General features: G+C 41.8%; 12 protein-coding genes across 25 annotated transcripts in view; 5 read left to right on the plus strand and 7 right to left on the minus strand.

The window, feature by feature from the left end:
- Window positions 1-24,005: 24,005 nt before the first annotated feature.
- camkmt (calmodulin-lysine N-methyltransferase) lies at window positions 24,006-132,886 on the minus strand. 2 transcript variants are annotated; one of them, XM_071480162.1, is made up of 12 exons: window positions 132,443-132,886; window positions 131,202-131,409; window positions 129,412-129,590; window positions 129,004-129,068; window positions 56,711-56,771; window positions 55,295-55,346; window positions 50,989-51,052; window positions 47,568-47,634; window positions 44,712-44,786; window positions 35,886-35,949; window positions 32,940-33,071; window positions 24,006-25,853 (listed from the first exon to the last, which is right to left on the minus strand). In XM_071480162.1, the coding sequence occupies exons 2-12, from the start codon at window positions 131,361-131,363 to the stop codon at window positions 25,755-25,757; spliced, it is 1,020 nt and encodes a 339-aa protein (XP_071336263.1). In that variant the 5' UTR covers window positions 131,364-131,409; window positions 132,443-132,886; the 3' UTR covers window positions 24,006-25,754. The 2 variants fall into 2 exon arrangements, with proteins under 2 accessions (XP_071336263.1, XP_071336264.1); XM_071480163.1 differs by lacking the exons at window positions 24,006-25,853; window positions 32,940-33,071; window positions 35,886-35,949; window positions 132,443-132,886 and adding an exon at window positions 42,823-44,599 and having other exon boundaries at window positions 131,202-131,764.
- Window positions 132,041-141,359, plus strand: prepl (prolyl endopeptidase like). 3 transcript variants are annotated; one of them, XM_071480156.1, is made up of 15 exons: window positions 132,042-132,399; window positions 133,775-133,903; window positions 134,047-134,113; window positions 134,251-134,428; window positions 134,548-134,636; window positions 134,746-134,872; window positions 134,946-135,162; window positions 135,603-135,794; window positions 135,922-136,134; window positions 136,734-136,909; window positions 137,121-137,337; window positions 137,611-137,760; window positions 138,232-138,358; window positions 139,520-139,608; window positions 139,774-140,190. In XM_071480156.1, the coding sequence occupies exons 1-15, from the start codon at window positions 132,268-132,270 to the stop codon at window positions 139,798-139,800; spliced, it is 2,130 nt and encodes a 709-aa protein (XP_071336257.1). In that variant the 5' UTR covers window positions 132,042-132,267; the 3' UTR covers window positions 139,801-140,190. The 3 variants fall into 3 exon arrangements, with proteins under 3 accessions (XP_071336258.1, XP_071336257.1, XP_071336256.1); XM_071480155.1 differs by lacking the exon at window positions 139,774-140,190 and adding an exon at window positions 140,230-141,359 and having other exon boundaries at window positions 132,044-132,399; XM_071480157.1 differs by lacking the exons at window positions 138,232-138,358; window positions 139,520-139,608; window positions 139,774-140,190 and adding an exon at window positions 137,419-137,491 and having other exon boundaries at window positions 132,041-132,399; window positions 137,611-137,748.
- On the minus strand, window positions 140,407-148,161 carry slc3a1 (solute carrier family 3 member 1). Of its 2 annotated transcripts, none has more exons than XM_071480159.1 (10): window positions 147,738-148,161; window positions 146,443-146,622; window positions 146,173-146,318; window positions 145,883-146,008; window positions 145,282-145,401; window positions 142,637-142,761; window positions 142,295-142,496; window positions 141,538-141,685; window positions 141,040-141,197; window positions 140,407-140,946 (listed from the first exon to the last, which is right to left on the minus strand). In XM_071480159.1, exons 1-10 carry the CDS (start codon window positions 148,159-148,161, stop codon window positions 140,515-140,517), a joined length of 2,061 nt encoding a protein of 686 aa, XP_071336260.1. In that variant the 3' UTR covers window positions 140,407-140,514. The 2 variants fall into 2 exon arrangements, with proteins under 2 accessions (XP_071336260.1, XP_071336259.1); XM_071480158.1 differs by having other exon boundaries at window positions 141,040-141,165; window positions 141,503-141,685.
- Window positions 148,046-170,079, minus strand: ppm1ba (protein phosphatase, Mg2+/Mn2+ dependent, 1Ba). 2 transcript variants are annotated; one of them, XM_071480161.1, is made up of 6 exons: window positions 169,714-170,079; window positions 161,813-162,729; window positions 161,040-161,157; window positions 159,635-159,749; window positions 159,180-159,237; window positions 148,046-148,185 (listed from the first exon to the last, which is right to left on the minus strand). In XM_071480161.1, the coding sequence occupies exons 2-6, from the start codon at window positions 162,698-162,700 to the stop codon at window positions 148,174-148,176; spliced, it is 1,191 nt and encodes a 396-aa protein (XP_071336262.1). In that variant the 5' UTR covers window positions 162,701-162,729; window positions 169,714-170,079; the 3' UTR covers window positions 148,046-148,173. The 2 variants fall into 2 exon arrangements, with proteins under 2 accessions (XP_071336262.1, XP_071336261.1); XM_071480160.1 differs by lacking the exon at window positions 148,046-148,185 and adding an exon at window positions 151,292-155,070.
- An 18,448-nt stretch (window positions 170,080-188,527) lies between these two features.
- znhit2 (zinc finger, HIT-type containing 2) lies at window positions 188,528-191,341 on the plus strand. 2 transcript variants are annotated; one of them, XM_071480165.1, is made up of 2 exons: window positions 188,528-188,654; window positions 189,477-191,341. In XM_071480165.1, the coding sequence occupies exon 2, from the start codon at window positions 189,547-189,549 to the stop codon at window positions 191,278-191,280; it is 1,734 nt and encodes a 577-aa protein (XP_071336266.1). In that variant the 5' UTR covers window positions 188,528-188,654; window positions 189,477-189,546; the 3' UTR covers window positions 191,281-191,341. The 2 variants fall into 2 exon arrangements, with proteins under 2 accessions (XP_071336266.1, XP_071336265.1); XM_071480164.1 differs by having other exon boundaries at window positions 188,584-188,664.
- Window positions 191,342-192,277: 936 nt separating this feature from the next.
- Window positions 192,278-249,069, plus strand: lrpprc (leucine-rich pentatricopeptide repeat containing). Its single transcript, XM_071480166.1, has 38 exons — window positions 192,278-192,490; window positions 193,627-193,826; window positions 194,086-194,208; window positions 194,474-194,595; window positions 194,911-194,969; window positions 195,263-195,349; window positions 195,462-195,588; window positions 195,828-195,972; window positions 196,155-196,312; window positions 196,433-196,538; window positions 196,848-196,955; window positions 203,240-203,358; window positions 203,450-203,540; window positions 205,044-205,113; window positions 207,320-207,347; window positions 208,268-208,325; window positions 209,299-209,405; window positions 210,648-210,725; window positions 211,031-211,096; window positions 211,379-211,492; window positions 211,604-211,734; window positions 212,042-212,127; window positions 216,872-217,079; window positions 222,294-222,418; window positions 224,105-224,211; window positions 229,687-229,755; window positions 229,888-229,978; window positions 230,668-230,810; window positions 232,770-232,896; window positions 234,023-234,149; window positions 237,309-237,397; window positions 237,480-237,684; window positions 239,299-239,426; window positions 239,559-239,674; window positions 244,328-244,402; window positions 244,947-245,031; window positions 246,352-246,494; window positions 248,771-249,069. Exons 1-38 carry the CDS (start codon window positions 192,282-192,284, stop codon window positions 248,819-248,821), a joined length of 4,281 nt encoding a protein of 1,426 aa, XP_071336267.1. The 5' UTR covers window positions 192,278-192,281; the 3' UTR covers window positions 248,822-249,069.
- A 1,159-nt stretch (window positions 249,070-250,228) lies between these two features.
- abcg8 (ATP-binding cassette, sub-family G (WHITE), member 8) lies at window positions 250,229-260,058 on the minus strand. Its single transcript, XM_071480176.1, has 13 exons — window positions 259,923-260,058; window positions 258,133-258,234; window positions 257,877-258,024; window positions 257,065-257,303; window positions 256,726-256,858; window positions 256,158-256,427; window positions 255,860-256,016; window positions 254,636-254,737; window positions 254,321-254,520; window positions 252,390-252,466; window positions 251,893-252,160; window positions 251,619-251,746; window positions 250,229-251,289 (listed from the first exon to the last, which is right to left on the minus strand). Exons 1-13 carry the CDS (start codon window positions 259,965-259,967, stop codon window positions 251,152-251,154), a joined length of 2,007 nt encoding a protein of 668 aa, XP_071336277.1. The 5' UTR covers window positions 259,968-260,058; the 3' UTR covers window positions 250,229-251,151.
- A 522-nt stretch (window positions 260,059-260,580) lies between these two features.
- abcg5 (ATP-binding cassette, sub-family G (WHITE), member 5) lies at window positions 260,581-271,182 on the plus strand. Its single transcript, XM_071480178.1, has 14 exons — window positions 260,581-260,732; window positions 261,037-261,158; window positions 261,607-261,743; window positions 262,906-263,004; window positions 263,590-263,722; window positions 264,734-264,873; window positions 265,370-265,499; window positions 265,655-265,868; window positions 266,294-266,499; window positions 268,613-268,751; window positions 268,894-268,967; window positions 269,233-269,344; window positions 269,508-269,620; window positions 270,101-271,182. Exons 1-14 carry the CDS (start codon window positions 260,581-260,583, stop codon window positions 270,283-270,285), a joined length of 1,956 nt encoding a protein of 651 aa, XP_071336279.1. The 3' UTR covers window positions 270,286-271,182.
- Window positions 270,998-276,914, minus strand: dync2li1 (dynein, cytoplasmic 2, light intermediate chain 1). Its single transcript, XM_071480179.1, has 13 exons — window positions 276,758-276,914; window positions 276,503-276,626; window positions 276,356-276,390; window positions 275,867-275,936; window positions 275,445-275,533; window positions 275,108-275,306; window positions 274,582-274,650; window positions 274,244-274,321; window positions 273,997-274,076; window positions 273,577-273,647; window positions 273,337-273,434; window positions 273,026-273,118; window positions 270,998-271,285 (listed from the first exon to the last, which is right to left on the minus strand). The coding sequence occupies exons 1-13, from the start codon at window positions 276,769-276,771 to the stop codon at window positions 271,223-271,225; spliced, it is 1,083 nt and encodes a 360-aa protein (XP_071336280.1). The 5' UTR covers window positions 276,772-276,914; the 3' UTR covers window positions 270,998-271,222.
- A 395-nt stretch (window positions 276,915-277,309) lies between these two features.
- Window positions 277,310-279,283, minus strand: lyrm7 (LYR motif containing 7). Its single transcript, XM_071480180.1, has 5 exons — window positions 279,201-279,283; window positions 278,601-278,673; window positions 278,447-278,517; window positions 277,919-278,000; window positions 277,310-277,740 (listed from the first exon to the last, which is right to left on the minus strand). Exons 1-5 carry the CDS (start codon window positions 279,216-279,218, stop codon window positions 277,670-277,672), a joined length of 315 nt encoding a protein of 104 aa, XP_071336281.1. The 5' UTR covers window positions 279,219-279,283; the 3' UTR covers window positions 277,310-277,669.
- Window positions 279,284-279,311: 28 nt separating this feature from the next.
- On the plus strand, window positions 279,312-281,325 carry hint1 (histidine triad nucleotide binding protein 1). The gene is made up of 3 exons (XM_071480181.1): window positions 279,312-279,471; window positions 280,664-280,768; window positions 280,999-281,325. The coding sequence occupies exons 1-3, from the start codon at window positions 279,361-279,363 to the stop codon at window positions 281,161-281,163; spliced, it is 381 nt and encodes a 126-aa protein (XP_071336282.1). The 5' UTR covers window positions 279,312-279,360; the 3' UTR covers window positions 281,164-281,325.
- A 759-nt stretch (window positions 281,326-282,084) lies between these two features.
- The window catches only part of cep170aa (centrosomal protein 170Aa), a 41,767-nt gene continuing 35,493 nt past the window's right edge, over window positions 282,085-288,358 (minus strand). For 4 of the 8 annotated variants that reach the window (XM_071480174.1, XM_071480168.1, XM_071480169.1 and 1 more), the window contains 7 exons: window positions 287,874-288,147; window positions 287,421-287,652; window positions 286,864-287,031; window positions 286,648-286,736; window positions 286,428-286,521; window positions 286,268-286,319; window positions 282,085-285,500 (listed from right to left, as the gene is read on the minus strand). In XM_071480174.1, coding sequence (XP_071336275.1) covers window positions 285,172-285,500; window positions 286,268-286,319; window positions 286,428-286,521; window positions 286,648-286,736; window positions 286,864-287,031; window positions 287,421-287,652; window positions 287,874-288,147 — 1,238 coding nt within the window. In that variant the 3' untranslated portion in view covers window positions 282,085-285,171. The remainder of the gene's footprint in view (window positions 285,501-286,267; window positions 286,320-286,427; window positions 286,522-286,647; window positions 286,737-286,863; window positions 287,032-287,420; window positions 287,653-287,873; window positions 288,148-288,358) is intronic. The other 4 variants (XM_071480170.1, XM_071480173.1, XM_071480172.1 and 1 more) reach the window with 3 other exon arrangements.

Raw genomic sequence — 288,358 nt, forward strand, 5'->3', positions numbered from 1 at the left:
CCTCATCATTGCGCCGGCCCTGCAGCTTCTCTCCTCCAATAATTAAAACACTGTTAAAATATCAATGTCCCGCGAGAAATGAGCGCACTTCTTCTCAAAAATGGGCCACGGACATAAAAGATATATGAGGCTGTTCACGCTTTTATAATTCAGTGAAAGAAATGGAGTCTGCCCATGGTAATGTGATTTAAGGTATTGGCTCTTTCTAATTTCTGTGTCCCTGAATATATCCCCGGTATTCGACCTGCATTGACAATGACCTTCTCCGGCGAACTCTTGTACAGTGACTGCTTTTTTATTTTAATGTTGCCCAACAATGTCCATCTACTGCTACAAATAGAACAATGATATTTTACATATAGCCTTCTGGATGGTTTCATATCTTTGTGTCTTATTAAAGAAGACCCGTGGTAAGGTATCCCCAGCTCAGCAAACAGACCTTATTACACTCTATGGTTTCATTACCTTTGTTTATTTTGTCGACCTGTAAACAGTGAAGGCTGATCTGGTATCTGTAGCTTGCAGCCTTGCCGGGGCCAGACACAAACACATTCCTTTTAATGAGGCTACAGAATTGCCTGCACAGTCCTCCACTCCAGACCATTAATATTGTATTGTTCATATCATGAACTCCTAGGTTACACCGAGCATGCATTTTTCATTGCGATAATCCTTAATTATTTTTATGCACCCTTAATCTTTCATATAGTTTCAGTGTTTTGCTTAAATATTTAATGGCATGATGATGCGGCTTGTCTTTCAGGACTCGGCTTTCTCAGACGAGGAGAGAGATGGAGAAGAGGTGGTGCAGGGAAGAGAGAGAGAGAGAGAGTGATGAGAAAATGGTTTTTAACGCCTCTCCCAATATAAGCCTCCTCGGCACTGTCTGGTTGAGTGACTAGGCCTCCAGTGGAGACGCTGTTTTAATTCACAGCAACACTGACCTCATTCAAAATAATCCTCTCTTCCTTAATCGCTTTTATTCTGGAGCTGCAACTCATTTCTTCATATTTAACTGCTCACGAAAATAGATACACAAAAGGGAAATAACTTTAAATAACTTGACTATGTTAATTTTTGACTTGTAATAAATGGCACCAATTATTATTAATATTATTATTATTATCAGTAGTTTAAAATCTTTAGAGATGTGTCTCATTATATGTGCCAGTAAGTGCAGCCTTCTTATTTAATTAAAAATGTATTTATGAAATGAGGCAACAAATGATCTGAAAATAAAAAAAATATTCAGATGCCTCTCATCTGCAAAGCTGCAGCTCAGCACAAAATCAAGGCTAAAATCCTCATAAAACTTTACCACACTTTCTATAAAAATATATAATAATAATCATCATCATTTTAATAAACCTAAAGGGTTTGCTATGTTGTGAAACTCTTCTTAAATCTTAGGTTTCTTTAACTTAAAAGCTTAAACTTTTTGTGTCACATCAGCTGCATAAATGTATCTTTGATGCACAGACAATTTAAACCCATTCCATTTCCACCTGTAAATAAAAATGCTGATCTTTCACTTTCAGGTGAATCCGGTGTTGCCTGAAGAGTGAGAAAAACCAAACCCCCTGATTAAGCAATAAAGTCAGTCAGTCAACATTAGCCTGTCAGCTCCAGTCAGCAGCAGAGGCCTGGAGGTCGTGAAGTGGTGTTATGATTGGTTTGAATCCCTAAACTGCCTGGGAAAATGTCTTTCAATAAATTAAGTGGATAATAAACATTGATCCTTCCCCCCAGCAGCCACAGTGACTAAGTTGTGGTGAGTAAGGCAGTTCACCCACTAGTGGAGCTAAGACGGCACGACTGTGAATGCACAGCTTTTGAATTGATGTGTGTATCTGGGAATGTGAAGGAAAGCACTGCTGTAACATAAACTGCATGTTTGGCGCCTTGATGAGTAAATGCAAAGTAAGAGACACCCACCCAAAAATACACCCACGAAAAGGTGGCAGTAGTCTCAGCTCCTTCAGTCTAACATATACGACAGAGGTAAATTTATTCCAAAGGCAGCTGAAGTAAGACAATGTTGTCATCATTTGTTTTAGGTCAAAGGTCAACTTGAAAACAAGATTGTGGATTTCTGGTTTAAGGCTGCTGATGCTGTTATGATGGCGAGGTATCATTGTGCCCTTGGCTTAAAACTCCTGTAGCTGAGTGGCAGATGGGTAAAGTTGTTGCTGGTTCAAAAGTCCACACTTGGATGTGTTTATCTCCACATGGAGGGAGTGCGGTTTAATTCACATGTCACGCTCAGGGATCCATTAATCCCATCCAGTGATATGATAGGAACCAAGATGGGATAAGTCTCCACCAACACCAGTGCTGATAACGGTACTGTAATAATACCTATAGTTTTGAGGTAGTGTGTGTGTGTGTGTGTGTGTGTGTGTGTGTGTGTGTGTATATGTGTTGGTATATGTATATATATAGGGTAGTTCTAAGTAATCTGGTTAAAGATCCAGCTCATGATGATTGATAGGCTTGGAGAATGAGGCTGAAATGAGTCACAGATTATGGGAATGGGCAGAAACTGTTTCCTTATGATTACAGCTTGCCTGTGAAAGAAATTCAGTGAGACAATACAACATGAGACAAAACATTATTTACACCCAAGACTCTTCATGGTCTCATCACGATATGAAGTGATATTAGCAGCAGCTTCATACAGTAGGTAAATCCAGAATTCTTGTGTAAAGTTTGTTTAGTTTACTTTAATTTCAGATTATTTTGCATTTATAAATGTGCATCTGTGCTCACAAAGGGATTTAAACAATTACTTTAACTTAAAGGACTAGTCAGGTGATATTCTATATTTTTCTTAAGGGCAACAAATCCCATGAAAACACCAAAACAGAACAAGACATAACTTATTCCTGTATTATACCATATTATACCAATTATACCAATACCATTGTTGTCATAAAACTATTAAAACACATCAGTGAGTCACACTTTTGCACTGGGTGACATGGATTAACATGGGAACTGCAGTTTTACACTTACTGTTCTGCTGCAGTAAATACTCTGTAAATACAGCCTCAAATCTTTTATGATGATAACAATAATATAGTGTATTCCTTCAAGTCAGTATTAAGAAACATATCCGTTCTCTTGTAAGCAAACTGTATAATCAATTGCTGATCATTTTTAATCTGCAGGACAAACTGCAGAAAAAACAAAAACTCTAGGAAAAAGGGTTTAATTAACAATCAGTCAGTCAGTTTGCAGGGAAGCTATGCTTTCACCCACAGTGAAACATAAGTCCAGGTCTGTGGTCAGTGAATGCATCTGCCTGTCCCCCCACCCCACCACCTCTCCTCTTGTCCTCTGTCCCCTCCACCACCCCTGCAGTCTTTTCCACACCTGTCTTATTGTAGCTAGAAGATGCTCTTATCCCTTCTTCCTGATTCACTTATGCTCTGCTTTCACTGCACTTAACTCTCATGGTGATCTTTAAGACCTCCCAGGTTCTCACTGTACTGGCCTCCAGGTCATGTTTGGCTGAGGACTTCAACTACAAAATAAAATCAGCTTGACATGTATTGTTGCTTCTTGACATGTAAATGTAAAGCTTTCAATGGAAGACACTTGAACTGAAAAAAAAAAATATTAGAAAATTTTGCTATTCTGTAGATAATGGAGTATTTTAGGTTAGGTTCATTTATAGGTAGGCATATCATTTTGGAATGAACAATCATCTTTGACCCTAAAATGTGGAATAATGAAACATGTATAAACACTGTATCCCATTTTTTGCCATCCAAATTTCACCTTTTTTATTAATATTGAAAACCACTCTGCTATTTAATTTTCAAAAGAAATCGTGTCATTATGAGGATTGTACAGAAACTGCCCCCACCACCCCCCATAAGCCTTAACCAGAATGCCTCTTATTAACAAACTCAACATTGACCGTATGGACCTGTTTAACAAGACTGTGACAGCGTCAGGAAGGAAGGAGGACAGCCATTCACTCAGACACCCAGGACCCATGATCTCCAGGTAGCATCCCCAGCCATGAAGAGCCCTTCTTGGGTCCCAGTAGAAGACTGTGGAAGGGTTGCTTGTGTAGTGTACAGTATATCAAGGCAGTAGTATAAGAGGAAGCCGGGGGGCACCATCTCAAAGAGAGACTGGTAAATAAAATGCACTCATAGGACGCAAGAAGAGGAGGAGCAGAAAAGCACAAGGATAAGAGGAAGACAAGGAGGAGGAGAGTGTCTTCAGTGCTAATTAGCCACCTAGCACAGGCCCTTTCTTGAAGAATACCATGATGGTGAGGACTAAGACACTCACGTACACACACTAAAGCAATGGGTAGTGTTGTGTGGGGGGTATAGCATCCTCAGAGTGTTGGAGGTAATTGGAGCGTTGTACCTCTAGAGAAAACTGCTGATTTCATAGGAAGTGCTAACAGGACCTTTGTGTGCCATGTTTCCCTTTTCCAGGGAGCCAGCGGGGCCATACAGAGAGAGAGCTATGGGCCTATAGTGGGAACAGACCCAGCCATACCTGAGTAGGGCCAGCCACAGCGGTAATGAACCTCTTCACATGGCCGTTCACCCAAAAGGAAAAGAGGTGGATAAAGAAAGGAGGAATGAGAAAGAGGAGGGGGTGCAACCTAATTTCACAGCCGGAGAATAGCAGGTGGGACAAAAGGTCTAGCTTGAGGAGCAGAGGTGGGAGGAGGGTGGGGGGGGCTTTATTAGTGGTATTCTCCTGCCCCATTTACACCATCTCTCTCCTCGGCAATGGAGCACTTATCACAAGTGTACCCATCCAGCTCACCAATAGAAACAAGCAAACGCTATCCGTCAATGTTTACCATTAAGGATCTGTCATTTGCAGATCCACCATATGTGGCAGATTAATGGGACGCAGGCCTCTCTCCCTCTCTCCCTCTCTCCCTCTCTCTCTCTCTAGTGTACACCTAAAACACCGTGTGGCCAAACTCGATGTTATTCTGAGACACAGAGAATGAAAACAAGACCCAGAGAATGGAAACAAGTGATAGAGAGAGGAGCTGGAAGGTAACATGAGCAGATTTTCATCAGATTTTACATGAGAGAGTTAATTTTGTATTTTAATCATCAGACATTTTCACATAACTTCAGTATTTGCGCTTCCTGGCAAACAGGAAACTTAGAGTAAATGTAAGAATGTGAAATACATATTTTTTTACTCAAAACAACCATTATTTTAAAAAAAACATAATGTTGGTATTCTTCATAATTTCATTAGTATTACATCACAAGTGCAACTCTGCAAACAAAGTGTTTTGATGCAGACTTGATCAAGTTCTTGTTTATAACTTTGGCTGACAACCCCGTTCGCTAGAAATTATGTTTACATCCTACAAATTTGTTTTTCCAATTACATTTGGTAAGAAATGTAATTGCTGCCTGGATTATGTTCACAGACAATGTTTTTTCCACTGAAAAAGTGCTTCATTTTTCATACAAAACACATGACTTTGACACCAGACACTGGTATTTTTTTTTTTGTTTTAATCCAAGACCAGAACAACATGAAAAAGCTGAATCATTATTTAGTTTAGTTTAGAATATTGTAGTAAAAAAAATTAACTATACATCTTCAGTGAACATTTCACTGATCAACATTTTGCAGCTTGTTGGAAATGTTTATTATAATATGTTTATTATAATATATATATCCTATACATAGATCCTCATAACATTTCCTCAATATGTTGTTAAATAACATAACCTGGGCAATATTGAATTTCCGTGAAAAGTATACAGTCTTTAAAATAGAAATATAAGGGGTTGCACAAAAAAGGCAGCAGCTATTCTTCTAACCCCACAGTGGTCTAACAATAGAATATCTAAACAGACATAACGGTCTTACTATCACGCCTTTTCAATTTATGTCCCAACACCTTAACAACATAGGTCAGTGAAACAGCTTTACAACCACAGTCCACTTACAGATTATAATAAAAGTCTAAAAACAACAGACATAAACCACAACAGTTCTGAAAAGGGACTAGAAAAGCCTGAGTGGGAAAAGAATCCCAGCACACGATGAGCGAATTTCCCATTGTTCTTCACAAATTAGGAGAAAGTCCAGAAATTCAATGAAAGAAGCTGCACGAAAACAAAGACATTCATTAAACTGTGACTTTGTGTTATGCTTCAAACTAGAAAACTTAAAATAGGAAGTGTGGTAAAGTGAGTGAAGTACATTTTTTTTATTTTCAAAACACCAAACAACTTCATATGAATCTCGATGTGATTCTTACCATGTTAATATTGTCCAAGTTTCCGATTTCTCATATCCTTTGATTTGATAGTTTACGTTAACCAAACAAACATATTCAGACCTTGAAGCCGTCTGTGCTCTGTCTTACTGTCATCATATTTAATTTGGTGTGGTCTGCACCCTGACCCTCAGCAGCCCCTGCACAAACACACACACACACACACACACACACACACACACACACACACACACACACACACACACACACACAAACACCCACACACACTGTAGTTGGGGCAAGGCAGTCAAGCTGTCGTTGAGACACTGACTTCTTTTCTCCAAAACACACACTGGACATCTTTGTCAGTGGATCGGGCTGAATGGTGACCCTCTGCCAAAGAAGAGGAAGGGGAAGAGAGGGGAGACAGAGTGAGGGTGACACTCAGGTGGTCCTGACTCCCTCTTTCTTTCTCCCACTCTTCCTCCATCTCTGTTGGACAAACATCTCCACACTGCAGTCCGCCTGTCTGTGTGGCTCTCTTCACCCTCCAGGCCATTTCTGCCTATTCAACAGGATCCTATAAGTAAGCGAGTGAACAAGAGGGGTGGACGTGGGGACGGAAGGAGGGAAGGGCAGACAAATAACTTGGGTTCTCCCCTTTTTGTTGTGCTCTTCCTCCAAGCAACACAAGAGAACACAAAACAACACAAAAGAGAAAATTCTGTTCCTTTTCCTGACCCCCCCTCCTTCTCCCTTGTAACCCCCCAGAACACACACATGCAGGCCCACACTTACTAACACACATACAGAACAGGTCCTTTCTTATCTACGACTTCTCTAACCCATGTCACAAAGGCCCCCTGCTCCCTGCCCTGTGCCTGAGGAACCACAAGGTCTGACATTGCCACAAGGTCTCTGTGTGTGTGTGTGTGTGTGTGTGTGTGTGTGTGTAAGAGCCAATACCTCCCCACAAATTAGTCCACATTGAGAGAGAGGAGAATAGATGAAGACAGAGACCAAGAGACAAGGGATGGGGTGACAGAGAAAGGGAGAGAGAGAGAGAGAGAGAAGTGGACCAGGAGGGGTGCACAAGTGGGACAGGAGAGGCCAACCTGCCCCAGAAGTTATCACTCATTTCCAAACGAGAGAGAAAGAGAGAGAGACAGAGAGAAAGAGAGTGTGGGGGAGAGAGATACTGAGGGGGAGGGAGGAGGGCCAGAGGGAGGTAATGAGTAGGAGAGACCAGACTTCCCAGAAGTTATCCCTCATTTCCGTTGTGCTTTTGTGCACTGATGGCCGCCCTTGGAGGGGCTCTGATGGCTATTGTTGGTGTTAGACTGGCTAGGAGAGGAGGGGAGAGGAGAGGAGAGGAGAGGAGAGGAGAGGAGAGGAGAAGAGAGGAGAGGAGAGGAGAGGAGAGGAGAGGAGAGGAGAAGAGAGGAGAGGAGAGGAGAGGAGAGGAGAGGAGAGGAGAGGAGAGGAGAGGAAGCAAGAAATAAAAACCTTGAGAAAGTAGAAAAGACATTTAATTTGTCTTGGAACTAGATGACATATGCCCCAAACTTAAACCAACACAATGCAAATATGCAACCTGTTCAACCACTAACCTAATATGAATCGTGCTTCAGGATACTGTCAAGACAATACTGATGTGTATGGTTATTGACCAACTCTCAGTTATTTCTGATTCAATTTTTAATTCAGCACTGTGATTGGATATCTGTTTGAATGTACAATGCAACCAGCGTGTCTATAAATAATCTTTCCTGGTAGAAAGAACAAGATACATTATATTGTTGCATCAGTTTCACATCACTGGGAGAATCAAAAGATGAAAATAATGTCAAGCGTAAAAGCTACTGTATTCACAAATATGGGTTTGTTGAGCAATAATAGAAAAACACATACCTACTAGATATCTACTTACACATTCCTCTAACTTCTCAGCGCTCACCTTTTCTTTGTCTGACAAAAAGGAAAATTACATTTAGTTATATTTTAATACCAGCGGAAGTCATCAGTGATTTGGGGGTGGGTGAGGACCACCAGCCCCATTTAGGAGATGCTTTAACCTATCAGTGCGTCAGATGCGCACACCTATGGTTATAACATAACATATAGAGTTTTATGTGTCTATAGTGTTTTTCTTTTTCAGCTCCAAATCCAGCTCATTCCAGCTGCTGTGTTCTCGCAGCCTGGCAGGCTATCGACTTCACTAATTCAGCTCATCGTCTTTGTCACACACCACTATCTGTCTCTTTCATTTTCCACTGTAACCAGTCTCATGTGAGAATAATGGCTGTGAAATGATCCCAAAAGATGGCAATGTTTTAAATCAATCAGAGCATAAATAAACTCTGTATTTGGTCTTGCACGTGTTGGGCATAATTGCTCAAGGCATCGCTTTATATTTCATAATGTTTTAAACCATTTAATCACTTGCAGCAACTCCATTTAACCACACGGGAAAAGTGCATTGTTCTCAAGAACGGGAGGAGGGTATGGCTTCTTATTGTTATATATGTCATGTACAGGAGCCTGCAGTGGGGAAGGTGATATATACTGAAATGTCACAGCAATCAACTGGCCGTCAAGGGGGTAATTTGACAGCTGTTTTGGTTGCTAGATGGTCAGATGCAGAGTGTAAGGGATGGGAATGAGTGATGTGACAGGGAGATGCTTAGTAAATGTAGGCTCAGTGAGAAAAAGCTCCAAAGAAAACTGGGAGGCAGACATAGATCTACTGTAGCGCAATGACCAGCCGAATACAGGCAGACTTCATTATTTACAGTCAAGTAAATATTAAGACAGATCCACAAACAGAAAAGAAAGATACTGACTGTATAACATATAGAGTTTCTTATATGGTGAGAGCAAGACAGACAAAAGGCCATTCAGCCCTACAGTGCAGGCAGACAGGTTTGTGTCACAGAGAGCTGATGGACAGGTTTGACTGACAGGCAGACAGACAGGTCTGTGGCAGCCCAGTCAGTCCCATTATGGCGCAGGGGTGTTCCCTCTACAGTGGAAGCTGTCACTCCTCTATCGCTCAAATGACAAGCCACTCTAGCCGGGGACGCGCCGCAACGGGCTGAGAAAGCATGTCATCTTTTTCTTTTCTTCCCCCTCTCGGCGATGTCTCGCTCGATAAAGGAGCAGCCGCGAGAACAATAGGAACGACGGACTAGAAAAGGACAGAGAAAGACAGAGAGATTGGGGAGAGGGCGAGAGGGAGAGAGCGAGACGGGGCGTTTTGACATCTGAATTACATTTCTATCGCCTCAGACACGAGAGAAGAATGGGGGAGAGAAAGAAAGAGGGAAGGAGGGAGAGAGGGAGGCGGGACGGCAAACCATCACTTAGATGTTTATTTTAACTTCACTGTATTTGGCTGGCATCTAAAAAACTCAAACCTCTGTGCCTGTGACATGTGCTCTTTGAGTATGGCTGCAGGGAAGCAGCTCACAGAAAACTGATATTCTTGTAATTTGACAAGTGCAACAAATGTAGGAGAGTTTGGGTTGGAAGCGGTTCTTCAAGAATCACTAACTTCAAGAGTTTCACACGCTGCGGTCGACAAATACCACACACGAGGCCTGACAAAGGGACACTGCAGTCTGACAAAGATAACAGCAGACTCTGAAGACTGACGACTGAGAGGAGATAACTGACACTACCTGTCCACGTACAGCCGGATTCCTCCTTTCAGCTTTGCCTCGGGCCACTTTTTGTATCTCAAAAATGTTTCTCCTCCATATCAAGTGCTGCATTAATGCCAGTTGTAGTTCTTGAGAACAACAAAAGCCGAAGGAGCAAAGAATGAGCCTCCATCTATTCACTCATTTGGAAGACATTTTCATCCCCTGTTCCATCTCATTATCCCGTTCCGAGCTCTGCTCTAATACTTTTAACTTGTCACATATCTGCACTTGTGTGTGGAGCAGAGCGTACATGTGCATATGTAAATGTGTGTGTGAGCATGTGTTCGTGTGTGTGTGTGACACCCAGCCCTCTATAACCTCATTAGAATCTTTCAGGTCCCGCTGTGCGCCCATCCACACACACTCACTGTGCTTTGATTTCTCAAAGTCTAAAGATGTCAATCACCTGCCTCCCCGAGTCAGAGCAGGGGAATTCATACACACAGGCACACATGCACGCCTGCACACAGCCGCGTGCACGCACACACACATGCATAAACGATCCATCAACGTCCTCCTCCCACTCCCCTCCATCTCCGTCTTGCTCTCCCTCGTCACTCCCCCTCAGCCATTCCACTATTTGAGAGTAATTTCATGTGCCAGCGTGGTGCATAATACACTTTTAATGGACAACTAATTCTCTGCCATTACTTCGTCAACATGATTACGGGATCTGCCGCTCGCAATCCTGAGGAGTTGGGCCCAGGCTTTTTAAATATACACAAGACATTAATGTGTCTCTATTCAGCTTTACATCAGGGGATGTCAGCCATTTACATAATGCTGCCATTGAGGTCTGTGACAGCCTCTCTCTCTCCCTCTCTTTCTCTCGCTCTTCCTCACTCCCTCGCTCGCTTGCTCTCTCTCTTGCCCCGGGTCTATTTTTCGACATGATTTCTTTCCACAAAGGGCTTCAGAGCACTGCCTTTTCCCTTCTGCCTTTCTCTCGCTCCCTCTCTCTCTCTTCGATTCTATGAATGCTTGCACTTTCCACCAATGTCATGGAATAGAAGGTAGAGAGATGGAGACAGAAAGAGAGAGAGGGAGAAAGAGGGAGAGAGGGGAGTAGGGATTAGGCGAGGTTGGTTTTTCTAAAGGGGTGTGAATGGGGAAAGTTGCCTTTCCATCACCTGTAGAAAGACGGGATATCAGAGGATAAAAGGGATGAGTGTATAATTTGACCACTTAAACGGCTAGTTCATTAGGCCTGTCAGGATAGCACTTCTCTGCCTGTCGGGAGGCACGGCAGATATGCAAATCTGTTCCCTGTGGAAGACTGTTCTGCTCTTGCTTTCTGTTTTTTGGGGAGAAAACACGGCGTGGACTGCAAAACACAAGCTGTGCATTAGAACAAGTAAATGTTAAACATTTGGGACGCAGATGTGTTTTCTGTCATGGCTTTTTAAAAGGGGATTAATCAGATGGGACATGATAGGCCTGTCACAGACAAGGGAATATCCAAAAGGTTGAAAATCAGATTCTTGGGTCCTGTAAATGTGAGCGGATACGTGTGTGTTTGTGTTTGCTGGAGTCTTTGCAGTCATTTCATCTTTCTGTATTTAATAAGGCAGCGTAAATGAATTTACAGCGATATAAGCAAAGGTCTTTTGACGCATTATGGTTGAAAAGCTGCTCAACTAAATTAAATTCCCATAACTTCATAAGTAACTAGAAAATCCATATTGTAAAACGTTCACAAAACGCTTAGGAGAGGTACTAATAACACAACACACATGCACACAAACACAGTGGCCTGGTGACAGAGGAAACATATTCTCTGCTGACGGGAAGTTCGGGCAGCGTCTGAAGTCCGACACTGAACATAATAAAAGCCTCCGCCCGCTTTTGGAGGGGTACCTTTTGGCTTCGGTACACAGCCTTGCGTGTGGTGTTTGTACAGTGGGGTTGACGGCTACATCAAAGCCACCAAGGTTGTTATTGTCTCCGCAGGGACATTTCCTATTGAGCTCTGTTTGATGTGTGAGTGCAGGCCACTATTGGCCACTGGGGCAAAATACAGGAAGCTGTCTTTCATGTTGGCGGACGCCATTTTGTCAGGTCACGGCGGGTTTATGAGTCTCTCAGGAGCAATGGGAGTTTAACAGAGGTTTATTACTGTACGGCGTCTGCAGAGAGGTTGACTTAAACAGAGGGCAGCAAGTGCTGGAACTGAGGGCTTGGAAGGGTTTTTAAAGATATTAAAATGAGCAACACTTATGTTTTATTTTGTTTTTGTCCTCTTCTGTTGCTAATAAAAAGACCTGTTGCAGTCGAATTAGAGATGGTAAAACAATGACAAACAAAAACCAAATATTAAATGCATATACATGCATAATATAATGCTTCACATAAATAAAGAAGTAGAAATATTAAGCTACATGCCATTATTGACCAAAGTATCATATAAATTGTTTTCCAGCATGTACAATGCGTACTTGACATGAACAAGCCAACTCTTTGACCAAAAGTGATACAACCGTGTGAGAATGTTGGAGCTAGCGCTGTAGTCTGAGCAGTAATTGCCTCTAATGGAAAGACATATAATAGCAAGAGAGTAGGAAGGCCACATCCAAGCTTAAGAGTGAGGGTACTTTTCTTTAGAAAATGGAAGGAAAAGCCTCAGCAAAAGACTGGGTGGTGTGTGTGTGTATGTGTGTGTCTGAGTGTGTGTGCGCACAGTTGGGGGTGCCGCATTTGCTACCATAAGGTGGGTAACATCTGTGTGTCCAGGTGTCCAAAGAGCTCTGTGTGTGTGTGTGTGTGTGTGTGTGTGTGTGTGGTAGTAATGGTCTGGACTAGTATGTAATTTGCCACTACTGCCACCATTAAAAGCAGTGCTGTACTCACGATGATACAAATGCATGTACACTCACACACACACACACTCTTAGTTAGCTCTCTTTATAGGACAGAGAAGAAACATAAGCACCACAGAGAGGAAAGAAAAAAACAAAACAACAACGAGTCTACAGCCATGCTAACGGCTCTGTGAGGCTGTACTGTGCTTTAAGGTTCACCACGGTCCCCGTCGTGGTGTCGCTTGTTTAGACTGACGATGCCACTAAATGAAGTCAGGCAATCAGCAAATTTAATACAGTTCATTCTATGGAGAACATGAATGTTTGTGCCATCTATCCAATAGCTGCACTCAAAACCAAAAATGTCAACTTGCTGGTGGTGCTAGATAAAATGTCAGGTGACCAGGTGACAACCAGAAGTGATCATTTATTTCATTCTCCGCAGGACTGAGCTCCTGTGCTGCCAGGCTGTTTGATCCTAAATAGACTGACCTAGGTGTTGATGATAGTTTACATGGCAACAACAATCCTATGGCCCTGTGTTATCACAATCTGCAATTTAATTTTAGCAAATATCTTCTATAAATTCAGAAGTCATTCAGATCCATTTGAAAAAGTGTGAATTAAAGGCCTTTTGTCAGTGACTCATTGCCCCCCCTGCTGTAAAAGTACAGCTTTGTTCACAAAAAAGTGACAATTACAGCACTTTTCAGCTGCACCCATGTGAAATACTAATTGATGAAATTCCGATAGAAACATCCCCTCTCTCAAAATGATTTTTACAATGTGACTGCTCATATAATATTGTTTTGACTTCCAACGCTGAGCATCGGCATCTCAGGGTCTCAGACAGTGACAGGTAAAAACACATGCTATATATGATAACAGACATTTCAATGAATAGCTGAACAGTGCCATTAGAGAGGTGAGGGGTGTGGAGCTATGCAGATCACAGAGCAATAGAAAGATGATATTGCTATTACCAGGTGTTGACACATGAGATTGCATTTACATTTTCATCCAATGGAAACCTAAACACAGACTGTTGTTTGTGAGAGTTAGCCACCAGTCGTGAATACAAAAACAGTAATCAATATGTAGAATAACATTGGGAAATTGCATTGTAAAACATGAAAAACTGCAACATCTTTGCCCCCCTTTAAACCCCCCCCCCCCTTCCTGCTTTTTCACCCGACCAGCTCCCACTCTCTGGAGCTTGAATAGGTTGTCGGCAAGAGACTTCTCTGTGTTTGTGTTTCGTGTTGTCAATGGCAATGGCGTTATCAATTAGTGCAGCAGTGGGAGCCCAATTAACAGCATCAAACAGCTAATTAATAGAGCTGTGTGAGTTAGTAGCGCACAACAGCACACTGCATGACTCTGTGCTAGCACAGCCACGTTATAGCACGAGTACGCTACAGGGGAGAGGGGGCTATACTGTAGCACACAGTCATGTGCATACACATAAACATACATACTTACACACACACACACGGATACATGTAAACACATACTGGCAAATAGGCCAATTTACCTACAAACACACAGCAAACACAAAACTACAATAGAACACACCTATGCACACAAGTGCTCACAGATATGAAAAAATCACAATGAATAATGAGTTAGAGACATCAGTGTAACACTTTCCCTCATTTTATTATGATAAAATCGCAGCAGGTCATATTCCATCTCACTGCTACAGATAGTGAAGGTTTACAACAAATCAGGAGGCTCAGTCAAATCAGTTTCTTGGTGCTGTAGCATTATTTTGTCTAAAATTATCTCAACATATTAGATAACATAACTTATAACATAACAAAGTATCAGGACACAATGGTCTCTAATGGAAAACAGATCACTTTTCTCTCTTTTTTTCCCCCTGTCCCAGTTGACATAAAATGGATTTCTCTGCCTCTTCCCATGATTGCGTATTTGTCATCATGCTGCTGCATCCAGACGACAAGTTGGTGGTGAATGAGGTTCCATAGAAACTAAAACTAACACTGTATTTCACATATACATTTAGTTATATTTGTTATTATGGTGAGTGACAAGGTGAGGCATCTATAAAACACCAAGGTAAAAATGACTAGAATTCAAACAATCAATCAATTGACAGAAAACAAATCAACAGCTATCTCCACTCTAAATTATTGCACATTTAATATCTAATATCCAGAAAAACTTGAGAGGGCCAAATCTACGTGTTTCTCTGAAGCCATAAGTGGGAAAGAGCTGACACTCGTGTCCTATCAAGGCTAGGTGGCAAAGGCGAAGCTGCAGGGACTCAGTTTTAGTCCCCACAGCTGGGCACTTGTTTGAATTAGCTTGCACCAACAGGCACAGACACTACAGACAAATGGCTCAGTGCTCCTCCATGGCTGACATCACAGGTGATCACAGGTATGATGTCGTACATATGAGTGAATAGAGCAAAGACAATGAGAAGCTGAAAACAGACATAGAGTATGGATATACACACGCAGGGCAACAATAAGCTGGCTCTTCTGAATCATGCCAATATTTTGGGGGGTTCCAATATTTGCAGCGCATACTTAGCTCAATCCATTGCAGCCAATAACAAAAAGAGAACTCAAGGCTAGTAGTAGGCTCTTGACAGACGACAGTCTGCCAGGGCCACAGGCTAAACTAAAGCTGGAGCCCAGGATTCTCCTTCTGCAGGATGAACCCAGGCCATAACACTGAGGCTCAGCGTCGAAACCCATTGGCTGGAGAAGTGGCTGCACTTATGGTGAGTCAGACACACACATGCACGTACACACGCACACATGTGTGCACAAATACACGCACATTCAGACAGAATTACAGGCGAACACACATAGGAATTCATAAGAAAATTTTGAAGTAGACTACCTCTCCTATACGTACTACTTAAAGCCCTGATTCAGTGTATCAAAATTACACTGCCTCTCTGTGCCTCTCTCTCCCCCTCTCTCTCTCTCTCTCTCACACACACACACACACACACACGCACACACACATTCTCTAAATCACTCACAGAAGGTTGTGGTTATGGCTTAGGGAACACTCCAGCTCTATTCAATCAAACAGAGTACTCGGACCGAATCAGCTAAAGGTTAATTGCACCAATGTCCTTGTGCACATATGCACAGGAAATGTTTGTGTGTGTGCGAGTGTGTGTTTGTAAGGATGAGTGTATCTGCTGAAACTCTTACCCAACTGCTGTATTGAAGTAAAATGCCTTTTTGTCGCAGAAGGATTAGTGTGGACATAATCTATGTACATTTCCCCCTAAGGAGACAGACAAGTGGCTACTGGAGTATTTACCTCCCTCAAGCAGAATAGGCAGAAAATTGTTTGGAACAGGTGCATGCCACCCTGTAAGCTGACATAGAAGAAGACTGTGAGAAAAATGCTTTATCGGTTCAATACTTTTAAATCGAAATTTTGTGTTCTACTGACTTTTGTTTCGGGTTTGTTTGCATTTTAAACCCCTCACACATGCAGGGAAGAATATTTTATGAATACAGCAAAGACAAGAGACAGGTTGAAAATACAGTGTGTGTCCAAAGTCCAAAGTCTATTACAGTGGGTTGCAAGATAAATCTGAGGGGTCGCAATTTCATTAATGGGATAAGATTGAATCAAAAACATTTTTCTTGACACAGAATTATCTTCTTCTGAGATCTCTAATCATTCTTTTTTCTCTTAAAATATGGATATTTTTACCACTTTAAGCCTCTGAAAATTATGAATTATGAATGAAACAATATGAGAAGGGAAAATCACTTTTTTTGTACAACTCTCCACTAGACAGAAAACTTGTGACAAGGGGTCACAAGTGGACATCTCTTGGTTTTAAGGGGATAAAAAACAAAAAGCTTTGGAACCAATGGTGAGGTCACAGTAATATCGTTTAGCAACTACCCACTATTAGCAGAGCAATCTCTGCCAGAGTCCACTTTTTCCACCTGAAAAGTAAATGATCACACAAAACCTAAGCCTTTCAAAAGTATGCTCGTCAGACTACACTCAGTGATACAAAAAAATGGGACATTTTGAAATATCTAACTGATTTCATCACTGGATGGGGTAAAGTGTAGTTATAATTCATCGTTACATCCAGGATATGCACTCAAACCCAGGACTTGAAACAATGGTTATATCTGTATGCGCCTAAATTGGACCTTCTTTACAAAGCTGTATTTTGCCATGCTGGTCTGGGGGGCCTAAGAGTCACTGGCAGAGTGCCGGGCTGCGGCCTCATTGACCTTCAAAGCAGAGATGAGGGCCCTCTCCATCCCGCCGGCACCACTTGTGGCAGGAAGAGAGGCTCATTGACTGGCCCCTAATGGCCCCCTGGCCCACGGGAACATGGGTCGGCAGGTTAGAGCTGTTGCCCTGGCGACAACAGGCACATAGGCCAAAGAGAGGCGGGGGGGGGGGGGGGGGGGCGCAGAAGAGAGGAGGAAAAAAATAGATGGAGAGATGGAAACAACAAGGTGAGGAGGCAGGCAGACAGATGGCCACAGAGGAAGGTAATAAATCATAAATGAAGATTTACAGACAGTAGGACTATCAGACAGGCTGCTGCCATCCACACTGAAACCAAAATGGAAGCTAAATTTTTCACATCTGAATGTTTTTTGGGTTTTTTTTTTTGTGCTAGAATAAACCAATTATACAGTATAACCTTAAATCCTATTTAAATATTATTCCAGTTATATATTTACCTTTATAACTACTAAAGGCCCAATGTGCTGTTTTATTACTGCATAAACTTCAGGTATACTTTATACTATACGATAAATTCAAAATAAGCTTTTATTTTTTAACTGCTTCCAGTTTAAAAAAAATCTATTTTACTATTATACTACTAATTTACTACTTTTCCAGTGATTGCAAATATTACTAATGCATGCAAACTTCTAGAAAATGTCAATGTCATATTTTTAAATATTTAAAGTTTTAATAGGGCATTTCCCTTTTCTTTACATTCAAATCTAACATTGTAGCCTAAAGATTAAAGCGCCTGTACAGTCAAAAATGTGTTTTGCTTACTGTTACTTCACTTAGATGCCTGGCCTTTACTCTGCAGCCTCTGTATGTGCGGAGTTTGGCACCAGGAGGCTGTTTTCACATTCATCTTCTGAAGGGGGGAAAGTTCCTCTGTGCTCACCTGAATCTCAGTTTAACATGTGTGCATATACAACCAGGTCTTTGTGACATCACAACTTGTTTGGAGGCCAGTTGTAGTCAAATATGCAACTAACACAAGTGTGATGTGGAAACCTTCAGTGCACATACACTGAATGGACCGAACACAGAATTAGGAGATGTCTTGTGTCCAGCAGCTGAACCATTGAAATAACAAATATTTACATATTCATAGAGTCTTGTTCTTTCAATGAGGGCGAAGCCAAGGAAAGGAGGAGTAATGTAGATGTAAGGTGTATGCAAATTTAATTTTAAGATTTTTTTTTAGTACTTCAACTAATTTCTCATGGGGAAAAATAAACAATATCAGACATTCCAAGCAGAGTATTTTTATACTGTATGTCTTAATACATGTCTAGAGGGGGTCTTTAATGAATCAAGGGGAGAAATTATGCATGGAATTAGTTTTTATTTTAATTTGCAAATAACATATACATGTTAATTTTCTCATTGAAAATATTAGTCGGATATCAACAGGGAGCCTAGTTTAATTGTTGTATCAAATAATTATGCACAAAATAATCATGTGAACAGTACAACTGGCTGCTTGGTTGGTTGCTGAATTTACTAACTGGCTCTCCTCTTCATTAAACGTAAAGGTTCAGTGGCTCCCTGTCAAACTAACTGTTTCACAGACTGATTGATGGCCTCACTGATTAACTGACTGACAAAGTCACAGGCAGACAAAAGCGCAGAAAGCAGCTGCTTGGATGCAGAGAGGCAGGTGTTAATTCAGCGCGGCTCCTACAGTGGCTAATGTCAGCCCTCTACCATTAAAAGTAGGGTAAATACTGCCACAAGAGACTGTCAACATTTGCAGGAAAGACTCTCAACCAACACAAACCATTTGTGTCGTTCTATACGTCTCGCAGCCTGTTCCCTTCTGTCTCTCTCCGTGACTCTCACTTCCACAAGCCTGACCTAATCAGCGATCAGTTGAGGGCCTTCGTCAGCAGCGCAGCCCCCTTAATTAGCAGCCCATTGCTATAAGCTTGTGTGTAAGCATCACTGTACAGGGTGAATGTGCATGTGTATGTGTGTGTGTGTGTGTGTGTGTGTGTGTATTACCAGCCTCCAGACTGACCTCTGCTCACTCCAGTCACTCAGCTAATAAGTCAGTCAGTCAACTTAGCCTCCTGCAGAAGTGAATGGAGAGCTTTAATGGGTATTAGAGATGGAAGGGCTGAACAGGTGAATGAGGATAAATAGACGCAGCCTATAGAGCCAGGAAAGCCTCCGAGAGAGCAGATGGGAGTCAGCACAGAACTGATTTTAAGTGTTCATGTCTGTGAAACAGATCCATAAGTGACAAAAGCTGTTCCTTTAAAAGATACACAATAATAAACAGGACAAAATCCACACGTTTGCCACTCTCTACAGACAGTATCCTATTCCACCCAGCTCCAGGTGACTATATTAATACCACAGAATTCCACCTCCACATATTTCTCAATTCTATCTCCTGTAATGGAAAACATTATTGCTGTCAAGGCCAGCATCAGGTGTATGTACGAGGAGGAGCATAAGTGTGGTATGTGTTTGTGTGCATGTGTGTGTGTCTGTGGGGGGGCGGGGTGGGGGGTAGTAGCTCCCACTCTGCTACGTCAACTCATACTCAATGGCTTTCTAAATTAAAAAAAAAAAAAAATGCTCTCAGGGACTTTGCTGCATTCCACTTCATGAGCACAAACAAACGGACCAAAAAGCCATTCTGGAGGGAGGAGAGGGAAGTGGGTGGGAGGCCGGGGGGGGTGGAGGGGCAAGCAGAAAAAAGCCCCTTAAAAAACACAGAGAGGTAAAGAGGTGGGGTGGGGGCGGCGAGCAGGAAGGCAAGCAGACGGAGCTGAAAAACCAAAGTGACTCCACTACCGATAATGAGCGGATCATTTAAAAAGCCCTCCTCAAATTGCCTTGAGGAGGAGAAGAGAGAGGAAGAGGCTTGAAAGGTTTTGAGAGATTTTGGGCGATGGACAGAGTGGTGAAGGGGGGGGCGAGGTGGGGTGGGGGGTGGGGGTTACAGAACAGAGCAGGGGACGTGTAAACATGTTCCGCTGTGAGATGCACACACTATATAATCACACATGCACTATACGGACTGAAACCTAAATATTCATGTTTGTGTGTGAAAGTGTGCGGGTGAAACACTCGGAGGTGTAGTTGACCACCTGAACCCACCTGACACACACACACACACACCATCTGTGGCTCAACACTGAGCCTCGGTAGAGAGACAAGAGTGTGGGAAAACTGAGAGTTCATGTATTTTATGTTATATATATACACACACATGGCTTTGATCTACCTAACATGAAGAACATAAAAAAAGGAAGACAATTTGTGTTGTTAAATGAAAATAAATAAAAATAAAATACACAGGCTTAATGACCGTCGATCCATTTGGCTCAGATCAAATCAAATACTTGGTGTCTGACCTTGTTTTTCAAAAACTAAAATTAAGACGTGTTAAGACTTTGTAGAGAGCTGGAGGAGTTGTGGCACCGAAAAACATGCCAGTCAAAGTGAGGGCAGGAGCTGTATTAATATACAGTATGTGTGAATTTGCCGTCAGCAGTGCTGTGCCACGCAGCAGTGGCAAGCAACCCGAGGCCCTGGGGATGCCAGCTAGCTGGCGGCAGAGTATCAGCAAAGCACAACACGATACAACGTGTCTGGACTGCAGCTGAGCCCACGGTGTGTTTATGTGTAGTGAGGAAGATCTGATGTGTATTTGTCTGTGTATCTGTCAGAATATCAGGGCTGTTTGCATGCAACCTGTGACCTATACTAGTGTGAATCCACACACATATGGATCAAATGTCTGTGTGATGTGAAAGGGTTTGCAGAACCCATAATGAGTTATCATTTGACTCTGCAGTTGCCCTTAGCTCTAATGAGCTTTCAAGTGTCTTTCAGCTTGTAGTTTTGGATTTTCAGCTTTGGTTCATTAAGGCAGCTGTTCTCAGAACCAAAGCTCTGATAAACCCTTTGTAAACTACCTACCCAGCACTAAACAACAGCCAGACAAAGTTAGCAACTAGCTGATGAACATAGTGGAGCATTCAGCAGCTAAACCGTCTGTAGATGGTTTCCTCAGCAGTTGGTAGAGACCAAAACAGAGATAAAGGATGAAAGGGTGAAGAAACATGACATCATATCAACTGTATAAGCTCATATTATGTCATTGTGTGTTTACATCTTATTCCACTGCTCCAACGTGGGCATGAAACGAATTATTGTAGATTTAAGACAACAACACCTTCATTACTTTGACAACGTATATGTTTCATTTGAGCGTTGAGCTTATTCAACCACCATAGTAATCCATAGAAAACTCAAATGCATGAATGGTGCTACATCAAATGTTTGAATCTTTCCATGTAAACAATTTTTGTCGTCCTTCACCATCATCCGCCCCTCACTTCCTTCCAGTCCTTGCTCTCTTTCCCTTTCTCCCTCCTCCCCGTGCTCGCCTTTCTCCCCCTCTCCTCTTTTCCTTCCCTCTCCATCTTGACACAGTGCACTGAGCCTAATCGTGGATAATTGGGTGGGAGGGGCAGTGGGCCGGCCCTGCCTTTGTGTGCAAAGGGCAAGTGGTCAAGTTAATGGGGCCCTTGTGTCGAGCTGGGAGCACTCTGTCTCTCTCTTTTTCTCTGTTCGATCACTCACTCGGCCAGTCAATCTCAGTCTCTCAGTCAGCTTCTCTTTTCTTTCATGGGTGAAGCTTTTCCCCGCTGTTTCGATCTAGTTTCACCTCATTTCCAGCTGTCTCACTTCGCCTTTCCCTTCAGTCATTCAGGCTGTCTTTCCCATTTCTCTCCTCTCCTCATCCTCCTCTGCCTTCTTGTCTTTTTCAGCCTTTCCCTCTCTCTTTCTCTTTGCCTCTGTCTGCAGCTTTTTCTATCTGTTCTCTGTCTCTCTGGCAGAGTGTTGGGGAGGAGAGAACAGACCTCTTTAAAATATCAAAAGACAGATCAGGAGGCCTTGCTGGTCCCTCCCTTTCTACTAACTCTCCCTCCCTCCTTCTGACTGATAAACAGAAGAGTGAGCCTGCAGGATTAGCTGCTGTGCACTGCCTATCCCTCCCTCTATCCCTCTCTCTTTTCTTCCTGTGGAGAAGTAGACTGTCGACTGGTCTTGATATATGTGTGTGAGTGCTAAGTGTGTGTATCTGTGTGTGTTACCTTGTCTGGCACCAGCTTAGCCTACAGGAGTCCATTGTGCTTGAAACACAGGTCACAGCCGAACTGGGCCTGAAGGAAACTTTATTACATCTGTGAGCATTTCAACGCTGGGTGTTTAATAATGTAACAAACATGTTTTTCACAAGCAGCTTTGTCAACCAGCTACACATAAAACACATTTACTGAGGAAAAATATAGTACAGAAAATCTATGATATGCAAGGTGACAGAATTGTGTTTTTTGGTTTTTGTGATATGTTTTGTGACACAGAAATGTTAAATTAATGAAATAATTTATCATTTTTGAACGAGGTTTTATTTCTGAATTAATTTCTGAATGTATGCCGATGTTTAACATTGTCCTTTGCACATTTCCAAACAGACAAATAGTTCTGAGTCCAAGGTTTCTTGAAGAAAACATATTTATTTTTATTCAATCACCAAAAAAAGAGAATCATCCACTCTTACACTGCAAAGTACAACATTCAATCCACTGATTACACTAAAGCAGAGGGAATTTGATAGACTTAAAAGAGAAACTCACTATATTAGGCCATGTCCACACTAAAGTAGATCAACTGAAATATTTCACCGAAGTATCTACAGTTTTCGATTTCTTCTATCATGTCAGCAAAACCCCCAAAACAATATAAAAAGCTTAGCGCTATTCGATGCGCATGACATGCGCAGAGCACTTGAGCCAATGGCTTTAAACCAGATCGTGTGCTAATTGTGCATCAATATTTTTTCCACTGTCCTGAACAGCAAAATGCTACAGAAGCAGATTCAGCTTCATGTAAACTGGATGATTTTGTCGAAGTTAAGGTTTTGGTGGTTCAGTGCTGTAAGAAAGAGAGACTGAGAAAAGCAGATCCAATTTGAAACTGATCTGGATTAGTGTGAACATGGCCTGCAAAGGACCGACAGTTCAATGTTTGATAGTCAAAAAAAAAAAAAAAAGCCTGGCTGAGACATCCCACAGCACAGTGTCATGAATCTGTTGATGCAACATAGGTCTTCTCTATGCCAACTTTCTGATTGTTATTAATATTAGCAAATCCATACAAAGACCACATGACTGTCTCTGAATAACGTTCGACTATCAGTGGCTTCTCGTTTGTCTACTGTTGTCACAGTGAGAAGAGTCTTCGCGTACAGCACTAATATCACAACAAGCAGTGAAAGTCACCACGTTGAAACGGGACATTGCAACGGCTCGAGGGGGCGCCGGGTGAGGGGGGTTCGCCACTAACAGAGGCAGTGATGTCGCAAGAAGCAGCAATGCAGCGCAGATGTCACAGTAAACAGTGGCGCCAGAGTGACATCACTGTTAACAGTGGTGACGTCACACCGGACAGTGATGAAGTCACTGCTCACAGTCACAGTTGGGATGGTTTTTATGTGTTAGCCCACAGATATCAAAGGTATACAGCAAACTGCATTACAGATAAAAATGTAATTAAATACACTTCTAAACCTTTGCAATGCAATTTAAGTCCTCAAAGCATTGAGACCACTGATAAAACAGGCTTAATTTACTTTTCAGAGTAGTTACACAAAGGGAATACTTTTTTATTTCTGAAGGTGGATTTTTTTTTTTTTTTTTTTTAAGAGAAGGAATGTAAACAGCAGCCACTGGGAAATACTGCATAGCTTCTTGGCTGTTGTACACAGCAATGGATCACAGTGAAATATGGAAACATCTTACTAGTGATAGGCACAGCTTTCGGCTCGAGTGACCCACTGACACTTCGCGTTATTTTAATATTGCAACAAAGACAAAAGAGCTGAATTCAAGGGAAAAGACCTGAGTAAAACTGTGTTGATAGAAAAAATGCCAACAGAAAATCGAGGGGTAGTTTACCTGAAACATGTAAAACTCTTTGCTCTTCAGGTTATGAGGAGATTGTGGGACTTTTAAAAACAATGGTTGCACATAGTTTATCAATCTGAAGTCATACTGTAACTGGGGTCCACTGGCTGTGGCTACGTTGTGTTGTTGTTCAAGCTCTGTTCCTTAACACATTACAATTTTAAAGACATTTTTTTTTGTTTTACATTCATACTAAAAACACATTTGCAGCTCATTCATTGTCATTGTGGTAACAAAATACTCAGCCGCACAGTCACTGTATCCCATCGTTCTGATTGTGCTGAAGTGTGTAGCAGCAGAAAGAAAAGCTAAGGATCCTCCTCCTCTCGGAAAGGTGACATAAACAAGCAATCAGTTTTCAATATGTGCAGTCATTTATATAAAATTAAAAGTGAATGTTGCACACAAGCAGAAACCAAAAACAGACCTGGCATGTGTGAGCTTCAGTCACAGGGCCAGTGGACATTGGAGGTAAGAAACCATTGAGAAGTCTGCAGCAGAAAAAATGAAGAAACAAACAAAAAGGATGCAAAGAAATCTTGCTATGTATAGCATTTCATCTTAAACTATTCCACAGTATTGGGGTCACTTGTTAATAAATGTGTGCATGTATTCTCTCTCTCTCTGTCTCACAGTTGCACTTCCTGAAGTCGATTCAGACTTGGAGCTTTTAGCAGCGTGTTGCAAACTCTTTTCGACTACGCGTGAAGCAGGGGTTGGAGGTGACGTTGGTGGAGTTATAGAGTCAGAACAAGTGTCTCTTGAACAGTTCAAACAGCGATTATAACACCAACAGAGCTGTGTAAAATGAAACTAAAATGTGATGTAGTGTGGAGGACTTGTATCCATGGTGATGTTGCTGCCGCCTATATATGACTGTAGCTCCTGGCCAGCAACAACTGCTCAGTAGTCTCTATGTTAACTCACTGTTATAATTAATGCACCAAAGAAATTCTTAATACTGACCACTGACTGGGTGAATGAGTCGTTTTAAAAGAAGAAATAAAAGCAGGAGAAGAAAGGAACAAAGAGACATAAAGAAAACATAGAGGAAACTGTGAGCTGCTCCACAGTCTGTGACAGTTAATGAATTAGAGGCCAGAAACTCAAAGGCAGAAGTTCACACCGATGGGTTAAAGAGGGCCACTTTACTGAATAACTGACAACCTACAGTAACTGACTGAGGAAATGTCCATATCACTGACTGACTGAACAACTAGTTAACTGACTTGGTTCACTTTACTTTTTGATTGATTAACCAGATGGATGACTGACTGACTAGAGCAGTGATCAGGTGTCTGGTCAAATACCATTATGACTGGTCACCTGATTAAAGGGCTGACTCAAGTTCTTTAGCATATGGCACATGGTTCAAACATACTAGCTAAGAATATATCCACCAGGTTTTCCCTCTCCCCAGCTACAGTAAATATATCCCCACTGCTCCTCACCAGCACTTCAAACTACAAAACATGCACACTCAAATATTCTCTGCACCATCCGGTGATAAATCCTCTCAGTGGCCGATGTAAATATAAAAAAATGACCACAACTTGATTTTTCTTTCATTCTCAATTTGACTAAACACTGAGACAAACACAACCGTACTGTGCTCTAATACTGCTCTTTCAGTGCAGTTCTTCCTCCTCACTTAGATCACATGCGGATCACGTTGTTGACACGACTCTGTAGCATCATTCCATCTCAAACACCCAAAAGCATGTGGAGTGGTACTGTGTGGAGATGAGGGCTCGCTTGTTTTGGTTTACTGAGAGTGGCTGACCGGTGGAGGTCCTTTGGTGAGGGTGATGAGGAGAGGGTAGTGGATGTTCTCGTCGTACGCTTCTTTTCCCTCTCGCTGCATCTGAAAAGCACAAAACATGAAAAGCGTTAAAAACACCAACTAAAACGTTCTGCAGGGTTTGGTCGAATATATTCTCAATTTTATCAGTATTTCAATACTGCTGACTGCCTACAGATAAATACAGGCAAATTTTTTTTCTCTCAGCGGACCTTTGATTTGAAAATTAGATAAAGGTAATGTGTAATGATGCTCAAATGTTGAAGAGCAGCGGTTCATCAACCTCCTTATATAAAAAAGTAAAAACAAAAGAGGGGCAGTGTTGCATGAGGAAAGTTTGTGTTAAACTTAACTACTACAGTAGTTGTAATGCTTTTCTTCATTAGTTGGTCATGTTGTCATTCATTTCTGGCACAGAGAAAAACACACACACCTGAGTGATACATAAACACACCTATATAAATTCTTATTATTTTTATGGGCAGTACCATCATTAATTTGAGAGGTACCATTAAGATTTAACTAGTTTACACACACATCTCAGTGCAGTAATCTGTGCATTAAATTAGGGATTAAACTAACTAATTATTTTTATCATTGATTTATCTTCCAATTATTCTCATTATGGTTAATAGTTAATTTTTCATGACAATTTCCTCAAGTCCAACCAACAGCCCAAAGATATTCAGTTGTAATGTTGTAAAATAAGACGAGGAAAAGCAGCAAACTGTGATATTAGAAAATTTAGCATTTGTGCATAAGAAAATGTGTTAAAATTAATCAATTTTCCGTCAGTCAGTTAGTTGATTGACTAATTGTTCCAGTTCCATTGTGCATACCCCTGCACGCACAAACACTCTCACTCTCAAACGTGCACACACACTCACAGCTTTGTGGGGTGTCCATGTGGTGCCCACTCAGTGCCCTTTTAAGCAGACTTGGCAGTTTGGGCATGCACCAGCTAATCAGCTCGCTCAGCGTCTCGCCAAATGATCAGAGACTTATGAAAGTGAGTTTAGTGGGTCTGCTCATGTGAGAGTGTGTGATTGTCTGTGTGAGTGTGTGTATGTACGTGTGTGTGGTGAGAACAGGATAGTGCAGAGCTGTGTGAAAAGGTTTCTTCACAACAAACAGAAACTCAGACTGACCCGAAATTCACTTCCGTCAGCGGCATCTGAGGCTATGCAAGTCACCGCCCATCCAACCCAAACCCACTTACATTACAAGCTGAAATGCTGACTGTGGGCTCACTTCACAACAAATACGGTTGTTTTCTGGCACTCGTGAAAATCATGACGTTGTGGGCTGCACTTGTTCAGGTTTTATTAAGTTTTTCCAGCACTGAACTATCTAGATCAGCTTTTAAGTATTTTAATTGTGCGCAACACTGCAACTAAAAAACCTACAAGACATAACTGTTTGCTCATTTCAGCTTATCATCATAAAAATGTGTCATAAAGTGATGTTATTAATTTTCAAAAAGGAGAACATCCAGGATGCTCCGTAAGCAACTACAGATTTTTTTTAAACTTCTGCTTTAAGGTAAGCAGGTCTCTGAAATTACAGTCCCTGCAGGTGTCTCGCTTTATTTACCACCACTACAAAAAATTAACAGGACAGTTGTATGCACAGTTATAAATGCAGGATACTGCAGTATAGTAGGCCTACGTGTCTGTGCAGGAGCGTGTAGTCATGGTGGAGCACAAAAACACAAAACACACATAAATAGATAAATAATTGTAAAAAAAAATTTATCATCAAGCAAAAGAGTTTAACCCAGGTCAACTTATGCCACAACACAATGCTATCGCATCGGCAGCACACTGTTACACATCCAGAAGTAGCTACAAGTTGGTGCATGTATACATCAGAGGTACAAGAGGTGGTCTTCAACAGTACTTGAAGATATAGTTCACAATGTCACAAACACCCAGAAAGAAGAGGGTTTGTGTGATGTACCTGAGGTTCTGCCTCGATGCAGCTCTGTCACGAGTCTCATCCCTCCTACTCTCATATCTTCTCTTGAGAAAGTGAGATGTGTCCCCCTCTACACCATTGTGCCTTTTTTTTTTTTTTCTTAACCCCAATTTCCTTTTTGTTGAATATGAACAAACTGCCCATGTCTGCCTCTCCCCTCTCTCATTTGGTCCCTCCCTTTCTCCCCAAGTGCCCTTCATGTGTGTTATCTTCCTGTGGCCATCCCTCCAGGCGCCGGCCGGTGGTTGAACCTGTGACCCCCAGAGAGAGAGAGAGAGGGAGAGAGAGAGCAGACAGCCCAGGGGGTGGTTGGGCGTGGAGGGGCAGCTGCCTGCCCCCCATGCTAAGCCTGCTATGGGGACCATGGCCAGCATTCACATTCAAATTCTACCAGGCGGAAGGAGCAAGGAAGCGATAGATGGAGGGATGGAGGGATAGAGAGGCGAGGGGTGGGGGGGGCCTTAACGCGGTGAGGGCTGAGAGCTCGCAGAGGTGAAAAGTTTAACAAGCAAAGCTGTTCCTCCTGATCGCAGGCTGCCTAATCAGCTTCATGGGTGGCTGGCTAAATCGGCTCTCAACCCAGCCCCCTGCCCCACCACCCCCACAATCTTTTCTCTTTTTTTTCCCTTTCCAAGGTGCAAGTCATTTATTTTATTGCCACTTTCGCTCCAGCTTCTGTCTCCCTCTCTCGTGCTCTCATTTCGCCTCTTCATTTCTCTGCCTCCTGCTTTTTCTCGTTTATTCTTGCCCTGCTTGCGTAGACCAGAGAGAAAGTGAACAAGGTGGAAAAAGAGAGAGGAGGGGGTTCTGAGACAAGGGAGGAAGGGATGAACCGGATGTCTGGGGTCTCTCTCGGCAGGATTAGGAAACAGAGAATGAGGGATTGGGTGGATGGAGAGATGAGTAGAGGAAGGGATAGAAGGACAGGCTTGAATAAATAGAGAAGTGGGTCGTGATGTAGGAAATGGGAAGATAGAGGGGAACAGAGGGAGGGAGAGTAGAGAAGGGTGAAGGAAGATATGTCAGAGAAAAGGAGGGAGGGAGGAAATGTGGGAAGCCAGGAGAGAGAGAAAAAGAGTGAAGGAGGGAGGCAGAAAGAAGGAGGCAGGGAAGAGAGTGTGAGTGCATGGACACAGTGGGGATACTATTAATGCATGTGAGAGAGACGGGGGATCCACACACTCTCTTGCGTGTGTGTGTGTGTGCATGTGCGTTTGAGAGAAATTAAAATTCATGACTCTCTCTTCACAACCATTTGAGTAACAAGATTAAGATGGCGGGTTAGAAAATAGCGCTGGCATTATCAGGCTGCTTGCAGTCCCTCCAGCTGCTTGCCTCTCTATTCCACAACAGTGGGGATAAGAGGATAACGCACTAGCCCTGTCTGCCCGTCCCAGCACACGCCTTACACTCTCTCTCACACACACTCACACACACACACACACACACACACACACACACACACACACACACACATTTCTTAGACACACTACTGCTGCACATCGGGCCTGCCTGCTGTCGGCAGTCCCTCGAGTGTGTTTGTGTCAGAGGGCGAAAGTGTGTGTATGTGTGAAAAACTGCAGAGTAGCGAGACGGGGGTCTAGAGATGGTTTGTAAAGAATTGCTAAAAAAACACACACACACACACAGACACACACACGCACACACATGCACACACACACACACATACACACACACAACTCCCTGCTCTCTCTTTTTAACACAAACACATGCAAAGTAAACGTTAAGACTGGCAGTATAATCCAAACAAAATCAAATTTGACGTGCACGTGTCAAAGCTGGCGCGGCGAGGAATGCCAGCATACTCTCAGCTACCGGGGGTACGTTTGTTTAACAGCATCTGTGCCAGATGGAGGAGCTTGTGAGTCGCTAAGGGAGCATGAGAAGAAATAAACTCGGCCAAAAGGACATACGGCAAGGAAGCTCGACCAATTACATGATATTGTCGTTTCAGTGGAGCATGCTGCTAACTTGACAAAGATTTGGGAGATAATTCATTATTATCATTTCACAGCTTTCAGTGGTATCATATCATTACAGAGCTCTGTTGTCGATGCTAATGATCCCATCCAAGAGCAGGAGAGGGTTCTGTTTTACACATTTGAAGAGTTTGTTGTAATGCTTCATGGTAGAACATAGTCCAACATTAATTGGCTTATTTTACATGTGATTTTGCACATATTGGTCATATAATGATATATTATCATGTCCTGTTGACACTCACATGTCACACATATTTGAGCTACACTATGCAGTGGCCTAGTTTGGTTTTATTTCTTGAACTTACAGCGGTTTTAAAAAAAAAATCTTTTCTTATACAAAATATTACAAACTACTGATCTTTCTGATTTTCTTTCAAAAAAAGGAGGTGGCAGCTTTTTTTTTTTTAACAAACAAAATCTAATTAAAGGCTGAGTGACAGTAAAAGTTAATTTAGTATAATAGCTCATAACATTTGGGATTCTAAGTAAAAAAAAAAAAAAAAAAAAAAAAAAAAAAAAAAAATATATATATATATATATATATATATATATATATATATATATATAGGCTTTTCGGTTGCATTTCTCCTCAAAATGTATATATGTGCTTTTGGTGGAGACATCTTTGATTGTTTTAAGCCACAGTGACACAAAATCCATAGTGTGTTCCACTGTCGGGCCTGATATGCATTTTTCTTGTGTTCTGGTCCACCCACTGAAAGTAAATATAGCTGAAGAAAGCTAATCTGTAGTGTAAATGAGCAGCAGCTGCTCATTTGGATGTGTGTGTGTGTGTGTGTGTGTGTGTGTGTGTGTGTGTGTGTGTGTGTGTGTGTGCATGCGTGCATGGTGACAGTGTATGTTTCACTGTGATATCATCATGTGGTGTGTGTGTTTGTGTGTAATGTCTAGCCAATATGCTGTCTGAGTGATGTCTGGTCTGTGTGGGATTGTGATATAGCTTGTTTCTTAGGTGTGTGCACAGTGTGTGTGTGTGTGTGTGTGTGTGTGTGTCTGTGTGTGTGTTTGTGTGTGTGTGTGTGTGTTCCCTTGTATGTGCCTGACTGACCATTCTAGACACACACACACAGAAAAAAAACCCCACACAGGGGTTGTTCAGAGTGTTCATCAGAAGATAAGCAGAGGAGACTTAATCACCTTCAGTTGTGAGGGGGGCACTTCAACTTGTCCTCATATCCGCACACAGCACCTGACCCCACTGTGTTTGTGTGTCTGTGTATCAGTGTGTGTTACTGAGATGGAAGTGTGCATTTCAGCAGTGAGCTAAATGGTCTGACAGACCCCTGGCTACCAAAGAAAAGAAAAGCAAAAAAAAGCATAATTTCATGATGCTCTTTTTTTTTAACCACATCAATTTATTTCACTGTTCAAACTGTCGTCATATTATTCTGTGTATTCTGTGGCCTTGAGGCCTAATCAATTCTCTCAGCAGCTTTTTCAAAGTTTTATTTTTTTTGCAGTAATGCAATAATGGCAGCTTCTACTGTAACACTACAGAGACTACTTATTCTTCCTCTCTGTCCCAGAAGATTAAATGTTATTTTGTCCTTTATTCACTAGGTTTAGTTACTATATTTAAAAATAAAACTCCAGCTCCGCCTTTTATGTTTTGTAGGAAACCTAGTCCTGGAAATGTGAACACGGGTTACATGAGGAGTCAGATCAGGATCTGAGTCCTTGAGACCTGTTTTTTGGTTCGGGAAAGATGGTGGTTTTGATTTAATATTGAACAAATAAATGTGTCTTGTGTTTCAAGTCAGCATGAACTTTTTTTTTTATATTCAACCACCTGTCATGTCATCTTTCTCTAACCTTCACTAAATGCTTTCATCTGCCTTAACATTACCATAAAATGTTAATTGCGTTTAATTTTCCAGGGGGGGATACTGTGGGGCAAACAGTGACATATAGTATTACATACTGACAGTGAACAATGTCTTTGTTGTTATCTCATTAAAAACACATAATATGGGTAACATTAAGTTTCCTATAAAATGTGTTTACTAATACACATTAGTTGTACATCATTTTTAAGGGAAAATACTGATGACACACACTGACAACATTTCACTGGTCAGAGGGACACAATCAGAAATGCACACAGCTGCGTTTGATATGGACTCCACTTTCTCCAGATGTGGTTTCCTCACAGGAGAACAGTGGGCACTGATGCTCTCACTGCAGGTGGGGGGGGGTGGGGGTGGGGGGTTGGCAAATGTGGATTGTGACAATTTGACCAAGACCAGCCTTGCGTCAGTCCCCTCTGTAAATGTGTTATCACCCTAAATGCAGTTTGAGAGGGTCACTTGTAGAATGTGTGAGTATGCTAAATGTAGTGACAGCTAAATAGCACGGAGAGAAGGAGTGAGAGTTTCCTTGCTGAGGTTACTTTAACAGGCATTTTAATGGCCAGTCTGTCCAATTGTCCCACCAGTGTAGCTGAACATGTGTGCACCAATTTAGCCCACTCCTTGCTGTCCTGTTCTTCTGTAGCTGTGTGTGTAATGGAGATAACAGCTGGACACCACTTCTTCTAACACTGCCTACTCATGTGCTTTCTGTTGCTCCTTTTCTCTTTTCACTCTCCCTTTCTCTCCTTCCCTCTCTCTCTCTCTCTCTCTCACACACACACACACAGTGCCAAGTTAAGGCAGCTTGTTTTTGCTCTGGTGTGTCTCCCAAAGTGTCTCTTAAGTATCAAACGACAAGCTAATCCATGAGTCCTTATTAAAGCTGAGTGCACGTTTCACAGCCTGGATTGTTTTTGTTCTCTTTATTAAGAAGCAGCAGATTTTGCACATTTTTTAAAAAGCAATTGAACGGCGTTAAACAGGTTTTAATTTGATTTATTTTAATTTCCACCAAACATTTGATTACTACCGTTGAATTAAAACATGGAGTAAGCCATCATAGAAGGGTTGTTTAGCTGATGGTCAGTTCAATAATCCTCAAGATATTTATAAAAAAAACAGTTGATCAGTTGGTGAGAAAATGAAAAATAATTGATTTAATGAGCTCTTTGCCTGCTGTGAGCCACATCTCTTACCAAAACCTGACTGATTCAAGTGTCTACTTCTGCACAGGGTCCAGTGCTGTGGAGCCTCACTGACTGTCTGAGAGTCTTTCTATTCCTGGACATGCGTCTCACCTTTAAGTGAACATCCCAGACCTGAGCGTCATACCGCTGGTGTTGAGAGACACAGAGTCCCGCCTGCTGCGCCAGTTGACAAAACAGCGTCAGAGTCTCACCTCGCAGCGGAGCGAACACCAACGCCATGCCCTGGGTAGAAAACAAGAGGACGGTAAGTACTTTAGTTGTTGGATAATCCCCAGTAAATGTGCCGTGCATCAGGCCTGGGCGATAAAACAATAGCGATATGTATCAACGACAGATACTTCATCAAGATAATTTGATTGGTCATTTAACAGGTGTGTTGTTTGGCTGCACCAACAACAGAAGCATGGAGGGAAAAAGCTGGTGAAGTCGGTCAGATTGCCAGTCTGACTGATCATAACGACGCTGTGAGTAAACTGTGCAGGAAAACCGTCCCGGCCAAGAGCTGGAAGGCAACAAACTCATTTTATCACCTCAGCCACTTCCTCTCTTTGGATTACACAACATGTCGTCAGTCACGACCAACATCTGCAACATCTCAAGAAACATCCCATGATGCATAGGTACTCAGCTACAACACTGTATGACAAAACATCCAAATGCTACAAGGACATAACTTACATAGTAATGTGCAGCTTTTTTCCTGGTCTTCATTAGAAACAGGTCATTAAATGATTAATAATTATCTGTATCATCTGATATAAACATTTTCATGGTGATACCATTTTGGGCCATATCTCCCAGGCGTGCTGGAGAACTTCACACATATTTTCACACCTCACTGTTCATAACATTTAGTGTTTAGCCTTACACATGCAAACACACATATACACAGAGTTAGTTGCTTGTATGTCTCTCTTTCCTTTGATTTTTTTAAATGATAAACCAAAAAAAAAAACAAAAAAAAAACTAAGCTTTAATAATCCAATCAAGCCTGGAAATGTGAACACACACGTGAAGGTCTGAATATAGCTACTCATTATATGACTTGTTTGAGTGTTTGTGTGTGTGTATGAGAAAGACAGAGAGAAAGAAAGAGTGTTTGTGTGTGTGTGCACATGCATCACAGATGTCCTGCAAATACTAAGAGGATTACCAAGAGGTTCAAAGTTTCTTTGAAATCCTTCAGCTTTCAGTTTTATTTCATGTTGATCATGTTATTATTGTTTTAATTAAATGGAGCAAAGAGGGATGCTCACACAAACACACACAAAGAGACGCACACTGACACAACACAAGCTAAATGAACACAAAGGCAGTGGAAACAGCAGGATCACCCTGTTTGACAGATGATTTTTCATCTGTCTATCCAGTTGCATTTTTTCTCCAAACCCCACCTCTTTAAAAACACAGCAAAAGCAAACAAACAGACAAAATTCCTCGCAGCACTAATCAGCTGATTAAGGGGGATCCAGCCCACCGGATGGACCACCTTTGTCAGAAACAACAAATTAGTGCCATTAGATGGGAGAATTAATTGTTGCTTTGTTAATTGTTTAATCAGCTTAGCAAATTATTAAATATTTGGCAAAGCTTGTTGTGGCAGCAACAGTCTGATGGCCGACACTCAAATCATATTAGTCCCTGAATTATCTCCGCTGGATTAAAGAGAGAGAGACATGAAGAGAGACTTAACACACAGATGTACAACAATGGCCAGATGTCGTTCGACCACATCAGCCTCTGCGTTCAACTGCAGCCGAGAGACACACATCCAGGTGGTAGGCGTTACTGTGCATGTCACTGTCTGAAATGTCAGCTGAGGAAACATGCATCTTGGCTTGAACATAATATAAATAATATTGTAGTTAGCTCTGCATTTGAAACAAAGCTACTAAAGCTGTGTGGATATGGGTAGATATGTGGGTAGTTTTGGTTTTATTGGCCCAAATTCTGAGATATCCATCACTGAGATTTCCGCCTCCACCTCAAGAAAATGGAAGTGAATGGGACTTCCTTTGAGGTGCTGACAGCATTTAAAAATGACATTTAAAAAATACAGCTGCAACATCTCTGTCCAGAGACAGTGTCCCATTTGTGCTGGATTATCCACTGAGCGTGCAGTCAGCAGTTTTCATAGGGACTATTTCTTCTGTAGAAAGAAGTTCCAGTGAAAACACTTCACATCAGGGACTGAAACAAGGTCAGTTTATGAAACCTGAGGCTGCTATTGACTTTTGTCTGTGTTTGCTTGTTTTATGATTGAGTGAACTGACCCTTAAGGACTCTGTGTTGAACTGAAAACCTCTTTATAACCTTTCTAGAAAAGATTTCAAACAAGATCTATGTTGAGATTCTAAATGAGGAGAAATGTTTTTTTTCTCTCATTTTCTCTCATTCTTCTTCCACCTCCACCTCACTGTTCATCTTTTCCATACCTCCGTTCATCACTCCCAATGCTCTCCCTCCTGCTTTCCCTCTGATCCATGTCTTTCCTCCCTCATCCCTCCCTTCCTGCATCCTCTCCTCCTCCTTCTTCTCCTCCCTATCTCCTTCCCTTCAGTGCTGTTTTCAACTCTTTTTCATGCACAGATATTCCCCATACCACTCTGGCCTCTGTACTTAAAATGCACCCTTCTTCCCTCAGATGAATATAAATCTCAACCCTATCTCTTCCAGCCTTTTGCTTTTTTCCCCCCATTTGCTTTGGCTGTCACAGCATGGGGTCTTATCGCGAGGCCAAAAGGGAGAAGTTGCCTCGGATTTATGATTAAGGGAAAGCATGAAAGAGAGAGATGGAGATCAGAGCGATGCATTCAAGTTGCTCATAATAAGCATTAAAGCATTACATGATATTAATCCTGTCAGACTATTAATGTGTATAGGGTTTGGGGCGAGGCCTAATTATGATTGAGAAGAGTGGGTGGTGATTTAGAGGAAGGGGATAAGCAGAGATATATACAGTAGACACACAGAGGCAAACACACACACACACACACACACACACACACACACACACGTGCAAGCACACACACTTACGTTGGGTTGCAGTAATCTCCTTATAGCATCAACCAGGCTGGCTCTGTACTGGTCGACAAACAAACTGAAAGGGAGAGGGAGAGTCAGGTTAGAATGCATTCGTACGATAGCAGCTCCAGATAAAGCAGCAGGCTATTTATTTTCTTTTGTTTACAAATAAATCCTCCAACAGGAAGAAGGGAAAAACAATTTGCATGGGTAAGATGCTCTCCCTTTTTTGTTTACGTCTGAGTTTCCATGTGTTTCCACCTCAGCCTATTGATGAGGCACCGAGAGGAATTCAGAACATCAGAAAATCCAGCGTGCGCAGATATAATCGCCTACAGTAAATACACGCACACACATAGACTCACACACACACACACACACACACACACACACATACATGAATGTGCAGAAATACACACTTTCACAGAGACACTTCAAAGCACCACAAAGCACCTTGAATTTGTGGAGTTAATACCTGGAATGTGCGCTCTGCAGTTAATATTAAGATATAAGAACAAAAACAACAAAGGGTGGAAAGAAAATCAAAAAGTACATGTTAACAAAATCAAATGAACTGCTTCCATTGTGCATTAAACACCACTGTGCTGTAACTCCCGTGTTAAAGTGTGAGAGAGACGGTGAATACATTTTTGTACACATGAATTAGACCATTTGTACATGTATGCTTGTGCAGCTTCACACACAACATGATTAACACATTTAAATATTAAATGATCAAACTGCTAATGTACAATGACAAATGAGTTATGAGTAAAATCAGGTTACAAGAAGGTCACAAGTCTACAGGCATTTCTACCTGAACAAAGAAGGAAGGAAAACAGACTGAGACATTCAGGACTTTTTTGTTAAAGGTTCAGTCATCATCTTAACAAAACATGGCTCCTTAATGGTATTCAGGGCATATTTTAGTAACAAATAACAACGAAGCTACATGTTGCACATAAAAAATGTCATAAAATGAATTTACACCTGCATTGTTTTTATAAATGGTGCTGCAATCTTTTGCCTTCTTCGGTACTAATTGGGTTTAAACTTGACCAGCTGAGGGAGAGGAGGGTGAGGCACACTGTCTGAAGATGTAATTAAAATAACATGCTGACAAGCTTTATTCTGAAATGTGCTTGTAGGTGAGAGCTATAAATACCCTTAAAATTGCACGCCTGAACCCAGGCTCTATAATAATGTTCAGTTGTTTAACTCAGCACAGTAACAAGTTATTCATGGTGAGGCAAATATTTTTGCTAACTAGCTTCTCCACCAAAGATGGTTGGACCTGAATGGGAATGTATCTCTCTAATCAGCCGAAACGACAAATAACTTTGGTGTCTGATACAATTACTTTGCTCTAGTGCCAGGGACATCAGGAAGAAAAATTAGGTCAGTCAGTCTCAGTCTCTCCTCTGCTGCACATCAGTATCTTATGAATAAAAATAAATTAGTAGCAGCTTCACCCTCAAATATGTCATTGTTTGACAGAAATAAAGCAGAACTCCAACCCAAAAACACGGAAATTGGAAGAAGCTAAGAAGTGGGATTTTAGTGGTCACAAGGTTTTTTCTTCAAAATTTAATTACACTTAGTGAAAGAGGATAAAACGAAGATATTAAATTCATTGTAATACTTAAAGAACATTCCTGAGAGTTTCAGCGGAGGGAACCAGAAATGTGGGTTTAACACAAGGGAAAACAAGTTGGTTTCATGTAACGGTGATGGTTTTTGGATGAGATGGAGATTCATTCCACACACACACACACACACACACACATACACACACAAGCCCAAATCAACTCCAATCACTCTAAACAAAGTAACACCTGTCTCTATATCCACAAAGACAAATTTCAATCCATTATGCAAGTAAGTAGTGTGCTGTGTGTGCATGTGTGTGTGTTTGTGTGCACCTATTATCACAGATGAGAGTGGAGTAATTTGACTAAAATGCAACAATACAGTGCAGATTTGACATAATCCCACACATCCGTTCAACCGGCCAATGGGGTGGCAAGTTTCCAATCACAGCCTCTGACCTTTCCTCATTCTGCTGCCAGTGAGGAATCAGTGGTACAAGTCACAGCATCTCCTCACTGCATCTCTGCCCATAGCCTTCCTACAAAACTATATCTTTTAAAAGGATATGAGAAATTTTAAAAAAAAGCATTACAAGCTCTTACCGAAACCAGGATGTGTGTACGTATGTGTTAAGTTTATTGTTCTTTCTAAGGTTAGACCTGAGGCGCAAAGTTTATTTGACTTGAAAGGTGAGAGGTTTGTGTTTGGTTTATTTTGCCACAGATATCAATTGACGGGAAAAGTGAGTGGTAATGAAAATAAGGAAGTAGGCTAGTTGGGTGGAGGTAACAGCTGAAATACACACACACACACGCTCTGAGGGCAGGGGAAGGACAGTGTGTCATTTAGAGGGCAACAGTTAAAGTCAGAGATGAGAAGTAGACCATGTCTAAGTGCAGAAAGTAAATCTTAATCTTCATTTAGACCATATTGTCTTATTACTGATGAAGGAGTTTCCCTGAGGCTCCCACTAAAACTCTGTGACATGTCATATGTGGTAAAGTTAAACTGCTGTAATTTACCACTGAAATATTCCAGACAAGTAGGTTGTTGTTAGTTGGAGTTTCTGGCTTCTCTTTACTTTCACTGTTTAATAAAATGTAGACAAATGGGCAGTAAATGATATTCTTGTATGTTTCACAGTCTATTACACCACTTAGCTGGGCTTTGTTGTTTTATATTGTCAGACTAACATTTATGGACTCTAAAATTGAGTGGTCTTCCCCTTTAAGGTCACCTCTGATGCCCCCAGACTGTCAGAGGCCTATTGTCTCATGCCGACCCCTCCCACCCAGGACAGCCCTGTGAGCTCCAGTCAAAACTGACAAGAGGTCAAAGTGCACAACAAGGGCATGTGTGTGTGTGTGTGTGTGTGTGTGTGTGTGTGTGAGCGAGAGAGAGCGTTGATGCTATATTTGTCTGCTTACACACATATGTGAACATAAAGGATGTTGTCAAAGCTGTAAGGGTGAGATCATGGAAACACATGACATCATTTACTGAGATGTAGTTTCCCAAAGGGTGAAGGGTCAAGACGCAGGGGTGTATATGTTGATGTACTAGGATATTATAATTGATTCCCTAGCAACTTATTTCTGATTTTGTAGCACATAGTATACTTATGGTGTTACATATATCACCTCTTGGTTTTATATCCAAAATGAGCCAATGAAAATCATGTAAAGTGAACATATCATCAGAGTTTGTACCGAACTTTATCATCAGTGTCAAGATTTGAACCAACAACTTCTCCGCTGTTGGTCAGATTAACTGGACTGAGTAATTCTTTTCGTCCCCTTCATTATGATTTCTGTTTTCTTTTACTTTTGTTTAAGTATTTTATTAACAAGGATTTTCTTGTTCTGCTGCACTTTAATAAATTACTTTAAGAATATCAAATGAATTTGTTTCAATCCCAGACTATCCAGGAAATAAACTGTTACTACCTGTGCTGTTATATGGGAAAACAAGGCTAAACCACTTAAGAATGGGATAGTAACACAACCTTGTGATTGTGTACCAAAAAAGAAACAAAACAACACATGCAAAATCTAAATATAGAGCTAGTGCAGTGCGTTGACCTAGACACAAAAAGACACAAATCCGACAGCACCACACTGGTCTTTCATCCTATTAAGGAGTATACAAGTGTGTGGAGTGTGTGTGTAGTTGAATGTGTTACTTTAATCACATTCTTAGAAAGCGACTTACGCTTTTCTTGGCAAAGACAATAAGCGTGTGTCTAAGAATCATTTGTGGAGCGGTAAAAACGCTGAACGCCTCATGGGTTTTCTGAATCTCAAAAATCTTTAAAATCATTAACATACCTTTGAGATCTGCTATCAGCTACAGATGCAGAGTTACAACACATCAGTTGTCGACAGCAGTACTGCAAGTACAACCTGAGTGAGACCTGAGCAACAGAAGTTCTGACATGTTGATCAAATATTTCTCACTGGTACAGTTAACCCTGATGATGTAGAAAGGGTCACCATGTTTTTATAAACTGTCTTTCATTTATTGGATTCTCATTCATTTCAAAATGAAAAAAATCTCTTCATTATTTACTTAATTACTTTAGTGTGAAAATGATTTTTACAGACTTCAGACCAACATTTCTAATAATCTGAATGTGGAGTTGTACTGTATGTACAAGAACCAAAATGGTTGATACTGTTTCATTATGATTCATGATATGACTGAAGCTGAGAAAAGAAAGAGACAGAGTTGGCACCAGTTTTTCTATCTATTGAAAATGGACTGTTTTTGCTTAAAAGTAAATGCCCCTAAAAGTCTTTGTTGCATAACACAGAGAGAGAGAGAGAGACAAGAAACACAACAAATGATGACTTAACCAAATTAATCACTTGACGTGATTTTAATTTTTTTTTTTAAAGATATTTACAGCACAGCAATGTGTTTGACTCCCACATTCCCACATAATCTACAAGCACCGAGCAACACTCGCTTGTTTATTGTCTCAACTTCATCCAAAGTGCCATTACATATTTCTGACCTGGTACTATTGTGCAAATTATCACATAGAGTTTTCAACAAACATGTGTTTGTGTTTTGTGTGTCTTTGTGCATGTGTTTGTGTGTGTGTGTGTAAGTACCGGTGACGTATCCAGAGCTCCTAATCTAGTCTGAACCCATCTAACTGTCAGGTCTTAAATTAAACACAAAAGAAGTGTATGTGCATAAAAACTGCACATGTGAACGTACAAGATGCAAATGACATAGATATCGTACAAACCTGAAAAATCCACACACACGCACAAACTCACACACACACACACACACACACAAATGAGGCTTTATCTCAGTGCCCACACATGGACAGTTTCTGGAAAAAGCAGACATGCCAACATCCCAGCCAAGGATTCTCTGCCATCCACATGCCCACTGCAGGAATCTCTCTCTCTCTCTCTCTGTCACTCACACACACACACACACACACGCACACACACACACACAGTAGATGTGTGGAGGCACACGGCACTCCACTGTTCCTGCAGCACTGTCAGTCTTTCGGTCTGTGAGTCTTTTAGCTATCGACTGTCACTGATGATACTTTTGGAAACTGATAGGACGTCAAGATCTCAATGCACTAGTGAAACATTCTTTCACTGCTGGACACAAGACGCCTCTTTTTTCCGTAAAATGTCCATTCTCAGTGTATGTGAACTGGAGGCTTCACATTTCTACATCACACTTCATTAGTTTCGGTGTATGTTTCATACTCCATGATTGGCTCCAAACTAGCTGTGATGCCACAAAATCAGTGATGGTAAAAAATCAAGTAACATCAAGCAAAACACATGTCTGAGCAGAGCAGGACTTCAACATACATAATAACTCAAATAATCCTTCCCTCTGTTTGATTTCTCTTTTAGCCTCTCATTCTCTGCAGTATAGGTCATAAACCCCGCCCCCACCATGTTGTTGGATGGGGCATTAGATAAACTAAAGAATCATTTTTTTCCAAAGATGGTTTCTGCCTCACCCTATTTGATGCAATAAAATGGAGTATGACATCATGATTGACAGCTGTGACTGACTCACAACTGGGTTGGGTGGGTGTATGGACGTTGGTTGTTGGGATGTATGTTGATTGGTTTAACAAGGAAAATGAACAGTGGGCTCTCGTCTGAAAGTTCTGTTTCGTCGACACATCCATCCACCCTCAACCTCCTCCTTATACAAACTCTCTATATACTGCATCACCCAACCTCCATCTTTGCTCCTGTCACAATCACTATGGCCACAAAAGGTTGCCTGCTAATAAAAGATAACTATGGGTCATAATAAGCTGCTTGCACAGATGATCTATGGGCTTGGGAACAGGAAGAAGAAGAAATGTGTTTCAAGAGGTTTAATACCAACCACCCTGTGAAATAATGGCTAGCAGCAGTGGTGGGTTATTTTCCTATCTTTGTGACAAATAGCATGACTACTGTATATATACAGTTTATATACAGCATATATATATATATATATATATATATATATATATATATATATATGAGATATATAAGATAGTGCTACACTTATGTATATATAGCACATAAGTGTAGCACTATCTTTAATCAACAGGCACTAGCGAGATACTCTATTATATACTAACCTATGATTCAGGAAGATCCCTTTTATAATTATATTAATTATGACATCACACAGAGAGGCAGTTCATAATGTCTTATTCAAGTGATGCAGTTTCATTGTTTAAAAAGTTGGTGCAGCGGTCAGCAGTGCCAGATTTACTTCAATAGTACTTAAATAACATATCTAACAACTATTCTTCTTTTGGCAAAATTGGCAGGATATCCAAAGCAGTTAGCACATAACTGATAGACAATGTTTCACTAAAATCTTCTCCATTCCTTACTCCCCTCCTCCCTTTTGCTCTGCTCCCTTCTCAACGGTGGTTCCGTTGCAACTGGTAGGAGCTATAATTAATCGGAGTGGAAGCTGCGTTGTTGACCTTTTTGCAGGTGATCATCACAATGACGCGCCCGTTAATCGGTCAGCCATCACTCTTCAACCACCACCACTGCAATTATCACGCAATCACTTGCTCACATGCACACACAGAAAAGGCCGCACCGCACACAAAGACGTCTTGCAGCACACACGCACACACACACACATACACACACACAGGCCTATGGCTAAAGCGCAAATCGCTGCTGAGAGAAATGGGAACTCTAAAGAACCAGTGATATCAAAAATTCACATGCAATTTACTTTGCTCTCACACTCACTATCTGCTTCCATCTATCATACACACATGCATATACACTACTGTGCTAATATCCTCAAAATATCCTCTATTAGCTGCCTGCTCTCTTTCTCTCTCTGAGTGCTGTACCTGACTATTACCTGTAATGACCGTGACATTACAATAATGATAACAGCGTTTGCTAATGCTGCACTTAGCACACATGCACACACTTGTGCGGACAGATACACACATACTGTACACAAGTTGATTCTGTTCAGTGTTTGTGAATCTGCGAAATAGTCAAGAACTTTTGCTTAACCAACAGCTTGTCCATCTTCTCAGCATGTGGGTGTATGTGCATGTGTGAAAGTCAGTGTACACATGTGATGGAGGGTAAATGGACATAAATGGCATTTACTCACTCATCTAAAAAATTTGAAATAGCCTAAAGGAAGATGCTGGCCCACTGAAAAAGGGGGACCACCATGCCTGTCTTCTAGTCCTTAGGCACCACCCACTGATATAGAGGAGACATGAACCAAGACAGCCCCACACCGTCCACAGCCTGCATCATCTCAGGGTGAATCTCATCCACAGTGATTCTTCACTGCCTCAGTGACCTCCACCACAAAGCTGGGTAAGGCTTCCTCTGAGTTGAGTTCCTCAAAGTGTTCCTTGAGGTCAGCAGTTCTCCTCTCCTGCTAAAACAGCCCCTGCCTCTCCCTCCAGAGTCATCTAAAGGCCAAATGAGAGTACCTCTCCATGTCCTGCATGAACTCCTGATATCTGCCTGCTGAGTTTGAAGTCTTCTGGGACAACAGAGCCCCAAAGACCAACCTTCAGCTTCACCACTAATGAAGGCTACATTGCTACAAGTACCAATATCCCTGCATGTGTTACCCCCTAAAAGTGAACCAGCCAAAATGAACCTAAACCTAAACAGGACCCCACCCAGAGACTATAAGAAGGCCTGACACTCTGCCATGACACCGTCACTTTGTACTAAATCATAGCTAAAGAGTCTACGTTATCATAGCTCACTGGTGTTGAAGCAGGAGCCTGCTTGGCTGGTTGGCACAACTTCAGTGACTCTTTAAATCACGATAATTAAAAAAAAATGTTTAAGACTTAACAGCTTCTAAAGACACTGTAATTTATTGGAATTTCTTTCTTAAATTTTGACCTGCTCAAAATATGTATGTATGATAAACAGTTCATAAAAGATCACGTTTGATTTTTCTTTTTTTTTTCTCTCTCTCTCTCTGTAGCAGGTATGTACTGTGCCAGGCCTAGGATGCAAAAGGGTTACCTACTGTACACTTTTATCTACCACTACAGGCCTTTGCACATTCCATCCCTTCTGACAGCTCATATAACTTGAATGAACGTTTTAGAGGAGCAATTTCTTTCACAGATCACACTCATGTTTCTTATTCATATTTTCTCCAAGGAAGTCAAGGTGCCGGATGCACTAAAAGTCCTGACGCATTTTATTTCACACAGATCAACTGAGCGGTAAAAACAGATGTAATTCTTGATTAGCCACTAGATCTACATTTCAATGACCGATGGGCTAATTGTTATGTTTATGTTGCTCTGTCTCTCCATTTCCATCTCCATTTCTGCTCCTCCTTCCATCCGCCCTCAACTCTTTCTTTATCTTACTGTGTCTCCTTCCTTGTCAAGGCGCAATTATTTGCAATTTGCCTAAGTCATCCATTTGCTGGGACACCAAGCATGAAAACGAGGCAATTTGGTGTAAAATGGAGGCAGGCGGGCATCTGAGCATATGTATGTATGTGTGTGTGTGTGTGTGTGTGTGTGTGTGTGATTGTGTGTGTGTGTGCGAGTATATGTGTGCGTGTGGAAAAGGCGGGGAAGGTCCAGGCGCTGGTGGGGGGCCCTGCAAGAACTGTCACGCATAAGTGAAAATTAATGCCATGAACGCACACAGAGATAAGTGTGTGTGTGTGTGTGTGTGTGTGTGTGTGTGTGTGTGTGTGAGAGTGTGTGTGTGAACCTACCAGTCTGCACACATGACGATGTCAAAGTGACCCTCTAGTGCTGAAATGTCCGACTCACAGTCCCACCTCACCACTCTGTAACACACACAGAAAACAGAGACCAAAGTTAAGTATTTGCGGAGCTTGTGACAGGAGAAAGCCAGCGTTGGTGAAGCTGCACAGCGAGCAACAGAGGGTTTGTCCGTCTTTTGTTCTCCGCCGCTTCTTTTCTATCTTTCCAACACTTTGGGCTTCTTGCTTCCTGACACCTCTCTCTTTGACCCCCACTGTTTTTCTGCTTCAGTAGAGACTTGGAGAAAGCGACGGGGAGGGACGACATGTCATTTGTGAGGTAAAGAGAGGGAGCTTCTGACATGACACTTGACATTTATACCATGTGAACACACACACACACACACACACACACACACACACACACACACACACACTCTCACAAACAGGAAGACCACGTTCATGCAGGTTGCTATTCACTATCCACACTGTCCTCTCTCTTCCTCTTTCTTACTTTATTGACTGACTGATCACTGCCAAAGAGGTTGTACATGGTTTATACTATAAGTACAGTGATTCAGAATGTAGGGAGGGAATATGCAAACAGTTTGCACATTATTATAAAATATATAACATAAAATCCTATATACACTATAGAAACACTACAAAAAGAGAAAATATATATAATGGAATGAGGTATAGTTTGGTAATAGTGAAAGAAAAGAGAAAAAATAATCATAACAAGAGGACACAGGTCTTCTGCTGGTTTTCCCTCAGGTTTAAACATATTCTGGTGCTTTTTTGGAAATGATCAGTTTCCTCCATAAGCAAATATTACATTTTAGTTTGGCAATTTGGTGGCGAGCGAGTCAAAGTCTTGTTATTTGAGCATTAAGTACTGCTACTGAAAGTTTTAATGGCCAGGTTGTGGTCCCTCAGTCTACATTTCATTAATGTCTGTCTCAGTTACTGGTCACTCAGACAATCTGCCACTTTGTATTGTCTGTTCAGTGAATTGAGCTTTAGAGTTTTTGTAGTCGATTACCAGTGGTTGGTGTGCTTTTCTTTTTCTTTGGCTGTAATGTGGTTGATCCAGATTGTGTAAGGGCTGTGCTGACACTGTGTACTGTTCCATCTCTTTTTCCACACCATTTTCCCCCCTCTCTCTCTCTCTCTCTCTCTCTCTCTCTCTCTCTCTCTCTCAGACTGTCAGGCAGATTGGGGGATTATTAATTAGGCATTATTAACACTCAGTAAACAAAACATTAGGCCCCGCTAGAAACACAATCTCGATTCGCGGCAGGAGGTCCCAGCACACGCACACACATACGCATACACATGCACACACCACCACGCGACACGCCCCTCCCTCTCCCTCCCCTTGTCCAATCGCATCGTGCCCTTCGCCCTCTCTTGCGGTGCAGCGATGACAGCAGGCATAATCTGAAAAGAAAACAATCAAAGTAATGTAGCCTAATTATACGTTTACTTTTTCACTCCATCTTCCACTCGTGTAAATATGTGCAGGAGGGAGAAATGGAGAGAGAGAGAGAGAGAGAGAGAGAAGAGGTAGGGAAGCAAAACAGTCAGTCAGTGGCAAAATGCCTTTTTTGAGACAGGGACAACAATTAACTATGTTTTAGCCCGTCCTCGCATATGAGGTGTGTGTGTGTGTGTGTGTGTGTGTGTGTCTGTGTTATGGAAAGTTCTCTTGATGGTTTCTGGATGAGAACTCCCTATCAAAGGGAATCATTAAGCTTGGATGACTCACGTACACGTGAACACGCGCACACACACATATTCTACTTTGCAGTACGTAGTGAATAAGGTCTGATCCTTTGTCATTTATTTTTCAAACTTAGAGACGTAAGAATGAAAAAATGTATAAAATAGACATATTTATCCAAGATACATATCTGGTTTGATTGTATTTGTATTTTACTTTAGCTTAAAATAGAGATCGAATACAGAGATTCATACAACACATTCATATAAAGATGTGTCGTCCATTTAAAGTTGGTCCAGAACCATCACTTACAGATATTTGGCGATAGCACAAAGGGAACAAAACTATTTCCCATTTATCATGTGAAAATGTCAAGGCTAACACTGTGCAGGTGGTGAATAGGTTTAGGTATCTAATGAGGTAAACTACTACTACAGACACACACACATACACACATAAACACAGCATAATTCTGTAGATATAATATTGCTATTTGCTGATTCAAGTTAAGAGTGCCTCACACCTATTTTTGTCCCTTACTTACCATGCACTTTAATCTCATGTAGTTGTTCTGTTTGTTGGTGTTGTTACCTCCGCCAAGGAGGGTCATGTCGTCACATGTGTCTGTGGGTTTGTTTGTTTGTTTCAGCAGCATTACACAAAAAGTACAGAACCGATTTGCACTGAACCTGCTGGAGGGATGAGGGCCAAGGAAGAAGAAATTCAATTCTGGGGCAGATCTGCATCATTTACTTGGATTTTTGGTGTATGCTGTTTGACATGTCTGCGCTCTCTGAGTTAAGAGGGGAGGCTTAGTTGTGCTGTATCTGTGTTGAGCATGACTACAATACAGCTATGGTTAGGATTTACACTCCCACTGGGGCCACCCAAGCTAAAAATGTATGCACTCAGGGCACTGTAAAAACATCCACTACATGGCATACAGTAGGTTATGTTTACTCGTTGGCTTGCAGCACAGAATGAGGTGGGCCAAATCAAAGTGAGCACTTTTAAGAGAAATACTCAAACACCACAACAAGCACTGCACACTTTCCACTCTTCTATCTGGCCTCAGTGAGACACAGCCCAGAGTAGAAGTCATGCATCTTCTCCATAAAGAGCTATGAAAACGGTCTCACCTGGCAGATACATGTGTCGACCTAAACTCTCCAGCTTGCCTGTTTCTCTCGACCAGGCCTCGTACATCTGACACACCACGGTCAAGGATTTATCATAGGCACACACATTACATCCTCACACTTAAAAAGGCTTCAAGATCCCATAATACATGAAGTGAATGTTCTCTCTGTCTGCCTACAGTATGAGTGTTCAGCGATGTTTACAGCAGATAAAAAAGTCAAAGAATCACAGTAGGATCTGTTTGCACTGAATCCTTGTAGTTCAGCCCCTAGTGGACTTAAATTCTAATTGAAGTCATGGACTCTTAAATTATTTTTCTACAAATAGAAAGTTTTGCCATTGAAACAGTTTGAAAGATGTTATAATCACAGAATTCTACAGGGTGGATTTAATACACCTACATGTCCCATACTGACCAGGGGATTCAAATTACTGACTGACCCCTCAAAAAGCATACGGTTTTGGAGTGTTGTGTGTCAGAGCAACATTCAGAGATATAATCAAAGTAACTAACCTCTGTAGGTAAAAACATGTATCGTAAACATCCTCATGCAGAAAGCATGAGTGATCAGAGATGATCTCCAGGGATAGAGAGCCTGCCTGCAGAAGCAGATCACAGCAGCCTCTAGCTGGATCAATGGGAAGGCTTTTAACCACAGATACACACACACTCACACCGTCCCTCTCACAAACACACACATGCAGATGAACGCGCACAAAGGCAGGGCGATTGATGTCAAGTTGTCTATTAAGACACTGGCTTGTGGAGTTGCAAAGCAATTCAATTAGGATTTCCTTGTCTTTAAAGCCTGCAAAGAGCTGAGACAAATCCAATCGACAAAGACAGAGCAAGCGAGATAGAGAGAGAGAGAGAGAGAGAGAGAGAGAGAGAGAGAGAGAGAGAGCGAGAGCAGGAACGCTTGATAAGTTGATGAATTGATAGCTAGAGAGCCAATCCAAAATCAAAGAGGCCTCCCAGACACAGATACACAATAATATATAGGTGAGCACATAATTATATACATGCGCGCACACAAGCATGAGCGAACAACACACACACACACACACACAAATGCTGGACACCTGTGCGTCTGTGTGTTATGCATAGGGATGACAGGGCGAAGAGCAGAGCAGCTTACTGTAATCTCATCACTAGCACACCACTAGAGGAGAGGTCAGGACATGCACGGACGCACACACAGGAGTTGAAAACACACACAACGAAATAAAGAGGAAAAAGTGAAAGAGAGAGAACGATTTGAGTATTATTGACCATTAAAGTGCAGGAATATTTGCTCCCATCACTTGAAGTGGACAAGTAGCAGCCAATGACATGCATCAATCATTCTTAATGGAACGCTTCAAATTGATTTTCAACATGAAAATTCAAGGTCACAGTGGCTCCTCTCGGTGGTGTGTGTTTGTGTGTGTTTCTGCACTATACATGAGATCAACAACTTCTAAGGAATGAGAAAAATCTGTTCTCTAGATATGTGCAACTAAATGTCGTCTATTCACAAGTTCTTTTTCTGGATTATCGTCTCATCTATTTCACTGAATAAAGCTGAGTGCTATCACAACTCACAATCTCGTTCCATTGTAACACTAGCTGCACAATAAGGCCATGCGAGACAAACTGTGGTCATTAGCAACAAGGCTAAGACCAACAGCTTCCTCAGTGAGAGGAAATGCCACATAGTGCCTGCAGTATGTGAATGGGCCAATTTGGCTGAGCCCAGAACAAATTATCTGTCTGTCTCAACACTCCCTCTCTATTTCTGTGTGTGTTCGATCCATGCTCGCTATGATTTCACTTACAATTCTCTCTATGTGTTTGTTCTATGAAACAAAGCAGTCGGTCAATGGTGTATTGTTTGTGTGCCCTCGTGTGTGTGTTTGTGTGCTTTACAGGCTCTGTAATGTTATTGTTTGGTCTTATTGTCGTCAGTGAAGGAGCATTGTGGCTGGCTGAGACAGATATATTGTGAGCAGAGCAAAATATGGAAGTGCCATGTTGGTCAATGGGATAGAAATGTGTATTTAGATTTCCTGCTTTTGTGAAACAACTGTAACAAGTCAGAGCGCATTTTTCTTGACTGTATAGTTGTTGGGTGAATAAAGCAAGATCTGGAAGGATGGGAGAGAAAGGATAAGGAATGATGAAAGAAGATGGAAGAAAAAGGGGGAAAACAAGAGGAGACCAGACAAGGAGTGTGAAATGGAAAAGAAGCACAAGATGGTTTGCAAGCTGACAGAGTTGATCAATAACCCACTCACAGAACAAATGTTGGGGGAAAAAAACTCAGACCTAAAGATTTGTCCCAAAAACTTAATTATAGGCCTAAACCTTAACCACACAGAAAAACATTTTAAACAAACCTTGATTGTTCCTGCTTCAAAAACACTCATCAAGCCCTAACCCTAGCCTTAGCATTAGACGAAGTCTCAAACAAAATCTGACAGGATGGCAATTACTCTTCTCTTAACTTGGCATTGTGGGCAGTCAGGATTGGTAGATGCCATGTTGAGCACTAGTGCTGGATATTTGTCACTGTGGGTGCCCCGTCTGCTGCTATTGCCTAAAGATAAAAGAGGTGGATGGCTATTCTTCCTTCACTTCAACACAATCTACAGTTTTAGGGCTGAAACCCAGAGGTGACACTGCACAGTATACTTTCAGTTTATGATATAGCCTGAGAGAGTCACACATATGGCTCGAGCAGGGCCACCGGAAAAATAGATCTTGATCACATCGCGTAGAAGAGATTAAAACGGCATCATAATTCACAAGCAATAATAATGGTTTAGATTGCAACGCCTCAATTAAGATCTATTTGATGTTTAATAGGCAATAACAATTGGCACAAAGATTTATGACTGATTAAGCAGAAGAGGATATTACTGCTTGTGGAGTTGCAATTGCTTTATTAATGTATATATGTTACAGACTCAAAAATCACATGTGAAATTCACGTTCTCACATGTAAAAATGTCATATTTCACCACATGTGCCTGAATCTATCTTTTTTTTTGTTCATGTGTGAAATGTAAAAATGACACGAGCGTTACTGTCAACATGTTAAATATTGTTGCACATGTGCCATTAGATGTGAAATCGCTGTGCCTAACAGAGAAGTCACGTGTAATTGATGTTGTAAAATACAAAAACAACTGAATTTATCAGGTGATGGGCTAAAACCACACACATACATTTATAACACATAAAAATTGTTGTATATGTGAAGGAATGTGATTTTTATGTGAGGGAATGAATGAACGACTCGAGCCCCAAGAGAAAAGACACAAGTATCCACAGAAACAAATCCATACAAATGCATATAAATAAATGTGAGGTAGAGGAAAGAGGCAGAGATAGAGAGATAGACGGAAAGAGAAGGGGAGAGGACGATGAAAGGATACTCTGAATGGACTTCTCGTTCCCATCTGATAGCAGAACTTCCTTCACGTCAGCACAAATGGCAACCTGAGAGACAGAGAGACAGAGAAATGAAACAACACAGAACAAAAGAACAAAACCAAAAGCACCCTTAGATGAAGCAAACATCTGAACACACACACACACACACACACACACACACACACACACATACACACACACACAATAATGACATAACCATATCTACAAAGCCTCACTCTTGGCAGCCCGGTCCGCCCCACCCTCTCTCTCCATTGCTCCCTCTCCTCCCTGCCATTTCCCTCTCTATCTTCACCCCATTTTTATGTCTGCATTATTTTAATCATTCAATCAAATCAGTCAATACTTTTATCATTGTGGCTAGCGGTGGGGGCTGCTATCTTGCTATCACTCTGTTCAGTAATTGCATTGTGACAGGGGATGATGGCAAGCGCAGAGCCTTTTCATTTGACGCTGGGTGTTTATCGGGCCGAGCCATCACTCCGTTCGCCGCTGTCACTCTGCACTCGGCTCGCCGGGCCTGCCTGATGCCCTTCATATAACTTTGCGGTGCAGACGATGAGAGACGAAGAGAAAGAGAGGGAGAGGGAGGGAGACAGGAGAATGGATAGGAAGCTTTGTGCTGCGCTGTGCGTCTCTGTGTGAGGGAGATATAGATAGAGAGGTGTGTGCTTTACTATAACCTCATCTTTTCACATTTTCTTTTCTTTGCAGATGCTTTTTTTATATCAGCAAGTGTGTGTCAGGCTGTCAATTTCTGTTAAGGAGTGTGTGTGTGCATAAACACATGGGTGAGTGTAAGTGCAAGTAGCTATTGTGCTGGTATGCGCACAAATCCCGTATGGCTGATTCAATGTAATCTTGACTCATATGGCATATAGAAATGACATGACGTAGTAAATCCTGTGTATGAAAATTTCTAAAACAACACACACATGCGTGCTTTCGCCCACACAGACATACACACATGTTCAGGCGCTGCAGGGCCAGTGGGGGGGGGGGGTCACTGAGCACTGCGTGTTCCACCATCTGCTCAAATGGAGAAGGCAACCTCCAGGCTGAACCAGAGCATCCAGCTGAAAGATCAAGAGCCCAACCTGGCAACCCTTTAGCTGCACCCCGCCACCCACCACCAACACTACACACACACGAGTAGTCAGGCTATTTCAAATGCTCACAAATATCTTAATTTCAACCAATATTATTAAAATGTCAAACTGTCAAGTTGATAATCCAAGATCAAACCACAAACCATTTTAAGGAGTAAAGAGTTGTTGTTGTACTGTCTGAAAAATACAAGCAATCAAGATCTTGATTAGTTCAAAGTTGATTAAAAATGGATAACTTTCTTCTAATGACTTTAAGCATATGCTACATAATCTATAATCTATAACTTAAAGACTTTTACAAACTCTCTTTGCTGTCAGAGAAGCTCGGAAATGAAAAAAATGTACAATGGAGAGATGGGGAGGTGAAGGGCTGTTAAACTTGACAGCCAAGTTATTAACAGAGAAAATAAGTGTGTCGTTGAAGATCATTGCAATTTTCTCAGCTTCAATTATTACAGTGCTATGAACTTTGGCTTTAAATATTCTTTTTGTCAGGCTGTCTCATGTAATGGTTTTAAGCAATTGCCATAAAGTTTTTGGTTTAAAAACAATTAAAAAAAAATTGATATGATGCTTTATACATTTCGGTGCTACATGTGTTTCTGATTTTGATGTTGAGATTTGCTTTATTCTTCCCAGATCTTACAGATCAGCAGCGGCTGAGGGAGTGAGCTCTCTGGCTTTGGTGTTTGAGGCGTTATGAACAGAGACAGAGACCTCATAGTCTTATTTAATCAAGTTATGTAGTGTATCATTATAATTTCAAATGAACTTAAAGTATATGAACTTTGTTTGAGCTAAATGCTAATGTAAACACGGCAACATGCTCACAATGACAATGCCAACATGCAAATGTTAGGCAGGTAATGTTCACCATATTCACCATCTTCCTTTGTTAGAATGGTTACATTTGTTAATTAGCACTAATCATAATTTATCGTAGATCATGATTTTCTGGAGTTCTTTAAGTGTTTCATTCTGATTTCTAGGCGATTTTTTTTTTAGAGACATGATGATAATATTCTCACAAAGTTTAAGTCACACTGAATCTAAAAATATGTATATTATGACTGTGTGTTCAGATTTGACTGAGAGGGAGTACAATTTTTTATGCTAATTGAGGCAATCGGGTGTTAAGAGTTTCAAAGTACCTTAACTGCTGCCAGGGGCTGTGTGTCTGCTGCTGCAGCTCCAACTGCTCACCATGTTGATAAGCAGGCCAAATCATCGGGACAAACTACAACAACTAACTTCAGGTTGGTTTTTTTTTTGAGACACAAATCAGTGGCACAGGCTTGTCTCTTTCACCTCATGCAGTATCTCAGTATGACTACCTCACACCTCACATGATGAAAAACCTCTGGTCTACATCATCACCATGTAGATGGAGAATTATTGTATCTGATATTATCCCAAATTCTAGAGATAAGTCTAACATGACACTGTGGGATGTGTGAGAAGGGAATGAGGAGATGAAAATGTTACAGAACATAAGATAAAGATGTAAAGCAGGAGGGGAGTGAATGACAAAGAGCAAGGCGGAAGGGAGGGACAAAATGCAGCAAGTAACGGAAATAATTAATGAGCTGTTCACATGGACAGCAGAGAAAAAAAAAAAAAAAACTTGACTGTGGTGTCGGTGACGGATGAAGGAGGGAGGAGGAGAAGGAGAGGTGTGAAGGAAGGATTCCATCTCAAGCCACCAATGTCAAAACATGGTGTATTGACTGCCAGGAGATAAAACCAGGCTTTCACATACACATACACACATACACATGCACACACACACACACACACACACACAAACACACACACACACACAGATCGATGGGACACTGACGCCTGCTATGTGGAGGGGCCCTTAAGACCCTGGCTAATAAACCCTATGGCTAACAGACAGAGGTATATCTGAGTGTGTCTGTGTGTGTGTGTGTATGAAACATCTCAATGCAGGACAGCTTTTAAGCCTGTGTCTAGTCCATATAGCTAGGTGTCACTACTTGGGTGGTCTAGTGACTGTGTGTATGTGTGTGTGCTGATAAACAAAATACAGGCATATAATCATTATACCTTGTCCAAAAATAATCCTTAATTAATCGTAAGAACTGGCGTCACATCTGAACACATTACGCTATTTTTCAAATTCAAAAAATCTAAAACAGTTCTGAAAAACTCGACATCCACATGTAACACAACCAACATCAAAACTGCCACATCCACAGTGCTTTACACGGCTATTATTTTTATTGCCTGGTACTGAAAGAAATCCTGGAGAATATGAACAAAGTATTTTATCTTATCATAGAGTCTACCAAAATGACACCTTAAGGTCCTGGCTGAGTGTTTTTCTTAAGACATTTAACAATAATAAAGAGAAATTTTTACTCAGTCAAAAAGCACAGTTGGTTACTATGGATAATGCCGTCTTTAATGAATGGCCTTGGCTGACTCTGTGCTGCTTTATTCATGATAGAAATACAGCAGCAAGAGGTGCAAAGACTGTTGCCATATTAACAATTAAGGTATTAATATAATTCAGACGGGAATGTGAATTAAAGCTAATTGATTAAGAAAAAAATCCAACAATCTGTGAGCTTACCCACTGTAATAAATTAAATGTGTGAATGTGACAAGGGACAGACTGTCTCCCACCACTGCCTGTCCACCGCCTCTCATGATACTGAAAACACACGCTCAGCCTGGAAACTTGGCTACAGTGTTAGGTTTTCTCCAGAATCCATCCAGCTGCTGTGTGTCTGTTGAAAATGATATTTATTCCTGCTAACACATGTTTATAATCATAGCAGCTACAGGATCATTTAGCAACGTCTGTCATCCTCGCACATGAAACAATAGACTTTTAACTTATAGTTCTACATTATATATAACCATTTAACTATTAGGAGCCACAGGCGTGAGATTTCTGTGAAGATGACATAAGGCGGTTACCACCCAAGATCAGACATGTGACCAACCGTTAATTTAATGTGGGTAAAAAGTGTGCAGACATGTACAGGCACACAATCAGTGAATGTTAGTGGATGTGAACAGGTATGAACACTGGGTGCCCATGCTGTTTGTGTATTGACTGGTGTTGGACAGTTTCATTAGGGAAGCCAGGCCACTTCTCCCGCATGAATCTGTAAATGTGTGAGAGTGTGTGTGTGTGTGTGCCACTTACCATGAGCCCAGCAAGACAAGTCATACCTCCTCCCAGCTCACACACTGCACCCCTGAGACACAGTGAAGAAGAACGAGACGAGAAGGAGTGAGATTCACCTTGCTGAGCCAAACCTAGCAGTTTCAAAATGTTTCAAAATTTAAGTGGTAACACACACACACACACACACACACACACACACACAGACGCTGTACAGTAGAAGCACACAGATGTACATACACACACTCACACACACACATACACACACAGTAAACACAGCAGGGTTGGAAATATCAATTCAGCCATCAACCTGAAAGCTGAATACTAAACATTGAGAAGCACAAGCTCAATCAGCAGGAAATCTGAGAAAACACACACACACACACACACACACACACACACACACAGAATCCTGTAGCTTGCATGCTCATTCAACCCCTCTCTCCATCCTCTTCCTCCTTTCATCTCCCCTTCCCCTCCATCTCTAGCCCTGTCCTCTTTCATCCCTCCCTGCCTCCCTCCCTCTCTTTCTGACCTTCACTGCGCTGCTCTGATCAATACCCCTCTCTTCCTTGCCTCCCGCCTCTTGAATGTTAAAACAGGAAATCAAAGGGTGATGTTCCACCTTGAGTGGAAATCAAAGGTGCCTGGGTGCTTTTCAGCCCTGTGCTGCAGGGCAGGCCACTGCTCAGCAGATGGGAGCAGGGGAAAGAGCAGCACAGAACAACGCAGCGTGGCACGGAAAGGTGCAGAACGACACGAGTATCAAGCGTTTATGGCGGGTCCCAGCCAGATCTCAATCAGAGGGGTCTCAGTAAAGAGGTGCTGCTGACTTGAACTAAATTTTGGAACTTGAAATGCTGTCACAGAGATGTAGAAGACCTTTGTCTCACAGCAGCTATGTGTTAGTATTTTCCGCGGCTGTTGCTACTTTACCTTCCTCCACCTCACTGATAGCTATTTGTGTTTTCAATTTTCTCTTTAATTTAACTGAAGAGGAGAAACATTTCCAAAGCGAGTTTTCCAGCCTTTCTCTACTGTAGCTGCAATAATTTTGCGCAGGAGGAATGATGGCCCTTTTCCTGTTTTGTATCATAAAGCAATTTCCTGTCATGCAGCAAGTTTCATGTGAAATAAAACATGGTTGAAAGAAGGCCATTATATGCTGCCAAGCATCTGTCTGATTTGTTCACAATAAAAAAAAGGTCTCCGATTTAAGTGGTGACTGTTTTACTATCGTCTAACTGAAAACGTCTAGTGTGTCTTATCTATAAGAATTAGATAATAACCCTGACGTGAAAAAGAAAAGTTTAAATACAACATTAAAAGCAATATTGTCGATCCTGATCTGCACGTATGTAATTAATCACAGCTACTAGTCTTTGTTTTCTGGGAGAAACGGTGGAGTGAGCCAGTTAAAAGAGAGTGATAACTCACTTGAACATGTGACGTTTCTGCAGGCAGTAATGAGCCATCACCTCTTCAGACGGCCACACACCTAAGTGAGAAAGAGACCGACAGGGTTATTCACTCATAACGCCTCGCTGATGTCACAGTGCAGCAGCAGATATTTACTTGCAAACATTTATCTAGCATCTCTAGTGTGACACAGTGCTTTGATTCCAGTGTCTAAACATCAAAACACATTAATATTGATAGAAAAGTGAAATGGAAACAATGAGTGTTCAGTGAAACATAATTGGATGCATTGTCATTTCCAGTCTGTGTTGATTCGCTTCTCTTGTGGTTTCCACCTTGCCTGTGATCCAAGGCTTCTCTGTCTCTGTCTGTCTGTCTGTCCGTCTGTCTATCCTAAATCCTTGCAACACACTCTCTCATTGGGCACTGTCTATACAAGGGTGTGTGTGTGTATGTGTGTGTTTATGTGTGTGACAGGGGGTCCGGTGGGTGATAATCACAGCGTGCAGGCCTGTCTGGCTTATCACCTACTGTCAGCCCTTCTCCTTCTGCTGTGCATGTAACACACACTAACACACACACACACACACACACTTGCATGCCTTGCCGCTATTTTCCCTTTCTCTAAACACACACACACACACACCCACACCCACAGACAAATACACACATCTTGGCAGTAGAAGAAGTAAACATTCATTTGAATAAAACTTCAGCTTTTTGCCTCTGGCTTTGAACAAGAAGGTTCAGCTTGGCGCCGTCTGTGTATATGTGTGTGTGTGTGTGAGTGTGTGTGTGTGTGTGTGTGTGTGTGTGTGTTCACATGTACATCTATGTGTGTGTCTGTGTTTATGTGAAGGAGTTGTTGAGAAAAAAGAATAAGGGGATATAGAATGAGTTGGAGAAAGCAAGCGAGCGAGGGAGACAGAGATAGAAAACGAGTGAGGTAACGAGAGAAAACCGGGGAGGCAGGACGGGAGGGTTAGAGGAGGAGAGAGAAAAGGTGGTAGTCGATATAATAAGCGGCTTACAGGCGGTCTCTCTTCACCTCATGGGGCAGACATCACTGCTCTCTTACTCTCCCTCTCTGTGTCTATCTCTCTCGCTCGCTCTAGCTCTCTCTCTTTCCCCTCGCTCCGGTCCGCCAAGATTAGCTCAAGCAAGCAGGATTTAATAATGCCTATTGATAAAATGTCCAAATATTCCTTTTCCCCATTAGAAAAAAACACGCTCTCTACGTCTCAGCCTGCCAGCACACACACACACACACATATACAGCACATATGCACACACACACACACACACACACACAAATGCACTGACAGCCAGAGCAGCTATACTATGTGTCTACAGAATGTCAAGACACATAAGGCTTAAATAATGTGACATTTTAAATCTCATCTGTTATTCCCCTTCAGCCAGGTATGCACAAAACTTTATATTGTCAACTGGCACATGCTGTGCACATATTTTCTTTAATCTGATCTTTTCTGGCTTTGCATGCTTCATAATTTTATTTAATATTTTATATATTATATATTTTATAAATATATTGGTAGGTGTGTGTATAAAGGATAAGACAGGCATTATACCATTTACTATTAAAAGTTCGAACTAGTGATGCGCTCATCCTTCTCTCAGTTCTTTCTGATTTCTGTACTTGATCTGTGGCTCAAAGCCGCCAGCTTATTTGTTACTACTCGAGACATTAATCTCTAAAAATGGGTCACAGGTTCAGCCAAGTAAACTGGTTGCACAAGTTTCAGCAAACGTTACACAAAAAATGACGTATGGGAGATTGAGTCAGAGTAAAATGTCACCCAGTGCAATGGTGTGGCTCTGTGATGGTTTTGGTGACAAGAACAAGAATACAGAACATCCCTGGCCTTGTTCTTAAATATGGGAAGATTGGGAATAAATTGTTCCAGATCCAATGTAACTGAGTTTATAAAAGCCATAACAACCAACACCTAACTAGACAATAAACTAACTGATGAGCCAGTTCAGGCTTTAACTCATCATAGGGTCGTTAATCCAGACAAACATAAAAAAAATCAACCAGCACGATAAAGGAAATGTCATGTACAGATGAATTTTTTTTAAATGTACTTTTCCATACTGTTGTAAAGTCCTATGTCTCAGTGGAATTTGGACCTGTTCATCATCTAAAATGTGTATGTGTGCGGTAATGTGTGTCTGAAGCTGCATCATGATTCTTCCCTCCCCCTGTTAGCTTTGACCCCTCCCCTTCTGATTGTGTGCTCATGTGAAACATAATGGTGTCCCAACACAAACCTTTGCCCTGTGAAACGACACTTCAGCCCCTCCCCTCTATGTCCGCAGATGTGTGTCGCCATGACACTTGACATCAAGGGCCACCCCAAAGCATCTTGGGTAGATGAACAGTAGAGGGTGGTAATGCAACATTAAACTGGGTGTGATCCACCGTATGACAACATAAGCAGAGGGGGAAAAATTAAGACCCTCACACACACACACGCTCTCTCTCCTCTGCAGTGTCTTTTGGTTTTCATCCTGCTGTTGATGTCTGATGATGTGTACCAGTCATGAGTGGCATCTAATCTGTGAGTTGTGTGGGTTGAGTTAATGTATCACCCCCTCTGGGGGAGGATTAGGAAAAAACAAAACAAAAACCCTCTTCCAGATTGTTTTCTTTTTGGAGTATCTACACATCCCTCAAAGGGACTGCACATCTGTATGTATGAAACAGAGATGCTTCAAGGTCATCTGTGATTATGATATCAAGAAAAATAAAACCAGATAACACTGTGCCAAGAGTTTAGTCCAGTCACAATCATGTTAAGTGCTAAACCTGATAGGGCTTGACTTGTTGACTTACTCTCTACTGAGAGCCTGTTTCTGTCCACAAACCGGTGCCCATACTCCCAGATTCACTTTCTTTTCACAGAAAGTTATGTACCTGTGTTTGTGTGTGTGAACACATTCATGTGTGCAAGAGAGAGCAAGATAGACAGCACTAAGTAATAAAGCTTTGAAAAGCATATGTGAATCTGATGGTTAATCCCTAACTCCAATAACATTAATAGCCCAGGGTGACAGGAGCAATGTGTTTGTGTCTGTGTGTCTGAGCATGTGTGCGCGTGCATGTGTGATAAGTATGCGGTGCCTGTTGGTGTGTGTTTGCCTCCCAGGTTGAGGTGCACTGTAGGAAATGAAGGGATCAGGAGTAGAGAGCAGATTACTCTTCCTGAGGATAATGAAATTATTTCTCACCTTCAATTACTAGATGAGAAAAGGAAGCAGTGTGTGTGTGTGTGTGTGTGTGTGTGTGTGTGTTCCAGCTTAATACAGTTATCAGTCCCAAGCACTAAACCTTGTCAACACTGTTACCCCGAAAACAATATGTGTGGCTTACTGGGGTTGTGTGTTAAAAACATCGGTAACTTGCCTCTGGTTTGTCGCTGTTGGTTTAGGAACTAAAACCTTTGAATCATACAAAAGAGTCTTTAAATGTCTGTTGCACATGTGTTCATTTCTGTACACGTGCAGGTTTGTCAATTGTACTAATGCAAACCATTTCTCCCCTCAGAGTGCTGCTTTGCCATAGGGAGGCACAAAAATATGAAACTGTGTTCACAGTTTTATTGTATTATTTTATGTAAAGGCGACAGAGTGTTTGCAGTCAGGGTCCTGAGGCTCTGGAACGAACAGCCTGAGGATATCAGGGTGTGCTGAGTCTGTGCCCTCTTTTTAGTCCCTTTTTTAAAAAAAATACTTTTATTGGAGAGAAATTCCTGATTTTACTTAAGTTTCACTTTCCCTTGATCTGTTTTGATTTCTTTAAAATTACTCTGTATCGGTTTTTATCCACCTCATTGCTTTATCTGTTTTTCTTTTCTTTGAAACCTGTTGATTTTATGTCTTGTCTGTTTTTTTTAGCTGCCATGTCAAGCACTTTGTTACATGGATTTTGAAAAGTGCTCTATAAATAAAGATCATTATTATTATTATTTATTATTATTTATTTTTTTATGGTTGTCTGACCAATCACTGGTGCTTATTTCAAGCATACTTGGGCAGATCAATTGTTTTTTTTCATTATCATCATTATTATTAATGAGTTCAATTTTATTCATATACAGCTAAAGACAAACCAATTTCATGTGAAGGTATAAAATATTTTTCAATGTTTTAAGCTTTTTTAATTATATCTGCCCTACTTTCTTCTTGGTATTGCATAATATCTGATGACCTACTGTAGGGTTTAGACAAAGCAGCTGAATACAAGTTGTGAGTACTGCAACTGGTTGCATGCTGTCCATACTTTTCTTGGTTAGATACAGGCCTCACAGACATGCTTCATTGCTGGTGTGACTTTTAACAGTACTGGAGGAAGGAGGCCTGCAGAACCAATCACATTTCTTGGCTGCAGCTACTCACTGAATCTACAGTATAATGCTGTTGTCCTAAACCCTCATCCCTCCACAACCTGGTGACCTGGGGCTGACCCTGGGAACTCCAGATCTTATGGTGGTGCTAATCTGGCCTCAGTAGCTGTCAGTAATCACATGCACAGGGATGGATTTATCCATCCACTCCTCCGTTTCCTGCTGCTTATCCAGAATTGGGCGTCTCTGGCAGCAGGCTAAGAAAGGTAACACGGTAACCCAGGCATCTTTCTCCCCACCCACTTCTTCCAATTCTTCCTGGGAGATCCCATGGTGTTCCCTGGCCAGGGATCAGCCAGCAGAGATGGGATTAGCTAAAGGGCTATTTCAAATGTCTGACAGGGATCCAGGTGCTATTTGAGGACAGGCAAGCTAAAATAAGTGACAAGCTGAGCCAAGCTAAGCTGAAAGTACTTGAGATGAGGCCATAACTCTTACCACAAATGAATTAACACTTTCACTTAAAAGATAACAGGATCTGACTGAATAGGCTTGTGCTGAAAGAAATATTGATTGCTGCTTTTCAGCCTGTTTCAATGTCTACAATGGTCTCTCGTAGGTCTTGACTTTCTAAATTATCTGCGACAACTCTGCATTTACCAAAGAAGATCAGTTTACATATAAGATCTACTGATGCCAGCTGCTGTGTAACAGTTGTGGACAAATGTTTTTTTTGTTTGTTTTTTTTTGCACTTCTCTCCTCAGCCTCTGTCAGGTCTCCTGCTAAGGGCACAATGCCACTGTATAAGGCTATGAAGGCGTTTCCGGGCTGAGATGATAGTGTGAGAAGAAGAAGAGATGGAAGAGGAGCAGGAGGCTGACAAGGAGGAGGGAGATGATCAGAGTGGAGAGGGATACAGTGATGAGAAAAGTTTTAAAGGTGGACAGAAGAGCAGCGAGTAAGAAAATGTAGGGAGCAATAGGAAGGGGAGTCGATAGAGAGAGGACGAAGAGAGAGAGAAAGTCAGTTGAAAGTGAAAGCAAAATGAAATATAGGGTGCATATGATGGGCTGAAGGACGACTGGGTAGGAAAGCAGAGAGAGGAGTGACAAGGAGAAAGAGGAGGAATGGGGATGAGAGGAGTCATAGGAGGGAGGGAGGATGGAGGACAGGAATGGGTGGAAAAAAAATAGAGTAAGCACAGAAGGGGAGTGAGAGAGAGGTGTCAAGATGGGGTTAAGTGGGCCGTGATGTTGCTTTGTGCACGCATATACACACACACACACACACACCCAACTCTATCACTATTACATACTGATACACACAACCACACACCTTTCTGTTGGTTTTGCTCACACACACACACACACACACACACACACACAGCCTTCTCTCCCCTCAGGCCCAGCGTGTCTTCAGGCTCCGTGGCTCTCTGGCGGTGATCCGTCTCCACATTAAGCGAGGCCTCAGATAATTCCTAAGCCTCCTCCATGGCCGATCCAATAAGGGATAAGGCTCTCGGCTGGCCATGATCAACTGACAATCTGTCCTCTCACACGGCTACTTTAGTGGAGGCCAGGATTACCCCGGCCAGCCTAGACACGGTGCACACAGTTCACAAGACCACAGAGCTGATGTGTGCATGCGCGTGTTGTGTGTGAGGACATAGACAGATTGAAGAAGATCGTGCAGGGAGGTAAAAGTGTGTGCATTTGTGAGTATGGGTATGCACATGCGTGTGTGCACGTGGTGCCGCAGTGAGGCATGAAAGAGCTGGTTGCTGCATCTACTTTGTGTTACCGCAAGTAACTCTGAGATTACAAACTGAAAAACAGTCAGATCTTTGCGACAAAGAACTTTAAAAAAATATCATACTTTGCAGTTTGGACTCTGTATTTTGATAATGGATGATCCACAGCAAAAGTCTGTTTTCTAAACTGCTGTGCATTCTGGGACTAACATTTTGATAGACATTATCATAAAAACAGTATCAATTTACAACAAAATGTATTTATGAGGTGGATGGGCTCATCATGTGAGGACATACACTAGATTGTACACTATCACTCCTCATAAGCCTATGTCAGTTGGGATTTGTACAAATTAAACACGACTTTGTCAAAGGTTTTATTGTGCAGTATTTGATCACTCCTCATCCAACAAAATCAAGACTGTCAATAAATGAATTTCCAGACTGAAAATCTGTTTGCAAACTTCAAAAAGTTTTGATATTCTTACTATAAAGTCAAACTGAGACACTGGACAGGCCAAAACAGATATTGATATTGAAATCTGTATAAATCTAAAATTGCAATTTTAGTACCAAAAGAAATCGAAGTAACAACAAAAAAAGTGTGATCGGCAACAAAAATCTGAAAGCCACTAGAGCAAAAACAGAGAAAAAAAAAACAAAAACACGCCAAGTATTATAGAGGTATGTGAGCCAGTCTATTAATCAGATACCTACTGCAGAGAAGCTGTAATACAAACACAAGTCAACAGGGATAAAGGGAATAAACAACAAATGTTACAGATTTCATTTCTACAATTTCAAAATCAAAAGAGCAAAATGTTTTGTAGCCTTTAAGGACCGTCATGCCCTGATAAATCAGATAAGGTCAGGCTTTATAAAAGCTTGGACTATTAATGGCAGTGTGTTAATAATAATAGCAATTACGAAATGATCATTCTGCCTTGCCGGTGTGGTAAATACACATGCTGTGAATAGGCAGTTTAGATAGCCTATTCGCCTTTCACCAGAAGAGCCAGGCAGTGTGTGATAAGCATCGACATTCTAGCCAACAGAGTCTGCCTTGGAGACACTCCTGATCCCTTTTTCCATTGGAATAGGCTCATTTTAACACGCATTCACACACACACACACACACACACACACACACGCACGCACACAAATGTGCACTTGCACACACTCAGAGGACGGTGTGAGGCTTCGATAAGCGTGGCCCTTCTCTCTCTCTCTCTCTCTCTCTCCTCTCTCCCTGAGTAAACATCGTTTTGGATTAGGCAGAGTATAATGAGAGCAGGGGGCTATCTGCCCACCACGCCTGCATTGTGGCCCCCCGCTCCTCTCTGAGGGGGCCGGGACCAATCTTTACTCTGCTATTTATCCCCCTCCTTTGATAGCTTACTTATCTGCTGCAAAATGCCAGGGATGACTGCCTGTCTAACTGCCCCTATAACTGTCTGCTGGCCTCCTTGTCTTCCTGGTTCCCCGCCTGCCTGCCTGCCTGCCTGCCTGTCTGTCTGTCATCCTGTCTTAAGGCTTGCAAAAGTATCAAGACAAATGTGCAACTACACCACATTTAACTATTCTCTACCTGTCTGTCAGCATGTCTGCCTACATGACAGACTCTTTTCCTGAATACCCTCTGCTGGTGGTTACTGTTGCAGGGGACACTACTGCAGTATCAGTGATATGTAGAACAAGCACAAACACTTGTCACTGCTACGCTCTCGCTCTTGAGCAGCGTGTGTGTTTGAAATTACTTACAGGGTATAGGTATAGTGTTTTCCCATTGATTTTATTGCCATATGTACAAATAAAACCACAAATGGAGGGAAGATGTCAAAAGTGAGCCATGCAGGTGTGTACAGACTTTTGAATGGGATAGAAAAACTACCAAGCTAGAATTATCTGTTCAATATGCAAGCACTAAAACCAATTCTACAGGCCGCTTCAGATAATGTTTCTCATCATTAGGCCAATCAGCCAATATTAGATAATATCAGCTGACGCAGCCTGGCCAACTATCTGTTTCAGATTACATCCCTGTTGATCCAGAGTCATATAAAATATTAACCAACTGTGTGAAATTTTATCACAATGGCTGTGTCTTGAGTGATGGCGAAAAAGTCACACTGACCTTGACCTTTGACCACCAAAGTCTCATCAGGTTGTTCTTGAGTTATTGAGTTCACAAGGCCAAAATCATCTTTTGTGAGGCCACATGACCTTTGACCTTTGACTTTTGACCTTTGGCCACCAAAATCTATTCAGTTCGTCCTTGAGTCCAGGTGAATGTTTTTACCAAATCTAAAGAAATTCCCTCAAGTCGTTACGAAGATGTTGCGTTCACAAAGCCAAAACCATGGTCACCATGGGTCATGGGTAACCTTTGACTTATGACTACCAAAATCTAACCTACGTACGTACGAACACACCAACAAACCCGAAAACAATATGCCTCCAGCTCTGACTGTTGCCGGTGCAGAGGCAGAAAAAGGTTCTCGAGCTGTAACTGGTGTTCTATCCATCCATCCATTAGCCATACTGCTTATCTTTATAGGGTCACGAGGAGGCTGGAGCCAACTGGTGTTCTAGTTCACATAATATCTATGTTTATCAACTTTTTTTAATCATAAACTGGCTTCACCACTTATCCCATCATGTCCTGCACCTCTCATTGACGGTGAATGGAGGTAGAGAGTGCACTCGATGAAATTACATCTGGTGCGCAACCATTGTCAGTACAGGGCCAGTTTCCAGGGGAAGTGAGGGTTGCAGGAGGAGAGTCAAATAAAGTGTGGAAAAAGAAATATAAAAGAGGGGGTGACAGAGATACAGCGGCGCCGAATGGGGGGGGGGGGGGGGGGGGGGGAAGGCAGAAACAAAGAGGGAGTTTGACATGTGGCTAATAGACATATCAGCACTGAGGTGTGGGGTTTAGCTGGCAGACGAGAGCTTTGCAGAGCTTCATTCATTGATTAGCATACGGAGAGTGGCATGGGGCCATGTGACAACCCCAGATTACGCTACACACACACACACACACACACACACACACAATGTAGATTGCCACAGATTGCATCTCTCTCCTTCCTTGGAGAAAGGCAAGGACGTCAAATTACAGGGTGTCATCTGCACCAAGCTATCTAGTTTCTTGAATGTTAATGTATATAAACAATTAGGATAGGGGAGGGGGATGGAGAGGACTGAAGAAGAGAAGGATAGAGAGTAGCGACAGAAGGAAATACAGAAGAGTTGGGATAGTGTGAGTAGAAAAGAGGAGAAACTGGGAGGGTGAAGGGGAGAAGGAGAGAGGAGTCAGTGAAGGGAGGGAGACAGAGGAGGAGAAAGGAAGGGAGAAAATGAGAAAAGGGTGCAGGGAGGAGATGAATAGGACAGTTGAGATTAAAATGACTGATGAGAGGTTCTGGTTTCTTGGATCATGGAAAAAGAATAAAGCAATATAAGAAAACATGACAGCTGCCACTGAGCCCCTCCCTGCCTTCGCCCTGCGGTGTTCTCTCTGAATGTGAACCAATATGAATTGTGCTATCTGTGCTATCTTCAATTTGAAACTAAAAGAATATCCAACTGAAAACTGTTCCCTTCTTCGGTTTCACTGTCAGTACTCTGTTACTGTACAGTCTGATGATAGGTAGGATAGAAATTTCAACCACTTAGTCATTTTAATACAAGTGTCACCCGGTTTGACATCAAAAACACCAGCTGTTTCAGCTACAATTGGTGCCCTGGATAGGCTTTGCTTCAAAAAAGGCACTTCTGTTGAGAGCACACCAATACCGGAAGCTGTGTCAGCTGGTCCCGTGTTACCTGGGTTAGGGTTAGGGTTAACCCTGAGTGTTTTCTTGTGTTATGACCGACATTATCAAAATAAATGCAGATTAATTTTTTTGTGGATCAACTAATCAATTGATTGATTAATCTTTGCTGAACTAAACATGAACTAAAAATGTTTAAAGTGCTCAAAAAATGTCTGGGAGTCCTTTAAATGTGCATTTAGAAGACACGTCATTAAGATGGGGTCATGGAAATAAGATTACAATTCTAATAATACAATACAATTATTTGATGGAGATGAGTTTAATGGGTGAAATGCAACTGCCTTCCATACCAATGACTTATTTAATAAAAAAAAATAAACAACTGGAAGTGGAGAATTTATACACTGGATGTGGAAATAGTATTATCAGTAGATCTTGAGCCACTTGGATGGAAAAAGAAATGCACTTCTCATTTCTTCAGATTAAATCAAAGCAATTCTGCCAAGAAAAACATAATGACCTTGTGTACCACAGATGATGTTATACTTCTCCACAGAAAATATTATGTGAGGAGGTGGATCATTTCAAAGCTCTATTTACTCTTGAGAGGGAGCTAACTCTGGCTGTGGTTGGTAAACTATGCTCATATACTTTCAGTGGATAAGCAATTAAGCTGTGAATTGCTTAATTGTTCAAGGTGAGTTGAAGGAGAGTTAATGGATGCCATCCATTCTTTCTCCTCTGGTAAATCACCAGGGATCGAAGGCATTCCTACTGAGGTGATGGCATCTCTACATGGTAGACTATTATGAAAATCTGGGCTTCTATTTATTGCTGACTTTGAAAAGGATTTTGATAAAATAAGATGGGATTTCACCAGGTCATTTATAACCTAGTAAACTAGTAAATAATGGATCCTTTTTTCATAACAGTTTCACCCTAGAGGAGTATATTATTTGCTCTAGTGACGATTGGGAAGATATGAAATTCTCAAATTGATATACCAGTCATTTCAGTACCTGAATGCAATGGTACTGTCAATCTAATTATTTAAATAATTCATTAATCGAATTAACTTGAAGGGATCCTGTTAATTTTAGTTTTTTTATTTAATTTTGTTCAACTGATGTTTTTTTTGTGACGTCACCTTATAAATTCACCACATTATTGTGTGTGTCATGCCTACTGTATTAAACAAAAAATAAAAAAATACAAAATTACCATTCTCATGACAACTGAGAAAACGCCATCTGTTGATGAAGGTCCAAGCGTTTCAAGCAGCTACTAATTTGACCTTGATGGTGAGATTGTTTCTGTCACCTGCAGCCTCATTGGTTAATGTTTCTATTACATGCGTGGCAATTTAAACAGCCAGCACTGTTTTTTGGGTGAAAACATGTCCGCACTCATTTGTGTTTGTACTTGTGTGAGCGGGGCACGATTATGAAAAGTAATCGAAATTCAGAGAGGGAGGCAACTGACAGGGAGAGAAAGGGATATTTTCAGGGAGCGTGACAGAGACGGGGAGGTGGGTGAGAGAGGAAGGAGACAGAAATCACATCCACTACTGGAGCATCCAGGAGTCTGCCCAACAACTGCTCTGATGCCTTAAACATGAGACCCAGATTTTCTATCTCAGTGAAGAGGTGCTGAGGGAAGAGGAGAAGGAGAAGGAGATGGGTTGGGGGGGTGGGGGGGGGGGGGCAAAGGGGAGGTGGGAGGCTGTGAAGACAGCTTTAAAGGGCAGTTTGCCAAAATGACTGTGGAACATGTTTTATCTGTGTAAACTGACCACAACCTGTCTTGAAATGGTTTGTTATGTCAGATCAACATTGCAGCTCAAAGAAACTCAGTTTACTCTCAAATAAGCCAAACAAGCAGAAATTTCTTATAGTTGAGATAGAGGCAAAGAAATACAGGATGTTGGCCATTTTTTGTTTGAAAAACAATTTAAGTGATTAATCAACTATTAAAAAACTAAATATTACTGATTAACAGTTTAATCAACTAAGAACTGTTTCAACTTCAGTCTTATTCACTTCATCCCAACTCTGATCACTTTTTTTTTTTACTTTTGTTATCTGACAGGACAGTGTAGAGAGACAGGGAGAGGGACAGACAGTAGGGGAGTGACATGCAGGAAATCAAACCAGGGGCTTGCATGCTCCCACATGGGGAGTGTTTACTCCCACATGGTATGCACCGGATCGCACTTTTAATACAATGGATGCCATACTGATGATAGACTGTATGAATGAATGGATGGATGGATGAATACTACTTACGTTATGGTTCCTATTTTTAGGACAGATAACATTTTGCACACAATGTTGGACAGAACCAGAGACGAGAGGACCGAGTGTTACACTCCCATTTTGGTTCTGCAGCGGCTGTACTGAAAGTTTTATGCCCGTAGTGGAATACAGTCAGCTGTTGCAGTACTTGTGTGCGCTGTGCTGATCTGGATGATGACTGGCCACTTAGGTTCACGCTCCAACCAACATCAAGCTGGCCAATTCAAATTTCCTGAGGACATATTTGGTGGCTTGCAAGTGCAGTTGAGCAGCTGCTTTCCCTGACACTGCACTGCTGATGGCTTGTCAGCTTGTATGTTCTTTGGACTGTTTTGTCATTTTGTTACATTCTGCCTACTTTCATGAAGTTGTGTTACGTATCATGTTGAAATTATTTTTAATCTCTGAAAAAGATAAATGATGCTTGGAATTTTTCTCAGTGCTTTTAATTAATATTTGCAATTAATGCAACTACCGGATGCAACGACTTTCTATGATTTGACTTTAACAGTTTGTAAACTGAATCACATTGAGCCCCTATTGAATATGGTCCCAGTCCAGCCACTGCAAAGATATTAAAAAGATCAAGGTGATGTTTGCGGTTTTGGTCGAATTCTGTCACAATGCTGATTTTGAACATTCGGCAAGGATAAAAGCCACAGTACCTCTATACATGACTTGACACTAAGTAAACTGAAATGCTTTCAGACTCCGACACAAAAAGATGAGGCAGAACCTCTGAGCAAAAACCAGCGGTGAGGCGAGGGTGACAGCAGTTTATGAGAAGGTGAGAGCAGGGTAGGAAGAAGGTTAATAGGGTGATAGGGTTGAATTTGTGAGCTAAAAGTACGGATGATTCAAGCGGGTGTGGGCAGTGGTGATTGGAAGGAGGAGCAGTGGTGGTACGGTGTTAATTTGGGAGGTTCAGAAGAGGAGGGAGATGCCTGGGGCTCTCTGTCGCTCTCTCTCTCTCTCAACTGAAATAAACTGCACTGCGACAAACTCGCAATGAGAGGCAGAGCGTGTGCATGTGATACAGCAGAGCCTGTGCGTATTTCCGACTGAGTTGGTATCTCTGTGTGTGTTTATTTGCATCTGTGTGCGCGGGTGCGTCCACATGTGTGTGCGTGGCACGCTGCCTGAAGGCTCCCTGTGTGCAAGCATTTCATTGGAGAGGCAGATGAGCAGGGCAGATATCCTGGGGCGGTCTGGCAGTGGCCAGAGCTTTATCTGAGCTGAAATGATTTTAGCACTCCGTTTTGGAGTACTAACCCAGGAGCAATGTCAACCCCTCCTCCTCCTCCTCCTTCTCCTCCTCCTCCCTATCCTTTTCTCCTTCCTTCGTTCTCTGTCACTTTGTCATTTTCTCCTCTACTCTGCTTCTTATTCTCTTATCCAGTCCTCTCATCTCTCCTGTCTTTGTCCATCTCTGGCTGGCTACCTGCTACTAGCTTAGGGAGGAAACGAGAGGGACCTACGGCAAAAATACTTTTTCATTTGCAAAACTAGTTCTCAATTTTTACCAACCACGACTGTGGGGCTGGTATTGTTTTCACATTGTGAGTCTGTGTGTGTGTCATCATGGCAAAATGTGGTCCTAGAGACACCTACTGTAGCAACAACTACCACAGAGGAGGTTTTTAGTACTTTGGCAGGTGTTTATATGTCACAACATCGACAGCGTTGCGAACGTGCATGATACAGTCACAAAACTTTACAGGTGTGTAGCTGACATCAAAATGAAGGCAGACTTTGAAAATGAGTGGAGTTAGACACATGAGTACTGTACTCATGCATTGATGTAGTAGTGACCACTGAGTACTAATGGGTCAACATGTTGACGGGCGTTGTGGCTGGTGTGATCCCGTCACGAGATGGTAATTTAATCACTGTTTCATGCTTCGGAGAGAAAGGGCAATAAAGAGACAGCACAAAGATCAAAACTAATGTCAGGGCTGCATTATTTTCACCATCAATTAATTCTAAATTAATCATTTCATCTATAAAATGGATAATAGTAAAATATACCCTCACAATTTAACATTTAGTTCATTTTTATAGAAGATGTTATTCAAATAGAAACTAGTCATTTTTTTGACATTTTAGTTTAAGTATGACCACATTAATCATTAAATAATCAAATATTCATGGAGTTTCAAATTAATTCTCTGTCAATAAACTAATTTATCCAATCGTCTTGGCTCTGAAGTCATCCACCTCAGCAAGAAGAAGGATGCTTTAAAGGCATTAAATGTTAATTTGCTCACTAAAGAAGAGAGACATTTAATGATTACTGGATGAAGTTACACATCTTCTTACAGGAAACTTGACTCAATAATACATTTGAATAACTTAACAGTTTTAAGTCACACTGTATAGCCTCCTTTGTGTGCCTGTGATGATGTAACATGAGTGCCTGTCAGTGAAGTCCGACAGGTTCTTGAAACCTACCGCAACCCGCTCGTCGGAAACACCGACATTAAGTGGTATTCTACTGCATTTTCCCAGTGGGAGGCTGAATTGTCATACTTTTCTTGTTGTCATGAATGCAGCATTACTGAAGGACCAATCCAAGGGGAGCCTCCCTCACCCACCACCTCCCACCTCTCACAACCTCATGTATTTACTGCCTTTATGAAATGTCCCATATTTTACATGAGAGTCTCAGGCAGGGGCGCACTGGTCTTCTGCTATCAAAAGCATTATCACACCGGGTCGATGGCTAGGGCCCACCAAGCAGCAGCAGCAGCAGCGTGGATGGGTGCCTTTCCCACTCCTCCTCACTCATCTCCCCACTGTCTTTCTCTACTCATTCCCCATCTCACCCCACCGCCATCACTGGTCACCACTCTCTCTCTCTCTCTCTCTCTCTCTCTCTCTCTCTCTTTCTCACTGCATTTACCTTGGCTGCCACATGGGGAATTAAGTGGTATTACGAGGAAAGGCTTCTAGCTGAGCTTAACTGCATTACAAGAACAGGTAATACACCCTGAGAGTGTATGTGTGAGAGGGAATAGAGGGTAAAGGGACGAGTGGGTCTTGTGGGTGCGAGAGAAAGACAGAGTAGCAGGGAGAGAGAGAGAGAAAGAAAAGGGGTCTTAAGTGAATTGTCAACTGAAACGCTCTAATCACAGTGAAAGCTCTGGACAAAGAGCACCCACGGACGTCAACGGAGCACACCCTGGGGGCAACAAAAGGCCACTTAGCCCTATCTAACGCCCTCCCTACCTCTGTCTGCTTCTCTCACTGTATATAGAGGCAGGTCTCTTAAAAATAATACCTTCCACAATACCTGAGAGAGCGAGAGACCGAGAAATGGAAGAAAGTAAGGGAGGGATGAATTGTGAATATATACAATACAGGGTCAGTCAGGCAAGTAGACTAATCATCAGGCAGAAGGACTAAATTAATGAAGTGACAAATGAATGAAGATCAATAACACAACATTTTCCATAAAACTGCTAATACTGCAAATATCTCCAACACACCTTAAGTTACAGAGACAATGATGGTGACACCACTGCTGCTGTACTTGATGATTCATGTCATGGCACTCAAGCTGAGAAGACAGTAATCTCAGGTGCTTCTTTTTTTTTGTTAACTCTTGACCTCATTGACCATTTGTTATACTTCCCTCTCTCCCTGAAGCGCAGTGTTAAGCTCAACTTTGCAGTAATGTCTGTTAAAAAAAAATAAAGACAAATCCAAAAGTCATGCAGGATCATCCAGTTGCTTAATCTCAGCACCTCTTCTAGCCAGGAAAGGACCGACTTCATCTTCAATCTCTTAATCTTTGCCAAAATCTCCCCCTACTTAGCCACCTCACAGCGCCGTGTAAAAGAGGCTCAGTGTGGGCAGCTTCACCCTCCTCCAGTGGCAACCTGTGAAGCCGGCGTTGTAGACTTCTGACACAAAGTATCTGCACAGTTTTTACTGCAAGGTCCACGACTAGACCCACGATAAGTGTTTTACCACAGAGCACCAGCTCTGATGTATGATGCAGTGGTAACTGTGACAACCGGGAAATTCGTAATCTTGCTTTAAAAGTGCAACAAAATTGTTTGGACCTACAGTCGTCAATGGGAGCGCCCTGAGCGCCCGAGACAAGCTTAAAAATTGCTATAAATTGATTTGACTGACTAATGTAATCTTTAAAAGCACCATAATATCCCTCCGTCACATTTTACCTTTTAAGGGAACATTTAAACAGCTCTTCTTTTGTCAAGTTGACAAGTCAACAAGTTGTAAGTGAAGTTCCTGAAAACCGTTTTTCCTCAGTACACTTTGAGGTGGGAACTCTGTCGTTATTTTTATGAATGGTTTTCAAGTGTCTCTGGACGCAAATGAAATCCACCAGGTTTGAATTCACTGTTGTGACAAAGAACAAATTTTCCCACAAATTATGAAAGTGATGAGGGTTTTTTTTTTTTTTTTTGTCATTTTGGTTTTGTGCTCATTTCAACAAGCTGATCTGGCTTTGTTAACTTCGTTCTCCATTCATGTCAATTTACAGGTACGGCAAAGGTAAAGCGAGATGTACTTTACACTTGATGAACTCGTTTTCACTATGAATGTCACAGTGAGGTGCTGAAACACCTCAATAGTCGCACTCTCACTTTAAATTTTAAATTTAAAGGACCAACTGCAATAAGAATTTATCAAACTCAGATTATTACAATTTTGTTTGTAGTTAAGACAGCGATCAATCTGCCATGACACGTTGCTAGTCACTGACCTTTTGGACAGCCTTGCCCTACGCCATCAGGTTAAGAGATAAATAGGGACCATCTTGTGTGGTGGCAGATGCAAAGCAGTTTTAATGGCAACATTTCTATGTATATTTTACTTCCATTTGTCTTCATTCAAGTATAATATAGTTGAGGTTTAACTGTAATCGACTGTACTAGTTTACTGTACTGTAAACTTTAGTAAAGTTAATTGTCCAACTGTAACATATCTGTACTCAGCATAAATTTATTGTGTTCCCTTAAAAAAAGGGGGGACAAGAGGACATAGTATCACAGCATCTAGACTTCACACTGGTAGTTGTGTGTCATACAATATGTGTGTGTACTGGGTCTTAAGTCATAATCACTTGAAGTCTGTTCAAGGTGAGAGCATTAGCGATAGACTATTATCATACAACAAAAAGGAAGGACAAGAGAGGACGAGACAGGACAGGAAAGAAATGTAGCACAAAGACACTTTCTCCTCAGCAGCTTGGAGGAGTTTCTAACAGAGCCTCCACACTGGCCTCCACTTTGGCCCTCAGCAGCTCTGCAGGACCTCCACCTTCCATAAAGCCCATAGGCAGATCACTGGCTCCCCAGGGCTAGGCAGCCATAATGGTTCTATTCAGCAGTCCTGGTAATGCTATGCTGATTGTCTGAGCACAGCTAGCACGTTGTGTGGCTAAGCATGGGTCATTTCCTCGTTTCCCCCATGTCTCTTTTCAAATGTCCAGGCAGGGAGGGCCTTTACTGGGGCAATGGGGAGCCAATGATGGTGACTAAAGATGGAGGTTTCTGCATGCAAGAAGTCAAACTGGAATACTGAACATAGAAACAAAAAAAGAAAAAAAAAAATCGTCTGCAGAAAGTTGCCCATGCCCCCTTCAGAGTGTGTCCATTGTGGATGGTGACAAAGCAGTGCTCATACAGACATGCTGCAACATAATGGATGTGGCCCCTTGGTCCATTACTTATTGTGCCACACAAAACCCCCTTCTCTACACATGTGTGTGTGTGTGTGTGTGTGTGTGTGTGTGTGTGTGTGTGTGGGTGCATATGAGTGCTCACTTGGAGCGAAATATTCACCCCTGCACTGTAAATGTAGCCAGATGAGCCCATCGGAGAAAGGAGAGTGTCGTCATCATTCAGATTCTGCTTTACGGACACGACATTCTTCTTTGAGAACAAAACATGACACATGGAAACCTTTTCAGCTCTCGGTCCCTTTTTGAACCAACAGGCAAATAGAATTACACTAAACAGTAATGGACAGAGAGGCCGCTGTCTCTGCACATATGAATAAATGATGAACGGATTTTGTTAAATTTTTTTTTTGGATTGAGTTTTGACCATTATGTTTTGCAGGTCTTTGAAGGTTGGGGTGCATATTTTCACTTTTAAGCCATTTTTAAATAATGGATCTGAACAATGAACTGTCACTTATTGTTTCATTCATAACTGCAGTGAAGGCCAGTTTCCACAAAAGAACCAATGTAAGAGTAGCTACGGTGCATTGTGTCCACTGAAGACTCAGCCGCTGTCCAGGTCATGGACTCAAACACTCTGTCCTGCCAAGATATTGTCTTTACAAAAGTTTCAATGGACATTTTGATACTTTCTAAGATGTGAAACTGGGTCATTATTTAAATCCATTGTCACATTGTCGAATCAAAGCTAACTACAGCTGCTGTCCTCCAAAAAGGAGCTAGCTACAGACTTCTGAGCCACCTTTCAGGCGTACAGGAGGTGCGAATTTGATGTTCAAAACATGCTCATTGGAGTGCTCCTTTATTTAGCAAGTGATTAATTTTTCTAGGATAATTCTTAGATGTTCTGAATGGCTCATCAGGCTCTTTGAAAAAAAAAGAGTGACGGTGGGCATGCTTACACTTTGACAAGTTACTAACTACAAAGGAATGTAGTTGAATTTTTAATTTGATGTTATTCTTACCAAAGAAGACACACTGCTGTCTACCATACCCAAAACAATAGGAGATGTTTGAGAGGAAGGTTTGTTTGTACAGTTTGTCACACTGACACCCACCTCCATGACAAATTAAAATGAGGAAGCAGCAGGGAAGGTCAGTAATTTGTTTTTGTTTGTGGGTTTTTGGTTTTTTTTTTGGTGTAGGATGCATCAAGGTAAAAGGTAACGAGGTAAAAGTGAAAGAGGAGAGAATGGACAGAAAAGGAGAAAGGAAGACAGGGCAAGAAAAGAGAGAAAGGCTGAGAGTGGCAGAGCAACTGAGAGTGAAACAGGGAAACAGAGAAGGGCAGAAGAGGTGGGACAACAACAAGGGAAGAATACTTTAACACCTAGTGTGAGTGAGATTGTGTGTATGCGTATCACTAGTCTGACATCAAACCCGGGCGCCACACAGAGAGCATGGCACTGCAACTGGGCACAGAAGGTTGTGATGAATATTTCATATCAGAGATTGGAACTTACTGAAACGGCTCCCATGAGGTGTGTGTGTGTGTGTGTGTGTGTGTGTGTGTGTGTGTGTGCATTTATCTTGGACCGTCTGGAGAGCGGTGCCAAGACAAGTCAAGGAACCTGACCTGATAAGTCGGATGAAAAATAGCCTTAACTTCTTGGGGAGGAAAGTTTTAGTTTTTCGTTGTCACTGATTTCCAAGATGTCAGGTTTTGTTTGTGTATGTGTTCACATCATATTTGCAGGATTTCCCACACCAGGTCCTAGCACGGTGCCTTGCCTGACTGCTTCTGCTCACATCAGGGGATTTTTTTTTTCAATTTTAGTTAATATAAAATTAACCCAGGTGGCAAAAAATAAATGAATAAATAGATAAATAAATAAATAAATAAATGACTAAGAGGTGCAATTTCACACATGTATCGAAGTGAGGCAACAGTCACCTATTAACTAAATTGATCATAATGTGAGGCGCGTCAGGATCTGTCTGATTTAGCTCAGCAGGTGACAGTGAATGGTCAATCAAATCATACATTTTCTTCACTGTAATTAATCAAAGCTTCATGTCACAATATTCATGTCTATATAATTCAGAGTAGCTGAAATTGTCTTCAAATTGTCTCACAAACAGCAACTCAACCAGGAAAAGTACACGTGGTGTGCAATGTGCTAAAATTTGTCAGCATTCCCGTGGAAGCCCCGTGTTTATGTTCACCATAACAGAGTCAGAGCAGCTGAGATATTTTTTTAAAATTAAAAATACACTTTTAAATTTTAGGACAGCACCAAGGAGCACTTCCAAATTTTTCTCACAGTTTGAGTTTGTGTATAGAGAGTGTGTAAATGTGGCAAGGCACAAAAGGATAAGTAATGAAGCACTAATAATGCCTGAGACTACTATACTATGGTGTTAATGATCTCACACACACACACACACACACACACACACCGGTGACTTTTTTCTATTTTTTGGTTTGGCGTTTCTATCTTCCTCTCGGGTGATGTTGTAGGGTTGGACTGACTTGCTCTGTTTGATAAGTGACATCAGTGACAGAGGCAGGCAGACAATAGTCAACTGTCAGAGCCTTGAGATGAGTGGGAGGGAGGGAAGAGTGCACACACACACACACACACACACACACACACACACAGTCAGGGTCAGTAATTGAGTGGGAGGAATAAGCTCTCCTCATTTGTCTGCCTCTGTTTGCCTGCCCCCCCCCCCCCCCCCCCCACCCACCCCCCCCACCCCCCATACACACACACACACACATGCACGTACACACACACATTTGTACACACATTGTAACACACTAGACATCCCATCACCTCCCAGCAAAACACCAATTTGTTGCCACGAGTAACCAGCAGGAGCCGGGACAATGTCAGCTGTCAGTCAGAGCAGGCGAGGCCTGCCATTGGTTTGGTGGTCACCAGTGGTTACAAATGGTGCTGCTTAGTTAGTGAGATGATTTACTCTTTAGACAGGGAGCGACCTTAAATCTGCACTCTGACACACACAGGGCCGTGCACACCCTCACAAATGCAGTCTAAATTTGCAGAACACAAAAATACAAACTCTTTTTTTTTTCCACAAACACACACAACCCACATGGCCTTCAATAAAAAAGCAATATAAGATAGAGAATAAAAATGCATTGGTGCTGCCCCGTATCAGACAAAACAGAGCAACACTGAGATTAAGCATCATACTGCTGAGGGAGAGAAACAGAGATGTGAATAGTGAAAGGCAAGATATCATCCATTCATTTTAAACAGGGGTGGGTGGTGATTGAGAGAGCAAGGCAGTGAATGAATCCCTCTGTGTGTATGTGTGTGTGCGCGTGTGTGTTTGCATTCTGGCCCTAGGGTCGTAGCGGACACACTGACACAAAATAAACAGCGCTCAATCTCACGGCCTGTGATTGCTGCTCCGGTGTCAAGATAAGTCCCGGGCCAGTGGCAGCCGAGACCGACCGCTCGCCCCGACAATAAGGGACGGAGAGGGAGGAGCAGAAAAGAGGGGAAACACGGAACATCAACGTCTGACTGACTTTCTCTCTGTCTCTGCATGTTAGCTTCAGTCCAGTATCAATGTGGGAACTGTCTTGTTACACAACACTTCGCGTCGTTCATATGGTCCCTTCATATGTTGACGCTGACAACGTCAACCGCACAACACTGATGTAACCACATCAACTGACTTGTCACCTGTGTCAAATATTATTAAAATCCTGAACTGAATTCGAATTCAAGATGCATCACACAGAAAATATTTCACTGATTTTCTCCTTTCAAATCACAAAAATACTCGCACTTAGAGATTAGAGACTAAAGTCAGAGAAATACACACACTGCACACTCTCTAGATTTCTGTCTCTCATGCACATGCACACACACACACACACACACACTCTCTCTCTCTCTCTCTCTCGCACCTGGTAACTTTTTTAAAACTAGAAAGTGCCCAGGAACCACCAGCTTGTTGTCTCATCACTTAGCGGTTATTTCAGGTCAAGTCAGAAAGGAGCAATAAAAACAAGGTGTGAAATGAGGAAGGCCAGACAGTTAAATGAAATATTGTCGGAATCTCAATATGGCCAAGTGCTATATCCAATTCACACGAGAGGCAACCTTTTTGATGAAGGTAAAATGTGCAACAACAGACCACAAATGAAGCAATGTGGTTCTGTACAGATGCTGTACCCTACAAATCATATTCTCCAGATGTAAAGGAACATGTTTGTTTGGTACAAGACCCAACAAAAATTACATCGTCATCAATTTTTATATTTTTTTCAGTTAAAATGAAATGCAAAAATCACCACTCCAACTGAAATGGTCACTCATTTTGCAATCTCAATATCTGCCCAAAATAATTGCAATTTCATTTTTCTTTCTTTCTTTTTTTTTTTTTTTTTGAAAATCGTTCAGCCCTACTGCCAGCACTTCAGGACTGTTAAGATTTTCGTTTGTGCAAATCAAATAGATATTCTGTTCAGAATCAGCCTTGACCAAAGCTCCGCATCAGACTTTTACCTACAATGGTGTGAAAGGGCAAATGCAGGAAAAAATGATCCAGCCTCAAGAGGGGGTTTCCAATAATAAGTTGTCTAATCAATGTACTGGAGAGAATTTAGAAGGAGGGTGCACAAAGAATGAAAAATGACAAGGGAGAAGAGATAGTTGTGAGGCCACTGTGAGATGCCACCAGTAGGAGACTGGTTGTTGCTAATGGAGCAATGATGAAACAATGAATGGCAGAATGGGTGGCTACAAACTGAAGGATGAGTGGATGTTTTGTCCCAGAAAAAAAGAAAGAAAGAAAGAAAGAAAGAAAGAGAGAAAAATTGAAAGACAGCAGGAGAGACAGGGAGAAGGAAGATGTTTAGGGAAAGGTTGAGAGACTGTGCACAGGAAGGACATCAACGCAATAAAGTCCCCGCGCTCTGAGTTCTTTGCCTGTCTGCCTCCTCACCTCCCGCCAACACCACCACCACCACCTTCCACCCTCCTCTCCCCCTCCAGAAATGAATATTTCTCATCACCATATGAATATTGCGGGTGTGACAAGTGCGTGTAAACACACACAGGCGGAGCGCTCAAATCCACTCACTGGGAGCTATTAAGTCGTCAGGCGGCACAGAGAGGCTGACAGAGGAGAGAAACAGTGTGCATGTATGTGTGTATGGTGACAGGGAAGAGAAACGATGTGGCGGGCCACTGAGCAGAGCAGCCAGAGAAAGAGAGAGAGAGGGAGAGAGTGGACAGGCAGTCAGGAAAAAAAAAAAAAAAAAAAAAACACAAGGAAAGAAAGAAAGAATTGCTGGCAGACTGCTAATTTTACTTGTCGCAGAAAAAAAACACCCAACCCGTGCTCAAACTGTCAACGTCATTGTCACCTCAAAACCCAGGGGAAAGTGTGTGTGTGTGTGTGTGTGTGTGTGTGTGTGTGTGTGTGTGTGTGTGTGTGTTTGTAGGACAGATGGGAACAGGAAATGTGTGTGAACAAGATGCATGAGGAGAGAACAGCAAAGACAATGTTTGTGCAGTGTGTTTTTGTGTAGCAAGGAGAGCCCTTTTTTGATATATTGTGGGCTGAAATGTGTGTGTTGGGCAAGCACACACACACACACACACACACACACACATTAAAACAACTCATATGGTACTTATGAACTTCCTCATGAGAGATTCAATAACACTCAAAATGGTGTGTTCGAGAGCGCTTGTTTCCTTTGATCACTGGAGAACCAGCTCTCTCTGACTTTTCTCCTGTGTTCCTCTCTTTCTTATCATCCCAGACTTACTCTCAACATCCCGCATGGTTTTGTGTTGCATTTCATCCTTTGTCTGAGATATTGTTTCTCTCTCAGTGAAAAGACGTGATCCCCTGACCTCTCGTCTAGCTCCAAATATTACTTTGGTTTCTGACCAACTTCACGCAAAAGTAATGACATCTCTATCAGGACTCAGCTCTACTGTGCTTGTGCTAATGAGCAAACCGACATGAACAAAAATGGTAACAACAATGAACATTATACCTGCGAACATTAGCATGTGAGCGTGCTGACATTAGCATTTAGCTAGTGTGCATGCTACCTCACAGAGGCACTAGCAGGGCTGCTGAAACTCAGTCCTGTTTTTGCGTATTTAAATAAAAGAAAAAACAAAAAAGAAATGTTGCTAAAAGCTTTTTACATTCAAACAAAGTGGTAAAGTTAGCATTCAGACATAGGCTGTTGGAAAAGGCATTTCTTTAATGAACAGTGATATGCAGGATCACCTCTTCTGCTACACACAGCTGATACGTGCCTCATGCATTAGGTGTGTAACATTGCTATGAAACACACACACACGCCCGCGCGTTTAAAAAACAGTCCACTCACCCAACACACAAACACCATGCCTCTCCTTTATTTCACTGAATAACTAACCCTGAATCGTAATTCAAGGGTTTCAACTCAACCCTGAGGAGCGTTGAATATTGGTATGGTGGACGGCATTGGATGTTCAACATCTCTGAAGAGTCAATGCCAACATTTATTTCTCATTTCTAGAATATCCATGTATGGGAGCTACAGTGTGGATTAGGTTTGGTTAGGGTTAGGCAACTGAAACACTTGGATTAAGGTTAGGGAAAGATTGCACTAAAGGTTAAAAGATATTAATAGCTGGTCAGTGATGGGACGCACACTCACCACCTCCCCCAACCTCCCTCTGACCTCTGGATATAAACTGTGCGCTCTGTTGGCTCACTGATCCCTGCTGACTATGTTGGGGCACCTTTTATCTTTATCAGCTATTAACAGCACATCATCTTCAGCAAACACAACCCTCCACTATGGTTAAAACAAAAGCAATAATCATCCTTTAACTATGGCTATCCACTCAGATTTTCTGTATCTGACAGCCTCGCGCGCCATCATCTTTTCATTTTCTCTTCAGAGTAATCGCAGAGAAAAAATGCCACTGAATGAATACCACTGAAATTCTCTGATTTAGGGGTCAACCTGGCAGTTAGACGGATTTCTCAGGGCGAGCAGATATGGCCGTGACGTCAGCCGCTAAGTGGGGCAGGGGTCTATCACTCAGCGGATCTGTTAGGCTTGTAACCTGCAGCGACAGGTCCTTAACGCGCCGCGCGGACAGAGCCGTAACAGATGCCCAGCTAAGTGCCTGATTAAAACTTAATGTGCAGAAGGAGCCGTGTGCGAGTGTGTGTTTTTCTGAAAGTGTGTGTGTTGCCATAGCGTTAGGGAGAATATGAGATGGGCGCCAGCCCTCCAGCGAGAGAGGGGCTATGCCAGCTGCTTCTCTCCCCAGAGAGGGAGCCCTGAAGCTGGGCAGCGAGGCAGGGTAGTCAGGGGAGGCTCCATGGGACCATGGCACAGTCACAACACAAGTGGCATATGTGAAGTGACACTCCACTAGTCAAATGAGATTTCATTTTCTAATTATAATAAACCAACACACACACACACACACACACACACACACACACACACACACACACACATTCAAATCAAAGACAATGGTTTGGCCCTTGAGGTGAAGTCCAAACCTGATTTTGACACAAGGATGACATTACCTATATCTCTCAACTATACATTGCACAAAGATGCTGGGATTTAATCAATACTTTTTAATTTTACTTTTTTTTTTACATACAGTAAAATTAATTTGTGGATTGTAGAAGCTCTAATTCCCTTTTTTCAATTTCAGTTGGGCTGGAAAGTGCCAGTGTTCATTATTATACTGAACTGCACGTTGAATGAACTCAGGTTTTTACATCAAACATTTCTCATGTATAAATGCCCTCAAAAATTAACTTAGCTTTCATGAATGAGAACATGTGTGTGTGTGTGTGTGTGTTTGTGTGTGTCCATGAGGTATGAAGCTTTGTGGGTCAACAAGCCAGCAGCCAATAATTTACCCACTGTCAGAAAATTTCATCTGCCTATCATCCTCTCCCTCCCAACCTCTCTCTGTCTCTCCCTTCATTCCTCTCTCACTGATTATGCCGTCAATACGGTGCGGATGAGAGGAGCTGACAATTGACCAGCCTGGATCAATATCAGCTAATAAGCATGTCAGGAGAGAGGAGAAAAGAGCAAGGAATCGACTGAGAGAGAGAGAGAGAGAGAGGAGGAGGATGAGTGAGAAAGTGACAGAGAAAAAGCCAGTTTGATCCAATTCGGCTGCTTGGCGTGTGGAGGTGTAAGTGGGATGATTGGCCTGTTATTGCTGGTTTAATGTTAGGCAATCAGAGCCCTAGTGGTCTAGATATCAACAAACATCCATCAAATTGTCCCTTCTTCTTCTTGATACCACCTCCTCTGCCTGGCCCCGCCTGGACCCTGACAAACAATACGACAACAATGAGAGCCAAGCAATGGTGCCTTTTAAAAAAAAAAACACCAGGGGGGATGAATTGATAGCCTTGCACTCGCTGCACGAGCCAAAAGAAAACACACTTGTTTGGGGTTTGTTGTTTGTGTTGGGGAGATCTTCACTCATTTTATTTATTTTTTTATTTTCCTTTCTTTCCAGCCTCTCGCCGTCTTTCCCCCTGGCAGAGGAGCATGCCGTTGTTGATGGTGATATAATAACACAGTCAGGTGTCTGTGGCCAATTCCCTGTCATTTGGACTTTTGCGTAAATCACCATGTATTTTTCTCTTCTTTTCTTTCTACTTGCTTTCTCTTTTTCACCGCTCGATCTTCTTTTTTTTCCCAAGGTGTCATTTTCTTTTGCTCAAATTACCTTTCCCATGGCCTCCCAGACGCCACAATTGCTAGTGTTGTATGGATACTGATGGAAGCTTTTCTGTGTAAATGCAACACTGCTACTTGCACAGCTAGTCAACACTACTTAGTCTAATACTGCCTATTACAGAGGAGCAGGAAGATAAATGACTGACTCTAGATTGACTGAAATGTTGTTTGACTAACTACCTGATTGACTGACTGAAAGACTGCTAAGTAACAGAAGGACAGACAACAGAAATTTGACTGAGTGAATGGCTTGCAGTGTGACTGATTTGACTGTCACTCAATTGTCTGGCTCCACCATTTTCAAGGATTTGAACTGAACTGAATCGGTCCAGGTCAGTTCAGTTCAAGTCCTCATTGTCCCACAAAAAGGACATTTTTCTGCAGCAAGGCGGCATGAAAACATTAAGACACAAAAGAATAATACAAAATACTCAAATGAGTGAATATTATACACACAATACAAAATGTCCCTGTCATGCAAGTAGCAGCAATTAAGAATGAGACAAGATAAAATGCCAGGCTCTGGGGGGAACCAAGAGGCAGTTTATTTTCATCTTACTGCACCTGATTTTTGGAAACCGGTTTTTCTGAGCAGAGGGGACGGGAGAGTGAAATTCACTGGACAAAAGGATCGTCCAGAATTACTGAGATGGGTTTTGATTTTGCATGTACAGTAATTTGCAGAGCAAAGATGTTAACAAGGAAGGCTGCTGCTCACCAAACTGGCCGGAAAAAAACATGACCTTTCTATCAATGTCAAAAACAGTTTAACCTCCCCAAACAAACCCGCCTGATAGAAATTATGCTCATATACTACTCATTTAGAGGAGGTTAGATTTTGTATCACTATGACAAGGAATTGTTTTTAACAAGTCTGTCTAAATAGCTGAAAAATGTGCATTTGCAAAATTTTCACTGGCAATATATTTAATTTGTTTTCCCTGTTATGTCTGGTTGTGGCTAAAGAATGACTATTTTTTATGGCTATGTTTAGGCTACTGAAATCACTTGGATAAAGATTGTTGTCTTGGTTGAACACTGAAAAGGTCAATGGTAACAGCATTCAATATCTAACAACCATGACAGGTCACTAACCTTAACTTCAGTTTTTTTGTAAGCCTAACAACAACAGGATACTGGACACAAGATGCAAGGTCCAGTGTCAATGTCCTGTGCTGTCTTCATCCACTAACCTCCCTACAATATCTGTGCTTTTCAAGAACACACATGTAGCACTTTGTGGGGCACAATTCATTCAAAACCTGCAAAACCATGTAGTTGTGCACAAGATAATCTAAGCACCATCCATTAGAGTTTATTGAAATCTGAGCGCTGTAAGCTAAGAAAAACTATCTTGGATTGTTCTTGTTTGTTCTAACTCCAGCAGATAAGTCGTCCATAACCTTCCTCTCTTTTCCAAAGACACGTTGTCTCCTGCCAGACATGTTAATCACTACACACCCTGCTGCCTACATATTCAGCCAGTGTCCCTGCTAGGACCAACTAGACGATATGTCCTCCTCTCCCACACACGCTGATTGCAGCGTGGACGTAGCGATGAGCGATGGAATGGAGGGGATGGACGAGGAAGTAGAAAAGGAGGAGAGCAGCGTTCTTCTCATTTACATGTTTATAGCTCCTCGGTAGGGAGGGGACAGCGCTTGTTGGCGTGTATTCGACGGACATGTCCAATTATCAACCCTGTTGTTTCCTCAACAACGCTCTCTGAATGCTCAACATGCGAATACACACAACCTGACACACACACACACTCAGATGAGCCAGCTGTGCTTGATGGGAGAGTGAGCTGGTTAGTGTATTGTGGGCTGCTTGTGAACATCAGGGTCATATGTCATATGGCAGGTATTGAGTCAGCTGTGTCTTAATGACAGCTGTGTGTGCATGTGTGTGTGACAAGGACAGAGAGACCCACTCATCTGGGTCAGTGCCAACCTGCCCACACACACACACACACACACACATACACAGACAGACACACACACACACACACACACAGAGAATGGGGTTAACTCATAACTCACAAACACTAGACACACTGGATGAGACATAAAATATGCCATATGGCAAACATACAAACTCAAGCATACCTAATGTGTTATTTTCATGTTAATGCAATCCTGTCCATCACCATGGCAATGGGAATGATTGACAGAACAGGAAAGGTTGGACGGAGCAGGACAGCAAGAGAAAAAGAAGTGTTGAGATGTTTTACACCAAATGCATCTTCTTAACCCCTCCACCCCACAAACAACAAACACCCCCCGACTGCACAGAGATAAAAATGCAACAATTTATTCCAGTGTGCCCCCCCACCCCCAAAAAAAAATAAAAAAATTGAAGAGCCAAAATGTGAGCTGCAAGGAGGCTAACCACACACTCATGTGCCATCTGATAGTCAGCCTCTCATTTCCTCATTCCTCAGCCCCCCCACCCCTCACCCCCACCCCCCCACCCCCCCAAAAAACAGATCCCACACAACAACGACACACACAAAAACACACACCCTGGTCGGGATGAGAGAGAATATTAAAAACAAACAAACAGAGAATTGACTTGCTGAGAAGAATTACAGAGGTGCTGATTACATCTGACCCCTCGCCTCTGCTGTCAAAAAGCGCTCTTCTCTCCTCTCTTGTTCTCTCCTCCATTTATGTGTCAACTCCCCCCCCCCACCACCACCACCACCACCACCACGTCTTTGCCACTTTGTTAACCTCTGCACTCCTGCTCTGGATTTTCTCCACAAATATGATTTTGTCACGGTCAAAGCTCTTGGGGAGCATTCTTGTTCAGAGACGCAGAGACAAAAAGAGACAGAAAAGGTTCGAAAGAGGGTTAAAGAGGCAAGAAGAACAATGGCAACAGGAAAACAGATTTTTAATGCCTCAGTTAGCAGAAGTTGGAATCAAGGGTCTAGAAAACAACTACATCACAATAATGAAAAAAACAAAACACAAAGAACATATACAATATATTATACAGTAGCTCACACCAAGCAGTGTAAACAGCGCCTAAGACAAACATGCACAGGTTTGTGATTGAGGTCAATGGGGCTCTCCCACCCCTGGCTGACGGGAGATAAGGGGAGCGCATCTTCAATTGCCTCTGTGTGTGTGTCTGCCTGACTTATTGACTGTCTGACTGACTAACTTCCTCTCTGTTAAAATTTATACCAACACCTGCATCCATTTGTTTCAAGACATTAGTTGTTTCTTTTTGTTTTTGTTCACATGTACATCTGTAATTCTCCCATCCATCTGACTAACATGCTCCACTCCCTCGTTCCCTCCCTCCCTCCTCCCTCCATCTCATTATGTGTTTCTCTCTCTGTCTCCTGTCTCTGCGTCCCTTCCACTTCGTTAAAAGACAGAAAATGAACATATTACTGTCCAACTGTCATTTAATTGCCCCTAATTTATCCCAATTTTATGTTCATGATTTCATTGCGACTGTCAGAGCATGTGAGGAGAACGGGAGAGGGTCACACTGAATTGTGTATTTGTACGCTGCATGTGTGTTATTGGAACGCTAATACCTCACATGTGTAAGAGTGTGTTTTTTTGTTAGAGTACCCTGCTTGTTAATTATTATACATTTTGTCCGTAGCTGCTTATGAATATGAACTGCTGTTGTTAGGCTACATGAGGAAGATGCATGTAGGAGATCAAGCACAAACATGAAACCACCAGTTAAAGTGGTGAACATTTTAACCGTAAGACACACACTGATTTAAAAAACACATTATAATAAAACTAGTGTTAGTCCAACACTTCTTTTTTGTTGGACCTGAACCAAAAAGGCGAGATACTGAACACCAACAGTTTTAGATTCAGGTAATGAGTTTGACTCATGTTATTTTTTTATTTAGAGGAAATGTCCCCTGCTGGAGTGCCCTGGTTTCCCATTTTAGTTTGTGTAGTTTTATAATAAGGCTGATCCGGACCAAACCACGCTGGACTAATCTGGGTGATACGGAGGTCAAGTAAGACAAAACGGTTTAAGGAACTTTTCAAATATTTGCATACACTGACCACCTGCCAAACCCACGGGCAGACCAATCAGCTGATGCACACAGGTGGATGCACAGCAGCTGTCACACAATGGATGAAAACACAAGAGATATGTTGTACTTATATACTCACCGCTTTCATTTATAATTATATCTATGTATAACTTGTCAGAGTAGTTAAATGGTTATTTAAATAGGTTGTTCTGGGTAATATCAAAAGGACTTTCATGATTAATACTGGCAGTCATGGTATTTGGAGAAAACATTGCTATTTGTGTAACTGTAGGTGAGCACAACAGTCAGCTGCTCAAGCATGCTGGCATTGCTCAGTGTTTTTTATTTTCCAAACATTTTATTAATACACAGAGAGTCAGAGAGAATAGGGTCTGTATTGAGTTGCATTGGTCAAAATGCAGGACACCTCCCCGCTAACAACTTCCTGCTACAGTGGCCATTGGTAACCTGCAAATGAACTGTGGCTGTCCTAATGCCAGCAATAACGCAAAGACTGCTCTCAGTGCTCTGGGTCAATCGGCTCTATATCTGAGATCCGTCTTATCCTACACATGGCTCATGTGGTACGTATGGGAGACATGTCTGATCTGTTAAGGGACTTAGTTGCGCAAAGCCACTTAAGGTCTCTGATACACAATTGTCAACAGGCAAGCTACCTGGATTATGAGCTGGTTAGCTGGAGAGGTCAAGTGAAGAAGTGCCCCCTTTAACCCTGTAAGTTGCATGTTTTGGTTTGAGCATAAATTGCTACTGTAAAAGTTAGATAAGGTAGTGGCCCATTAACCCTTCCATTCAGCTGCTTTGGTGAAGCTGTAATTTAAAGCCCTTAAACATAGCATTAGGAGGTGTTCCCTAAACCTTTTAAGCTAGATGTTAATGGGAAGCAACAGCTGAAACCTCTCGTGGTTAAACAAATAAAAAAGGCAGTTCTTATGACTACAACGTAAAGACGATGAAACGTAATGCCATAACATAAACCCTGATTAACCCTTCCTTGACTTTCTAAACCTCAGTGATCTGTTGAGTATGTATCTTGGGTGGGCTGCAAGGACTAAGAGTGTCTAATGTGTGCTAGCAAAACATCTAACAGAAACATCAAACAAAACTTACAAAAGATTAAATGACTCCAGTGAAACTATACTGGCAACACTGTTCTTCCACCTCGTCCACCTAGTGTAAACACCTAGAACGTGCTACAACCCTGTATCTGCTCTGGTGTGTGTCATATGTTACATATTCAGTAAAATTACAACAAAAAAGTGTGACAAATGGTTCATCTTTTCAAATTGGTATGATTTTGTGTCTGACTAAAAATGTCACATTCAGAAGTTATTCTGATCAATGCAAGTCCCCAACTGAGATCTCACTGGTTTACGGTTATGTCTCACCACATTATCCAATTTCAACAAGATAACAAATACTATGAAAACATCAAAACCAGCAATGTGTCAGTCCCTCTCCAGTCTGTGGCACTCAGCCCTGAGCTCATTTGTTCCAACTGACAGTATATAGGTTGAAAAACAGGTCACAAATATATACTTTCATTATTTTAAATGCCATGTAACTTCTTACAGCAGCTGAGCACTAGTATTTCTTATAAAACGTTACTAGAATAACAGTAAATAGTGTCTATATAAAGCTCTGGCTACACAGGTAACACTGGTAATATAGTAAATTCATACTAAATGTTGGCTTTCATCTTTTGACGGGATTTGTTGAAAATTAGAAAACAGAATACCACCAGATCCTATCCTTTAAGGAGCCTTATGCTCACATACAGTCTACCCAGTGAGTTTTTTAAACCACTGCTGAGGAGATCTACACTAGTGGACCTGATCAGAAACATATCACTGGTGCTCAGTCGCCTGAATCCTGTGACCCAGATTGTTGAGCCTGCTATTCCTTTCTCTCTCATCCTCTACATCTCTCTCTCTGCCCCCCACACACACACACACACACACACACACACACACACACTTACACACACACACACACACACACACAGAGTTTCTAATGACAGCAGTGTGATAGTTAACTGGTGCTGGAGTGGAGTTGCAGTGGTGTGGCAGGGGCTGATTTGGCAGCAGTCACAGCTGAAAGGCTTTTATCCTGCATGGTAGAAAGCACAGAGATGGACATGCACAAGGACCCCTGAGGGACACACACACACACACACACACACACAAACACACACTCACACACACATATACACACACAAACACACACTCACACACACACATACACACGTACTACTGGCAGTCAAAAGGAGTCTACTCAAGTGTTTGTTGGGTCTGAGGAGGAAAATAGAAAAGAGGGAGAAAGAAAGAAAAAGAGTCTGACACAGAAAGACGGAAGAAAGACCTCAGGATGCTGTTACTGTATGTTGCTAGGAGATAAACTGCTGCTGCTTTTTTTTTTTTATTATTACACAGAGGGCTTTGCAGCAGTCTATGAGTCTATCTGCCACTGTGCAGATCAATGCAGCTCTTCAGACCAGTGCTCGACTGTATGATACCACATCAGGTCACACAAGTGCACGAAGGCAGACAGAATCTTGGAGAGGGAATCAAAGAGGTTCACACATCATGTTGCCATTCAGGAAGAAGCTTTTTGCATCTTTCAAAGAAGCATTACAGTGGAGATAAAAAAAAAACTCTGAAACTTTGTTTTGTGCTGTTTCAGTTGATCACTCCCAGTTTCAGCAGCTTCAGGGTCAGATCAGGACACTGTCTGGACTGAGCTGAATTTAGCCGATTCGCAGCGGTTAGGTAGAAAGCCTTTTTTTAAATTCTGTTTTCTCAGTCTCCAGCTATACTGCACCAAATAAAATGATGCTATTGGATTCACCAGGCAGCACGCTGGTTTAGCGTTCAGGGTCAGAGCAGAGGAGAGAGCACTGCCGCTCGTTAGTCCACAGATGGAGTACATTCTGATGTGCCTCAGTGTGAGGGGAGGTAAATCTAACAAATCTGGTAACGAGCCAGAGTCGAATTATGCAACTGTGTTGACACAGAGACCATACACTGAAGAGAGGCGAAACAAAGAAGAGACTATAAAACAGCAAACCAGTTATCTTTCTATTACTGAGTTCATTCTCATTATCGGTTGTTAGCAGTCTGGGGTCGTCCTTTTAATCCTTGTGCAGACGGTAAACACATGATTATACAAATAATGAGGGGGGATATGGATAGCCAGACAAAGTAGAGCAAAGGGGCAGAATAGAATGGACACCATAGAGAAGGGCACAACATGGCCCAGGCACTCAAAAGACTGGCAGCACAAAGGGCTTTAAGCTTGGAGCATGGCAGAAGCATTTTTGGGGCCATGCAGAAGTGGAAATGGCTGACATTGTACAAGTTAGTGTGAAGCCACCTCTTCATTATTTCATTTACTGCATGTCAGGTGAAGGAAGAGAGGACCCAAAAGGTTGGAACAGGAGTGAGAAGGTGACTTCAGGTCATAATACTAAGTGTGTTCAGGGATTCACAGATTCAGAAAGTTTCAGAAAGAACTTTCTAACAACATATATATGGTGCTGCTTAGTGACCACAATCTGCTGAATGCTCAACAATTTGTGTCTCAGTGAAAAGCAGTGTGCACAAACCAAGGACGGCTTGAAACTCACTCTCTGTCAAACACAGTTAACTCAACTCTAATCAGCAGTTTTCTCCTCAAATGGCGACTTTCATTCAAAGTTTCCACTAAAATTTGACAGATATTCAGTAAGACGGGATTTCAGTATATTTCACAACACATTTCTGCTTTAGTCCCTACAAACACAAACATGCACAGAGCCACCGCAGGCCATACGGAGTGTCGCTACAGGACCTATCTAGTACAGTGTTTCTCCCTCGCTGGTTTGACTATGGCACTTATCTGCCTACTGCAGAGAGAAAAGAGCAGATAGCACCACAGATGAGCTCCACTGCCAGTGTGTGTCTGCGCGCGCATCCGTGTGTGTTCATACTGTATGTGTGTCTTTCCTCCATATGGATGTGTGTGCATGTGTAAGTGGTTCTACGGGTGTGTACCGTGTGTGCGTGTGTGTGCATTTGCCATGCAATGTTTGTCTCCCTTTACCTTTTCCACTTATCTTGACATGCAAACCCCTCTGTGTGAAGGTGTGAGATGTGAGTAGTGGCGTCTGACTGTGAGGAGATTTGAGCTGCGGTAATATTCAGGTTTGGGATTCCTCTCTCTCTGTGGGATTAACCTCAGATGGAAAAGATCTGGCCCCGCAGACTGTTGACAAAGCCACACTTATGTATGATACGAGAGCTCAGCAAATGCATGCCATGTTGAGGCCAGGCCTTTCAGGTATATCAGACATGCTGTACATTTTTCACTTCCCAGATCTGTACATAGTGTACTGTAAATAATATGCACTGTGCAGCGGCATGTACGTAATCAGTAACCTGTGTATTGATACTGTGCGTTTGTTGTCCAGCTGTTGTTTTAAACCTGCTTTAGAGCTAAATGATGTGTCTATTTATCCAGTATTCAAGTCATTTGCCTGTAAACGTGCCTAGTTCCCGCTTTTCAAATGTGAGAATTTGCTGCTTTTCTCATTGTGAATGGAATATTTTAAAAATATAAAGTTGGGACTTTGGGAAAATAATATCTACTAAATTAGTAAAATGTTGCAGCCCTGACATATTTTCATACTTACTTTGAATGTGCAGAATAACTATATGTTTTGTAATTATTTAGCTGGTATAGGGCTGGGCAATATGAATCCAAATCAATTTCACAATTATATGAAACTATTACCTCGATTACAAGTAATGAACGATTACTTTGGTGCTTAACGTCTCTCTCTCTTTTTTTTTTTGAGCCATGCGCTCTTCATATTCAGCAATTTGATTATGTTCCAAGTGATTAAACAGATTGTTGGTGTTACCTTTGGTCGCTGAAACTGTTTTTCTGCAGTGTTTGCATTTGACTTCTGTTTGTTCTGTGTCGTCTTCTTTTTAGGTAGAAGCTGCTTGGGTTGAGGCTCGTGTCATCCACATCACCAGCTTAACGTTAGTCGACAGGGTGGAGGCATGTGACTGAAAAATACAGTACTAAGAGCTATAAAAAAACTGGAGTCCAATTCTTTGTACATACACAGTGATTCTGAATCAGATTCTGATTCTGATAGAAGAAGGGTTTTTATTGTGAACTATGCAATATAACTGTAAATTGCTCTTACCACAACAAACACAACTGTGAAACTTTGACAGAACGACTGCAAGGAAATGATCACACTAATGCATTTACAGAGAAACTCTGAAACCCACTAAACTGAAGCTGTGCATATTGTTACTAAAACATACATCTTATCATCACGAATTCACAAGGCAATGCTTCTGTCTGACTTGAGAGAGGGAGAGCCAGAAGGAAACTGAGGTAGAGTTATAATCAGTAGGAAAAAAAGCATTTTGAACACATATTTGTGTTCTTGAAGAAGCCCTATGGTGGCCTCTATTGTGTGTATCTCTGTGTGCGTGTCTGTATGTGTGTATGTGTGTGTGTGTGTGTATGTGTGTGTGTATGTTAGAGAGAGGAAGTGAAGAGAAAGGGACCACCATGGGTCATCCGTCCATCTGTCCAGCCAACGGTCAATTTGGAGCCAGAGAATAGAGGCATTGAGTCAGGTAAATGGGTGGCAAACACAAAGTCTGTGTGTGTGTGTGTGTGTGTGTGTGTGTGTGTGTGTGTGTGCCTATTGCCACATTGAAAAGCAATGGCGAGTCGGACCAACTCCATCACTCTGGATGAATAGGGACACCCAGGGATGAACGGATGGAAGGAGAGATGGAAGAATGGGAGAGGAGAGGCAGAGGGCGAGGAGTGACAGGTGGAGGTTATCTAGCCATAGAGAGAGAGGATGGGAGGCACACATGGGAGAGCGGGAGCTATTGTACATTATTAGCTGGCATACAGTAAAAAGACCTCAGACATGCACAAACACACCCTGGGCATCGGTGAATAGACAGTTCCATCAGGGATCACGGTGCTCTGTCAATACACAGAGGATGTGCAAGTATTCTGAGGCTGTCTCTTGTCCTGCTGAAACAATATCTTGAAGACAAGTCCTGTTTACTAAGAGATCGTCACTTCTAAATATTAGAAACAAGCTCATTCAATTTTCAGTGGACAAATACTTCCCATGCAGTAGTACAGTATGTACAAACTGGTGCTGTGAGTCAGAGACAAGGTCATTATAAATCAAGCTGTGCCTTAACAATAGATACAGTGGCTTCAGAAACTATTCAGACCACTTCACTTTTTCCACACTTTACTCTGTTGTAGATTCCATTTAAAAAGAGATTTTTTTTTTTTTTTGCTATTCATCAACTCAATGACTGATAGTGACAAAGTGAAACATGTTTGTGAAATGTTTGCAAATGTATTAAAAATCAAAAGAACTGTAATTTCTCATTTACAAAAGTACTCAGACCCTTTGCTGTGGCTCTCCAAAGGTGTGCGGTCAGGTTGAGTTAACTCTCTGTGGAAAAAACACTCAGACAGAAAGTAATACGTTTTATTTTTACACCACTGTGGTTTGTTGGATTAAACTGAGAGAAGACCCGGTTAACATTAGCAGCAATGGTGATGGTGGCTAAAAGGACTAAGAGAAGAAGCAGCTCAAGAGAATCAAAAGTTGTCAGTAGAAAATCCAAGAAAAAAAGTGATCACATAGTGAAACCACAAGTTTGTCTGAAAGAAATATTCCATTTATTCTATTTTATTATTCTATGCTATCTTAAAAAACATTTTTTTCTGATGAAATACTTCATATTTTTAAGAGAGTAGTTGAGTTTGTTGAGTGGCCCTATCAGACTGGCTTGATAATCATAATTGCCTTGTTGACGTTGGACATAAACCAGTCAGTTATGACGTGTCCATCTGGTCAACATTGTGTAACTTTGTGCAACTATTAGAGATTTAAGAGTTGTTATTTCTCTCAATAGAATTACAGCGACCTGTATGGCTGAGTCGTTGTCCACACTTGTTAACATTTTGTGAGGCTCATTCTGTGGCTCTGGCCAGGACGTCTCCATCCTTAATCTCACCTACAAACGTCTGACTGGATTGGTTGTTTTCACAGCTGAGGAAAACGGCGGTTAACGAACACAACACCGGGCCCTTTGTTGTATACAACTGGAGATGTGGGCAGTGATTCGCAGGTCTGGGATGAGACGGTATCAGATCGCAGCGATGACAGGTGCAGCCCGGCTGACTGCTCAACTTTAAAACACAAGCTCTTTGTCCTGTTTACTGCACACACAAATAAATAAGCTCAACCAAATACCCAGGCCTGCATTAATCAGTCAGACATACACAGTCACACAAATACCCCACAGTCAGCAAAACACTCCACTACAGCGAATTTATAATGATTCATAAACAGCCTGTAAAATAAACTATCTTGCTATTCTATTCTATTCTATTCTAACTATTCTTTTTCTCTCTTACAGAATCTGTCTTTTATTTCTCTCTCTCACTCCACGGCCCTCGCTCTGATCTTCCCTCATTTCCTTCTCTTCCTGCAGGGTAGTAACTGTTCATCTCTGTCATCTCTCTCTCTCTCTCTCTTTTAGCTTTTCTTTTCTACTCTCTCTCCCCCTCTCTCTCTCCATCTCTGTCTCTCTCTCTCTCTCTCCCTCCCACCTCAGGGCCACTCCAGTCTAAATGGAGTGATTAGTCTAAAGTGGGTGCTGTCAGTGAGATCATCCTAAGATAGAGTCCTATCTGGGATGACCTGAGCCGACAGCAGACCAGCTCCAGAGAGACAGAGAGTAAGAGAGAGACACTATTAAATGTTCTGTTTGTGACAGCTGGCTCCAGGCTGCGCCACAGCCGTGCCTCCTCTCCTCAGAGCTCCATCCGGCTCCAACAACAGCTCTCGCTCTGGAGCTGCGTCTGTGTGGCCCCGTCTCTCTCCACAGTTAATGTGGAGAGAAAAGAGAAGAGAGGAAGAGAGGAGAGGAGAGGAGAGGAGAGGAGAGGAGAGGAGGAGAGAGTTGAAGTGAGGTGAGGGTTAAACCGGACTAACACCCAACACATTAACAAAATAAATCGAGACATATGATCATAAATAAATATGGTGGCTTAAAGATTAGAAGGCTTTGGCCTCCACCTGTCTCACTCTCCTCCACACACACACACACACACACACACAAAAGGACAAGGACAGAGCATTACAATAGGCTGCAGAGGGCACAGGCTGACAAAAGCCATTTCATCACGGGTTAACCTCATTCACACATTAATCTGCCACAATAGCTTCCTAATCACATAATCCACAGAAATTATACAGACAACACCTTTAAATTATGATTGCACAGCTGGAGGGAGGGAGGGAGGGGGGGTGGGGGGGGGGGGGGGGGGGGGGGGGGGGGATTAACGAACAGGAATGAGAGGTGTGTGTGTGTGTGTGTGTGTGTGTGTGTGTGTGCGTGCTCAAAAAACTGACGTAAAACTAGGATGTGAGCTACACACACTCACACACACACACATCGACATACTGGTGTTAAGGTTTGTCTGTATTATTTGACAAGTGAGCATAACACTGTACCTCTCAAAAATCCCTCTGTGGGTTGCATTGTTTGGTTGTGTATGAGTGTGTGTGTGTGTGTGTGTGTGTGTGTGTGTGTGTGTGTGTGTGAGAGAGAGAGAGAGTCTGTGTATAAACATCATTATGTTTGTGCCTGTTTAGAAATGGAAGTGATTCCTCCCACTTGACAACACATAACTGCACTAATCATGACAGTGTTAAAACACTCCACACAACGTATGATCCTGCATACACACACCCACACGCTGACATTAAACACACACACTCTACACTCGGACATATGTATGGGAGAAGTGAGCGATCAACAACTCAAGTGTTTTGTTATACAGCAAACCACCTCTCATTAAGGTCCTGTTACAAACAGCAATTGACCTGTGAATGTATGTGAACGGCTGCATGTGTTTGACTGCATACATGTGTATTTGTGAGATTGCCGTAATGTGAGCGTACAAATGAGGAGGTGCTACCAAACAGTTGACGTTCGAGTGTGTGTATCGAGTAACGTAGTGCCACTGAGAGATAAGTCTCTCTCTGCCATGCATTTTCTCTTGCAGTCAGCTGCTTTCATCCAAATTGTGTGTTGCCTGTGTGTGTGTGGGTGTGTGTGTGTGTGTGTGTGTGTGTGTGTGTGTGTGTGTGTGTGTGTGTGTGTGTGTGTGTGTGTGTGTGTGTGTCTCTAAAACTAGGTTCTTCAGTTAGACAAGGTAGGATTAAGAAGAAGGGATAGACTTTCAGAGGGCGAGAGGGAGATGCTTCAGAGAGCCCATCATGTATGCATTGAAAATTTCTTCCTCACTGCAATTATTCAAGAGCTGCTGTTTGCCAAAAAGGGATGAGCAACAGGAAGAGAGGCGGAGAGAAGAGTCAGATGATGGATTAACACAAGGTTAGATAGTGTGGGTAGGTATAACAGTTAAACAGAGCAGTGATTTTTTTATGTTTTTTTTTTTTTTTTCAGAATGCCAGGATGAGAATGTGTGTGTATGTGAGTGTAGGTGGATAAAGTGAGTCAAAAGATGGAAAAAGATAGAGAGATATGTGTACATAAGAGAGACCTGGCTGTTCTAGCAGATAAAAAGAGTCAGTAGGTGATGAAACAATGGTGAACTGTAGGCCTAGAGGGGAGGAGACAGCGAGGGACAGGGCAACAGGAGAGGAGGGTGAGGCTTCAGAGGGAGGGAGGGAGGTAGAGAGGAAAGAAGTCAGGCAGAGGACAAAGAAGAATGGAGTTTAAATTCAAGATGGTAAAAGAGAAAATGGGGGAAATGGAGGAAGATAAAAAAAGGACAAAGAGAAAGAGAAGAGAAATACTGAGAGTGTCATGTGCAAAGGTCAGACTCCACTCAGTTTTAGTAGATTTGTGTCTCAGAAGTCACAAGTCATCAGATTTTTGAGGATGGAGATTATGTTTTTTGGATTCTTTTTGCTTAATCGTGTATTTATTTCCTGTATTTGCATGGCAATATATTTAAAATACAATCCAAGTGTTGTTTCTGTTCTATCAGAAACAACACTTGGGCAAATGAGCAGTGCTTCATTTTCAGTCTATAAAACTACCTTCTAATAACACCTTACAATCTAAAACATACAAGTACAAAAGTCTTTGCTGATCTTCCTCTTTGGGGTTTTGGCTGTGTCTCACCTTCAGCACTTTTCTTTGGGTCCACTTTGCTTGAGGACCCTGCCTCATCAGTGACCTTTGCCCCTGGCCTAGCTCTCTTGATGGGGCGAGCATCAACAACTTAGAACACTGTCACATGATGGGTAATATCATTTTTGTTTTACTTCTGTGCAGTGTCTTATAACTCCATGTAGGTTGAGAGGTTTATGGTTTATAAAATATAGAAATAATTAATTATTTTATTCACAGAGTGGGGCCCATGTGAGATAAAATCCTTATTGTTGACCACAGATATAAATAAACTTGGTATGTGTGCTTGGCTTGGTCAACTTTTCATTGTTTTTAGGACGTTAAAACACCAGAGAATCATTAAAACAAATGCCCATCTCAAAGCCCAATGCTCAGTTACCATAAGGCCCATGGTGATGTTTGTTATCAAATGCTTTATTTTGTCAGTCAGTCCAAAACCAAAACATGTTCAATGTAGCATTGTGTAGTAAAGTTGTAAATACTTCGATGTTTGGCATTTTTGCTTGAAAAATTAACAATTAATTTTCTCTTGATCGACTAAATAATGAATCAACTAATCGTTGCAGCTCTGCAAGAAAACATGACATGTTTTATTCAAGGTCATCTCCGAACTTCCTCTAATGTAGCATCTTTCTCTCACTGTCCATCTGTTATTTATGCAATGGAGAAGAGGTCCCACACGTTCAGCAGGAGATGTAAGAACAGGAGGAAAATCAAGGAGGGAAGATGAGAGCAAGAAAGAAAAGGAAACAGAGATTAAAACCCAGAGAACTGGGTGAAAACCTGTGTGAGGGCCGAGTCCACCAGAAATGGGCAAAGAGGGCGAACTGGAAGAGTGAGAGAGAAAGAGTGAGAGAAAGAAACTGTGACATCTCTCACTGTTTTCTCCCTAAGCAGAATGACCTTGTTTGTTTATGTATTTGCACAGGTTCATGGTGTTTGCGCTTTTTAATATGTTCGCTATAATGCTGTGTTGTCCTTGTTTTGGAAGGCTTTATCTGGTTTTCTGAGGGTTATAGTTGGAGGAAGAAGTACACTGCACTGTGATATGGCAGGAGTGAAGATTGTGTATGCATTTGTGGGTGTGGGTGTGGGTGTGCCTGCATGTGTCACAGGTGGCCGACACGAAGCCCTTGGTGAAATACGCACATCAGCTCCCACAAACACTACTACGTCTTCACGTCTTTTTGATACACACACACACACACACACACACACACACACACACACACACACACACACACACACACATAAAACGGCCATTCCCAGCATTTCATTCAGCACATCACTTCTGCATCATTTCTCACTGTTTCACCCTCTCAGGTTAGTTAAAAAGGGCCAAGCATCTTTTATAATGGCACACATGCACTTTAAGAGTATACAAGGGACACACACACACACACACACACACACAGCTGCACACAAACATAAAACACCATCCTCAACAGTGAAAGTTCTCGCTTGTTAGCTGATCAGATTGTTCTTGCTGCAGGCTTGCCTCTAAACATATAGAGTCTACATCAGCCAGATGCTAAAAGCCTGACTTAGTCCTGTTGAATATTGCATGGCGCTAATGTTTCACAGCCTGGCACAGATTGGAAACACACAGTCTCCTGGGTAAAGTGCGGGTGTAGGGGCAAGAGAGGTGTTGAGAGTGGAGAAGAAAGTGGAAAGGTACAGTTGTCTTCTTTCCTGACCCTTTGTCCTTGTGTGTTCTCCTCCGATTATAGACAAAAAAACACGTAAAAAATCCAGAAATAAGGTCTTAGCTCTGAAGTAACTTGTCACAAAAACACAAAATGATTTACAGTTCTCACAAGTCATGATGCATGGAACACAAACAGCCATCACTTGTACTGGGTTTTGTTCTTTGTTAAGAGAAATATTAACTCCTGTTTTTTCCCATTTTAAAAACTGCTTGATGCATTAGAGTTAAAGACCTTTGCCTAAACATAAAACAAAAAGTTTAAAAAGTTCCCGGATGTAGATCAGGATATATCTGATAAAAGAAGACGTAAACCAGTTGAACAATCTGTTCAGGTCCAATTTTCAATTCAAATCATTTTTCCGATACTCGATGCTACAGACGTCCTGTGGTTGGTACTAAAAAAGTTTGACACTCAACCATGTAACTGAGGTTTGACACTCAGCCCTATAGCTGTCAGAAGCTGAAATTAGCCAACAAGGTATATAATGGGCAGGCAGTGTATTTATGGGGAGGAAAGCACAGTTTGCAGAGGTGGCTGAGTTACTTTGAACTTCTAGTCTTTTCTCTCTCTGATCCTGCTCTCTTTCTGTCACCTCTCTCTTCATAACCTTTCAAAGACACATTTTCCATGCTGTCTGTCTGTGTCACTTTCTGTCCCTGCAGAAATATCTCTCCTGGCTCTACTTTCCCTCTTTATCTCTCTCACCGTCTTTCCTCCTCTCTTCCCCTGTGTGACATGTCCTGTTAGCATTAGCGAGGCGGCTAGCTGGAAAACCATCTGTTTCGTTTACCTCTTTAGCCCATTATGTGGTTGTCTGACTAGAGCACTCACAAGGTATGCAAGTGCGTGTGTGTGTGTGTGTGTGTGTGTGTGTGTGTGTGTGTGAGAGAGAGAGAGAGGGAGACAGAGAGAGAGAGAGGGAAAGTCATCAACATAAAACAGTAAAGCTGGGAAGGTATCTGTGCGATTGCTTCACCTTGACTGTACAGTGTTGTACAAGGATCTGCTATGTATTCAGAGTGTATCTGGTCCGTAGACTGAGTGTGTGTGTGTGTGTGTGTGTGTGTTTCTGCGTGAGTGTGTATCAGACAAAAAGGTTTGTCTCTGTATAATGGGACAGCGGGATCTTGACAATGTTGATTTGGAAGCCCCGAAGGGTGCCTGCATCAAACACCCACACCTACTCACACACACACAAACTCACACACACACACAAACACACATACACACTAGGGGGGAGGCTCTCATCAGAGGAAGGTGCGTTGTTTTACCAACACAAATCACATCAAGTGATTAGACACAGCACAGTCACTGTGGAGACAGGTGGGAATGGCAACCGATGATGAAACAGGGCTTCCATCAAGAAATCACACAAAACACACACACACACACACACAAATCCCATATGCAAGAATGCAAGCACACAGGCTCTCAATCAAACACAAAACACACATAGCACATCCTCATACACACACACACACACACACACACACACAGACACACAGACACACACACACACACACACACACACACACAGACACAGACGGACGCCATCAGGAAATCAGCAGCCAATCAGAATAATTTGACTGGGATGATGACAGGTCTGTCCATGGAACAATCTTCAGCTGCTGTCACTGTGAGAGAGCATCATTATCACCACACCACACACACACACACACAAACACACACACACACACACACACACACACACACACAAACAACCTGTTTTGCCCCTGTATTGTAGGTATGCCATTAAATTATCTGTGTGTATTGAAAGGCATAACCTACTGCTTAGTTCACCAGCAGTGTGTGTGTGAGCGTCTGAGTGTCCAAACTGCTCGCCTTCATGTTCAGTAACGTGGCGACCATGTGGCTGACCGCTCGAGTGTGTTCATGCATCTGTGTATGTAATTTTGCATGTGTAGGTGCTGGGCTGTTCTTTGCGCTGCATACAAATCCAGCAGCGTGTCAGTCAAACTGGCAGCGTTAGTCTCCCTGGCAATTTCCATGAGATTCGATTTAGAGGGCTAATGTATAATAGGCCCTCGAAGGGAGGTGGGAGAGTATTAATTGAGATGGACTGAGTGAGAGAGAGGGAGGGAGGGAGGGAGGGAGGAAGAGGGACAGACAGAGAAAAAAGTGACAGAGAGAGGGAGAGAGAGAGAGAGAGACAGAAAGTGATGTTACTCTAAGCCGAGAGTGGACTCTAGTGGATGCTGTCACTCTCTCTCACACACACACACACACACACACACACACACATACATATACACACCAAGTCCTCTTCACAGTGCAACAGGGAAGGAAGAAACATCCAGATCAATGCTGCTGTCTTGTAGAAATGAGTGACTTGCATTTCATTTTACTGAACGTGTTTCACATGAGAAGAAACAGAGGAAACTTGTATTGTGAGCGGGAGTGTTGTTAAATACCCATCTAACTATTTTCCCTCTCAATGTCTAACTTTCAAGGTTTGGTGAAAAGGTTTATTCAAACCCTTCGGGCAGCAGCCGAAGTCTGAACCCATTCATCACCTGACCTTACAGCAACACGACCGTACTGGTTTCCTGAAAAACAAATATATCAGTTGAGTCACTGTTTGAGAAATGCCCAAACGACAGACATTCAACAAGTAGTTGATTAATTGATAAGTAGAGCAACAGAAAATCTGCAACTATTTCAATAATCAATTAAAAGGAAGTTATTTTTCAAGCATAAATGTCAGACACTCTCTGGTTCCAGCTTCTCCAGTGTGAGGATTTGCTGCTTTTCTTTGTTTAATTATAGTAAACTGAATATTTGGGGCTTTTGGACCGATGGATGGATGGATGGAACATTTGATACTGTCACAACAGGCTTTAGGAAAGTGTGATGTGCATTTTTCATGATCCTCCGACATTTTATAGACCTAATGATTAACTGAGAAAATAATCTTCAGATTAATAAAAACAATCACTAACTGCAGCCTGAGGACGCCCCCTCCTCCCTCCCCTCCACCCCCCTTACACAGGGAGGTCAGAGAGCAGGGTCACAGAGCAGTATCGCCACACCTGGGAGGGATTTAAAATCCCGTTCAACAACAAAGCAGCAGAGTGGACAACTGCTGCAGTGGGGGCTGATCATCAGCACAACAACCTGCTGCCATAAAGAACACCTATGGCATAAAGATGAAGAAAGGAAAAAGAAAGATGTAGAAATTTAATTATTAATTATTATCATTTAATCTGCACCAAGTGTGAGTATTAAAGTGTCTTTGACAAATGATTTTGACAATTAACTAAAACTAGCCCACAAACACAATGAAGTGACACCTGTATTAATCACTAAATACTAGTTACTAATTCTTTACCAAAAATTAAGTAACAAACTGAAAATTGGGGAGGTTGTAAATCTAATCCTTTAGTACCTCACCTAGAGTAATGTTACATTTATTAATCCTTCAGTTTAATATCTACACAGCTTTTCCTACATTTTTCCTCCTTTTGTTACTCAAACAGAGTCGTTGTTATTTTCATGGGAATCCCAGTGATGGCGTACAGTGTGTCTGTGTCTCCATGTGTGTGAATGTGTGTGTATACCTCTGCTGGGCCGAGCCTCTGTACGACCACTTTAATGCACTAAGATGTTGTCAAGCAGGAATGTTATTGATGTTTCTACGGCAACCTGGGGGCTTGAGCGGAGGATTATGTTGGGAGAGAGGGATAAGAAGACAGAGAGAGGGAGAGGGAAAGAGTGCGAGACCGGGAGAGGAAAACACTAAATACATTGCAGAATGAAGTGAGTGGAAAGAAGGAAGAAGAAGGAGGAAGTTTTTTGTTTGTTTTTTTTTCACTCCAATATCTCCCCCCTCAAATGAAAGGCCACTCAGAATACCAGAGGGGACCAGAGATGGTGGTTGGATGGACGCTGGATAGGGAGGTGTGGGTGAAGCTAATGAGGGGAGAGACAGAGAGATGGGAAGCTGCATCTGTTTAAGATTCAGAAAATAAATTGTATGAATTTGGAATATTATGAATAGCCATTTGTGAAAGGTTAGCAGGGGTAAGAATGTTTAAGAGGTCAATTCTCCCTCATTAGAAAATAACTATTTTTTTCACTTGCCATGAAGATCACTTTGGTTTATTGTGACAAAACAAACCACACGAACCAAAACTATTTGCATGGAGATGCCACATGGAGTAAGTGAGAAAATGTATTTTTTGTAATTTAGGTGAACTAATCCTTTAAAAAAAAAAACTTGCCAGTCAACGTTACTGATACTGTTGGTTAGAAAGTGTTTTTGTAACAATCCACTACTTAATGCACTGCCAGGTTGCATTCTGAGAGTTAGATCCATAACATCCAAACATATCCTGAGATGAGTGAAGCTTGCTGCTCCTGCCTACATTAACCCAAATATATGTTTCAATATGTTGGTGGAGAGATGAAACCAATCTTGAGTCAAACCACATATTGTGGAAAATCTTACAGATCATGAAAGAAACAACAAGTGTGTTAATGCTGCGACAGTGAGGAATACAGGGCGTGCAAAGTTTTTGAAATGATGTGAGGCAAGAATGAACGTGAGCAAAGGCCCTCACCATCACAAATACCAAATGCTATACAAAAAGGGGATAAAATAAGGGACAACAGGAATGTGTGATTGGTCAAATGAACAATGACAACACGAGGAGAGCCAGAGAAACAGAGACACACAAGTCCCAGTATGAGCATCATTTAGAGTCCAGCTGGCACAAAATAATGTTCATCAGCATACGTACCCTTTTCATTTTCCCTCTCTCTCTCTCTTACACACTCACACACGAACACACACAGACTTAAAAATACAAACATCCTCTCTCCCTCTCTCTCTCTTGTTCTTTCTCTGCCTGTCCCACATCAATCAAATCTACTCCCAAAATGATCATCTGTTTAAGGCAGATTATCTTAGGGAAAGCCATCTATCGAATTACAATAGCACTACTTTATCCAGCTAGCCAGACATCATCCCTGGAGTGTGTGTGTGTGTGTGTGTGTGTGTGTGTGCAGCCATCGAACAATGTCCAGTGCAGTTGTTTTCACATGCCAACATCCATGTGTATGCGCACACACACACACACACACACACACACACACCTCTCACTCTCCTAAAGTGTCTCTGCCAAATCGTTTTGCATGCAGTTTGTTTTTAAGTGTGCATTTGCATAATTGTATGGTATCGTTGGACTCCGGTTCAGGTTCATTTCCTTTTCAAATCAACAAATATGTATTTCCCCTCTTAAAGCCCTGTGAAACCAGAAATGCCAATGCATCTCTTTAAATCTAATATACGAGGAGAGGGATTCCCATGGAGACCACGATTCAGTACAAGGATGGAAACTGCTTATGTTTCATTATATGGAGAGAAGAAGCATTTCAGTACAGCAGTCAGTTACTAGACCTTTGTTAGGGTGAAATGTGACCAAAAGCTTGTTTTCAAAATCAAATCATCAAAATCTTGCATTGGACCAAAGTGTGCAAAGCCCTATTTTCTGTTCTTTATCATGTTGTGATTTTGTATATTAATAAACACTAGTTTTTTTATTTTCATACATTGACTTTTGACTGTAAATCTATGTGAGCAACTTGTGTTGCACAACACACACAGTTACTTCTTATGAGTATTTTAACCCCTCACAAAAAACACAATGAACTGTGAAAATTATGAAGGAATGAATAAACTAATAAGAAAATATTTCAGCGACAGCTCAGGGCTTCTACCTCTTTGTGATTTAATCAAGCAGTCTGTCATTAAGGTCAGAAAAAATAAATGACTGACTATTTCTGGAAAATCACATCTCTGGCATCACAATACCTTTCAAAAATATTCTCTAAAATTTCACAAGCACAACATTATAAGAAATCCTTCTACCTGATTTCATTCATCTGAAGACAGGTAATAATACCAGATAATACAATAATAATACAAGACTATTTGACCAGTTTTTCTAATAGTTCATCTAATGAATTAGCCAAAGTAATTCTATGAGGATTCAACAGTAAATGTCTTTGTAGTTGCTAAGAACACTAGTCTCCTAAAAACTGTTTCTTTTCCAAGACAACTTCCAAAAAACAACCTCCTTGTAGTTAGGCCTAAAGCTAATCCAGCCCCCAAAAAACAAGTTGTGTAAACCCAGATTAGTGGTAGTGAGACATTAGAGACACATGAGGCTTTTATCAGAGTTTGGTGTTAACAAATAGCCTGCATCATTCCAGAGACAGAAAGTTACTCTGACTAGTAATTAAAAGAATTTTCACTGCCGTTGCCAACACCACTTAATAAAAAAAGCAGGGGAAAAGGAGTGCAGAGTGACTGGAACGGGGCTGAATGTAAGGGTGTTTGTGTGTAAGTGTGTGTGTGTGTGTGTGTGTGTGTGTGTGTGTGTGTGTGTGTGTGTGTGTGTGTGTGTGCGTGCGCTCCTCAGCCAAGGGGCCTTGTGCTGCAGGCACTCTCAGTGAACAATCAAAACAGCTCAATTTAGGCTTTATCTGCAGCTCAAGCATGCATATACACACACACACACTCAAACTCACACTGACATGCACGCTCACACACACATGCACAAATCCACACGGGGCTGAGACAAAAGGACGGTGAAGTGAGGAAAGCAGGAAGAAAGCAGGAGAGGAAGGGGACATTGCTGGTGTACTGCGGTGATGATGCCAGCACTTTGGAAGGTCAGGTAAACTTGGAATTCGATGCACACGGCACCTGATCAATATCTCCTGTCTCCCTCTCTTTCTTTCTTTCTGCCCCCCCCCCCATTCTCCTTCTCCCCCTCTCACCCAGGAATACTAAGACCTGGCAGTATTGACTGCTGCCGACCACAAGGCGATCCATAGCAACGGGTCAATCAATTAAGAGCACACATAAAAGCACACATCAAGGCAAATACGTAGAGAGTGACAATGTGTAATCAACTGTTCATTGTACCCCTTTTTTTTCTATAAGTCATCCCTCGGAAATAGAATAGAATAGAATAGAATAGACACAAGGCAAGTGAACTCAAAAACAAAACAAAAAGAAACTACACTCCATAAAATGTATTTAATCCCACATCAATTACAGATAAGGAAAAGCATTCCAATAGGAAAATAAATGCTGGCAATTAATTACACAACCATTTGTACAAGACTATTGCCCTTTGTAATTCCTTCCTATTGTATGTTCTGTTTGTACTCAAACAAGAAAAGTAGACAGTTGCTTAGGAGCTGCTCTGTGTGCGCGCTGACATCTCTTCCTCTACTGTGACAGAGCTGTAAAACTGCAGCCACTGCTCCCACCTTCAGGCCACAGGAGGTACTGCAGGTCAAGGGAGCAGCACTGTGGTCCTGAGGAGCCTTGTCCCATTACTTCATTGCTCCAGCAAGGTCTCAGCCTTTGGTTCTGGCTTTACGTGTCTGATAAAGCCCATCACTTTAAAGTGATGTATGCAGTGGAACAACAAATGGTATTTTAACATCCATATATTTTCATGGTTTTCTATTATGTTGTGTTTTTATTAGTGACCAAGTGACCTAGCAGAAACAGAGAATGACAGCCAGATTTAAACAGGGGACACAGCAATTACACACTAGGCATCTTAAAATCCCAGGCCAACTGCACACACTACTTTAAGCGCTGTGTTTAATGAAATATTCCAGATGTCAAAGTGTTTTTCAGCACTTCAGACTGATGTGCTTTTGTGGATGAAGAGTAAGAAGCTGAAGGAGGAGAGAGATATTTGACCAAATTCAATGTGAAATCACACAACAATGAAACTGACTAAATAAGAGGTTAGATAGAAATGCATACAGGAAGTGAGATCGGGAAAGAGACTTCCACACAGACAGACAGAAATGCACAGTGCTTCAAAATTATGTCAATAAACTGAGCTTATTGACAGTTTGGAGCTAACAATAGTGTCATTGAGTGTGTTTATGTGTGTGTGTGTGTGTTCTTGGCTATGGTCAGGGTTGTTATGGCGATGACAGCACTTCTGGAGGCTCCTTGCCTGTTCCTGTGTGATTGTCCTCGGCAGGAAGTGATGTCACCTGTTTGTCCTTGTTCCCTCCTGACACAGGAAATGGTGCAGAGGGATACTGGTCTGTCTGTCTGACAAAAAGTCCATCTCTGCACATCTGTGCACATCTGTCTGGTGCAGCAGTGCAGGTCCTCAACATCATATAAGGTGTGCGGAGTGTTATTCAATGAAGTGGAAATCCAAGACTATCAAAGATGAGGTTGATAGACTATCAGTCATATGTTTGTGTTGCACTTAAAACAGCTGTATTATATGCTTCTCCAGGTTAAACGGTGAACATGCATAAGCTTCATTCAGAGATGTTTTATATGTGGACAGATTGTGAGAATACATTTATGTGACTTTATATTTTCTGTGGAAACGCTTCTCCTGACATGAGCTAGATCAACCAATCTGCTTCCATGTCATGAGATTAAAGCAGTTTCTCTGCAAGCATCTGCTACCCACAATACCCTCCTCTGTTGGCAGAGACATTAATACATATCCTCGAACTATCTCCCTCTCTTAGATAGAGAGGGGAAACAAAAAGCATCACTACAAACATCTAATAAAAAGTGCTTCTGCTCAAGTTTTAGTACAAAGTTAAATGCTGCACCTGATTAAACTAAAACAGGAATGTTAGATTTTATTTAAGAACAACAATTCCTCTCATTCCACTCTCACTCTGCTCGCCCTTAACTTATACAAATAAAAGATTTAAAACTATTTTACAACTTTCCAAGGGAATCCATGAAGTCTGTTGAGTTTTTCTTTCATACACACACACCAGCAGTGAATTTTCCATCTTCCAGTTTCCACCTCTTACATTAATACAAATTTATTTCCAGAGCTGGGTTATTCTTCAGTGGGGAAATTTTCTCCTTAGCTCTTTCAACACTGCAGGACTAATTTCATCAACACAGCTCGTGTCTTTTTTTAACAGTATTGTATGAGAATGTTGATAATACATCAAGCACCATAGATACTGAGAAAAAATAATTTTCCACATCTGCGGTACTCACTCTGCGCCTCTGCCCTCTTGTATCTGTGTATGTGTGTGTTGATGTGTGTGTGCTTTAGGCTCACCTACTCCTCTCCACAAATGACAGCGCTGTGGCTAACAACCACTCCTGCCCATTTTGACTGGACAACAAGGGCTTAATGACAAGTCACATAACAATGGAGAGGAGAGGGGAGTACAGTAGAGCGCTCCAGCCAAACTATCAGTCTGTCAAACAATGGCTTGTCAGCCCTGATCTTCTCTTCTCTCTCATTGTGGCGCAGATAAACAAATCAAACGCACACACTCACCTGTGCACATACGCTCACATACACAGAAAAATGCTTGTTTTTGCAAAAACAAGCATACTCATTGACACGCAAACAGAAAAGCATGCTCAGGTGTACGCATTAGGACACATGAAGATGTAGAAGTGCAACAGAGTGCAAACTCAGTCTCCCACACACCCATGCACACAAACACACACACACGCACACACGCAGGCAGCATAACTGGCTGTACAAGCAGGGTTTGATGACAGCCCCCTAACAATAGGGAGCAGAGCAGCCTAGCTATCTGCCTGTCACACAATGAAGGGGGTACTGCTGAAGAGGTTGTCACCACCAATACATGTAAACACACACGCACAAACACACTGAAAAAAATCATCACAAAAATAAAAAACATGAGCTGTAAAACATGTGTGCATGCCAGTGGGCACGCACACGCACACACACACACACACACACACACACACACACACACACACACACATAAATGGCATAATTCAGAGCGCTGCCATTTATGTGAAGAGCGCTCCGTTTTCCAGACTGTGAGTGGAAGTGAATTTGCTTTTTCTGTCGAGTGCAAGTCAGGTTGGATTAAACAACACTTGGCCAGTGCTGATGGGTTATCACTGTGCATCTGTGTGTGAATTTGTGTGAGTGTGTGTGTGTGTGTTTGTGCGCCAGTACTGTGATGATGCCCACAGGCGCCTGGGTTTGATACAGGCAAATCTGTAGACAGCCCCCTTCTCCTGTCAGGACCCATCTTTCTCTCTTCTTCCTCTCAAGGTGTCCTTTCACTGTTTTCTTCCTCATCATCTTTCACTTTGTTTGCATCTCTTCTCTCTGTGTTGCTCACTCCTCTCCTCTCCTCCCCATCCCTGTCTCTTCTACACCTCTGCTCTTGTTTGTTTTCTTGATGAGGCTTTTTATTGTATTTTTTTTTAAATTAATAAATAGAAAAGAGACAAGAGGCAGAGACAAAAAGAAAGATTTGCTTCCACACTAAGCATGTAGCCCCTAACAGCACCTACACAGCACTTATACACACTGGCTTTTCAGAAGACGACCAATTCCCCCAGTGTTTCAATCAACTCTAATCATTCTTTTACATTCTTTCATTCTTTTTTTTCCTAATACAGATATACTCCAAAACCATCAAGAGCTTTATTGTAACTCGTAACACTCTCCTTTTTTTCCCTCATGTTATTACATTATGGGTCTGTGTTTTCTCTGAGCTCTAGGGATGCCTTTTCATGGTGCTCAGCCAATAAAACAAAGACTCAGTTGCAGTGTTGGGTAGTAATTAACTGGTCTAATGAGGAATTCATAGAGTACAGATATCAATACTGGAACCAAACCAGACCCGGGTTCTCGTTTTTGTTGTTACTGACAGCTGTGGATACAAAGGACTGAATGAGATCCCAATGCTATTTGGTGATATTTTTTAAAGAGAAATAACTCTTGGTTTTTAATCAGTCAGGAAAAATGTAATATTGCTGAAAAAAAATCTGTTGGTAGTAAAAGCATGCAGCCAGGCTTGAAGATCAATGGCCTTCTAATACAAACAATCTAACATGTACAAAGAAACTGCTGTTACATTTCCTTGCAGCACTTTCACTCAATGTGTTAATCAGGCATCTGTTCAGCTGCAGCGAGCCTGGTATTATAGTACGCATTATACACACACACACACTGAGGCTTCTATACATAGTACACACACTCCACTTTAACAGGATACTACTTGCTTTATTTAATGTTTATCATCATCAACAACAAATCCCTTAAAAGTAAAGTTATCCTTCTCCACAGCCTGATATACTGTAACTTCTGATGTAAACTCCATCCAAACACTGCTCAAGCTTGTAAAACAGACACACTGCATTAGGTCAGAGGTAGTGTAGTCTGAAACAAGCCCAGGACAGCAGTTTCGATCTAAGGAGATGTTACTGAGCAGACAATTATTATTCGGGTCAATTATTTTTTGATGTTTCGTCATTTGATTGTAAAGATGAAGGAACAACAGTCTTAAGAAAAAAATGAAAGAAAAAATGTGGCACTCAGGCGCATATACACATATATCATTTTTTCAGTTACTTTTTATGATCAGTTTTCTGGTTAACTGCACAGGTCCAGTGAGGAGGGATCTGAGATTTAGCCGGACATATATTCTTAGGGGCACCCAAATATAGCCTATGTAAAAGACTGTGGTAGCTTTTCACATCCTTTTGTATTTTGATTATTATATAGATGATTTTTACAGTAATTGATAGTGATAGTAATCGGGTAAGGGATTTACTGTGCAACACCTGAAGACTTCAGACAAATGGACCAAGTTCACTTCATCCACTGTATGGTCTCCTAGGTATCTGTTCTCTCATCTTCTACTCTTTCACACACTTCAGCACATCTGTTGTTCGGCTAATTCACCTAAAAAGGTGCTGAGTCTGACACTCAGTGAGTAATACAGATCTGTGAGTGTGCTCAATTGGATGGATTTGAGGGAGCTGCAGAAACGAGGGGTCTGGTGCTAAGGAAAAGAGAATGAAGAAAAGGACCAAAGAGCCGTAGTAAAGTAGAGAAGAGTAGCCCTAATGGTGTCTGGATTGCAGTTCGATGGATACCAAGGCAAAGGATCAGAACGTAGCACTTGAACCTGCAGCACTCTGGTGATTTTAGCCATGTGAACACTGATGACATGATGACCCTACTGCATGGCTCAGGACAGGAAAGAAGAGGATTGTGTGGGATGGCATCATAAACTACTACAGCACCAATGCACTGTGGGAGATGAGGCACACAGTGGTGGATCTGAAGAGAGTAACTTGCTCTGTAAAAATACGTTTAAACTTCTCAGTTGGAATAGGAGTTATAGTAAGACCTCCAGGATTCTGTGAATCCTAAACACATGAGGATGAGTTGAAGGTACCACAGATAGCTAGGTGACTTTACGGTGATTTTAATGTGCTCCAATCATTCATAAATATGAACTGTCATTTCTTTTTTTAAACCTTACCTCACATTATTGTTACTGAGCTGTTATAACGTGACTACTGCTCTACATGTCATTTGTGTTTTAACATTTAGGATGCCCAACTTGCATCCATTACTGTGAGTTTTACAATGTCAAAACCAAAGATGTGCAGTGCTTTGAATACATATTAAAATGCAAATGTATGTACTGTACATATGTGTTTTATGGTGTTTGAACCTGCAAGTACTATGTACTGTGTGTGCATATAAGTACTAGGTTTGTTTATGCGTTCCATGTTAGTGTACCAATGTGTGTTTGTGTAAGTGTGTGTCTGTCTGTGTCCCAGTGAGTCTAATGGTCCCTGGAGGCAGGCCAGCGTCCATCAGCAGACAGCAGGCATTAGTGCTCTACCCAAGTATCGATGGACCACTGGTGCTTGACAGCGGGCCCCTCCCTGTGGTCGCAGGACTGGATGGGTGTATGTCTGCCTGTGTCAGTATGTGTGTGTGCGTGTAATAGACACAGAAAGTGTCTTTGATACATACATATACATGCACACAGAAATGGACAGAGAGATGTTTATGTGTTTGAGAGTCAGGGATGTTTGTGGATGACCCCTGACCTCAGGCTATGTGTCACAGCTGTGTGTGTCTATGTGTGGGTGTGTGCGTGTGTGAATGAGGGGCCGCCCGGCTGTCATCGATCTCACACACACCAGGCCAGCACTTAACACTTGGACTGTAGCGACTAATACACTCACACCCTCTATTACTGCCCCACTGGAGGCACAGCGTGTGTGTATGTGTGTGTGTGTGTGTGTGTGTGTGTGTGTGTGTGTGTGCATGGCCTACTGCCAAGCCCATGCTGCTGCTGTTCAATGGCAGCACAATAGATTACACATATAACAGTGTAATGATATATCTCTATTAGACACTCTCCTCTTCTCTCTGCTCGCCTCTCCCCTCTCTCCTCTTCTCTCCAAGTCCATCCATGTTTTATCTATTAGTTTCCAGAGACTGTCCTCCTGAAAAAAAAAACAACCCCATAGGTCGTCTGTGGAAGCAGCTTAGTACGACCCATACTTACATTATATTGTTGGACGACCTATAGCAGCAACAGTAATTATGGCAGGAGTGACATATCACAGTGAGTGAGAAAGTCTGTGTTAGAGGGGGGCTGGGGTGGATGGGTGGATGGGTGGATTGACAAAATGCAGGACTTTGACACAGGACACTACCATTCGTTTCCCTTCTGAAACCAATAATGAGTGTCGCTTTTTTAAATCAATGACCGTCAAACAGCCTTAACCACATGTTTATTATTGTAACCATGATGACGAAAGTCCTCTAACCTTAAGGAAGTACTTATTTTAACCTGGACCCCCCCCATGTTTGCTTAAACCTAACCAAGTCATTTTTGTTCCTAAACCTGACAAAGTTGTTGTTGTGCCAAAACCTGACCCAACCGTGACCAGTCCACACCCTTAATCACATGTTTATTATTGTTACCAGGATGATGAAGGTCCACTAAGTTTTCCACCTGGATATGGACATACCCAGGGGTGGGGACAAGCAGTCATTCAGGATGGAGGACTTGTTGAATTGTCCACACTGATATTCAAAATTAACTGCCTTCAAAAAGGTACAACTAATTCACTGACCACGACCAATGCTTGTACTTCTGAAATGAAAAAAAAAAGTTAATTAATAATAGTAAACCATTTTCAAAAGCCATGGATACAAAGCTGTACATCTGTACATTTATCAGTCTGAGCTAAGCAAAGGCCTCAATTTTCCTTAGCGCTTTCCACCAATGCATGTTTCATATTTTGGCAGATTGTAAACTATAAAGCATTTTACAGATTTCTTCAGAGTGAGACCGCAGAGGAACAGATGTGCACTGTAATTCTAAATTTCTTTCTAACAGCAATGCAGAGTGAGTGGACACCAGCTGTTAAGTAGCCTGGGTCACACTGGCACTACTTAAAAAAATATAACTGGAACAAGCACAACAGTATAATAGTTGTTATGATCCTCTGAGTGGTCAGGGGTTGGCGAGCTTCATGGGTGTTATGGTAGTTATCGTGGAAATGTTTGCATCTGACAATAAAGCAAGAAGAGGCAGAGGCACAGAGAGTAAAACATCTGCAATTGCTGATGATGGCGGTATCATAATGGAGCCTTGATTCACACTGTTGCAGATAATACACCCACGTGGTACAGCACAGACATACAGAATAACCAGCAGTAAGTCAAGGTAAGAGAGTTGGACAATCCAAAGTCACTTTTTGAACCGTGGAATTAACAGTGTCTTTATAATGAGGCTATGCCAATCAAACAACAATAGATGGTATTTAAAATCCTAATGAGTGGTTACTGTTGTGGTCCAACGTTTGACTTGCTTTGAAAACATGTTTGTCTTCTGCACTGTCAGTTGTTAAAAACTCTAAGTTGGGAAAGAATAAACAAATCACCTTGTTGTCATGATTAATGGTGCGATATCAAGCTCTCTCATTTTGATACACAAGTAAAACTGAACTGGTCAAGTTTAGTAAACCTTCAACAAAACTTTCATTTCCAACTCATTTAGGAAAAACATGTTCTCAACTGTGTCCATAGATGTAGAAAAAACTTGAAAAGGACTCACACCGACAAGGTCTACATGTTGAAAACAAGGTTTGTACTCAAAACATTTAGTTAATTTCTCAACATTTCAGCTCTTCCAATATGAGGATTTACTGCTTTTTATGCTTTATTTCATTGTAAATGAAATAACTTTGCTGTGGATGTTTATTTATTCTAGGCTACAGCTCCTCTGCCTGGAAGAGCTCCACAGGAACAGATTCAAGGATTTTACTATCAAACTCCTCAGTGTCACCAGGGTTAAGGGACCTCTCACTAAACGGCCTACTCAAGTGAACAAGGTTCATATGCAGCGCAGAGAGCTGACTCTCTGTGGTAATGCTGTCCATCCCTGTGCACGCTTGGATGGAAACAGCCCACTAAGCATGCTGTCAAGATACACACATGTACACACAAATACACACATGCATTAGTGTGTGTTTGTGTGTGATGAACACTACTCTGTGCACCAGTGATGTGTAAGTAAAGCCACCTGTCTCTCTCTCAAATACACACACACACACACACACACACACACACACACACACACAGAAGGAGTCTTACCATGCACTTCATTCTTTCCAGTAATAGCTTGTCAAAGCAGCTGGCTAACTGAAGCTAAATAATGCCTTATACACAATTGGGCATTATCCGCTAGGCTAGCTAGCCTCTCACCACAGCCGCCCAGGGGCTAATGTCCAAATGAGATGGTTCATTTCAGCTCTCTCTGTCTCTCCCTCTCTCGCTCTCTCTTCCACTTTCACTTTTCTATGTTTATCTTCATGACCTTGTCCTTTTTCCCCCATGGAGGTAAAGGACAGGAGGCAGGAGTGGTAGAGAGGAGAAGAGGCAGGGTGAGGAGAGAGAAGATAAGGGGTGATGGCCATGGCTGCCAGGGTTTTTGTGTGTGTTGGAGAGGGGCATTAAAAGGATAGAGAGGGAGAGACACACATAAGAGGAGACAGGAAGCTTTAGGCCATAGACCATAGACCAAGCAGCCTCTTAAGTGATCTGATTGCCTTGCTTGAGAACTGCGGTGACCATGCTCAGAATGGTTTCTAATAATACATCTCCATTTAGACTGACCCTGCAAACACATGCGAATACACACACAAGCAAAAAGAAGGGCCAACACATACACTTATGCTAACAAAAGAGATCACTCTCTTGTCTCATAATGCCAAAGAATGAAAGCTAAACACAGCAGTACACAAAGAAACAGAGAAGTAGAGACAGACCATCCCATCCATGTCCTTTAGCAGATAAGCAAAAGTGAATGACACTTATTTTCAATTGATCACCAAAGCACTGTGATGTGTGTGCACATGTGTGTGTGTTTTGTGTGTGTGTGTGTGTGTGTTTGCAGGATGAGAATGGGCTTAAATGACGATCATTGATTAGCTTTAGGCCTATGGCCCACTTAGGGCACGCCATGTGTTTGCACTCACACAGAGGAACCCACATACATACAAACACACACATTCACGCACAATCGTCACAAGTGGATGGTGGACTGAGTCTCACAGAGAACACAGACGGGCAGAAAGTAAATAGAGGAAGTCGCAGGGAAAAACTAATGGACACAGATGTGGAGGAGGGAACAGCAAGTGAACGAGAGAGAGGGGAGTGAAAGAAAAGATTCAGAAAGAGGAAACTAGATAAAACTTTTCTTTTACATGTTAATTATTTTTTCTGCCATTTTTCAGATTTTTTTTCTTTCAAACTTGCTTTTGTTAGTAGATGGACAATTAAGTTTTATATATACAGATAGAGGAAAAACAACATAAAGTTTCTTAGTTTCTTAGTGCCAGCAGTCTCTGGTTTGGTGTTTGAAGGTGGTGGTGGAAAGCACTTTCTAACACATTACTCCAAAATCTCCCATAGATGTTAAACTGTGATGAGATCATTACGTTTCCCTGCTCATTTATACAGGTTTTTCCTTCAAATCGTCCACCGTGTGTATCTGGAGAGATGCCTAGGAGCTGACTAGAAGCTTGCCTAACAAACATACACAACTTTATCAGTCCTATATTGAAAAATCTGCAGTCTGTGTCGGTGAGTTTATTGTGCCCCTTTAAAAGGCACACCAGGACACTGGTATGACAAACAGATGCCAAACTGGCACGTATCTTCAATGTACAAACAGCCAGCGATCCATGCACGCACACATACACACACACACACAAGCTGTAACAGAGTCATACAAGGACTTAGAGCACCCCCAACTGGGGGACAACACCGACAAAAAGAGACAGAGCGAAGCACTGTACAGACGCACATGTGCAAACACAAGTTGTGCATTCACATAAACGTGGGTCTCCGCACATACAGTAGCTTACAGCGATTATAAGGCATACTATCCATGTATCTCTCTCTATTTGTTCCTCTCCCGCTCTGTGTTTAGACACTTCACACCCCTTATATGTGTGTTATGTAGCTTATAGTGTTTGTGTAGTGTAGTTATAGCTGAGCAAATGTTTTCCCACACACAGTCCAAACAAAAGCCAGGTGACACTCACATACGCACACACACACACACACACACACACACACACACACACACACACACATCAACAAACACACACACCATGAAAGAGGTGCAATTAGAGCATCCCACTCCAATTAACCAGCTCTCTAAACAAATCCACATTAGGCCCTCCATTGTGGCTGCGCTCGAAAACAGCCACTTGGGAAAGCAGCATAAAAGCTCCAACTGTATTTCTCCTCTAGGACACATGTGCGCTTGTGTGCATGTATGTGTGTGCATGAGTGCGTGTGTGTGTGTGTGTGTCTGTATGTGTGTGCACAGACTGGCAGTGGTTACACACTGGCACAGAATCTGGGCTGTTATGATTGTGGTGGTGATGGGAAGATTGTGCAATCACTGGTGGGTGGAGAGAGTGAGGGGAAGGCAGAGAGGGAGGGAGGAAGCACAGCAGAGAGGGTGGAAAGCAATGAAACTGGGAGGGAAGCTGTTACCAGCAGCACAGGAAGAGAAAATTAGAACCTGTAGCACCGACAACTCTGACAACTGTGCAGGAGTTAAACATCTTTTTACCAATCATTTCTAATTTACTGTTTACTTGAGAGAAAAAAAAGCTTCTCATCCCATTTGTTTATTTCATTTAATTATATTTTAAAGGTGCAGTTTTTGCTGCCACTGCTGACTGAGGAGCAGTAAATGTTGATACTCAATGCCCCTGATGCTTGACAGAATCAATATATTAATAATGAAATGACTGTCCTGAACATAAACCTGAAGATTTTCTTTTAGTTACTTAATCATGCACAATATTACATTATATTTCACAAAAAACACAGAAGAATAGCAAATTTAAAAATCAATATTTCCAAGGTGACATCTACAAATGTCTTGTTTTGTCCCAAAAAAACCCAAAGATATTCAATTTACTATGATATATAAGGAAAAAAGCAGCAAATTCTCATATTTAAGAAACTGCAGAGTTTCTCTGCCTTTTTGTTTTAAAATTTGCCTATACAAATAATCAATAATCAAACTTGTAATAAGATAGTTTTATCCAACTACTCATCAATTTATAGACTAATAATCAGCTTTACACTTTTAGACAAACCTTTTATTATGGAGTCTGAAAACATGGTGCGTAGTGAGGAGAGAGCAGCCTGTCTTACCACAAAACATGGCTGATCATGGAACCAAGCTTCTCAAAAAAGTAGTGAAATACACTTTTTTTCAAAGTCTATACTTTGTACTTAGCAGCCAATGATTTTTATTTGACATATGTTTTCATGCATGTGTGTAATGGTCCAATGGTTTTTCACCCATAGTTGAACCTTTGAGGCAGCGCTTCTTCCCACAGTGAGGACCAGCACACACAGCTCCATTAATCAAACCATAACGTGACCCTAAGACAGTTGAGGTAAGGGCAATGCCTCGTGTTAAGGTCTATAAGCCACAGAAAGGTGGGATTTGAAAGTGACCCAGTTTTCATGTCTAAAGAATCACTTAAAACCACAATGAGACAAAAAAGAATAAAAAAGAAAGTCAAAAGACACAGGGAGGTAGCGAAATAAAGAAAGGGAGGGAGGAAGGAAGAGGATGTAGGGCAGTGAAAAATTATGTCTCCATCTGTGATCCCACACTTAACCCTCCCTCTTTGACCAAGCCCTGCTCACAAACACACACACACACACACACACTTGATGAAAGGCCCAGTGGGGCAGCACAGAGAGTTTGGAGGAGATCCGTCTAGCAACCTGGTTGCACACCAATCTTCCTGTAATCCCTTCTGTCCCACTGAGACACACCCACACACACTTACATGTTAAGTGTACACGTACATATCACACGCAGGTTTGTTGTGTATGTGTGTATATGAGCATTCAGAAATTATTCTTTTGTTTGTCATCATCAGCCTAGTGTTATATCTGACCTGTATCCTGTATCCTTAGGGATAAGACGACAGTAAAATACAAGGCTGGAAAGGGTGTCACTGCTCTTTCGTTTAAGTTAGAAATTAGAAAATTCAGTAAATATGTATATACAGTATGTGTCCATCACGTTGTGCTTTTTTCTCAAGTCATTGTTCATGATGAAGGCTAGCTCCTCACCAGCTTCATACAGGGCATGCTGTCTAAATTCTTACTGAATTAAACAGTCGGTTAATTAATTAGTTAATTCATTAGAATTCTGTTTTAAGTGTCTTATCTCATTGTAAACTGTATTTCTTTGGGTTTCAACAGCTGTTTAAAAAAAAAAAAACACCTTTAAAAATAACACTTGGGCAGAGATTTTTTGAGTAAAACTATGCAGCCGGGTCTGATGTGCCGATGTCACACCGTTAAATTTTTAATTTTTAGTCAAGCTCTTTGCATGAAGCCTGTAATTGAACCACGGATTTTTATTTGGATTAAATTTTATGTGTGCTCCTGTGCCATCACAAGTCCTGATCATTTGTGGCTTTCCGTCTGTGGCTGAATGATAGCTGTTAGACTCAATGCAGTGTTTTAGGGGTGAGTGTAGGGTTGAGATAAATCAACCAAAAAAAAAAAAAAAAAGGCAGTGCATTTTTCCTGTCATTACTTCACACAGGCTGACCGAACTTCTATGGTTTTCTGACATTTCTTTCTTCTTCTCACAGTGAATATGATAAAATTCATATTGTATGCACAAGTGATGGGGTGGGTATATTATTTAGACTGTTGTGAAGGCTACACTGGTCTCCAGGTGTACGTCAATAATCATTTGCTTTGAGGGTCTTCAGTCCCTGGCCTAAAAAAATATATATGTATAGCTTGTGAATACTTTTATGTGTTTGTAAATTACACAAAAAATACAGCATATATAAATGTCAAATGTTAAGAATTTCTATATTTTTTTAAAAGTGCCCTATTTTAATGCAGATTATGTCTCATTAAACTTTAGAAACAGGACTTATAGTGCATGTGGAACAGGGTCCAAAGTGTCACCATTATGACTGGGAATCTCCATCTCCATCCCAGTTGTATGCATCTAATGTCTCCCATTCTCCCTCTTCACTATGTACCTGTGTGTGTGTGTGTGTGTGTGTGTGTGTGTGTGTGTGTGTGTGTGTGTGTTTGTGCGAGAGAGAAAGAGAGAGAGTGTATTTCAGCCTCAGTGGGCAAACACAAAGGTCCGTGGCGCCATGGCCTCCTGTGGACAGCTAGAGAGACGGAGTAAGAGAGAGATGTGTGCATGTGTATGTATGTATGCGTGTGTGTGTATGTGTGGTGTGAGAGAGAGAGAGATGACAGAGAGACAGCTGGGGGAAATGTGAATCAGCTTAATAATAATATATAAACCACAGAGATATGTTTTGTTGTCACCGTTTCATTATTTTTGTCTTTATAACGTCATTAAAAGTCTAATCTCAAACAAAGACATTTATCTCCCATTATGTTCTAAAATTAAAGCTCAAACACCAAGTGCAAAGCCACAGTACAGTAAAGCAGTTAGCAGTTAGCATAGCAACAACAGCTCCAGTCCCCTCAGCCTGGAGCCCCAGAGAGATGCTGCAGCTAGTTAGTGATTAGGGCAGTCTCTCAGAGGGCCACTTGAAAATCAGTTAACTTTCCCCTCAGAGGCCTATACTAACTCACATTAGCATTTAGCACACCCATTAGCGTCAACACATACTCTAGCGTTAGTACTGTGCCAACTGACAGTTAAAGGCCCCCGTGGGGCTATTTAGAGAGTCTCCAGACAGAGAGAGACTGACAGAGTGAACGAGTGACTGTAGCAGTTTGTGCATTAAAGCTGTATACTGAGTCACTAAGGAAGTTAATGGCTCCTTAGCTAAATAGCAAACCTATTAGCAGTTGCAGCAAAGACATGTTGACAGGCTGACAGCTGACAAACAGCTGCTCTACCTCTCTGTAGGGGCTTTTTGACCAAACACTTCCGGGAACCAAGGATTCCCATGGGTTGGGACCAAGTATTGAGTAATTGATAATTATTTATACTTACTGTAACTTGGAAAATATATTTTTTATACCCATCTGAAACTGTAAATTAAACAGAAAAAGTCAAAGCATTCTAGTGTAGAGAGTACTCCAGGTCTAGCTCCAGAGTTTGTACAGTTTCTTGGGTCAGGAGCAACCAGGAACTGAACCTAAGACCATGTTCCTACAGAGAAAATACAGGTAAAGGGTTCATCAGAAGGATTTGGTGAAAAAGAGCTTTATGTTTTTATTCTGTGAGAGACAGGCTATAGAGACCGCTGTGCTTCACAAGAAAACAGTTTCCTCCCAACCAACTTATGCTGTTGTGCTGTAAAAAGAAAATCTGGAATTTAAAAACTGCGCAATAATTATTCTATACAGCTTTAAATCAGGTGATCATAGTGAAATCAGTGCAAAGCAAGAAAACACTGAAATACACACGAACTGGGTGTTTGGAGTGGAGCCAAAACCGATCCCCATATGCCCATGTAGCCATTTACTGTAACAGTTTCACTCCCCGACTAAAACACTAATCACATTAATCATCTGTTTGTTTTAAAACATCATCAGGGACATTCGCACACAGATTTGCACGCACATAAACAAACACACGCACACTCATGCACTTGCATGTGCACACTTGTGCCTTTGGAAGTACACAGTGGTGCACTTGATGGGTACAAGAGGGAGGAGAGCCAAATTAACTACCATGCACTAATCACTAAGCTCTCTAATGGAAGCATACTCAGCACATTTGAGCACACATTTATGGTACACACAAATATGAATGCAGACACTGACAAACAACGTATTCATGGTGAGTTGGTGTTAACATATAAAGATCTCATCTAAATGCCTTAAAATATTCCATACTAGGTACACGCTTCAATCTGCTTTAAGAAACACCATTTTAACAATATGCGTGTGTGACTTTTGTGCCACTCTCATGTGCTTTTGTGCTTTTGTGGCTTTCATCATCGCCACTGCAGGTGATGATGTAAAAGTTTCAAGATTCAGATACTAGAGGCAGCTTGGAAGTCTGCAATTACAAATAAATACTATAAGTAGCTAAATAATATCATTGAGGCTTTTATAGCCTTGACTGAAATATTTAACCAAAGGTAATATAAAAAAAGATTGATTCTTTTAAAGTGAAACAAGAACTAATTCTAGCTATGATTACCACAAATGCTGGCATAGCAACCCATAAAGAATAGCTACTTGTGCTATATGAGAATTAACAGCACAGTTGGAGCACTTCCTTGTTCAGTCTCCTCATCTTTTAACACATTTTGTATATTTTTTAACTTCAAACATAAAAATAAAGTGTTTTGCATGAATAAAAGCTTGAAAGCCAACAGCATGGAGTACAGTACACTCTATGTTGGTGATGTGGTCAACTAGATGGCATGGTGTTCCAAATGTTAATCACAATTCAGTGATATAATGTAATCTCTCACCCACTCGCTTTCTTTGTGTGTGTGTGTGTGTGTGTCTGTGTGTGTGTCTGTGTGTGTGTTACTTGGGTGGAGGGGCCAGTGTATGCTAAGCTTAGGCACCATGGGGGACATTGCCAGGAGGGGCACATAGGGGTTGGGTGACTTAAATGGAGAAAAATCCAATAATTGTATCCGTCCAGAGGGAGGGCGAGCTTTTAGGGAGGGGAGCGTCCTGTTATTACTCTTTCTTTTTTCTTTCTCTCATTCATTTCATCCCCTAATTCTAGGGTGAAGGGGGTAACCTAAGAAAGGGAGGGAGCGAAGTGGAGAGACATGAGGGTTACAGACTGAGCTTGCTGTTAAAGTATGTCCTTGTAATTAGCTGAGTATTAGCAATGGTGACAATGCAAGAGCACTGGGCAGGGAAGCACCCTTTAACGCTCTACTCATTTCCTGAACTTAATCCCCACCGCTTACTGGTAATAGTGCACACGTGCACACACATCTAGACACATGCACGCACACACACACACTCTCTCTCTGTCTCTCTCTCACTCTCTTTTAGTCATGCACAAATTCACATAATCAACTGCTGGCTATAATGGGAGAGGTCTCCCTGAGCAAAGCTACACCCAACAGCTCACCTTCAATCCCTATTGTGCTCAAAGTCATAGTGGTGGTTTACTGCAGGGAATTTCAGCCTCCACGTTCATGTGCATGTGTGTGTGTTTGTGCATCTTTGTAAACATTTATGTCTGCATCTGCAAATTAGCATCAAGTTGTGTTCACAAGTAGTGTGGTGATTGTTTACTTCTCAAATGTCAAGAAGCCTCCAACACCCAACAGTACTTCAGGCAAGTCCCTGTTTCTTGTTTCCTCCAGTGAACGGATGGAGGAGACAAGGCCACAGAAGCGAAAATCAATTACTTACAATTAAGTCAACCGGCAACTCTTTCAATGTGCCCTCAAGCCACTCAAGTCTTGCTTACACTACCTCCAACCCCCACTCCTACACCACAAAGTGACACACTCACACTGCATGCACATGTGCACTTTATTAGCCACATCCACTTACTGTGTGACTGTCTTTTTGTATTTCATGGTTAAATTACAGACTTGGAAACAATTATTGTGGCACTGGCTAAAAATGCAGTTAAGGAGTATTTTACTCATTTTTATCTGGCTGTAAATAACAATCAAAAGACGCAAGCATCATAAAATGGAATTCGATTGTGTGTGTTATGACTCACTTGGCTTCTTTGAAACATGCTAAACAACTTTGTTAATGTCTATCCTAAATGTTTTCTCATTCATTGAACAATAACTTTTATTTCACTTAAAACTACACAATGCCTTAAGATAAATACTGGGGAAAAAAACTCTGAAGTAAATTATTCCTTCCATAAACAAAGCTATCGACAAATTTCACCCATAGAATGTTTGAGAGGAAAAGGTGACTGTGCAGGCTGCGTGGCTAGCCACAGTTATTGATCCCTGTGGTAGTAGCCTGTACCATTAAAAAACAATGGATGACGGGTGAAATCCTTCTGCAATCTTCAATGTGAAACAAATGTATGATTACCAAACGGTTGTTTTTGTAATTTAACACAGGCTCCTGTACATAGTTTAGCTCTTTTCTAACAACTTAAGCCACCTATTCAATCTCTCCTGAAGCATGTGAGTGGGGTAGGGGTTTCATACTATGAGAAAAAATTCTAAAGCCCAGTTGGGGTTATCTGATTCTCAATTAATTTAACTCAAGCAGTAGAATTTCTTTACATTTCAAAAACTCTGATACTACTGACATTATAACGTATTTTGATTAGAGGTCTTGAAAACAAGTTTAAAATAAGACTCTGGAAAATAAGATCCTTCTTCCTCTTGAAGGTTAAGTATTTCAAGAAATGATATAAGTGAACCTCTTTTTTTCTTTAAGCATGGGTCTGGACTGATTCATGACCAAATCACATGGTGAACTGAGAGTAAACTGAGGTGTGTATTATTGGTTATCAGTAAGATGATAACTAATATATTGTCATATAAATAAATGAGTTATGGAGTTAGGAAAAATATAACAAATTGCTGGCAAACTAACAGCAGCTCTAAAGAAAAAGAGAGAATGAGAATATGGCCATGGACCAATTTTATTAGAATCTGAGGAAGCTTGTGTACTACTGTAGTGTTTCACATTGATTTTTGTTCCATTAGCTTAAATAAAAATCGTAAGAGACACCTGAGCTCAGTCCAAAGCACACCAGTAGAGAACCATTTCTATAGAGAGCATGTTATAAACAGCGCAGAGGGGGACCACAAACCTTGTCATTGACACAACTGTCTGAGTGAGCGTGTGTCTCTGTGTGTGTGTGTCTGTGTATGTGTGTGTGTGTGTACGCCTGCCAGCTCCCAGTCTAGCGCTATTGTCTAACAAGGTCTAATTAGCACTATGGCACAATGAATTAGCATAATTATGCAAACAGGGCTCCGCTAAAGGCTTGGCACAAGGGAAGGCTACGGGGGGCACCTATTACAACACACACACACACACACACACACACACACACACACACACACACACACACACACATGCAAATAAATGGTGCGCACACACATCCACACACACAGTCAGTGAGGACACTGAGACACTACATGCAACACATTAAACACGCATACATGGCTGCATAGATCCACTGGATACAGAAGACACACACACACACACACACACAAACACACCTGTCCAACACTGCATGTAAAGTGGTGATTGGCTCATTTGATTGGGTATTTATGTGTCTAGTTCAGACACTAAACACTGTATGTTACCTATGCTGACATGTATTCTTTCTTTAATACATCCTCCTGTCACAAACAGTCTCCATACCATGACAAACATCAGACAGACACACAGAAATGACCAGCTACCCCCCCCCACAGACACACACACTCCCCTCCCTCACAACACTCAAACATTCTGGGCTTATAGTATTTACCAGCGGGGGTGATAGGTGAAGTCTGTGGGAGATAATAGGGATGACTGAGAGGCTGAAAGGCTAGTAGCCATTCAGACAATGACAGCTGTAGTGAAGAAGGCTCTATTAAGCTTCATTAGGATGCTTGGCTCTTGATTACAAACATGCACACAAAGACACACTAATGCAGGAAGAGGGAAAGCGTTGCTCTGAATGAGACTGAGCTTGACTGCATCTATGGCTTGCAGCGGAGGATTCCAAACACTAAAACATGCAGAGAAGATAATTTATTCCTGTTTGTGTGTGGATGGGCACACCGGTCAGTCGCTGTGACCTTTGCCTGCAATGTGAACCCAACAAGTAACCCCACAGCCCAACAAGCCCTCTTACCAAAAACCCTGCAATGTCAACAAGCTCTACTCTCTCAAACACACATGCACACATCTCCTCTGATGCATTCTTAGTCACCCAACCCCAAGGGCCTGTATTGTGCTCTAAAATCCTGATCCCTAGCAGGAAACAAGCACCCCTAAAACCCCAAACGATGCCCGCACAAAGCTCTCTTACAATTACAAGACCCCTCTGTCAGCTAAAGAAAAAGGAAGGTCAGAAGTTCAGAGTTCAAATAGTTCAAAGTGATCAAGACCAGTCTGAAATAGGCTCCATCATTCATTGACAATATACTATAATGAGTTACAAAGGTAACTACAAATGACCTTTGGATGACCACCAGAGGGGGTGATTTCTACTTGATACCTCATCAAGTGCAAATGCAAACAAAAAAGCAATATAATAAAAATGTTCTCAGAACAAAGTAAAAAATAACTTGTTTGTATGCTTCAAAGACTAATATAAAGAAATAATTTAAAGTCATATTTCCACTTCCTGCGCCTTCAATAAAGTATTCTATAGGAAACTGGGGAATAGATAAACTTAATATACAGTAATAATTTTCTAATCAATTCAATGTCTGCAAATCAAACTCCAAAAAGTGTTTTTCCCCCATTTTCCACCATTACGTACATTTTCAACCTATGCTACTGTAATCACAGCTGATATTAACTATGCTCAGATCCCTTCAGATCCACTCATGTATTAGACTTATTTGCACAAAGACCCGATTAGACTGAGTATAATTTGGACCCCCTCCAACGTGGGTCCTGTCTGGTAGGTCAGTTCCTCAGAAAAGTCATTAAAGCTTCCATCTGGTTTTGTGAATTTGACTTTTTTGACTTTTTATTTTTATTTCTTTGTACCCAGTTAAGTATTTTTGTATGAGTGCATGCTCTGTGTTACAGTACAGAATGATATACACAAGCTAATGGGTTGTAAATTACGCCAGTGCTCTCCATTAAACACCAACCCAGATATGTGGTTCCATCTGGGCTAGAGGCTTTCTTCCAAAATAATACAATACTGATTGAATTTGGTCAGAGGTGCCCTGATATCCCAGATATTCCAAACAGTGTGTTGCCTGAGACTTTTCAGTGTTATAACACCAGCTCAACACACACTCCTCATTTCTTAAAACATCTTCATTCAGACTCCTTGCTTTCTCCTCTAGTCTTGAAATGAAACCATTGACTCCAGCTTATCGTCACCTTAAGAAACAACATATTGTTCACATACGTGCACAGTGGTGGGACAAACACAATAACCGGCAGAGAGGGTCATGCTGAGAGGGGGTAGCAATTTTAAGCTGAGTCCACACATTTTGGAGGCAGTGAGCTAATCCGGCCAGGCTTTTTAGCCTGCTATTCAGGAGGACAAGGACCTCGAGGATTTGGGCTTGTCCACACCTCAGGGGTGGGGGATTATCAAGGTAGCAGGAAAGGTGGAGAGGGTGTGATGGTGGGCAAAGTGAATATGTGTTTATTAGCAAGACTGTGTAGATTTTTGCAAGTATAAGTGTGTGGCTTTGTGAGGAACACACATAAGTAGATATGTGTGTGTGTTTGTGTGTTTAGAGGGGATTCTCTCTGACTCCCACCTCCAAAAATATACCCCTGAGCTCTGACAGGGTCACCTCTGTGCCTTTCAGAGCCTCCTCTCAACCAGTCCTAATTGATCTCACGCATTACTAGTCCCAAACATGGGATGGAGAACAGGAGGGAGATGGCTGGCTCATTGTCTGTGGAATGAGGTCCCCTTTGCTAGTGGCCCTCCACTCCTTGCACACACACACACACACACACACACACACACACACACACACACACACACACACACACACACACTCCACCTCTGGCATGCCCACCCACCATCTCCCCCTTTCTCCTCCTCTATGCTCTCATCTCCGGCTGTGCTAATCCACCAGCCAAGTCAGGAACTCAGTTACCCATCTGGCCAAGCATGACTCCAGCTGGGAGGAGAGAGGGATGGAGGGGTGGAGGGAAGAAAGTGGAGAAATGGTAAGAGGGGTAGGCTGAGAACGAGGGATGAGGGGTTATATTGTTAGTAGCCCGGAGATGGGAGAGGAGAAATGAAGGAGGATATCTTAATCAGGTTACTACTTTGAGTAAAGGAGGAGGAGAAAGACAGAAGAACAGACAGAATTAGATATCTGCAAATCATAAAGAGCCGTGGATGTTGCTGGAGTGCCACAAGGCAAAAACATGATGACCTCTTCTTTAGCTATCTACAAAGAAAAAAAGTATTGATCCTATTGTCTCCTTGTAAAGAGAAGGGATTATCCATTCTAGTAGGTTGGAATGAGAGCTGCCACTGAACTCTGTCATGACTTATATAGTCTGATCCCAGTGTGCAGTGAAGTAGCCTCTAGCCATGGCCTTCACCTCTGACCCTGATCCTGTGGAGCCATCTGGCTAGTTAACTCTAACCCATGGTCTTCGTCAAAACCCATCACATGCCTCTGAAGATGGATCTGCACAGAAAGAGGTTCATAATAAATTGAAAGGGATCGCATCTTGGTAAAGTGACAGTGGAGCAGGTCTGTGATGCTCAATCCACATTTATACCACCCATACTTTTATCACTGCATTAACATATTTGTTGCTGGTTTTTCTAATTATCCTTGTCCTAATGTTGCAATATTTTATACTGCTGAGGTTTAGTCAAAGAGAAATTTCCACAAAGATGGACAATGAAGTTGCATTATGTTGTCACTAATGAGTAACTAATCAAATATATTGGTAATACCAGAAACACACGCAATACACATTAACTTTTCATGATATAACCTACTTATAGCTGAGAATAATCATTTGTAATCTCATTTTGAAACATACTTTTCTGGATTGTCTCAAAATACAGACTGTGTGTGTGGCTGACTTGATGCATGTCTAGTTGAAATACCCCTATGACTGGTTTTACATTGCTAAAAAGCCGAGCAAAGCAATGACCGGATTGAACAGAGTAAAACTGAATGAAACTCAACCAGAGGTAAACTCGACCAAGCTTCACAAATGCTTCACAGAATGAAGGTCAGAATCAAGGCTCTTGTGTTCAGATGATGCTACTCAACTCCATAGCATAAAGCATGTGCAAATCCCTGTTTGAGTCATGCTCTTTCCTCACTCCCAAACCAGTCATCACAGTCTACTGAAGCAATAAGAAGACTGCAATACACTTTCCTTTTAAAGGACATTTGAAGGTAGTTGGAAGGAATGAGCACATGATAAACCGCTGAAGAAGCCACACCAGAGACAGACTCCCATTCACAGAGATAGAATCAAACCACCTGCATCAAACCATCAATCACCCACTAACAGCACACAGCATGTGGCTAACCCAGAGTTGTAGTGTGTGTATGCATGTATGTGTGTGTGTGTGTGTGTGTGTGTGTGTGTGTGTGTGTGTGTCACAGATAAAAGCCAGGAAGCAGTGTGGGTAAAATGAACTCTACTGTCAACATGATCACGTGCATGCACACTTGCATAAACACACAAACACCTTACAAACACAATGGCTTTAGGTAGTAAGATAAAATATGTACTTACAGACATTACCAGTGTTGTCAAAGCTGTTGAGTACTTCATTAACTCTAAGAGGCCCCAGGGTATCCCTGAGAGACACAGAAATAAAGATACAGCAGTCTGGGAGAACACTATGTTGCGTGTTTTCTTTTAACAGACAGAGAAACAAGACAAAGACTCTTAATTACTATTTTAAACTCAAAAGGTGAGCACATTTCTGATGTGTAATGTCATCATCACGCTCCTTTACTCCTGAGGATAAAAGCACCATGACATTGTCTTTCTGGAACTTGCTCAATACTGACTATCACCCAACTCGTCTGATGTGCTGCAGTATCATGTAATTGCCCCTAGTGTGGTGCACTGTCACCATGCTCTATCTGTGCCAGCATGAAACTGGAGCCTTATGTGTGTCCATTCAAGTGTACGTACCTGAGTAAGGCACTGTACTCTGGAAAGTAGACACTTCTGTACTCCACCCACTGGTCATCTGAGGTATCACTGGGGTCCTGTGTCACCAGCCTTTTCCTGCTGAAGAGGTCAAACGTGGCGAACCTTCGAACAGACGCCTGTTTGACCTCTGGACTGTCCATCTGCTTCTGACGCAACACCTGTGACAGTTAGGAGTGCAAATAAAGGGGAGTAAATGAATCTAAATCTCCACAGAAGTGCGCATGCCTTAACTGTTAAATCTTCTTTTAAGCTGTAAAGTCTCTGAATTTTCAGAACGAATCAGTCTTGTCTTTCTGTTTTGCCTGTGCTACGTTTCAGTTCAACAGACAAGAGGTCCTTCTGGAAGACAACACCGATGCAACACACATCAGTTAGATGTCCAAAATTTCAAAAATAATGTTATATTTTCCTGTTTTCCAGTTAACCAAAGGTTGAATATTCAGTCAGTGATGAGGCAAACAGATTAAAACAGTACAGTTTAAATGCACAGAATGTATTTGCATCTTTTATTTCTTAGCTGTTAGCTACATACATATAGTGTTTATTAATGTGCCAGCAGGAAGAACTGCAGAATGCAAGCTGGACCCACTGCAGGGAGCTTTTCTTCTCAGCCAAGTGTAATGTCTGTATAATGACCATCTATGGCAAAAGTGTAAGAGCCCTCCTTTTGCAGCTACCGCTCATGTGTACAAGGTTCTTGTACATTCATAGCTAATAAGTTTCTGTGGCGAGAGGAGAGGGACTGATTCCTACTGGTGACAAGGTCTCTGTAAAGCTACTTATACTACAGTTATAGCATAAATTACACAGTATCCTATTATATGTTACACTATATGCCAAAGCAGATCAGAGCACTAATGAACCGACATCACTCAAATACAACAGACTGCTGTTTACTGTATTCAAGTTATAAAAAGGAAAAACTTTTGCTAGGGGGGGAAATTTTATCAGTGGAGGGCCAAGTCCATGGGCCATTATTGGCCTACCACAGCTCCAAGCAAAATATGCCCCCCTCCATACTTCACACAGCTTGGACAAGGAGTAAATGCTGTATGAATAGTATGTGAATAATAGCTTTGTAAACAAAAATAGGGAGACAAAATGACAGGGTGAAAGACTGGTGACTACAATATGTTCCCCTCACTATTATTGTTCCAGTTATGAGTAGTGGTATGTCAATAATGCCCCATGGACCTAACCCTCCACTGATTATATTTGCCCCTTGCAAAAGTTTTTCCTTTTGTAACTTGAATCAAAACGAATCTAAAATAATTTTTCACAAATATATTGTAGGTAATGTAATGTAGATACAAGACTCTTGTAAATCCCAGTCAATATGGCATTGTAACATCTGATTATAATCAATGATTTGAAACACAACTAAGAGGTAGTCTAATTTGTTCTTTAAGGCAAGAACAATAAGCTACTGCTGTTACTTTGTAATGGGAAAGGTGACATCCTTAGGTACAGTACGAAATGTATTTTATTTGTATTACACCTTAACAACCCAAAAACAAACTGTGAGAAAAGAAATGTCAACATTTATTTAACAATTAAAAACTTTGTTGGTCCTACATTGAACAATATTGAAAGGATGAACCAATTTGCTGACTCCTGGTTATAAGGAACAACGATTCTAACGGAAATACAGCATCCAAAGTTATCCAGTAACACATTCCACGCTGAACATTGAATACACTTTCAAAAATGTGTCCGTAAAAATAACTACAACACCATGTGAAAGGTTTGTGCTTGCTCAACAGCAATACCTGTCGTAGTAGAGTCCACCTGGCTCGGGCGACATCAGGAGCCCCACAGGTCCCAGCCCGGGAGGTGTGAGAATCAGCCACGTAGGTGTCGTCATTAATATCTTTCCTCAAAGGCGAAGCCGGCTCGGTCTTCTCTGCAGCACCGGTGGAGCCCCTCTCCATTATATCTTCGTAGTGACGGGCGCGATGAAATCTGTAAACTAAATTTCTGGTTGCAGAGCTATCACAGTTAGCGGTAGCAGCGTGGCAATACAAAAATAAGGCTTTTTCTCTACACTACACCAACGCAGAAATGATCGCAGACATTGCTTGACTGTAATCACCTGTTACACCCACAATGGATGCATGCTACTTCCGTACACTTTTGGCATTCAAGACCTAGCAATGGACTGTCGAAACAATGATGTTCAGCGGTGGCATTTGATTTCAATAGTGCCCTCTTAGCCATATCATTTAAACGTAATTATGATCATTCCCGTTGGCCGCAGAATACTGGTTGTTCTTTGTGCCTGAGGAAATAACCACATTGTTATATAATAGGGATTTAAAAAAAAAAAGGGGCCCAACAACAATTTTCTGCTCCCTTCCAACTAGGAGGTACTGCCTCGTAATAACGCGTAAACCCCTGAATCCTAAGCACACCTTAACCTTATCTCCAGCCTTGGGATCTCTATGCTTACTGCTTAAAATCTAATGTCTAATAAAAATAAATAAATACCAATGTTTCCCTCACAAATCGGCGGCTGCGTGTGTCTGCAGTCGATTGTTCCGGTCTGGCAGTGCTCGCTACGTCATCAGCAGCGGGTTTTATTTATGAAATCATGCACGTGCGTAGAATCTGCCCGCTGCCGTTGTCAACGGTTACTAACGGCTGATCGATGGCTGTGAATAACGAAATAATAAATATACGAGGTTGAATCGCAATGATTGTCCGTCGTATGAAACGCGTTTACCGTCGTGGATGTGACCGACCGGTGCCTGGAGATGACAGTTAGCTACCGAGAACGACACAAGCGCACAGCTATCTTCTGTTAAATTTGAGCCGATTGACAGTTACAGCTCCGTAATGGCCGTCGCCGCCTCTCTGCTGTGTTCATCGGCTCGTCTTCTTCCACCGTTTCGGTTACGACTTCGGGAGCTCGCTGGTTGCAAACGGATAGCACGGTTCCCCTCGCCCGTCCGCCGTTGTTACTCGTCGGTAAGGCTGTTCAGCTAACGTTAAAGATGCTGTTTTTACTCACCGTAGGCTTGGTGTAAGATTACTAACTGTTAAGCTATCTCGTCGACGATCGCCAAGTCATTCATTATTTAAAAACGGTGTCTTTTCACCGGGCTGACAAAGTAGTCTTGGACGGAGACACAGATAAGGGCACCGGGCTGCAGAGCCTCCTGGGATGTGGCTCACTGAACCAATAGAGGAATAAACTACAGAGAATTGACACATAAACATCTCTACAGTTTTACTAAGCCACTGAAGATTCCAAAAAATATTTCCAAACACTTATGTAAAGTCTTCTAAGTAAAAAATTTTCAGAATGTTTTTAAAAAAGCAAAAAATTTGGACACTCAGCTAAGTCAATATTTAGTAACTCACCCACCCCAGCCCATTTAGCAGAAATCACAGCTTGCAATCCCTTGCAAACACCAGCTAAGAGTCTTTCTGTTATTGATTTAGGAAATTTCACCCACGCTTCCTTGCAGATAGCTTGAAGTTCTGAAATATTTCTAATAAAGCATGTATACTTTTCATCACTGTCTTATCGAAGCCAGCCTCTATATACTTTTATAATACTATACTACGATAGTACTTTACTTCTTGACTGACTGCAAGACATTTGCATCCAGTGTTTGATGATATTTAGTGGAATGTCTTCCCTGTATTCATGTAATATTTCCTGTGCCACTGGCTGATACACACCTCAGAGCAGAATATTTCCACACCCATGCTTAACTGTTGGCAAAGGGGGGGTCAATAAGTACTTACTTGGTAAGGTGTGCAGACTTTTGTACATGCACATTGTTTTCTAGTTTTTAAGCTTATGAAATAGTAAGTAACAGTGCATAAAATTTGAAGAATTACTTTTTTTCGTGTTTGTTTGCTGCAGGGGTTGTGTTCTTCTTTTCACTTCAACCAACAATCAATATTATCAATCAGTCAACCCAGGGATTCCCAAACTTTTACATACAACAAACATAATAATCACTCTGCCAATCCTTTAAATGGAAGAAAAAAGAGGAATTTCCTTGCTCTCTCTGTGCTCAGGCCATAATAAGGTTTCATAGCACTTACTCCCACATTGGAGTGCATTCATAAAATTTGAGAAATTGGCAATGTCACTCTATATTCCAAAATGGAAACTTCTTCACTTATTACTGATATTTTTTCACAATGCAGAAAGTCCAGTGAAATAACACCACCAACAGTTCTCTTATTTAGAGCTTGAGTGTCTTGCCCCATCCTCTACCACAGGAAACAAGAATATTGATTGGAACAGCTATGGCCCTTACAATTGAAGCTTATGGTTACAGTCTTGTAAAGTCTTTCCATAATTTATGAAGCAGTTGTATTTCAGGACACTTCAAGCTCATCATCTGATCAGCTTGGCTCTGGACTTGAGAAGTACAAGGACTTGCAGAAGTATTTCTACAGGAGATTGAAGGCAACATACCGCAGGTTCTCCAACATACCTGACCACTCAGTGGTAAGGCCTGCTTTAGGTTTGAACCAATTCATTAAAAGTATTTAAATTATAATTACAATGGAGACCCTAGTGTTAAGCATTCATCCTAATTGTGTCAGAAACCCAAGGTCTTTTACAATTCACTATATTTTCTCTTGTCACAGGTCTGTGGTCATCACCATGTGTACTTCATTGAAAGTGATGGCATCTACAGAATGGACAAGAGACAGAGTAAGCAAAAAGCATGAATGTAGCTTGACTTCTAACGTCAGCTACTTCATAGCTTTTTCTACTCCCATGTCTGCACCTATAACTTAAGTAACATTCCCGCTTTTGTGAATGACTCAGTTTCCTCTCTCCGTTTGTAGAAGATCTGGAGCCAGAGCAGGTGCTAAATCTAGGACAAGTCTCTGGAGGAGAGGAGTCAGGACTTATGAATGGAGAGAAGACGCAGACGTTTCAGTGGAGTGTCCAGAGAATACGTTTGTCCCCACAGGAAAAGCATCTTGCTGCCACACTAAAAACTAATCACAGAGAAGAGCCAAGGTGACTCAAACAGAACACAATTAAACATACAAAATAAGCTTTATTTGGAAGCATTTTCTTTTCTTGTCAACTTTACATTACTGTATTCAAGAATAGATGATTGTGCTGTGACAATCCAGGTGTGTGGTAGTGAGGCTTGAAAGAAGAATTTCCCCTCCTTTGGATCCCCCACACATTATACTCACACTGGACAAAGTCTTTAGCTTTGGTATGTTTTAAATAGTTTGCACTTGTAAAAAAAAAAAACTTCAGTAGCAATAGCAGTAATAATGCACTGGCTACAATAAAATAATATTTTTTTGTCTGCATGGGCAAAGAGTGGGCCACAGATGAGGCCCTGTTTTACACGACTCTTGAGGGTTTGCGTTGCAGCAGAGTGTTTCGTCTGGACCTGACCCCCACTGGAAGCAGGATCACCTCTGTGTATGAGGAAACACGGCCTGAGTAAGTGCAAGTAGTGTGACATCTTCGCTGTCTCTGCTCCCACACCACCTCTAATTGAAACACCACATTTCAGTGTGTTTGTGGAGGTTGCCCTCTCCAGAGACCAACAGATACTGAGCATCAACTGCAGCAGCAGGACCGGTTCAGAGGTGCTGCTAATTGATACAACAACAACCACTTTAGAGCCTTTCCTGGTGCAGCCACGCCAGCTGGACCTTCTGTACCACATTGAGCACTGGAGGGGGTGGCTGATCATACTGGCCAATACAGGGCATGGACAAGAATATCAGGTATATCAGGATATCAGGAGTTTCTACAATACATATTTCAATACAAATTCCCTATAGGGTGCACAAACTTAACAGATATAACATGAGTCTGCCCATATCATATATGCAACCAGTGGGTGTCTGTTCCACATATGTCCAATAAAGGATAACAGTTGAAACATATACACACAGAAATGTACATATATGATATGTACCTACTGCTGCTGATTCCTCTCTGTCTAGAAAACTACAACATTTCAGAAGTTAGAATGTTTTAACAAGCTTTCTGCACTTAGCCACCTGTCATTTGTCCTATTTACTGTTTCAAGTGGAAGTAGTTGGTCCCTGTTAGTTGGCAACTTGCTTCCGCTGTGGTAACTCAGACTATTACATTTGAAAGAAGAATAACGTGGATAAATATTTCTCAAGTGAGGAGATTTTTCCTTCTGTATGCTCACTAGGTGCTACAAGCCCCTCTCTCTGAGCCATCCATGATCTCCTGGGTCTCACTATTTGCCCCTGGCCCTGGCAGTGTAGTCAAAGACATGGACGTGGTTGGAGATCACTGTGTGCTGGCTGCAAGAACACCAGACAGTGAACTTGTCCTGATTGTGGTCCCACTGGCCCATCCCAAGAAAGCATATACTGTGGAGGTCAGTGTGTCAGAAATCTCTGAATTTTTCTTGTATTATTTCCTGAGTTTTTTTTTTCTAGTATTATATTGTCTTATATTACGCTATCCATCTCTTATACTCTTTTATTACTATACTCATTCCCAAGCTCCCCTCCTGGGCCTGTGCCATTGAAACCAAGAAACCAGGCTTGGCAGACCAAGGCAAAGTGTTAGAATTCCTGATCTCATCTCCAGTCCACCCACCAGTGCCCTACAGCCTATACCCCGAGGATGGGCTCCTTTTAGCAGGCACTGAAGATCGGTCTTCCCCAGAGAACCAGCCCAATTATACCACCACGCACTTAGAGGCCTGCAGCCAAGTGAGAACACTTGATATATGAGACATGAGCACACACACACTGACACAGTATCAGCAGGGAGGTGAACATTTTGTATCAAGACTCAAGTGTCCACTGATAGAGCTCTTTTGGTAACTAGCCAGAGACGGAAGTGTTAAGTAATACGCACAACGTTTGTAAAACGTCATTTAACACTTTACCTCACCTGTGTGTGACCACTACCTCAATGAACTGCTGCAGTTCATGTGCATGTGTGTGTCCACACCACCAGCGTTGCTACTGTGGCGCTGCTACTGCCAGCCTATCTCTGTACACTGCATTTGCCTTTGATAATGGCCATCATTAATAGAATCTTTAATTTATTTCATCATCCAAAAATCTCTAACCCATTAAAGTAATAGTTTGCATTATTTGACGTGGAGTTGTGTGACGTAGTTATACATAGTCAGTATATTACCTGCAGTAGATTCAGATCAGCATGCTCCCAGTTTAGAGATGCAAAATGAAAACCACGAGGGTCTGCGGCCTACATATACAGATGGGGTGAGCAGTGTGGCCCAGGCCTTGGCATCATCTACCCATCACAGTCTGCAGACAGTATCTCTGCCTCTCCTCTCTAGGATGGTACCCTGGTGCCAGTGACACTGTTTCATACAGTACCTGTGGAGGGTTTGAGACAGGCACCACTGTTGGCCCATGTCTACGGAGCTTATGGCAGAGATCTCAACATGGAGTTCTGCCCAGAGAAAAGGCTGCTGCTGGAGCAGGGCTGGGCTCTGGCCTACTGCCACATCAGGTAACTTACCACCTCTCTAGAAGCCTAAAACTTATTGACCAAGCAGTTTATTTGCTGATGATAGACATGCTTTACGTAAGTAATGTTGATTGGATGTTGCTTCAGGGAATTGTTAAAAATGTTTGAGAGCTAATTAAAGTCAGGAATCCAAACTTTGCGTTTTGTTATGAGTGTTAAGAGTGAATCTGTTCTTTACCTTTACACCTCCCAGAGGCGGAGGAGAGCGGGGTCTGTCCTGGCAAAGACAAGCTCGTGAGGAGGGAAAGCAGAAAGGAGTGGAGGACCTCCAAGCCTGTCTCCAGCATCTCTTCTCCCTAGGAGTTTCCTCTCCTTCCCTCACTGCCCTTACAGCCTGCAGTGCTGGGGCTGTACCAGTGGGAGCGCTGTGCAACAGACAGCCACACATGATGCGGGCTGTCACACTGCAAGTAAGATGTTAAATCACTGCAGATTTGTGTGTTTTTGGTGTGCAGGTTTTTTGGAGTGTATCACTTCTCGTGTTGTTCTAGAGAACAGGAATATCAGTGACATTGTCTTCCTCAAGCGCACTTTAAGAGAGAGGGCGTTTACCAACCTATAAGGGTTAAGTACTGATTCTAAATAAATAGAGAAATACAGAGTCTCATTACTGGTCATTACACCACAGTGCCTCACCACATGAGATGACACACATCCCAAGCCATCTCTTGTCCTGTTTTCAGGCTCCCTTCCTGGATGTGTTGGGAACAATGGAGGACCCCAGCCTGCCTCTAACTTTGGAGGATAGAGAAGAATGGGGGGACCCTGTAGAGAACCCAAAACACAGACTCACCATCACCTCGTACTGTCCCCTTCACAACATTACTCCTCAGGTATGGAGGGGAAGATTGAGAAGTTAAAAAATGTACCTGTATTGTTTTTTATGCATTTGCTTGAGATAACTGTATCATCCTTATGTGTTTTTCTACTGTGATGAAGATCTTGCTTTCTGAAAGTCAGCCTGGTTTTGGTTACCATGTAGTTTTACTCCAATTATTTGCCCTGCAATATAAATTGGCCTGGTTAAACTATGTTGAAAACCCATTTTAAATTCCCATGGCCCACATTCTGATCCAGAGCTAGAATATGAATAGCACTGGGTCAATAAATGGTTTCAAGGCTTTCTCTGAAATCTGTCCAACATGAGACCAAAAGTTCTGCTTGTATGACAGCTCATTTAAACTGAAAAATATAGCTGAAGACACTGGGGATCATTAATAATTCAGAACTTTTGCTAAGTAGTGTAATAAAAACTAGATCATCTAACTTGTGTGTGATTTCTAACCTGTACTTGTGTGAGAAAGCACTACCCATCGATGCTGCTGACGGCCTACAGAAGTGATGCCAGGGTCCCTTTGGCAGGTGTCCTCAAATACACTGAACAGATAAAGAAAGCCATTCATACACACTTCACCCTGAATCCAAGGACAGGTATGTGCACACACACACACTCTCACACAAATTACAACAGTAACTTAATCCCTTGTTGATCATGTAGATTCACATGTGTGTATCCATGCATGTTATTGTCTAAATATGTGTTTGAGTGGGACGAGTTTGTCAGTGGGTGCATTTCAGCATAGATTTTCCACTTGCTCCGCATTCTTTTAGATGCAATTTCTGCATCGTCAAAGGTTTTAACAGTTCAGGGTCAACTCCCAACAGTAGTGTCAGTGTGCGTGTCTTGAGAGGCAGCAGTAACAGATGTATAGCCGTCTGTCTGGGGAAAGTGCTATCAGAATTTTAAGTTCATGACCAAAGTATAGCATAGGTCACCTTGTAGTACGGCGCGTGTGTGTGTGTGTGTGTGTGTGTGTGTGTGTGTGTGTGTGTGTGTGTCAGCTAATTGCTCTCATTTCCCTGTAGACGGGCTCTTTCTCCCTCTCACTCATAATCTGCCTTCACCACATTGGTGGTACTTCTCTTTACACCCCTCTCTCTCTCTCACACTGCCTCTACTCTTCTTGTTTCAAATGCACACATTACCTCTCTCTTTCACCCTCTCTCACTTTTCTGTTGTCCATACACACATACCCCAGGCAGCTTAAGTGTCTGTGTCTGTCTGTGTGTGTGTGTGTGTGTGTGTGTGTGTGTGTGTGTGTGTGTGTGTGTGTGTGTGTGTGTGTGTGTGTGTGTGTGTGTGTGTGTGTGTCTCCCTAATCTGTCTCTCTCTGTTCTCCGGAGTCTTTGATAAAGTGCTGATGGCATAGACACATGCAGGCGGGTGGGCAGGCCCATTAGCATGGTAAAGAGATAGTGTATCAGAGCAAGAGATTAGACACCACAGACTGGGAGCTGTCAAGGTCAAGACCGCACTTGTGAAACAGCCAGTACCACAGAGACAGTGAGGGGGGATAATACGGAGGAGGTAGAGAGGAGGCAGGGCAATATCAGATGGGAGCAAGAATGAATGAAAGGAGAATAAAGATAGTCAGGAGAGAGAGAGATAAGATTTTGGGCAACTGGACAGAGAGAGAAGGGAAGCAGAGAAAGTGGGCATGCAATAAGAAGACAAATATCTGGGAGGACGTTTTAAAGATTAGAGATCTTCCCGAAATCTGCCTTTGACCTCTGCCTCCCTCTTTCTTTTAGAATATAAACCAGCACCAAACATAGTTCTGAATCTCCAACCTGGAGCAAATCACCTTGGACCAGAGGACTTTGAAGTGATGCTGGAAGAGGTAATGCACTCTTAAGAGGATATATAACTCTGCAAATTTTTGAGTCTGTAAAGTTGTGTTTTTTTACATTTGTGCTTCCAAACACATCAACAAATAAAGCAAATGAAATTACCCGACCAGCTCCTTTTAAATTTTTTCCTAACAATTAATTTTGCTTGTTGACAGTTATCAACTGCTGTTAAAAACCACTGAACCACTGCCTATCCATGCCTATCAGCATGGGGGACACCCTCCCCAGCACTCTCCCCATCTCCCCAAAAAAGGTTGAACAGAAAATGTGTCATCAGTTTAAAATATTAATTTACCCAATGCACACAACAAATGTTTTTCTCTTTTACTCCCAGCCATGTAGATAGAAATTTAGTTTTATTTTCCAGGGTTTTGAGCATTACAGTTGTTGTGGTATTGTATTGGTGTGGTCAAAAGTCACTTGTGATAAACAGCAGCCAAATCCGATCTGTGCCCGATCAGTCAAATCATTCCCAGTGGGTACCATTTTATAAGTTCTGCATTTTAAACATTTTAAATTTAGCCCCACTCTTTCCTCACATTGAGAACACAAACATCAGTCAATGGGAACAGACTGGAAAGTTTCACCTGTGTCTTTTTTCTCCAACACAGGAAGCCCTCAACCTAGCATTTCTATACACAGAGTTGGGTCTGGACCCTCCTCGGCCTCAACGCAAGAGGAAGAGATAGCAAGGCTGTAAAGAGGCAGTCGAACGACAATGACCCCAACATCTACCATTACAGCCACAGTGGTCCCAGTGAAAGAAAAGACAACATCAACAGTGAACGTATCTGCAATGATTCTCTTTATTAAATGACATAAATCCCTTACAGAGGAGACACCAAAGAAGAATATTAATGATATGATTGCTACTGTGAGACTGAATACTGTTCAGATTAGCATTTATAAAGTATGTCTATGGCCTCCAAATAGCAGGCTTTCTCAGACACATAGCACTGTTTGGGGTGATTAGGATTAAACCGAGTGTGGGTGGAGTACTGAATCACCAGACCCTCCCCTGCTTCTGTCTCGATACGAGACTTTTGCATCTCCTTGCCATCATTGGCTTGGTTTGTGCTCATCAGCACCTTCAACTGGTCTGGTAACTCGCTAACGGAGGAGAGATCTGTGATGGTGGATTCTTTGCCAAAGTTGAGCACCATGAGGAAAGCTCGGTTAAGCCCATCCAGCTCTCTGAGGTAAGAGAAGACACTGGCATCGGTGTGGATGTAGCAGAACCACCCACGGTGAAGAGGGAGCTCTGACTGACGCAGTGCGTTCAGGAAACGGTACTGAGCCAGAACAGAGCCTGCATCCTTCTTCTGGACCTAGAAGAGAAAGAGAGACAAAGGGACACTTGATTTAAAATGAGATAACCACAAACAATCCTCCTGAGTTGAACAGTACTGAAAGTTCTGTACCTCCACATTGACACTTCTGTAGTCAGGGTGTACAGGCAACCAGGTGATGTTGGTTTTGTTGTTAAAGCCTGCATTCATGTCACTACTCCATTGCATCGGAGATCGCTCAGGGTCTCGACTGGCACTCTGCAGTGAAAGGACAGGAATCGTTTTTGCTCCTCAGCTTCTTCTGACAACGTGCAATTTGACAATGAATATACCTGGACACACTTTAATGTGTCCAGGTATATTCATTCAGTTGCCAGTTTATTGGGTACCCCAAGATAAAAGTGATGCAGCCCAAAATACAACGAACTGACAATAAATGCTACCATCATGAATGTATTCATGTCATTATTTCATTGTCTGCACACATTTTGTCCTGTTTGGTAATTTTTTTACGCACCCACTGAACTTAGCTGAGATGTTGGTGTTTAATGTGTCATATTTAAATGTTTGTTTTGGGTGTGTGCACAGTACTGACTGCATTGTATTTGCCAGCAGGGTCCTGTATCTGACTGTCAGTGACATTAATGTTCTCCATGCCGATCTCCTCGCCATAGTAGGTGGTGGGCGTGCCTGGAAGGGTCAGCAGCAGCATGTTGATGACTCGAATATAGATCTGACCAGCACTGGAGGCAATTCGAGGCTTGTCGTGGTTTCCAACCTGATAACCGTGGCAGTAAGAGAAATACAAGAGACGGTGGAGAGGTGAGTGAGATAAGTTGGGAGAGAAGAAGGCGGGGTGAAACAGAAATCAGTCTGAAGATGCACACTTTGTAAAAGTGTTATTCCTTGCATCTTGTTGATACCAGTTAAAGACAAAAATGTGTCCTCCAGATACTTTCTTCTCTCAACTACCCAAATGATCTACCTCATCACAGAGGGATGTGTTTATGTTTATACACATGATTTAAGTTCAATGTTAAAATTTGCGTTTTTTGCGGGACTACCACTGCCTTTCAGTATTTAGCATGATGAGCAGTTTACACCCTGTGTAACAAATAATAATACAAAAAGCACCCAGTGGTCATTAAGTCATGGGAAAGAAACACCAGACAATAAATAACTGACACTCATCTGAAAGTCTCAGCATCCACATCATGCAAGTTTAACAACACGTGCCACACTTCATCTGGAGGAATCCCAGATTTCATCACATGGTTTTTACTATTATGAAGAAGATCAAAAGATCAAGTATAATTGGCTAAAAAGTCTTTAAAGGACAGATTTTGGGAGCAAAGGAACAAATACATAAATGTAACTGGTGACTCACCACCCAGTTGGCCCATTGCCCCTTGGGCATGTTGGCCATCCAGAGGTCGACCAGATGTTGAACCCATGTGCCACTGGTGTTTTGAGGCAGGTCCAGAAGGTAAAAATTAAAGGGGAAGTCACTTTCTTTAACCAGCGGGGTGCCATAGTACATCATGGTCTTGTCCACCTCATGGTAATCATAAGACTCCGTCACCATGAACCTGGAGTGCAGCAAGAACTTTGTATGTTAACATGCAAACTGATTTGAAATCAATGCAAAAGAGATAAATTAAGTAGTAGGGAAAAACATTACCAGTCTCAATTATTACCCTAAAATGACTGTAAGTAATAGCTGACATACCTGTATCTGCCAGGCTCACGGCTGTAGATGTCCATCTCTGCCCTGAAGTCCCTCAGCAGGTCATGCAACCCCAGCTGACTGGTGGTGTAGTCATGGTGAAGGTCCCATTCTGAAGTTACAGATTCCTGGAGTGGGAGAAATATAAAGAAGTATGAGGTAACCAGGCTATTATTGGATTTCTGGCCTGCTGGACTCCGAGCTTAAGTGTTCATAGTATATAGTAAAGATTTCTCCCTGAAATCATCAGCTCCAGTGCATTAGCAGAGCTCCACAGTATTTTCCTCTGCCACCAGGAGTTAGGAGAGCTTCGGTGCAGATGTATTCCTTTGTCAGGCCAAATTACAGGGTAGTTGAAAGAAGTAGTTGAAAAATAAGTAGAAACCAGATACAGAGAGAGAAGAGGCCAAGTGATAACAGACTTTTGGGCTCAGTAATCCAGGAGAGCTGTTATGTGTAAGGAATGTTAAAAAATGTAAAAAAATAAATAAATAAATAAAACGTTATGTGCTAATATTATTGGTGCCTTGTTGGTTGTAACAGTCTTAATAAAAAGAAGACACAATTCAGTGAAAAGAGGCAGAAAAATAAGTCTTACAATGTTATATCTATGGGAAAATTACCTTTTGTGAGCACAAGATAACTGAGATAACAATTGTAAGGGAAGCAGCTCGGGACGTGCTTCAGTCTTGTAAGCCCTATTTAGGGACAGTGACATCATCCTTAGACTAATACTAAAAACACCTAATATGTGTGTCTTTTTGTGTTGGTGAAACACAGGGACGACACAAACTCCACTCAGAAAGGACCAGGCCATGAATCTATTCATGGACATTTTACTGAGGCAGCAGTGCTAACGTACTGTCACATAAACAAACCATTCAGCCAGCTGCCAGCAAAGTTGGTCAGGATTTAAAGCTACAATTGGCAGTAAACCACTAAAGCAATAACAATAACAGAGTATGAGTGGCTGAATCATATTCAAGGCTGTGGTAAAATTCTCAATATCCCAATAAACACATACGTGGCTGTGACTCTGTATTATAATGTGGTTCCAGGGTTTTGTATATGCATGACGATCTCTGTGTAGTGCCTAACAATGACTTGTTTTGTTGTAACATCACTATAAAGCACAGCTTTGTGTGGCTTATTGCTTAAAAAAGAGTAGTCGGTCAAATTGGGTGCTGCAACAGTGAGTATACCTCTCAGTCAATGGTAAGTAGATGGTCTCAGTATTATAGTGTTATTCTGCAGTGGTAAGTAAATCCAAGTGACTTGCTAATCCACCAAAATATGCCTCTTTTCTACTAATCTTTCCTCTATGTGAAATAACTTCAGTCTCCAGGGAACAAAAAGTCTTTCTTTAGTGAGCTTAACTCTGCATGAATCCTGAACTCTTTGCATTCCAAGAACTGTATTTTCTCCAGAAGAGCACTGGATGACCTGGCATTTAAACCAGAGATAAGTGATGAATGATACACCATGTACAGTGCGGACACTCCCACTCAGCTGTTTTTTTTTTTTATGTTTGCTCTACTAGCTACACTAGAAAGCCCTGCTTCTGTGGAGCTGCTTCTGCCCACAAGTCTGCTTTTATCCCTCAGATTGTTAAAATCTGGACTCTGACATATCACGTTATATAATTCAATAAAACAAATCCTAATATAATTATATAACTGAGTTTTACAGCAGAGATTGTTAACTAAACTGAACCTTGATCCCCAGAGCTCAGAGGAAGAACAGCTGCCAGGTGTTGTGAGCCGCAGCAAAAGCTATTGTCTGTGCAGTTTGTGCCCTAAAAGAAGGAAAATACCCAGAAGACTGAACATTGTATATATCTGAATATTGTTCACCTGATATTAGTGAAAAGTAAACATGAAAAGTTAGACCTAACAACTTGTGACCATCTCAACAAAGTAAATCAAGGCTAATGGTACAGCTGTTTAAATTCCTTAAAGGCAAAAAACAGTAACCACAGTCTTATAAAGCTGTCACAAAGTGGTGGTGACTGTCTCCCTCAACATGTCTAAAGTAGGACTGAATGATATGCAAAAAAAAAAAAATCATATTGTGATTATTTTAGCAGATATTGTGATGAGTCGCGATTCCAGTTGGAGTGGTCATTTTTGCATTTTCTTTTCACTGAAAAGATATAAAAATTATGATGATATTATTTTTGTTAAGGCTTATTCCAAACAGCAAGCAGATTCCTCACATCTGGAGAATATGATTTATCGGCCGAAGCGTGTCTGTACCACCACAGCGCTTCATTTATGGTATCTTGTGACACATTTTACCTTTATCAAAAAAAAAAAAAAAAAAAAATAGCCGCTCCTGCAATTTGGATATTGCATTTGGTTGCATACAATATTTCAATTAATTGTTCAGCCCTATTCTAAATGCATATATTTTCTTAATGTCAGTTTATCCAGTATGACAACTGCAACTGTATAGGATTCAATAAATCTTCAGCAGCACCTTCAGATGCCAATCACTCAAAACGAATTTTGATTAAAGCAGTTTCTTAGCATCACAAGGGGCTGAATATGTTTGTTAGCTGAGTGTTACACCTGGGACCCCTGCCTGTCCCAGCCAGAGCCCATATAATGGTACCTTTACTGAACTGAAGAACAACAGGCAACACTCACTGGTGGTTTGTTTGGGTCCACCTGTGGTTCATCCCTCAAGTGCGCAGCCTCCAGGATGTGCTTCACTGCATCCATCCGGAACCCATCCACCCCCTTCCCCAGCCAGAAATGAATAATATCCTGAAATAAGATAATAAATATGGAGTCATTAAAAACACAGAGTGTCTACAATATAACTCTGAGAATGTGGACTATACTCTTTAGTGCTAAAGTGTTGTTTGATTGTTGTAAAATGGATGTAATCTCCACTCATTTTAACAAGCCTCTCATTCAACTACAACAAAGGACTATTGAGTATCAACATGCACAATATACACACAAGCAGAGTTTGCCACTCTTTCTGTTGTACTTCGTGCTGTGTGTAGCGTCAGTTCAAAACACACAAGGGTTAACAGGCCTAAGTTAATGTGTAATCAGTTATAGCCATCACACATTGCTGCTGTGGCACAGCGAGGAGGACAAAACAGGCGAGGACAGCAGTAACACATGACATGCAACATGTGAGTCACCGAAAAACAAACACTTGGGGAGATGAGTCAGTAGCAGAGGTCATGTATGTGAAGCTTGTGAAAAAGGGCAGTGCGTGGTCATGTAATCTCACAATCATCTCTTGGCGGACGTGTGGGTTTCTGAAGTTCAGGTCTGGTTGCTCCTTGAGGAACTGGTGCAGGTAGCATTGTCCTCGAACTTCATCATAAGTCCACGACGAGTTCCCAAACACACTCACCTGAGAGAGAGGAGGAGGCAAGCAGAAGATTAGGAAGTGTAGTGACTAAGAAACTGCCCATCTCAGGACTGGACACCTGTACAGTGCAATGCACCAGGAGAGGTTCAATGAAAATGCACCCAAAGACCAAAGTGGAGAAGAAGAGCTCATCAGCAAATACCAACCCAATTATTAGGTCTTGGCACGGTGGCATTGCAGTCGGTCCAGATGTAGTAGTCCTCGTAGTGAGGATCTCTCACCCGGCTCAAGTTAAACCAGCGATGTCTGTCACTGGTGTGATTGGGAATGAAATCCATGATCAGCTTCAAACCTGGCGGAAACAAAGATGAGTATGAGTCCAAGATATTCGTTCTGCCATCAAGCCAACCCAGTTACCCCCCTACCCCCCGTCACTTCTCCCATCACCCACTAAAAAATGTGCTTATAGTACAGACCTTTGTTGTGCATCTCAGCCAGGAGCTCTTCAAAGTCATGCATGGTTCCAAAGAGGGGGTCTATGGCCCGGAAATCTTCCACATCATAGCCGAAGTCTTTCATGGGAGAGCGGTAGAAGGGACTGATCCACACTGACTTGATGTTCAGGTACTGGAAGTGATCCAGCTGCTCCTGAATTCCTGCCAGAGCAGCGACACCACAGTGATGACCACTGGATATTGAAATACACAGTCCCAATGATAACTTCAAACACAAAAACCTGATAATACTCAACAGTAGAGCTAACATGTATTTGGGTCATATGGAGCATACTAGTAAAAAACAATGAGAAAAGGGATCTGAAAGTAAAAATCACAGAACTTATGGATCATCATGCATCACTATCAATTCACTCTCAAAACAGGGTGTTGAATATGTACTTTGCGTGGTATTATTTCTACAAATCAGTAGAAGTGGGTCACACCAAAGAAGTCATAAATTTAAACTTAAGAAATTATGTTTTATTATAGGCGTCATGTGGGGAGCCCTTTGGTGCTGGGCTGAACAGGGACCCAGATCTGGACAGGGGCCCTTTTGTGTGATTACATTTATTATCATGTTGATTTTTTCATAAAACATCTGATAGTGGTGGAAGAAGTACTCAGATCCTTTACCTCTGTAAAAGTGGCAATACCACAATGTAAGTTAAAGAAGTCCATCCAGAACTACTCAAGTAAAAAAGTATCAGCTTCAAAAAATACTTTGAGTACCAAAAACAAAAGTATTCATAGTGCAGAATACTGTATTATATTTTTAGTGTATTGCAATTATTGATGCACAGGTTAATGTGTTAATGCTAATTTCAACTACTTTTTATATACTGCTGGGCAGTTCAGTCTCTAATAACACATCACAGGTTATTTGTTGATTATATTTTGCATCAATAACCTGAATCTGCAAAGTAACCAGTAATCCAAGCTTTAAAATAAATGTAGTGGAATAAGAAGTGGGTAGAAGTATAAGTAGGCCTACAAAACTCTCCACCACTGAAAAATACTCTGTTAAAAGTTAAAGTTCTTCTTAAATTCCACTTGAGTAAATGTACATGAGTATTGTCTTTTTTGTTCATCTGTAACAAAGCATGAGACTGTGGTTGTCAGAAAGAGTCAAGCAGGCCACATAAACCTGTGATGGAAATAGTTGCAGTGCTGTCCAGGTACCAGTGGTGGGATTGTGCTGCACTGCACTCCTGTAAATACTGTTAACAAAACAAATAGCAAAATAGATTTAATGGAAAAAAAATCTGTGCACTGACCTTTGAGGTCTCCGACCCCATCGCCGTCCGAGTCCCTGAAGGACCGGGGGTAGATCTGGTACACCGGGGAGGTCTGCCACCAGCTCAGGCACCGCGGCGACAGCGCGATCACCGTGATGGTGAGCGCCACCAGCGCCAGGGTGCAGGCCACCGTCAGCCAGAACAGGATCTCCCGGGGCACTCGGTACCGGGCCTGGGAGGAGTACAGCAGCAACACCTCCTTGGGCATCCCGGCGTACGGCTGGATCTGCCTGTACTCCTCAGCCGCGTCCGCGTCCAGCGCCACCGCCGCGGAGTCCTGCTTCTCCGCCGGGTTGGCGTTGAGGCTTTCGGCCGCTGACCCGACACCTTCCACATCCTGATAGCCCGGGTTTCTGGTGCACTCCCCCAGCTCCAGACTGCCGGTGCGTTTTTTAAAACTCATCTGCTTTAGCTTTTAAAGAGAAACCTGGAAAAAAAAAACCGTGTTGGTTCAGCTCTTCCTCACAAAGACCGAGGCACTGAAAAGAGCCAGCATGAAGTAATCTATCTGCTCTCAGAGGGTCACAGTACACACACACACACACACACACACCTCCTTTATCTCTCACACACACACACACACACAGCAGTGCCACCTGTGGAATGTGGGAAAGTGGAGAGCTGCATGGGAAAGGTTGGAGATTAGCATTTCTTCTGCACTGTGGAGGGAGAAGTGTTCATACTCTTTTCTTACTTCTGTGCCACTGATTCATCAAAGGTTTCTAAACTGCAATGAATGGCTTTTTTAAATGGTTGATACATCATTTGGCCACTGATGCTCCAAAGATCACTTGTAAGTCATCAATAAGAGCAACTTCTGGGTTGCCAGGCTGTGAAAAATGCACCTCCAACACTTTGCTCTTGGCAAGTTAGAGGACATATGGCCCAAAATCAATTCATCCATTAATCCATTTAGAACCGTTTGCTGACCTTTACAGCTGTCACCAGGTTTCCCGTTAAAATGTCACTATGGCATTAATAAAAGGGTCAGTCACCTGAAATTATTAACATCCATCAAGTCTGCAGCTGTGAATGTTACTGAGCAGCTTAGAAATTATTTTGGTCCAGATGTTCTGCAGCACCTACAAACAATAAGCATCCATATAATCAATTGGGGGGGGGGGGTGTCTCTAATGAATTAAAGAGCTAAAAAGACAAGTATCATGCTGGAGCACAACCTGGCAACACAAAAGTTGTTCTGATTACCGGCTTATGACTGATCTGTAAAGCATTAGTCATTTTCATAATCATCAAAATGCAGAATGGACCCTTTTTACAGTTTTTTATATTGTGGCTGGTTGAGATGCAGCTAATTTAACTACATTATATACTTAGGGGTATTTTGTCTACTGCAATTCATTATATGCTCATAGCATGTTTATAGCTGCTAAATTAAAGACGAATATTTAATAATATAAAGTTCAATGTTTACCATACTCAAGTAAAATGCAAGTATTTACTCCACAGGGAAACAATGTTTGGGTCCAGGATGGAGAAAACCACTCAAAGTGTGATTTGCAATAAAACAGAGAACAGTGAATTATCATGTTATTGTGGTGCGTGGAGTACACCTGGTGCCTGGGTGTGTTGTGTGTTTCTAAAACCAGGATTTCTGCTTTGATTGATCTCTCAGTGTGGGGGGGAAGAAAAAAAAATCCCAGAGGAAATTAAAAGGTGACTATGGATGTGATCTTGTGTGGAAAAGTGGTCCTGTTTTTTTGGATCAGGCAGTTGTGCTGGACAGCTACCAGTGGTACTCCAAATCAGCTCCGCTCTGTAAGAGGAAAGCAACCAAGAGAAGGGGAAGAGACAATGAGATGAGAAACAAGAAGAGGAAAATAGAACATGGCAAGAAAGGGAGAGATGGAGAAAGAGGAATGAGAAAAAATATGGAAAACAAGACAAAGGAGGGAGAGCAGGGTGACAGAGAGGGGACAAAAGAGAAGGCACACTGTTATCAAATGTAGAAACAATCTTTACAGTATCATTCAATGATTTCGCTCCCCAGCCTGGAATTCAAGGTGAGGTTTTCCTATAATCAACACAACAAGAAAATAACAAAATAGAGTAAAAAAACAAACAAACAAACAAACAAAAACAGTTACAATAGCAGAGTAAGCCAGGGCACACTTTCAACCTCAGTGTGTAGGTTTGTTCTGCAACAATACGCCAACACAATTCCAACAAACAATTCCAAGGCCTTTGGTCTTATTGCAGGGAGTGACACAGAAACGTAGACTGTTATATGCTTGCGTGCAGTTGAGGAAAGACTGAGTGAGACAGAGATGCATGCGTGTAGGGCCAGTGCATGCGTGTTCGGGTGCGTGTGACATGAGAGAAGGGACTGACAGGACCAGAGACAACGACCATTCACCCTCGTCGAACCTGGACAGTCATGTCTGCACACAGACGTCCATACACACACGCCTTAAGCTCTAAATGGAGCTCAACATGCTAGAGAGTAGATCAGAGCAGGTAGTAGAGACTGATGAAGGAGTGACAGGGGAATATGTGTAACAGGTCACCACTTACATGCCTGTAAGAATGTGTGCCAGTGTGTGTATGTGTGGTTGTTGATCTGTAAAGCATTAGTCATTTTCATAATCATCAAAATGCAGAATGGACCCTTTTTACAGTTTTTTATATTGTGGCTGGTTAAGATGCAGCTAATTTAACTACATTATATACTTTGGGGTATTTTGTCTACTGCAATTCATTATATGCTCATAGCATGTTTATAGCTGCTAAATTAAAGACGAATATTTAATAATATAAAGTTCAATGTTTACCATACTCAAGTAAAATGCAAGTATTTACTCCACAGGGAAACAATGTTTGGGTCCAGGATGGAGAAAACCACTCAAAGTGTGATTTGCAATAAAACAGAGAACAGTGAATTATCATGTTATTGTGGTGCGTGGAGTACACCTGGTGCCTGCCCTATATGTGCAAGTATTGTTCTTCAGAGATTTTTTAACACAGCAGCTGCACAAATCAGTCCACTTAACTGTTGTCAAAACGTAACCAGTGGTGTGCAAAACCAATATCGCTGTGGTGGAGGAAGACGACTTCCTGCCAAGTATCATCTATCTATTGTTATCTATTTATTTTCAAAGTTTAATGTACTAATCTGAACTGTTGCAATCATGTGAGCCATGGTTCAGGGTCAGAGACTGTACATAAGTTCAGAAACTCACACAGCTGTGACTTTAAAGGACGACGGGCTGTCCCCAAACAACTTCCTGTTTCAATCACCACACATCATTTTTTTTTAAATAGTCTTGTTGACAGACTTGTCTAGATTTTTTATCCTAAGTTACACTGTGACTTATTCTTGTATAAAAGGCAATGGCACAATGTACTGTTGAACATTTTGATTCAGCACACAGAGCACAAACTGTCCCACTATGGGGAAAAAAAACAGATACAACTCTCCTATTGCGTTGTACTGAACAGTGAATGCTTACAAACAGGCACAAGCTGACATTCATAGCTGGCACTGGAAGAAAAAAAAATCATAGCAGTTTAAACTGTTAAACTTAAATCCATCTTTTATTGACGTTTATGTTCACTGTATGGTCTGTAACATCACAATAGCATACTGGGAAATTAGTACAGGAAGAAGGGATGGTGAATGCCCTGGATGTCTCATAAATATCACCCTCTTATAGTACTCTCAAAGGGCAAAGGTGAAGGTGAGTGGGTCATACATCACTCTGAAATTGCACACCAGCTTATCGCTACCTCAGTTTGACTAGAAAATACAGCATGTTTATAGGAGCTAAAAAGCACTGGAATAAATAAAAACAAGTGAGGAATTCATCATAGCCAGCATACATCAGTCACTTCTAACTTTATATATCTGAAGAGTGACCAGAGATGACAGAAGGAGGTGGCAAAGAGTACTAGGGTTCATCTCCGTCCTACCAAAGCCCACACGAGGAATGTCAGGTCTGTCTTGTGCCGTTTTGCCATTTTTGAGCCGTTTCCAAATTCTCGCCTCCCTGCTGGCGTCGCCACGGTGACATCGACCCCGCCGGCCGTGAATAACTGACAGGTTCAGGAGACAGTATGCTTTGTAAAACTCTCTTTACTGAACATATCCTCAAATCAAAGCAACAAGTCACGTTCAATTCATTCAGGCATCACCAAACCTGCAAAGTCTCCTTCGAAAAACGTGAAAAGTCCTCCCATGTGAGTCTTGATCTTTATTCGGGATGTGGAATATAATATCAAGTTTTGTTTTTCTTGTTGTACTTTGTTTTGTTTTTTTTTTCCCCCAAAAAGAAGGAAGCGGAGAGAGCTTGTTCTGTCATTAAATGACTGATGAGGAGAGAGTGTGATGCTGCAGTGCTGCTTGTATTCAGTCCATGCAGTGGAATCAGTGTGAATAATGAAGAATTACATTCAGAAAAATAAATGTTTCTCCCTCCTTCCCTCCCTTAACTCCTCTCCTAGCCCAGTGTCTGATATAGCTTAAACATAAACCTTAAACTGAGGGTTGTGTTCAGTGTGGTAAAATCTTGTACAATGGTAAAGTCAGGAAATATGAGTTGTGAAAACATAACAGTCCACAATGGGAATAATTTAATTTCAGGAACAATATCAAATCAGGTGCAGTGAAAAACAGCAACTATTTTCAGGTTCAAAAAAAAAAAAAAAAAAAAAAAAAAAAAAAAAAAAAGATTAACCAGCTGGATTGCAGTCAAATTGAAAGAAAAATATCCTATGACATTTTTTCTCTAGGTTGTACTTTTACCATTTCTTTTCCTCTTTAACATTGTGTTCCACCACACTGAACATGCCCACATTATCTCCACCCGCCCAGTACATCTCCCACTCACACACAAAATACACTCCTCGCTCAATCACAAAACATGCACAACTATAGAGATCCCACCCCTCCCACTCCCTCCACCACAAAGAAAAAAAAAAAAATATCAATCATCCCATTAAAACAACGCAACTGCAAAAGAACTACACATTCAAGTACCTATTTGTCATATGGCACCAAGAGCAAGTGTACCACAAGAACATTAACCAGCCACCAGGCCTATTCTCTTTCAATACAGCCACTTCAGAAAGCTCAATGAATTTGCCATTGAATGACTGAAAAAAAAAATGTATATTACAGTTGTCTCTATATTTGAAATGCATCTATAGATAATACACACTCAAAGCATGTGTATCCACTTTGTCTATGTGCACATTTGTTTCAAAAAGACATAAAAGAAAGAGTTTTTTTTCTGACAAATATTTGCCTCTGAGGTTTCATTTTTTTTTTTTTTTTTTTTTTTTTTTTTTTAGTGCTTGGGTTGACAGAAATGACACGGACTCCTGGTCAATCCAAAGAGTCAAACCAGGGCTTTCCCAGCAACTGCCCTGTGCCTTTGAGGCCAAGTCTATGAAGATAACTGTGGACAAATTAGGGAGAGCAATTTAAGCGACAGTGTGAACACAGCTCTGAGTGTAGGGCCTATTCTCTTCTGTCCTGAAGTCACCCTCCTTTACTTCATACAGTGAAGCACCAAAAAGCTACTTTTCCCTCCCATTCTGCCGTCTAAGATATATCTCCTGGCCCCCTTATCCACCTGTAATAGGACCACAGCCACAGTACTCTGATAAGCCATATATACCAAAAACATTACAAAAAAGGAAAAAAAAAAAAAAAAAGACAAATGATGGAATTAAAAAAAAAAAAAAAAAAAAAGTTATGTTTTTTTTTAATGGTTTTTTTGTAGTTTTTTTTTCTTACACAGGATATTTGAGAAATAGAAAAAGGCAAGTTGTAGCACAAGCAGGTTTGTGTGTGTACATGTGTTGAGAGAGGGGGAAGAAGGTGAGGCTGGAATCCCTTTATCCCAAACCCTGTCTTTGGAACGCTGCTGTGTGGGAACACTGTGTGCAACTTGGACTTTTATGTTTTAGTTTCTCTACACACACGCACACACATACGAACACACACAGACACACACGGGTGACACACATTAGGCCACAACGAATACCATGGCTGGGAAGTATGATGAAACAAACAAATCAAAATATATATCTATTTATATAGGAATTTAATATATAATTTCTATCTTTCTATCTTTTAAACAACAGCAGGCTCAAAAGCTTATGTTTCTGGCCATGTCTGCCAATGCAAATGACAGCTGAGTCTCTTCTGTCATATGAAGAAACAGAGAAAGCGAAAAGAGAGAGAGAGAGACAGAGGCGAAAAGTGAAAAGGCGAAAATCAGCTGTTTGATAAAATCCTTTTAGAGAGGAGAGGAGAGAAAGTGAGCAGGGACGTGCAAGAGGAGTCATCACACTTGAGTTTCGACTGTTTTGTAATTCCTATCTGCAGCCAGGCACAACAGCCCATGTCCTGGTTTAGTTTGGACACAGAATGGAGGAGCCAAATTCGTCGCCAGACAGACCCGGTCCTCTCATGGGTGCAGCCTCAGGCGGTGGAGCTCTCTGGTGGTGAATCTGAGGCTTAAACCCAGAGGTCTTTGGAAAGCGAGGACTTGGGAGTTCTGTGAGGCTTTCTCCAGCGAGCCGGGCGCATGGGCAGGTTTAGTGTTGGGCCCCATATGAGTACTAGTAATGCTCAGAAACTGATGCTTGCCTGAACTGGACAGCGTAGCTTAAGGTGTGTGGGAATCACAGGCTTGTGTGGTTGATTGGCTACCAGTCAGGTGCAAGTAAAGTTCACACTTCAAAACTAATAATGCCAAAAAAAAAAAAACAAAAGCAGCCAACAAACCACTTAAGTCTAATCAGTGTCTTACAAACATCCGCGAGTGGCTGGTTTGGTCATGGCTGGTTGGCTGGCTGGCTGGCTGTTGTGAGGTCCTCCCTTCTCTCTCAGTTCAGAGCAAGGCACCATGGAGCCCCAAAGTGTTCAGAGCAGGGCTGCTCCTGTGTCTCCATCAATCCACAACAAAAACAAGCACTACAAAGAAATCAAGAAAATGAGGGGCAAGAGAAACTGTGCTTGTTTGCCTCTCCTATGATGTATATATTGTGTATGCGGTTCTCATTTCAGACCACTGATGCAGTTGTTCTTGTTTTCCCCCAATTTTGTTCCATAAAAAGAACCAACCAAATCTGTTTTGCAGTCCTCCACGCTGGGTGTGTTGTGTGTTTCTAAAACCAGGATTTCTGCTTTGATTGATCTCTCAGTGTGGGGGGGAAGAAAAAAAATATCCCAGAGGAAATTAAAAGGTGACTATGGATGTGATCTTGTGTGGAAAAGTGGTCCTGTTTTTTTGGATCAGGCAGTTGTGCTGGACAGCTACCAGTGGTACTCCAAATCAGCTCCGCTCTGTAAGAGGAAAGCAACCAAGAGAAGGGGAAGAGACAATGAGATGAGAAACAAGAAGAGGAAAATAGAACATGGCAAGAAAGGGAGAGATGGAGAAAGAGGAATGAGAAAAAATATGGAAAACAAGACAAAGGAGGGAGAGCAGGGTGACAGAGAGGGGACAAAAGAGAAGGCACACTGTTATCAAATGTAGAAACAATCTTTACAGTATCATTCAATGATTTCGCTCCCCAGCCTGGAATTCAAGGTGAGGTTTTCCTATAATCAACACAACAAGAAAATAACAAAATAGAGTAAAAAAACAAACAAACAAACAAACAAAAACAGTTACAATAGCAGAGTAAGCCAGGGCACACTTTCAACCTCAGTGTGTAGGTTTGTTCTGCAACAATACGCCAACACAATTCCAACAAACAATTCCAAGGCCTTTGGTCTTATTGCAGGGAGTGACACAGAAACGTAGACTGTTATATGCTTGCGTGCAGTTGAGGAAAGACTGAGTGAGACAGAGATGCATGCGTGTAGGGCCAGTGCATGCGTGTTCGGGTGCGTGTGATGTGAGAGAAGGGACTGACAGGACCAGAGACAACGACCATTCACCCTCATCGAACCTGGACAGTCATGTCTGCACACAGACGTCCACACACACACACACACACACACACACACACACACGCCTTAAGCTCTAAATGGAGCTCAACATGCTAGAGAGTAGATCAGAGCAGGAAGTAGAGACTGATGAAGGAGTGACAGGGGAATATGTGTAACAGGTCGCCACTTACATGCCTGTAAGAATGCGTGCCAGTGTGTGTATGTGTGGTTGTATGTGTGTAGATGAGGGGTTGGAAGAAGAGGGGAGGGGTGTAACAGTTATATATGTGATATGTGATCACTTACCAAATGAAACAGGAGGGCTGCGTTAATCAGAGGGTGAACACACAGTTAGACAAATCGATACATCCCTTATCAATGTGTATGTGTTTAGGTGTGTACTTTGCCACACACCACTTGCTAAGTATAATTTGATTATTATTTTAGTTTTTCTTCCTCCCCCGCTTTAACAGAGGGCAAAGCTTTGCTTCTTTTTTTAAGTTAAAGGTGCCATTAGTAATTATTTTCTAATTTTTCTGCACAAAATATATCAACAGGGTTTTGTCAGTTGTCATTCTCATCTTGTTTCAGTTACATCTTGTTACTCTTTCAGTGGAGCGTTATGCCAGTACTAGCATATTAGCTAAACTTTGGTCCGTTCAGGGGTCCACATGTTGGGTCAGCTCTTGGATCCTTATGCACCAGGTTTGACTGTCCTTGGGTCCAATTTTTGAGGGAATGTTTCACAGACACAGGGTTTGGGTAGGTCCAAAAGTGTCACTTACTAGAACTGCAATTAAGCTAACGTTATGTTGCCCTGTCAGTTTACACAGGAATAAAATAAATACTGCAGACAAAACTTTAAATGTCAGTCATTCTAACTTCAGTTTTTACTGCTAGTTGTAGTTGTGTAGCACCACCTCATCTAGTCAGTTTGCACTTAGTGCAGACTTGGATACTTGCCTGTGTAAAAATCTGTATCTCTATCAATCTTTACTTAACACTGTTATGACATGCTGCCTTGTTTTTTCTTTTTTCTCTGACGCACAATACAAGTAATAAAACAGGTAATCTTGACATTTGTCTGCAAACTCTTTAATAAGACTTCCAAACATGGAGGGTTTGGGGAGCACATGTTTTGAGCCATTTTTTACTGATAGCACCTTTAATTCAAGAAAAACTATTTGGCTGTTAACTGCTATATAATTATGTAACTTATAATCCCCACTGGTTTAAAACAAACAGAACTAAAAATGCTAGCCAATCCTTAAAGTTACAGCATTCCTTAAACATTATGATGAAATTAAAATCTATTTGACGCCACTATGACCAAAATTTGGAAAGACACTGTGGTATACAGCAATGCACGTCCAGCTATCCCGCCCCCTTCCCACAGGGATTTGACTAGCATCACAGACAGCACCATCTTTTCAAGAAACAAAAACTTCACCACAAGAATCTGAACGATGCTATGATCACACAGTGGCCTTCAGAAGAGTAGATAATATCCTTTTCATTTGTGTGTCAATATGTGCATTTGCATGTGTGCATAAGACAAACAATCACAGTAACTCTACGTCCTTACAGACAAGCCAAGACAACACAGAGGTGAGCGTCACCTCACCTCCAACACGAGCTACCGAACAGGAGATCACACACACTCACACGCTGGTCTTTCTATAGTTGTGAGGATAGTCATTGACATGATGCATTCCCTAGCCCCTCATCCTCACCTTAACCATCAAAAATAAATGTCTAACTACTCTAAACCTAATTCTAACCTGAACATGGACAGACACACAAGAACACACCAGACAGAACAGCAAACAAACAACAGGATGCAGCCCTATAATGACACTGCAACGCTAATTATTCTTAATTCTTAAGTGTGCCATTCCCTCACAGTCACATCTGATCCACCATTTAAAAAAAAAAAAAATCACATTCACACACTCACATATCGACTGCAACAACAGAAACAGGACCACACAGGAGTCATTATGTCAGAGAGTACATACATGTTTCTGTAAAACTTGCCAGCACACAAATGTGTATTTTCAAATCTGTGGGCGAGACTACGTCCTTAGCCACAACCTCCTGAAGTATGACACCAACAACTGTTGTGTACAGACTCAAATTTTCAAATAGTGGCCACATCCTAAATATTTACCTTAAATAAAAAGAGAACTGAGCCTTTTATTTGTGACAGGATGCTGTTAGAAACATGTCTCTGTTTTTATTTCCCCATTTCATAAGAACACTTATTTGTCTGTTGTTTACAACAAACATGGTTGCATGGGACAAAGGTAAACAACTAACTGCACTAGCAACAAACAGAAGCTGTGTATTTGGATGGTCTTAGTCTGGAAGGTATTGAGCATAGGGACAGACAGTAAAAAAGAAGATAATGTTGCAGCAATGGTTTGAGAAGTGTCTTCTGACATTTTGATACTTTGCTTTGAAGCTGGCAAAAAGCTGACTGCAGCCACCGTCCTCAATGAAGGAGCAAGCTACAAAACTTCAAGAGCCACTTTTCAAGCCTACACAATGCTATACATTTTTTTCACTAGAGTAGTCCTTTCTGCAATCCACAGTCCATAGTGCTGTGTGGTATCTGGCATAACCTATTGTCATTTTCTCTTCTTTTTACAGATATGGACTTAGTTTTGACTGCTGCTTTATCTACAGGGTGGGTGCGTGTGCGTGTGCGTGCGTGTGTGTGTGTGTGTGTGTGTGTGTGTGTGCACCTGCCACTTGGATTCCCAATATTTCTAAGAACACCAAAAGGCAGCACAAAGCTGAAAGATGCAGAGCCACATCCATTTCCAGCAGGAAAAGCGTGCGTGCAATTTTATAAACCATGGAGTCAACCTCACCAAGGTGAACACTGTTCTAGTACCAGTGACAGATTCTTTTGTTTGGGATTGTGCTGCATATTAAATATCTAATAAACGCAGACTGATCCAGAAAGTGTTAGCTTAAGAATCCTTTGGGGTAGCTTTGTGTTAAAACAGAGAAAAAATAGAGAAGGAGAGGGAAAGAAATAAACTAAGAAAGGATTCTTCAATGCACAGAGGTGTCTCCCCTTGGAGACATATGAGCAAGTAAATTTGAAGACAATGCTTTCACTTTTAGTAACTGGATTTGGCAGAAGAGCAAAAATTCTCAGTTCCACTAGAAGAGTTATGTTGCCATGCATGTATAACCCATAATAAGGGCTACCATGAAGGTGTGCATCTTGCATCATGTGACTTCTCATAGCCATCTCTGAAGTCAGTCTTAATGCTTTATCTGCTGTGGTTTTCAGCGTGAACATAAATACAGTACACACAGATTCAGCAGTTTGGTCCACCAGATGGGATGATTCAACACGAGAGTACGAGCTTTTCAAAAACCAGTGAGATTCATGTGTGAAAGATAAACTGAACAAAAAAAAAGACATCTGATATCTCAGATGAGTTTATGTAGCCTTAAGACTTTAGCATAAGACATCATTCATCACACATACTGACACTCACCCCATCCTCCTCCCTGTATGGGTTCAGACGGTTGTACACTGCTTCAATAACACTGCGTCTGCAGGAAGAATACAGATACAAAAATGTGATTAGGTCTCTTGAGCTGTTCAAGTCAAACCATCCATCAGAGTAACAACAGAGGGCGTGTGTGGAAAAACAAGGTACAGTGAGGTGCATCTGTGAAAAAGGAAAATATCTTGCTAATATTTTAACAACTGTAAATACAAGTAAATAGTTGGGCTGAGCATACACACACCAGATATATGTTTTATTTTTTCAGATTATTAGTAAATTTTGACATCTACTCTGGTCTGCACAGATTTTTGAAGCTTCTGATTAGCAGAGACATACAAGGTTTTACATTCTCCTTGCACTTTCATAGTTTTACTCCAGATGGTCATGACTCCTTGTGATGAAATAACACAGAGCATCTCTTTAAGGGCAGTGGTCCTTACTTGCTGGCAAGGCCTCCCCCTGGTGGCAGAGGGGGCATGCCGCTGTCGGTGGACAGGTTCCTCATCACTGTTACCAGGTCTGGAAACCCCTCCTCCCCCGGCCGAGACAGCATCTCTAAAACAACACCAGGCAAGCTGTTACACAAGTCAGTACTAACAGAGCTGCTGATTGCCAACAACAGCTGGGGGAAGATAGGAGAGGGTGAGGAGAACAGAGGAGAGAGACCAAAAATCTGACAAATAAAGGAGAAAGGAAGTGGAGATGGAAAGCATACAAGTGAATGAGAGTGTGTCTGAGACAGAAAGAGGGAGGGAAACGGTGACAGAAAGAGGCCTGCAACTGAGATGAGAGTGGCATGAGGCCAGGTCAATGTTCAGCCAGAGCATTCCTCTCCCTCTTTCTCTTCTTTTCTCTTTCTGTTCCCTCTTTCTTTCTTTCTTTCTTTCTATCTTCCAGGATTAGACAGCACCTGAAGCCAAACATCTACTCTCCTTCCCCTGAACTGAACGTTTGCATTAACTGTATTTTATCCTGCTATGTGAAAAGATTTTAACCTGCTTTGGAATGCCGATCAATCCATTCAGCAAACACTAATTTGCAGTATTATACACGTTAACTTCCTCTTTGTAATGGCCACTGTAAGACTGTGTAATGCAGATGGTAAAACAAACTATCCTCAAAATACTAGACCTAGTTTTTCCATTCTGTGGATCAAAACAAAAGTGGTACCAGGTTGGTGAAAACAAGTGTAAGGATTCATCTTACCCACTTTCAGAATTTAAGAATACATTTGTTGTTTGGCAAAAATGTGAGACAGCTGATCAGACCTGGTTTTCCACAGACTAAAGGCAAGAAAGCTGACATAACCAACAAAGACTAGAAAAGCTGCACTGTGTTTATCAGAGGGTCTCATGCATCCTGAGGAAAAGAAATGGGATGAAATGAGAAAGAAAAAGACAGAAGGAATCCATCCAAACAAGACAGGGAATGTTTGAGTGAGGGAGGGGGGAGGAAGCTGTGTTTAGGGAGAGAACGGGAGGACAGGAGCAAACAGGGAATAAAGAGGGGAGATGCTTGCTGAAATGGAAAAGGAGGTCATGACGGTGTCATTCTTCTGCTGTGTGCTGGAGCTGACTTGGCTTGAGGTCAGACAATAGAGTGGCAGGGTCAGTCAGAGGAGAAAACACACATACAGATATGATACACTGTTTCTGCTGGGTCACTAAGACAAACCTTTGTATGACAAAAGATAAAGACCAGTTTTTCTCATGTACACCTTTTTAAACAACAGTATTAAAAGGGTGTAATTGGGGCTGATGGGTAATTTATTGAAATGATAAATAAAAATATAAACCCATAGCTGTGCCTTATGTTTATGTTTGTTCTTTATCCATCCATTCTCACCTTCCACTCGAGACTCCAGATATTTGTTGAGCTCAGCGTCTTTCCTCACAGCTTCCTCTGACACTTTGGGAGCGCTGGGCAAACACACTAACACAACACTCATGTTGTCCCGACTCCCCTAAGACGGACGGGAAGAGAGAGGAACGAAGACACAGCAGGTAAGAGAAGGAGTTATTGTGTAGTGCTTGAAGAAACAGTGAGGATGATTTCCTGAGCACAAGCAATGGAAACGTATGGACTGCGAGTCACAACTGCATAGCTGATGCAGTGTTGGTATAGACAGCTAAATGCCAACATCAGGACATGAATATACTATTTCATGGACAATGTCCAACTGAACGCTTATCACTATTTAAAGTCTTTTTAATCTACTGAATTCAAACACTACTGTTCAGGATTAATGAGGAAACCAGCACGATGTTTACAGCCTATAGAAGGTGAACATTTGAGGCCTGTACATTCTTGGCATATTTTGCTTTGTTATGTTCTAAAACTGCCCAACCAATTACACTCTCCTCCTCTCCTATTTGAAGGACCATTTAGTTGTGCGCCTGGGCTTTTCGAGCTGTTACAAATAGTAACAGTTAATTGGTTTGATTTATAAAAATCATCTCGGGAACATTTCTTCATCCTACAGTTCCCTTTGGAGCAGAGAATTTATGTGGCCTTCTGGGTGACACCATCATTTCAAAAAGTAATTTGTGGTAAACCAAACTGAAGCTATCACAGCCAAAACACACAAAAGTCATGTTCAAAAACAAATGTGTACACACCTTGTGCAGGCAGGTATCCACCACTTCATTGCAGACTCTTTCCAGGTCATCAGACACCTCAAGTCTGGATTTCACAAAGTCGCACAGCTCCTCATTGGACATGACATCCCAGATGCCATCACATGCCAGGATCACAAACTGATCCTGTTCCGGGGCTCGAACCATCTCAAACACTTCTGGTTCGGGGCTAACCAGCTGCTCTGTGGGGCCCTTGCCATCCACACACTTGTAATCATAGTCCCCCAAGGCTCTTGATACAGCCAGTGACCCATTAACCCTCTGAATCATCACTGAGCCGCCAGCATTCTGGATGCGCTCTCTCTCACGTGGGTTGCAAGGCTTGTGGTCAAGTGTGGCGAAGCACACGTGTGAGTTGCGGTACAGAACAGCTCGAGAATCACCACAGTTAATGAAGAAGAAATGATCGGGTGACAGCAGGATTCCCACTGCTGTGGAACCACTACGGTCCATGCCATTTCGAAGGTCGGAGAAGCTGCGCATGTGCTCATCAATCCTCAGGAAGCCTGTCCGGATCCCGGCTTTCACAGCCTCCACTGTGGGAGGAACTAGTGCTGCAGGGTCACTGGTGGAACTGTCTGAACCAGCCTGGGAGCCTTGTGTCCCTCTGGCCCCTAAGCTAGCACTGATTATGTGTTCCAGAAGATGCTTAGAGCAATAGTTGGCAACCCTCGAGCCAGCATGACCATCATACACAGCAAAGAACGACCAGTCAGTCATACCAGGAGCAGGGAGTCCCAACACAGCTGTATGAGCATCTTCCATCTCCACCCTCCAGCCCTGCATGGAGCTCAGCCCATAGCGCAGGCCATTCCCCTCACCATGCAAGTTGTGCTTCTCTGTCTTGGGTTTGTCCAGGAAAGCACCCATGGCTCTGTCCTTGAGAGACCCACTGCTACCTGTGAGAGAGAAAAAAGGAGACAGACACCGAAAAAATTTTAATTAAACAATTCAATCACTGCAGGCTCGTACTACACAGACACAACACCAGAATTGTGACTCTGACAAAAATACAGGCTATGTCCACATTATCTTTCTATTTTAAAAAGATGTTTAAAGTGAAAACAATCCAGGCGAGTGTTTTAGCTCCACGTGCATAATTCCAGACAGAAGAGTTGAAAGAATAAATCCAGATGGACTTTGTTTCACAGCCTCAATCCACAGCTCTGGTGTGGGAACGTTCTGGGTTGAAGCCGAATGAGGGAGAAGAGCCAGCGTTTCCCATACATAGACTCTATTTTGTCAGCCCACCCAGTTAGATAAAAATCACTCCTGTTTTACCTTTTTCCACTCATTTCAAACCAACTCATTTTTGGTCACACATCTGTCTTAGTTGTGTGCACTGCAGCAACTGAGTGGGGGCTAGATGCTTCTGTGTGCGCAGCTGCCTGGCTCGTTCAACCGATGGCTTGTTTGTCAGGCATTTAGGGGACATCTGTAAATTGTAGCCACAGAAAGTAACCAGAGTTACACTCCCCTACTAAACTGCACGAGTCTCTGCATATACATCGGTCACACGCACCACCCAACACCACAAGTAAATTCTCAACACGTGGGAAACACTGAGGGGCCCATTAATGCACACGAAGCGGTATGTCATATACATATCAGGTTTCATTTTCAGGTTGTTGCATCAGACTGTTAACATACATTAAGCTTCCACTAAAAATTGGTGTGGTTTTGCCTTCTCAGCCAACAAACACAGATTGCAGATCTCAACTGAATCTTTGAGGATGTGAAAATATGAACCCTGCAAATGTCTCTGATTTTTAAGGAGTCGAACTTGGACTGCTGGAGTTTTTAGGCATGTGTGTGTGTTTCTTTTACTGTTTACTTAATAGGCCTAAAGGAATAATTCAACCAAACAGTGATCATTGCTCATCATATCCAGAAATAACACAGCCACTTTGGTTTATGCTCAAAGAGGCTGAGGAGCAAGCTTAAAAGCTTCTTTGGCCAGCCAGAACTAGCTACTAAGAGCATTAACAAAGTCCACAGAGTGGTTGAGAGAGCATTATCTGTCCATAACTGCACCTGCATTAGCTGAATGAACAGCAGTATCAGGCTGCTTGACAGTAGAGAGAAATTCTGTTTCCAGCCTATGTTAATTGGTTATGTGAGAACATCAACCTATACAGTCTTATTGATTGTCATACTACTTAACGGCCTCTTAGCCTTGGAAATTGCTGTGTTAACTTGTACCTTTTTTCTGAAAATATCAATAAATACTACTTACATATAAGTTGTGAGCATACTCAAGGTTCAGGTCTCTTAATGTACATGTGGTTGAGGCTACATCTTACATATTTTTTAAACCTAACAACTGCCTGGTTTCCCACAATCTCATATTTCTGTTAATCCATGATTTAAGGTTAAAAGGTAAGAAAACAGGAAACACAAAACTGTGACCTATCAAATGACAAGAGGGGGTCCATTACATGAGCTGAACAAAGTCACCCTTACTGACATAGGAAATGTTGAGGCTGCATTTTTTAGTAATCTGTCTCACATCTGACAGAGCAGATAAACTTCAATCTTACCACAATCTATAGCACTGTCTACACTGCCTGCATGACAGCTTGAAATTCACACACTCACTAATTTCATGTGCGTAACTGCAACAGGAAAGGTCCTTAGACATTTGTGTGCAATGAACATTATCTTGTACTGGGCTGTGAGCACTGTAAAATCACTTGTGAAAGAAAAGCAGCGCTGTGGCCTAACGGACCCAGTGTAAGAGGTTGGAGACTCTTCCTGTTGCGCTGCTGATGTGCTGCTTTTGCTGCACAGCTGGTGTAGACAAGGTGTAGTCCCAAATATATGACTTGACACTTGATCATGATTTCAAATCAAGCAACTTAGACTTGAGAAAAGCTGACATGGAAGTTCTTATTAAAAATTACCTATGGACTATGCATTTTAATTTTAGTTCCTGATATTACAGACAGAAAACACAAAGCTTTTTCCTCCAGTAGTGTTTGCAGTTGACACATTATTGGCTCTCATTAGTGTGTGATGCACACAAACCAAGCCTGTGACGGCAGACTAGCCGTCACATGCTACAGTTGTGCACAAGAACCAAGACTACAGGTTAATAAGTGATTTAACAAAAAAAAAAAAAATACAGTATCTAGATTAATCTTATTAAAATATTAAAAGCCTAAAACTTTTTAGTGCATTTACTCTTGGAGACACCTCCTGTAGCAGGAACTAACATAGAGATGGTTTTGGCAGGAGGTTAGCTGTGTGTGTCTGTTGAAAGATTTTTGTCAACGCATTAGCATAACCGTTCAAGACACAGTCACTAAACTTTACAAGTGTGTAGTTCAGATCAAAAATTAAGGCAGTGGTCTGACCCATGACTACCAAGTACTCAAGTGATAATGTAGTAATAATAACTGAGTATTCATGGGACAAACATCAAAATGTTGACAGGCATGGCAGCTGGTGTGATCCCATTACAAGATGGTCTCTTGTTGAACTTTATAATGCTACAACAAATTGTTTGTAAAATGGCAAAAAATTGAACTGGAGGTTGCTTCAGACTGATTCAGTAGAGCATATCAAATATGAATACTTTCCCCAAAGATTTAAAGTCTAATTTCAGTCACTAGAAATCAATGATGTTTTTACAAGCCCTCAGAGTTCCATAAAGGTTAAAATATCATATAATTGCTTTGAAAAACTGCTTGTGCAACAATCCAAACACAAATTTTATTCACTGTAGTGTGGCAAAAACCTTAAAGAAAATAAATAAATTATTAATATTAAATATTCATGGTTAAGACTGCAAACAAGTGACCTGATAAACTGTTGACATGAACACCGCAATCAACAACCTGATGTCTGAGTGGGTACCAAAACAACAATCCAAATTATTTATTCAGCTATCCGTTACAAAAACTGGTCAAAATAATATAATCTACATGTTTTTTCACAAAGTCAGCAATACAAAATCATAACACAGGTTTTGTATTTTTCATTTACATTTATAAAAGAGTGGTTTGTGTGACTTCTACTCTCCCAGTTCATTTCACTGAGATAAAAAGGGTGCGTTTTATTTTGCATATCAGCAGACACACACACATGCACACTTGGCCACTGATCACATATCAAAGGGATGGGAAGCATCACTAGTCAAAACCACTTGAATTATTACCTTGACAACAAATGCATTCACACAGGCTTTCAAATTATTGAGAAGATATCAAAGCCATGTAAACAATCACCAAACCAAATTATCTGCTTTTTCACCTGAGCAGCAATCACACACACTGCACCGCGGCCAAGGTCCCGCTATTTTAAGGCTCATAATAAGAACAGAATCAAAAACACGCAGCTACAATTCGCACCATACGTGTCAATGCTGCATTAACAAATAAATACCCCCATACATAACTAAACAGTGCTCAGCAGCTCTGAGAACTTTGAGGAGTGATGTCACCCAGAGTCTGATGTCTCCATGGTTACGCAGCTTGGAGTGGCAGCTGAGTGGTTACCATGGCAACAGAAGCAGTAAGATGTTGGAGCATGCGACAAGAGGACCGCACGGCCGTGCAGCTGTGTGTTGTATGTGTGTTTACGTACATTCATGTGGCCATTTATGGCGAGCACATGGGGGTTAAGTTAGGTCTCGACAAAAGGTGGTAAATCTGACCTCGCTCTGATTTACTCGTTCACACAACACAGCTGTTTCTCTCACATCTTACATGGCACACATGGCAAGATGAAGTGAATGATTGATGCTCTTTGAGAGTCAAAGATGAAAGCTGGCTAACAGAGAGGCCCACAACACCCACAGGTCCCGGACTTCAGACAAGCAGGGCGGCTTTAACATGCTAACTCAATTTAACAGTCAGCTGCTGATGGGATACACACAGAGCCAGATTAGCTTGTCAAACACAGACTACTCACAGCAGGAAACTACCACTCTCTCTGTCCCAACTCCTGTTTTGTGACATGAAGTGCACAATATGTGATATTGTGATGTGATATAAAAGCCTACATCTACATTTCACATCAGCATCATGACAGTACAGTTTTATTGTATTTGGTGGGGAAACAACACGTGACAGGTGTGTTTGGAGGACTTAACAATCTGATCAAAACACAAAGAATCATGATACCCTGTGTACAGGCCACTGGGAAATGTAGCATGGTGTTTAGAGTTGCTGCTGAGTTAAATTCTCAGTAATCTATTACTAAACTATGACAATCAGTCAGGGCTTAGGGTTAACCATAACCCTGCTTTATCACACAATGCAAGGTAAGTACTGGAGAATCAATGGTCACTAACTCAGGAGTGGATAAAGGGAATGACTGGACCAGTGTCTGAATATAGTTTTTCTGATCTGAAACCTGGTATTGCCCACTACAAAAAATTCCATATATAGTTAGCTGTAGTGAATAAGTGAACTAAACAGTTTTGTAAGTAAACTACTGATTCAACCAGTAGTCAGTTGACAATGAAGAGAGTTTGGTGCAGATGTGAATTTGTGGATGTGCTAAAAAGAAATGCCTGAATGATGAAAATAAGTGACTTGGTTCAAAGTGACTCAGTCCCACTTTACAGTTTATATCTCTAGTTGAAAAAGCCAATACTGAGGGTGTGGGGTAAATCTTAAAATGATCCGTTTCTGCTAATGTGCTTATATTGCCATTTAGGCAGAGGATCATCTTTCCAGTGAGTGTCTATTAGTCACGTCTGTGTTGGAAAGAGTAAAAACTAAAGGTATATGGAACAGCTGGTGTAATGCATTATCCTCACTTATGATAAAGATTGTAGCTAAAATGGAGTCAGTTTTACCCCTAAGTGAGGCTCTCTGACTTTTTTTTTTTTTTTTTTTACAAATTAGAGAGTTGGAACAAACAGGTGGAGGATATCTCAGATCCCCCTCTTTGATGACTCATCATTGAAGCTGCATCAGAAACAGTCAATTTCCCGGAACAAGTGCTCTTTGAACAGACAGCTTCAGCCATCTTCAGAGCAGTGGCGTCAGGGAAGCTAGGGCCGTCACTTGACCAGACTGGAGTCTATCAGACTATCGCCAAAGAAGAGGTGAATGTGTCATATTATACTGGACTGTGAGTGGATTCTTGGCAACAAGAAGAGCATGTGTACTTGTATCTACCTGCTCTCTCTATCCAGAAACCTGGCCTGCTTTCAATTTAACTCCCAGGCCTAAAAAGTTGAGAAATAGTGAGATGTGGTGAGGAGGGAAGCAGAGGGATGAATGACATGGACTAAGCATTTACCATGTACTAAATGGTTTAAAAGCAATCACTACTGCTGTAAGTGATACTGTTTTAACACAAGCAATGTGTTTTCATATTAACACAGACAGATAGATAAAATGTATCCAGATGGTTCAGTGAAACTGCTGGAGTCTCAGCCACAGCTGCTGTATTTAACAGGTTTAAAGTAGTTCAGCTGAAGTCACTGATAGAGTCAGTCAGTCAGATAACCCTCTGATAAGAGATTGTGAGAAAAATGTAAATGTAACAAAGCAAATGTGATAAAAGGCTACCAAAAAGATTTGAATAATCTTAACACATTCGATGTTAACACAACTTAATTTCATGGATAATTAGGCAGACCCAAAATTTCATGTAATGGTATTGTTTGAGATATGAGTATAAACAGGGAAAGTTTATGCTGGCTAATTCTAAAAATGAAAACAGTTTTATCAGAAAATTCATCTGCAAATCAGTCTTTTCTTGTTCAGACAAACACAGTTAGCCCAACCCCCCTCTTGGCATTTGACAAACTTTATAAGTATAGATAAATGCCTTTGGACGGGCCGATAGACTCGCAGCAGTCATTGGCTAAAACAGCATGGCTAGTGCAGGATTTCACATCAAGGTGCCAACACAAACATGCCACTGATGATGCTGCCATTTCTGGAACACACCATCACACAAACACACTGCAAAACACACAGCCCCACACACACACACACACACACACACACACACACACCAACAACCCAATAAAACTAACCACAACAAGGCAATAAAACAAGTTAATTCCTGTACTAGTGTTTCACTGGAGCGGAATACAAAACATGAAGGAAACTTTATTCTTAATTACATTAGACTTTGCTATGCACATTGACACCAAATAATGAAACAGTCATTTCAAATGACACAAATAGATGAAGGCATAAAAAAAACGTGTTCTCCTGTCCATGTATTTTAAGCACTTTACCAGAATAAAGTTAAAAACAGCTCCACATGTAAGTTGCACCTGTTGCAAATATTAATGTGGTATTTTATTTTTAAAAAAAAAATTTTTTTTTAAAAAAGACAGAACTTATCATTGATATTATTGCGTTGATATGTGCCATTATTGGCACATGAATCTATAATTCTACAAAAACATAAAATCAAAAAAAGAAACGTATTCAGATATAATGTTAAGGGTGCAGATCTGTTACATCACTTCCACAGATATTATTCACCAAATGTTGCTAGTCCATTCGCTCATTATACCACTTCATTCCATCATTTATACAATCACAAACTGATGATGAAGATACATTTGAAAATTGTCAAGCAAAAAACAAAGTAAACAACTAACGCCAGTCACTTAACAAAATGGGACCCCGACGTGTTAATAACTGGCGCAATATCAGCAGGACCGATAACATCATAATCATCACCGTCAACACCAAGATACATATCAATACACCTTTAACGTTATGATCCATAATTAATGTTAAGCAGTTCAGGGTCAGCTAAAAATAAGGCCACTTATGTTGATAGCTAACCAGCTAGCGAAGTTCACAGTTGTCAAAGTGTTGTCTACACGTTAGCGGTTGACTAGCTTGTGTGAGTATATTTAATAGAAACTTTGCTTAATCCCACTACCAGACGCTACTTACTTTGTAGAATAGGGAGTATCTCTGTCAGTCCTTCTTCCTGTGGCTTCAGGATCAGGTATGTTTAAGTGCCCAGGCTTGTTGTGATAGGCTTAGCTCTCGGTAACGTTAGCCACTTTCGTTCCTCGGCCCCTGCTCGTCAGCTAGCTTTGATTAAGCTAGCCAGCATTTCACACGGTCAGTTCTCCTTTCAGCATGTCTCTGCATCGGAATAAGGCTTTTACATACATGTTTGGCACTGTAAACCCAAAGAGCGCCAAATAAGTAACAGTCACGTAGGCTGCCGGTTGAAAAGAAAAACACTCGTTTACCACGACTAGCTAATTTTGGCTAAAGCTAAATGTATGAGGCAGATGACGTTCTTTTTCAACATCCAGTTTGGGGGCGGGGCTAGCCTTTCGCTCTCTACTGTGATTGGACAAACGCCGATCCGAAGCAAAGACATGGATTGGTCTAAAAATGAGTCAGTCAGACTTCAACTCTGACAAACTGTAAACCATAGCTGTAAACAATAAGAACCGAGTTTTCTGAATGGTTTGTGTGTATGTGTGTGTGTTGTGTGTATATTGTGTCTGTGTGTGTGTGTGTGTGTGTGTGTGTGTGTGTGTGTGTGTGTGTGTGTGTGTGTGTGTGTGTGCTGACCCCTGTGATGTATTTCCATATGCCACATTATGATATTATGATATTGTTAATGTTGATGTATCACTGTGTTATAATAATATTTCACTTATGACTAGTTTTCTCCAGTGGTTCCCAAACTATAGGTCGGGCCCCTCAAAAAGGTCACCAAAGGGGTTATGAGATGACCAGATGCAGAAATAATTTTTTTCTAAACTTTTCTATCATCTTTGATTTTGTTTTGTTGAAATTACAGTTACTTCGATAAAAACCATGAGACAAGAATAGAGTGACAACCACTATTTACCAGAGCTGCTACCACCTCATAGAAATCTGTGACAGTAGGCCCCAGCTAGATTCTGCTGTTTTGTAACTTGTTCCATGTCAAATGCTTGGAAACCACTAATTTAATATTTAGTATTTTATTGTATTTTATGAGGTTATTATGTATTTTACAAATTCTTAATGTTAAAATCTAAGTCTGAAAAGTAACTAGAAGTTTAAAATACTAAATAAATGTAGTACAATGTTTCCCTCATAAAATTTTGTGGCAGATAACTGCAGTATTTCTATCACTAGTTTATCCATAGTAATTTGTTTATAAGAAGAAAACAGAGGTAAAGCTTAACTTTGAGAGTAATTCCATCGATTATCAAATATTGCAATACTAAATACTAAACAAAGTTCTGGTGGTTGCAACTGAACATATCTTCTCTGCCTTATAGGCAGAAGAATTATTGGGGCAGAAAGGTATGTCAAGCTTTCACTGCAGCAGGATTACTTTGTTTGGATTTTATGTAGCGGTAAATGTTCTATGTATTTTCAAGTCAAAGGACATCAAACCACTCATTTTAATGTCCTTCCACTGTATATAGTATGCTGAGCATGATGTCATTGTGTTGGCGCCTGTGTGTCTGTCTGTGCATTGTTCAAAACACTTAAAGTATACCATTAATAATGTATGTGATCATTTAGTTTGAATGTAGCAAACTTTATTCAGACACCAAGAGTTCCTGCTATGGGTTAGATTACATTTTGGAGTGATCTAAGTGAAAAATGTGAAGTAAGTAAAGTTTATTTATGTAGCACTTTTCGCTGACATGAATCAGAAAGTGCTTTACAGAGCCATAGAAAGTGAAAATCACAATTGCATGCTCATAAAAAAATAGCAAAAACATGCAGAACACACAACACATGAATACACTACAGTATCCAGTAAAATACATACTGCTACAGACCTTGTATGCACAAATGATCCAAAATTATGTTTAAACATATTAGTCTTAGCTGCTTTTTAAATGACTCCACAGAATAAGCAAACCTTAGAGGTGCAGGGAGAGCATTCCACAACATAGGTGATATGTCCTCAAAAGCTCAGTCACAAGTCTTTAAGCAGGTGTGTGGGACAGATAGTAGATTCAACTTATTTGACCTGAGAGAGCAAGCTGAGAGTGAGGGCGGAGTAGATCAGTTAAATATGCAGGGACTTGATGAGTCAGTTTGTATGTAAACGTGAGAATTTTGAACAGAATTTTGCACATAACAGGAAGTCAATGAAGGGATGTGAGTGTGGGTGTAATATGAGACCATCTATTTGACCTATGTCTGGGGGAGGCTTTCTGAGAAAAGTGCATTACAGTAATCAATACATAAAGAAATGAAAAGCATGTATGAGCATTTATAATTCTCAATTTGAAACTAGGTCCCAGTTTACTGATGTTTCTTAGGTGTAAAAAACAATCAATAATCAAATTCTGTTCAGCTGCTTAATATGGGTGTTGAACCACATGGAAGGATCAAAAATAACCCCCAGATTACAGAGGCTAGAGTGGGAGCTGAGGAAAGCCCTGTACTTTGCTCGAACATGGGAATGATCTTTTCTGGAGCAACAGTCAAAACCTCTGTCTTGTCAGCGTTGGGTTTTCTGCCATCCAATCCCTGATAGCTGTGTAACAGTCTAGAAGCTTAATAACCTAAAAGCCTCACTAGGCTTGAATGAGAAATGGAGTTGGATGTCATCTGCAAATAGATGATATGCAATACTGAAACTGCTTATAATCTCACCCAAGGGTAGCAAATATAAAGAGAATAAAAGAGGCCCCAGAACTGAACCCTGTGGGACCCCACAAGACGGTGGAGAGGAGGAACTTTTCTGCTGGCTTAGGAAGTTTGTTTCTATGCTTAAATTGTATTTATCACTTAGGATCAATATTCAATAATCATATCACATTGTTTATTATTATTATTAGTAGTAGTAATAGTAGTAGAAGTCATAGTAGTAGTAGTATTTTAAATGACTGGTGAAGTTAGCAAATCAAATATTTTTCAAGCTGTCAAGCAATACATGATATGGTATATTATTATAATGCCCTCAAATTAAATATTAATAATTAAGAAACATGGATAGATGTGTGATTTAGGAAAAACTGGTGGTTGTTTTAGAGGCTGCAGTATAGAGTGGCTACAGAATGTGTCCTTGCAGACCAGGCCTTAGCTTATGTGTTTCTAAAGAGGGAGTGTCTTGAGGAGCATATGACTTAATGTCTGTACAGTACTCTTTATTTCTTGCTTCTTTGTACTGTGGAGGCCTTACTGGGAAATAATTGCTCAACATTGCCCACCCTTTGTCCCGGGACACATACTGCAACTGCTTGTCTACTGAATGATTGCAGAGTGAAAAATTAACCACCCTCTTTCCTCAGGCTTAGCTATCCAGACCTCCCAAAAGAATGTTATTCCTAGTTTGAACAAAATAATCTTTTTTTAAGCACAATTTCCACCCGTGGACCTATTCAATATTCACTTCTTTTCAGAGTGACACTCTAAGATGCAGATTTTCAGTTGAGCGACACTTATATGTATATACAACCACATTCATGTGCTCCATGTGATGGGTTAATTAACTAATGGGTTGACAATTCCTGCAGCAGACACTTGATTATTTGTCACCTAGACGAATTATATTATTATATCATAGAAATAAGGTAGACAAGCTTATAGACAAGCTTTATTTTTAAGGACGCTGAGTAATATACTAAAGAGAGGGTTTTCACTTATCATTATTTTCAGACCCATCAGCACAAGTTAGTATAGTAAACATTGAGTTAAGTACTGCTTATTTGTATATTATATGTGAAGGAGAAACAAACAGCTAGCCTTGGCTGCTTTTTCTCTGCTTATATGAAATCACTCCATGTCTGGTCCTCTCTGCAGAGCGCTGCAATCACGCCTTGCCTTGCCCTCCACTCTTCAAACACAAGAGCACTTGAAAAGCTGATTTCCTGCTCCTCAGAGGGAGCAGGTTTCTTTTGTCAACTGAGGAGCCAGGTCAAAACAATAATTGTTGGCAAATCGTGCCTGAAAATATACAACGCTAATTTGATTTACATGTCATTTTCATAAGTCTGCTCTCCAAGCCTCCTTAACAGCTGACAGTGTTACGTTAGGGCTTTGTCAAATGTTTATGAGGGCAAATCAATTTCCTTTCCCGGGTATAGTGTATTGAGTGTATGTGCTTGTTTGTGTCTGTGAGAGAGAGAAGAAAAAGAAAATATACACTTACACATACATATATTAATGCATGTTGTGTGAGGGGGCAAGCTGCTCCCCCTGCTTAATGGGATTAGAGTCATTAACCAACTGTTTAATAAATGGGAGAGGACCTCTCTCTCCTGCTTTGTCTCCAACTCTCTCCCTTTGTCTCTCACGCTCCCTCTCTTCCTCACTCTCTACCGTTTCTCCCTCTCCTTCTCTCTCTCTCTGTCTCTGATCCCTAATCAGTGAGACAGCCTAGAAGGGCCTTGGGGCTGAATACGAATGAGCGCAGCTGCCCAGTGCGGATTACTACCTCACAGGCTTGTGCTCAATGTACAAATTCACAGACACACACACACACACACAGAGAGAGAGAGAAAACAGTGCATGTAAACATAGTAGGCTATAGGTGGACATATGTCATTCACATGCATGCACAACACTTGCTGACACATGTATTTTCTGAGCATATGTCATACTATGAATATATCTCACACATACACACACACACACACACTCACACACACCCAGAAAGCCATGCATATGCTGAGACACACCCACTCCTTTTAGTGTGTCACAGTAACATGTGTTTATATGGCCTTGATAATAATGTCAGGGGGGCATGTGCTGCAGCCATATGTTGCGAGTCATCAGCAAGTGACACTGTGGGACCAGCTCTACTTTGAAAAAACAGATGAGATGATGGATGTCGTCATGGTGAAAGTTGATAAACAGTACTCAACATAACTACTGCAATAACCTCAGGTCTTGTGTACTGTGTGTCTCTGCATTTTCATGTAATTCACAAATATTTTTATATTTATAATAATGAAATATTGTTGCTTTATTTTATTTATGTGATAAAGTTGGCCTTGATGTCTCTCCTTCTATGTCATATTTGAACTCTTAACACTCGTTATGCTACATTTGGAGCTGAAGTTGAAGATTTGAATCTGTGAGCCAGAAGCTGCCATATACACAGTCATACAGTTTATGTTGGCCACTGAGCAACTCCACAAGAGTAGTTGGGCATGAATGCCCTCTTCAAGTATATCTCAGCAGTAGGTAATGGAGAAATATCAATCCACTTCCCCAGTCAGATTTATCCCTATAGTCTAGAATTGAACTGACAAACTTCCAATCTCTGGTCTGCTTCTGTAAACTTCAGGCTGCAGCGCCTGAAGGACCCACAAAGATACATAATCCCATGCAGTGCAATAAGGTTTAAGTGTAATTACAGTGCTGTTAAAATGCCCTGCTATAGAAAGGTTGACTTGAGTTGGTAAATTAGAGCCTTGGCTGAGTGCACCCACTGTGCTGGATCAGAGAGGAATGGTTGTTGTGCATTATCTGTAATATCACACCCCCATCTAGTGGGAGAGATGGGTACAACTGCCAAATATGTGGGAGATGGGGTAAAAACAAGAGAAAGGGATAAAGAGGAAGATAGGAATGAGGAAAAAGACCAATTATCTGTTCGTTAGAAAGTATGTTTGGAAATTTTTATCCCATCAAAAAAATGTATTCTCCACTGATTTTGAAACCTCTGGTGAATGAATACGTCTGTGTACAATAGGACACTCAAACTTTCAATTTCACTATGTTCAGTCATAGGTTCAAGCACTTGAAATTTCATTATAAACAAGTGGACATGAATTAAAAAGGTCCTGCTAGTGGGTATGTCTGCACACCACTGTGTCCCTGAAAATATTTCCCTTGTTAAAGTGTTTTCACCAGTTCTGAGGCATGACATTAAACTGGTATTTATATTACATGTTCTGTACATCTAGGTATTGTGTGGTTAGTTCAAATCCTTCATCCTTCATTTTTTCCCTCTTCACTAAAGTGGCTTCCATCTGGTTGACATTGCTGTTGCACTCATGATATATTCACATTTAGAAAAATATCTGTAGGGGTCTGACAGCATCTTGGCTGGTGCACAGCACCTGTGACAAGAATAACCTGAATAGCTATTGAAATGGCAATAAACTGATTGATTCACCGGGTGAATTGTATGCCAAGGTGACCCAGGGAACTCTGGGTATACATGCAATCTTTATTTTCTCTCTGTGATGTCTCAGTGATCTCTTTTTGACTGATATTGGGAGAAGAGTTCAGCTGGAAGAAATCGTTTAACAAAGCAAGGACGATCTTCTCCCTGAGCAGGCAGAGAGAAGGCCACCACCTCTGTTCCTGCACTTACTTCATCCTCATCTTCACCATCTGTCCCGGCTCTCTCTCCGTCAGCATTTCAGCTTGGTGTCACATGGATCTCACCCAAGGGAAGACACCAAGGTAGATTTGTTTTAGACTGTATGGAAAGATGCTCTTGAGATAGAAGGTTCAAGGGAAGAAAAAACCAATGCATGGAGCAGCTAAGAGCACTGAGGTGGTGACGTCAGACTGGAGGCCAGAGCTCACAAGGAGAAACAATGATCTGTGTGTCATCTCTCTGCATTCAGCTCACTGAAGTGTTTTGTGTAGAGGCTGTAGCAGATAATGCTCGATGTCCTTGCTTGGGCCGGGCAAGAATCAGAAATACTTCTTTGCAACAATTTCAATAGATCAGAGTTCAGAATAAGAACATAAATGTGGCTTTGGAAATTGCTGTAATTTAACCTAATTCTGTAGTGGGATAACTGTCATTACATCACCGAGTGACTTACAGATGTCATTAAACATCAGCAAGCATTGAGTCTCTGGTCCCACTCTGCTACAGCATGTTACAGGGAGAAAATCTTCTTATGTTTCACCAAACAATCTCACAATATTAGCATGTTATATACATCATGATGTAACCATCTGAGATTTATGCTAAAATTAATGTTAACACGTAGCAAGCTGCTAATCTAGGGTGGCAAAATGTAAATAAACCCTGAGGGGAGCTGGAACTAACAGGTAAAGCTTAGCTCGCTGCGTTTGGCCTTGTGATGACTTTAGTGGAAATCAGACATGCGTGCCTCTTTGCAGAGGTCTGCGCCAATCAGAGAGTGAGGCTCACTATCAAACAGCTCACTAATGGGCTGAGTAACAAACCAGACAAATCACAGATCGTTAACTAAAGAAGTCTGACCCACATATTGTGTGTGTGTGTGTGTGTGTGTGTGTGTGTGTGCGTGCGCGTGCATATGTGTGTCTGTCGTAGCTTGTCCCACCACAGAATGGGTACAAGTCCATTATTGATGATGTCATTTAAATATGCACAAGGACAAAATGCAGTGGAGGGTTTTGAGTGCTAATGCTATGTGTGTGTGTGTGTGTGTGTGTGTGTGTGTGTGTGTGTCAGTAGTTTAAGGTGTAATTGGATCCTTTACTTAAATAAATATATACGGGATACTGTTTTTATATTATATTAGAGCAGCATATGGGACTATACCAACGCATAAATGTGTGAAACATGTATAATTTGGCTGTTCCACTTTGTTGAAGTAGAGCAACAAATATATGATATATATATTATTTTGTATCATAATAATATATAATATATAGTTTTTTTTAAAATACAAGCTTTAATGGATATGATTTAAGTGCGTAATCTTATCTTTATAGACTTCTATAAAAGCAAAATTACCAAAAAGGCACTCCTAACTAAGTCACAAGAAAAAAGAAAAGAGAAAATAAGGAAAGAAAATAAATGAGTTAGCAATTCATCAACAGTCAATCTTACAAACTCTTTGTAAAATAAAAGTTACCAACCGACTGCCTGGGTGTAATTAATACAAAAATTATCCATCACTATTATTAGAATTTAATCCTTGCTATCAATGAATTATATGGGAATTCTAATTTACAATTTATGACAATGCATCACATTTGAAGTTTTTTGTTTTATATGTGAATTCTTGACTTTTTGTGACTATAGCTGCCAGATAAATGTAATGGAGTAAAATGTCCAATATTTCCCTCTGAAATATAATGGAGTAGAAGTATAAAGTAGGATTTCAATGGAAATATAAAGTAAAGTACACGGTGTGTCTTTAGATGTCTCCCAGATGTGTTTGATGAGAGGATTACAGAGAAATTTGAAAATTTTATAAACTTTTTCACTGCATCTGTATTTCTAAATACACACTATACAGGCTGTCTATTGTTTGATTTATATTTAATGTGGTTGTTGGAATTTTCCAATACTAGAAATTTATTCCACAGTTCATGATGATCCCCTGACAATCATTTACATAGTTCAACAGAAGATGTATATGAAAATGGGCTAACTGTTCATCTTAAGTTGGCATTTGTGTGTGTGTGTGTGTGTGTGTGTGTGTGTTGTGGTGTTGGCCTAGAGCAGTGTGATCTAACAGCAGCTGACAGGCAGGTTTGAGGCCTCTCTCTAGGGTCCTCAGTGTGTGTTTGTGTCTGTGTGTCTGTGTGTGTGTGTGCTGCTCTAGTGGTGTGTGCTAATTGGAAGCTCAGCGGGACAGGCAGCAGGTCCTCCGTAGTGCACATGTAGACCCATACACACTCTCTCTCTCTCTCACACACATACACACACCCATACAGACACACAGCTCAACAGCAGTCTAGTCCGTTAGCCTTTCTACATTTAACATGAGTCCAGTCTGCAGCCTCTTCACTTATTCATCCCTCTCCTCCTCTTCCTCAGCCACCTCTCGCCTGCACTAACCTGAAACGACAGCTGCACTGTGGCCAGTGGAGACCTGCCCGCCTCCCCTGTCTCACTGGACATCAGAAACACACACAAATATACACACACCAACACCACCACCAAGTAGCTGTGCAGGCATTTCTATATGAAGAGAAGAGAAGAGAAGAGAAGAGAAGAGAAGAGAAGAGAAGAGAAGAGAAGAGAAGAGAAGAGAAGAGAAGAGAAGCATTATATCAAAGTCCAAATCTTCAGTCAAATCCAGTGGACATGTAAAATAAAGATTTTGGTATTTTGATGTATTCTCACATGACTCCATAGTGTGTGTGTGTGTGTGTGTGTGTGTGTGTGTGTGTGTGTGTTTGTGTGTGTGTGTGTGTGGTGTATGTGATTTGGGGGTTGGATGTCAGTTACTTTACAGCATGTCTGACAGCCAGCATATGATCCTGAGACAGCGTGACAGCTGCCTTCACACCCCTCTCACCATATACACACATATACACACACACACAAATGCACGTAGATGCACACTGAATGACAGCCTTGCCGCCCTGTGACAGACCTGCTACATCTACCTGCAGCCAACTGGCCCGAGGATGGAGTGGTGGAAGGGTTGAGGATAAAACGGAGGTTGTGACTTGAGGCAAGACAGGAGACAGATACAGGGATGGACAAGACACCAAAGGGCTGGCAGATAGATGGGTAGATGTCAAAGGTCAGGAGCTGATTTAAGGGAAGCCAGGAGAGGGAGGAAAAGAGAAAAGGGGGGAGGAGTAAGTAGTTTGAGCGATGAGGGAATGAGAGAAAATGTTCCAAAGACAAAAGGCAGAAAGACAAATTCTATAAGTAAAGGGAAAGTGTTTGCCAATAAAAGAAGCCTGCAGTATGTGATGCTGAGGCTGGAGAGCATACGTTGTAAATTGAGCTAAATCACAGAGCTGCAACACAGCAACAGTTCATGTGCTGAAGAACATTTCACATCATCGCCTTCAAAACAAAACTGCTTCCTCTCACGGCCTGGAAAAGTAGTTTCACCCTCATCGCCCCAGGCCAGTTTTTCACAGGCAATCCCACCTCCAACCCTCCCCCCTGAGGAAACACGGACCCTCTAACTCATAAGTGCCAAGGACTTGGGGGTGTTGAGGGATTGGGGGGTGGGGGTGGGGGGGTGTACGGGTTAGTATCCATTGTTGAGGCGCCTTCACCGGAGTGCAATGGCAGGCAGTGTCCTGCTCACAGCTCCCTAATGCGAGGAGACATGCCTGACATTCCACACCACATAAATCAAAAGGGAGCTCTGGACTCCATACATATGTGCTCATACAAACACATGTGAAGCACACACACACACATACACACACACACACACACACACACACACACACACACAACAAGTGTTAATGAGACGACGAGATGGAAGAAAATGAGAGAAAAACATTGAGTGTTACAGTTGAGGCAGATTTCAGATGAATGAATTCTTTTCCCATTAGTTTGCTCTGTATCATTTTTGTTGACCTATACTTCCTTTTCCCGTGTACCGATTGCACGTCACAGTTGAGAGGGCCTGTGTCTCCTCCGACGATGACAGGCACGCTGTTGACATCAGCGTTGGGTTATTCATCCACTTGCTTGTTTGTTTGCGTCTCGCTGTCCTCCTCCATTCACTCAGTCCTCCAGAGTTGGCACAGTGACAATTTACAGAATATAAAACTTGATCGGATTTGATTTCTGGACGGCAGTGAGAAAAGTAAAGTCGACAACAGGCTCACAAGAGGTGAAACTCGCCACTCTGAGGGGGGGGAAACTTCTCTCCTCACCTCTTGGCTGAGAAAGATTAGAGCAGGGAAGGTTTCAAAGATGTGTGTTTTGTCTTCACTTTTGTGTCGAAAACTGTGAAAAGAAAGCTTCCTTAAAACTCCAGGAAAGTGTTCTCACCTGCCAACAGAATTCACACCACCATCTGAAAACACACAACAGTTATTTTTTAACCCGAGACACTGAATGTGAGCCACAGTACCGACATCACTTTATGTTTCAAACACACAAATATGCATTGGAGAGCTACCAGTTAATCTGTTCGGGCATTAGCAGGTGTTTAAACCACTGTAGATATCTGTAGTGCTTTTAGTTTTACAAAGACTATAACTGTGGACCACTACTACACACACACACACACACGCACACACATGCACAGTACCCCTTGCTGTGTTTGAGGGCAGGCTCACCGTAGGCCTTTTCCCAAAGCAGAGGTGATGTGTCCTGGTCCACTAATGTCAACATCGCAGCCAGGGTCGGAGCGCTGTCAAACACGCTAACACACAACCTTTTCCAGCTAACACTAACACAGTCAGAGTGTGTGATTATGTGCATGCCCAAAATGCCAAGTGCCCCCCTGTCCCTTCCCCAATATTGGAAAGAGTTCCTCTATTGTGTTGCCCAGCCTCGCCTAAAACGAACATGCACGTGCAACACGCTCGTATCCTTTGTTCAGTGTGTGTGATCGGTTCTTTGGCATTATTTGTCCTGATATTCAGTGAACTGATATTGTGGTACTCTACCTGTGCTTCAAAATAACCCCAAAAAAAACCAGTAACAATAAAAATCATAAGGCCTATTATATTATGCAAATGGAGGAATACTTTATCCATTTGTGTCTGAGTTTGTGTTATGAAGTTGTTATGTGTGACTGAATCAGTGTTTCTTCACAATATTAACATATACATTTACATTGCAGAAAAAATCAGAGGAATTTGAAACGAGAAAGGACTCTTTATTACTGTAGTTGTCTGCTTCACCCTTTCATTTGGTCCATTTCGGGTTTGAAACAGCTCTTTTGCTCATAAAGATCTTCTTCTGTAAATGTTAAACATGCAAATTGTTATTTTTCATTGTGGTACCTTAAGGCACATTCAAAGGTCTTCAAGGTTGTTTCCATCCAAGCCTTTTGTAAGACACAATTGTCACCAAAGTAATGAATCTGAGTTAAAATAGATAACACAGAAGCAGCTGAAGACCACTAAAGCAAATCAAACCATGGGGAATGGTGAAGGCAGCCTGGTGACAGAAAGAAGCTCAAAGGGTCAGTAGAGTGTAACATAAATGGTCATTATCAATTATCATTTGGCACAAACCTGGATAAAAATGAAATTGTGCTATGCACCGTGTCCACAGCTCTTTCATATAAAATATTTTAAAAAACTGAAAAGAAGACTGACAGCTAAGGTGTGTGAGTACATCAGAGTCGGCTATGAAATATGAAATATGAGGTGGATGACAGACAGCAGCAAAAAGGCATGTGACATCTTTGTCATGTCACATGTCAGTTGCTGCTGTATTTCTTACAGTGGATTTCTAAGAAATCAGATCCCAATCAGAATATGTCAGCATCCTACAGTGGTCGTGTGCTTGTGCAGATAACACTCTTTTCTGTGTGTTAAAAAAATGAAAAATGTTCTTACTAAAACCCAGTTTTTCTTTTTATTAGTCTAACAAATTACTTCATATCTATTAGAGGATTTTTTTTTCCAGGTAAGACAAATTAGCAAATGTTCATACAGAAAATATACAAACAGCATTTTCCTAAATTTGGTTTCGTTCAGATGTATTCTGAATCATTAATTTGTTGCATGAATAGAAGCAAATGTCGAAAATGGTGATACTACTGTACTATTTGCCTATAAATAGGCTTTTCGCATCAGTGCATTGACGTCCTTTATTCCTTGCTCTCTACAGTTAATAAAAAATATCTGTGTAACATCCTGCTTTGTGAAACATATAGAGTAGATGACTGAGAATAATACATTTTGATAAACATATTATGCCATGTATATGTGTGTGTCAAGCGTGAGCTGTCAAGACAGGACAGATCACACTCACACTCACACACACACACACACAAACACAAATTAGTTAGAGCACACATCAGGAACAGGAGATAGCATGCGGTGAAGGCATGTAGGTGTTGGAGCATGAAGGGTTTTCCCTGCTAATACGAATATAATGATGTGACTGTAACTATATCAGCCTCAGTGTGTGAGCAAGCGTCTGTGTGTGTGTGTGTGTGTGTGTGCGCGCGCGTGTGTGCTGCCTGATCACGGGAACAGTTGTTTTGTTGATCTGCCAGACAATTCTTCATGACTCACACCTCACAAAGGAGAGAGTTAAAGATAGATAGAGGTAACAAGAGATAGATGGAGGTTGATAAACAGGAGGAGACAAACGAGGAGTGTGTTGTTTTGACTGCGCTGAGAGGGAAGTGAAGCCGACAGTGAGTTGGCCTACATTCATGTAGCTTTATATGTGAGGGGAAACAGAGAGACGGCCCTGTGTCTATCTAATTATCCATCCACAGAGAGAGAGAGTGTGTAATGTTGTTAGGTGTGTTTGTGTGTGTGCATTTGATAAGGATTCTTGTACCTCAGGGGGCACTTGAGTCACCAAAACTGTGCTTGGAAAAATTGTGAAGTAGCTCAGCTAATCTGATAGAGATTTTGCATTTTTGCAAATGAGAGTGTGTGAAGCTAAATCACTAGCTAAAAGTAATACATAGATGGTTGTAATAGATAGCTAAAAGTAATACATAAATGGTGCATATAGCTAATGGATAAAGTTGAAACAGTTTAGCAGAAGCAATGGATAAATGGGTGAAATAAATAGCTAAATGAAATGTGAAAAAGTCAGAATAGTTAGCTATAAGTAATGGATGAGCATAGCTAGTGTTAAACCTATGTGTCAGATGACTGAAATGGTTAGCTGAAAGAATAAAGCTGAAAATGTTTGCTAAAGTTACAAGACAAATGGTTGAAACATAACAAGAAGTCATGAATGGCTGAAATAAAGCTGTGTGTGTGTGTGTGTGTGTGTGTGTGTGTGTGTGTGTGTGTGTGTGTGTGTGTACGTCAGGTTTGAGATGAGACAATGTCAATCCCTCTTTTTTTCAAAGGTGACATACTTGATAACATTTGCACTTTCAGATTCTAAAAGTGGTATTAATCTCCATCAAATGTCCCACAAGACACACACCCACACCCGTGGACACGTTCACATTCACACAAACACATTCACACACAACATATCACAGCACGGTTGTCTCCGGCATTTCAGCGATTTAGAGCGTCATCCCTGGTTGCCACTAGCGTGAAGCTGTGATCTTCACATATATGACACCTCAGCTCAACAAGGTCCATGCAGAAATACACTCTCACACACACACACACACACACACACACTGAAGGGATGTCTCTGCTCTGTCTCTCCTGCCGTCACATTCTCACTTCCTGATTTAGACAGACAGAGACCAATCCTTTGGGACACAGACACACTTCTCTCTTTCGCTCCCTCGCTCCTTCATCCATTCCTCCCCTTTTCTTGATCCACTGTTCCCTCTCGTGGGGATGGAGGAAAGGCGGGGCTGGAGGTTAGACAGATGGAGGCGGGTGATGCACCGATACACACTCAGTCTCAGGTTTGCTCCTGCGGGAATGGTGTGATGGAGAAGGAGAGAGAGAAGGGGGGGAGTAGAGGGAAAGACATGGAAGACTCACTGAGACTTTCTCTCAAGTCATGAGAAGCCAGAGATAGGTCAGGCTTGTTATGAACAAGAATAGAAAAACAGCATTTTTAAACATATTACTGGTGTCATCCTGATGATGTTTCACATACTGGCCTTGCTTGTTCCAACTCTTCATTGCAGCCAGAGTAAATGTTTACACTGGGTGACTTACTCATGTCTGCACAGATGCATGAAATCTCCTGGGAGTCATATTCACTGTAAATTCAGCCTGATGTAGGCTATTTTGATATCTTTGGGATCTTCACTGGAATTTAAAATGTGAACTTCTGAGCTTGTGATGACCAACCACTGTTTGCTTTGAATGTCATTGCTCCACATCTTTTCTTGTTACGTCTGTAACTTGAACAGAAAATTTGCACTATTATTACATCGAGCACTTTGGTTCACTTGTTCTACAATCTGCTACCAAAAATTCTGCAAACTATAAACCCAGTGTTCACAATTTTCCTATATTTTATTCAATATTCATTTTGAGCAATTAATGTTCAAAAATGTGTCATCTGTCTTTATTCAGTTTGTATAAGTGCAAAATTTAAAAAAAAATGAAAGTAAAAAAAAAAACATGATTTTTAAAAAATATTGGAATGTATATATTTATTTCACCTTTATTTAGCCAGGAGAGACTCATTGAGATAAAAAAATATTCTTCTTGATAAGTGTCTTCACAAAGTTAGATAGGTATAATTACAGACAAACTAAAGTATGCTCCAAATCAGAACTGCGATTATAAAATCATGGATAAATTAAATAATAATAATAAAAGAAAAGGTTAATGAGACTCAAATTCACAGAGAGACCAAAGTTTGTAATTTGAGATCTACCTATCTCGCCCTTATTTATGGACAGTCGACAGTGAGACAGACAGAGACATATGTGAGAGGGAAATGTGAGATAACCATTAAATACTAGAAAAAAGTCTCAAGTCTGGAGTTGCAAAAATAACAGTACACGAAACCACTGTTGTAGAAAAGCAATAGTACTTGAAATTACTGGTGTAGACTACTGAGATACATTGGACCCTTTGTTTCCTACCAAGACACAGACAGAAAGTTGACTTCTGGAGTGCTGTGAGGTTTCTTTTTCCTTCTTCCTGCTTGTTTCTACCGTCACTGCTGTCAATAGCCGCTTTAGGTCACTGAGAGGGTACCGCTCCATCTACCTGTGTTTTAGCACATCACACGCTGCGCTGCACCCAGCACACACACACACGTACACACACTTAGAGGGAGAGTCTGCTGGTCGAAGCAGATCAAGAAGCGGCACAGGAAACAGGGATTTGTTTATATGGATTGAGTGACCTGGCAAAGGTCGTCAATTAAAGGAGAGAAGGAGGAGGAGGAGGAGGAGGAGGCACAGCAAAGCCTTCTTGTGAAGAGGTGAAAATAATAGGTAAATAATGGATCCTGGAGGTGAATTATTGAAGAAGTACATTGATGCTTTCATGCTGGGGGAGCTGAGCTTACATTCCTGGGTTCATTCACAAAAAGGGTAAATGGAGGAGAGATGAAAGGCAGATGAGAGGGTGAAGGGGAAAGAGGATGTTGTTGCCATGTCAGGTTTCAGTTGTCGGGTGGAATACACCTTCCACCACCACATGATCTGTGACTCACTGATTCACTCACAGACATCTTGAACCACATTCATCAGTGCACTCTATTCTTAGCATCTTAGCTTATTATTAACACTGTCTTATTAATCCAAGTCAGGCTGGTAACTACAGTTTATTCTGAAAGTACTTCAGGAACCTTACACTTCATCTCCTCGCAAGAACGTTGTCTCTGATTTGGCTCTCTGAGTGAGCCGACAATGCTTCTCAGTTGTTAGATCACCAACAGGGCAAAGTGAGAAACTGCTCGGAGCCCCCAGTTCCTAAGTTTACTCCATATCATTTAAATGTTAGTATATATTGTGTTGGTCAGGGTCAATGGTATTGTTATTTTATCTGTCTATTTTATGTACTTACTTTTCATGAATTTTAATCTATTATGTTTCTGTTTTTGTATCTGTATATTGAGTGCTGTTATTTTATCTTTTTTTTATTATCCTTCTACTCATCTCTACTCATCATATCTATTTTATTGATCTGTAATTATTCTCTCGTATTTTGATGATGATTTCATTATAAGTGTGTTATATGTAGTGCAGCCTCTGTGGTCTACATGTGCTGCTGCAAAACCGGCCAGGACGCTCCTATAAAGAGTTTTAATCTGTCATCTTATTGTGTGCATTAAGCGGGATTCTAGTCATTTTATCTTGAGATATCTTCACGATGTCAATGTTAATTTCCTCATGTTGATAATGTTAGAAGAAAAAGTTCAAATTTGATTGTTATGTGGAAAAGTCAGTCAGTCAAGATGAAACACGTGCTTCTAGCTGCACAAATAGAAACTGGACAATAGATACGGACAGGGCCCCCACTCTCCCTTCCCCCAACACATACAGTCTCTGTTTTGGGTGCCCTATAATGCCAGATTCTTTATGAGCTGACAGGTGACAGAACAGTCTAAATCAACATAGGTCAACTCTCTTTTACTGCAGACACACACACTCACACACACACACTCACACACACACACACACACCCTGCTGCTGTACAGTAGACAGCACGAGACATGCCAGGGCTGGACATGCCCAAAAGGCAGAGCCTGTTCCCTGTCACCTATCAGCTGGTGGCAGACAGCGGGATTTGTGTGTGTCTCTGTGTGTGTGTGTGTGTGTGTGTGTCTGTGCCAAATGCCTAACCTGTGACTAGACTCTTATAAAGAGGACAAAAAGTGTTTGCGAGCCTCGATGACCCTGGATGAGATTCTGCATTACTACATATCAACAGTCCAACAGTCAGTAAGCTTGTGGATTCAGTGTTGGGGGTACTAACATGTCACAGGACATGCCAGGGAAGAATAAAGGAGACACAAGGAGGCAGCAGCCTACCCAGGACTGCTGGCATGGCAGCCAGGGGCGGGGCCAAGACAGCATGGCACACGCCAACCACAGACCCCCCTCCTCCTCCCCCTTTCCCCACGGGCTTTGACAGGCGGCACGTGAACCCCTTGGCCCAGTGAGGGGTGGACAGCCATCTGACAACTCCCCACCTGCATGACCTTTACCATGCTTGACCCCCTGCAGGAGACAATCACCTCAGAGCAAACAGCCCCATGGGAGACATAGAAACTCAGCACCATCAGAAAGACACACAAACAGACGGACATGCATAATGCACACGCAGACTGACAGAGAGTTAGATGGAGGGACAGTCAGTTACTGTCACGTATAAATGTTTGTGATGAGTCATTCAAATCTAGCTGGGTGCTTTCCAAAAACAAGGGGACTCTAGCTTCAATAACATCACGACTTTCCAGCATGACAACAGTTTGTTCAATCATTTAGTTGCCGGAGAAGTCCACGGATAAGCTGAGGTTTGGAATCGACCGTCTTTATTTGGAGTAAACAAACCATTCAGCTGTGTGGGCAGCACCAGTGGTAGGGCCTCGTGGTACAAATATGATAGATTTGTTCATTCAGTCGGTCAGCAGTTCACACTGAAAACATTCTCTGTTTATAAAACCAATTTCAGGTTTCCAGAGAAATTGATGGATAAAATAACATGTGCAGACATTACAAACATTTCAAGTTTCAGAACTGGACAAGATATATGGGCCTGTATGTCAGAGTGAAGGGGGAAGGTTGTGTTCTTTTCACTTAGTTTGTTCTTGATGTGGATTGTAAACATTAAATGTTCAGCAAAGTTCTGGGTGTAAGAGCTTGTGAGATATGTATTATGAACAAACCTGTATAATACTTCTTCATTTAACAGAATTTGTTGGGAATACAAATTTACATTGAGGAAGCAATGTTTTATTGCCACTAATTGTAATAAAATGTGAGTTCCACACACATTTCCCATGTGCCAATTAATTAATTAATTAATTCCTTTAAGCAATAAATCATTGCTTAATTGATAGATGTTATTGAGTAATTTAAAGCTCACTTCTTTGGCTTTTGGTGGAATTGGATAAAACAAATAGTTTTTTTTTTCTCTGTATTCTTGTAGAGCGGATTTTCATGTCAGCTCATAAGGATATATTATTAAAAACATTTCTAATAAACTGATTGGCCAATTCCTTGCTTGAAACATTGTTCTAAGTGGAATTGAAATGGCCATAATCACTGTGTTACATGCTCTAAATGCACAGGTAAGATCAAATTTATCGCAAAATATCTCATTAGATGGATTTTTAGACGTATAGAGGTACTTGTGGTAGCAGTACTAATTGAGATAATGCAATTAATGGACATGACACGCAATCCAAAACAGAGTGGGTATGTTAAGTTAAGTATAATGTGGAGACGGTGTTCAGGGGAGGAAGTGGTCATTTCGTTTTAAGAATGACGGGACTGGAAAGATTTAAACTTCATGGACACCGAGGGAGAATAGAAACCGAGGGTGGCAGTAATGTGATAATGTGGATCCCAACTGCCGCAAACCTCAGAGAAGAAGAAGAAGAAGAAGAAGAAGAAGAAGAAGAAGAAGAAGAAGAAGTCAATACGTCATCAAAAGGCGACATCTCGGCTTGACAGGGACAACAAACGTGAAACGTTGCTGCTGCTGCAAATGAAGTACGTTCAGGTTGTTGTTTAAGTTATTACAGTAACATTGAAGACAGACTGTTATATTGACCTTGGATGTTGCTGGCAAAACCTGCTTTACGACCTTAATGTGTTTTTAAATCGGTCACGGGTGTAAAGCTACATAAAGTACACGCTGCGTTGCGCTAATGTTAGCAAAATTAACATTAGCTTAAATTAAGCACAAATTAAAGCTGTCACTGTGTCTCAATCAGCCTTCAGCCTCTCTGGGTTAAAGCTGAGAGCTGAAAGAAACATAACAATAATTCCCGACTTCAGTCATCGGAAATAATTGATATTTTTTTCCTTTTCGGTTCTATTCGTGTGATCATATTGTTTTTTATTTCACTTTGTTGAATATCACTTTTTGATGTCGCTGTAACAGAATTTACCGGCAGGTATCAGCGTTTCTTCTCATATCATATTAAGTACTTTATTCATGGTGAAGCCTTTAGCTTCTCTGGGTTAATCTAGTCTAGGTTTTACAGGTCTAAAGTTTTGGATGTAGACCTGGTCCTGTGTGGTCTGGATGAAAAAACACATTAAGATTTGCTTTTATACGTTTTTACAAATCTGAAAGTGGGTTTAAAACAGCGTTAAAGATCTCCATTCAATGTCTAACATCCTCTCACAAAGTGGATCAAAAACGGAGAGTCAGTCACTCTGTGTTGTTTAAGTTTCCCTTAACTTTTCCTTGAAGTGCTGAATCGTAAGCTGACTTCAGTGTCATCTCAAGCTGTCAAATTTACTTTGTTACACTAACATAACTGAGGATTACATACATCCTGCTAACATTTTTTATTATTTGTTCAGTTCATAGGTTACCTGATTTGGACCCTTCTCTTGCTTTGCTACATCGTTCTTCAGCCCAGTTCAACCACCAATGAATCCATTAATTAGACGGAGACTTCCTCCATCTGTAAGGAGTCTTCTGACGGACATTGGCCCAAAGGAGGAATGGACTGATGCAGAGCCCGACACAGTGACCAGAGATGGGATTCTGCTCCCATCCAGAGGAGTTGCTTCTGGACAAGAGGAGTTTCTCACACCAGCTAAGGCACAAGAGGAGGAGGCTACAGAGGATGGGGCCAATGCCAGGAGGAGTGCAGTCTGCATGTTGTGTAAATGTAAGCCCTCTTGCTACACCTGTCCTCGGTGTAACCTGCCTTACTGCGGCTTGGCTTGCTACCAGAGCCCAGATCACTCTGTGTGCTCTGAGGAATTTTACAAGGAGTCTGTTCTAGAGGAGCTGAAGGATATGGGGAAAACAGAAAGTGAGGGGAGAAGAAAAATGCAGGAAATTCTTGCGGGACTAAAACAAAAGGCAGAAAGGACAGATGGGGGGATGGAAAGTTTGTTAAAAGAAGTGGGTATTGTGTCAGATGACACAGAGGAAGGGAAAGAAGAGGCAACAGAGAAAGTGCAGGTTGTGGAGCTCCTGTCCAGGTTAGCAGAGCTCCAACAGTCTGAAGAGGAAGGGAGTGCAACAGAGATTGAGGCTATTTTGAGGAAACTGGAAGAGCTTGGGGGAGGTGAGCCGCTGCCTGGAGACATCGATGAGGACTCTGAGAGTGCAGAAGGGGAGCTGGACTTGGCCGATCGACTCTCAGGGCTGGATATTGACAAACTTTCAGAAGAGGAGCTGTGGGAAGTTCTCAACAGCAAAGAGAAAGAGACGTTTATGAGTCTGATGAAGCGTGGAGCTGTTGGCGGGCTGGTCCCCCTCTGGAAGCTGTGGTGGGAGGAGCATGGCGAGGGAGGGAGCGCACTGGTGGAGGAGGTGAGCAAACTGGAGAGAGAAAATTCAACAACTGTGGATGAACAGGATGCTGATAATAAAGTCAAGATATCACAAGAAGGGGCTCACAAACAGGAGAAAACAGCTACAAAGTTGAGAAAGATTAAAGAAAGAACCACAAAGGAAACAAGCAAGGGAAGTTCAACAGTTCCCACTGTGCCTCCAGTTTCTGCAAAAATTCCAAAGTTGAGTTCTTTATGTGCAAATCCATCTCCCCTGATATGCTATAGTTTGGTCAATGCACTTTTTGCCTACACCTTCACTCTGTGCCTGTTTAACGGTGACACCGATTCACTGATGTTTGAGTTTTGTGACATGATTCTTGCTCTATCGGAGGCCCTGAGCTCAAGCAAGGTGTTCAACTCTGTCCAGGAGGCCTTAGACTGTGGAGAAACTCTCATTTTGGGTGGAGGGTACCTGGACAAGGAGGATCCTCTGGCCCCAGCCAGGGCGGTGAAAGCAGTGGCTCACATCATGACCGGCAGAGACGGAAAAGATTCCACAGGATACTGCCTGGCAGCCTTGAGTCAGCTTCGCTCAGTTCTCTCCCAGGCCAAAACAGCCCTACCTAAAGAGGGAGAGGAGCGGGCAAGGAGGCAGAAGTACTTCCAGGCAAGCAAGAAGTGTGAATTCTTTCAAGCTTGGGTGTTAGACAATGCACATCAGATTCAAAGACTAGCTGTGGAGTTATGGAATGAACACAGTAAAAGAGAGAGCGTAAGGAACAGCATGCAGAAGGCAAAGACTGTAGTTGAGGAGAACTTGAAGAAAGGGAAGAGGAGAGGGAATAGTAAGTTGATTGAAGAACTGAGCTCATAAAGACTTTGTTGAACATGTTGATGTTTGTTAATATTGTAATAAAAACAAATGAAAACCTAAATGATCTTCTCATTGTGAAATTTAACCACCAAAAGATCTGGTAACACTGTGTTCAGGTTGAGAAATATGAATAAATAAAAGTTTTAAATAAGTTGAATATTATTGTCTATTAGCATAATAATAGTTGCCACCGCAAACTATAGGCAGGCGTTTATTGTATTAAAGGAATGGATATTGGAATTATAGTTTAAACATTTAACAAACACAAACAAACAGCCCTAGAGTCTAAGATTATGATAAGTGAGAATATTAAATGAGATATAAGTTCACAAATGGACAATAGAATCGTGGTGTTGATATTTTTCTTCAACCTGGTTTTGTGTTCATACAATTTTAAGATATAACTTGTTATTTTTAATCTATTTTATTTATTTTTCATGTGTGCATTAGTCTCTTTGTTTTACAGTTTGAGTTTATATGGCCATATTAATTGTTAATTATTAATCAATATGAACAAAAAAATAAATGAAAGAAGGTTGCAACAATAGATTTGACACAGATCACTCTAAGAGTCTGGTCTTAAAGTCACTTTAAGACTAGGGGACACAAGATGAAGGACTAGACATAGTTAATATTGTACTTCAGGTGAGCACATTTTCAATTATGTACACTCAAATGATGCTTGAACCTTACAGGGCAGCTGGAAGTCTGGGGCAGTTGCCTGCTTTGCCCCACTGGACTAATCTGCCTAACTGTACGTGAATTAGTTAAACCTGGTTCCAACATTACACATTGATATATACATACAATAATATCATATTAGTCGCAACATACAAGTACTTTGATACTACATTTCACATTGTACTGATAATACTTATGTATATTTACTGAGGTATGTAAGGGATCAGTTGATAATAGTGGACAACAAAACAAAAAACCTCATGCCTTCAGTCGGTATTCTCGCGATACTTCACGTCTCTTTGACCGGTCACATGGTGCGGATGCCCTTCCACGCTGCGACAGCAAACATGGCGGCACTCTTGAGATCAGCCCGGTTACTCAAATTCTCGCCTTCGGGCTTGCTTCAGGTCGCAGGGACCAACAGGACCGGGCCGCCGCTCAGCCGGCTGCACAGCGGAGCTCTCGGCGTCAGTCGGACCGGAGGTTGTCCCCGAATAATCAGCCCAGTGTCGGAAAATGCGTCCAGCAGGTATCACGCAGCCCGTTACTGTGATCCACGCATGGGGCAGGGATGTCATTGAGGCTCAATGACAGTCAGAGCCACATGATTATAACCTGCGATATTAAAGCTAACACATGTGGCATTGTGTTAGACACGATGTAATATCCCTGCAATGTAACATTACTTAGCAGTGAGTCGAAATAAACATGGCCTCTGTTTTACATAAGGTGATGATCAGAAGTTGTGTAACTGCCTTTTCAGCCATGTTTACAACTCATTATTTCACACTTTAACCCGTTAGTGGAGTTTGTAATGATATTGTTGCTGTAAGAAGCCTTCTCATGTGTATGCCCCTGTTCTGTAATAGCTTTAGTTGCATGTTAACTCTTCCAAGAGGCCCATCATTGAAGATTAGCCCTCCAGGCTGGCATGCTACAGCTACACTGGATGTGCTTGTGACAGTCAGTGATAAGCATCTTATTAATAAGTAGCACTATAGGGTTGCAGGACTCAGGTGATGTTAAAGATGGTGGGTAGCACTTATGCTTTACTCTTCTGGTGCTTTCTCTCTCAAGGTCATGGCTCTTAAACTAATATAAGGCAGCCTTTGAGATGGTAGAGCATCCAGAGCTATATTTATGTGTATCAACACTCAGATAGCAGCTTATTAGGTGCACCTAGTTGAAACTAACGCAGCAGGCCTGCAATAAATCCTTCCTTCATGATGGTAATAATAAGGTGTTGATTCAACTTTATGGTCTGTAGTTTCTTATGCTGTTGAGCTGTGTTGCACTATACGGACAGGTGATTCTATTATTCTGCTTATATTTGGCTAAATAGCAGAAGCATTTCTGTGTATAATGCAATGCAGTTCAATAGCATCACAAACTAAATAATCTAAAATGAGCAATGAGTTGTGTCAACAACGTTCATGAAGTTAGGACTTATTGCAGGACTGTTGTATTAATCTGCACTAGTTTAAATGAGGTGTACTGCTCAACACATCCTGTGCTACACAGACAGTTTAAGACAGCTGGAGAAAAATGTTTTGTATCTCACATGCATCCACAGAAGCACTTACTTCTGAATGATCATACTCTCTTTCATGCGTTCTCCTCCACAACCTATACCATCTCCTTCTGTCACTCTCTCATCCTCTACAGCCGTGTGTGGCCATATGCAGTGGGGGGGGTGCGCGGCTACGCTGTGGCCACAGAGAAGAAGGATGAGGCCAGCGTTGTGCAGACAAAGCAGACCCAACAGTTTGACTGGGCGCTGAACAAGCTGGACACCTCTGTGAGGAGGACCGGCCGCATCACCAAGACCCTGCTGCTCCGCATCTTCCATGACATCTGCAGGACAGGTAGGCAGGCAGAACAACAGTCAGGGAAAGACTGATGTCAGACAGAGAGGTACAACCATTATTATTAACTACGTTATCAAACTGCTGGTTGTATTATTTCATCTGAATCCTTGAGGGCATCATCCAGTCTTAAGTGTAATATGGCAGTAAACTGAGATAAGTCATTTGTAGAAACATTTTGTTATTATGATTTGTTATCCTGTCTTTTTTTCCCTCTCTCTTCATCCATCCTCACCCTCTGTTCACTGTCTGTTTGCAGGGTATCCCAGTGGTAACCAGGCCTTGTTGCTGCTGCGCAGCTGTGGAAACCTGCTGCCTGAGATGCCTCTGGAGGAACGCACTGTGCTGGCACATCGCGTGTGGGAGAAGCTGCAGGAGCTGGGTAAGAGGCTGCACCAATGGCCACCACTGGATCATCATGTTATCAAAAGCGCTGTCTGGCTGTTCACTGCTGCTGAACTTAGCAGTGTTTAAGCACGGTTTCAAATATTTCAACAATTAGAGGAGTCTCAGTTTGTCTCAGTAGACCGGGACGGAGTTGGGACAAGTTATGCAAAAAGTGACTTATAAGAAGTCATCATCATCACACAAGGTTTATGAGAATTACCAGCAGCTTTGTGCCATGTTTGCCTCATTGTGTTCCCCAGGTGCTCAGTATGACGTTAGTCACTACAACGCCCTGCTAAAGGTTTACCTTCAGAATGAGTTCAAGTTCTCCCCCACTGACTTCCTGGTCAAGATGGAAGCAGCTAAAGTCCAGCCCAACAGAGTGAGTACTGAGCTGTGGAGTAATGATCTGTTCTCTTCAATCTGTCAACCACCAATGGGAACAGAATCAGACATCCCGATGATTCTGGTTGATGTAGTCTACTGCAGTTGCTTCACTGTAGCTAGTGTCATGGATTTTTTAAATTTTTAATGCCTTTTATTTCACCAAATGTATTTTATTATGCTAATGCAGCTCACCTATCTAATCCCCAGGTGGAACAGAGCAGCAGTTTTGCTCTCTGATGTTTCAGAAGTTCCTATACATTTGGTGATTTCAAGCTGATTTTTGTTGCGTTTTTTTCTCTTTTTTGCCCAGGTTACTTACCAAAGACTCATAGCAGCCTACTGCCAAAATGGAGACATCGAGGGAGCCAGGTGAGCAACCTCTGTGTTCTGTGGATTAACCAGCCAATAGCAGAGTCCGTGTTCTGATGGGAAGCTCAGACAACTGCTACTTGATGACAGATAGTTGCAAGACAGCATCGATCTTAAAAGCTGGCTCATGTGAACTGAGCTTATTGAATGTATGATGACCTTGTATGTGAAAGAAATATTACTTGATTTTTTTTTTTTTTTTCCACCCCTGAAAGGTTTCAGCTTCAGTCTTTTGAAACAGAAAGATGTTATACCTTTTGAATATATCAGTTTTTCCCATTTTAATTTCTCAGCACCATATTGGGTTTCATGAAGAGCAAAGATTTACCCATCACTGAGGCTGTTTTCAACTCCCTGGTGACAGGCCACGCTCGTGCAGGGTGAGTGTCACTGCTTTTGTTCTTTTCATCCACTGTATTTAATGGCACATAATTAGTGTTATGCCGGAGTAATTAGATTTTGAACAAGCTGCCATCTTTTATCGCTGTGCAGCGACATGGAGAGTTCAAAGAACATCCTGACTGTGATGCGGGGAGCAGGAATTGAACCGGGTCCTGACACTTACGTCTCACTGCTTAACGCCTACGCTGAAAAGGGAGACCTGGACAGTCTGAAAAAGGTGTGTGTGTTTATTTAGGTTGTTTTCACGACAATGCTGATGAATATTTTCTACATGTAAGCATTTGTATCTAAGGAATGGTTGCCACTCCTCTCTGTACTTCTCCTCCCCGTTTGCTCCTCTTCACCCCCTCCCCATTTCTTCTTCTTTTCTACACACTCCCCTCTGTTCCTCCCTGTCGTCGTCCCCATCCTTCCTCTTTCCCTCCTCTTCCTCCTCCCTCTCTCTCTCTTTGTCAGACAATGGAGGCAGCAGAGAGTGCAGACTGCACTCTAATGGACAGGGATGTCATGCAGGTCATCTTCACTCTGGCCAAGGCCGGACATCAGCAGCACGTCCCAGAGATGGTTGAGCGCTTGAAGCAAGAGAGGGGTTATGTCCCAGGTAAACATGCGCACACACACACACACACACACACCTCATGTTTTTCCACAGCACTGTTGGCATGAGCATCCAGTACCGGATGTCTGACTCATGAAGGTTCCAACTAATCACTTGTATTTGTAGTCATACTGTATTAATTGTGTGATGAGGCTGAGCAGAATCTGCATGTGTCGTCCTCCTAGATGCTATCAACTTGTGTCTGAGCCTCATCACTCAGGGCCAGGAGGACACGGCTTTTCACATCCTGAAGAATTTCCCCTCACTGCAGCCTGATAGTGTGACATCAGACTCCCCCAACCTGGGCAACTTCTTCCTCAGACACTGTGTCAATATGGATACGGTAAAAATTTGGCACTTGGCTTTTAGCATTCATTTTAAGATTGTGTGTGTTGAATATTAATTTTGATATTTAAATGTAATTTTTGATTTGTGTGTGTGTGTGTGTGTGTGTGAACTACAGGCAGTAGAGAAGATTGGGCACTACTGTAAAGAGCTCCAGGAGTTAAATCTGCACGCTACGCCGCTCGTCTTCTCTGTGCAGTGTGCTCTGGAGGCCAAGAAGACTGGTACAGCACATGCTTTCATTTACCTGTATTTAGAGAGACCTTTATATCCACTTGCACATGGATGTGTCTTTATTCAATATTTCTAAACATGCGACCTCATCTGCGTGCATTGGTATATTGAAGACAGTGTTAAGTCATTAGCCTCTCGACAGATGTTTAGCTATAAATTATACCACATTTACTTATTTGGCTTTTATCCAAAGTGACACACAGGTGAGGGATCAGATCACTGCGCTGATGGAAAACTGCAAACATCTTTGAAGTGAATGGTATCATTTTTTTTTTTTTTTTTTTTTTTCCTCCCCACAGGTACGTCTGTAGAGCTGATGAAGATACTGAAGGAGCAGGGCTTTCCCATAAGGCCGCACTACTTCTGGCCCCTCCTCTGTCCACATTTGAAGGACAAGAACACAGCTGGTACAAACACACACACACACACAGATTTTTAAATTTACATCTACTTAATATACAGACGTTTGTTGAATAGCTTGGTCAGTTTTTAATACGCTTTTCTTTTTAATTCACCACTTGAAGACGGTGATTACACTGAAACTTCACCTGTTTGGTAGAAAATTCCCTCCTTGTCATATTTCCCTCAGTTGTCCTAACGAAACAGTTTTTACAATTTAGTTTGTGGACAAATGGCTCTGTATGTACGTCTGTCCTGCGCTATAAACTGTACATCCTAGACATATGCTATCACTTGGATAGCAGTCGCTTGAGAGAGACCAGTAGAACCTGAAACTGAACGTGCTGTCGTGACAAGCTTGTAGTTGGATCGTGAAGCCACTTCATGATGTAAACAGTCGATGTGAATGTAATAGGTGCTGCAGAGCTGTAGCATCCAGTCTGACATGGAGAGGGTTTTTTTTTTTGTTTTTTGTTTTTTTTTGGGGAGCATAATATTAGCTGTTTATGAGCGTGTGTGTTATTTTTGTATTTTTGTAATGCAGGGGGGGGGATTATGACTTCCTCTGTACCAGAAAGAGCTTTTAAAAGAGCGTTTCCCTCAAATATTAATGCACACACAGAGTGGTCCAGCAGGGACAGATTTCACAGGGCTGGGGGCAGTCAAGGGCAAAGAGGTCTGATCCCTGCGTGAGAGAGTTAGAGCAGGAAGAGATGAAACAAACACGTACATACACACTCACTCCCAGAATCACACACCTACTCTCTGGAGGGCTCTAGGAATAGATTGAAAAGTTTAGAAGAAGTCTCAACACCAGCCACTCTCGATAGATGTGCTCCAGACCAAAAAGACACCCTGACTTTCAGAAAGTGGGCTCAGACATGAATGTCATATTTACGTTCCTATTCCTGATCTCCAAACACTTGCCACTCTTTGCACCCGGGTTACATGTCTACAGCAAGTCAGTTGTGCTTTGTTTCTTTCATTAAGTGAAGCGCTGTTTGTTGGTGGTTTGATGGATGATACAGATTGTGTGCTAAAAAGAAAATAATTACCAGTGATCTCCCTCTGTCATCTGAGGAATTCTAAATTGTGGAATTTCCAGCAGTAGTCCTGGTGTTGTAGCTTTTCCAGCAGGCAAACTCATGCCATACACCCGATAGCTGACACTGTATCAACTGTGCAGAAGCTGCTGAAAGAAGAAAGTGGTGCACAGCGTGTATGGATGGTTGATCTGGAGATCTTTGCCCCATAGCAGGGGCACCTTAGATTCCTTGTTAGGGCGACTGGGGAGTTCAGTAGCATCTCCCCTGCACCTGCATAGACACATACATGGGCGCACACACAGGCCAAAGGGGTCAGAGGTCATTTTGCTCCAGTGAATTTCCTCAAATCTTTTCCTCCAACCAAACTTGTTTCTTGGTCCAAATCATCCTCTGTCCCTCACCCCTGTACTCCTTCATCACCGATGGTCTGTGTTCAACCTATATTTCCAAACATAAGGTTGGACTCAGTAGAAATCATTAATATAAGACTGGGGAACAGTGGTATAACGATAACGTAATATTCAGTATAACAATAAATTTAATTTTGTTTCTTTAAAAAATAGCTGATATTACAAGACAAGATAAGAACGGACTTGGAAACTGTTAATAATGTGTAAATATTTGATGGGGGCACATGTATTTATACACCAAAGTGTCCTGGGATTTTTTTTTCCTCCATCTCCCACTTAGGGCCAGTGAAATGGCTCAGCAAATGCACTTTGGGGGAATATGTCTGATCCCGATGTCTGTCTCAGCAGAAGTTAGTTATTTTCTTTCTCTTGATTTTTTTTCTTAGTGACGGTCCTACGTTGGAAATCGTCTCAGTGACCGATAGCCGGCATGTGGAGACTTGTCAGAACTCAGAACTCATTAGCGAACGTGCCCTGTCAAACGCGTTGAGCAGCAGCTTGGCTTTTAAGTGCTTTATTTATGCCGAGCCCCGGCTCTCTCTCTTTGGGGTTTTTTAGAGCGATTAATAAATGATGTACTTTTCCCCTGTCAGCTAATTGACAGCATTTGAGCTGGCAGGGAGGAGACGCTGGGTGAGACCGACTTCTCTGTGTGGTCGAGACAGATGCTCAGTTTGAACGGTGAGATGAGATGCCTCAGCGCCTGTGTCTTGGCAGCATGATGAAGAGGACTAGACATGAGTTTAAACATGCACAACCACACACACACACATGCGTAGACACATACTCTGACTTAAACTCTTTAACCGCACCGTCTCAGAGCCACACAAACAACATCAGCCAGCATCCATTTAGTTATCACGGAGTGGACAGGAGGAAGGACGGAAAGGAAGGAAAGTGGAGAAACTTCTCTTTTGCTTACACACTTGTTTCTGATGGTGTTAGCCTTAACCCTCATGAATGATGCAGCCTCCCCCCCCCCCCCCCCCCCCCCCCCCCCCCTCCTTTTTTCTCTTTCTCCCTCCTGCTCTTTATACTCATTGGCTGCTGGAGGTGTGTGTATGTGTGCATCTACATTTGTGTGTGTGTGTGTGGGGGGAGGTCAGGGAGGGGGGTGGGGTGGGGTGGGGTGGGCAGTGCAGGTGATGTGACTGATGCAGAGTGACTTGATTTCATGTAAATGCAAGCGCTCTGAGGGAATTCACTTTGGATTACGCGCCCCACTGTGCACGGCGCATGAAACATTAAGCGCCGTGTCACTTTTTGTCCACAGGTGTCACTAGCGGGCAGAGAGGCCGGAGCCTTGGAATTGGTGGAGAACAGCGGGGGAGGGATGGGGAGGACTGAGGAGAGCAAGGGGTGGGGGTGGGGGTGGGGGGGGCAATCCCTTTGCATTTTGATGAGGTGTGGATTTGGCGGGTTTAGCAGAAGCATATGCTGGGCCGAACTTCCCACCTGCCGCCAGCTAGTGACCGCTTGTCAGTTCTTGCGACGCAGCGCGTTCTTATCACTTCTGACATGGTGGAGCAAGAAAGGGAGAGAGAGAGAGGGAGGGAGGGGAGACTGCAGAGGAAGGGAGTGTTTCTAGCCTTGTGTGTTTTGGGTGATGAGAAATGCAAAGGCTTCCTTGTCTAGACTGCTTTCCTTCCCGGCTGCCCCCCACCCTAGTCACCTGACTTTATTTATGTGACCTCACCTTCGGCCCTCTCACTCTTTTATTTAATTTTCCCTCTCTTTCGATCAGAGTGGGCTGCATTAAGCCCGAGGAAACTGTAATTCAGTCCTCCATGAACTCTGTTCTAGCCTCAGCTGTTAATTGTTGGGATAAGAGCCAAGCATCGCCTCGCTTAAAAGAAACAAGAAAATGCAGTGAGTGAGGATGACCTTGCAGCTTTTCTTGCCTCTCAAAGTAGATATTTTCTTGTACCCTCTTCCGTTTTTAAATAAACAACCCGTCACTGCCTCACAGTCTACCTTCAGAGAGTCATGGATACGGAGAGATGGAGAGACAGATGGTGTTGGGGCAGAAAGAAAAGGAGAAGTGACAGGTACTCATGTCCAAGGACGGGAGGAGATGACAGCGACCGGTTCACTCCACTCCTCCTTTCCTCTCTTTTCTCCGTCCTGACTTCTCGTCTGTGACAGTTAACCTGAAGACATGAATCTGATGATGATATCTTGTGACCACTGCCATGCTTAACTCACTACTTTGATACTTCTTGCCTGGATGGTATGTCAGACTTTGTGCTGACCAACCAGGAGAGGCCTCCACTCTTCTCAGTTCTCCTCTGTGCCCAATCCTTATGTAAATTGTTGAGACGGTGGGGATGGGGGGGAGGGGGGATTATGGAGTGAGGACTCAGAGGGAGAACTGTACAAATGACACTACATAATACCACAATTTATTTTCTGTTGTGTCTCTGCTGTTTCTCATTTATCCTTTCCAGTGAGTTTGTGTCAGACTTTGCGCTGCACTGTCATAGCTGAGTCAGTCAAGACCACTGAGACATCATTGCATTGAGCACAACAGCAACGCTTCCTCTCTCTCTCTCTCTCTCTCTCTCTCTCTCTCTCTCTCTCTCTCTCTCTCTCTCTCTCTCTCTCTCTCTCTCTCTCTCTCTCTCTCTCTCTCTCTCTCTCTCTCTCTCTCTCTCTCTCTCTCTCTCTCTCTCTCTCTCTTTCTTTCTTTCTGTTTATCTTTCTGGACTTCCTGGAGTCTTGTCCTCTCTGAGAATTTGCCAGACAACCAGCGGAAAATCCAGAAAGATGCTGCATGCGCCCAAGAAATAGTCTGGCACAGAACCCCCCTGTAAAACCACAATGTGTTGTTTTATGTATTTTCTGTATTCTTCGTCAACAGTGTTAATAAGTGAACTTTAGACCTGCTGCTAGGTGGATTTTCTTACCTTTGGAAAGAGCCAAACTAGCTGTTTCCCATTGGTTCTAGTCTTTGTGTTAAGCTGAGACAAGCAGCTGCAGGCTGCAGCTTCATATGTACGATACAGACATGAAAGTGGCATTTTTTCTCAAGTGCGTGGCTTTTCTCAGTACTGACTTATTACTGCTTAGCTAAGACATGCAGTCACTTTGCCATAAGTCTGTAAATACAGGGAGTGAAAACTGAGCTGAAAACAGCCTGGGGTTCAGGGTTAAGGTTAAAAGCTCTTGGTTACAGACTTGACTTGCAAAAACAAAAAAAAAACACACAAACATGCTTGTTAGACAACCTAAAAGTGCTGATTATCATGAAAGCTAACGTGCGGAAGCTGGAAAGCACCATAGAGCGAAGCGCGGCTTATGCATTTATACGTCCGGCTCTCCATTCACTTGTTTTCTGTCTGTCTGGCTCACCGTGAAATTGATTATGGATTATTCAGGAGGAAGGCAGGTGCTCCCTCTCTTCTTTCATAAAAAAAAAGGCCGGATGAAAGCGATTAGGGGGTAAGAATGGACGGGTGGATGGCAGAATGGATGGATCCTCCATTGAGAAGAGAGAGGAGGATCGCCTGTTTACTTTTTCTTGAAAGCAGCATAGATGGATAGTGAGAGGGGCAGATGAATGAGTGATATGGATGGAGTGGTTCAGGTAGCCCTACCTGGGGTAATGCAGCCGCAGCCACAGGTTTTAATGGCATATAAAAGCCTCAGACTCATCTTTTATTCAGCTAAAGAGAGAGACTGCCAGGTGAACACACACGTCCCAGGAGGATGCAGAAGCACAGAGCTGTATATATATGTGTGTGTGTTTGTGTGTGTGTGTTACAGAACCTGAGTGGAGTAAATACACAAAGCATCTGGAGGTGTGTCAACTCAAGGAAGCACTTTTCATGGTAGTTTGCTGAAGTCCGCATGGGAACAAGGTGTATTGGTAGACTGGATGTTGTCATATGTAGCATGTAGTTGATATTTCTGTCCCAAAACTGCATAGCAACACACACTTAGAATGAACACACACGTGAAGCCGTGTGTATGTGCTCATTTAGGGCCCATGTCCTTGGTGGGCACGCTCCTGGACAAATGCAAAGTGCCGCAGCGCCTCCTCCATATGTGCACACACACTCACAAACACACAGACACTTGCGGGCATATCGAGTGTGTGTGAGTGGCTGTTCCATATGCATGTGGCTGTTTTGGCCTCCTTCCCTGGGGCAGGACCTCGGGGCTCTGCTGGAGAGCTGGGTGATTGTGCAAGAGTCCACTTCAGGCCTAGTGCATGTTTATGTACACGTTTCCACCAGTCCAAGGTAGAGAGGGAAGCAGCCATTAGCACTTTGTCAATGGAGGGTGTGTGTGTGGGTAAATCGCTGGCTGATTTAACTGACGGGGTGAGAGAAAGTATGTGCCAGCTCATTTCTTAGACCCATATTTAAGCCGTGGTTACACAGCTCCAGGCCTGTACATGAGTGAAGATGTGTGCATATCTATAAAAGTGCAGCATGTGATTCAGTTGAAACATCTACATCCACATACAGGAAACTAATCTCAAACTCGACTATTGATCCAAATGTCACAAATATTGTTACTTACACATGCACAAACCTGCACTTTTACTTTTAGTTTGAAGACACTAACTTGCATTATGGGAATTTTTCACAATTTTCTGTCATTTTCTAGCTAAACATTTAATCAATTAGTAAAAAAAAAAAAACGGATTGTATCATATTAATAAATGATTTAAAAAAAAAAAAAAACCTGTCAATTGCAGGCGTGATCTCATGCTCACTTTTTTGTATTTGTTTTGGCAATTGACACAGATGTCATAAATATTTTTAAATACTTCAAGCCCATCGACGAAGTTGAGATGAATCACTGTTGGTGTGTGTGTGTGTGTTGCAGGTGTGCTGGAGGTGGTGAAGGGCATGCAGGAGCTCGGTGTGTCTCCCAATGTCGAGACTTGGACCAACTACATGATCCCTGCCTTCTCCAGCCTGGAGGAAGCTCGACAGGCCTTCGATGTAAAGTCTATACGTCAGTGTTTGTGTGTTTACGTGTGACAAGTGAAAAACTTGTGGTGACAAATGGTGATTTTTTTTTGTGTGTGTTTAGGATGCAGGCATTGCTCTGCAGTCTGAGGCCTTGTTGTCTTTAGAGGTGCGCTCGTTGGCTGCGAACAACCTGGCCCAATTCTACGCCCTATGTAAGTCCACACACACACACACACACACACACACACACACACAGTTAACACATTCCAACGAAGCTGTACTGCAACTTGAGCACCCATCATCATAAAAATCGCTGCTTCGCCTGCGGGCTAATTGGTGCAGTGTTAACACGCGCACACACACACACACACACACACACTTGCCCACTTACTCCTCTGTGCTCATCAGGCCTTTTAAGAGATTAGTCTGTGTGAATATGTAAAGAGCGAGAAGGAGAGGCGCCTCCACTGGCAGAGGGACGGGATAGAGGAGGCTGTTAAATAATGGATGATTCTTCTTGTTTTCTGTCTTTCATCTCATTTTAGTCTCAAATGTCCACCACTGGTTTTCACATATGTCGCTATCTTTTCTTTTTATGGTTTTCACAGCGTCCCCAATGGAAATTTTTTCACCTCGCATGAAGAAAGTCTTCAGTGTTTTTTAACACTTGATATATTTCTCCTCGCTATGCAGCATTACCACAAACTCAGCGCACCCTCAGAAAGCTTCCTTCAAAAAGTTGATCAAGCCAAGAATGTCAAACCTTTGCTGCTTGTAGGATTTGCTTTTTTTTCTCGGGTTTATATCGTTTTAAATTGTTAAACTCTTTTGGCTTTTTGGACTTCTGCTCTCACAAACGATTCAAAGATGTGACAATGGGCACTGAAACCGGCATTTTTGACAATTAATTAGATTCCACCCACCAGCCCTCATACCAGATTTAAAAAATAATTAGTATTTATTATTGATTCAAAATTGTATTTAAAAAAAAGTTATTGAAAATGGTCATTGAGTGCAGCCTTTGAAATCTTAATATTTCTTGGGTTTGGGCGTGCAGGTTGTAGAAACAGGCATCTGATCAACTGGTTGCCAGTGTGAATCCTCAGGTTTGGGAAAGTGATTGGTAAATGGCCCTTTTAAGGTCTTTTTCGGCAGGGATTTATATTTCATTTGTCAAGCCTCTGTGCCACTGACATCCAGGGCTGGAGGCATGTTTTTCAGTAACACCTTGACACAATTTAACACAAATATCTAATGGGAAAAAATGATGAGGTGATGATATTTTATATCCAAATGGTCAAAGGTCAACTTCACTGTGACATCATAATGTTCTGCAAAAACACTTTTTGCCATTACTCAGTGCTGTAACTTAGGAAGGGGAGATTGTGAGCATATTTCCTGCAACCTGGCTCATTGATGGAGGTCTACAACCCTAGGCGGTAATTCTAGTTCTAGTTCAGCTGTACAGTGGCCAACATTAGAGGCCTGAAGCCTTTTCCACTGCATCTTACCGGCTCAACTCAACTTGTCTTGACTCTACTTGCATCGGGCCAAAGTTGTGGACAGTACCTGGTACCTGGTACTTCTTTTAGTGTTACCTCCATGTAACTGGTAACTTAGTGTGAGGCAGGACATTGCTGAAAACTGCTGAATGCAAGTTAAATGATTTTGTCTTACCGCTAGACTTCTAATCACTTTCCATTTGTCACTTCCAGTGTCGGACCCCTCCTTCCCCCCGTTGGAACACAGCAGTTTCCGTGCCAGCCTCATCATGGGCTTCAGAAAGTGAGTCAGTTAGCCCACAGTCTGTGTCTTTATGTGCTCTCCATCATTTGATATTCCATATTTCTCCATATTTTGCCTCATAACTCCTGACTGGCGTTTAAGGGAGGCCTGTAGCTCTATTGGAGGTCACCGCAGCGTATGCTATGAATATGACATGTGCAGCCTATCACACCATCTACAGTGTCTGTGTATGGGCAGCTGCAGGGAAAAAACACTCCGTCACACACACACGCACACACATACACAATGCCTCATGCATATGGAGGCCGTCATCCCTCAGCTCTCGCCCCAAAGCACCGTGGGAGATATGTAAATTAGCAGATGCCCACCACTGCCCCATATTCCCTAACCCCCAGACTGATCTCACTCTCTCTCATATACTCTGTTTGACACACACACACAGAGTTAGCCTTAGGACCAGGGTCTGACCCGTGGGCTTTTGTTGAAAGGGTGTTTATGAATATTTACAGTTTAACACCACACACCCACACAAAAACACTCCGGCCCCTGAGCGAGGCTGGAGGTGAGTCAAAGAGAAAAGTGCTGACTTGTCTCCAGGGTCCAAAGTTATTTCTTCCACTGAAAAGCCAAAATATGCTCAGTTGAGCCTAACTTTGAACTTTCCATTCAGCCAGTGTGTTTGCTGTTGGAGTTTATGCATTAATTAAGAGTGGATGTTGATAATCTAACTACCATGATGGATGAATAAAGATAATGTGGTGCTATGTATTTTAAAACTGAAGGTCATGAAATTAATAGTAGCAGTGAATGTTCAGCTCTTGGCAGCACAGATTTATACTTTTTAGTTCAAGGACATGTGGGGGAAAAAAAAAAAAGAGAAAAACAACTCGTATTCTTTCTTTCAGGGAAATAAAAAGGAGTGTCTTTTCCCACAAAATCACTATATCCACTACTTGTTTGTCTGTCTTTTTTGTGGCTGAATCTGCTTCCTCTCCTCCCTTTGCTTTGCTCACATTGCATGAACACACACACACACACACACACACACCTACACACTCCTCTGACTGTTAGGTTGCCTGACAGGGTCATAATTGGGCTTGTCACTTGTGGAGTGTGTGTGTGCACGTGTGCGCGTGAGTGCCGTGTCATTGCGATGCGGGACCTGCCCCTGTCAAAGACAAGGTCAGGGGATAATTTAATCATTAAAGACCTCCTCTTCTCTCCTCTCCTCATCTCCCCGTCTCTCCTCATCTCCACCAACTAGCTGACAACGCCAGAAATGTCACACGTTGTCATCATTTAGCCCGTATGTGTGCGCGCGCGTCTTTGTGTATGAGAATGTGTCTTTTGTGGTTTCCCAGGCTTTTGTGCTGCCGTCTCTCCTCTCTCTTGTGCTGTGGGATCGAGGGTGTCAGACTGAGAAATCTGCCGCCGTTTCTTGCTGTTTTGTATTGTACTACACTGTCAGTTCAGTAGCTATGTCAGCATGACACACTCAGTGTTATGGTTACTTAAATTTAAATCCCTTTAGCTGTCAGAAACTTCATTCATCCCAACTCATGTAGCTCATATATATATATATATATATATATATATATATATATATTTTTTTTTTTTTTTTTTTTTTTAATCAAATTTATGAGCTGAATGAGGGAATAAGGAAACTCCTTATGCTGATGTTCCAAAGGGGGTTAAATAGAATAAATCATCTTTTTTTAAATTAATGTGTTCTTAGAGATTTAAAACCATATTCACATCCTATGACTACCTGTTGCTTTTGTGTAGACAGATTAAATTTAAATCTCTAGTTCACCAACAGCACAAGCAGTCGACAATAAACAGCACATTTTACAGGCATTTCCCAATATTGTGATTTGACAGCTTTCAATGTTCGAATGATCATTTACGGGGAAAAAAAAGTCATTCAAAAGAGTGAAACTGAGAGCTGATTAAAGTTCTCTAGGTCTTCAGTTTTCTCGAGAAGCATTCAGTGGAATAAGTAGAGTGTGAAAAATATGGGTGAGGAGAATAAATCAGTTTTGAAAGTGTGTGTGTGGAGGAGGTGCTTCTTTAGGAGATGTACTTTCAGAAATGTAACTGTTCTTCTATGTTTTATGGCCTAAAAGCAAAACGTACCCTCGCTTACGAGCAAATGAATTAACCCTGACATGCTGGAGTCTTGATGACCTGCTGGTGATGCCTGTCGACCGTGTGCTCATGTCTTGTCCTCTACTGCCCCCTGCAGGTCTAAAGATGTGGAGAGCATGGTGAAGGTGAGACCTGAACGCACCCATGTTGTTTTTGAGTGTCTGTGGAGAATCACGCATCCGAGCAAACAAACAGGATTTCCTTCTTTGAAAAGTCATTCAGTAAATTTTCTGAAAAACAAACAATCTTTAGATTTAAAACAGCTTTTTCTTGTTTATTCCTCACAACAAAATAGCTATTTACTCACCATCTGCTGCAGACCCAGTTAGATTTAGGGAGAATATACAGTATGACAAATGCCATCTGCTGCCTTTTATCTAAATCTCCTCATGGGAACAGTGAGCGTATAGACAAAGAGATGATGTTGCTGATATTCAGCTCAATTCAGAATACTTCATTTGTCCATCAGGAGGCAGAATTAGGAAAGATAGTTTGAAAAATGTAGAGATAATTATTGATATAAAATGAGAAATGTGCATGATTGCACTGCTTATTTTTAATCTTTTAACCTTTTCTGTGATGTTACACCTACTACGCACAACAGTGTGAAAGTACTGTGTGAGTTTTCTCAAGAGGTAGGTGTGTGTGTGTGTGTGTGTGTGTGTGTGTGTGTGTGTGTGTGTGTACTTGCTACATAGTAAGGACCAAAAAAAGTATTTTACTAACAGAGTGAGGACATTTTGGGAAAGTGAGGACATTTTGGCCGGTCCTCACTTTTTTAGACACCTTAAAATCACATTTTGAGGGCTAAGACTTGGTTTTAGAGATATGGTTAGAATTAGGTTTAGCTTAAGGTCAGGGTCAGGGTTAGGGTTAGGCACTCAGTTGTGATGGTTAAGGTTAGGGTCAGGGGCTAGGGAATGCATTATGTCAATGAGTGTCCTCACAAAGATAAAAGTACAAGTATGTATATGTGTGTGTGTGTGTGTGTGTGTGTGTGTGTGTGTGTGTTTGTTTGTTTTTAATGTACTCTTCTTTTTTCCAGATTATTGAGCTCTTATACAGAGACGAGCGCTTTGTCAACCAGAGCAGCACTCTTGTGGGTAAGGAAAGATTTTTATACACTGTTCTCACAACATACATATCTGTCTGTGTGTGTGTTCGTATTTGTGTAGGTGAGAGAGGTGTGTGGGTGTGTGTGTGTGTATCTATCACATATCAGTAATCAAACTTGCAGACTGCAGCCTCTGCAGTGTCTCTCTCAGTCACTTTCCAGCTATAATTCAGATGACAGAAAAATGCCCAGTGTGTAAGTGTTTGTGTGTGTGTGTGTTTGTGTTCAGTTTCATTAGCAGCACACTGCTGACCGGTCCGCTCCTTGTCATGAAGCCTGTGTGTGTTTATGTGCAGGTGTGTGAGAGTGAAAGGCCCGCTCTCTCCGTCAGAGGAAACAGAGCCTGGCTGCTGACACAGCGCTGAGTAGTTAAAGTGTAGGAGAGTGTGTGTGTGTCAGTGCAGGACTGCATCTCTGGTCTGTCTGTGTGTGTGTGGGGTGTGGAGTGTTAATGTCGCTCTGCATCAGTGTGTGTGTCACAGAGTCCCCACTGCTGAGACTGGTGTGTGTTTGCTGGTGGGAGCGATGGAGACTGTTATCCATGTCACATCCCGTTAGACGACATCTGCGATTGTGTGTGTGTGTGTGTGTGTGTGTGTGTGTGTGTGTGTGTGTGTGTGTGTGTGTGTGTGTGTGTGTGTGTGTGTGTGTGTGTGTGTGTGTGTGTGTGTGTGTGTGTGAGTGTGAGAGAGTTGAAGTAAGAGGAGGCTGTCACTGCCAGCCGTTGCACATTCACTCACACTGCAGCCCAGAAACCGCCTCTGTCAGCAGAAAGGACACACAAACACACACTCTGCAGAGGTTACAGAAAAAATAGTATAACTGCACAAATGGATGCAGTGAGTGACACAGTGACAAATGAAGTTTATTCCCAAGACAACTGCTCACCCTGTGTGTGTGTGTGTGTGTGTGTGTGTGTGTGTGTGTGTGTGTGTGTGTGTTTGTGTTTCGACCTCATCCAGATGGGGTATCCTTCTTCTTGTACAATCTGATCGACAGCATGCGGGAGCAGGAGGTGCAGGCACAGGAAGATAAACTGCGAAAGTTCTTCAATCAGCTACAGACTCAGGTAGACACACACACACACACACACGTACACACATGTACACACACCCTCACTGATGAGGAAACTGACACCGAACACATTCATACACTAATATACTGCATACCCAGTTCATTCATAACCCTCCTGCTTTAAAGGAGCTTACACACTCTGATCTGAGCTGATTTGCAGTGTGTGATCAGACTTGGATTATTCACGACACACACACACACACACACTTTGAGATGGGACATCCAGACATGTCGTGGAAGATGAAATCATGTTTTACACTCTTTGGTTAAAGGTCACATCTTAACTGGCCGTTTGTAGTTCAGTAAAACAGTTCCCTGGTCCAGTGTGGAACCTTTTTGGAGTCACAGATCAGTCCGTAAATCAGACATCAGATCAATAGTATCATCCATGATGCTGATCAGGATGTTGTGGATTGAATTTGCCAAATCAGACTTCTGAGACTTGGTGAAATCTAGTGATATTTTCTTAGTGAAATGCTGATGCTTGGAGGATGAGTGTGAGCTCAGTAGGAGCTTGTGTCTGAAAGGACCCTGCTTGGCTCTTTGAATACGCTCAATACATGTTTATCCTGGTGGAGCTGATGAATGATTAACATTAATCAGTATTGTCTATTGAAGTACAGTGCGAGCATAATCATCTGAGCTACAACTAATGATTATTTTCATTATCAGTTAATTTGTCGATCATTTTTTTTCATGAATTCTTCTTTCCTCCAAAAAATGTCAGAAAAAAAAGAGAAAGTTAGAAATGCTGGTAATAATTTCCCAAACGCAACATCTTCACATGTCTTGTTTTTCTAACCAACAGCACAAAAGATTTAATGTTTATAATAATATAATACGGACAAAAGCAAACTATCCTCACCTATGAGAAACTGGAGCCAATGAATGTTCAGGAGTTTTTGCTTGATTGTTTTAGCGCCAGTTTATGTGTCGTTCACCGCAATGAGTCACGGTGCAAATAGATGTCACCAAAACATCTTGCATGTTGTCCAGTTGAAATGGCAGCGTTTCCAACTACACATAAACGCAACATTATTCTCTGCAATCATTTTTCCACGAATTCTAAATTAAGCTGAGATCAGATGAACCCTGTTAAGTTATTAAAAGAACTTCATAAAGTTCATTACCTGTGGGGATTATGTTCAGCTGCTGTTCAAAAAGGTTGAGCTCCTGTTGTGCTGAGAACAGCGGTGCTTTGATGATGTTGATTTTCTCCCCTTTGTCTCCTCTGCAGAATATAACCATCTCCCTAAACATCTACAGAGGCATCAGGAACCTTCTGGAGTCCTACCACATCCCCGAGCTCAGCAAGGTGCACAGGCTGTTTTACTGAGCCAAAAAAAGTCATACATACAGTAAATTGTTGTACCACTCCTCATTTTCATCGTAGAAAAGAATTATAAATTGAAAATTATATTAAAATACATTCCTCTGCATGTTTTGCAGTGTAGTACTTTAAGTTTGGTCACTTGAGAAAAGCATCAGTATAGCAGACGGGCTTAATACAAAAGATTGTGGCTGTATTTGTACTGCTTGTTTTCTATTTTCTGTTCTATTATTGTAGTTGCAAATGATGCAAATGTTGTCAAATGTTAACTGTGTGTGTGTGTGTGTTAGGATGTGATCGCTTTGGTGGATCCCAAAGACAGAGCGTCCAATGCCTTAACTGGTCCCCGTGTTTCTGTAAGTAGGGCAGTTTGAGGGTGATTTTCATAATTACTCCTTATGTTTGGAAAATTTGTGTCGCTTGAACTTGAATGAATAGTTGATAGAGCACCATAAACTTTCTCATTGCTTCCTTTATTCTGTGTCATTTTGTAAAAATAAATGTTTCATCTGAGAGTAATTTAAACTTAAAACAGAACTTGAGGAGACGAGTGTGCGTGCATGACGCGCACAGGCTCACACACACATGTGGTGGTGTATGCACGTATTTGGTCATGAACACCTCTCTGTCTCCATCAGGGAATTGAGGTTAAGGTGCGGGAGCTTGAGAAGAAATTGCCTGAGCTGAAGGCGGAGAACAAACCATTAGGCTCTGTCCTGAAAAAAGTCATCCAGGCTCTCTGCGTGGATGAGGTAGGATGTGTTTGGATAACTCGGTCTCACACAACCTCCTCTTTCTCCTGAATGTTAGTTGCTTTGTCTGCATGTTTACCCCTGAGACGTGTCGTTCCGTTTTCCGGTCAGAACCTGGAGCGCGCCCTTGAGCTGAAGCAGCAGTACGAGGATGAGGTGACGGTCGGCACCTACGCCATCCTCATCAACCAGTGCTGCGTCCACGACAATGTTGAGGAGGCGCTCAACCTGAAGACGGAACTGTGAGTGGAGCAGGACACACACACACACACACACACACACAGACAGAAGGCAACACTGTGACCAGTAGTGGGCCATTAAAGTTTAACTTGAGTGGTATTGGGGGAGACATTAATGCAGGGTCCAGCCCCACTGTTGAATGGCTAGAACACAGGAAACTCTCCCGTCTTCCTCCCCTCTTTCTTCCTCTCATCAGTCACCACCTGGTTTCAGCATCAAGCTGAAGTCTGACTGAGAAAAAGATGAGTTGCATTACTGTAAGTGGAATACATTAATCTAAAGTCCCTCTCTGTCTGTCTCTGTCTGTAGGAGTCGAAAGAGCTCATCAGCAGTGCTGAATGCCAGCAAATACATCGCCCTGGTCAAGACGCTCTCCAAGCATGGCAGAGTGGAGGGTAAGTTCCACTTCGGCTGCAGCAAATTACTCTTTGATTACCGGTCGAGTCTTAATGAATGATTTAGTCTGTTATGTATCTGGTAACTTCTCAGAGCCAAAGTCACTTTGTCAAACTGTCTGAACCCCAAAGACGATACAGTTTTTGCTTTAAAGATCGAAAACAATTAATTGATTATCAGACTTTTTGCGCCTGTTGATTAATTGACTAATCCCAGTAGTGCTTAGTTCCTCACTACTTTTTCTCTGACAGTAAGCCGGATCAAAGGAGATCAGGCTTGAACTTAAAAAGGCCTGCAGATGTGCGTGTGTGTGTGTGTGTGTGTGTCTGTGTGTGTGTCACCAACTCTGTCACAATCTGTCTTTCTCCCTCCCTCAAACCACATTAGCCAGCCATTTCCAGAATGCTACGGTGGGTTTCCTTCAGCCCATCGAAGACCCAATTACCATCAGTTTTGCCGCTCTGCTTTTTGCACACAATGACAGGCAAAATGTTTCCCTTGTCTGTCCTCGCCTCTCCTCTCCTCCCCTTCCTTCACCCTCTCTCTGTCTTCGTCTCTGTCTCTCTATCTGACCCTCTCTCCCCTGCTCTGTCTCCAAGCGTGTCATTCTCTTCCACCCCTACACACACACACACACACACACACACACACACACACACACACACATATACACACATATACACACATACACACATTCACGTCAGTTAGAAATGAGAGAGGGGGAAAATTACAGGACTGTGTGTATTTTTCCAGAATTATTGAAATCCGTCTTGATGCTAATGGCAGATCATGTCTGCCGAAGTGCTTGAGCATTTCACAGACACACACGCGCGCGCGCGCACACACACACACACACACACACACACACACACACACACACACACACACACAGCAACACGTAAATTTGCATGTGAATTCAAGCAAAAGGCATTCGGTGGGCTCGACGGTTGGTGTGTCCATCTGTGTGTGTGTGTGTGTGTGTGTCGGGGTGTGTATAGGCAGCGCTAACGCATTTGCCATTAGCCAGAGTGTGCATATGGAGGGGACGCTTGTCAGCCACATTAGCACACATGGCTAACCTTGATGTTAGCCTGTCCCCACCCAGACGCTGGTCTGCCTGGCTTCCAGCACACACCAGGCCCAGTTGAAGATCATGTTTCCTGGCATCTTGCTTTATTTCTCACCCTCTCTAATGGCTTTGTTGTTTTTGCCCTTGGTTCAGAGCATCCCATCCCACCCCACCAGGCAACTTTGTTTTCACAGTGTTTCATCCCTTTGACTTCATCCTTACGTCGCCTTCCTTCCACCTTTGGTCTTTTACAATTCCTTGTCATGACCTCCTCTCCTTCCAACCAGTTACTTTTCCTCTGCTAGTCATTCAGCTATCCTGTCAGACCTCACACTTACACTTCCTGTACAAGTGTGGAACAAAAGAAATGTTACATCAAGGAGTACAAACAGTGCATTTATAAAGAGGTTAAGTATCCCCAGGTTCCCCTCAAAATCATAGCATTAAGGCTGCATTCACACCAACTTTATCCCAGGTTGGAAATATGAAACATCTTTTAAATTAGCATGATTTTATCTAAAGTCCCTTTCTCTATTCAAACAAAAGATAATCAGTATAATAAAAGCTTGTTTCACTGGTGCAGTGAATGATTTCTTCATTGTCAACTGCCCCCCGATGGAGCAACAGTTCGCCCTAGCTGAGGCAACCTTTGAGTTGATCATGTTGAGTTGTCATCACTTCCAAGTGCCAAACTTAACATGATGGTTTTTACTGGGCATTATAATTTCACGCAGTTCTGGATAGTAAATCTTTGGGTTGGGTTCAAACTTAATAAAGCTTGCTGATACAAATACCATATTGTTAGGTCACTTTATTTTGTATAACCCATAGCAGAACGAGTGCAGCCTTTAATCTAAGCATCCTGAAACCCAGTGAACATGCAAACACGGGCTTCAAGAGGCTGAACAGCCCTTCTACTTTTGCTTCTCTCCCTCCATTTTTTTTTTTAAATACACCTCTCATCTATCAGCAAGTGTCTCTTTGACCTGCCCTTGCCCCTCTGCCTTCATCTGTCTGTCCTCCCTCTTTGGTAAATACAACTTGTTCTAGGTTTAGGTGGTTGTCGAATTGTGTGTGTGTGTGTGTGTGTGTTATTTAGGAAAGAGACATCACTAGCAGTCAAGTCATGGAACATTAGACGAGCCACTGGGCTGTGTGATGTCTGTTTACCTGGCCTGTCTGCCTCCCCATCTGTGTGTGTGTGTGTGTGTGTGTGTGTGTGTGTGTGTGTGTGTGTGTGTGTGTGTGTGTGTGGACTGGCTCGCTTTGCTGGCCACGATGCTCGGCTGAGCTGATGGATATGCATACTGTCTAAACGGACGGATAAAGGGAGAGATGGAGGGGAGGGAGGAGGGGGGGGTTTGGACAGTGGACGGAGCGATGTTAGCTAGTGAAGCTCCATTTGGGCAGATCAACTCCAAGCCACTGGTCTCAGTGATTAGCGGGTCTGTCAGAGACTGAAGGAGAGAGGTATGGATAGAAGAGGGGAGGGAGGGCGACATGGAGAGAGGCACGGAGAGTCAGAGAGCGAGAATAAGCTGCATCTGAACTGATAAACAGTACAGACTTGACAACATCAGCTCATTATGGTGCAGTTGTTTCATATTGAGACTGCCATGTTTGGTCAGATTCTTTTCTCTTGAAACCTCTGTTCATGAATTGTTGTGTTTTGACCAGAGATGCTTTTGTTAACATCCATTAACCGCTTTTGTTAATGCCCAGTTTGTCCGTTTCTTTCCCCTTTTTACACTATTCACTCAAATGTAACTGGCCCTCAGTTATAAGACAACCCCATTGTGTTGGCACCTGTTGTTGAATCAAGACTTTGAATAGAAAATAACAGATTAGGCATCTATTGAATGAGTTGTTACATTGTGATAAAATACAGTAACACAATTAAAGCAAGAATAACCACCAGGTTCCAACAGAATATCCTGTGATGCCATATTTTTTTGTCTCCGTCCCGGCTGTGAAGACGCTGCGAGACTTTTCAAACATTGGGAATTTATCTCCTCAGTGGCAGCAAAACCTGCAGCAGGAACCAGTCGGTAACAGCTGTAGGTCAAACCAAGTTTACTCTACACTTTAGGGTCTGACTGACTCCAGCAGACACACTCTAGACACACTGTTCGTCATGACTACAGTAAAGTAGCTAATATCCGTTTCTGTTGAACGATCAACCAACTGACAGCTTACTAGAGGAGAGGGGGGGTAGGAGCCTGTGCACTGTTCTGATGTTGCAGCCCTTTAAGATGCATTTATTGACAGTAACTTCAAGGTTTGCCCTTTTCCATTCTTCAGCACTCTTGTCAAACCCTCGTCCAGCTAACCAAACTTTTACCTCTGACAAGCCTCATCCCCCCCGTTTGGCTGTGCTTCCTCCGTTGCCAGTCACCTTTACTCCACCCTTCCTTCCTCTATTTTCCTCTGTCCCATTAAATCTGTGACAGCCTTTGGTTCCCATCGCCATAACAACTGGCACGGAGAGGTGGAGAGATGGAGAGACAGACTGAAATTAGGATGCCAAAGCACTCACCAGTGGCCTTGTCCCTCATCCCACAAGTGTGTGTGTGTGTTTGTGTCTGAATGTGTGTTCCCAGTTGAGAGGGACACTCCTGTGTTAGGGGTTTTGTTATATTACCAGCTACTTAGGTGTTGGTGTCATTAGACCCACATTGTTCACTTTAACTTTGTTTTCCTGCTTTTGTGTCTGTGTTTGCTACAATTTTCATCAACACAAGGAGCGAGGATTTTTGTTGAGTGAATTTTAAGCAAGGTGCCAGTATTGCCTGCAGTTGGAGGACTGGCTTAATGCACATTATTCAAATATATTCTGTGTCTCTGCGTCTCTCCATCTCCTCCTTTCCTCTTGGTCACGCTGTATAGATTAGTATCTGTGGTGGAGAGCGGCTGTATCGCTGTCAGCCCATTAGGAGCTGTCTAAATAGACAGTAAACGCATCTTAATTACCTTACTCTGATACACCACATATGCACACACACACATGCACACTCCCTTTTCACCATTTAGCCCCTAGCATTGGCCAGATGGGCGCGTGGCCCAGTAAAAAGCCCTCCATTACCGGCTGGACTTGACCAAACCGATCCACCCCTCAGCCCGCTTACCGGGGTCTCACTGGGGCCACTGTGGGCCCTTGTCGCCACATACCTATAATTTAGCCCCCCAAGTGCTTTCCACATGGCCACGGCAAAAAGCCGGCCTCCATTGTAGGGGTCTGGTAATTGTAGTCTCGTTTAGAAAACCGCAAGTAGCAATTAGCGCAGAGTTGGCATTATACGGGGTTGGATTTTCATCCCCGCTGAGCGCAAAATGCTGTTTTAATATGGGTTTGTTTTCCCCACATGGAATTAGCTAAAGGGGCCTTTTATCATATTCACACACCCTACTCTTCTCTCAGCCAAGCTCTGCCCACCTCTCGCTTCCTCTCTCTTCATCTCTCTGTATTATCTCTGTTTCTCTTTCTTCTTGTCTTTTGTTCTTTTCCAAACATCCTTTGTCGTTACCTCTAAATCCGCCTCACCATCACTTTATCTTTTGATCGACAGGCTGAAAGTCTCACACACCTCATCTTACCGAAGCTTCACAGGTGTTTGGAGTTTGAACATTTCCTCACGTTGACGGTTTCTCTTTGTCTCTTTTTCCCTCCGTCACAGAGGCGGTGGACATCCTGAAGGAGATGAAAGAGAAGGGGGTGGTGCTGAATGACACACACCTCACCCTGCTCTTCCACATGCTCAATTCCATAGTGGCCAAAGGCGGCGCGCCCGTCATCCGACAGCTGCAGGACACCATCTTTACCCTCGGTCTGGCCAAGCCCTCCTCCAATCTCTGTTCACCTCTGATTACTGCCTACCTGGAGAGGTACGACGGTTACACTGATCTATACAGTCATACACACAGAGACAAACACACTTGGGTCATGTACTGACAGATTGAACTTGTGATATGGATTTTTTTTTTAAATCTGCATCATTGTAGAATTTTTTTTGATTTCTGAAGTTTTCCAGTAACCAGCCATGAAGCTCAGTTCTGTTGTCCCATTTGTGTCTTCATCAGCCAAATCCAGTTGCCAGGTGTGTGTATGTATGTGTGTCTCAATGAGTCACTCATCCCTCCCTATGATCATAGCTGAGGTTACATTCTGGGTCAGCGATTCAGACAGAGAGAGGATGTGGAAATTGCTCATTTATGTGTGTGTGTGTGCACGTTGTTGGAGCCAGGTTTTGTTTGTTTGAGGATTCACCAGCTGCAACCTCTCCCATGAGCCCCCACCCCTGATCTCCCGAAACACCCACTGCCATACTCCAAGGTGTAAGTGTGTGTGTAGTGAGAGATGGCCATCGATGCTTCTTCCCATAATACAAATATGCAAATGAACATTACCAGACACTGGCTGTGGGGTCACTGGCATTGCCCCACCCCTCAACTCTATTCAGAGTGTGTGTGTGTGTGTGTGTGTGTGTGTGTGTGTGTGTGTGTGTGTTATTCAGCGTATGTGTGTGTGTTCTATTTGTCAGAGCAGCTTTTAAGTAGATCAGCTCATTAGCATGTTAATTATGTACAGAGCACTAATTGCTGGATTTAACACAGGCACGCAGTGCGCCGTTAGGGGCCCGCCACTACACACACATGACCTGCACATGCTTTCATACACACTGTTTACTTCTAGTGTACATGCTGCGGCAGAGGTAGGCCTTTGCAAATGAAGCTCGCGCACACACACACAAGCTCAGACTATCACACACACTCTGGTGCTCCCCTGCCGCTGTTTGTTTTGCTGGAAGTCTGCTCTCTGGCACAAACAGAGTTTCCAGGTTCACTCGTTAATCACTGCCTCTGTGAGATTAGCAGGCTAATTTACTTCTGGGTCATCTACAGCAGCCAAAACACAAACACACACACACACACACACACACATACACTGGCTTACCGCAGCACTGCTCACAAATCAAGTGCCAGTTCTACTTCCTCCAAATGATCCTGCAGTGAACATACACTAATGAACACAAGTGAACAGGCTAGCTGCTGGTGTTCTACCATCATCTGTCTTGTGTTGTTGGTACGTTTGTGTGTTTTTAGCTGGCTGGTTTGGAAATAGTCTTGGAAATAGTCAACAAAAATGATGTGCAGATAAAGTTTATTTGACAGAGTGGTCCACTTCACCTGAATATTGGAGAGATTGTAATTGGCGTGTTTAGATTCTTGTTGTTTTCACTCTCTAAACCAACTTTTAATTGAGCAGATTCCTCCCTGCAGGAGTCAGATAATGACTGAACGGCTCATCTCAAACATTGGTTTCAAGCACTGAACAGCCTTGAAAATGGTTAGATGAATAACAAATAAATAAGCTCTTTCAGAAAGTCTAGTGTTATAAAAGCAGCTTCACAAAGGGAAACTAAACACGGTCATGACACTAATCATCTGTGTTTTTTTCATTTGCTTTAGTTAGGCTGTGATACTCCTTCTTTCACCATGAAACTCTTAGTCTTAAAAGGTATTTTGGGAATTAATTATTTCATAAATCTCTCTCTTGTGAGGAGGCAGAAAACGGGTGAAATTGTGAAGAATGTAAAGCATTTCCATCAGTGGTTCATCCAAGCCTCAGGGCAGGTTTGAGTACCACAACACTTGACTTGTGTGCTCCAGTTGCATGTATCTCCCGTCTCCCTCTTCTTCTCTTTTTATCCTTTATCTTTCTCCCTCCGTCCCCACCTCTTTCATTCCGTCAGTCAGCGGACAAACAGACAGTCGAGAGGAGGAGGGACGGAGGGGAAGAGATAAAAGAGGACAAAGCAGGCATCACTCCCGCCTGCACCCGTCTCATCGCTGCGTCAGCGCTAATGACTTAATGAACACTTCTCTGGCAGATTAGCCCTTGACAGCCCATCATATGCGCCGCCCCGTTAGCCTCCATGCCCGTCCGCTCAGTATTGTGTGTGCTAACCTGCTACTATGCTAGCTGGCAGCTAGCTCAGGTTGCCACATCCTTATGGAAATGATCAGCGACAGGAAATGCTAATGAGTCCAACAAAATGAAGAGCTGGCAGGACATGTATGATAAGACAGCAATGGTGGCGATAGAATAGGAAGAGGGGGGAGGAGGGTAGAGGGCTGAAGAGAGATGAGGGGATCAAAGGAAAAATGCTTCATTCACTCCCACTCTTTTCTGCCGTCTCATATTGTGCATACATGGAGTTTAAGTGGGTCCAAAAAGAAAAAAAAAAGAGGAAATTTTAAGTAGATGAATAGAAGCAGCCACAGGTGAAAAATTGAAACAAATGGAAAGGAAAAGATTGGTGAAGAACGGAGATAAAGAAAGACACAAGCTAACTTGCTAACTTCAGCTAAACACAGCTCCATTAGTTGTTCAACTTGTAAGCTAATGCAGTGTTTTGAACATAAACAGCGACTGTGTATTGTCAGCGGTGTCGCACAGGGATTAACACTTGTCTTTGCAGCAGCCCACAGCCTCTTTTAGCTTCTTGTTTTGGTTTTCCAGGCCCTTGTTTCCTGCTGCATGGGGGAACTGCTTTTAGCTTTACACTGCCACCAAACAGCTGGCAAGCTGTTAGCATCCAGCTGGTAGAGAAAATGGAACATTTAATAGCAAAAAGCCATAAATATTTCTCTCGGCACAGTTAAAAAGAAAGCGAGTGCTGGACTTGAATTTGTCATGTGGCCAGAAACACCACCTAAAATGAATTTGAATGTTTCTTCCTGCCCTCTGGATGTGTAAATACTGTAGGTGGCTGTTGGCTAAGATGCATCAACTTTATAAGGTGATAATATGTCAGATGTGGTGTTGTCAGCTTGTTTGACTGCCCCTGAGGAGCAAAAATAATGAGCGTGTGGGTATCGGCGTGAACATTAGTAAGTGCCATTCTTCAGCACATGTAACAGCAGGCTAGTGGTGTCATGATCACGGTCTCATTTGCGTTTCGACACGTCGTCCTCCCCCCACGCGAGGACAGTGGCTTGATAACAGGCCTGCCGATCTCCTCCGAACAAAAGAAGGGGACGGAGAGGGAGAAAAAGAAGGGGGGAGCGAGATGAAATGAGCTTCCTTGTCTAATCCTTCAGGTTTCCACCGAGCAAAGCGCTCGTTATTTTTTCAGGGCTTAATTGGCTGGAAAGTGGCTGACATGCAAAGTTGGGGACATTAACAGGGCTGTGCGCCGCAGTAAATGGCAACGCAAAGTGACAGTTAAATTGTACCTAGGGGAAATTATCCATCTTTCGACATCCTTAGCTCTTTTTTTGGGGTGGATCGGCAGGCGGGGGGGTGGCAAAGGGGGTGTAATTGCAACGCCAGGCCCTCTTTTTTTTTTTTTTTTTGCCAAGAGTGATGGGGTGTTTTTTTTTTTTTTTTTTTTTTTTTAAGATGTCTCATTAGGAAGAAGGGATTATAAGTAGTTGTGGAGGAGCTTGATGGAGGAATGAATGGGATGGACAGATAGAAGGGATGAAACAAAAGTGGAGAGGGAGTTTTGAAACACGGCTCCAGTGAAAAAGCCATGTTTACCACAGGAGCAGTTAAGGTAACTGTGCATATAAGCCACACTATGTTAATCAAAAAGCAGCGTTCTGCCCTTTTTTTCTCGTCCTTGTCTTGTTTTTGGAGTGAATAACCCGTGTCCCCCCTCCTCGGTCTCATTCTATCTCCACTCTCTTTCTCTCATTTTCAAAAATCTCTTAGTCTCTCTTCTGTGTTGTTCAATCAGACTGTTGTGCAGTTGAACAGCCTCTTGACTGGCTCTGCTGAATAATGTTGTCCCTCTTCATTTCAATTAGCGGACCTCTTTACCTTCCAACCCTAATCACGCCATTCCTCCTCCCTCCATCGCTCTCTTCTGCTCCTCCTCACAGCAGCCGAACTCAAGGTCATGCCATTTCCTGTTTTTTTTTTTTTTTGTTTTTTTTTTTGTTTTTTTTTTTTCCTTTTTCTGGTTTGTTGGTCTTTTCGGGCATATTTCTCATATCCGCTTGTCTAATTGATACATGGAAAAACACTTCAGAAATTATACCTGTTCACTCTCAATCTCTCTCTCTCACGGTCTGTGTATCTGTCTCTTTCTCACTCACTTACTCTGGCCCCTACCTCCCCCATGGGTGCCCTATCTGCTTTGACCTCTGTGTGATTGACATGGTAATTACCCAATCAACAGATTGATGGCAGCGCTGTCACAATAGAGGGGATTGAAGTGGTCTCTTTCCCTCCCCTTTCTCTCCGCTTCTCGTTCTTTTGCTTCCTTTCCCCATCTCTGTCTCTCTACTTCTCTCGTTATCACTCCATCAGGCGCACTCATCCTCTCTCTACACGCTCTTTTGTTTGTTCGTCCGCTCGTGAGGGATGGGCCGACTGGGGGGGGGGGTTAGACTGAGCAAGAAAAGGATGACATGAGACGAAGGGAGCGAGCTGCTGCTGCTGCTGCTGGTGGTGGTAGGGAGCTCTAATGTTGTTGCCATATTTCTACTAAATTGCTCAGCTGGGGGGCAAGGTCGTCAGAGGGGAGTGAAAGCTGACAGCATGGAATCAAAAGGAGGATGGTCAGGCGAAAAAGAGCAGGAAGAAAGGAAGGAGGAGAGAGAAGATCAGGTGGAAAAGGGAAATGAGAGATGAGGAAATGAGGGGTTAAAGGGGGTCGGGGAGGACAAAAGAGGAGAAAGAGCAAGAGAAGTTGGGAAGACATGAGAGGAGCTGAGCAGAGAGGGTAAAGATCAGCCGAGTCCTTTTGTCTGTTGCGTTGCTTCCCCTCTAAAAGCCTGTCCAGAGGGACATTAGCCTCACGCAGACAGGTGTGTGGGAGTGCGTCTGATTGTGTGAGAATGATGTATTGGGGCCAAAAGGCTTCATCACCCACAGTTGTGCTGTCATGAATTCAAAGGCCTGTATTGTTGTGCTGGGTCATAGTGCTTGAATGGGAGGTCACGGGGTTAACACCCCATGATACACTCTTGATTCTCCACAGACACAGTCCTGTACATGACTGATTGGACAGACCTGACATCTAACTCGCCCTTTGCTCTCTCTCCCCCTCTCTCTCTGTGTGTGTGTGTGTGTCTGCATACCTGCAGTAAGGACCTGCCCGGAGCTCTAGAGGCAATGCTGGAGTGTCAGAATCGTTACAGCCAAATGCCTCGCATCCACGACATCCTCGTGGGTCTGGTGGAGAAAGGAGACACCGAGCTGCTGCAGAAAGGTTTGTCTGTTCAGCCCGCGCGCTTTGTCATACCCCCATCGTTTGTCTGCTCCATCAATCTAGCGCTAAAACAATCGCAAGCTGACAGAACATTTATTGACAGTTTTTTTTAACTTCAGTAGGTCACCAAGAGCGCCAAACGTTTGCTGGTTCCAGCCCCTCAAATGTGAAGAGTTGCAGTCTCTAACCCAAAGTGCCTGTGCAGTGTTTGCATTAAATGTGCCCGTAACAAGTGCCAACAATTCCGAGTGTGTAAGAGGAGCAGAGAGTGAGAGAGGTTCAGACCGGGGTTGCGGTGAAGCACGTTGGCAGACCACGGTTTGAACAGTCTTCCCGTATGTCGACAGCAGCGCGGTGAAAAGGTCAAGTTCAATGTGCCGCAGGGGCAAGTGGCTCTAGAGTGCGTAAAGGTTGAAACCGTGCAGTGGAGCACCTCTCCACCTCCCTTCACTCCCCTTTCACCCACTCCCTCATCCACCCTTCCCTCCCACCCTCGTCTATGAACCCCCCTCTGAAAGGTGACAGACCCTTGGAGTCGATAAAACAAAATGACTTTTACAATGATTGTCTGACAGAGGCCAGCATGTTAACCAGTGCCAATCAGTGGGTCTTGAAATAACAAATCATTCTGTCTCCCACTCCTTTTACATAAAGTAAAGAGAGGTGACTTGTAACATAAACTTTAATTCGCACTCGATCTGACGGCATTGTGAGTACATGTTGAGTAACACAGCCCGCTGCACCGTGGCTGTATGGGTCGTATGAAAATTCACCTTCAAATGCACCATCTGAAAGAAAAGCAGAAACCATCAAACGTGCACCCCTCCAACAGACTGCCCTTAAGTGGTCCAAAACACACTAAAAGCATGACTTGGCTTGTCAAAAGATCGTGACTCACATGTCTGGCCTTAGTTGAGTTCGAGCGTCAACAGAACAATGAAATATCGAGTTTTTCTAACCTGGATATGTCTACAGGAATCTGAGATGCAGTAGAGGGAAAATGCATTCATTGGTTTCAGTAATGAGCTGATGTGGTTCAGCCTTCCAGGAAAGCTTCAAGTTAGGGTGTACGGATAAGAAATGCAACCAGAATGTAGTCTGAAAACCTGTCTGTAAACTTGCCAACATTAGATCTTCTTGACCTAGATTTGATTTGAGTGAGTCCAAAATGCAAAGTCACACCACATTGTCCTTTCAGTTGACTTCGGATGACACAAGTAAAGGGAGAGGGATTATGCTTTCTTCTTCTGCTTTGCTGAATGTGCTGGATAAATGAAAGTTTGCTGTGTGTGTGTGTGTGTGTGTGCGCGTGTGTGTGGTACCTGTCCTGAAGCTGCTGGACAGAGATAATACATAACGCTGAGCAGAGCGCTTTAGCAAGTTTACCAGGAGAGCTTAGGCTTTCATTCGGGACTTGAGTGTGTGTGTGTGTGTGTGTGTGTGTGTGTGTGTGTGTGTGTGTGTGTGTGTGTGTGTGTGTGTGTGTGTGTGTGTGTGTGTGTGTGTGTGTGTGTGTTTTTGTTTGAGAGCAGCCTTGATATGGCTGTTTTGTGCCTGGGACATTGTGCCAAATGATGGATTCAGAGCGTGAGTATGAAGTGTGTGGTGTGTTTGTTCACCTTGTTTTCATTTTTATTCATGACCTCTCTCTGCTCTGTTTCCCCACCTGTCTGTCTTTCCCTTCAGCCATGGACTTCCTGAGTCAGGAGCGAGGGGAGATGAATATGCTGTATGATCTGTACTTTGCGTTCCTGCAGACAGGCCGCTACCGTGAGGCTCGTAAGATCATTGAGGTAAACACACACGATACTGCTTTTTCATTCTTGACACAAATGTATCCTAGTTTTCAAAAAGTGACTTAAATGAAGGGACTCATTTATTAAACCATGGCGCTGACTGCCAAGAACATAATGTCTGAAACACAGTATGGAAAAGCTTGGTCAGATTTTGATCAGGTCTCTCCTATATTGAGATGTTTTTAATAATAACCAACCATAACCTATATTGTTTCTTAGTGATATTAAAACAAGTTCAGATGATAAGGGGGCACTGAAATAATTATTTCTAATAGGGCCTAATATTCACTGGTATTCAAACTCATGTATGAGGGAAGGAGTGGTATTCGTGTTTGATTTTCCTGTTTGACCACACTCATCCAGCAACATGTGCTGCACTGGACTAAAATCTGCTTAATTCCCACCAAAGATGTTATTTTTAAAAAATTTTCCATCCCCTTTGGGTCGAACAGAATGAGACATAAGAGCTTTCATTCATATTCTGCTTCCACTTCACTAACTGTGAAAAGTGAATAGCTCTCATCTCTATTTGAAGCATCCAGGGTTTGTTGTGTGACTGCCACTTGCTGCGTCTGATCTCAATAGATAATTAGATTCTCAATCATAGATGAGCTGCCTGATGAAAAATACTTAAATAAAAATCAACTGCATGACTGTCGTCAGCCACAGAGGCCATGCACAATGGAATTGCCAAACTTTTTTTTTTTTTTTTGTCCTTGTAGCTCATCTGACCTGGATATTTTGTGAATATTTATATCTTTGTCATCTTAAGTCCTGCTATAAAACCATGTAGATTAGTATGAGAAAAATAGAGAGGCAAAGCAGGCAGATAAGAAGCGATTTTCACATAGATAAAAGAAAAGGATGGGCGGTCAGGGACTGGATAGCCGGACAGAGAGATTGATGATTAAATGAATAGAGGGATGAGCCTGACATAAGAGGAGGGGAAACAAGGCCATTATGTTTTCTGATCAGGATGAGAACAAAACGGAAGAAAAAAATACCTTAACTCCCTCACTCTGACTCTCTCGCTCCCTCATGTCCTGTTGTGCACTAAAAGAGGGATTTGTCCCTCTTGAGGATTTTCAAACCCTCTTAAATATTACTGACATGTTATTATTGTGGCTCTCATTCCCCCTCTGCTAGATTGCATGGCTGTTATCCTACTTATAACAAAAACTCAGCTACATGCCAGTGGTGTGTGAGATTGGTGATGCTTGGTAAATAGACTTACAGATGTACATGCTGACATGACGTCAGTGAGAGATGCAGGTTAGAGTGACAAAAGCTCAACTGCGTCACCCCATCTGTTGGGTTTTAGTTTGAGGGTTTGACCTGTGGACACAGTGTGAGGTTAAACCAGCAGATCATTAAAAGTTAAAGTGTGGATGGAGCTGGAGCAGACAGCTTTAGAATTTACATTAAAGACCTCCTCCAATGAAAATCAAGTTTTTAACCTTGTTGACATGTCCATATGTTTTTTTCAATATATATAATACGAGACATATCATGAGTGAAATATAAGCAGTGAACACCATGACTACATATTTCCACCTTGGAACTGCAGTGAACCAATGACAGTTACAAGCTAACAAACAACATGAACAAATAAAAGACACTAACTAGTAGGGATGTCAAACGATTATTTTTTTCTTAATCATGATTAATCGCAGAATTTCAGTAGTTAATTGCGATCAGTCACATGTTTTATCACATGATTAAAATGATGTCATTTTGCATTTCAGAACTGTTGCTCCTCTTGCTTAACAACACATAACCGTCAGTCTATCTGAACTAAATTTAGAAGCTAACGTTAGCATGTCTGACGTGTAATTATGAAGACGTCTATTTATCTGTAGATGAGCTCCAGGTAAGTAATGTTTTTATTTTCCAACTCATTCGAGCTTCACCAACAACGATTCAGGCACTGGACATAAACACTGTTGGACTCTCGACACGCCTTTCTGCAGACCGGAACCATCTCCCTTTTGCTCCCGTAGACATGACTTGCCATAAAATCTTTGTAGGAAGTGTCTGTGGCAGTTTAACAACAAGTAAGGGTGCATCAAAGGATCAAAAAAGTAGCAACAAACATCCTAGAACGTAGCGTTTTTTGGTAACTGCACCAAAATAAAGAATCTCTGATGGCACGTTTAAAAAAAATAAATAAATAAAATAGCGCGTTATGCTCGGTCCTTAATCTCATCGTGATTAACTCTTTTTCTGTTAAACAAAATACTAATCATAGCATGTCTGGAGAGGACCTTTAAAACATGAGCTGTTGTACGTGACCTGGGCAAAACCAAAGCGGTAAAATAAAGCTGAGGTTAACTGCACAGTCGGATGATAATTCTCCGTAGGTGTTGACCCCTTTCTCATCACACATAGGCATTTTATCCATAATATAATAATATTGATTAATGCAACTTTAAAGCACGATCAGCTGAGCGATTGACCTAGGATCCCCAGGGTTGCCAGTTTAGTGGAGTATAATCTGGAAGAAGCAAAAAATGTTACTGAGATGATACATTTCAAAAGCTGAGGCCCACTTAACCTGCGTAGATGCTCAGATCAGCATCTCTGAACGGAAAGTCCACTCCTGAACTGTCACTCATTCACATGGATGTAGTGCTCAGGTGATATATAACTCAAATAGAATCATATCCATCACTCAAATATGCAAACACACACACTCAAACACACACATGCTTTTTTTTTTTCCCCCTGTGAGAGCGTCAAGTGGTAGTCCAAAGTGGTGTCTCTCTTTAGACTGTGTTTGGTATAATTGGCAGCTGATTAATCACAGCTAATTAAATGTAATGATAGAGAAAGGTGGCCAATTTTGTGCTAAATGGTCATGGTTAGGTAGAGGATTGTCAGGTGGCCGGGCCTATTATTGTGGCACGCGTGTGTGTGTGATGGTCAAGGTTAGGTAGTATTGCTAAAGAGTGGTGAGCCATTATGTGTTTTTGTGTTAGGGAGAGGGGTTTGGCTGTGTGTGAGCGTGCCTGTGCGTGTGTGTGTGTGTGTGTGGACTAAGTGGCCAGGTGATTAGTGGAATTAGAACATTAGGAATTGAGATGGAGAGGGTTTGTTAAGTGGAGGTGAGATGAGGTCGGCTCTATCTTTTTTATTTTTGTGTACATGTTTATAAGGATGAGAGTGAAACCTGTAAAGTTTTAGCCTTCAAAGGCCACACAAGACTCTTAAAGAGGCAAAGTAATGCCTGTAATACACTCTGCTGTTTGTGTGTGTGTGTGTCAGAGGATTGTCCTGATAACCTGACCTTTTCCATTATCTCTCTCTCCGAAAGTGAGAATGTCTGTGCTGTTTTTTGTTTGTTTCCTCTTTGTATTCTTTCGATCCAGCCGTGCATGTGTAAATTATGTGCCTTCTTATTTCTGAGGATTTTGTTTTCTGCTCAGATTAGGGAGATTTGTCCTGACGGATTCAAAAATCCCAAACATATTCGTATGTGTGTGCGTGTGTTTGCAAGTAAATGTGCGAAAGGCTGCTTTGTGGCTGCAAGACTTTACCAAGCAAAAGGAATCGGAGGCAAAAAAAAGATGGAGCACTTGCACTGGGCCTTAGTCTCTAAGAAGATTAGACAGACTGAGAGAGAGTGAGTGCAACACATTTTAATTTGTCCCTTTGGCTGGTTGGGTAAGAACATAATGCCTTTGCCTGGGCCGGATGGAGGGATGGAGAGGCAGGGGAAAAGACCGAGGAGGAGCACGGGAGATTTGGAGGAAGAGGGAGGGATTGAGAGAAGTGGGGATTGAAAGAGGAAAGGATGACAGCAGAGAAAGGGATGAAGCCCATCTTTTCTTGACTTTCCCCTCCCTCTCACGGTATGATGGGCTCCCATCAAAGAGGCCAGCGGGAATTGAGCACTGTTGATCCCCGTTCAGATTAACTTCCTGGCAGATCGTTCTGTTTCTCTCTCTTTTTTTTTTTTCTCAGCCAGATTACCAGGGAGAGAGAGGGAGGGTGAGATTTCTCAGTCCTAGTCTTATTCAGATTGTATCAAAGCCCCAAGAGATAGATGAAATCCTGATCACTGTTATTCCATGATAATAATCATCTAGTCACTCCACATATCAGGCTAAATCTTAGCTACATGAGCCTGCAGATCAATCTATGTCAGCCCTTATTTGACAGCTCAAACACTATCTGCATATCATTGGATCCCTAAAAGTACGGTTTACAGCTGGTGGGACTATAGTCAGCACATTTTTATCCTACATTCTTATTCTTCTATTTTGAATTTTTAACCTCAACATTTGCATCTAAAGTTAAGAGAATATCTTTTTTTTCAAGAGTCTTTTTACCCACTCAAATCTTTGCAAGAGATTTCCAAAATTTGAGAAAATAACCATGAAAACAACAACAAAACACCACAATATTTTAGATTATGCATGTAGTAATGTCAGACTTTTCTGTAGCTCTATTCCAATGTCACAGTTTTGAGTCTTAACAAATGAAAGTTTTTGTCTTTTCTTGTAATTTCCAGATATGTGTCAGTTTTTCCATAGAGAAGATTTCTTCTCAGACACTGAGGTTGCATCACTTCCAAAAAACTGATGCATCTTTATTAAAATGAGAGTTCAGCTTTAAGTCCAAAATATTATATCATATGTCTTGTGAAAACTGTCATATCTCTTTTGGGCTATTGAACTGTTGCTTTGAGCTCTTTCTGATGTTTTATTAACTACATGATCAGTCAGTTAATTGACAAAGCAATCAAAATGAAACTGGACAAACAGATAATGAAAATAATCTTTGTTGCAGTTCTGATGTTATATTTCTATACCAATCTCCTCTAAACACAACCGTATTCATTGTGTTGTGTGTGTAGCGATGCACTGCGTTGTGGCTTTTGTGTGCCTGCATGCTGTGAGCCCGCTCAAGGCCACACAAACAGTAACATCGTGCCAGTTATCTGTTATCTGACAAAACATCAGCATGATGTTAATTTAAAACCATTGCACCAACAGAAAAGTGCAAGATCTCCTTCTGCAGACCTGTTTCATTTTTAAACAGGTGAAAAATGCATCTATTTTGATTCTTATAGAAGGCTATAGTAGGTGCACATCAAGTAATAGCAATATTCAAAATGCTATGTAGGCTGGATGGGTTTGTATGGATCAGTGGGCAGTTTCCATGTGGATAAAGCTTTATGGCTTTGAGTTATATAGTTAACCTGTGTTTCATCGACCTCCTACAGATATCATGCTTGTGCAATAATTTAGGCCTCCTGGTTCAGTGAATATTCAGACAAACTGACTAGGTCGGATGCTGTAAGCTGACTGGATCCTTTTCAGCATAATGTACAACACATCCACACAACATCCACAATCATACGCTGACATTCAGGAGATGTTCAGTGCAGCTACAGATTGTCTATACTATTATTTGTCTATTCTTAGCTTTTTTTCCCCCAGGAATTCTTATCTGTTATAATGTTTGCAGACCCCCGGGCTGAGGGCAAGGCCTGGACGCCTGCAGTGGTATGCGGAGAAATGCATTTCTGCCAACCAGGTAAAACACCCACCCACACAGACAAACATGAAAGCCTGAAATATTCAAGGCCACGAAGAAGAAAGCGAGAAAGAAAACTGAAAATACAAAAATTCCAACTTTAATCATATATTGTTGTGTTTGTGTGTGTAGATGGAGACCTTGGAGCAGATGGTTGACATGACCGCCAAGCTGTTTGAGTGCGACAGAGATGAGATGTACAGTTACATCCTCCGACTCTGCAGTAAGTCTCTTTCTTTCTTTCTTTCATTCATCCGTCTGTTTGTTTGTTCTTTTATTTACTTTCTTTGTTCGTGTGTAGATGTTTCTGACCTCCTGTTTACCTGCAGTGTCCTTGTGCCGTTGCGACCTCCCTCTACCTCTGGATGTGCTTCTGAGTGCACATTGTTCTTGCCCCCAGCGTGTGTGTGTGTGTGTGTGTGTGTGTGTGTGTGTGTGTGTGTGTAGGTGTGTGTGTGTGTGTGTGTGTGTGTGTGTGTGTGTGTGTGAGAGAGAGTGAGAGAAGGAGAATGGGATCAGTCAGAAGTAAGCAGAAGACATGGTGTGATTGCTGCAGAGGAGAGGAGAGCAGTTAACAGTTGTGATTGGAGTGTTGAAGCTGATTGTCAACCCATTACCCCCACTTGCCTGTGCACACACACACACACACACACACACACACACACACCACTAGTTAGTGTGTTTCCTAAATTACAGCATAGTTGAGGGTCAGTCAGTTGATCAGATTAGTGCTTTGATTGACCTCTCTCAGCATGGAGCGCTTTGTCAGAAATTACTCTCTGGTGCAGACCGTGTGGTGAGCTACAACCGGTATGAACTGACTAAACAACCAAATGCTGAATGGCTTTCATAACAAATGACATAAGAACACACCTTTCTCACTCTCGCTGCTTTGTTTCTTGTTATTTCCAGAGGAGACAAACAATTGGGTGAAGGCAGAGGCGCTGTGGACAAAGATGCAGGAGGAGAACATCATTCCCAGGGAGAGGACCCTGCGTATGCTGGCAGACATCCTGAAGAATAATGGCCAGGAGGTGCCCTTCGAGGTGCCCGAGGTAAAACCCCAACTTTGTAATATGTACATCCCAATAATGCTCATTAGACAAATGTGTTATTCAGAAGAATAATTGCCAGGAGGTTCCCTTGAGGGGGAGGGGCAGATGAACGTGAAAGCAAAGGCCAAGAGGTTCTGGAGGACTTTAAAAGTGCCTGAGGTCAAACATAACACACAACTATGCAGCAGTGATGGTTAAACACACAATACAGTGGTGCCTGTGCATACATTTCTGCCCTTAAATCTTGAATGAGATGGAATGGAAGTACTCCTGATTATAGCTTGAAATGATTAGTTGAAGGAGAGATAATTGTCAACAATTTGGAGAATCAATTCATGTTTTAAGTCATTTATCAAGGAAAAATGGCGAATATCGTCAGTTTCCAGTTTCTGAAACGTGAGGATTTGCAATTTTTCTTTGCTTTTATATCACTGTAAAAACTAAATTAAAGCTTTTTTTGTTTTCATCGTACAAAAAGAAGATCTCACCTTGAACTCTGGGAACTTGTGATGGTCATTTCTTACTATTTTTTTCCTTCTCTATTCTCTACCTTGATATTAGAGCTGTCCTTGATAAATAAACATTAAAGATACTACAGCTAATTTCCCAAAAAGCCTAATAGAGTATTTTATTAAATGCCAATGGGAAATTGAAGTATTACAGCAACCAAGTCGCACATGAACACAGAAGGGCACACAGAGAGGCACTGTCGATCTGACCTGACATAAATAACTGAAACCATGACGAGAAACTGACAACTAGGACCATCTAAGTCTAAATATATTTAGATATATATATATAAGATAGCCTTTATTAGACCCACAGTGGAGAAATTTACAATACTTTGAATAGTATATGCATATATACAATGATAGTGTTCATATTCTGTGCATGGACAGTGCAAGACTGGTAGATAGATGGATTTTATTGGAGTGACACAGATGAGTATTGAGTTTAGCCAAATATAAACTGAAGCTGCACATTGTCATTTAAAATACAGTGGTCTCACTAATTTTCATACTAATGACACCACAGGTTCATTTTGTGTTTCTGGTTCAAAACAGTTGCTTACTGAATAGATTAACCAAAGAGCAAGTTGATCCCAACCTCTGATCATAGGAACTGACCCAAAAAACCCTCTGAAAACTCTTATCAGCTGCTCTCACCATACAGCCCCCACCCCCCCACCACCAACCCTGCTCCACTTTAAGCCTCTCTTCATTACATACAGAGGAAACAGGATTGAAGCTCTGATCTGAAGTGTGGTCAATCAGACTGGCTGGCTGGTGAAAGGAATTACAGCTTGATCTGTCTGTAAATCTGTAATGCCAGACTAATTTAGCCAGCAGCTAAATGCCACCATATGGCTGCCGCTGGATGCTTAGTTACATATGTGCGTGCGTGTTGAACTATAACCTGACCAAAAGACAAAATTAAGTGGGGAGAATCAGAATATATAAATATATATATTAAGTGAATACAATAAAGATGGAAGGGATGTTATAATAATCTGTGTCTTTGTGCTCTGTTGCTCCGTTCCTCCTCGCTGCTTCGGTTTGCACATGCGAGTGTGCTCCAGTGGCCCGGAGCATGATGAGACAGGAAGTGATTGCTGTTGCCTGGAGCAATGAACTTGGTGACCCCAGGGGCTCTTGAGTTGACACCCCTGCTCCGACACACATACCTTCTAACACACATACACTTTTCTTTTGCCCCTGGGGTGCCAGACCTAATTTGCCCCCAGCCAATACAGCTTAACCCCCTCCCCTCGCTGGTACACGGGTGACTGAGCATTAGGGGACCCTGCCATGCCTGCCCAGCATTATTGCACTGTCATACACACACCAGCTCATTGCCAGCACACAGATGAACATGTACACAGGCTTGAATGTGGCTGTGTTTGGAAGGAAACATCAGACTGAGTTTTATCACTGTTTTCTGTGTGTGTTTCATTAACAGACCTGGTATGAAGAAGCTGCTGCCACCGCACAGCAGGTGGAGTCATCAACGCCCCCCGCCACAGCCAATAGCGTTGCTGAATTCCAGACCCGGCTGTTGGCTCTGTGCAAGAAGGGCAAGGCCAAAGGTAAGCAGCAGGGGGCCCCGGTGTTGTTGTCCCGCATGACACAGAGCTGAATTAAACACAGAAGCAGCTGGTTCAAAACACTTCAACCATCTCAGGTGTTAAATTCCATTTGAAACTGTATCAAGAAATATTTTACTTTTAAGGGACAGAAAGCCCCCTGCAGCCCTGAGGTACTTTTGGTTCATGAATTTTATTAAAACATACAGCACAGTCAGTAACATGGGCTTTCAGGTGGAGTCCTCTGGTCTCGTCATCTTATATAGATCAGTCTTTTAGTGCTGGTTCCACATCCTGAGAAAATTCACCACATCTGGAATATCAATCCTACATGTTTGACTTTTGTTACTAGTCGCTCATTCACTTTGCTTTTTGCTGATTTGTGTTCGGCAGGGTGGGACTTTCTACTTGAAATAGCATTTTATATGGTTATTGATGAAAGAGCTGCTTGGGGGGGAACCATACAATGTCATTATGGACCAGATAAGGGAGTTATTCTCAAAACTTGTTCACGACGAGTCAGCTGATTATGATGGACAGCAAAAGTGTTTTTATTTATTCCAAACGGCCACGCTAGAAGGTGTGAGGAAAATGCCTGCAGCCATAATCATTCAAAAATTGGGATAATGACTTTTGGATGATTTTTTTGAAAGGTTACAAAAACTCTTGGACCCAAACCTCCTTATTCTGAGGTGCAGCAGGATTCAGAGGCTGTTTGACCGTCTGACAGGCACATCAGTTTGAGATCACTGACGCCTTAAAAGCTGGGTAGAGCTGCAAGGATTGAGTGTTAAATCGCAGCAAAGTACAGGCAAAAGTTTCACATTACAGAGACTTAATAGATCCAATTTTTATATAAAGAAAATGGCTCGATTGAGCTTTAAACAGATTTCAGACTACTCAGAGTGTTTGGAGTCATCTACTGCAAGTGGCACCAAATGTTGTCTAAATTTTATTGCAGTGAAACGATATTAACGTTATTTCACCACTGTAGTCGTCTTTGTGGAAACAGATTACTTAATTATTAATCCAGTAATATGAAGATTATCTCAGATTCTGCTTTTCTTCATCCTGTCCAGCCTCCATTCATTTTTTCCTTCTCTCTCCTTCTCTCGCTCTCTTTCTGCAGAAGCCTATGGGATGCTTAAGAAAGCTGATAAAACTGGTGTGACGTTACCCCCAGCCCCTTATGACTTCCTGATTCGTGCACTGTTGTCTGAGGGTGCCATCGAGGATGCCATGGGAGTCAAGGACATGTAAGTGCCTTCACATAAACGCTAGAACATAAAGGTAACTAAATAGTCTTATTGCTCACTCAAAGTGCTGTACACCACAAGCTACATTCACACATTAGCACAGCACTTTTTCTACACATACAGCTTTTCTACCATACGCACACACTCACACATTACGGGCAATTTGTGGTTCAGTACCTGTCCAAGGAGAGAGAAGAGGAGCCAGGAATCGAACCACCGATCTTCCAATTAGTGGACGACCTGCTTCAGACTCAAACTCCCGAGTCACAGCTGCCCCTGTAGTGTTTTCACCATGTTTTGGTAAAACCTTGCAAAAGAGAAAAAACATGACTGTTTAGTGCAAGTTCTGATTGCAGGCATAAACAGCACATGTGTAGGTTTGAAGCATTTCAACCGCAGTAGCAGGTGTCGGCTTCCTGGAGAAACACAGGCAACCTCTTCAACTTCATCTGTTTGCTTTGAGTTCCAACAGCGTGGTGATTTTTGTTTAATTTCAGCAGGAGTAATCCAGCTTTATTCTGATGTCTTAGTTTGTAATAAGCATCTATCTGTACAAGTTCTTCCTTACAAATAATTAACAGCAGCTGAATATTAAGGACACATCAGTTTTCAGCGTTTTAAGTCATCAGAAATCTTAATATTTGAGAATATTGTCAAATATTCACCCTTAGGGCTGATAAACTGCACAGCAGTGTATCTTGACATCTAAACTAAAAAATAAAAAAAAACACAGACAAATTCAACATGTAGTCCGGTTAATGCTCTGCTACTTTCCATGTCTCCTCCGTCTGTGGCACCAGGTCACCTCAGGCTAAAACTACGTCTCCTCAATAGACATGAGGATTATAAACTGATTGTGTGCTAACACACTCAGCCCTGCTGGATATGAACAGTGGTTCTTACTAAGCCCCAGGATACACACACACACACGCGCGCACACACACACACACACACACACACACACACACACACACACACACACACACACACACACTTAGATGTACAGATTAATTTTGGATTTCTGGGAAGCGGGTGACTTTGCGCAAAAACATCAATCTTCTTCCAATTAGTAATGTATCGTGTTGTTATGTTACGGGGCCATATCAGGGCTTGAGCCTGGAGACATGGATGGACAGACAGAGGTATTAGAGATCTGGGTTTAGCCCGCTGCTGATCTTTTCTGCTCTCTTTGTCTCTTTAGGTAATCTCCTTCTTTTCCCTTTTCTTTATCTCCTTTTGTTCCTGTCTTTATATCACTTTTCTTTCTGCAGAGGAAAAAACACAAACACAGAGTTAAAAATAAAAAGGACATAATACAAAGAAGAGATGCAGTTACTAATTTGCAGAGAAAGAAAAACATATGAAAAACATCTATTACACTATCAGGCTCTTCCCTGTTTTTGCATCTCTCAACATGTCTCTCTTATGTTATGAGGAATAATCATATCAATTTTAGACCCATGTTTCAACAAGCGCGAGGCAATACGAGTGATAACCCATCTCCAGTCTGTGTTTGAATTGGTTTACGGCATCCCTGCCTGGATAAAAGCCTAGTTTATCTGCACTCTAAATGAGAAGTGAAATGAGCTGAGAGGAAAGTCGGGGAAGATGGAAATGGGGAGGAAAGGAAGGAGATAAAAGGAGCTAAATAGGAAAAGAGGAGCGAAAGAGGGGAGGAGGGCTAGATTTAATCACGTACGAGGTTAATGAAGATGCTATAGGCATTAATTCTCACCGCGCGGGGGTCTGTGTACGTTTGTTTTTTGGGTAATCTGTACAGAATTGAGCAGCGGGGTGCTTATGGTGAGATTAAGGGATTGGGAGAGAGTGATGATGATGATGAGAGAGAGAGAGAGAGAGAGAGAGAGAGAGGAAGAGATGGATGATGGATTCCTTGGCTGGAGCACAATACCCCCAGAAGGAGAAGGCAAGAGAGAGCAGCATTGAATGTGTGTGTGTGTGTGGGAAAAGGTGAGTGAGAGACAGCCTCTAGAGATTTTCTCCCACCCGATAAGAATAATTCCGACCCCCACCACCCCCCCACCCACCACCACCACTTGGTCTCCACTGCAATCCGTCGGCGACCCTGTTACCACTCCAATCTCCGCCCTGACCCTGTCACAGCGGCTGCCGAATGCTGCTTGGCCTGGTGTCGCTGTGGTGATAAGGATTGCCAGCCTGATGCTCAATTGAGCGGACGGATTAATCTGGTTGCAGGGCTATAATAATAAAAAAAAAAAAAAACGAAAAAAAAGACGAGAGGCAAGCTTGATTGAGGTTTTAGTGGCAAAGAAATGAAAAGGAGGAGGGCTGAAAGGGACAGCAAATAGACGAGCAGACGGAGCGAGGGAGGGGAAAATCAGGAGGAAGAAGCAACGAGGAGCAGGAGCAGCTCATGGAGGCCTCACCCTCCTGCATAATACCACACACACACACACACACATGAGGGAGCTCAGCAGGAAGGCACATCATCATATATGGTGACATCAATCAACTGTTTGATGTCTGTATTATTTTCAGGGTCACAGCAGGCACTTTACGAGAGGCTCAGGCTTCCTGTCAGTCACCTCTGTTCTTATTGTCCTGTCCGTCTTCCTGTCTTTCAGCCCGTGTGTTTATCCACTCTGTCTGTGGAGTCTAATGCTTTTCTAAATGTGATGCCTTATAATGGACGAGCACAGAACTCTAAGACTGAAATGACACAGGGATATTAACTCAGTCGTCACAGATTATAAAGATTTGCTTTTAGTGAGAGAGAAAGAGAGAGCGGTACAGAGGGGTTGAGCTTTACAGTGAAATAAGGTTTTATCCATTTGAAATAGTAAACTATATCCCATATGGGATTACATGAGACATAATAATACCTTTATATGAAGTTGACATGCTGCACACTGTGTTATCCAAAGATCCACCCAATATTACAATAAAACATTTCTGCTCATTGATTCGCAACACTGCCCACAATGGCCAAATACAGCCAGATATATTAAACAGATAGAAACCTTATTATACACAGTATGGCATAACCATCTCAAGCTCTATATCATCATATTTTGTAGTTTTCTTTTTGACCAAAAAAAAATCAAGAAAAGTTATTTTCAACAGATTGACACAAACAAGACGTGTATTATTGAAATGTTTCGTCTCCGTTTCTCCCAGTGCTGTGTCTCATATGCCAAGCTTCCAGCTGAGTGACACCGCCACCAGTTTGCTTATCATCTCTCACAGCAGGAAAGGCCAGCCCAAAGGTACGAGACAGGCAAATGCGAGGTAAACGTGCACATACAGCTGTTTCACATACTCAGACTCACCACCTGCGCTCCTCCACAGCTGCTCTTGAGGAGCTGAAGTCCATGCTGCAGGCTGACCGTATGCCCTTACAGCTTGCCATCATCAGACTGGTTCAGGCCCTGGGTAGCCATGGCGACATGGCGGGCATCCAACAAGTGGAGTCTCTGATGAAAGGCTTCAGCACAACCATCAACCTGTCCAGCATGCTGTTTGTCAACAACAAAGCCCTGGCACACATCAACAAGTAAGACTGCTCAGCGTATATGTGGCGATTTACAGATGGACTGTTTTATTTTTGAGTTGAGGCGGCAGATTTGAAGATTTCTGAGTGTGGCGACTTCAGGCCTGTCTCATTGTTCTACAAACAAAAATTTCAAACGTCAGAGTAATTTAGAAGATCCCATAAAAGCCCACACAAGAGGCTTGAACTCAGGATTTTGGTCACACATGAGTCCGATTCAGGCATATGCAGGTTTTCAGATATCTTGAGAAAGTTGTCGTGATATCTCCTTCATTCATTTGTATAATCAAAAGGAGCAAAGATAGACACCTAACATGTTACATGAGCAAAGCATTGTAATTTCAGTGTATGATGCAATTCACAGTCCTGTGATAAGTCTTTTGTACTCTTCTGTGAACTCTGTTGGTATTCATGTTCAGCACACAGAGATAAACAGTTTAATGTAGCCCCAGCAGCAGAGTGTGACAAGACCCAGGTTGTCACACTCTTAAAGTAAAAGCTTACAGGGCGAGTGGGGCGTCAAGTGCAAATAGGAAACACGGGCGTAATAGGATTATTCATGGATTCCTTTTAATGTCATGAAGTCGCCCATCTTCCACTGCGGCTCCATCGCTTCTGAAACAACAGAACAAAATCTAAAACACATTGTGCATCAAACTTTCATTGCGCTACTTGCCACATTAGCGCTGTCCCCCAGCTCAAGCGGCGGCGTCCCCAATGCCACCTCGGAGGGACAGCAGGAAGAGAAGAATAGCAGGACGGTCTCACGCCCGATTGGCCATCGCAGCGCGGGCCTGTCAACTTGAACCCTGACCTGTGGGAGCTGCGCTCTGAGCGGCTCTGACACGTGCGCCCCTGCTGTATCTGACTCAAGCTGACTGGTTAAGAGCCGGGGCGGAAAAGCAGGCAGGCCCGGAAAGCGGAGCGCCACATTTAGAGGGGCCCCCCGCTGAATTATTCAGACGGTCCCAGTCGCAACAATCAGCGTAGATATGCCCCCCCACCACCACCACCTCTGGACGCTCACACATATACATAGAGAGAGACGCGCACGCACCCTGTGTGTTAAATATTCATTACAGCTGGTGACGGTGGGGAGGGAGCAGGGAGCGTAAAGTGTTAGTGGCGAGGTCGGGTTGCCAGAACGAGTTGTTTTAGATTTGTAGTGCTTTGGTGTGCAGGCTTTGTTTGCTTGTGGCAACGTCAGCAGAAAAACATTTCACAGCAGGAGTGTGTGTGAGTGACTGAGTTGGACTGCACTCAGTGGGAGGTTGTAAAGGGCAAAAATGAAACCGATGTCATTTTAATATTAAATTACAGAAAAAAACACATGTGGGAGCAGCTGTTGTTTAATCTGGCCTGTGTCTTATATCTTATGTGTACGCTCCTTTCTAAAGTGGTCAGATCACAGTGAGAAAGTTGAATCAATGTCTGGCTGATTAGTGACGTATTATTATTTCTCTCAGGGACCTTCTCGGTTTGTTTCTCATATTTTCTGTTCATCTGTTTGAAGATTATACACGTACAGGTTTTTGGGTGTAATTTTGTTCTACCATAAACTAACCATTTGTTCTCCCTCCCACTCATCGATTCTCACCCCCCTCCGCCCTTCTTCAGTGGTGATGTGGAGTCAGCAGTAGAGCTGCTGGAGTCAGTCTACACCAGCCCAGACAGTGTAAACCCCAGTATGTCCTTCGTCTTCAGAAAGATCTTGGAAGACAACAACGACAAAGCCTTAGACAAGTGTAAGATGCACACACACACACACACACACACACACACTCAATAAATACATGTATACAGAAAGACATACAAAATATGAGACAACAAGCAAAAGGACTACAAAATGTTGACCAAGTGGGCACGTTGTGTTGCAGTGAGTGCAATGGCAGAGCGGCTAGCCAACCACTTTGCCTGCTACAGACCAGCTTCAGACCTCTTCGTCCAGCTGGTGGATATGGACAAAGTCGAAGACGCCAAGTTCATGCTGGCTGTGAGTAGGAGTGTGTGTGTGTGTGTGTGAGCCCAAAAGCTATAAGCCTGAGAGCCAACAAGTTTATGTGTTAAGTATCACACTGATGTATTTTTAGCTGAGCGACAGATTCAAATCCTGCATCTCATATTCAATTTTTTGTGTCTTTGTCGTTCCCATACGGTTTGGAATGGGTAACCTACAGTATGAGTGTGTGTAGTTGTGAGCCACAGAGGCTGAGATGATGCACTTTATTTTTACTTTAAACTGATTAGCATTCATGCAAGTGGATGAAGACACATTACTTACTGCTCTTTCTCACATCTCTTCATCTCTATTTTAATATGGAATGATGAAATCCAAGGTTTTTCTCATCTCACATGCAGTTTTTGCTCTCCACTTGTCTTTGTGTGAAGAGGCGATAAGGAGGATGTTGTGAAGAAACTGAATATTTTACAGGAAAACCACAGGTTGCCGTTGAAATGAATCTGAATTTTTACCACCAAAAAAGCCAAAACTACATAGATCTGCTATGGAGAAAAATGTAAATTTCAGGTGGAGGTCAGTGCAGGTACCACTCATGTACTGCTGATTCTTCCTGATTCTGCACACCACGAGGAAAGCTCTGTGAAACATCGGTGACGTCTTTTATAAAAACTTTTTAGAAACCACTTTAGATAAATTTTAAATCATCTGGAGCATTTTTGTCTCCATTTGAGCGTCTTGCACTTGGCGACATTTTAAATTATTCTATCAAAGTAATTAAAATCTGCAAAAAAAAAAAAAAAAAAATCAACAAGGGAGCTGGTGATGAATTTAGTCCATCACAGCTCCCCGATGCATTCGCCCAGTTGTCAGAAACCTAGCGATGGTGGAGACGGTCTTCTGCCACAGACTTTGACTTATTTATCCAGCCCACATAAACACCACAGAGTCTGATGGTCTGAAATTGGCCTCCTGCTACTTCACTTATTTAACACAGGTCGTACGTTACAGCTCAACGACTTTGCATTGAGCCTGGAGACATGAAAATGTAGAGGCTAGATGGGTGAGAGGCAGGTTGGAAGACGAGGCAGAGAAAGACAAATCTGCTCCTTCCTCCTCTCTAACAGTGGTGATCTCTCTCTCACTTTGAGTGATCATCCCCGTCAAGTCATTCAGTTGCACGTGTGAATAGAGAGCACACTAATGAACACAGATACATGACTCACTACCCTCACTTTCTACACTTCATCACTATTTAAACATGGACTACAGGAATCTGTTTTTCAGGCCATATTATGCTCCTGTCACACAATCGTAGCTGCTCCTCTTTCACCCTGATCTGCATTTGTAGTTTTGAATATATTAAATTGACATTAAAATCTCATAAATGATCATTTTTGCTGCAGAAATAGTCATCGATCAGATGCTTCTTGAACAAGCAGACAAAGAGATCTGAGCATTTACTGAGGAAAATGCAACCAAAGGAGAGTAAATTTATATAAATAAACAGTAAAACAACAGATGTGTCCAAATGGTAGTAATTCCTGAAAACATAATGAGATACATAAGTAGATACCTAAAACAACCTTTACCAGGTAGTTCAGTTACAACAGCTCTTTTTCATGACAACATTGTGGTATCCTCTAAACTGGATCAACACAGAGTGAAAGTGGAAGAGAAATCTAAACCTCAGCAGATCCACTCAGACATCCTGACATCCTGAGTGATTATCCTCTCAATCTTTAAACAGGGATGTCTGACTAGCATGCATGTTAATGAACAGATACATTACTTACTGCTCCCATCTTCATCACTATTTAAACACCAAGTATGGATCATATCATTTTTAAAGCTATAATATGCTTTGTGCTTTGATGTGCACCTCAGCTCAGTTTCTCCCCCTTTCTCTCTATAAGATAGAAGATAAAGATGGAGGAACAATTTCCAAGTTTGTCTGTTGTCAGGTTTAGTTATGGAGGAACAAGCAGAGACAGAGAGAGGATGCGGTGTTCCTTATGTACTTTTTAAATTGATGTGTTCACCATAAAAGCTCCAACATAACATTACTGCTGTACTTAAGTATTGCGATTTCATGACACTTTATACTTCTTCTCCACTACGTTTATCTGTCCGCTATAGTTACTTTACAAATTTGCCTATTATTATATCAAATTTGAGCTCAAAAGATTAGCTGATTAGTCTGTTAACAAAAAATAATTTTGATAACAGATTAATTGTTGCAGTAAATTTATGTGCAAAAATGCAAAATGTTTCATGGTTTCATTTCCTCAAATGTGGCGATTTTTCTCCTTTTCCTCGTCTGAAATTACAGTGAACTGATTATTTTGAGGTTTGAGCAATTGCTTGGACAAAGACAATATTAGAAGTGACTTTGAGCTCTTGATAACTTTGATGGACGTTTCTTAAAGGTGCTATTTGTAAGTGTTGCTGCTACATAGCTAGCATTAGCATTAACAGCTGTTTGGAAAAGAACATCTGCCACTTGTTGTGAGAGTCGCTGTTTGCGGCAGCACTTGAAATATGAGAAACATGGGGACACGAGAAAACAAACATCCAGGAACAAATGTTTTAGTGTTACAAAGCAAACCTACAAGGACCCTTCACAGCAAAGACTTGTTCTCCCCTTTGTCTTTGTCAGAGTGTTAAGTTTGTGAGTTCAGACTCCACTGCTGCGACCCAGGCTTCACTGGTGTGCTCCTGTTTTCGTCTTCCTGCCTCCTCTTCAAAGCTGCTCTTCCAGACTCACTGGAGGGTAGTAGCCCAACTGCTCCATCCCATCATAAGTGAAGCAGGACCAAAACTCTGAAAAGCTTTTAAGTAGGCGAGCAGACAATAATGGTGACAAGGCTATCAGGAGGAGGTGAGGTCGGCGGGGAGCGTGTGGAGAACGAGAGGGATGAAGTTAGTCATTAAGAAGTGAAACAGTGATGGAGGGAAGCAGTGAGGCAAGACTGTGTGTGTGTGTGTGTGTGTGTGTGTGTGTGTGTGTGTGTGTCGGGAGGGGTCATTGAGGAAAAGCAGGAAGCATTCCCTGGGTATCCACAGCTTTTAGGCGAGTTATGTGCGAGGAGCAGGGGAGACAGTAGGCCTGGGCGGCTGTGGCGTCGCCTTTGGGAGTGGTCGGTGTACTGAGGGAGAAAAGACGAGAGGAGAGAGAGTGAGTGAGAGCGCGGAGCAAAGTTGAGTGAAGCGGCATAGTGTTGGTCTAATTGCCTGATTGTGCTAAAGCCATTCTGCCGCTTAGTGACTCCGAAAAGCAGGCAGCTTACTGTCTGTGTGTGTGTGTGTGTGAGAGAGAGAGAGAGAGAGAGAGAGAGAGAGTGAGTGTGTTGTTCTCTTAAAAGCCTTACAGACCACTCGCTTTTAATTCTGTACGAGGTGGAGAAGGAGTGAAACACGTTAGTTTACGACTCGCTAGTAATCGGACCTCATTGCTGCTCAGCCAGGAGAACACACACACACACACACTCTCTCTCTCACACATTCACTCACTTACTTCAAGCACAGTAATGTTAATGCTTCTTTTGCACACACACACACTTTTAAGATACACGGTGTATTGTATGTATGCATGCATGTTTTCGTGATCAGGACTTGTGCACAATTTCTAAGGTCTAGTCTAGTGTACTGAGATTATTTCAATAATCAACTAGTTGATTGACAGAACAACTAACTGATTACTACTTCGATAATTGAATAATTGCGAAATATGCTAAATATCTTCAGATTCCAGCTTCTCACGTGAGGATCAGCTGCTTGTCTTTCTCACATATGATATTAAACTGAACATCTTTTAGTTCTGTACTTTACATTTGTGCCTGACATTTCATAGACCAAATGATTAATCAAGGAGAAAACCAGAAAATGAATCGATAATGAAAATAATTGTTAATTTCAGCCCTATATCAGTGTTTATGTCAGTGAGTAAGAAGAAATTGTTTGTGAAATGTGTTTGAGATGAGGTATAAGCAGAAGTGCCATCTCAACATAATTTGTCCACCAGAGATCACAGACATTTTAAACTGCAATTGTTGTGTCTTGTAACCAAAACAAAACTGTGTTCTTATCAAAATGTGTTCTTCTCTGTAGCATGAACATCAGATGATTTATTGTTCGGGTCTGTGCAAAAATTCCCTACTGGTCAGGATATATTGAGTTGATAATGACCTTGGAAAAAAGTAGAACTACACTGATTTGCATTTCTTTTTTCTCTCTCTTCCTCTCGCCGGTTGACCATCGTCTCTTTTACCTCTTGTCTTCCACTAATCGATTTAAGCCTTAAAGCTGCAGAGGTGACAATTGTGCAAAGAACAACTTGGGCTTAGGCTGCACTTGTATTTCCACTGAGTACTATATATGGCCGTCAGTGTGACTAAGTGATGATAATTATGCTTTCTGATGTCACCGCTGTTCATTTAAATTCATAAAGAATGGAGCTGTTATTAAATCCATAATTAACAGTTAACCTGAACGTAGGTGTGCAGGTGATAATATGAATGTGTGGGTGTGTTGAACGTGTACGTATGTGAAGAGCGGGGGCTGGAGAGTCCTCTCGACTTCAAAAAAAAAAAAAAAAAAAAAGGAAAAGGAAAAAATAATGCACTGTCCTTCCACCTTCCCTCATGTTATCTCTCATATGTGTCTTTTGTCCCTTTTGTCTTACCATAGCGCTGTAACGCCGTGGCTGAACAGAAGGAGGTGCTGATGTCCTACTTGACTCGAACGGCTCAGAGTCCAGGACAGGTGAAATCACACATTCATTTTCTTCTCATTTGTCATGTCTGTTTTTGTTTTTCCCAACTTTTTTAAATGATTCCTGTCAGTAATAGACAAAATAATTAATCAACCAAATTAAAACGCCGAGGTCTGGGAATACCACAATGTCACCAAAAAGACAACGTTGTAGTGACGTTGCCATAAATGATAGAAATTATGGCCAAAACCACAAAAACTAGACCCAGATGAACTGAATTATGTTTCTTTATCTTTGAATTCTCTTCTCATTCTTTCTCATTTTTTGTGCAAGTCAATATAAACACTAGATTGTATATATTTTTAATTCCATAAACCAAATTCCTACTAAACAAATAAGTACACAAGAGAAATCTAAGATATAAATGCTAATTTTTTTTTACAGCAAAAACTCAATTTTCAGATTGACTGTAAAGGCCACTTCAGCATCAGTGCATGGCAACAAAACCTTCTTCTCATGTTGTGTTTTCAACCAGTCATTTACACAGACACACACACGTTATTCTCATATGTAAACTCATGTTTGTGTGCACAGGTGGGCAAGATCAAGGCCCTGCTGAGCCTGATCCCAGACTTTGCCGAGAAGGAGGTGCTGTACGCGTACCTGATGAAATGTCACAGTAAGACGCTCTCACCCACACACACACACACACACACACACACACACACACACACACACGGCCTGGTTGGGTCTTGTGGAGCAGCTAGCAATGCAGCAGGCGACTCGCTGGCCTGTGGCTAAGTCAACATTAACGCACGCATTAACAATGCATCGGGTCAGAGAGAGAGAGTGTGTCTGTGTGTGTGTGTGTGTGTGTGTGTGTGTGTGTGTGTGTGTGTGTAGACAGACATTCAGGGGTTAGAAGAACACATGTCCTCTAATGAGTTAGCTGTCCTGGCTAGCCTAGCGTGCTAATCGTAACACGGTCCACCACTCAGCGTGTCTTTTTGTCTCCCCACATTTCTTTCTCCTCTCCATCACTTCCTGCCCTCTCCACCTTTTCACTCCTGTCTCTCACTCTTTTTTTTATACTCCTCTTCTTGCTTTTACTTACATCCTGCCCTCTCCATCCATGCCCCCCCCCCCCCCTCACTTCACCTTCTCACCCTCCCGTCTCCCCTCTTTCGTACCTTGTCACACCAGAGATGAGCAGACATGACTATTTAATTAGCATTAGCTTGCTGGTCGGTCAAGGCGGCCATAGGGGAAACAATTAGTGATGCTCTGCTCGCCCCTCTTCTCTGCCCTGTCCATGTGCTGTGCTTCCTCTTTGGGTTTTTTTTCTTTTCTCATCTCTTTAACTTTTTCTTTTCCTTTTTTTTTTTTTTTTTTTTTTTTGACAGTAGTGACCTTACTTCTCACTTTTCTCTTTGATACACACATTCATTCTGTTCCAGGTTTACAGATGATGAATATACCACGATTTCAGTCATCGTTTCAGATACCTGAAAAGGGAGATAATGTGTATAAAATATGATTTTACTGTCCCTTTGTCTCGTCTTTATGAAGTTTGTTATTTTCAAATGTTAAATTTAATAGTTCTCTCAAAGTGAGGGCAAAGTTTGAATTTTATAATTACCAGTGAAGCCTGTTTTTTTTTTTTTTCTGTTGAATCATTACACCGTTGCTGGAGGAAAACAAAGTGGTCTACACATTCCTAACACAACTTCTTTTTTCCACCTACTGCTTGTTAAACACACAGCTAGCAACATTTAAGAGGTTATGCATTATCCTGGGAAAAGCATGAGCAAAGCAGGTTTTGGCACCAATGAGCAAAACATATTATCTATTATCCCACCACCATTAAATGTGATTTATCCTTTTTACACACACTGTCATTTTTTTTCTAAACGTCTACACTGAAATAAGATTTTGATACATTGAATTTTTTTTGTCTCATTTGCTGACTGCGTCTCTCTCTGCCCCTCTCACCTGACAGCTCTGGATAAGGACTTACCGTCAGCCAAGGCTCTGTACGAGCAGATGCAGAAGGAGGGGATAGTCGTAGATGAGCTGTCACTCAAACGGCTGGCTGGGCTTTACCGCACAGCAGGAGAGCCGGTGCCCTTCACTGAGCCCCCTGTGAGTCTCACACACACACAAAGAAGACACTGTACACAATCAGCTCAAATGTGTCTGAATGTGCTGTCTTAGGGAAATGTTTCGTGTGTAGTCATTGATAATAAGTTTCACAAGCAAATTGTGAGTGATGTGCCCTTGAGCAACACACTTAAAAACTCGTAGGAAGCAGATTGTGCTGAGAATGTTGTTATGTGTTATTGTGTGTGGTATGTGAGGGCTGATCTGGGAGCTGCTGAGAGAAAAATATCAGCCTACACTTGGTAAATGAAACTGTTTTTCATACAAACAGTTAGTTTGATCTCACACAGACATTTGGAGTGCAGAAAAATCCAACTCACCATATTGTGTGATGAAATCAAGGTTGTAATTATTTACACTATCGATTAATCTGCAGATTTTTCTGGTCAGTCAAGTGCCACAAAAATGTTTTTCACGTTTCCTTAATGCAAAAGTATTAAAAAATAAATTTGCCACCATATTACACTAAGGAAAGTAGCCCAAATAACTTTTAACGTTTTGAATCAATAATTCATAAGGTATCATAATCATGTTACACACATAGATATACACACACCTATCCATACTGATGCAACCATGCAGACATGAACAACAGATTATGAACGGATCTGTGTACAAATACAAACACACAACACACAGCCCACAGCTCTGTAACCAGTGCTGACACTTGTCCGGCTGGTGTCCTAATGCGTGCCATTGTGTGTGTGCTGCGGCCTGTGTGTGCCATAGTAATGTGAAGAAGCAGTCTGCCCGCTCAGAGTAGCTCAGCACACACAGGCCTGCAGCTAGCCTCCTGTGTTTGTTACTTTGTGTGCGCGCGTGTGTGTGTGTGTCGGAAATCGTGCCCCACGGTCACAGGGTACATATATTGTGTAAGCGAGATGGTGTCACTGCAATAGCCGCTCTCTTTTTCTGGCTCCAAGTGTTTTTGAGCATTTCAGCACATTGCACATTTTGTAAGTTGATGTAGCCCTATTTTTGGCAGAGGACTCACACACACACACACACACACACACACACGCAGAGCCCTCTCAGCCCCAGCACTTTGATGTGCTGTCCCCTCGAGGCAGGTGTAGTCCAAAGCCCCTCTTACCTTCACATCACTCACCTGCAGTGCAAAGATGGAAGGAGAAAGGAGGCTGAAGGCAGAGGAGCTGCTGCATTATTCACTGAATGTCAGGATAGTTCAGTGATTGCTGGGTTTTATAAGCAGAGGAGAAGCAGAGGAGTTGCAAGGAGAGGGAAAGGTGAATAGTTTCTCAGGTAGAAACCCACCTCTCCTCACCATCCATATAAAGGTTGTGTATTTAGAGTTTTGTGGTTAGACAAGTCACGTACAGATAATCTGCCTTTCCTCACTGCAGGAAAAGCATGTGTGACATAAAGTTTGTAATTCTTTAATGTGAGTGAAAAGGAGTTTTAACAGGACTTTCTTAAAATTTAGACTGGAAACATCCACCAATAGCTACCTGCCACCACGTCTCATTGACCGTGAACATAGTGTTAGATTAGGCTACAGGTGAAATGTTGGATACTCTCTTATTTATCACGGTGATTGTCACACCTCCCATTTTTAAACCGCAAAAGGAAACTTTTTTTTATGGTTATTTCTTCATCCACTGATTGCCATCAGCAGGATATATATATTTATTTTATATATGTACCACAAATGAAACTTTCATTCAGCTCCACTGTATTTTGATGCAGGCCCAAATCTCAGGGAGAGATATTGCAAAATCTTGACGAATAAAGTCAAATCTAGAGAGAAATCTTTTTGTAATGTGGCTGAACTGAGGCTTTAAAGGTGTCCCAAAGCCCCTCTCCTCTTCTATTGTGAACAGTTATTTATCAGCATTAATTACTACATTAATAAGCAAACGTACATTGTCAGGAGCTGGCGTTATCTGCAGAAAAGCTCTCACCGTCCGCCCATCTTAGAAAACACCCACCACAACACTTTGGTCTGGATGAAAACACTGATTAATTAGCCGGGAACAGAGGCAGAGAGCGAAAAGTGTGTGTTCGGGGAGTGTGCTACAAATCCCTTATTTGTGTATTAATGGGGATTTAAAGATGAAACGAGACAACCTGGTTGGAGAGTGGAGACTATTTAGACAGACCCAGGAGGGCTCCACTGCTGCTGCTTACTTTCGGAAAGAGGCGAGATAGAGGCAGGTGTGAGGCAGGTGAGCACTTACGCTGCTTTTGTTTGGAATATGTTTGATGCCAAATCGTTTTCTCTTTGTTTCTCTTTCCAGGAGTCCTTCAAGTTTTATGCAGACAAGCTGAAAGAGGCAAAATCTGACTAAGCCCAGGCGACAGCAGAGGAATAAAGATTCATCCTCCTCTCCTCTTACCTCCATCCAAATCCCACTGTTTTCTTCCTTTTGCCTCAACCTTTTTTTTATATAACTTGTTTGAGCTGAAATTTGGAGTATTATGTGTTGTAACTGTTGGGTGTCCAACTTTGTCCGCTGTGAAATTGATAATGTTGATGGTGAAGATATTGAGAATGTACAGAAGTATTTATGCTAATAAACAAAGTTAGGAATCCGGATTGTGTGTCTGAGTCTTCATGTGGTTTAAATGTGTCGTGTGTTCGCCGCTGCAGTTAAGCTTTTTACAGCAAGTGTAACTAATATCACTAACGATGACTCTGTTAATTACACTTGTGCTTTGACTATTTTCACATTGTGTTATTGGTACTTTTACTGAGGTAAAGGATCTGAATCACATTCAAAAGTCAAGCTTGTTTTTGTATGCGTGCTTACAGTACAGTCCCTTTCCCACTGTGAATATACCACATTCCCAGCACCTGCTTAGAATTAGCGTACAGTATCGATTTGAGCCACAGCTTATGTTGGCTTTAATAAAGTTTTTTTACCAAGTGAAAATGCCTTTTCCTTTCTCTTACTCTATGGAAATGTTAACAAAAAACATCCTCACTTTTGATTAGATTTAAACTACCTGTGCTCTGAAAACATCTGCATGTGTTTGGTTTACAATAAAATGTTATCACACATGACAGATGCAAAAGATCACAAGCATCAGTTCAGATTCAGCGCTGATTTCTAACCCTGTCCTCCGGCCTCTTCTGTCCCTTTACCTGCACTGCTCCTCTGCTTGGTTTTGAACTCTTTGTGCTCTCCAGTACTGGCCTCAGATATTCCTGTTTCATGTAACACAAGCTGTTCTTGACCCAGGCCGAGGCATGAGTTAGATAACACACACTGCTTGTTTCCCAAGAAGATTGAGTATTAGCTGACGTCAGAAGGTCAGGCTGCGTAGCGGAGCAAATTAAGATGCAGAAGTAACATGGTCACTGGGAACTTTTGTTATGATCCAGGGATAAAACCCATAATTTTGCCATGTTTTTTTTTTCTTTTTTTTTTTTAATCGTTTATAAAAACATGGATAGGTAAAACTGCATCAATAAGTTTGGACTGCCCTCAGAACAGTGGAGCTCAGCAGTGTTCATGCTTCTTAAAAACAAGTGACCATCATCAGGGAACATGAGTTTTACAACAGAATCTCATTCACATGAAGAATCTTTTTAAAGGGTTTTGCGTTGTGATGAAAGAACCACCAGAATGTGAAGGATAATCACATCATCAATAACATTCACTCTAATGAAACTGAACAGCTACATGTAACTACACGTAAATGAATGAAGGACGGCAGAGGTTATGAAGACAAAAATAAACACTCAAGTACAGCAATTTGATTTAACACTTTATTAATTTGGATGCAAACCATCTCGGTGAAATATTTATCAGGCTTTTGCACCAGTGCAAAAACACACAGCTTACATAATCTTCAATCTGTGAGGACACAACAAGTACAAGCTCTTTTTCTCTAGTGTGACTTACTATATCTCTACTTTTTTTTTTTTTTCAGTGCTCCCTATACTGGCACACACATTGTTAAGCTTAATAACCTTACATATACAAAAAAGATAAAGCTGTAGAAAAAAGAAGATTGAAACTGGAACAAGCAAAAGCTGCAGATGGATATCTGCCAAAGTGGCACTCTAATCATTTGCCAAGACAGAGAAGAGAGGGAGAGAGGGAAAAAATAAAATAAATTCCATCATCTTAACATTGGTGTTACTGCAGTGCTCTGCTGCCACCCAGCAGCAAACAGTGGTACTGCAACAAATGTTTCCTCGCCCAACACAAAGTGCTTACAACTCTTTTTACTAATTATTCCCATATATAAACTGTGGTGCATGTTGAGATTGCTTTGATAGTCAAATATAAGACGAATCATGAATTATTCCATACATCAAGAGTTTTTACACCGTGCTAAAGTCCCTGAGATTATATTTCATGCCTTTTGTATTTAAAAGAGTGCAGGAGTTGCTGATGTTGAAATCATTGTGAACATGAAAAAACTATACATTTATCTTGCTTTCCTTCCCTGAATTAAGCACTTTTTCACTAGAAAACATCCTAACAAGAAGTGTAAAACCAAATGATGGAGAGCTCAGTGTCGAACCAGTCGACCTAGAGCCCAAATTATCTCCTTCCACCGCTGAAAAGAAAAAAAAAAAAAGCTTCCTAAAGTCAAACACTCTCCTGATGTTGTGTGTGATTTCCGATGGTATTTGGTCTAACTGTTGAAACTGGTCCAGATGTGTTCACCAGTCCTGACTAGACTTCTGTTTGATGAATCTTAGAGACAAGTAATAAAGCCCCATGAAAACTAGACAGACTGCCAGCAGGACCAGATAGCACGAGTACAGAGGGTACTGGTTCATGTTCATCACCTCCACCACCTGAAAGACAAACGGAGAGGGTTAGAGGATGTTGGACGTGTTGGTCTGTCCATGTACAGCACTGAGCTGAGTTACAGACTGTCCTCAAGCTTGCCTTCAGATTACATTTAACATCAGTGGATAAATAGGACGTTATCACAGTTAAGGTTTTGAAAAACGTCCTTCATTGTAAATAAATCATAGTTTATCACTAATAAAATGGCAAAGCTACAACCAAAAATTGCCGTTGTCAACATTTATCACTTCTATCACAAATCAGTTCATTTTTTTTTATGTGGAAAAATGTACTTTCGTACACTGTAAGTGTAATTACAGTGTTTTTAACTCACACGTATGCCGTCAACCTGGATGGTGAAGTTTCCAATGCTGACGGGGTACTTGTTTCCTCTGAACTGCACCTGCAGCATGCCCTCAAAACCCCAACGCATGAAGGAGACGTGCGAGAGCCACGAGGCCACTGGGGAGTCAGAAACACACACAGGAGTGAACATCTCTTACTGCTTTCTTTTCTCGAGCTGCAGTCTATCCTCACACGTGCTGTTTTCTTCAGCCTCCCAAGGACGATTAATTAATTAACTGAGAACAATGAATCTATCTCCTCACCAAGCCACATATTCTCAAGGCTGATGACAAATCCTCCAGTCAAATAGAAGACAGTGAACAATGAATTGCCCATGAAGGCTGAGGTCTGCAGGGTGGGCAGTGCAGCAGCTACAAACAGAGCCATGGCTCGGCTGCAGTAAACCATCAGCCACACCAGCAGGAAGTTGAGCAGGAAACGGTCCGGCGCCTCGTTAAGCCCGGCCAGCCAATAGATGGGCAGACCGTAGACCAAGGTGAACACACAGTGCTCTGGTAACTCCCCCAGGACCTGAAGACGTGGAGAATGCATCCATTCAAATACACACAAAAACACACACATACTGTATTCAGTGTTGATCCTGGCTGGTGTGTTTGCATGCACACACATACAGTACATCGCATTTCCCTTGTGCTTTCCAGTGCCAGGTTACTGCGGAGGTTCATAAGACTGAAGTGTGACTCTTGTGTGGAGCGAAGCTGACCCCTACTGGAGATGCAGTTTTATCACTGTGCTTTACCTTGGCGAAGAAGTAAGAGGTGACAGAGTACATGCCGTCCTCCAGCTCGTGGTAGAGCATGGCTCTCTCTGTGTGACCTGCAGGTGAGTACATACAGAAGGTACAACATTATAACCTCTGGTATCCCAGGCCAAAAGATGCAAAGTCTCTTATTAGCTTCAAATATGAATGTATTGCACTCTGTCCTTTTTTAGGAAAATTCAAGGACTATTTGAGAATGAAGGTTTATTTGGAGTGAATAGTCACAGTCTAAATTTAGAATGGATTAAATATACTTAGAATTTGGGTTTAGCTATAAAATCCGCTACAAAATGCCCCAATTTTATTAGGATTGTGAAGGTGTGAAATATGTTAACTAACCAGTGTAATCTGTGAGGTTCTGTGGTGAAACTGATTGATAAAGGGCTGCAAAGACTCGTTCAAAGTAACTTTTGCTCAAAGTTCGTCACTGACTTTCACTTCAGACGGGTCAAGGGTCAACACTAGAATGGAAGTAGTTGCTTTATGCTTCATAACCAATTATTATCACAGGTAACTATTTAGTGCACTTCATACAGCTTCATTTCCCATCAGGGAGAATAAAACACAACCAAACATGATGCTGAAATGTGGCTTGGTTTTATATAACAACACGCATGAAGAGTTATAACCAACCATCAGTTCAATTTACAAAGAGCATGGCTGATTGACAACGAGATAGACCTATGGTTCATGTGCAAACGTGTTTGTGTGTTTGGATGTTGTGTATCATGTGAATTTCAGACCCAAAGGGTTTTCAGAGATTTTCTACATCCCTTGTCCAGGCAGTGTTACAGTATCTAACTCAGAGTCATAAGTTAACTTTGAATCAGTTTTATAACTCTGGCTGTCACACAACCTTGACCTGACTGACTTGAACTTGACTTTTAATGGCTGTTGGCTTCACTCAGTGTTGCTATCTCTGCAACTGTTGTGATTGAATATAATATAACTCTGGGTCCAAGAACTCTGTGTCCCACTCTATCACAAATCTGTCTGATACTTTAGTGATAACTTTGGCTTTCATATCTGTGCCTCGCTGTTCGTCCTGCTTTGTTTGGTTACAGTTTCTCTCCATTGATTGGATGCACTTGTGCTGACTATGTTCTCTATAATCCCAACTTTAAATGTATTCACCTTTAATGATTTCTGGATCTTTTCACACAGCTCTCTTTCCTTTTCACACAGATGTTAAAGAGAAATTCAATCACTGTGCAATAAGAAGACATATAAAACTCAGAGCCCATCCAACAGTACCCATGGTCTTTCTTCCTCAATAGAAATATGATTTTTATTCACTGTGGTATTATAATGAGAACACACACTATGAAATTTCATGTCCAGGTCAAACTACTTTCCCAAGGTTGGATATGTCACACAAACTATTTTATCCACAGTGTCTCCTCGGGGAGAATATTATAATAGCTACAATGGGGATACAAATCTTTAAACTTTATTTTTGAAGGTTGTCTGTCATCTGCCTTGAATGGGGAGGTTTTTGCTGCAGTATTTTCTGTTTAGACACCAGTATGTGACACTGATGATTGTATGAAGAATTTGAAGACCACAGGACCTTTTGGTGTTTGTCTTTGCTGTTTTGCAAAAGGAAACTCGGTGTCAGTATCACCTATTCTCAAATCTGGGCTTTTGTTTGGATCAAAAAACAAACAAAAAAAAAGTAATGATTTCCTCGGACATCCCATTTCAAATATAAAACATCACTTAAACCTAAACTTGCTTTAAACTAAACAGCAGAAATATATCAGTATCTTTTATCTGCTCGGATGCAGAGACTGAAGGTTGGTGCTGACTGCAGTTGAGGTCATAGAAGTCAGAATTTGACTGTGAACTTTATTAACTAGTTGAATGATTTGCAGACTGACTGCTACTTCCATGCTCCTTTAATTACTCACATTTAGCTATGACGTCCAGCACCACAGCAAATGGGGTGAGAGCTCCGATCATGTAGAGGAGGGCCACTGTGTCCTGAATGGACAGACGCTCTTCTCCTGCCCCGTAGTACAGACAACCGACCAGCAGTGACATGAGGAGGGCCTCGAAGCCGTGGACCAATAAGGTGACCAGGTCTCTGAAGTCATTATACATGTGACGCCTGAGGGAGAAGAAAGGAGAGGAGACTGAGTTTCTTTTGAGTGATAAAATACATTTGTAAAATATATTTGTGTATGTGTGTATGTGTGTGTGTGTGTGTGTGTGTGTTTTCTGACCTGATGAGGATGGTAAATTGGTGAAGTTTCCCCGGCAGTCTGTCTTTTTGCCTGGATATTGTGATTACTTCCTCTTCTCCTGCCCTGACCGGCTGCTGAGGGCTGCAGGAGATGCAGACAAGAAAAGCAATGAATGAGTTAGTTTGGGTTTTGTTTAGTCAACAGCTAAAACTTAAATTTAAGGATTTTTTTAGCCTCCAAAACAAGTTACTCAAAACACAGCTGGCTTGGTAAAAACTCTAACCATGCAACCATCTTTCTGACTGACACAGCAATTCAAAAATGCCCTGTAGCAACCAGGTAGGACACTTTTTGGAATTATTTTTCCCATATCTAAAAGAATTGCAATTACCCATTTAAAATACAAAGTCAAACACTTTTGGCCTTAGTGGCACTACTTCTGGTTTGTTTTGGTCTCTACCAGACTCAGGCTTAAAACCTTAAAAACTGAACATTGTTGGAAAGCTCGAAGTCGCCTGATTCTACACTTCAGGTTCCTCGTATCACTGCAACAGCTGTTGACACAGAATGAGTTCAGACTTGTGGTTATGGCTCCAACACGCAGAAGGTAACGCTACAGGCATTAGATTCCCTTTTCTATGCCAAAAAAGGCAGCTTGCATTTCCACCATATTTGTGCCTCTGTATCCTTTGTTCAGTATCTCTTCTATTCATTCTGGCTGTAAGATTTACAGGGTTACCTCTCAACTGTAATCAAAAAGGCCTGAAGAACAGTAACCTTTTTATTTTGGATACACTATGTTCAGCCTAGTGCACAAAAATGGTTTGGTAAAATAACGATAATGACCCGACCCTGTGAGAGAAACAGATAAGAAATAGAAAGATAAGATGAATGGAAAAAAGAGAAAGGTGGGAAAAGGATATGAATGTTTAGCTGCCCTACACATAACATTCATTTTCATTAATGCGTCATTACTGCACAATCTGCCAATTATCATAATCGTTCTGTGATAGTGCTGGAGCCTGTTCTAATATTCAAGAGCTCAAGACAACATATTCCACTTGCTTCTTCTGTCCAAAAAAACAAAGATTTAATGTAAAAAACTGAAATTATTAAATGATTATCAAAAATAATTGCCAATTAATCTTGTGGTGTTTTGACTAATTGATTAATGGACATTATTCTCTCAGCTCAAATGTGTAGAGCTGCAAAAAGGAGAAGAAAAGAGGCCAGACTTAAACAGACACACAAACACACGGCTACCTTTCAGCTTGTGTTACTGTGTTGGTCCCCGCTGGTTTCCACATGTGATCGTCTGTGTCTCTGACCTTTTCCATGAACCGCTCAGCCAGAACTCTGGCCCGCTCCAAACACTCGGCCTCTTGCTCTGGACTGCGTCGGTCAATGCTGATCAAATCAACTGGACACACACAGACACACACACCAACAAAGTTGCCACAGTTAGCATTGAGTGTTGGAGTGATAATAACTTTTTAAACATAGCTGGGTCCTAGAAGAAAAGCACTTAATGCCTTTTTGACAGTTTTCTACACACACTAACCATAGAAGTCAGAGGGGTTGCAGTATCGTGGGCAGGGGTATCCCAGGGCGGTGAAGTAAGGCACCATGTCACGAGCAGCGCCACAGTAAACGGCTGAACCCGACGACAGCAGGACAACAAGGTCAAAGAGCTGGAAGATGTCTGATCGAGGCTGGTGGACCGACAGCAGGACCAGACGGTTCCCCCGGGCCAGGCGGGACAGTGTGATCACCAGGTTGTGGGCTGTGAAGCTGTCCAGTCCTGATGTGGGCTCGTCCAGGATCAAAATACCTGGAATGTAAAAAGACCAGTTCTACAGTCCATACAAAGGCCTGACCCTCTGCCTGCTGGTCTGAGCTGTCCCCTCCTGTCCTAATTCTGATGATCACTCTTCATTCAGGGGTTTTGGCACCGCAGAATGGATCCAGACTGGTCCAGGGTTCGCTGAACTTTGTAAAATTAGATAAATAAACTGTTCTATAACAAGCAGACAGAGGGAAGGATTATACTGTGTGCAAAGGGGAAATGTACCATCTTATGTCACACTGCAAAATAAAAGCTTGAGGGGAGTTAAGAGGCTGTGTCTCACCTGGGTTCCAGAGAAGTTGGACAGCTATACTGACTCTCCTCCTCTCTCCTCCAGAGACACCCCTCACGTAGTCGTTTCCCACCCTGGTGTGTGCACACTGCCGCAGCCGCAGCTCTGCGATAACATCATCCACCTGTGACAGGAAATACAGAAGACCTGGTTTGTCATTTAAATGACCAGCACACAGAGCAGTTGATAATCATTAAGTATTTAATAAATATGAGTGTTTGTAAAAGGTGACTAGGGAAGACCTTTTGTTTTTTAGACTCGGTCTAGGTTATAATATCCTCATGCTTTGTACATTCATTCATCCTGTTTATTTATTGGACTTAATGTTACCCTCTGGTCCCTCTGAGCCTGTGTGAAGTGGGTGGGGAGCCTCAGTTTGGCAACAAAGGCGAGAGTCTCCCGGACAGTGAGGTGAGGAAGGAGGCGGTCGTCTTGGCGGACATGAGCGATGCTTTTCTTCACCAGCTGTGGCGTGTTGGGCTTCCCGTTAATCAGAACCTCACCGGACGTCATTGTACCGCCTTCATCCCGACATGTTATTATGTCCAGCAAAGATGTTTTACCACAACCTGAGAGAAGATGATCACACATTTAAAGCAGGTCTCACTACCAACAAAACTACAATCTTCACTATACATGTCAAAATATGAACATAAGCTAAGCAGTTTCAGGAGAAGGGTTGATTGTGTGACCTTGATGAAGTTTTGTGTGTCCTCGACATGATTTCTAGGACGTCTATTAGCCTCCAAAAGAGGCAGATTTTTTCTCCCTTTTCGTTCTAGTTCATGCAAATTGAGTTTAAAGCAAAATAACATCTCATTTATTTAAGCACATTTTTTCAAGTAATATTTTCTTAGGTAGCTGTTTTTTTCTTGAGAAATGATATTAGAGTGAAATATTGTACTTTTTACTCCACAACATTTATTTGACAGCTTTATTTGCTAGTGTTTAATCCGATTTTACATACAAAAGTTGTTAACGATTAAAATAACAGACAACAATGTCCCATGGGCTCCACCACAGAGTGACTTCCCCTCTAAACTAACAGAAAGGCAGATGGACATACATTATCCAAGGAGGATATTACATTTATTACATTGACTAGAAACAGTAACGTTTGTATTGCATCGTGTGTGTGTCACCTGAGCTGCCGATGACAGCCAGCATCTGACCGCTGCGCACTCGGAGGCTGAGCTTGTTGATGGCCGTCTGCTTGTTTCCATTTATCTCCCATGGCAGCTTGAACTCTGACAACCTCTCATACCAGGGGATCTGAGCCGCTGTGTCCACCTGTGAATACACACATTCACATATTAACACCACACTACAATACACACAGACATGCACTTACATGGAGAGGTTAAAATTAAGAAAGCCGAGCAGGTATCCATCAGTTACCACATAGTGCAGGTTGTTGACCTCCAGCTCGTTGCACCCTCCACTGTAGGTGAAGTAGAGACTGCTGTCCTCTTCACACGAGAACAACTCTGTGTCTTGATGCTGGTAAAGAGTAGCAGACAGGTCAATGAGTTTCATGCAGGCAAGGACACACCCATTTGAATTTTTTAGTTGTATCTGTATCATTACTGAGAGACAAACTATGAAAGTAAAGGTGCAGATAAAACTCTTTACAAACCATTTACTTCTCTTCAGAATAACAGATTTAAAATAAATATGAGGAACAACACTGCATTAAGCTATTAACAGCAATACAAATGACAAACGCAGCATTCACTTAGGTCTTAAAAGAACAAAAATCTTTTGTGAATTAGCAAAATTAATAATCACGTTTTACCTTTTTTATTCTTTTTTCTTTTTTTTTTTTGCTTGTATACTTCACTTAGTGAAAATCAACCTTTGCAGTGCTATAGTATCTTCACATCTGTAATTTGAACTTTATAAATTCATTTATTGGACAATTTCAATTATTTATCTAATGATCACTGTGTGCATGGGCGAGCATGTGAGTATGTCAGAGCTTGTGTGCATCTGCATGTGTGATCATCTATTGGCACGCATCTGCTTGTGTGTTTGTATGTGCAAATAGTTCCCTGAGACCTTTTGTGGTTCCAGAGTCCATTTGAAAATGACCCAAGTATTATCATTATGTAATCCCTAAATCTCTCCAATAAAATAAAGATATAATTTTATGTGTCACCACGGTGCACATGTTCCCACCAAATCTACTGTATATACTGTACAATTTACTGTACTGTAGGTTATATTGTTTATACTGTAGCTGTCACGTTAAAAGGTTGCTCATGGCGGCTTTTCTAGCACATTAGCATACAGCGTACTCAGACATTCAAAATGTTGTCATTCTTTATGCAGCTGTTCTTTCCAGATGTGTTAACTGAAAGAGCAGAGCAGGACCTACTGAAACCATATTTCTCTGATTAAAATAAACCAGACTTCAGATGAAACTGAAATAATTAGAGGACTGATTGTTTTCAATTAACCACCCTCATCTAGTAAAGTACGGTTTTGCTAAAGTCAGTGTCCTGGTCACAAGAAAATTACAAAGGTCGTCAAATTATTGTAGAGAAAATAGATGCTGAATAGATGCTGGGTGAGGAAAATTTTCTCAAGTAATTGCATTGAAGGAAAAACAGGAAAACGGGAATATAAACTGGGACACAGTGACCTAAAGCTGCACATTCATTCTACAAAATAAAAAAAAATATATATATGTAACTTTTAGAATATGAAATTCAATAGAGAGAGAAAAAAACTAAGTTACTAATATGCATCAATTATCACAATTAAAGCGTTCATGGTAAAATTAATTCATATTCATTCATATATTAAAATATTATATATTTTCTAGATAAGTACTAATAAATTACTTCGGTGTTTGTCATTTTAAAAGGAAACATTAAAGCCACTGTCATTTCCATAGTCATTTTTCTCTAATTTGATATCTTGAATTAACTGGGGAACTATGTGAGGAAACAATAAATTACCACTTTTTTATAACATTATAGAAACGTTCAGAACATACTGATATTATAATCAGTCAGATTTAGGCACCACAAAGTTCATTTATCCAGCAGTCAAAGAGAGAAACTTTAAGAAGAAGAGTCACCAGAAAGTTTACACAAGGTTTTGATTTAACTAATGTTCCTCAGTGCATTTACCTTTAAGAGACTAAAAATGGTAACATGTTTGATCCCATGTCACAGACTGACCTGCGAGGAGCCTTTGGTGTAGTTGAGGCCATTGTCTGTGTCCATGATGATGTAAAGTGCTGGTTGATGTTTGTAGGGTCGAGAGGTCAATGCCCCCCTTTTTTCCTCTTCTGTTAGGATCCTCTCTCGTTCTCTCTCAGGGTATCTGCTGTTGCTGCCCTCCTGTTCACTGTTTCTTCTCCCTGTTCTGTAGTTTGACTTCAGTCCAGCTGAAGATTCCTTCTTGTGTCAGCTCACAAGCGTTTTCTCTCAAAGCGCCCAAGTTCATGCCATGTCAGTTCTTCACCTGCTCTGTCCCGTCAGTCACAGCTTTTCTGGTCACAGTGCACGATTTGAGGACTGAGGTGAGGCTGACAGCCTGTCACTCCACTCAGCATGTGTGGGTTTTTTTTTTCTTCTTTATACAACTCCAGATCAAAGTTCTCTGAGATAACGCAACATTCACTGTGTGTTTATGGTTCCTGAGAGACACCACTGCGGCTCTGTGCAGGGAACGGGTTCAGAGAAACAAAGTGTGGGACTGTAAGACGACTCAGCTTTAGAGCTTCACATGCTGTATATGAGTGGAGTGGATATGAACAAACTGATCTGAGGCAGACTTGATACAGTTGTCATTTGGAGCAGCAGAGTGGCCTGAGACATTAACAGATTTTACTCCATGGACGCGGTGGAGCCAGAGAACGGGACCAAAGTTAGAGAGTCCTTTAAGTTTGTGTCGGAGGTGAAGAGGGATGTATGGAAGGATGGTGGAGAGGAGCGTTCAGAGCCCTCCTGTTGTCTCAGTGTCAGACAGATCTCCTACACAGTCAGGTAAACGCTGCAGACACAGAATCTGAGACTCAACTAGTTTATCAATCAAAAGTTTGGGTCAAATTATCTTTAATTTTATGTGGTCTAAGTCTAATTGCTAATGAAACAGCAGCAACATAGATGTGTTATACATGCACACTTGAAACTCTTTGTCTACAGTCTTCAGTGTAACAAAACATGTTGCTGATTCTCAATACTGTGTCAGTGTGTATGCATATATTTTCAAAACAAGTGATGATCACAGTGGGGACCGATTTTGTTCTGTGCACGTTAAAAAAATTGCGTGTGTGTTTGTGTGTTGCAGTGAGCGTGTGGGTCCGTGGTGGGACTTACCCTCCTACAGGAAGCGATGGACTCGTCAGATCCTCAATGATGTCTCCTTCCACGTAGACAGTGGGCAGATCATGGGCATACTGGGCAATTCAGGTTCGCACTCAGCTCAGTCCAAAGAGCAAAAGTGTTCAAACTGAACAAAGTGGAGCAGTTAGAATAAATCTGATGTTTGTATGAACAGGCAAGAGAGAGCATGTTGTAATGGAAACAGCTCTGAAATGGTCACCTAGTTGTTCAACACTGAATACAACATATTATTTATGTTTTTCTGCGTGTGAAAGTGTTCATATGTGTTCAGGGTCCTAGTCCAAGGCCAGCGTGATCACAGGGAAAAGTATTACTAATAATGAGATTTGGAGACAACTCTTTCTTCAATAATAAAATTGACAGAACCATAAACGAGAGAGTGAAGAATAGAGAATCCCACTGTTGGCCAATCTGAAATAAAAACCTAAAAATTTTAAATGCTCTTAAATATATGACCAAATATACCTGGTGTTTACAAAAGAATATAATTGTTTTTGTGCCTTTGCGTTTAAAGGCTCAGGAAAGACCACGTTGCTGGATGCCATCTCAGGGAGGATTGGAAACTGTGGTACACTGTTGGGGGAGGTCTTCATTAATGGCAGGAACCTGAAGAGAGAAGAGTATCAGGACTGCTTCTCCTATGTGCTGCAGGTAACACACACAAACACCCAAACATACAGCACAGCACAAACACACACAATCAGATATTTGTGATCTCAAAAATTAAATAAGTTGGTTCTTCATGTTTCAAACTGGGCCCTCAGCACTACCCTGATAAGAAAAATAATCTACCTGAAGTAAGATGTGGACTACTATCTACTATCTATCTATGTATAGGAGCTGTAGTATTAATGAAATATTGCCAAACATTAATAAAGAGACTGAAAAGAGTTTTGACAGTTATTAACACCTAATCACATCCACATTTAACTTTGCCGTAGTTCTCATCACACACTGACAATAGGTCAAACTATGCTCTGTGAGCAGCCACAAGCAGACAGTTTGTATGTATTTAAGTTGCCTGTGGTTATAGTAATATTTACAGTATAGTTAAAAAAAAAAAAAAAAAAAAAAACAACTAATGAACACACACAACATTTTGCAAAAACGCCAGAAAGGCTGCCCCGGCCTCTGTATGAAATTAACTTAAGACCCTTGATAGCCTCCTCATACACTTAATCTCTCAATGAGAGGTGCTCAAGTGTATCCAAAGCCTGAATTAAAAACACTGGCTTAAAACTGGCCTTGCTTCCTTTCAAATCATCTCTCTTCTCGCTGATAGCAACCTCCACTTACCCCCCACCCCCCTGCTCTCTAAGCCTCGTCATTAACTCCCTCTGCTAAGCTGAAGATGAGGCGGTGATATGAGCTCCTGATATTAAAGTCATTCAGATGAGAGACTAAGGAGAAGTGGGACTGGGAGGCGCCACGTGTTAATTGAGGCAGGCAGCAGGTTCAGCAGGTTCATGCAATGTGTGTGTGTGTGCTCATCTGGAGCAAAGGTATATTACAGTTGGCTTGTACATGCATATATGAACATACAAGTACAGAGTATACGACTGTATGTGTCCTACATGTATGTGCACTGAGTGTGCAGGGATGTGCAAAGATGTTGTGGATTAACACACTCAAACGGACACTTTTCTAAGTCTCTTGTGTTTAAAAATGGTGGCAGATTCTACTACAAGGCATCTGAAACCATTTTTTATGATATATCTTCAATAAGTATCAAAGGCTTATGAGATCTGGGTCTTGGTTATTTTAATCTTTACTCTCTTTTCCCTCTCTCTCTCTCTCTCTCTGTCTCTGTCAGAGTGATAACTTGTTAAGTTATCTGACAGTGGAGGAGACGCTGACATACACAGCCCAGCTGGCCCTGCGGAAACACTCGGCCAAAGCTATCCAGAAAAAGGTGACTTTTGAGAGCATCATCTGCTCTGTCCACTTGTCCACTTTGTTACTTTTCTTTAGCTAAGAGACAAAAAGGAGAGAAAATGCTACAACCAAAACAGAGAGGATGATTCTTTAAACAGAGTGTGTATCAATGAAACCAAGTTTTTCAGCAACATCAATGCAAATATGCCCAACCTAAATTTACAATTTAAAAGATGAGTATCAAGTTTTTCTGTTTTCTTTAAGAGCATAATGACATTCTGCTGTGTTTTTGACAATAATATGTAAACCAAATATATGATGATATGATGACACTAATGTCAAGGCAGCGTTATATAAGAGACATGAAAGCCAATTTTAGCCCAGTGCAGGATTACATATGTCTGTTTTGTCTGTCATTTTCAAACTCAAGAATGGAAATGTATTACTTTATATTCCTTTATGTAAATATATATCACATCATAATCACTATCTTTTTTCAGAGAGCAGATGTAAAGAGAAAGTATTCATTCTAATAATCAAGTACAAGCAGGCCCTCGTCAGCTGACGAGCAAGTAGTAGTAATTTCTTTTCACCTGGCCCTTGACCTTTGGCTCCTGTGCAGGTGGCGGCGGTGATGGCTGAGCTGAGTCTGAGTCATGTGGCCCACAGTGTTATTGGAGGCCGTGTTTTCCCAGGGATCTCTGGGGGCGAGAGGAGAAGGGTCTCCATCGCCAGCCAGCTACTGCAGGACCCAAGTGAGTACATCTGCAGCTGGGATATGACTGAGGAGAATTACAGGAGTTTTATTTGGGTATCAGCAACATCAGAACTTCTAAAGTGTTTCTGTTGCTGCAAATCATGATGATGACTTGCATTAGAGTTGATAAACTGAGGCATTAGAGGTGATCTGAGAAGCTTTTAGACACATGGGATAAGAATTACACAAAATGGGCTTGAGCACAATATCAGAAAGATAATGTTCAACACACACTGTTTACTAAATTACTGCATATAACACATGGTATTTCATACAAATACTCTGGAAAGCAACAGGACCAGAGGCAGGATTGTGCCATCCTTAGAACAGAAGAAAGTTCATCACAAGACCTGTCTCTCCCTAAAGAGTTTGACAAGTCCACAGTGAAAAACAAAGGGATCTAAGTAAGAGTGGAATAAGAAAAGGACAGAGAAGGGGACGGAGGGAGAGATGGAGAAGAGTAATGAAAGACTGGGTTATCACACCACGAAGGGAATGAGCAGAGACTCACCTCTGTGTGTGTGTGTGTGTGCTCATCCCAGGTGTAGTTTATCAGGTCTACAGTCCTCCAGGGAGGATGAAGGGTCTCAGTCCTCATTCAGGATTATAAAATAGCCATGGACACACACGCACACACACACAGAGTCACACACAGAGTAATGAGGAGTTCCCATTCGCTGCCTCTCCAATCAACCAGGAAATGAATTAATCTCACAATTAAAGCATCTGCTAATTCCACCCTCCCTTCATAATGCAAAGAGGCAATCTTTTAATTGTCCTAATTAGAGTAATTAGCTTAAAAAAAAAAAGAACTGACTTATCTTCATAAGTTAAGTTGGCCCCGCTGAGAGTCCTGCATGTGCCACTTAATAAAAAGTACATTTAAAAGTTTTCCAACTTAAAAGAAGAAAAAAAAAGTTACCGTCCTGCCTTCCTCCTGTTCTCAATGTTTCACTGTGTGACAAACCTGCATGAGGGCGATGATGTCATTGGGGTGATGTCGTTGCAGGGGTGATCCTATTGGATGAGCCGACCACTGGCCTGGACAGCATGACCGCCAATCAGATTGTGGTGCTGCTGGCAGAGATGGCCCGGAGGAACCGTATCGTCATAGTAACCATCCACCAACCACGCTCCGAGCTCTTCAGGGTGGGTTTCCGAGATGAACTGGAGAGAGGAGAAAGACTGACTAGTTGACTGAAACTTCCTTTACCAGGAAAGATTCACATTCTTTCCAAGTCTGTCTTAAAACAATACCAACATGCCCATGTGTTTAGAAAATAGTAACTTTATTTATCCTCTTTATTTGGCTGACTAAGACTCATATTAAATTCAAAGTGCGTTAGAAGTCTTTTTCACCATGTGGATTTTGTCCTATATCTCTTACAGTACAATTACATTAGGACAACTCTTCTTGGTTGTTGTACACAGGAGGAACAGTTACAGTAAAAAAAAACAATTTCAATGTACATATGGGAAATTAGTGAGTGTTGTTTTCAGACTTGAAAAAATGCAAACTGAGAGGATTAAGTGTTATTTGCTGATGAAATGAAACTATTTGTTGGTGTGTGTGTGTGAGTGTGTGTGTGTGTGTGTGTGTGTGTGTGTGTGTGTGTGTGTGTGTGTGTGTCCATATGTCCTCCAGGTGTTCAGCAGGATAGCTATAATGAGCCGTGGAGAGCTGGTGTTCTGTGGGCAGCCAGAAGAAATGGTGGACTTCTTCAGTCACTGTGGATATGAGTGTCCAGAGTACTGCAACCCCTTTGACATCTATGGTACTGTCTGCTATGACCCTGGATTATGTAACACACTCCTCTGTTGACACACAAACAAATAAAGAATATGTACAGTACATTTATACAGTATCTAAATGAACGAAGCCTGTGTGTGATGTTCATTAAATTACTCAAACTGCTGTGATGTTTCACAGTTGACTTCACCTCTGTGGACACGCGCAGCAGCGAGAGGGAGGCGGCCACGTTCAATCGCATGCACGAGATCACTTCATCTTACCAGAGGTCTGACATCTACCAGAACATGCTGGCAAAGATAGAGCAGAGTCTGCAGCGGGAGGAGAAGCCAGCCATCCCCTTTAAGAGCAAAGAGTCACCCAGCGGTGCAGCCAAACTTGAAGTTCTGCTCAGGTCAGTGCTGAAGAAGTCTTCGGTCCCCTTCAGTGTGAAGACTTTGTCTGTGAACAAAATAAATGATATGAACTTAAACTTAAACAACAGAAGTGATTAGATTTAGATTTTGGAGACTCTGGTTGTATTTGTTTGCTTTTAAATGAGGGTATACTGACTTTCTTTTAAAACTATAACTAAATATAATTCTCAATTAATTTTAAAAATGCAGTTTTTAAATACCATCTGTGTGTTCTGTAATAAATACATATTCAATATATAATTAAAATCTCTTTTATACATTGATTATTGCAGGGCATTAGGAAACTCAAATTCATTGTAAAATAAGGCCAAGCAAAGGATTAATCATTCATTGCTCTCACACAGTGTGTGTGTGTGTCTGTCTGTGTATTCATTTGTGTCTTCTCTGTGTGTTTTGCCTGTAGGAGGACTGCAAGAAACCTGTCCAGAGATAGGATGGGTGTCCTGATGCGTCTGTCCCAGAACCTGATCTACGGTCTCTTCGTGGCCTTCTTCGTCATGCGTTTAGACGACGACGTCACCAAGGGCGCTGTGCAGGACCGAATTGGTATCATCTATCAGAGCGTTGGTGCTTCGCCCTACACTGGCATGCTGAACGCTGTAGCTCTCTGTGAGTGCCACCAACACCAAACATCCGTACATGGGGAGGGGGAGGCACTTCACTCCAGGTTTTCTGACTTGTCCAACAGTTTAACGTAAAAAAGACACATTAATTGTAGTGCACTGCTTAAATTTCAGGTTGCACTCATATGCTGTACTTATTCTCATAAACAACAAAAAATGGTACCATGTTTGAAAAAGTATAAATAACTTGAAACCACAAGGCTATTGTTTGCTTATCAAAGTGTGGTCCTTATTCAAATCCTAATCAAAAGTCATTTGTATCTAACAGTTTATATAATTAACCAACCCTTTTTTTTAAAAAAATTAAATAATTATTCTATCTATCTATTCTGTGACACCACCAGGTCCTGGCTTTCAGTTTTCCAATCAATTTACATGCTGGGAAATAGTGATTGGAATATCAGAGGGATGTTTCAGTGGTTACATAATGTGTGGGTGACATGATGATCCAGCATGTGTCTGATAATATCACCCAATCCATATCGACACAAGGTGGATACGATGACTTCGGGGAAATTCTGAGGTGCACATCACCTTAGTAAAAGTGATGTATTATCTTTGTTTAACAGCATGTTTGAAAAGACTTTATCTCATCTGCCTAAGCTCACTTATCGCTTGTTCAGTAGGTGAAGGGGGCCTTCTGTCTGCAGTATTTTTGTTCTCTTCAGCAAAAATGTGTAGAGTCTAGCTTGGATTTTGCTAAGTGAAAGAGTCTAAAGAGACGTCATGTACTTTTAGTGTCTCTCTGAGGTCAGAATCAGATTAAATTATATTTTGTAAATTAGATTATTGAAATTAGATTTTTTTTTTCTTTTCGGCTTTAATTTCTGGAGCATTTGCATAAAGATGACATGTAACAGTTTGTCATTTGCTGTCCGGCTTCCACTAGACACAGTTGTTAGAGATGTACATTTACCTACAAGGGGAGAATGACCTTTACTCCATTTAGAGCTCAATGGCCCCAAGTGCCTTTTTACCTACAAACCTACAGCACATACACTGGCTAGACTATCTGTGTGCACATGTGTGTCTCTGTGTTAGATATGTACCTGGTTGGTATTTATAACAGCTGCTGTGACTTAAGGTAACCCCAAATACAGACACACTTTCACACATATAACCCACCAACCACTTTAAGAGAACATAAATCATTGCTGTGTGACCACTGTTAGGAGCTGTATGTGATTCATTTTGGAGAGTTTACAAATAATTTTACAGTTCTGTGAAGTTTATTTCTGATCTTGTGATATTTATTTAGTATCATTTGCGACTTGTGTTGTTTTTTTTTTTAATCACAGTGACAGTTTCCTGGTTAAATTGAGGTTATAGGTTTAATCTTTCTTTTTTATGTTTAGGCAATATGACACAAGGCTTTAGGAGAATCTATTTTAACAGAGCACTGTTCACAAGGTATATGTTAAGAGATCACATGGACAATCATACCAGTGAAGGATATTGGCTATATGGGTTCATTATCGCGTTAATGCATCCCTTAGTTATCAGCTGAGTCTAAAATCTCAGCTTTAGGGCTCTGGCTGTCACAGATACCGAGGATAAGAGATGTGATAAAACACTGGGCTGAGCAGAAGTCACACTGGAGTTAAAAGGTAATTAAAGGCTCTCCATAAGCACCCAAACAGCCAGAGGTAGTGATGGGGATATCATGCTGACCTTGAATCTCATAGATAACAACTGATAGGATTCAATACAGATCAGCCGGTTTGTTCCAAGAGACAAGGGAACTGAGTTATCTGAATAAAACTCAGCTGTTTTAAAGATGAGATAGAGCAACACACATTATTCGTTTCAATGATGCAGCTCCTGTAAAAAAAAAATTTTTTTTTTAAATCAAGATTTCCAAATATGATCGATCTGTAAAAGTTAAAGTGTTTTAAGTATCAAAATACAAACCCCGAATGAAAAAGTACTAGCCCACTCAATGGATATTAATTAACAAGAACTTTTCTCTGCTCTTTATAACCTGAATAAATGAAAATAAATTTCATAGGATGATGAATTTTACCCAGCTACCCCGCTTCAGGGGCTTTCATGTCATCACATTATCTGCTCTCTTTCCTTCTGCCTGTTTTTCTCAACAGTCCCGGCGTTGCGAGCCATCAGTGATCAGGAGAGTCAGGATGGTCTTTACAGTAAATGGCAAATGTTCTTGGCCTACATCTTCCACATCCTGCCCTTCAGCATCCTCAGTGTCTTCATCTTCACCTCCTTCCTTTACTGGTGGGTAGTAAGTAGTAAGTGTGTATGTGTTTTTGTTCGGGGAACAGAAGCTGCACATTCAAGCATCAACATTCAGTATGTGCTCCCTCAACCTTTCTCAGCATTAACTCTCCTTTTGACCCCCGGCCCGCTCTCCTCTCAGGACGGTGGGAATGCACCCTGACACCTTGCGCTTCCTGTGTTTCACTGCTGTGGTCTTGGTACCACATATTATAGGTGAGCTGGAACATATTCTTTTTACTAACATGAAGACGCTCTCAAGCAAATATTGATGTCATCATCTCCTCAGCTTGGTATTATCTGGATTATACAAAGTACATAATAGGAACATCATTCATTACTAGTTTGTTGCTAATGCTTTGACAGGAATAGACTCTAAATATTTAACACATTAGAAACATAAGTATACTTAAGTGACCTGAGTAAATACCCATTTAATGTCATGTTTCCATCTATTAGTGTGTTTTTATCTTTTCCTCAGGTGAATTACTGACTGTGGTGCTGTTAGGAGTGGTCCAAGACCCTAACATGGTCAACACTGGTGTGGCTCTGCTCAATATTGCAGGGATCTTGGTGGGATCTGGCTTCCTAAGGTGAGATACTACTTTATTCATGTCTAATTAGTAAATTGAAGTCACTTTATGCTAAGCCTGCTGTGATTTGGATCTTTGATAAGAAAACTTTTTCAGGAAATGATAAATGTAAATAATGGAACTGCACTGGTAACACACCTCCTTTTCCTGTTCCTCTCAACAGAAGCACCCAGCATATGCCGCAGGTCTTCCAGTGGCTCAGCTACCTGACTTTCCAGAAGTACAGCTGTGAGCTGCTCATAGTCACAGAGTTCCACGGACTCGACTTCACATGCAGTAAGTTATTTTTCCCATGGGACCATCCCCTTTGTCCACCTACCATGAGAATGAAAAATCATTTTGTAATAAAATATCATAATTATAATAATTTAGTCATTATAAGTTGTATTGTAATAATGCAAAACAGTTTAACAGCCAGACTCCAAATCACAAAGTTTCAGTACAAACTAAGCATCTTAACCCCCATGAAGGAGGATTAATCCAGGACTGTTGTATTACACTGCATTAGTTCCAGCTAGGTGTTCCAAATAAACTGGCAACTGAGTGCATGTAATAAAAGATTCTTTGCAATTTATCCATTTATCGATTCTATGTTTTATCAGTGATGCTCTTATTAAGATAGACTGATAAAATATGGGTTCAGTGTTCAAGGACACTTGGCATGACAGACTGAAGGAAACTCATTGGTTTTCTTGAGGACTGGTGTATGTGAAACCTCATAACTGTTAACCCTTTGTCTCGGTTGTGTCGTTGCAGACAGTTCCAAACTTTTGCCAGGAGCCTGTATGATCACTACCGGCAGTCAGATCATTGATGAAGGCTATCCTGGCGCTCTGTCCCGATACACACAAGACTTTCTTCTCCTCTACTCCTTCCTGCCTGCCCTCCTGCTGCTGGGCATGATCAGCTTCAGGATCAGAGACAAGCTTGTACGTCACTAAAACCACAGACAAACGTTTGCGGGAGAATCTTCTGTTTAAAAACAGGAAGCTGAACTGAGTTTGGTTCAGATGATCCAAAACTGATTTAGAGTACAGCTTTACAGCATGATGTTATTCACAGAAGATGAGGTATACTAAAGTACTGCAGCTCCTGCCAACACATCATCTGTGTTTGCACTTTCCTCTAACATTCGAAGAATATCTCTGTGTAAGCACTTAACTTAAAGTTTTAAAGAATAAATTATTGCATGGCTCAGAGCATTGATGAAAACCCAAAGTGCTTCTGTTAGACATTTTCTCAAAAAAAAAAAAAAAAAAATTTCCCAGTGCAGGGTGCATGGTGTACAGTACAGCTGGGTTAATGTGTGTTGACTGGGATGCAGCCGTGAGCATTAAAACACCTGATACAACAGTAAAACAACTGAGTGATCCCGGTGCTAAAAATTACCACAAATCAGCCAAGCAACAAACAGATTCAGCCTAAGGTTCTGTGGTTCTGTACAGTTTAACTGGGCAGTTTCTGGATGTCAAATGATTGCTGTTTGTATAGAAGTATATACCAAAATTGCATGACAGACATCTGTGTACCATCAAGCACCAGAAGAATATTCACATTCTAAGCATTAAAGTGCCGCTCATGTAGTGCATGTTTTACGTTCTTGTTTAAATACTGTGATTGTAATGTGTTATCAATAGAAAGTGATGCCTCCTGTAATAATGTAAAATTGTTTATTTTTCTAGAACACATTTTAGCATCAATACACTGTACAAGTAGTTTTGTAGTGTTTAAAAATAGCTTGTCTCTAGAGATACACAAGTTGTATTAATTATCAAATAAAAAGAAGAAAACAAACTCAATGCGACTCCAGTAAATAAATATTACAATGTGTAAATGTACATGTGGTGTATGTGTGTGACCATAAAGCTGATTTATCTGTCAGGTCTCCAGTTCCAGTCCTTTCCATGACTTAGCTGCATTTCTCTTATACTGCTCCAACTCCTGAAAGACAAGTGCAGACAGAAAGAGAGAATGATGATAAAAAAAAAAAAAGTGCAGGCAATATTGATGCAGAGAAAACAATGTTTACAACAACGGCTACATGTGATACAGTTAGCTGAACACTTCAGTATATCCAGACAGTTGATGGACTCCGAAGATCCTTTCCATGTGTCCATTAGCTGCACAGCTTATCCTTTGTTTGAGGTTCATGGAGGAGCTGGAGCCAATTCCAGCTGACATTGGGGTGCTGCAAGGAACCTACTTTGTAAGGAATCTCTTTCCTGTAATATTCTGAGTTATTTTTTGATATAATCATACTTGGTATAATATAGTAACTTAAGGTAAAATGCTGTTAGTTTGTGGATAAAACCTTTTGAAAGATATATAATACCATGCATTAATAAACTTTAATTTAAGCCTTGCAAGGCTGCCTCTCTGAAAACTCATTGGGTCCACTAGTCTCCGTTTTTGCCTCTCAAGTAAGGAGACCTCTCACCTCTGGCTTCAAAACTACAAAACTGTGGCAGGAAATTATCCCCCAGAAAAACAGATGCTTAGCTCTGTGACATGAATGTGATGATAATACATATAGGGCACGAACTGGGGCTAAGGGTACATAAGTTCAGACAGAGGCATTAAAAGAATATTATCTCTTCGCATTACATTCAAGACTGGGATAAGTTTGCATGAAAGATATGAATTTACAACCTGTCCCGACATGAATATATACTTTCGCTAACTTCATTCTTTCCACTCAGGCGGAATGAACCTTTTTTTCTCTGACTGGTTATCCAGACCAGTTATATGACACACCATCCAATGGAAGGGCTAGAAGGCCCGCATCAGGTGAGAGTCAGTCAGTGATAACAGGGTGCGATTTGAGTCTGTGACTCGAGCAGGTTACTGCAGTTCAAGTGCCAGAGTGGCACCCAGGCAGGCAGGGGGCAGGAAGACTACTAGTCTCTGAGTTTATAACCGCAAGATATATTACAGCCTGTTTATGACACCATGACAGAAACACTACAATGTATAAGGTACTGGAGGACAGAAGGTTACTTTGGAGCATTACCCCTGTTTAAGGCAGGTGTGATGCAGAGAGACAGTTTAAAGTGTCTGTGAACTCTTGCTGCAGCCTAGCTTGGGCAGTGGAAGGGCAACAGTTGAACACACCTCACTAAACCAAAGAAAGGTACTTGTATTGTATATAAAATAAAATGTTCTAGATAACCATTATAAAAATCTTGAGCACTCTGGGGCTAAGGGGCCTGTTGTGTCACTACGCCTTAATTCAAGGGAGAGCACAGGAGGGACAAAATATAAAACAAATTATGTTAATAAAGAGGAAAAGCTACTTCTTACTCCAGCGTTTATGGCTGAAGTGTCACTGTCTGGACATTTATTAAATCTAACCTCTTAATCAACTAGAAAATGAGGCCCACTGTCCTAGGTGGTACTCTTCCTCCTTTTGATTTTAATGTTTTTACAATTTGATATCTCCCTCAAAACCTGCTCACTGGGAGGTCAAAGGGCAAGGTCACACCACAGATAAGTGAACAGGTATTTCTGATGAACACTGATTCATCAGAAAACTACTGTCAACTCATGAGTCATGATAATTGCAGCAGCATAGTCTGTTCAGTTTGATAAGTGAATGATATCATGATCTCTTTGTCATAGTGTTCACAGCTGTTCAGAGACACAGTAATACAACACACTAATGTGACAATCAAGATGTGTTACCTGGTCTTTCTGGGCTCTCATGGCATCGATCTGGGGCTCACTGTACTGTGGGTCTCTGGCTGGATCCTTTAGTTCCCTCTGCTCACTCGTATTCTGCAAAGTCAGTTAGATGAATAGAAATACATAAAAAATTCATTGTCTAAACGCTTGTTCATGTAAACATGCATATTTATAAGAAATACTGCATTTACATACACGTATGTGAATCCGATTGTTCTGTATGAGGGTGTTTATTTTCTTAAACACCTGAGGCTAAATCAGTTTCATTTTGTAATACTGCAAGACAAAAGTGCCTCCAGCAACCGACCTACCTCTTGGGGGAAGACGCGCTCGTAGACTTTCTTCCAGAGATCCTTGGGGTTTTTGGCATGCAGCGAAGTTATGTCCATGTCAGTGGTAGGAGGAGAACCTAAAATAACAGGAGAATTGTTCTAAACACATTATTTTTAAACCCTGGTCAAGGTAGGGGTATGTCTTTCAACACAGTAACAGCATTTTAATTCCATTTAAATGCATTACCGCTCTTTGCCACTGAATGGTGCTGTGCTCACCTATTTGACTGAAGGAGTCAGAACCTGCTGGAATAATGAGAGGCTTGGCGGAGTCACAGGACACAGTTTTCCTGTTCACAACATAAAAAAAAAAGAAAAGAAAAACATCCAAAACAAAAGAATTGAATAAATAGTACATTACCGTATAAACCTAATTATTTTAGTTTGGAATACATTTTCTCTTTCATTTAGAGTTGTCTCCTGAAAGGCTCTTGTAAATAGAGCACATAGCAGAGGCCCAGAATGTGTGAGAAAGCCTGTTGTATAGGATAAAGGATAAATGGTAAAGGATAAGTGTGAAATCTATCGAGTATTAGTGACAACACTAAAGTAATGGGTTTAAAAATAACACTGAAGAAATGCCAGCTACAGTCATCATCCACTACTCGCTGGTGCCCAGTGCTGTGTTTTCCTCCTCACCCTCTGTCCAGACCGAAAGCCAGGTGGGAGAAGAAGCTCTTGGTTTTGGACATTAGACTCTCCGACTTGATGCTAGTGAACTGATTAGGCAGAGGAACAGAAAGAAAAATTGAATAAAAGAAAAGTGGAGCAGCAACAGAAAACAAACAGAGGCAAAAAAAAAGATAAAAAAGTGTACACCAAAGTACGTTTTAATTTATGTCATGTTAAATGTAAATATGTTACAGTACAGTGAAAGCACACTTACAAGAAGAGAGGCTGCATAGTAGTGGGCAACAAAGCGCAGTGTTTTACTAACCACTTTCCTCTTGTCAGAGTCAAATTCCTGCAACAGAGATGTAAAAGATTTCCCTTTAAATACAGTACACAAATTATACCAGGGTCAAAGAGAGAGAGATATTATTTCCAATTCACACCAGTGTAACTGTAACTATAAAGTACCAAAGTTTTTAACAACATCTCTGCCTAGAAATGTATTAAGTGATGTCCATTAGAAGTATTTAAAAAATTGATGTAATGAAACGTGATTTATTCAGCAGGCAACCAATTGTATTGGTAAAATCTAGATTCAAGCGTTCGTTTTACCTGAAAGATGTCATACTTGCTGCCAATGATGAGCAGAGGAACAGGAAAGGGACTGAGCAGCTCTCTGTCCTGGTAATGGAGTTAACAGTTAACTCAGGATACATGTACTATCTTATATTCACACTAGACTAAAAATGAATCGGCTTTCATCAACACCAAACAACAACAACCAAAGACGCTTTGCTACTACTATAGATTTAGTGTACTGTATGTTGCCCTTGACTGATGCCACAAACTAGCTCGAGGAATGTGACAAGAAAAAAGGCCATGTAAAGGTTATGGTTTGCTACAACTAAAGGTTGAGTGGCGTGTGTGCTGTGGAGATATGAGCTAAAGCAAAAGGGGATGTCAGCAGTTAGACGAGAGAGGGAGATACAGAGTGAGCATATAGCTTTTATTCCCTGGAAGGCCCAGCTGAGCGACATCAGCTGACAACCCTCCCACATCAACCAGTTGCCTTCTGAGGACAACCTCCTGACAGAGATCATGTTAAACTTATGGTGAGTATAATGAGCTGAGGTCTTACAGGATAGTCTTTAGGTAAGATCCGTGCTGGTGGGTGGACAGACGTCTGGTGTTTGGCTCCAGCTTTGGCCTTCTCTGCTTGCTGTGCCTGGGAAGAGACTTTCTCCAGCTGAGCTTGAGCTGCCTGCAGCAGCTTTTCCATGGTTCCCCACAGAGCGTTGGGTTTAGACAGGTCCAGGATGAGGATGACAGAGAGAGACCTGGGAGAAGAAAGGAAGGACTTTTCTTTGATTTTACTGGCATGACATTTCTGTTGAAATCATGCTGAAACTCTGCCCCTTACACTACTAGAATATATCACAACAGCGGAATATCAGGAATGTGTGAAAGTGACCTACTTGATGCTGACAGGAGTGATGGGGATCTGGACCAGGTCTGACAAAGAGGTCCCTCCTCCCAGCTCCCATAGGTGGGCTATGTCTTTGGGCTGAAAGTGGAAACCACCAGGCAACAAGTTTGACTAACTGCCCAAAAAATATGACTTTAAAAAAACTGTACACGCATTCTACATTTTTTCAGTATTTTCTATTAAGAAGCAGGGTATTTACTGGAGCATTAGGAATCCAAAACACCATGTCAAATACACACACCAACTCTTACAGTAAGCTTGGTGCATTGTGCTAAATATGCTTGAGTACTGGAAGTTGCAACTAATTAATCTGCAGTCTTTTGTAGCTCTTTACAAGGATGAACTTTTCACACTGCTCCTTCTTATTATTTAGTTGTGTGTGAGTGTCCAGAACTAAAAAGGCTTCCTTACTGTGCTGTGTCCTCGAGCCCGTCTGCCAAAAGTGTACTCCATCGCCAGAGTTGGCTTGGGGGGTTCATCCCTGGTGGATAAAGAAAAAATATTATTATTGTGTATCAACATAATTTAACCACAAAGATTCACATATGAGGCTTCAGTGCTTTCACCCTAATTGCTTTTTTCACAATTAGAGCTGGCTCAGGTACCATTTTGTGCCATGTCATCAGCCCTATTCTCTGAGGAAGACAGTGAAATGCAGTTGAAAGCTTTAAGAGCTATTTGAGGTTAGATAATAAATTATGCATCATGTTCCTAGATGTCAAGATTGAGGTTCCATGCTCAAAGTATTATTGAAACTGGCATGTTTCATTGTGTTTTGAGTGAACTGTCTCTTTTACATTAGTCTGCATGAATAGCAGACTAAAAGCAGGTTTGCTTTTGTCATGACGGTAGATTTGCCCATTGTGAGATGAGTTAATTACCTAGACCACACATACTCACCTGTCCAGGCACCTGAGGAGAACAGACGTTTTACCCTGATAAAAAAAACCAAAAAAAAAAACCCAAAGGTGAGCTCTGAGTGAGAAAAATAAAGACAGCACTTCTCTCTGCGGTCTGGCACCACGGTAAACATCATAGTAAACACACCCCAGACTTGCTCCCCATCAGAAACACGCTTCTCTCGCTGACCGCCTCTCCTCCGTCCTCCTCCCCGCCTCCGCTCTCCCGGCTGCGGACCTCCGCCGCTGCCAGCTCCCACAGCGTGTCTGAGCTGAAAAACATGACCGACAGAAGACAAAACCGTCACATTGTTCGAAACAAACAAAAAACAAACATGGTATCATTTCTGTAGGAATAATTATAAAACGATTACAAAAAACGGGCATACAAACGGATCCTCACCTTATCTTTGGCATCTAATGTGGTATTTTACTGACAAAGTTGACAAACCAGCTAAACAGCTCCAACAGAACCGTCACAAACGTTGCCAGAGTAACGGCACTGTTTGATGACGCAATCAACTTTATTTGTTAGAGGGCTTTCTGGGAAATGTAGTGCCAGTGTTCAGACATTTTTATCTCGACAAAGTGACTTTTATTGCGGGAAGTTAAACGATTAGAGTTCACTTTCATGAATGTCTTTTGACAAGATTTGATTTCTACGTTAGATTTGTTTTTCTAAGTGTTATGAAACAATTCACTTTAGGTTACCAGCTCTACACCCCACTGTAGCGTTCCTCTATGTGCAATGTGCGATGTTCAGGGGACACAGGAAGTCTCAGAATAGTTGTTTGTCTGGGTCCTATGAAAACAAATCCATTTTCGTGTAACTATGTATTTCAAACATGTCTTAAAATATACTTATTATGGTCTTTGCCCTGTGGTTCAACCACCATCATGATAGATCAAATTGTAATTTTTACTGGTTTGAACAACAATTTAAATCAGAGACGGCTTGGGAATACTCCTCTTTATTCTGAACACAGTGAAATATTGTTTTCAGTAGCAGCAAAGTAATTCAGTTAAACCATGAGTAAATGAGAAGTAGGCAGAAGACTTCCAAATTAAAAGAAAACATTTAAATTACATTAGACAAAATACTGTACATGAAATTATGTCATCCAGTTAACAGCACAGGTATCTTAAAACAGGGCAGTTGAGATCTTCAGTGAACCAAAAATAGGCCTTTCCACACGCAGCAATGACCTGAACAACTTGAAATGTTGCCTTGGATAAATCCTTTAAATTGCAGATGGATGGTAATGGATGACAGCGAGTCTCTTTTTTGATGAGAAAGATGTAATCATGTGGTCCGTCATGACTTTTTCCTGGGCTGATCACAATAGGGTACATTTTCTAGTAGAAGGCTCTCTCTGGGTCGGAGCACTGAGAGAGAGTGAGAGAAAAAAAAAAACTTAGCATGTATTAGGAAAAACCATTCAAATTCAAGAATTTATGATTCCTGATGTATGGTCTTTGCATAACACATTAATACAGAACAACTCTAGCATGGTACCAAATTAATAGAAAAACAGGGGAGGAGTAAAAAAAAAAAAAATCATACAGAGTTTGCCTTCTCCCACATGTTCCATTTGTACCACAGTCTCTCGAAGAACAGCTTCCACATCTGAGCCCATTTTGATCATCTGTAAAAAGAGAAGGGTAATTAGCTTTTCAGGTTGAACTGGAGACACAGTTGGGCAATTGAGTCCTGGGAACAAACATGTAAAATGCCTCCCTTCAGTTGTAGCACTAGCCCCACTGTTTTGCATCTTTTTCTGTGAAATTTTGCAGGTTAACCATGAATCAAAGTTACTAAACTTCAGTATTTGGTCACGCTTGATATGCGCAAAAGGAGTGAAATGTGATCAGGACTTTACTACCTTGGACTTAACTTTTGGACTTTCCAACAAGAAATGTCTGATATAGGAGCCTCCTAACCCCTTTGACCCCTGGGCCTCTGCACTGGAGACCTATTTCAATAATCCTTTATTGACTCCAGTGGAGAATACAGTGGCATAAGCACATACTGATTTCAATGCAGATTTGAAATGGCAGAGTAATAATGCTTAATTAGAAATGGACACGGTACCTTCTTGATGTTTTCATCTGACGTTTCATTTTTGTTTTTCCGGAACTCCTCGTTGATCTTTAATTTTGCAGCTTGTGGAAGAAAACAAAATGATAAATTTTATACTCCAGAGCATGCAATTCGGGTTGGATGGTGAACATCGTACATAACTCACCTGTCAGCGCTCTGTTGTCATCTTTAAATACAACCATCCTTGTTCTGTGCAGTGCTTTAAACACGCTTAGGACCTGCATTGACACAGACAATCAGCTTACTTGAACTGAAGCAAATGTGGATACCCTACTTCATCTACTTGATGTTTTATGGTGTTTGGCAAATGACATAGTGGTGCGACAAGTTGAACATCATCTCCAGTACTTCTACGTAAAAGCTCACTCAAATCACATTTTTACTGTATGTCTCTAAAGTTCAGTAGCAGCTACCTTCTCTCAGCACCGTATTTTGGACAGTAAAGCATAACTTGTTTCAAAGTTTCTTCTTGTTCACAAAATTTCCACCTTCCTGCATTATGTTTTCACTTTTTAAATAATGTACTGTACCATCCTTTATACCCAAACTATAGTCCTGGATATTGGTCTCCTCTCACCTGACTCCTCCTTTGTCAGTTATTAACAATAACCCGTCATTTTAGCTAACCACTTACAATATCATGCAAATAAACCATAAAGCAGACATGTCTGTAATGAGTCCAGCTGAATGAGCGACAAGAAAACACTGCTTTAATAATGTTATTCTTATAAAACATGATTCTCACCTTCAAACGAGTCTCCATCTTGACTTTTTCTGATTTCACTTCCGGCGCACAGGAAGGTATCAATATTGACCAATCAGAGCAGACATTTAAATGACGCACATCTGTAGTCATTTGGACCATCAAGTGTAGTTTCTCCTCGTCTGCGCCAGTCTGCGCCAACATGGCTGACGAAACGGCGAAAGCACAGGCTGCCCAGCCGGGCGGGGACACAATATTTGGAAAAATCGTACGCAAAGAGATACCTGCTAAATTAATCTATGAGGATGACCAGGTATGCATTACATTTTTTATAAACAGAAGGAGATTTGGATGTAATAAGTCATACTTATTGCTCAAGAGTTCCTGTTGAGCTAACGATAGCTCTGCGCCAGCTTTGTAGAAACCGCTACTGGACTAATTTTGTGACAAATCATAGAAGTGAGGCGTTTTATCGGAATATAACCAACCCAGTGCTGTACGGGCTGTGTTAGCTTGCACCCAGGCTGCTAAAAGCTTTCTTTAAAGCAGAACAAGCAGGTTAAAGGTCTGTAACAGAGCTCGGTTTAGTTTTTATTCTGCAAGTTTGAAGTCGCTGCTCATGTTTCGCTTGGCCCCTGCAGACAGTTGGCTCCCTACCGACAGATGACAGGGTCCACTTGGCCAAGTCTGTAACGTGTAGCCTCTGCAGAGTCTTGTGTTGTTATTCCTGTGGTTTGGATAATGAGGCACTCAAAGCATCTCAACATTATTTGTGAAGCTGCCGGTGTTACACCCAAAGATTCACATCACTACGCGGTAAACAGGTTTCCCTGCATTGTGTTTATGCATGGACAACTGTAAACATAAACATGAAACAAATAGTTTCAGTTCTGTATGTCAGCCAAGCAAACAAACTGCTTATTCTAAATGCAGAGCCACCCTTTTTGTTTTGCACTACATTTAATCTTCACCCACAATGGAATGAAAGAAAAGTAGTGACATGTGCACTGCTTTCTGCTAACGATAACAAAATACAATGCATTACATGCTATAGATGAAAACATTACTGTCAGATAGATAGATAGATGCTTTATTCATCCCCTAGGGGAAATTCAGTTGTTCAGTAGCCAGGCACAGGCTCAGCGTTTTTAACCAGTTTGTGCAGTCTCCTTGTGTTCTTGTCTGACGTGCTGATGCTGCAGCGGACTGCATCATAAGAGTATGAACTGCTGTGTGACTCCGCAGCTGCCACTGATGACATGACAAATGATGAAAGTCTTTGCATCTTCAAGTAGAATGCAGTCTGATAAAACATCCTCACAAAATGCAGCAGCCAATCATATTGACCCAACACGTAAACAGCTAAAGTGCAAGTCAGAATACAAGTTGTGGGGGTATTTATTGCATTCTATCATGTAGATGTCTCTGTTTTCTGGTCAGCTGCACCTCATCTGTCTGCCCAGACTAAATGCTTCTTCTTCTTCATTTGTTCTTTTGGATTTCAGTGTGTAGCCTTCCCTGATATTTCTCCTCAAGCTCCCACTCACATCCTCGTCGTCCCAAAAAAGCCAATTGTTCAGCTGTCGCAAGCCGAGGAGAGTGATGCTGCAGTAAGTATGATCATAGGTTCTCTGCTTTTATAATGGACTGTAAAATGACCCTTCAGTGATTTGTCAAGCAGCTTTCTGTTTGTGACCACTAGATGGCCAACTTGAAGCTTGTCTGGACATCTGCGGCACCTGAACATTGTGTTTTAATCCAGGGTTTGCTTGCTTATGTTTATGCATACATGTATGAATTTTCACTTCATTGTCATTCATAAATTCTCTCTGTCCCTTAGTTGTTGGGCCACTTGATGATAGTTGCTAAAAAGTGTGCTCAAGAGGCGGGCCTGTCTAAAGGCTACCGGATCGTCGTCAATGATGGGCCAGATGGAGGCCAGTCTGTCTACCACATACACATCCACGTCCTGGGCGGACGCACCATGCAGTGGCCCCCCGGCTAACCTTCCGTCTCCTGGCGCAGACCATCCAGCTATCATTGTTCACATCTGTTGTCTGACAACCAGTACTGTTAAATGTAGACTAAAACAGTTTGTCATGTGAAACAAAAGCCAAACAAAACCTTGAAATTCACCAGTGGTAATAAAATGCAATTCACAACAACACAGAGAGTCACGTTTTTCTTTATCTTGACTCTTTTAAGATTCTTCAGAAATATGAAGATAATTTAAATGTGTTGTTTACTGTTCTTACAGTTGGGATTTTAAGCAGCGCTACAGTCTTTCTCTTGGTGTTGTTTCTAAGCTTATCAGCAACAGACAGATCAGATAATATCAGATAGACTTTGTCGTCCAACGCCATCTTCTAGCCAAGGTCTCACGTAGACACTTAACACTAGTTAAAGAGAAGTAGATCCGTCTTTGTACTAAACCCAGGTTGCAGGTGACACTAATTTCAATATACTCATCTATACTTATTATGTATTTAATACCACATTAATACTCCATGTATGCAGTCTATGGTTGGCATTTCCTCTTGTGAAATGATTCAGACAGCTGAGCATGCAACATCTCTAAGAGTTCAGGCAACACAAATGTGCAGTGTAAGAGTCATTTGCATTTTCAGTTGAACCATGACGACAGGTCAACCTCTATTCAGTGAGAATTGTAGATATTTAACCCTTAATATAGAATGAACTCTTTTCCAAGAGTTATGCTATGCCTGTGTACAGGCACAGTTTTATCTTGAAAGATTAAATCCCATGGAAATTATAATCTGAGGTCAACCAGGTTCCCGTTAAAGAGCACTGTACACATAATGTCATCACAGAGATCATTGTTGGCATATTGTGTTAATACAAGTGCTTGCATGTGTCTGTTTGGATTTGACAGTTCAGTGCCCAGTTAAATAAAAACAGAAACAAGTGAATGGCTCTGTTTTATTAACAGTAAGAAACAATGCAGATAGTTGAACAAATATAAAATACATGAAACATCCACAAAATATTAAAACAAAAATAAATAAAATGGTGTTTTTTTTTCTTTACAAAAATGACACTAATCAGATGACATGTAGAATTTAAAAAATAAACATGTACCTAGCATTCACAGTCCCCTAACTTCATTGTTTTTTTTTTTTGTTTGTTTTTTGTTTGTTTTTTGATAAAATGGGGGGAGAAAAAAACAAAAACAAAAAACAAACAGGTAACACGATTAGAGGCTTCGCTTGCACAGACAGAATAGTTCCAGAGAGGCAAGGCAGTCACTTCTGATATCAGGCATAGAGATATCATTCTTTGTCAAACCATTTGACATTTGCAACCTTTCACTGCTTCTTCACTACTTCTGTTTGAAAAAAAAAAAACACCACAATCTGATGTGCAAAATCATTTTTTTAGACAACTAACATCTTTTTTGTTCTTTTAATCAATGCCCTTCTATAGTCAAAATGGGCACTTCGAGGCATCGAAAGACAATGTACAGTACAGTATAGAGAGAAGGAAATGAACTTGTATTCTGGTACCTAAATTCACTATTGTGAGAATATCTAAGTACTAATACACTGCCTTTAAGTCATCTTACTCTAGAACACAGACTATAAGATGAAGAGAGATTCAGAAAACGGTTAGTTCCCATAAAGTAACTTGAAAAGCAGCAAAGTCAATGAGAAAGAGGTTAACTATACTGTCTCTCTGCAACTCTACAGTATCTGGACGCTGGAACTTCCCCTGTCGGTGGAAAGACAACGATGCACCTTCTGTATATACACTGATATGAAGCCATATTACAAGCGAAATCCATAAAATAGATGGAAAGCAAGATGGGATCATTTCTACTCACTGACGATCCTCAGAGAAAACATTTTGAGCCACAGAAGGCCTCTCTGTTAGTTGCCCATGTTCTTTTTGACAAGACAATTAAGCTAGATCCAGCAGCTTTTCCAATGCTCAGGTTTTGTGTGTACATGAGCTCAAACTGTTCAGTGACAGATAAAGAAAATGACATTTTTTTAAGTGACTAAAAAGCATTAAAAAGCAAAGGTCTCGGTATCTACAATACAATACCAGTATCTAAATATTATAAAATATTTAGTGTACACACTTATTTTCTTTGCTCATCAGTGCAGTGCATCAGTGTAAAAAGAAGTCACATCGTCTGTGACTGAAGAAAGTAGAAAAAAGCCAATTGGAAATCATAGGACACTTGAGTGGATTCACTACAGCAAAAGGCTAAGAGCACTGATTCTGACAGGCCATGTGACATGGGTCAAAGAAGGATATGGCAGCAATGATTAAACTAGTGGTTCAATATAATAAATAAGCTTGTTGCATCTTTAATTAGCAGAAAAAAATGGTCTTGACATTCAGAGAAGAGGAGGTGAATCTCAGAGGAAGGTTGCTTCCATCTAAAACATACAGTATGAACTGCCATATCAGCTTTTGCACAACAGATGAATTTCAAGATGGCTCTATTGTCTGAAAATGACAATATAAATAAAATGGTTAACTTTGGTAGGTGATTATTTTGACTGAAAATGATCATTGGTTTCCCACAGGCTTTTACTACTGTGTGTAAACTACCATTCAATATTAGTAATATCAACACAGACACCAACTGGCAGGTAGAAAGCTCTCAGCTCTGTCATGTACATGCTACTGAAGTGACAAACTTTGTGTAATATTTTTTCTAAGTACTGGGAGGGAAAGGTAGGGCAGGAAAGAGTAAAAGAGAATGGGTTAAGGACAGGTAGGTGAGTACAGAGATGGGGAGGCACTACAAATCTTTTTTTAATGGAGTCAGTTGGAGAGATGGTTCAATGGACGGACAGTTAGTTATGAAATATATAAAAATTCTGCTTAATTTGTGAACTGTTTCTGGCATAAAGCATGTCTGTTTATGACTGTGTAGTTTGTCAAGGTGGTTACTTAAGGCTGCTGAAATATTCTTTGTACTGAACAAGAGCTAATAAATTATTGCAGGGTTGCATTTCATCATAGTGTAAATAGAACATCTTTTGCAAGTGTTATTTTACAATGCATTCCGTTTATCTGAAATTACTGTATTTAAGTCTTAAAAGTTGTCTTGTATATTATTTGAAGGGACAAGGGGGGGGTTACACTGCTACTCTCGAGGATGTGTTTTAAGGCATGTCCTTAGTGTAGGTAGGGTCCTGACACATGGAGAAGGCAAGAGGAAAAGACTGGAGGAAGAGTGGAGACTGTACAGCCACAGAGATCTGCCCGCTGAGAGAGCAGCCAGGTAGCATTTAGTCCATCTGGAAGTCAGGCTGGCCAGTCAGCATGAGTAGTTTAAAGGACCAGTGTGTAGGATTGGGAAGGGAGGGAATCTTAATACTAACAATTATATTTTCATTAGTACATAATCACCTGAATCTAAGAATTGTGTTTTCATTAGCACTGAATGAGCCTCCTATCTACGCAGGGAGCGGATCTTCTTCCACAGAGATCACCTGTTGCACTGCCATGTTTCTACAGTAGCCCAGAACAGACAAACCAAACACTGGCTCTAGAGAGGGCCCTTGTGTTTTTACGTTACCTGAAAGCCTCTGCAGGTTCTTCTACATGCTTGGATAGGGAGGGATGGGGAGAGGGGTATTCATTTGATTGCAATCTGCAACCTCACCACTAGATGTCACTGAATCCTACACACTGGTCCTTTGAGGGTGAAAAGCTCATAAAATGACATATATCCAAATCATTCATGTGTCAATTTCCTTTCAAGAGTATGTCCATGATGCATCAGCTGGGGTATAGCCAGTGGAGTCTAAAGCTGAAGCACTTTATTTCCGGCCAAGGTCTGGTAATGCTTTTGCTAAATTATCTTCATATTATATCCATAATCCTAAAGTGGTATAGTCAGCAGAATGGCAACTGTTCTGTCAGAAAAACTGTTTCATTGTTTCTATTCCTGTTGTCAACGCTGATTACCAGCCACCTGCATTCCAGACTCATGTTTATTCACAGAGCCTTGATTTCAGGGAAACTTTGACGTTCACTTCTGTGCGATGGCCTCCTCTCCGCTTGGCCGCATGCGGTTGAAGGGCAGTCCTCCGACCCCTGTTAACCCCAGACCCACACTGGGGTCTCGTGTAGTTTCCTCTGTGCTGGCAGAGGAAGCCTGGACCCTGGCGGAGGGTGCTGATCCTCCAGGACCAGGAAGGATCCCTGGCAGCGAGTCTTTGGCTGGGGGTGCGGAGCCAGGGCTGGTGGCAGAGGGGGAAGTTTTGGCGGTTTGGGGCTTGGTAGGGGTGGTGGGGCTGGTGAGGCCGAGGCTGGCCAGGGCATCCAGAGTCCCATCTGGGTCTACCATGACATTGATGACTGAGACAGAGAGATGGAAATAATCAGTGTGTGAAGGGCTTTGTGTAAAAGTCAATGTACATTTGCTGCTAAAATAAACCTTAAAAGAGAACTTATTCTATTCTAACTTATTAAAGGAGAAAACTTATTTTCTTTGTTGTTGTTTTTTTTTTATTGAGTGATGGCATCCTACATGATCAAACTATTTTCAGATTCAGATTTGAATATTTCACATGACAGATTTCTGTATTTATTTTTTTCTCTATGCTGTTCTCACTGGTTTGAAGTGAAAAAGTTCATCCCATGCATTTCAGTGCACCAATCAGGATTTAACAACATTTGAATCAGAATCTGGTAAATTCTGGATTGTTTGGTCACTGTCAATCAGATCTGATCAAACTACACCCACCCAGTACTGATGACTTTTTTTTTTACTTAACTATTGCTGCTTATTTGGTCATAAACATTTAATGTTAAAGAGAAATACTTCGGAGTTGAACTGGCGTGTTTTGTGTTCAGGGCTTTAACAAAAGGATGCTTCATATAATACATTCCTCTTAAATTCCAGTGGAAGGTGGTCACAACTCTCCAGCTAGTGTAAAGCACTTTCACATGCCTCAGTGTCTCCCACCCTAATGTGTTTCCCTCTTTAATATTCCTCTAACATGGAATGCAAGTAAACAAATAAGAGGCAGCTGCATGAAAAATAACCATAATCATACACAACAGTTTGTTCAAGTGTGTTTGTAGTTCAGGTAAGTTCACATTTCTTATTAGTTTCACTTTACCTTGAAGCTGCTTCTCAACTCTCTTCAGTTCGAGCAGAATTGAAGAAATCTCCTGCATGAGGTGTAATGTGGAAAAAAAAACACAACAAAACTATTAGCTTCCAATGTCACTGTGCTTTACTTGTGATCAAATATTGTTCATACCGACACATTTCTGCACCTTGTTGGAGGTTTTCAGGAGGGGTATGTCACTTTCTGATCGCAGTTTATTCTCAATTTCATCCCAGTTCCTGTCCTTATCCTTAAACAAAATCCTGAGGAAAAGTAACACACAGCAGGACACATGGTTATTCAACATAATATTTCGCTCAGGGACAGATATACTGTATATACACTGTTACGTACTCATGGAAGGTTGTAATATCACAAAGTGCAATTACCTGATTTTTCCTGCAGTTTTGTCAACAGAGTGTCTTATTTTAGAGGACAGTTGAGAAACTGAATTGAGCAGCAGGCTGTCCAACACCGCCTGAATACACGGAGGAAAATAAATTAACTGAGACATATGACAACCTGTAGGTGATTTTTTGTGACAGCCTCCATGTTGGTATATTTTTGTCATGCTCTTATGTCATGCTCTTTGCGCTGCCTCTCACCTCCTCTCGGTTCCAGGTGCGTCTCCTCAGAGCTCGGGGCTCCAGACTGTCAGGAGCACGGGGGCGGAGCTCCACTGGCTTACCGTTGATCTCTGGTGCCTTACTAGTTGAAATCACAGGTGGGATCTTCCTGAAGTTGAGGCTCTCATCAAATACCCGATCCACCAACTGGACAAAGATAGGGAAAGATGTAGAAGAAAGAGAAGAGGGAAATAAAATGTAAAGAAAATTCCTTCCAGTGTGATTCCAGCTATCTATAATAAAGATAAGTAAATATCTGTGAGAAATGAAGAATTAGCAACTATGACAGATTTTAATCCTCTTGTGCTAAAGTTGGTGAAAAAATAAAATAAAATAAAATAAAGATAAGAATGAACAAATAAAGGAATGAAAGTGGAGCAGAAGGGAGTGTAATAAATGAATACCTCTCACAGCAGATGAAAGCTACAAAGCAACAGAGAGGCACGGCAGTTTAACCAAAGCAACACAGGAGGGATGGCGAAGGCACAATGGAAGCACACACAGTAAAGTAATGATAGAAGAAGAAAAACGGGCACCTTTTTCATGCTCTCCTGTATGTCCGGCTGCGTGGAACGTGCAGGGCCTACCTCTTCCCGGGTGTCAATAGCTGATCCTGGAGTGGTGGCGGCAGTGCTGACAGTGGTGCTGGGTGCCGTGCCAGAGGAGCTGACTGAGTCGATCTCGCCGGCCACATCATGGATCTCACGGGCCAAGATAGCCAAGTCCTTAGCCAGGTCCTGGCTGATCCTGCGCACACAGGGGAATAACCTGTTAACCATCAGACAGGGTTCTTTAGGACTCAGGATAGACATCTTTATGAACACTACACAACAACTTGTAATCACATACACATAAAGATAAATGTTAAGCCATACAGGACAGCTCTTATTAAACATTCTAACATCATACTAAAACATTACATAGACTCATGAAAGATTAAATTCTCAAATCAATCAGTATCACTTAAACAGATCAGCATAGATCAATACCTGGCTATCTCCTCACTGTGTGCTGTCCAGTCTCTGATGTACTCCTCTTGCTCCTTCATACGATGTTTGATCGCCACTCCACCCGGGCCCGTCACCGTGGCAGAGCCTGGGCTTGCGGTGGTGCTGAGTCTTGAGCTGCGATGGGGGACGAGGTGATGAGGCCGCACGTGGGAGCGTCCTCCATGCTTCGGAGAATTCCTGTTGGAGCCAAACTCTTCCTCTGAGGTGGAGCCGTACTCTGGCGGCAGACGTCTCCATCTGCTGCTACTGGACACTGCGGTGGTAAAGGCAGGGGAAGACAATCATTCAGTCAATATTACTGTACTTCATTCCATTATAACATCTGTTATTCATGAGGTTAATAAATGAGCTTGTCAACATGAGAGGCTTTGTTACTCAGGCAGCCCCCAGCCAATCCTGCTTTGTTCTGACAAAGTTGTAAAAAAATAGGAGCGATGAATGAAAAAGGTCGGTGAGTCAAAGCA

This window comes from Trachinotus anak, unplaced genomic scaffold (genome assembly GCF_046630095.1).
Source record: "Trachinotus anak isolate AG129_WGS33_773 ecotype Australia unplaced genomic scaffold, CSIRO_AGI_Tana_v1 ptg000007l, whole genome shotgun sequence".
NCBI lineage: Eukaryota > Metazoa > Chordata > Actinopteri > Carangiformes > Carangidae > Trachinotus > Trachinotus anak.

Excerpts from the sequence above, each read along its gene's own strand:
- camkmt (XM_071480162.1), bottom strand. The coding sequence starts at position 131,363 with ATGGAGAGGGGCTCCACCGGTGCTGCAGAGAAGACCGAGCCGGCTTCG. Across the intron at positions 129,069-129,411 it reads GAGTACAGTGCCTTACTCAG|GGATACCCTGGGGCCTCTTA; the intron begins GTACGTACACTT and ends TGTGTCTCTCAG. Across the intron at positions 44,787-47,567 it reads TCGACACATGTATCTGCCAG|AGTGGTGAGGTGGGACTGTG; the intron begins GTGAGACCGTTT and ends TGTGTGTTACAG.
- prepl (XM_071480155.1), top strand. The coding sequence starts at position 132,268 with ATGGCCGTCGCCGCCTCTCTGCTGTGTTCATCGGCTCGTCTTCTTCCA. Across the intron at positions 138,359-139,519 it reads CACCCTGAATCCAAGGACAG|AATATAAACCAGCACCAAAC; the intron begins GTATGTGCACAC and ends TCTTTCTTTTAG. Across the intron at positions 139,609-140,229 it reads TTGAAGTGATGCTGGAAGAG|GAAGCCCTCAACCTAGCATT; the intron begins GTAATGCACTCT and ends TCTCCAACACAG.
- slc3a1 (XM_071480158.1), bottom strand. The coding sequence starts at position 148,161 with ATGAGTTTTAAAAAACGCACCGGCAGTCTGGAGCTGGGGGAGTGCACC. Across the intron at positions 146,319-146,442 it reads GGCTGAGATGCACAACAAAG|GTTTGAAGCTGATCATGGAT; the intron begins GTCTGTACTATA and ends TGTTTCCGCCAG. Across the intron at positions 146,009-146,172 it reads TGCCAAGACCTAATAATTGG|GTGAGTGTGTTTGGGAACTC; the intron begins GTTGGTATTTGC and ends CCTCTCTCTCAG.
- ppm1ba (XM_071480160.1), bottom strand. The coding sequence starts at position 162,700 with ATGGGTGCTTTCCTGGACAAACCCAAGACAGAGAAGCACAACTTGCAT. Across the intron at positions 159,238-159,634 it reads GGGGGAGGCCTTGCCAGCAA|ACGCAGTGTTATTGAAGCAG; the intron begins GTAAGGACCACT and ends TTCTTCCTGCAG. Across the intron at positions 155,071-159,179 it reads CATACAGGGAGGAGGATGGG|AGCGGAGCTGATTTGGAGTA; the intron begins GTGAGTGTCAGT and ends TTCCTCTTACAG.
- znhit2 (XM_071480165.1), top strand. The coding sequence starts at position 189,547 with ATGAATCCATTAATTAGACGGAGACTTCCTCCATCTGTAAGGAGTCTT.
- lrpprc (XM_071480166.1), top strand. The coding sequence starts at position 192,282 with ATGCCCTTCCACGCTGCGACAGCAAACATGGCGGCACTCTTGAGATCA. Across the intron at positions 203,359-203,449 it reads AAGCTCGACAGGCCTTCGAT|GATGCAGGCATTGCTCTGCA; the intron begins GTAAAGTCTATA and ends GTGTGTGTTTAG. Across the intron at positions 211,493-211,603 it reads AGGCTCTCTGCGTGGATGAG|AACCTGGAGCGCGCCCTTGA; the intron begins GTAGGATGTGTT and ends TTTTCCGGTCAG.
- abcg8 (XM_071480176.1), bottom strand. The coding sequence starts at position 259,967 with ATGGACACAGACAATGGCCTCAACTACACCAAAGGCTCCTCGCAG. Across the intron at positions 257,304-257,876 it reads GGCTGTCATCGGCAGCTCAG|GTTGTGGTAAAACATCTTTG; the intron begins GTGACACACACA and ends ATCTTCTCTCAG. Across the intron at positions 254,738-255,859 it reads ACAGTAACACAAGCTGAAAG|CCCTCAGCAGCCGGTCAGGG; the intron begins GTAGCCGTGTGT and ends CATCTCCTGCAG.
- abcg5 (XM_071480178.1), top strand. The coding sequence starts at position 260,581 with ATGGACGCGGTGGAGCCAGAGAACGGGACCAAAGTTAGAGAGTCCTTT. Across the intron at positions 261,159-261,606 it reads GGGCATACTGGGCAATTCAG|GCTCAGGAAAGACCACGTTG; the intron begins GTTCGCACTCAG and ends TTGCGTTTAAAG. Across the intron at positions 269,345-269,507 it reads GTGGGATCTGGCTTCCTAAG|AAGCACCCAGCATATGCCGC; the intron begins GTGAGATACTAC and ends TCCTCTCAACAG.
- dync2li1 (XM_071480179.1), bottom strand. Across the intron at positions 275,307-275,444 it reads ATCACTCCTGTCAGCATCAA|GTCTCTCTCTGTCATCCTCA; the intron begins GTAGGTCACTTT and ends TTCTTCTCCCAG. Across the intron at positions 274,322-274,581 it reads GCAAGTATGACATCTTTCAG|GAATTTGACTCTGACAAGAG; the intron begins GTAAAACGAACG and ends TCTCTGTTGCAG.
- lyrm7 (XM_071480180.1), bottom strand. Across the intron at positions 278,518-278,600 it reads TGACAACAGAGCGCTGACAG|CTGCAAAATTAAAGATCAAC; the intron begins GTGAGTTATGTA and ends TTCTTCCACAAG. Across the intron at positions 278,001-278,446 it reads CAGATGAAAACATCAAGAAG|ATGATCAAAATGGGCTCAGA; the intron begins GTACCGTGTCCA and ends CTCTTTTTACAG.
- hint1 (XM_071480181.1), top strand. The coding sequence starts at position 279,361 with ATGGCTGACGAAACGGCGAAAGCACAGGCTGCCCAGCCGGGCGGGGAC. Across the intron at positions 279,472-280,663 it reads TAATCTATGAGGATGACCAG|TGTGTAGCCTTCCCTGATAT; the intron begins GTATGCATTACA and ends TTTGGATTTCAG. Across the intron at positions 280,769-280,998 it reads CCGAGGAGAGTGATGCTGCA|TTGTTGGGCCACTTGATGAT; the intron begins GTAAGTATGATC and ends TCTGTCCCTTAG.